We start from the raw sequence: 288,358 nt of genomic DNA, 5'->3' as shown, positions 1-288,358 counted from the left end.
TGCAAAGAAAAAGGTTGCTTTTTATCTTGATGTCCTCAACCACAGTTTATAATTTCAACATATCATTAAAATAGTAAATACACAGAAATAAAGTGATACTAAATGATATCTGATGATAATACTGATAATATTCTTTACTAATGCTTTCATTACTGAAAGTGCAACATACAGGACTTTTTTACTCTTGAAAATCGAAAGGCAAAGTGATTTTAACACTGTACATATCTGTAGTGTAAATTTACAGTATATTGCTGTTTTTTTACATTGCTTGTTTTTACAGTAATTGTTACTGTGGCAGTTCAATAATTTATTGCAATTACATGATAACTGTATATTGAATAAATACATTTTATACATTTTAAATACAATAAATACAGTACAACATTACACTATTAACTATTATGCAACAATGCAAAACATTGTGAATACAGTTTTTAAGATATTACGGTAAAATATTTTTTTCAGTGTGTTTCAAATACAAGGAAGAAAATTACAATCAAATAGTAACAGAGGCTCAAAGAATTTAAAATCTCCAAACATTCAAAATACCCCATTATTATATTCTTTATGTAAGCAACCAACCGTGAAGAAACATATTTTAGATCCAGTAGATGAAACACTAATGATAAACTACACAGGTGTACCCACAGCTTGTATTTAGGTCAACAAATGAAGCACAGAATGTGAAGTCTATTCAAGTCTGTCAATCAGCAGAATGCGGTAGAGAAAGTATTAACTTTGCAACACCTTCCATTGAGAAACACAAATCACTCATATCAGTCATATGCCAAATTTGTTTCAATAGGGTGTTGTTGTTTCAACAGTATGGAAACACTCTCTCTTGTGAAGGGTGGACAGGTTGGCACTAGCCAGCACATCATTCTCTTTTTATTTTTTGTACAAAAAATCACAATGAACTGAAAAGCCTACCAGCACTTAACACTATATATAGCCAGCATAGAAACAACTCGCTGATCCAGTGCGGGTTGTTACAAATATTATGCTTGGGCCAATCCTACTTGAAAATGTGCTCAGCCGTGATGTTTAAATATGTCTACAAATGAAAACAGTGTGCATTATCTTCATTTATTGAAATTAATTGAATTATGTGTCACATATGAGTGGATGTCATCTTTTTTATTTTTTTTACTTGCCAATGCATTGGCCTTTGGTAAACCCATGGCCTTTTCTTACAGAGATAAGATACATGATGCCATAGCGCACCATGCCTGAACTCAGAAGCTCCCATGCATTTATGATGAAGAGTATATGATTACTTTTTGTGCCAGAACAATTTTATTATTTTGCACAAGTTGGGGAACGGGCCACTTGTTTAATTGAAACCAGGTGTCACCTTTTACCGTCAGTTTCCATCGAGGGGCAGCTGCCCTGGAAATACTGTTCATCTTACAGATTTACAGTAGAACATTCATGTGTTTGATTTATTGACAAAAAACTGACTGACAATGAGAAAAAAAAAAAGAGAAAAACCTACAAAAAAACTCTGACCCCATGGCATGAATACTTATACTAAGCATTTTTAAAGAAGAGATTAATTAAAGGAAACAGCACTGCTTTATGAATATAAATGATTTGTACTTGCACATTCATTAGTTGAGAAAGACTGCAGCATATTTCCCAGCAGGGAATGTTACACATCATAACTACTGTATTATTACATTGCAACTAACCCTAAACCAAACCCTAATCCTAACCCTAGTCTAGTTAGTTTAGTTTCATTGATTTATAGCACATTTAATAATGACAGAGTCGACCAAAGTGCTGCACAAAAATAAAATAGATACATAAAACAAATAACAAAATAAACAAATCACCAATTTCCCCAACAATAAAAATTCACACATAGTAAAGCAATTACTCCAGCCCATAAGCCATTTTTAAAAAGATAAGTCTTAAGCAACGATTTAAAAACCTGAAGAGAAGTGGAAGATTGTATGTACAACAATCGTATATATAGCAAGTAGTCCGTTATTATTACTCAGTACTTAAATGTAATTACACAAGGACACCTTAAATAAAGTGTAATCGAGCCTTATAATAGTCTAGATGTTAGCACAGGGATTTTATTTATACATTGTTCATGGAACATTTGTTTTCCTGAAACATTTTAGTTGGATGTTTTATGTTTTAATTTACTGTTTCTGAATGTTCAGAGAACATTCAAAAGTATGGATTCCTTGTCAAAAAGTGATAAAACGGAACATTCCCTTAATAAACATCTCCAACATTCGCATAACTGTTTTTTTTTTACATCTTGACCATTATTCAGAAATACAAATTTTCATAACTTAATTGGATCTAATTCATGGAAATATTAAATAATAACCCAATTAATTAGAACAAGTATTTTAAAATAATAACACTAGTAACAACATGCCACTCGTGCATGTTCTGTGCTTATACTACTAACTTCTACTCCACACAAATCCCACATTAACAAGAAGACACAAAAAACTTTGATATTCAACATAATATAATATCATAGATCACTATTTTTCAGAGACAAAAAAATTAGATCAGTTAAAGTTTCGACTGACTAAATCTCACAAATGTTGATATTCAGCTGAAATAAAAAAATAAATAAAAAAATTGCATTGCCATTCATCAAAAGTGATGAGATGAGATGATTTTCATCTATGGACAGGAGAAAAAATGAAGGTGGTGGTGGGGGATCTTACCCCAACCTACCCAACTAGTTGTTGCAGGTGAGTGTTTGCTAAGGCCTTATGTCAAATGCCATTCACCTGAGGACTTCTCTTCTAGCAACAAGTCATCACGAGCATAAAATAAGGTGAAACAGTTACATACACACCCGTCCTGTACAACAAAAAACCCCTCATTGTGTTTCCAGTGGTGAAAAATGAAAACAAAGATTTGCCTTCTGAATGCTAACGTGAGAGGGCAGGGACGCACAAAATGACGTGTATGTACATAGGAATCAGAAATTAATTACATATGGGGCAGCTGTCATTCTGCCACTGGCAGCTCAACAAAGCTGAGCGGAATACCTGAACCGTACGTTTAAAGAGGTAAACACTTAACTTATTCACTGCGCCTTCATATGGCATCTGAGCTTCTGTCAGAAAAAGACAAGCACTGTTATGTCTACAGTCAATTGAGAAGCAATTACGTGAGACTAATCTGTCATTACCACTAAAACGAACTAAGCTCAGGGACATTGTATCAAATCACATGTGTCTGACAAAGCATGCCTCTCAGATAAACCTATTGCATACCAATGAGCACAGAGCTTGTGTGCTCAGGCATAGCATGAAAGAGGGAAAAGGTCAATGTTTACTGTATGTGGCATGCAAAAGGCAGACTAGCTCAAATTGTCTGTGATACGACAGATCTGCATTCTGTCATCTTCCTTTCAGAGAGGTTTTGGTTTACTTGTCACCAGGGCGCAATCGTTTATTAATTGTCGTTTTCTGGCATCCATTTGGTGCCTTGATGATTCAATGGACTCCTTTATGGCCGCCGGAGTCAGCGTTTGGCCCCTGAGAATATGAGACTGACAAATTAAGATAGAAAGTCAGGCCAAAACAGTTTCTCACATACCACAAGCTTCATGTCATCCTAAAGTGTTTTGAAAACCTGAGATCTCCACTGATATGACTAGCTAATGCATGAATCTCCTCCTCTACGGCCTGTATTCATTACATGGTTCAGAACGGCCAAAGACACTGACCAGTCCTGTGCCGTCTTACTCTCTGAAAACAATATCTTAATCCAGCAGAAGTCCTCAGAGGGCCGGACAGGAGGTGTAATTGCTTTTGTGCATATGTGTCTGCAAGTGTGGACACTGCAGATGTTTATAAAGATATTACACAGATTTTTATGTTTTAATTTCTATAGCATGTGTGCTGAGTCTGCTGACATTTTAACGTTTACTGTCTCCCCAGTTCACACATACACACACACTTGACACTGAGGGTGCGAGAATAAAGTAGCTCTAACTAATCCCAGATGCTGGTTTGGTGGTAGTCAGGTATTTTGCTGACATCATCCCTCAAGAGTTGAAAGTATTCAGTGTGACAAGTTAAAAACACATTGTGAGGTTAAATTGCCAGGCTCATCTTCATTTGAAGCAAGACAGAGAAGCCAACACACTCTTTTCATGGCTCCAGACTAAAGAAAACTACTAGAAAATAATAACAACTACCAAAAAACTTAACATTTAGGAGTCAATACTAGAAGATAAATTACAGAATCACTCAATGAAAGCAGAAATCAATTTAGTTCTTATTTGATGCTTGCATTGAAGGGATCCTACATGTATTTGTGCTATATCCTTCCGTTTTACAAGAATATATGTTTTAAAAACATTGTGGTTCCAAAATGTTGGCATCCCAATCAAAGTTTCCATTACAAACGATTCAACATAACAATTGAACCATGTTAAACAACAACCAATTTTTGTTAAATATTTCAATTTTTTCCCCTCCGAGTTTGATTGAAACCAACATAAGAGCAAGGTCAGTACTTATTCATGAATCTTTTTGACCAATTTATTAAAAACGTGAACACAAGAGTTATTTGTTTGTGAAACGGACGTCACGGCTCATGTTGCGTTTGTTGTTGCATGCAATAATTGATATATGACACATCCGCATATGGAAAAACACAGCGTTTTTCAGACCTTTGCTAATGGCAACTAGATCGATTTAAAATTAGTGTTAATAATTAATTATTGTTCAAATTATTTTGTGACCACTTTGCCAGAGTCTTGAACACTGCTTTTAAAAGTTTAAATGATAGTTCACCCAAAATTCTGTCATAATTTGCTCACCCTCATGTCATTTTCCTTTCATCTGTGAAGATATTTTGAAAAATGTTTGAAAACAGCTTTGGTGACCACTGACTTCCATTGTACAAAATAAAAAAAAATCTTTTTTTAATGTTTTTAAAATATCTTCCTTTATGTTCTACTCAATAATAATAATAATAATAAATCATTCAGGTTTTGAAATGACATTAGGGTGAGTAAATGATGACAGGAATTACATTTTTGGCTGAACTATCTTTTTAATTATTAGGTTTCTACAAGTTTGAATTGATTAACTTTTGCTCATCGGATCAGTCTTCACTCTTGCAGATGTTTGACTATCAGACAATCACTTTAAACCTGAGTGTAGGCCAAACCTCTCTGATTCTCAGTCCTATTAAACCCAGCCAACATGTTAAGTGTTAAGTTTTAGTGCAGAGTCTCAATCCCGATAGTAATGTGTCTTAGTTTAGCATGCAGATGTCACGCAGGTAAAGATGATGAATAGACAGCAGAGGATAATAGTGAGTGGCAGAACACCTGCAACAAAGGCAACTACAAAGAGGCCTCACTGACAGCGCTTCCTCCCCCCCCAGCCTCCACCGTGACCCCTCTGGAATCTCGCACCATCTTGGAAAAAGATTTCCAGCACTGCTCTTTATCAGATGCTGGTCCCAAGAGCCTGTTAAAAAGCCTGGGCTTTGCAAATCGAGCAGCGCTGCGACGAAATTAAAGGGTCAAGTGATGGAAGGTGTCCCACACCTGCTGCTAAATCTGGCTGAGTTCCATTTTTGAATGGGATGACAGAGGAGCAAATAAACTTTGGCCAGGAGTGCATGAGATACAAAGGGAAAGATGTAGCCAATTGGCCAAGGGGGATCTTTAAGAAACCGTTTATTATTATGGACAAAATGGACACTAGCCAACTTAGATTGAAGAAGTCAGATTTAGAGGTGCTTGACAAATTTTTATTTTCACAAGAACAGACATATATAGTGTCTGTAGGATGATAAAAAAATAACTGCATTAGGTCCATTAGGGCACAGCTTATACCCGGAAAACAATAGAGCCTAGAATCAGCGAGTGTTGTTCATTGAAACATGACACGAGTATATTCAAACCTTTAATATCCTCCATAACTGATATTTGTTTTAGGCATACTGGGTGTCAATAACACAAGATTCGCAAGTGTAAAGGCTCGCGACAAACCCCTGCCGTGTGGCTTCATTTAAATACGAAAGGCTTAATAAGGAAAGTTATCCACCTGGGACGCTCAGAATACCAGCAGCACCACGTACAAAACAAACAAGCCCTCGCAACAGATGTCACATGTAAAACTAAATATAACGTGCCTTTGGTTGGGTCACACCTGGAAAACACAGGCAATTAGCCAAAGTAGCCCATGAAAGCCACTCCAGTCTATGATATATATACTATATATATATAGCTGTGGCCACTGTGCAAATACAGAGCGTGAATGCCGATACTGCCGTGGCGACTGTAATAACCGATGTGTTCATACGACGCCCACAAGAGCTAAAATTGTCTTTTTGTGAATACATTACATTTGTTAAAACACTTGGGCCTTTTGTGATGTACATGGGATTGTTATGATAAGCCACATTTCCATAAAGCTAAAAGCCTATTGTTGTGCTCATTTGAACTGGTAGTTTAAAGGCATGTTTGAGATCTAATCCTTTGGCATTGAGCTGCTAAGTGTTATTTAACCTATTCAAATCTGAATAGTGACAGATCACCTGACTGTACTATAGGATAAGTAAGGCTAGGCGACTGCGCACGCCACAATTGGAACAGTGGGCAAATTACATGGTGGGCAGCCTGAGGAGGTCATGGTTTTAAGGCAAATTGATTTTGAAACCACCGTCCACTCTCATTTTCCATTTCAAATGAACGCTGGTCTGGCCTTTCCTGGCCAGTGAATCTGAAGTGGTGGCACTTACCATTCAGGTTGTTTGGAGGCTTTATTTGGATGAATTTACATTCAGGAACCTTGCACACATCCTTTTTTTTTGAAAATGGCAAGAGAATAAAGGATTACTGAGGAAAGGAAGCAGAGACAGAGCCAAAACCATATACTTTGTTTACCTGTCCAAAGGCTATTCAAATACAACCTTTAGTTTGTGCCTTGCAGTCCAACAAGATTGGATTCATTTGATTGATTCTGACTTTTGTTGATCAGAATTGAGGAAATGCAACAATATTAATGGAAAGTTCATAGTATCCGTAATGGGCTAAACTGCTTTGTCGAGTATCACCGTACATAACAATTGTATTTCCCTAAAAACATCACATTACGGTACATTACATTTTATATTCTTTGGGATTGGTTATTTATCTGTTACATTAAAAGGTGATAACCACAAGAATTACAAATACAGTCAAAAAACAACCCGCATATCTGCAGCATAACATTTGGAAAAATATGAATTATGCTTTACTTGTTTACAGTTTTTTTCTCGTCCCCCCCGATTTAAGTGGGTCGTTAAAAAACCCTGAATCATATTCTGTGCTTTCTCGGTGTAAACAGTGGACATAAAATCTACACCTGTGTGACAAAAAGTCATTTATTTTACCATGCGGTTAGTATTGACTTGATAAGAGAAACAACCACAAGAATACAATCTGTCATTCCAACACTGAGGTCACATTCAACAACATGCCTATCTCACCTGATAGCATCAGCCAGGTGTCAGAGAAAGCTGACGAGCGATAAGGTTACACTGCAACCCAAATTTCGTTTTGTCAGGGCTGCTGTTACAATTTGTACATTTTGATTACTAGCCAAAAGACAAATGTAGCATTTCAATACATTTCAGATATTTTGATTGATTTAAGAAGCAGTTATTTAAATTAAAACAAAGAATCTAGCCTGATTACAACTATTCTTAGAGGAAATGCCTTTCCCCCCATAAAAAAAAATCTGGTTTTTAATTGATCAGTTTAAGTGATATATTTTTTTTAATGTGAAGGATTCCAGATTCCAGTGTTTATTTAATCATATAACTTAAACCTGTTAGAAATGCTCCTCTGCAAACTCTTTTTTTTTTAAGATAAGGTCATCATTTTCAGTTTATAAACAATACGTTATACAGTAAATCAACTTTCAAAAACAAACAAACAAAAATCCTCCATTAAAGATATAAACTATTTGCATTCAGAGCAATAGAATGCAAACTGATTTGCATAAGTCCCTCAGGTACAACTAAGAGCCAAATTTACATTTTGTTTTTTGTTTTGTTTTAGCAAATTTTCTATCTTGGCTTATCTTTGTTGCTTGTTTTTTATGGAACATTATAGTTTCCCTATTGTTTTATTTAAATATTTATTTACCCATTATAAAACAACAACAACAACAACATGATTATTTTTGCGTCCATTTTCTCTCAATGCTGGAACAAGTTCCCAATCAGAACATTGGTAAAAAAAAAAAAAAAAAAGAAGACAAAAATGCATGAAAAGCTTCAGAAAAGCTTAACCTATTTAAGCAGCCCAATAAACAGTAGTGTAATACTGCACTAATACTGTTGTTTTTAGAGCATTGTGGTTTAACCTTCATCTCCAAAGCACTCAACACCATTTGTATCTGTACCTGTACTGTATTCTTAATGACATTTGAGGTTTACTCAGCTCTTCACTTCTTTCCTGTCTGCACAAGCACAACCAATTAGTTTTCTTTAAAATGCTATATAAAAACATTTGCCATGAATGTAAATGTAGATTAATATTAAGATGACATTTTAGTTAAGATGAAACCAACAGTTTAATAGCACTGTTGATCTATCTAATGACATTACATCAATTCTGAAAACGTATTAAAAACTAGGTCGTTTCATTTGCATATTTGTGTGCACTATTGCATAGTAATTATGAAGGATGGAATTTAGTTAACTGGTTAGCAAATTAGTTCACCAATTAACTGATTTTATAAATGAGTTGCAGTGTAATAATTTCAACACATGAATTACCCTCTAAACACTATGAGTCTTGACTCATAGCTGTATTTGCATGTGTTACGCTTGAACCTCAATGAAATCTTGAGCACTGACTCCCTCGTGTGGTAACATTATAAAACTACAGTTTTATCACACTTTTTAAGCCAGTGAATAATAGATTAGATTGCGTGGCAACTTGCCCCCAGCTGACATTCTTGAATAATACCCTTGTCCTGAGAACTTTTTAAAATGTCAGTATTAATATACCTATTGATACTAAATAATTAAACATTCTACTTGATTTTTGATGGTGTCGGCGTAACACACTATAAAACATTATCAATAACTTATGACAACATGTTTTTATATTGCTTCTCCAAAATAGTAGTTTCAGTTATACAAGATTATTTTTTAAAGTCTGTTTAATGTAATTTAAGATGAAATTACTTAAACATCCAAGTTGATTGTACTTAAAAATGTAAGGCAGCAATTTTACAGTGCAGCTTCCTGAGTTATTAATTATTAATTTGTGAGCTATCAATTTCAGTCCAAAAATAGCTAATTATTGTTACCGCTAATTTAAGTATGATAGCCTATACATTATAATGTATCACAATTGTTTTAAATAAAATGCATTATTCATCAAACAACAGCATGCTTATGCAACCAATGCATGCAGTGTATGGAACCTGTGTTACAAACTCATCCGTAGTGTAACTTACTCTCAGGAAAAAAACAACAACCCTTCACTCTTCCCACAGATACTTGTGGACAACAACAGGCGTGAATATAATGTGTGAAAGCGTGATTTGAAACGTGTCCCCGAACGCCCTGGCGGACATGCGAAAGTTCCAGTACGTTCGGCCCTGTAAAGTGAAAGTGTACTTGAAAGGCCCCGCCCCCAAATATATCACGAAATGATCGATGTCTTCCTCAGCCAATCGCATGACAGAGACGACTGTATTTCCTGCGCTCTCAACGAATCAGAAAGGACAAAACATTAAAAAACGCGAACTTCAACTTGTCAGCAAACAGAAGGGGGAGGGGACCAACATATGGCAGTCATATTTCTGAAGCTGAAATAATGTGTTAGACGTTTTATTGTGTTGTTTACCTCGCAGAAGGTAATTGGGTTTAAATACTCTTTGCTTGGACATTTATACTGATTCATTACGTCAGTGGGGAGCGTTTTTGCCATTTTTTGCTGAAAAAAATGTAGCGGGCTAGCATGCTAATATAACTGTACTGTACAGACGGTTAGCGAGCTGCTGTTCGGTTATATTAGACAGGGGGGCTTTACTGCGTACTTGCTTTATAACTTTGACAATATAAAAGCAGGTGAATAAACTGCTCCTCTAATAATGAACAACATGTTTGTAATGCCAGGAAACTGAAAATCTGCTATAAATGTGCGTCGGTAGTGCGCTATGATGGGAAGGTCCCAGAAAGTTTGAGATTTCAGGAAACTGCAATGGCGTGAGGGGGAGACAGTCATGACAGCAGGTCGAGGAAGCCATGATCCGATCAGAGCAACTCTCTTCAAATAACACCCCTGCACCGGGCTATATATAATGATTAATTGCAGTGATTTAAATAAGCTTTTTGCTTATAATATTGCGGTCGGGTGACATTGACTACTAATTAATAGTTGCTTTGTTTTCTTATTTTTTTATATTTAGTTTTCGCCATTATGCTTTGGACATTAAAGATAGGCCTGCATGAGCGCATTTGTGCACTCAACAACAGGTTGATTGTTTATTCATAGTTCTTCCGTCTGGGAAATTTTGTGTGAATGATCTCTAACCGTTCATAGATACACGCATACTTAATGTAATTTAAAATAGAGCGTGTACAGTTAATTACATGTTAACGTGCCTTTACATGATACAAGTGTACCATTATCTCACCCTGTGCATTCCCTTACCGTCATTATCGGCGTCTAATGATCCATCCATCCTGTAAAAATTTTTTTAACTGAAGCCCTGCTCGTGGGGGGGCGTGTCAAAGACCAGCGGCGGGATGTTGTTAACATTGTTATGCAAATGATTCTGGAAGAACTCTATTTTAACTCTCTCTGTTGGTTTCATTTATGTGATTATTATTATTATTATTTATAATGACAACAATAATAATGATATGGTAAGATTTGAAAAATAATGTAACTTATTTAATAATATATGTTTACTTTATTTGAGCGGGCAAGTTAATAATAATTATAATAAATCAATATTAGAATGTAAATGTAACGGTTTGGGCAGTTAAATTAGATATACGAACTCATATAGCAAGTATCAGTGTTCCCACAGTCATGGAAAACCTGTAAAAATCAGGAATTTTCAAAATGCTGTTTTCCAGGGCAGGAAAATAAATAAACAAATAAAAACCATGAAACTTCATTAGTCAAAAAGTGCGGACCCTGAAATATCATAATGCTACTGCATACATTTCCTCAGGTTATTTAATGATGTAATAAGCCACAAGAAACTGTAATGCACAGCCTCTCTTGGCTTATTGCTTTTTTTGTTTATGATAAAAGACAACAAATGTAATGCATAGTTCCATATATTAATTAGAATGAACAGTTCTTCCATTTGCTTTTATTCCATTTGATAATTAAATTAATTATCCTAACTGTGGCTTTGAAAAACAATGTAGCAACTTGCCACATTTATATTTAGTTTATTAATATTAAGCTAATTAGCGATTTACAGTGACTTTGAACAAACCACCCTTTTCATAAAAATATATTTGATTTGCACTTTTTTATTATTTTGTTTCTTGTTTTGGTACTAATAAATGCAAAACGCTGTCATTTTGGATGCCAAACAATGTTTGAGTGAGTCCGTCATGTACAGTAGGTTCAAGCTTTTCTCCATTTCCCCCCCAGATTCCCAGCTGATAGATGTCCACCCCAAATGAGCCACCAGTTGGGATGTCCCATGCTGGCCCCTCACCAGGTGCTGGCCTGTCTCCGGGGCCCATCCTAGGGCCCAGCCCTGGACCCGGCCCCTCTCCTGGCTCTGTACACAGCATGATGGGCCCCAGCCCAGGGCCCCCAAGCGTCCCGCATGCTATGCAGAGCCAAGGGACTGGCGAGTACTCGCAGGACATGCAACAAATGCATAAGGTAGAGGATTGCTTTTGACATTGATTATATTAGAATAGATCAATAGTTGTCTAGTAAATGCTAAAACAGAAAAATAACATAAGTGCATGTAAATGTAAATGAACTTGTTGGAGGTTCAAACGGTCTTTTTGATGTTGCCAGTATGCCTGCAGTATGTATGACTAATCTTCTGCCTCTGTTCAGCCAATGGAGGGAATGCATGAGAAGGGGATGGGAGACGATATGCACTATGGCCAGATGAAGGGGGTGGGCATGAGATCCCTGCACAGTGGCATGGGTCCTCCACAGAGCCCTATGGATCAACACAGTCAAGGTGCAATTACTTATAAGCCATAATTTAATAACAAAGCAGAAAGCACTCAGGGGTTACAATTTTAACCCTAATTATAGTTCATTATAGAGGCTCTTATTCTTCTGCCATTGAAAGATTTTAGTCTACAATGGCCTTAGAGGTAATTATTTATTTATTTTTGTGCACTTATCTTTGTTGCTGCCTTTATGTTACACTATGTATCCTCATAGTATCCATAGTATTAGTATCCTATGTATCCTCATATGCTCATACCTATGATCCTTTGTTACCAAGGGAACTTTTTGTTATCTGTACCTTTTACAGCTCTAAATTAATCTTTAAATGTTCATAATTAAATAATCTGCAATTAACAGTCATGGGTATAGTTTAAATTTGATGGGCAAAAAGGTCGATTGTCAATAGTGTAGAGATGCATGAAGCACGGCTCACACAGAAGTCACTTTCAAACCAAGTAGTTTTCTCAAACTCCAGAGTGCACAGATTTTGCCCACTAAATTTCACAGAGCAATGGTCAATGTTACCGCACCATAAATATTATTTAACCGTTCACATGTTTTTATGCCAATTAAAATTTGTACGCATAAAACAAATAACCAGAACTTTTGAGAAATACTCTCAAAACTCATATCAGTCTTCTAGAAAAATATAAAAAGAGAAATAGTAGACAAAACAACTGACATAAACAAACATCTGACCAATTTAACCGCAGTTAGCTTCATAACTACAGGATACAATTTTTTTTGTTTTGCTTATTAGGATACATGTCCCCTCATCCCTCGCCATTGGGCCAGGTGCCAGAGCATGTGCCTAGCCCTATGTCGGGAGGAGGGCCGACCCCGCCGCAAATGTCTCAGGGTCAGTCGCCCATGATGCCCATGGATCCGCAGGGGATGGGACAGCAGGCCAGGGGTCAGTCTGCCTTCAGCCCAATCCAGCTACAGCAACTGAGGGCTCAGATCCTGGCTTACAAGATCCTGGGCCGTGGTCAGCCTCTGCCTGAAAATCTGCAGTTAGCTGTGCAGGGCAAGAGGAGCCTCCCCACCATGCAGCAGCAACCCGTCAATACTGGCCCCTACAACAGATCTCCAGGTGAATATGTTTTTGGAATATGTATTAGCCAGTAGCTCTTTATGTGCAGTTTTCTCTTGTACAATTTTTAATGATTTTAAGCCTGTTGCATGCAAAATTGGTAATCATATTAGGTTTTCTTTATAATATTCAATCTTGTGCTGTTTTGCTAGGTATGCCAATGCCTCATGGAGGGCCTGCGACTGGCCCGTGTCCCTCTCCAGCCATGCAGACTCTTACCCAAAGCTCTGGGCCAAAACCATGGCCTGAAGGTGAGTGTGGGATGCATTTTTTTTATCTACTTTAAAAAAAATTAATAAAAAAAGATAACAGTACAGTGGGGAAAATTTTTTGTCTGCACTGTCTTCTTTTTTAACATTCTTTGCCTTACATTTAACCGACCATTTAATTAGTCTGGCCAGTGGTTCAGATTTTTCACTGGCCCCACCCAAAAAAAAAAAAAAAAGTGTTATTGTTTTTGTTGTTTTAATCATGCAACATTGTATTCTAATAAATAAGACACCAAAATGTTAGGTGCCTCTGAAATTTCACCAGTCTCGACTGATTCCAATTTCGATACCACAGCAAAAACTACTAGCCTAACTAATAAAACGTTCAAAAATGATTGAAGATAAGTGAATCTTCAGTAATAAAACAAGAACAAATTAACAAAATTCAAGCAACACCTCAAATAAATAAAAACAGAACAAAGATGCAAATGAATAAACCAGGGTTCCTCAAACTCGGTCCTGGAGGGCCACTGTCTTGCACAGTTTAGCTCCAACACTGATCAAACACACCTAGCTGAGTTTCTATTGATCCTGAAGACATTGATTAGCTTGCTCAGGTGTGTTTGATCAGTGTTGGAGCTAAACTCTGCAGGACAGCGGCCCTCCAGGACCGAGTTTGAGGAACCTTGGAATAAACAGTGCATTAGTTTTTCAGGTAAGTTTAAAAGGTACCGAAATTAAATAATCAAATGTAAAGTAACACTGCATAGTCTTGACTGTATAAATTAAATATAGATGAATCCTTGTTAAAGCTACAGAATTTGTTCAGTCAAGATCAGTGAGTGATTTTCTCGTTGTCTTTTGTTGTTTGATTAACATTAATGACAGACCTCATTGTAGGTATTTTAGGCTGCTGTCTCTTTAAGAGCTAATGCACTGATCCAGTACTGATACACATGCGTTTTCTTTCTCATCTGTTTACATTCAGTAAAAGACATAACCGACAGTGTTTACGTGAATGCTCGCAAAGAAGGGCATTTTGACAGTTTTGTTGTGTGTATTTTTCCATGCAAGTGCAAGAAGACGTGAAAGAGAACTCAATTCAGTACTTACACGTCATTTTGTTCTCTTTTAAGTCTTTTAACCATTTAAATGGTTAAAATCACCTGAATGTTTACATTTACATGATGATGCAACACTGGCCCGATTGGGCAAATTACAGTTCCGTCAACTGTCCTGTGCGTCTTTCACGCTTGCCCCGGGCCATAGGGCAGTCCTTAATGTCGAGCCCTGTAAAACCACAAAAACAAAAAGTAAAAAACAGATCTTAAAATTCCAACACACCAGTTTTATGTAGTCACAGATCGTGTTTTTTGTTGTTGAACAAATTCATATTCTGGTTAAGCTGGTAAAGTGAAACTTTGAAAAAGATTAAAACTTTTAAATGAAAACGCTAAGGGACAACCTTACAAAGGTTAAATCCCCTCTCTAATATGCTTTCAAATGACAGTGTATTAATTCAGTGCTATCTTCAAGGGAAAGTCACTGAAGTACACACAAATGAAAGATCATTGTTCATCTCTCTTTTTCAAGTGGTGAGTTAGTCTGGTTTAATTCTAATGCGCTGCTTATTGGCTATAGTTTTGTAAGATTCAGTTGATATCAGGTCAATTGACGTTTTCACTGCATTTTATGAAATGCCCTCATGGCGGGTTCAGAAACTGATTGATTGACCTCAGCCAGAGATAAGAGACTTTTTTTTCTCTTGTACCTTCTCTTGTGTGCATGCTCTCATTTAGGGATTGCATGCCCTTCATGCAGTTTCTTTAAAGGCATTGAACTTGACTTGAAACAGGTCATAAGAGTTTTTGTAAAGATTTTTCATTTCAGAAGTGGACGTCAGTTCACACTGTGCTTTGAACTGTCTTAAAACCTGCCAACAACAGCTTTGATGTCCTCTTTGAGTGTGATCAAACATCCTAACAACAATGGACTACTGAAATATATGACATTACTTATGCTGTTTCATTATGGCTCATTATATTGATCGATCTGACAACAGCATTGTGGATCACTAGAAGCTTAATGCATTTTTGCATTCAGTAGCATTTCTTTGAAAGACATGACATTTTGATAAATCTCACATGACGTTCACAAAGCACATCTCCTGTCTTTTCAGGTCAAGGTGCAGAGACCCCCAGCACTCCACAGAAGCTGGCGGTCCCAGCGCCCAGCGGCAGACCCTCTCCAGCTCCCCCTCTGGCCCCCACCGGTACACAACCTGTGCCCAGCACCTCTCTCACCTCCCAACCTCAACCTCAGCCACCGTCTGGACCAGGCCAGCCCTCTCTCATCATCCAGCTCCAGCAGAAACAGAATCGCATCACCCCGATTCAGAAGCCTCAGGGTCTGGACCCTGTCGAACTCTTGCAAGAGAGGGAATACCGGTATGTAACAAGTAATTAATTTCAACTTAATTTACACTGGTCATTAATTGCATTTTTTCATTTTATAATATTAACAATAAAATTGTTAGGACCATTTTTACATCAAAATGAAGAACGATGACGATGAAGAAGAAAGCGTTGTTCTGTGTCTGTGTAGGCAGTGTGGCGCTGATGTATTCATCTCTATTTCGTTATGAGAACAAGGAAGTACAAAATTAGTCAAAAGTTGTTTTTGGACTAATGACGACATTTTGATCTCTGAAACAGTATGTTTTTATAATACAATGAGGTCTTTCATTTCAAAAGATCAGGAAAGTTTTGATTTTTTTTAATTCATTACCTCTTTAATTTACAGTTAAAGGCAGCACAGTTTTACCACAGGTTTGTGAGCTGTAATGAATGTTAGAGGAGGGTGAGGAACCTTCTGAAGTATCTGAAAGTTCCTCAGAACTTGGTTGATTACACTGGCTTGCACTATCTGAAACAACAGAAAGGTGTTAATTGTTTGATGTACCTTGAGGTCACCAACACACACTTTTTTTTAACACCGTCTGTGTGAAAGTTTCAGATCTGGCTGGTGATTTAGAGAACTCTAAGGTTACTAGAAATGATTGTCTAGAAAGTTCACCTTCAAAGACATCTCTGTTCAACAATAAGTTTGGTGATATGTGGTTGTTTGACAGTTTTTGCTTTCATTTTTTCACTTAATGACCACTAGAAATCTCTGTTATTAAAAAAAAAAAAAAAAAAAAAAAAAAAAAGATAGTGCTAGTATTCAGTCCATCTGTCCTTCTCATTTATGTTCAAAGACTTCAGGCCAGGATTGCTCACAGAATTCAGGAGCTGGAGAATCTTCCGGGGTCGCTGCCACCTGATCTGAGGACGAAGGCGACCGTGGAGCTGAAGGCCTTAAGACTGCTCAACTTCCAGCGGCAGGTTTGTCAATGACGTGACACTCATTTTTTGTCTTATCTATTCATTTATTAAAAAAAGCAATTCATAGAACAATGTAAGTACACCTCTTTAATAATGAGCTTGTTTTTTAATTTCTGTATTAAAATGTAAACGTTATTATTCTGTATAAAATTTGTGATATTTTTTCGGGGGAATACATGTGATGCAACTGTCTGATATCACAATGAAGAAACATATTAAATAAAACAAAAACAAAATTCTTGAAAAGAACATTTAATAAGTAGTTTAGCATAATCTTTAAACTTCTCAACTGCTTTTTAATATTAATGTCATGTGGTAGAACTCTTAAAGATATTTATGAAATAATATTTCATGAAATTTGTTTAAAAAAGTCTTACAAATTGTAAACTTTTTTAAAAAATAGCATAGGGATGACGAGTTTTCAGGATGTAAAGAAAATACGTCATTTATTTTTTATTGATGGTCACACCTAGCCTGGCTCCGCCCTCCTACGTACTTCCACTCAATTTTCACTTTCCTTCAGTACGTCTGGGTTTGCAGTATATTCTTGGGTTTTCTCCGGCCAAATTTTTGGCGGTCCAATCAGTGAACAGAGGGAGTGGCTGAGAACGATGACGTTGAGGTCGTGCGCTAGTTTGAGTTGTAGGGTTACGTCACGACCAAACGTTAGCGATTGGTTATGGCAGATCCAAAATGGCTCTGGGCAGATCCAATGGTTTTAAACTTCAACAGAGTACCCGCCTTCAAGGAAGTTAACGCTTGTCAATGGAGAGTGGCCAGACTCTCTGTACAAATGAAATGAAATGAAAATCACACCATAGGTCATTTTTAGATTTATAAAATATAAGCTTTTTTTTTTAAATGGTCTAAAAGTGTTTCAGAACCATTAACATACTTGCATATCTTTGACCCAGAAATAAATATCAATAATAATAATGAAAATAATAAGTGCTCTAATCATTTTCTCACTTGTGCATATAATTGATACAATTGAGATAAAAGCATATTTCCAGTAATTTATTACACATCAATTGTGAGACACTTCTAATGAAAATCTCTCACGTTTGCCTTTGGTTTAGAAGTAATGAAATAATTTACAATAAGACAAGTGAAAATTGCTCATGCATATATTTGATTTGCTGGTTTCATTGAGATTTGTCCTATTCACACTGTGTGGATGATGATTGTGTCCAATTTTATGTTTAATTTACGCTGTGCAACGAAATGCACCATTAGAGGGCACCCTTGTTGTATTTCGCTGCACTCAGTCTGCTCACAATTCACAGCCTTGTTCTGCTGTAATTAACAATCATGATCAAAATATGTGTGAAATGCATCAGATTATGATTATCATTGGATGAAGCTCATTAGCTTAACCCATTTTGCCACAGATGACTATGATTGATTTTTTTTCTCTCTCAGTTGAGGCTAGATGTTGTAGCCTGCATGCGCCGAGACACAACTCTGGAGACTGCACTGAACTCCAAGGCCTACAAGCGCAGCAAGAGGCAGACCCTGAGAGAAGCTCGCATGACTGAGAAACTAGAGAAGCAGCAGAAAATCGAGCAGGAGAGGAAGCGCCGACAGAAACACCAGGTGATCAATGAATGATCAGTGTACTAAGTGTGATCAAATAAATGGACTGAACATACTCAATAATATACTGATAAAACAATAGACAAGCTCCTACAGCAAAATACTCATATACACAATTCATGTGCTTACATATTGACTACTGATAAAGGTCAAGGCTTCAGACTGTGACCAAATGGTCACATTTTGCGACCTTTTTTCCTGCCGGTGTGACAACAATTGTTAGCCGTTGCACTGATGTCACCAGCACGTTGCTCAACTGATAAGATCTGCCATTTCTGTTACATATGAGAAACATCATACGGCAAATGAAACGCAACTGCACTACGTATTTGAGTTGTGCTGCGAGGACCGTTTATCAGTAAAAGACTCAGAACAGGTTTACTCGCGGAACGATCTTGAGCGTGTGACACCATTACTACACAGAGCTGGGATTAATGTCACCGCAGCGAGAGCTAGTGGAAAGCATTCAAATTCGGTCCAGAATTCTGTTATAAACCACACATACTGTATCATGTCAAACAGCGCTGACGAGGAATACCAGGAGAAACATTGTGCCATGAAGTTATAGAAAACGTTTCAGTCCAGAAATCACCAACATTCACCATGGATTTAATGTAGTAACGCTAACCGTAACCCACGTATTATGGCAGAAATAGTCTAAGGTGTTTTTAAGGTGCTAAGGTTTTAAAGGTGTTATATATGGAAAAAAGTAGAAAGTCACAAAGTGACTCATGTAAAACAAAAACTTTTCTTCAAATTGTGACTGAATTACACAGAAACCAAGTAAAGAGAGCTCTTTTATAATCACTGAAGCTGTCTGTCAGTTCAGTATGATACAAAAGAAGAACAATGGTCAATTTAAGAGTAAACAATATTTAAATTTTCCATATAAAGATGAGGTTTTTGCACGTTACTGTTGTTAATAATTTTTTATTTATCTGCATATCAACTCAAGTTCAGTGCTTCACTGTTAAATTTCCAATAAACAAACATGTAATTGTATTAGTAACTGCACTTATTAATGCAAAACAATAGTCATTTTATGGTTAAATTAAGTTTATGATATTTTTCCCCCCGGCTACCAAATCAGGTGTTGGCGCCACCATCTGGAGAACTAATGGCGCTTTTCCACTACACAGTACCAGCTCGCCTCGGCTCGCCTCGACTCGACTCGGCTCGGCTCTGTTTGGTTTTCCACTGTGTAAAAGTTGTACCTGTACCCGCTTCCAGGTACTTTTTTTCGTACCACCTCCGGCGAGGTTCCAAGCGAGCTGAGGCGAGCCGAGGCGATACTAAAATGTGACGTGAAAACACGGCAGACTGCTGATTGGTCAGAGAGAATCGTCACTATTCACTGCGTCATCATTGCACGCGCCAGACGGAGTATCCTGAATAAAAAACAACAAAAACAAAAACAAAAACATCCAAAAACAGCATACACTCGATTTCCTCCATTGTCCTGTGTGTGTGGGTAGCGGGTGTGTCTCGCGCGTCTCGCGTAAAAGATTAAGTCACGGCAGTTTCCTGCGGCGTCGCTATGACGACCAGGTACTATTGTGGAGGTACTATCTGCAATGGAAAACGGAGCGAAAAGCGAGCCGAGACGAGGCGAGTCGAGTCGAGTCGAGTTGAGCTGGTACTGGTAATGGAAAAGCGCCATTAGTGGCACCAGTGCCATTGCTTTCAAATGTTAGTCTGGAGCCCTGAGGGAGCTTTTAAGAGGGGTCATATCATGAGGAATCAAATTTCCTTGGCCTGCCAAGTCAAGCTGATGCAATAAGAAGGATGTAGGATAACGCTCTCCTAAACACCAGAATAACTGGAGACTAAAAGGATTGAAAATTGCTCTTCCTGGCAGTGTGTAAGACCTGACCATCTGCCTGACCTACTGAAGATTCCTAGCTTTAGAAACAAGTGGCTGAAGTTTATTAAGATGTATTTAAAACATTTCCATCTGACATTAATAGTTTGTGCTGCACATTTGATGCAGATTTTTTTATGAACCTGTTATTTTTAACTTTCTATTCACCAAAGAATCCTAAAAACAAAATAAAAACAAAAATCTGTTTCCACAAAAATATTCAGCAGCACAACTGATTTCAACATTTCAACACTAAATGTTTTTGAGAAGAAAATCAGCATATTAGAATGATTTCTGAAGGATCATTTGGCACTGAAGACTGGAGTAATGATAACCTGGAAATCCAGAGTTCTCGCAAGAGCACAATTTGAATTTGCGCAGCGAGTTACTCTGGCATTGAGTAATGATGCTCATTAACTATGCCCTTGTAGCCGAGCTGCACCAATCACATCGGTGTATCTGATATAGGCGGGCAAGAGGCGAGCTAAACAATGATGACAGCGCTAGTGCCGCCCCTCGAGTTGGACGATTTTCATTACTCAATGCCAGACCCTTAATCTTTCAGATTTGGGTCTGGATTTCCAGGCTAGAGTAATGATGCTGAAAATTCAACTTTGCCACCACAGGAATTAAATAAATTTTTAAAATATATTAAAATAGATAAGTTATTTTAAAATTGTAATAATATTTCACAATATTAATGGTTTTACTGTATTTTTTCTTAAAAACAACAACAAAAACAAACACATAAAAAATAAATAAAAAAAAAAACATTTAAAAAAACATCAGAAAGAAAATGTATAAGACAAAAAGCATTATATGACCTGTTTAGAACACAAATGGTTGAGGAGTTTTAAAGTGGCTTTGCTCTTTGATTCATGCTGTGTCATTCTTTACTTGTAGGAATATCTCAACAGCATTCTGCAGCATGCAAAAGATTTCAAGGAATATCACAGGTCCATCTCTGGAAAAAATCAAAAGCTGTCCAAGGCCATTGCTACCTGGCACACTAACACAGAGAGAGAACAGAAGAAGGAGACTGAAAGAATCGAGAAAGAGAGGATGAGGAGACTGATGGTATGAAGCACCATTTCTAGCATCATTATAAAACGTTCTGTTTCATTCTTCACTGCCTTCGCATTAAAATGGGCATACACCACAACATAATGTCCAGTTCTTAAACAAATCACTTAACTGGTGCTTCTCCTTCTATTGATCATTAATTAATTCTTTTTAATGAATTAATTTAATGATTTAATTAACTGATAATGATTGGTGATTCACTCTGAATCAAACACAGAGTCTAATCAAACACAGAGACTTAATCAGACTGAACTCACTACTACACTGAATTGGCTCAGATGACTTTCTCGCATATGTCTCGAACTGAGAACTAGTACTGTGTTTTAAAATGTAAAAAAAATACACATTTTCCCTTAAAGGTTCTCATAGGCTCTCTGTCTGTTTTCCTAGGCTGAGGATGAAGAAGGTTACAGGAAGCTAATTGACCAGAAGAAGGACAAGCGTCTTGCCTACCTTCTACAACAGACAGATGAATATGTGGCCAACCTGACTGAGCTTGTCTATGAGCACAAGGCTGCTCAGGCTGCAAAGGAGAAGAAGAGGAAGAGAAAGAAGAAAAAGGTATAGAAAATACCCTATAGAAAAGAATCCATAAAATCACTTATTCTCAAGTCTCATATAGTAAAGTATACAGTTTTATTCAAACACTCAATGCTTCATCAACAATCATCAAACACTCAATGCTTGCTTATTTCTTTCATGTTTAACCTTCAGAAGGAAGCTGGTGATGCCGAAGGAATGGGAGCCATTGGGCCTGATGGAGAGGTAAGTAAATTGCTATGAAAATGAAAGCAGAGTAGATGTGAATAACTGACTGATGTTTGATCCTAATGGTAAACTCACTCTGTCAAACCTAATCTAACATGGCCTGTCACAGAAAACCTGCTTTAATGTTTACTTATTCGTGCAGCCCATAGATGAGAACAGCCAGATGAGTGAGCTGCCAGTCAAAGTCATTCAGACAGAGACTGGGAAAGTGCTGCAGGGGACAGATGCCCCCAAGTCTAGTCAGTTAGAGGCTTGGCTCGAGATGAACCCTGGGTAAGCTGTCCTCACATTGCATCCTCTGGTTGTCTGGTAATTAAAAACATTTCCATAAAGATATGACCAGTCACTTGGATTGAGCTGTGAAGCTGCAGTGAGCCATGTGTTTACAGCACTGTGGGGAAGACAATATTGAAAGGGATGCAGTAGAAAAGGGAAAATATGCTACTTGACATCCCACCAAATAAATAAATACATAGACATTGAATACAATTTGTGTAGAAATGATTGTGCATGTATATCATCCTAAAGCCTCTGCTAAGAACACAATAATACTACAATAATATTAAAGAATCCATATGAGGCTTTTTAATGTTTCCTTTTCCTTAAAGGGATACTCCACCGAAAAATGAAAATTCTGTCATCATAATACTCACCCTCATGTTGTTTCAAACCTGTATGAATTTCTTTCTTCTGCTGAACAGAAAGGAAGATATTTAGAAGAATGTCAGTAACCAGACAGTTTTAGATACCATTGACTTCCATAGTATATTTTTTTCCTACTATGGAAGTCAATGGTATCTAAAACTGTCTGGTTACTGACATTCTTCTAAATATCTTCCTTTCTGTTCAGCAGAAGAAAGAAATTCATACAGGTTTGAAACAACATGAGGGTGAGTATATGATGACAGAATTTTCATTTTTCGGTGGAGTATCCCTTTAAGTGTGTAATGGATCTGTTTGCGCATGTAAGACCTGCAAAGTTAAAAAGCTCATAGGTCAAAAAGCAAATAATTGTTATGTTTATGTACACACATATGCATATATATATTTAAGAAGAATGTGTTTTTTATATATAAAATATGTATTATAATATGTATAAATATTTACAGTATATACATGCAAATGTTTCTTAAATATAAAAAATAATGATCTCAATTATAACAACCACAACTCAACATCCAGTCAAGTCATAGAACCAAATCCCTGCCTTGCTTTTTTTTCTTTTTCAACAAACTGTTACACTCGGATGTATATCACAATACAGGGAATAAGATTCAGTTGTGAACTGATTAACATTTTATTTTTGTGTAATCACTTATGAAATCTTAAAAAATTACATAGAAATAATACAATGTTACAATTTTGTAAAAATTAGCATTTTCATGTGTCCATGCATTTTGGATAAAAAATGTGCAAACCTCCTGTGTAGCATATTTTAATTTAGCTATGGGGGAAAAAGCTTTGATAACAAGAACCTTTTAAGCTTGTGTTGTCAATAAACCCTTTTCAGGCTTCAAGTGTTTACTAGTGCATTATGCCCTTTTAAACAGCTATGAAGTTGCTCCACGGTCAGACAGTGAAGAGAGTGGGTCGGAATTTGAAGAGGAGGTGAGTGTCCTCTTATTTCTGCTCATTGAGCATTGCCAGCTCCTTGGTGTGGAGTGAGTCATACATAAGTACACAAACTCACACACATTATTATCCTTTTCTCTGCATTCATAAAGCATCTCCCATAAGCCTTTTCAGTATCTTCCTAAGTAGCCCCTTTTCTTTTCTGAATATGACACTATATTGTGTAACTCAAGCAATCACAGTGCATTAAATTAGCTTAATCCGCTAATACTCCTTTTTAGGATGATGAAGAGGTGGTCTCCAGAGCCGAATCCGAAGAAAAGAAAGTCATCGATCCCAACGGTGATGAAGTATCTGAAAGAGCAGCCAAGCACATCATAGAGTATGTTGCCTGTTCTCACTTCAAAACAAAAAATGCCTTGTTGAACTGGATTGAACTTAATATGTACGGAGGGTTTAAAAGTTTCTATTTAGCAATTTTCAGATTTTCTACACTTTTTTGCATTGCAAATTATATTATCAGTTTGATGAGTGAAGCGAAAAATGGAATTTAAAGGGATGGTTCACCCAAAAATACTCACCCTTAAGTTGTTTCAAACCTGTATAAATTTCTTTCTTCTGCTGAACACAAAAGAAAATATTTTGAAGATTGTTTGTATCCAAACAGTTGATGGGCCCCATTGACTTCCATATTTTTTTTCTCCCCTTACTATGGAAGCCAATGGGTCCCATCAAATGTTTGGTTACAAGCATTCTTTAAAATATCTTCTTTTGTGTTCATCAGAAGAAAGTAATTCTTAAAGGTTTTGGAATAACTTGAGAATGAGTGAGTAAATGATGACAGAATTTTCATTTTTGGGTGAACTATCCCTTTAAGTATATCTCTCAGTATTTTTACTTTAACGATAGCTGCAGTTGAGTTGCAAGTTAAGTTTGTGTAAAACCTGATGATCATGTGATCCAGCATGATGATTTGAGATGAGCTTCTTAAGATTCAAGGGAACCATGAACATCTGACAGTCTTTACAAAGAGTCACATGTTCAATGTCTCAAATGGAATCTGATTAGTGATAAAAACTACAGTGTAGAATTGTAAATATATTTTTGTCATAACGTTTATTTGTTTTAATTAAATTAGTTTATTTCCAGGTTTAATTTGTATTTGTTCTCAAACATTTAAACCTCACTGCACATGCTATAATTATTTGGGAATTATTGAAAGATAATTGAAAGTGCCAGATTTTCAAGAGGTTACAGTGTCTCGGGAACGGCTGATCTCCTGGGATTTTCACACACAACAATCTCTCGAGTTTACAGAGAGTGCTGTGAAAGCTAAAAAGCACCCAGTGAGCAGAGTTTCTGTGGGTGAAAAGTCCTTGTCAACGAGAGAGTTTGAAGAATAATGGGCTGACAGGAAGGTGAAGTACCTGAATAAAACACACATATAACAACAGTGCTGTGCACGAGAGATTGTCTGAATGCACAACACATTCAACCTTGAACTGGATGGGTTATAGCAACAGAAGAGCACAACGGGTTTCGAAATATAAATCCATAGATGAGTTCTGCCTTGTGTCTGTGGATCATGCTGATGGTGTTAGGAAATACAGACTGAGGCCCCGTCCACACTACTGCGTTTTAGTTTAGAAACGGAGAATTAAAACGAATACGATCTCCGTCCACACCAGCGTTTTAGCTGCGTATTAGAATTGATCTCCGTCCACATTAAAACAACTGAAAACGTGGATCACGTGACCATTCACCAACACTGGGCATGCGCGTGCCGGTGTAAACACAACTTCATTGATAAAATTATCCCACCATGCGCTGGTTCTTCCCGGGTTAACCCAAAACCGACGCTCCATGTACGGTCGATACCGCCGCTGCACACGGGAATTGTCACAGATCGCTGGAATAATAGCTTGCCTCCGGCGCATGTAGGCAGTTATAGCAGTGTAAAATGCAGAATTTACTTGCACAACAGCTGCTAGCAAAGATATACGCTATGACTGATGTCACCCAATCATAGAGCCGAGCGTGAGCCTCTACTACGTCATCGTTTCTAAAGTCCTCCGTTTTGACCCGTCCAGACTAAAACGCCCTCCGGAGATTCAAAACGAAAAACGGGTCGGCAGCGTTTCTAAACTTCTCCGTTTTGGGTCTCCGTTTTTGCCGTTTTAGTGTGGACGGGAGGTGCAAACGTAGCAAAAGGTCTCCATTTTTAAACGAAAACGCAGTAGTGTGGATGGGGCCTGAGTATTGTATGAATGGCACGGTCTACTTGCATATTGTTAGCAGTCGGCAGAACCTCTGATCACATAGTCTACATGCATTTTCAGCAAAACATTTGTTGGGTGTGTTTTGTAAAGCCATTTGTGAAGACACAAGGCATGTATCTTTTCAAGCTGGTTTAAAATGTCCTGCAGTTTTCAACACGAGCGTCTTTGGTGGAGTGGTAGATCATGTCAACATGGACCAGAATCTCTATAGATTGTTTCCAGCACCTTGTTGAATATTTGCTGTGAAGAATTCCGTTCTACCCATTTAAATGTATGGATTCGGCAGATGCTGAATATTCAGTGTTACATTGGATTCTATATGTTTTATCAGTACATGTGTCCTCCAGGAATTGAATTCATGACCTTTGCATTGATAGCACCATGCTGACCTGTATGTAATTAATAAAGTGGCCACAGGCTGTATAAAGAGCATATTGCACATCTATTCCCTTTTAAAGGGTAACTCTCGCCAAAATGCAATCTAGTGTCTTTTTGTTAATCTACCCGAGGCAAACTTTCGTTTAAATGCATAATTAGAATGGAAACGCCACTTTTAAGTTTGACCGTATTTTCGTTTTCGGTCAAATTGCCCTTTGAATGGGAGTGCTTGGGGCACTTCTATGATAGCATCTTCAAAAATAGCTATTTTTAAAACACTAAGAAGGCTCGACACAACATGAAAGTATCACCAGGGGCTCTACACATGAACTCGAGCATTGACAACATTGTTTGTGTACACAGAGTTTACTAAAAAGAACGATTTTGAAAAACTCACTGTAGCTGTGTCCGCCGGCATTTTGACAGTCAAAAATAGTCGATCTCCGAATGCAACGTAACAGGGAGCAGAGTAAAGATGGAAAGCTCCTAAAGCCTAGTTCCATATAAATTCACGGATAATTTGTTGTTTTGTCATTAGTGAAAATCAATATTGACCTTGTATTTGAAAAAGGATCCTCATATAAGAAACAATACTAAAATTCAGAGTCAGTTCATTCGCATTCGGAGATCGACTATTTTTGACGACAAAATGACAAAAATATTGGATTTTTTTTTTCAATTCAACTGCCATTGGCAGGTGTGGTAAAACATTATGTTCAAGGATTATTTTATCCAAAAATGGTTATTCATGAGTCAGCCTTATGTCACAAGACTCCCGTTTATCTTCAAAACACACAGAACTTTTTGATTTTTAAAATAGTTCATAAAGAGAATGTGGAGGAAAAAAAAAACATATATATCAAGCAGTTTAATTCACTTCTTTTTTTTTTTTTAAGAGACACAATCGCTTCACATGATGAACAGATTTAATTTAGTCGTTTATTCATTTAAAAACACTGATCGACACATCCATAGAACACATCAAATATGGTAAACAGAAGCTCAACTATGCTTACTTGAGAACCAATGATTGTTGATGCGTGAACGTTTTCTTTACTTGGAATTTCAATGGATGGACAACTATGATGTGAGAATATTAAAAATATCTTAATTTGTGTTTCAAAGATGAACGGAAGTCTTATGGGATAATGACCCTGGGTCATTCTAAACCCCGGGTAAACTGAATCCTGAGTTATCTTGCTTCACTTTTAGCAATTTTTATTTTTGGATGAACTATCCTTTTAATGTTGGATCCTGTGTTACAGTTCTGCTAAGCAGGATGTGGATGACGAGTACAGTGTTCAGGCGGGAGAGACCAGCTCCCAGTCTTACTATGGAGTGGCCCATGCAGTCATAGAGAGGGTGGATAAACAGTCCACCCTTCTGATCAACGGGACCCTCAAACATTACCAGGTAAAGCAACAAATAAACCAAGCTTTAAATAGACACCTCCACAGATACATTATTCTTGGAATCCATCTTCTCTGAAGAGAGCTGTGTAGGTTTAAATGAAATGTCAAGGGATTATGCTCTAGAAATTGAAGAGGCTGCAGGAAAGAAATCACTCAGAGAGGAAATTTCAAAAATGTAGTAGCTTGTATTGAATCTGTTATCCCCTTTGGGCAGTAATGGATTTCAAAAGGAGAAACAGACTTGTTATCTCCTGTTTATCCTTTGAAAGATTTAAGTGAGCACTAGGATTCATGCTTTATTAATTCCACTCGGCATCTGTGAAAAAACAATTGGATCTATTGTGCCATTTTCTGGAATCTGTGTGCCGACTCGTGTGTCTGCTCGGTTGTCTGTTTGTGATACTTTTAAGATATTTAATGCAAATCTTTTTGTTCAGATTCAGGGTCTGGAATGGATGGTGTCCCTGTACAACAACAACCTGAATGGTATTCTGGCCGATGAGATGGGTCTGGGGAAGACCATTCAAACTATCGCCCTTATCACCTATCTGATGGAAAACAAGAGGCTCAATGGGCCGTACCTCATCATCGTACCGCTCTCGTAAGTCCAACTAGCAAGCTGTAAATAACGTGAAAAGAGGTGTAATGAAGTGAAATGTCTAAGAATATTTGCAGTGTAATAGCTTCATTAGTTAGCTAAACACTATTACACAGTTCAGTTGACCTCTAATGACTGAAAACGCTGTGATAGTGATTTGTGATATTGCATTTTTAAGATGACATATGGCAGTGCTACAAGTCACTGAACAGTTGATTGATCATGCATGCTTAGTTGGACATTGAATTAAATGGTACAACATCTTGTTACTGTCACGGAAAAGGTGGTTAAGATATAGCGCACGACGAAGGAGATACAATAGGATACTTTAATTCAAAACTTAGACCAGAGAACAAACAACCACAAATCACTGATAACAATAAATTTAATACAAGACAAGGAACAGGAAGAAACAGAGGGCTTAAATACACATAGAACAGCTGGGGCAAATAAACTCAATGATAGTAACCATAGTAACTAACAGTCCATGCTGGGAAAAGGTAAGGTCTAAACGGGAGTGTTTTGCATGGAATCAGGGGCAATTTTTAACGCATGTGCTGAGGGGGTGCTAGATCATTGACAGGGGGAGCTGCGCAATTATAGGCAATATATATATAGGTATATTAATAAATGAGCAAAACTTGGCCACTAAATATTTAATATTCAATTATTTTAATGATCACAATTAAAGTTTTAATTTTATTAAATTGAACAAGCGCAACATTTAGCATTAAATCAAATGTTCTAAAAGACTTATTATTAATAATAATGTTATTTCAACATAATATCTCGTTATTTCGACATAATATGTGTGCGTGCAACAAGCAAGATGTGCATTTGTAAATCCGGTGACGCGTGCATTGATTTTTATTAATAAACTAGTGTTTTCTGTGTCAGTGTCGGCTGCAAAGATGAAGTTGACGATCGCCATATTCGTAGTGAACGCACCTATAGAGAGAAATGCACATAATGGATTACATAAGAGAGTAGCCTATTTCTTTTCGTTTTGAATTATTTAGTTTAAAGACATTTCAAGCTTTGTGTATTTGATGTATTTCTCATGTCTGTGAGGCATATGAGTTTCGGTTAAGTTAGGATGAGATGGGCTCCAGTTAACGTACAATGCAAGTGCGCCTCCATGATTATATTGTCTGCTATATTTGCTTCTTATTTATTCAATCCAGGCAATTGGTTGATGAAAAATTTATTAAAATTAAGATACAATTTATACAAAACGAAAATTCACTTTAAAGAAAGGTTTTCTACAAAACAAAACTTAATGAAGTGGTCAAAATCATGTCTGACCCACTCCATGTCTCTCGATATATTGCGCATCTTACTCGTGCTGTTCACTTTTCATAATCAACATAGATGGAAAAAAATAACATTATAATATTTTAACAAATATGAAACTAAATGCGCTTTTTTAATGGCTAAAACAGTATAGTAGGCTTACAGACTCTCTATTTGTACAAATTGCTGCACATTCATTTAATTCAGAATTTTGCACACACAAGTTGAAAGGCATTTGTTCAAATCAAGTTCACGGATAATTGTGCGTGCATTTATTAATCATTATGACACTAAAATCATAACAAAGTAGGCTATGCTATGTACAAAAAATCAGATGAGCCCAGAATATGAACGCAACGTTTAATTACACGTTAAGCATTTTCCTCCCATAGAAAACCATTATAAGAACGTTTAATGTGGCTTAATGCAGAATAGAATGTCCCCTTATGTCGAAATAACGAGTTATTATGTCGAGATATTATGTTGAAATAACGACTTAAAGCTACACTGTGTGATATTTTCCCCCATCTAGCGGTGAAATTGTACATGACTACCCAGTAAATATTAGTTTCTGTTCCTTTCAATTTCGAGGGCGTTTTAACTCCTACGGTGGCCGTATTATTCCAATATTAACATGGCTTACAGTTCGACTTCGTCCAATTGCGCCTTTAAAACTATCACCTGTGATCCGTTGCAGCACAGATTTATGTTACAAGGTAAACAATACTTTTTCACCATTGACGTGAGGAAAAGTAACGCAAGTTATACTAGAGGTCGTTCTGGCATTATGCACAACCATGCTATGGTTAGACAAGCAACTATAAAACTTCGAATTTACACAAAGGCTGAATTACCTGTCGAGAAGAAAGCAGGCAACCTCGGCGTCCGTTTTAAAATCTAAAAAGTTACTCCAGTATTGACTTTGGTCTTGCTGATTTGCCTGTCGCGTTGACGTTTTAATTCTCTCTTTCGCTTCCTTGGCGACTCTGTTACATGTCCTCGAAAATAGGCGTGATCCTCCATCAGCAATCTTTCAAATCTGCCGGCAGTCGCGAGTAATCTCCCCCTCGCATTCGTCTCTGTGTCACTGAGTGTAAAGCGCGAAAGGTGAAGCTTGAATTTACAGGTATGTCCCTATTTGGCTAATGTAGTTTCAAGATGGAGGGGTAACATGGCGACCGGCATTTGAACCCCTCACCCGTATGTACTTTCAATGGCAGATTATAAACTTACGAGAATACTTTATTACTTGAAAGAAGTAAATATACATTAATGAGCACATATATTTTTGAAAGAACTAAGTGTTTTTTGCTAAGAATCAACTAAAAAAATTACACAGTGTAGCTTTAATATCTCGAAATAACAAGATACGTTTTTTTTTTTTTTTTTTTTAAATGCGGTTCAGGGCTTCCATAGAATACAGCCTAAATATAATTGCTTCCAGGAATTATTTTTGGGGGTGCTATCGGGGTGCTTTGGTCTTTCTTGGGGGTGCTGAAGCACCTGCTAGCCCCTCCCTAGGGCCACCCATGCATGGAATAGTGACAAAGAAGCTAGAGAAATGATTTTAAGTCAGAAAAGATACATTTCAACAGTACCATTATCATTAACTCCACCTTGGTTGTTTCCTGCAGTACTCATAGATTTTGATATGCTAGAGTTAATGAAAGAATCTGGAAACATGGTAGCTGTTGTTGAAGATAGACTACAAACGGTATATTAAGCATTTGTCCCAGTATGTACGGATGGATCTAAAGATCCTAATACAGGAAGAACAGGTTTTGCTTTCAGTATTCCATCCTTGAACATTTCTGTTAATAGGAGAACATCAGATAATTTATCAGTATACACAGTAGAGATGATGACAGTAGCAACAGCACTACAGTGGATAGAAGAGACTCAAATCAAAAAGGTTATACTTTGTACAGATTCATGTTCGGCATTAAAGTAATTGAAATCATTCACATCTCACAGTCGACAGGATATAGTAAATGAGATATATGAAAATCTGTATAGATTTAAGAATATTAACATCATGATAATATTTATGTGGATACTGGCTCATAGAGGGATAAAACATAATGAAAAGGTTGATAGTTTAGCAAAACAGGCTTTGGAAAACGAGGAGGTCATGAATATTTCACTTAGTAAATATGAAGCAAAAGCAGTAATTTTAAAGCATATACCACGAAAGAGTGGCAACATAAATGGGATACAGTAAATATAGGACGTCATCTTTATGAAATACAACGAGAAGTAGGAGTAGTGAGGATAACTAAAAGAAGCACCAAAGAGGAAAATATTTTAACAAGATTAAGGGTTGGACATACTATACTGAATAAAACTTAATACACATCCAACAGGATTATGTGAGCATTGTGGAGTAGAGGAATCAGTAGAACATGTTATTTGTGTTTGTCAAAAGTATACTAATGAACGAGAAATAATGAAAAATGAACTTAGAAAGATGGGAATGGATGAATTAAAGCTTAAACATATAATTACTTATGGACTAGAGAGTTTATTTCTTTATCTCAAGAGAACAGAGCTGATTAAGAGAATTTAGAGTTTTTATTATTTTATTTTTATGATATGGGTAAATTCTGATCCACACTCCAATACAATAGGTGGCGATAATTCACCTTAATGTTGGTGCTACCCGCCATAAAATCGAAGAAGAAGAAGAAGAAGAAGAAGATAGTAACTAACAGGACACGGCTGAACCAAATGAACTAATGAAGGAGGAGTGACTAGAAACTGAACAATGAACAGAGGAAGTCCAAACACAAACACAAACATGACAGTTACAATATTTGTGTAGTTTGTCTTGTATTCTCAATAGCAAAAGGCCCTATAGGATATGGTGAAAATGACCCTGAGCACCATGTTTTAGCTTTAAGTTATTTTGATTGATTTGTGCAACGGCCAGAAATGTCCTCAAACAGCTTTACCTCACACCTATCATTAAGTCTGCTCCACGATCACACCACCTATCATTTAGATAAATGACTTCATTTAGAGGTAAAACGTTTTCTCGTTTATTCCTTCTAGTATAAAAAAAAATGACAATATTGATTTTCGTTTTTTCATAGGACTTTGTCCAACTGGGTTTATGAGTTGGACAAGTGGGCACCAAGTATTGTGAAAATTTCCTACAAGGTAGTCATTGATTTTTACTATCAGTATGTATAGTTACTGTGGACAATTTAAGTTTATGATGTAATATAGCAAAAAGGTAATAAAATCAGTTAATGGCGATTTCTGTTTTAATTCGTCAAAGGGCACACCATCAATGCGGAGGTCTTTTGTGCCGCAGCTCCGCAGTGGGAAGTTTAATGTCCTTATAACCACCTACGAGTACATCATTAAAGACAAGCACATTCTCGCCAAGGTAAAGGCCATGCATTACGTTTGTATTTGCAGACACTTTCATCTAAAGTGCATTCTTTCATTTAAAAGTTTGGGGTCAGTATTACAATTTAAAATAACTTTTTTTTAATGTTTAATTTTTTATTTTTTTTATATAATTTACTCCTGTGGTGGCAAAGCTGAATTATCAGCAACATTTTCCAGTCTTCAGTGTCACATGAGCCTTCAGAAATCTTTCTAATATGCTGATTTTTTGTTGTAATTCTTTGAATAGAAAGTTCAAAAGAACAGCATTTGTTTAAAATATAAATCTTTTTTAACAGTACAAAAGTCTTTACTGTCCGTTAAGATCAATTTAATTCATCCATGCTAAAAGTTCATTTCTTTCAAAAAAAAAAAAAACCTTACTGACCCCAAACTTTCAAACGGTGGTGTACTTTTAATCAGTTCCTGAATTCCCTGGGACTCGAACCCATGGTCTTGGAGTGACACATGTTTGTAGAACAATCAGTGCCTTAATGCACTAATTATCTATTCCTTTCCAACCCCCAGATTCGCTGGAAGTATATGATTGTGGACGAGGGTCACCGCATGAAAAACCATCACTGCAAGCTCACGCAGGTGTTGAACACCCACTACGTCGCTCCCAGAAGGCTGTTGCTCACTGGGACCCCTCTACAGAACAAATTACCTGAGCTCTGGGCCCTGCTCAACTTCCTGTTGCCCACCATCTTCAAAAGCTGCACCACCTTTGAGCAGTGGTTCAATGCTCCATTTGCAATGACTGGAGAGAGGGTAGACTGTTATATTTCACCCTTACAGATTTACCATCCTGTTTTACACATTACACTGTAGCTTAAAGAGGTTTTCTCTCTGTTGCGGATTACGCCAATTCAGGTGGATCTAAATGAAGAGGAGACCATCCTCATCATTCGCCGTTTGCATAAGGTATTACGTCCCTTCCTTCTGCGCAGACTGAAGAAAGAAGTGGAGTCCCAGTTACCTGAGAAGGTAAGGATCCATTCTGACACACTTTTTGAATGAAAGTGGAAAAGGAGATACCAAGCAAAACAACAGTATTAATGTTTTATGTTGGTTCAGGTTAGAGTTGTCAAAAAGTACAGACTTTGGTACCAAAGCGTCACATTTTTTAAATTTCAGTACCGACTTGGTACCGAAGTCTGAACTTTTTTACAACTCTAGTTCAGGTTTTAGACTTTGGTTCTTCAAAAATGAAATGCTGCTAAAAAGCATTCAGCATGACATTTAGCATGTGTCTTATTAGGTCGACCGCACACAGAAAACAACACATAGTGCCGTGTCAAAGCAGCTATAAATGGTTCGATATATGAAATTCAGTATGCAAATATAATTTGATGCGTTTGCTGTAGGTAACATTTTTAATATTCTCTTAATGTCAGTCAGTGTAAATATTCAAACTGTAATCTTAAATTTCATAAGTAGGTCTCAACAGTTCAAATATATACTGCCAATTTTACAGGCCCCATTATGAATTTTTAACTATTTTTATATTTAGAAATGTATTCTTATATTTACTATAAATACTATTTTGTATCAACGGTTATATTTTCTATACATCTTGAAAAAAATACAACATTCTTTACAAAAATTATTTTATTTATTTCCAAAACAACAAAAAAGAAAATCATTATACAATTTTTTTCTATTATTATTATTTTTTTAATAAAGCATCTTCCAAACTAAGTATGAATGACATCTGGATGTCATGTGGTTGAGGTTATATTAATGCATTGGGTCTTAATTTTTCACAGGTGGAATATGTCATCAAATGTGACATGTCAGCCATCCAGAAGGTTCTGTACAGGCACATGCAGGGCAAAGGTATCCTGCTCACAGACGGCTCAGAGAAAGACAAGAAGGTAAAGAGAGAGGCTGTATGGTAACTGTAACTGCATGTTACACTGCTCTGTGGATTAAAGCAGATGTTCATGGGGTTTTAACTTGATGTTTTTCATCCACAGGGTAAAGGAGGAGCCAAGACTTTAATGAACACCATCATGCAGCTGAAGAAGATCTGTAACCATCCCTACATGTTTCAGCACATTGAGGTATCGCCATGTCTCAGTCATGGTTATTATTAAGCTGAAATAAAATATGAATATTGGTTGAAAAAATAAACTGAAATAAGTTTTAAGTTGAAGCACTAAAATTATTAACCTTATGACAACGAACTCTAATCTTTATCATTAGAGACCACTAACAACTAGGGCTTTGACTTTTGCCCAAAAATCATATTCGAAGTTCGTTTGTTTATTAATATTAATATTCAAATATATTTTAATATTTATGAATAATATTTTGACCTATAAAATGCCTTCAGTAAGACCTATATTGGTATCAAACTTAAGTTGTATATGTTCTGTCCACCAGAGGGCAGTGTATCAGTCAATGTCAATGGGCAGGCAATGATGTTTTCAGAAGAAAAACACTCTGTCACGACTGTTTTTTTATTTATAAAAAAATGGACTTTGTCCTTACTCGTGATTTTTCCCTGTTTCTTTGGTAACCCAAAGTAGCGCCACACGTTGCTTTTCAAATTGTCAGGAGTGTAGATTTCGAACTCCTCGTCAGGCGTGGTTGTTGTAGGCGTTGGCGCGGCCATTGGTTTGGTATACAAAATAGGCGCTAACCAGGACGCTAACGTCACCTACCGGAGCCCAGATGACCAATAATAGCCTTGCTAATGAGCTTGCGATTCACAACTTCACCAGGCGTGAAAAAGCCTTGGAATCTGAATTGAAAACAACGTTTACAAGCAAACACAATTACAAAAAATAATGCCCATAACAGGTTCGAATATTAAAGGATGCCTAATATTAGTTCGAATATCATTATTTTTTTAAATATTCGAATTATATTCGAATAACGAAGTTCGGAGTCAAAGCCCTACTAACAACTATCATGAACAAACTAAAAACGTTTTGATAAATTATTCTTAGAAATATCAACAAATCAGCATTATAACTTTCCAGAGCTATTGGTCTAAAAAATGAGGAAGAACGTTTAAAATGTATAATTCATTACATTTACGAGCCTTACAATCTCTGAACAAATGACACACATCAGTTTAACAGAAACTGTCCATTCTTCTTTGAATAGAATAATTAGAATAATTAATTGTGTCAATGCGTTCATCATTAGACACTGCTGTATCAGTGTCCTTATTTGCACATATTTATTTAACTTGAGGAAGACATGGGGCATATGTGCGCATGCACAGTGCTGGTTCATGTTTGGAGCACTAGACTCGAGTATATGAAATATTTCCATAAAAACTTGAAACACGCTCGCTCTGGTCCAGATATGAACTGTGATCCGTGTTGCGACTCTTGTTTAACTCATCACGGAATTCCGCGCAAAAACCACTATTTTGCAAAAAGCACATATTTTACCATGTGTTGGTAGTCAAACTCCAGCTTTGACCACATCGTTGGGGAAATGCAAACAACACTTTTGTTTTACTGTTTTGAGGAAACATACACTTAGTGTCTGAAAAACAACTCCACAAAGCAGAACAGGCAGAGGTGTACAAACAGCACTGAAGTGGTCTTTCATGACATTTGACTTCTCTGTAATGTGATGGCATGCATAGTACAGTGCAGTGATTGGATTAAAAGAGAAAAGCTCAGAAATTGATGACGTAGATGCGTACTCTCCAGGCACTGGAGCTGTTTTTATTGTGTAGCATGAAAGTTAATTGGGTCTAAAAAGCATTGGACCCCATTGACTTTTAATGTATGTATGTAAAATATATTTTAGACCTAAAACTTCTTCATATCTATGGAGTTAAAACTTCGGTCAACAATCAAAAAGCATTCTACCGTGCCATGGTATTTTTCTACTTGTATGGCATCAGCTGTGCTCAAAGTGTCTATTTTGTACTTTAGGAATCCTTCGCTGAACACTTGGGATATCCAAATGGCATTATCAGCGGGTGAGTATGGATCAAATCGACTGTTACCATGAATTGTTCATTCATCAAATATGGATCACTAAACACATTGCAGAGCCCCTGCACTACATGACATTTTAGACATGCTATTTTGTTGTCCTAGCCCTGACCTGTACCGTGCCTCTGGCAAGTTTGAGTTACTGGACCGCATCCTGCCCAAGCTGAAGGCCACCAATCACAGAGTGCTTCTGTTCTGTCAGATGACCACCCTCATGACCATCATGGAGGATTATTTTAGCTACCGTAGCTTCCTCTATTTGCGCCTGGATGGTCAGTAATCAGTGCAAACCAAATCCTTTTATGTATTCCTGTCCTTTAGGACCTCAGTATTGGGGATTTCCAATTGGTGGCCCACCACTTTTTTAATGAGTGTGATCACACATACTGTAAATGCTGCCCTTTCTCTTTCATTAACACGTTTGTTTCTGGTTGTGTCCTCCAGGAACTACGAAGTCTGAGGACCGGGCAGAGCTTTTAAAGAAATTCAACAGTGAAGGCTCCCAGTTTTTTATCTTCCTGTTGAGCACCAGGGCAGGTGGTTTGGGCCTCAACTTGCAAGCTGCAGACACCGTTGTGATCTTTGACAGCGACTGGAACCCCCACCAGGTTTGTGTGATTCAGAGGAACTAGACATTCACGTCCCTAGTTTTCTGTAATCTCTAAATCCGACTTGAAAAATATCTTAGAGTATAAGTAGGGCTGGGGGAATTAACGCGTTAATCTTTGCGATAAATTTGAGATGTTTAACGCATAAAAAAAAAAAATAACGCTATTGACGCAGCACCTTTTTTTTTTTGCCTTGTTTTAATGACTTCCTTTTGGGCTGCTATTGAAAAGGCCAAAAATATGCCGTCCCGCCCCTCTGTGTTCGGCGATCAGGTTTCATTCTCGCGCAGCTTGTTTAGTAACTTCACGAGCGGGTCTTTTCCGTTCCGTGTGTGTGTGTGTGTGTCGGCGCGCTGCGCTCTCTGCTCAATGTTCCGCTCCGTGTTTGCGCTGCGCGTTCTGCTCTGTCCTTAACGGCCCAAACGCTCCAATCATGTACCGATCATGCACTGGAAAAGCAAAGTCCGCTCAAATAATGTGAAATTTTATCAGTAGTAGACTTCTGTTTGCTGAGCTGGTATAGCCATGCTGGGCAACAATGGTAATTGTGTGGACATTTTTCTTTTTTTCCCCTTTGTTTGTGTGTTGTTTAATTTAATTAGTGATTCTATGTTTAAATGTTGATGATTACAAGTTTGGGGGAAATGCGATTAATTGCGATTAATCACAGCAAATTGTGCGATTAATTAGTTACTTTTTTTTTAATCGATTCCCAGCCCTAAGTATAAGTGATTCACCTTGGTTGAGATAGTTGTGGAATTCAGAAATATAAAAGGAATTGTATTTTTTGTATATAAAAGGAATTGTCTTTATTTCTCACAATTTAAACTTTTTTTTTAACTCTATCTTGTGATTGATTGTACTGTATATCTCACAATGTGAATTTTTTTTCTTCATCGATATAGCCGGTTTACACAACGCCATTTTCCACTAAAAACTGAAAACTTTGTATGCATTTTGGCCGTTCATTTACACCACAACAGTGTTTTGGGGGCCTAAAGACGCAAACTTTTGAAAACGGGTTTCAAAGTGCAAGTTTTTGGAAACAATACCGTTAACATCTCCGTGTTAACTACAAAAATGTGAAACATTGATAGCATACACATGCGTATTATGTATTTTGTCTATAGGCATGCGTGTGTGGCTTGAGTGCTCTCAATAAAGTAATGCTTTTGTGCGCAGGCGTGTCTTTCTTTACAAAGTGACATGTCTAACTAGCGGCCTGACATGCATAATACAGTGTTTTAGTCGTTTGCGGATCCGTGTGAATGGGGATGGTTTTGATAAGGTTGTCTGTATAAAGAAAAAACTTTTCCGTATTTAGTACATCGTTATCATGTAAACATACCCTTTCATATTAGTTGACAAATAATATGTACATTTTGATTTATTTGCATTAGAATTGTTGGTTAAAAATTATAGGACTGTATACTGGAAAAAGTTAACTATTTTGTGGAAAAAAATACTTTTTTTCAACAAGGATGATTGCTGAAAATGGATCAAAAGTGACCATAAAGACATTTTTAATGTTACAAAGATCTGAATTTCAAATAAGTGCTGTTCTTCTAAACTGTATTCATCCTGAAAAAAAATGCTTTGTCATCACAGTTTTTCCATCACAGGAAAAAATTACATTTTAAAATATATTCAAATAGAAAATTGCAATAATATTTCACAGTAGTATTGTTTTTACTGCATTTTTTTATTTTTTTTATTTTTATAAAATTGTCCTGTATTGTACATATATCAAAGATAAAATAAATCCATTGTATTTTCTCAATTAATACAAGGCCATAAAAGCTGCATGCATTATGATTAGCAAAATGCTCATTTAAATTTGTTGTGTAGTATTTAATATCACAGCACTTTTTTAATGCCAACTAACCACAGACAAGTATATATTTTGAGGTGATTTTTGAAGTGTTTATATATTTATTGGTTTATTTATTCATTTATCTTATTAATTTATTATTTTCATTCATATGTTGGTGGTGTTGGCTGGATGATTTGTTTTTTTTATGCAGCAGCATGAAGTTTGGGCTTTTTTCCCCACGCATTTTCAGCAGAAGATGCTACAATTTTCCCTCCATCCGCCTCCACATATAGCAATCTTCAGCCAATTTGAAATGTTTATTTTTCCTTCTCCAAAGAACAAGCCAGAAAGATTGCACCATGCCTCTTCTTAATAACACTCTTGCCCTCTGATTGTAACTGATATAACTCTGTTAATCACACTCAACTGTGATTTCGATCACCAGGACTTGCAGGCACAGGACCGAGCCCACCGCATCGGCCAGCAGAATGAAGTACGCGTACTGCGTCTGTGCACTGTTAACAGTGTGGAGGAGAAGATTCTAGCGGCGGCCAAATATAAACTGAACGTTGATCAGAAGGTCATTCAGGCAGGCATGTTTGATCAGAAGTCCTCTAGCCATGAACGTAGAGCCTTCCTGCAGGCTATTCTGGAGCACGAGGAACAGAATGAGGTGAGTCACTTCAACAAGCACAGATGGCAGGTGGAGTAACTGATAAACTGGTTAATTTTATCTAATGATGCACTGAGGTAAAAATGATTGGAAAAAGCCAGATTCTTTTTAGTTTACTAGCCATTATGAAAGCATACATTCAAATTACACTTCACCACATACATTTGTCTTCCCAAAATGGATATAAATCCAATCTACTATTCCCGCAAATATATAAATATGCAAATACTGTATAACAGATGATGCCAGTACCAGGCTGTGAAATTTTCTGTTGAATGCTCTTGTCGCCCCACATAGCAGTTAATGTTTGAGTTTCACGGTTTATCCATCCATGTGTCTCATCAATGATTGCGGGCTCGTGTGTAAATTGTGGGGCTCTCAAACTTCTGCACTCGGATGGCTGCTTGGGAGAAGTAAAGTTTATATATGTGGCTTGAACAATCAACAATTGAACATTTCAACTTGGCCGAGTCTCATTTTCTATTAAGGAGCTTTTAGTGATCGAATTGCTATTAGCATTAAGGCAAAAATATATAAAATATTTATATATAATATAAATGATTTATAAATATATATACAGTATATACATGCAAATATTTCTTTATATTTGTTGATGAATTGATTTTCTTTCCCTGACTTGACTCGTCGTTCATTGCCTGTCTTCATGTCACTGCGTTTTGTTCAACAAATTACAGTTTATCATCATGAAAATGAATGGCTAAGAGTCTGTTTTTCTATTGATTTTGAGTGTGACAAAGGCAGAAGGAAAGGCATGCAATTTTGTGAGACTAACCGGAGTGCAGTTAAGTTGAGCTGAATTACTTACAGGAACAGTACAAAGCATTTCTTAGTGTCTGGTTTGGTCGTGTCTATTCTGGTACTTTTTATGATTTAAAAAGCAAAATCCACTTGGCCAGAGATGAAATACTAGTCACTCTCAAAATAAATGTATCCTAATTATGTTTGTTGGCATATGTGTGTGTTATACCAGGAGGAAGATGAAGTTCCTGATGATGAAACTCTCAATCAAATGATTGCTCGTAATGAGGACGAATTTGAGCTTTTCATGGTAAGACTGAAATTGCACCAAATATGTTGCTTGCACAGATAATCCCTTGTATGGTTTAAAAGTAAGCCATGTGTTTCTGTGAATTTTGAATCAATTCAAGACTAGAACAAGAAATTTACCAATTACTTCCAAACTATGTAATCCATTAATGGCACTTTTAGCGCATGGATTTGGACCGCCGTCGAGAAGATGCGCGCAACCCTAAGCGTAAACCTCGGCTAATGGAAGAGGATGAGCTGCCATCATGGATCCTGAAGGATGATGCAGAGGTGGAGCGGCTGACCTGTGAGGAGGAGGAAGAAAAGATTTTCGGCCGGGGATCTCGTCACCGCAGAGATGTCGACTACAGTGACGCGTTGACGGAGAAGCAGTGGCTAAGGGTATGCTGCTTGTGTTACTTTCAGTTTATTATAGTCATACCCATGACAAACAAGTAAAATGACACATGGCATAGACATAATCCCATCTACATTTTGAGAACCCTTGTTACCGTATCAACAGATCGTCTTCCACTTTTTCTATAGGTCTATTTTTATGCTGAATGAGTTAGTTTCACAGTTATGACTCCTCAAAACCCAGAAACAAGTTAGCATTTTAGCACTTCCGGTCTGTTTTTTTTAATGGGCTTTTGGTTAAATGCCTGAAATAAGCATTTACTTGTCCTGAAAAAGGCGGTTGCAAACAAGTGGTTAAATGGGACTACAGAAGTTGACGGCGACATTAAACATCATTAGCCAAACAGGTAAACTCATCTACTCACTATTTAAAGGGTTAGTTCACCCCAAAATGAAAATTTTGTCAGTAATTACTCACCCTCATGTTGTTCCAACCCCGTAAACTTTCGTTCATCTTCGGAACACAAATTAAGATATTTTTTATTAAATCTGAGAGCTGTCTCACTCCTCCATAGGCTTCTATGGGATTGAAACTTGCCGGCCCAGAAAGTTAGTAAAGGCATCGTTAAAATAGTCCAAGTGACTCCAGTGGCTCACCCATAAGTTTATCAAGCGACGAGAATACTTTTTGTGCACAAAAACAAACTAAATAACGACTTTATTCAACTATTCATTTTCTTCTGTGTGGGCCTGAGTGAATTCACGTAGTGTAACAAAAAGTTTTCTCATCGCTTGGGGTTTTGATCACTTGAATATGACTTGGGGGTGGTGGTGGCGCAATGGATAAGACACATGCCTTTGGTGTGAGAGACCCGGGTTCGAATCCACTGTGAGACACCAATGTGTCCCTGAGCAAGACACTTAACCCCTAGTTGCTCCAGAGGCGTGCGACCTCTGACATATATAGCAATTGTAAGTCGCTTTGGATAAAAGCGTCAGCTAAATGAATAAATGTAAAATGTAAAATGAATATGAGTAAAATTTCAGTATACAGGTCCATGAGAATCAGAATGGAGCCAATATATGTTGACTGAGGTTACAGCGAGGAGAGATTGTAAAGGCAGTAAACAGGTTTGACGAAAAAACTCAAAAAAGAAAAACATCAGATTTTCACTTGAGTTATTAATTAACGAGTACATCATAAGAAACATCTCTCTATTTCTAATGTTTGCACATCATGTAACAGCATTACACAGTGCCACGACCAATCAATCACTCCTTTACGACTGGCTGCCTGCACATTCACTGTCCTCGTGGCTGCTGCAACTTGCGCTCTCTTCATCTAGGCCTACTCTATAAAACAAAAAGGAGCAAGTTGCAGCTGAGGACAGTGAATGTGCAGGCAGTCAGTCGTAAAGGAGTGATTGATTGGTCACGGCACTGTGTGAAAAAATACTTTGGCCTAATGTCTGATGTCGGGTTACATAAAGCAAATCATCGACACAATTATTTATTTTTCTTACTTAATGACCGTCATCCGAACACCGTCCCGAATTTCAGCCAATCTTATCTGGTCACCCTAGCAGTGGTGCCTATTTAGAATCTGTAAATAAAATATTAAGTGGGTTGGAAAATATTTTAAACATTGCAAACAGTGCCTGTTATTATCCTTCCCCCCACAATATATCTCAAACACAATATGACAAATACAGCCCTCCTCTGTGTAGCAATTCAGCTCGATCAATGAACCCAATTGCATTACACGGAATCTCCCGAACCCAAATAGCTTTTTTTTTTTTTATTCTCCATCCAGGCACAAATTGACTGTCTTTCTCTCTAACAAGCTTTTTTCTATCCCCTTTGTCATTTCTTTTACACAAACTGGGCTCCATACAGTCCTCCTAAACAATTTCAAAGCAATCCAGTGGGTTGTTCCGGTCGATAATAAGTGCCGAAACTGTTTCCATAGGGTATCACGGTTGTTCTTTGGTGTGGGGTCGTCTGCTGCTGGGTTTGGCTAGAAGGTAACAAGAGTACAACTGTTTTTGAGCACAGAGGCTGAAGGTGTAAAGCAGCAAGGGAGGTAATTATATATGAAGCCGGTTCCTGATAAACAGAGAACCACTGAGGAGTAAAAGTATGCTGGAAGTTTGACACACAGCAATCAGATCTTCCAGAGAAACATGTGGTCTGTGAGTTTTTATGAGGTGGAAAAAGACCACTTTGATTAAAGTTATCTGAACCACCTTACTTTTATTGTGGCTTGATGGGCAATTTTAAAGTAATCTTATTTAGTGCCTCACTGTGTTTCACGGTTTTTTAGTGTTTTTCTAAAACACACCATGAAAGTGTGGAAAGGAAATGTTTACCGTTTGATAGTCCCCACACACACAAAAAAAGGATTCCTTTGTAGCTTCCGCTTAAAGTCATTCTCCAAGATTGCTTTTACACAGGAAATTATGACAGAGCATCTCCCCATCGACACAGCTCAATGGCTCAACAAATTGATTTTGATGCTTGACTGCACAGAGTTTAGCAAACAGTCAACTGTGTTGGGGAAATGAAGTCTGTTGTGGGGTGTGAGAGATAGGGCTGGGTACCGAGTTCGATACTTTTTAGGTACCGACCAAATTGCCTCGATACTATTGAGTATAGAAAAATGACTTCTTGTTCCGTACCAGATTTCGATACCTAAGGGGTTAACTCGTCAACGTCAGTGAGCCAATAAGCACTAAAAACAATAGTTTACGCGGTTATGCCCAGAGACGTGGCTCACGTGAAGTGTGTAAGCGCCCCAACCCCCATAGATGCACGTGAAGTGTAAGCACTCAAGGGGAAGTCTGTGTCCCAAACCCCTAAAGATGTGGAAAAGTCGATTAAAAGTGTGGCTACATTTCTCCAGGCTCGATGCCAACAGCGCGCGATGCAGTATTTGCGGTAAAATAATTGCTGCAAAGACCGGTACCACGACAAATATGATGAAGCACTTGACAGTGCACGGAGTAAACGTAAGAGCAGGAAGTTGCTCCGTCTTCGACTGGTAAATGAAGAGATACCTTGTTGATCACTCTGACAGTGTTTATATTGCAATAATAACCTACTGAATGTACACTGCCGTTCAAAAATGTGTTGGTTAGTCAGTAAGCATGCATTAAAGTGATCAAAAGTGATCTTAAAACATGTGTAATGTTACAAAAGATTTCTGTTTCAAATAAATGCTGTTCTTTTGAAATTTGTATTCATCAAAGAATCATGAAAATTTTTATCATAGTTTCCAAAATATTAAGCAGCAAACTGTTTTCATATTTCTGAAGGATCATGTGACACTTGAAGTAATGATTTTGAAAATTCAGCTTTGACATCACAGGAATAAATTACATTTTGAAATATATTCAAATAAAATAATAGATTTTAAATTGTAATACTATTTCACAGTATTACAAGTTTTACTGTATTTTTTATCAAACAAATGTAGCTTTGGTGAGCATGAGCTCTTTATAAAAAAATGTTTGTTCCTTTGTGCTTTTAAAAAAAGTTTTTCTGAGGTAATGTGTTATGTAATCTTGTTCAAATGGATTTCATAAAATTGGTATCAAAAAAAGTATAGTTCAGGAACCGGTATCAAAATCAAGGTATCGGTATCTAAATTTTTTGAACGATACCCAGCCCTATAGTGAGAGAGTATGTGTCAGTCTTGGAGACTCTGGTCATCTGTCTTCAACTTAAAATCTGTTCTTGCAATTTGCAGTATAAACTCTCAAACGGGGTGTTTGCATTTATTGCTTTGTGTGTGGTGGGATGCCGAGAGAGAGAGGTCAGTCATCCGTGGCACTTCTGCTGCTGAAGATGGGTCATTCACACTGACAGTCAAGTCTTTCGTTTTTACTGTGAATTGGCCACTTGAGGCGACATTAAGATGATCTGGGTGTCTCCTGTGAATCGATGGAGTTTAGAAAAGATTACTTTATTCCAATAAGCACTGTGACAAAACTACAAATGGGAATAAATGAATTGGAGCTCATGTAATCTGTCCCCTGTGAAATAATGTATTCCAGTGTGGGCAAGTCGAAGGAGAAGTGCATGTTACTTTGAGCGACTTCACTGTTCTCTTATGATTTGTTTTTGCCCACATACAGAGATATAATTAATAGTGATGCATCTGTCCCCAACCCCCGGAGACTGATCTACCATCATAAGTTGCAATACACTACCGTTCAAAAGTTTGGGTCAGTAAAAATTGTATTAATACTATTATTCAGGAAGTATTAAAAGGGTTAGTTTCACCCTAAAATAAAAATTAAGTCACCATTTATGTACTCATTTGGTGTTGTTCTAATGCCGTATGCCCTTCTTTCTTTTTCGGACCACAAAAGGAGAATAAAAAAAAAATTTCCAGCTCACGCTCGTCCACATGATTGCAGTGAATAGCGACCGGCATCAAGGCTTCTAAAAAAGAATCAAAAGTATCACAGAATGGTCCAATGCCACACATGTTATAAATTCTAAGTGTTCTGGCGGTATACGATTTGGTGAAAAACAAACTTAAATTTAATATATAATTTATCGAAAATCATGAACTTGGCCGTTGGTCTAAGCGACGTGCACGTTCGTGAGACTCTATTAACACCGCAGTTCACTCCGACTCGCCCAAAAAAAGCACACAAGTTGCATTTTGATAAAAAATTTATCAAAAGTGAATCAAAAGTGATGGTAAAGACATTTATAAAATTATATTATTCCTATTTTCTAATATTTCACAATAATACTGTTTTACTGTGTTTTTGATCAAAGAAATGCAGCACAGGTGAGCATAAGAAACTTACTGACTTATGTATCCTGCAGTGGTGGGTGTGTCAACATCTCTTCAGAAATAAGTTACGTTTTCAGTCGTATGTATTTCTCTGTTTTGTTAGCAGTGGTGGAAAGAGTACTGAAAAAAATACTCAAGTAAAAGTACCATTACATTCCAAAAAATGTAGTGCGAGTAGAGTCAAAAGTACCTGTCCAAAAAACTACTTGAGTTTACTATTTTTGTTTACTCTCTAGTGAAGTGTTTGATCTGATCGCGCACCTGCCTAAAGTTTTCTGGATGTGCATATACTACTACTTTGTAATTTGATTGGATGTGATGTATTTGACCTTTTACGGCACAACCATTTTCCTGTTTTTACATTAGAGGCCACATTTTGCCTGTTAGAAATGCTTGCTCGGTTTCAATGTTATTGTAAGGTGGGGCAGAATTAAATGAATGGCAAAACTCAGCATTTTGTTTGCGTACCCCCTCGGTGACCTTACATATCCCCAGTGGTACGCATACCCCAGTTTGGAAACCACTGCTATAGATCATACCCACACAGTCATTGAAGACTACTCCCCCAGTATCAAATACGTCCAGAATACGCTTCCTTTCACAGGTGCTGCTGAGCTCTTTCCCTCAGATTAGATCGGTACCCACAGGTGCGACATCACTATGACAACAGTGGAGGTGATGGAGAAAAGGTTACACATTATTGGCTCAGCATTACTAAAACAAAGCCAGAGGTGTCCCTGCAGATGGCTGTTATTTGAACCTAGGATCTCAGCCATGGGAAGCATCATTTGAGTGCTCCGGACACAGCGTTTAAAAGGATGATGTTACCCCCCGCTCTGACCTGATGCATAATGCACAGAATTGATGTGGTGCTGAAAAATACTGTGTTTTTCTCTTTGATTACATAAAATTGAATGCATAAATGTGCACTACCGATCAAGTATGGGGTTGGTAAAAAAAAAAAGTATGTCCTTGAAAGTCTGCATTTATTTAAATGCAGTAAAAACAGTAATGTTGCACTTTATTTTACAGTGCGTGCACTTTCAATGTTCTTACAGTGTACTTACCCACAAAAGTACTGAGTAATGTAAGGTAACTACATGGGTTAACTTAAGGTTTAGGGGAAGGTTCAGGGTTAGTACCTAGTTATTGCAAAACAGAATTTTAAAATAAAGTGCTATCAACAGTAATATTGTAAAATAATATTACAATTTAAAATGACTTTTTAATATAATGTCCTTTATTCCTGTGATGGCAAAGCTAAAAACTGAAGTAAGGACTGCTGAAGTCAGTGTCACATGAACCTTCAGAAATCATTCTATGCTGATTTGGTGATCAAGAAACATTTCTTATCAATGAATAGAAAGTTCAAAAGAACAGCATTTATTAAAAAAAGAAATATTTTGTAACATTATAAATGTCTTTACTGTCATCCTTGCTGAATAAAAGAATCAGTTTCTTAAAAAAAAAAGAAAATAAATAAATCTTACAGACCCCAAACATTTGAATGGTAGTGTACATTGGATCATATATTAAGTAAACGTAATATAGCTATTTTGTAAGTAATTGATGGCATAGTTTATGTCTCTTTAAAACAAGACATTTACATTTGAATATGTTTGCTATGGTGAGAACAAATTATTTTAGTCGTAGATATAGGCCTGGATCCTCTTTCATAACATCTTGGCTGAGAACCAAAATCGTAATTGCACCACTGAAAGTCTCACATTAATGTGTTTTCATATACGATTTTTGGTTTCAAAAGCGGACTCTCTTTTAGGTCTGTTTGTTTGCTCATTGTTCACTTCTGGCTCCGTGCATTTGCATTAATCTCAAATGAGGGCTCTGGCTCAGCTGCATAACAGGTGTGTTGAATTACTTTGCGCTGAGGATCAAGCTTTCCACATTATGATAACCAACCTTTGAGTTTTACAGAAAATGCTACAGAAGAGCATAAAACTATATAGGTTTCCTACTTTTCAAAGAGAATGGATTCTTTGGAAGTTGCTGGATTTACTGTGGATTTCTTTGCTACGCCAAGGTCTCGCTTTGGTGGTGTAATTAGAAATGTTTTTGAGCATATTTGGAGATTTGAAGTACTGTGCAGACCTAAACAAGGGCGATCACTTGTATACTGCTTTACAACAGAGGTGGGTGTTGGGCCAAATGCAACAACACAAATGTATTGGACCATACAGTACGTTCACTGAAGGCAAATGACTTATTCTCTGTAAATATTCATGCCAAATGTGTGTTTGGAGAGACTGAAAGATGAGAGAATCCCTTGATATCCATCTGTGTAACAAAAGGAAGGGAAGGATGTAGAGAATATTCCAGACAGATGGATTTAATTAAGAATGGATCTGCACAAATGCTAAGCTCAATCATGTCAGATTGTGTGACTGATGAAAGTCCAAATGTGACAATGGACCACAAAACCAGTCACATGGGTCACAATTTGAAATTGAGATTTATACATTATATGAAGACTGGATAAATAAGCTTTCCATTGATGTATGGTTTGTTAGGATAGGACAATATTTGGCCGGGACACAACTATTTGAACATCTGGAATCTTAGGGTGCCAAAAAATCAAAACATTGAGAAAATCCCCTTTAAAGTTGTCCATTTATGTTCGCAATTGTGCTGCGTTCACTCACAAAAATAAATGTTTTATATATTTACGGTAGGAAATTTACTAAATATCTTTATGGAACATGATCTTTACTTAATATCAATACTACAATGTATTGTTGGCTATGGCCACAAATATACCTGTGCAACTTGTGATTGGTTTTGTGGTCCAGGGTCACAAATGGCTCCATAATCAGAGCCCATAGTCAAGTTCTCTATAGTCAGAAGCTTCTTTCACTTCTAGATGTAGTTTTTGGTAATGAACATGGCTTTCATGGCTGCCAATGGGGAGTTGGGAAGAAGTCCTCAAATCAAATATTCACTGTCATGCATAGTAGCCTAATCAGTAAAATTTGCATTTGCAGAATCACACTGATGGCATTTTTCTGTTTGGCATGTATATGAATCAGCATGTGATTTTAAAAGATTTAGAAGAAAGGCTTCGGTCCCAACTGCTGAACATACCTGGTCAAATTTTCTTTGGCAGAATGAATTTAGATTAAAATCACATGAACGTCGAGTGCAAATTGCCAGTAGACAGTGTATTTAATCTAGCAATCAACAATTGTGTCTTGTTTGCTTTTCATTTCGTAATTTCCCACCTCATTAATTACTCAGTGTGATCTTAACTGTTTTTTGGCAGGCTATAGAGGATGGCAACCTGGAGGAAATCGAGGAGGAAATACGACTGAAGAGGCGCAAGCGTAGGAGACATGTGGACAAAGACATGAGGCGTGAGGACGGAGACAAGGCCAAGAAAAGGAGAGGACGCCCTCCAGCAGAGAAGCTCTCCCCAAACCCACCCAAACTCACAAAACAGATGAATGCTATTGTCGATACGGTCATCAATTACAGAGACGCGTAAGTGCTGTTAAACTTCCAATAATGGCTAATTTTGCCAGCCCATTCCTCACCTCACTGTATTGTTGCAGGTGACTCTTTGAATTGGCTCTCCTTAATCACCGTTTGATTGTCTGTTCATTTGTAGTAAAGGTGACCCTAAATAGAATGTCCATTTTTTAACATTGAACTCTCAGTGGTTTTGTATTGAACATGCTGTTCTCAACATCTCAGCTTTTCCAGGAATTTGCAGTGTAGAGATAGACAAATAGTGTGTTGACAGGCATTGTTACTGTGTCCCGGAGTATACATGTGGAATGACTCTTGTCTGGAGCAACGACCAGAAGTAATTTAAGGTGAAGTAATGTCAGGGCCATCATGAAGGAGGAGAGGCTTTGTAAAAACTAATGGCAGCAAGCCAAAAAATCCTACATGGTGTCCTTTAAGTTGATTAATTCATTGAGCATAACTGTTCCCATTTTCAAGACTGTCCATAACCAATTTTCATTTCAAATTAACAATCGATTTATTGTTAATTTTAAAATGGCAAAATGTGCATGCAGAACTTAAAATTTAATAAAAAAAAAAAAAAAAAATCACTTCAGAATATGTGAGTATTGGCAGTTTCCACTATTAATGCAATTTTTTATGTACACTATCGTTGTAATAAGTACTGTAGATATAGTCTTTTTCAAAATCTGTTTGAAATAGGGCTGTCAAAATGATTGCATTAATTTTGCGATTTTTTTCTTTCTTTTTTCTTTTCTTTTTTTCTTCAGTTTAACACATTAAAAATATGTAACGCAATTAACGCAGCATCCTTTTTTCCCGCCATCTTTTGGCTAGCGTAACATTATATGATCACGCTTTTAATCATGCAAATGCTTTTAAACCGTTCAAGCATGACAAGACACAAAAGAGACCTCAGTGCAGGAGATCTTTGAATCTCCTGTCTGTGTGACACACACACGACTCGTGCGCACAGAAAGCTGCTTCAGACAGCGCGCCAGTACTGCATTATGTTCTCCTTCACGCTTGAACGGACAAAAACACAGAAAAGTAATGAGTATCCTCGCAAGCCCCTTAATGAGTTAAATAAAGTATTAAATGAATGCAAAGAGTTGTGAGAAAATGGAATGCGAGTCAGATCTGCGTCATGTGCGGATAATGTTAATGTTAATCAAAGAACAAACAAAAAAAGAGAAAATCACTCACTGCTCTTGACTGAATAACTTTTGTAGCTTTCATAAGGACTAATCTATATTTAATTTGTAATTTATATTGTGAAGTGTTTGACAACTTTTATTCAATTTCTGTATATTTCCTACCTGAAAATCTTAAAGCACCGTTATAGTGGTACAAGGTTACATGGGTCAAAAACAATGAAAAGTCATTTTGGAGCATTTTTGCAGGGCAGGTAAAAATCTGAACCAGCCCAACTGGACCAATAGAAAAAATCCTTAGCGCAGAGCCCTGATATATTAAAGGGCACAGGTAAATGTGACCTTTATTACAAGGTTTATGTGAAGAATGTTTTAAGTTCACTATATTTTTTAAAGCCTAATAAATGTTAAGATCCATAGCTTTCAAGTATACTGTAATGTTGAATTGCTATAATTAATTGCTAAAGTTGAGAAAAACAAATCATAGAGAGATCAGTACCAGTATTAGTATCAGTGATACTGGCCTTCATTTATAAACAGATGCCATTAAACAATTTAAAATATACTATCTTTATGTTGTTTCTACATTAATTTGGAGATACAATTATTACAATATAAAAATATATTAAAAACGTTAATGTTTGGTGCGATTAATCATGATTAATTACAGAAATATCTGCGATTTAATAAACTTTTTTTTACAGCACTAAAAAGTATATAGAAAATATATTTTAAAATGTAATTTATTCCTGTGATGGTAAAGCTGAATTTTTAGCAGCCATTACTTCATTCTTCAGAGTCTCACGATCCTTCAGAAATCATTCTGATATGCAGATTTGGTGCTCAAGAAACATTTCTTATTATTATTATTATAAATGTTGAAAACAGTTGTGCTGCTCGATACAAACCATGACTATAATACACAGTGTGTAAACAGCAAACAGGACATAACATTAATGTACCATTGCTCTGATCATGATTATATGTCAGGTTCTTCTCACACTTAGCATAGACGTCATGCATCAGACTCAGAGAGAGAGGATGGCCAATGTTCTTGTTGTCATGTTGTACTTTAACACAATCACAGTGTTTCCAGTGACTGTAAACATTGTTTACAGTTGAACGCTCCCACGCCTGAATATGTCGAGTCTTCGACATACTTCATTTTTAAAAGCCGGTGCATGCATCATTTATGGCATGCATGGGTGCTAACTTGTGTCAGGGATGTGACATGAGTTGCAGCTCTAGCTAGTTATTCCTCTATGCTCAGATAATTAGCTGAACACATGCGATGAGATTGATCAATTGGCAATTAATAAGCTTAATTTGATTAAATTATTTTGATGATTAATCAGTGTTCTGATTAATAATGTAGTCTGAATGTTACACTCGTAATCTAGTGGATGTTGTTCATGGTGTCAGCACTGATCATATGTTGGGTTTCTCTCTTGGTGGTCCCCATGACAACCTCCTAGTTAACAGCATATATCAGTTGTGGAATAATAATTTTGCTGTCTGGACATGGCAGTAATTTTACATGATAGACAAATCGCTCTAATCTAGCCCATATTTAAACCAAGACGTCTTGAAATGTCACTTTGGTAGTACTTAAGCGTCTTAGAAACAGACGTCCTTGGCAATTATTTCAAATATATGACTCTGTTGAACTTAATGAGTCACGTAATGTGAAAACTGAGCACAGCTGCATTTGTTCTGAAATGAACTCTTAGTGGTCTCTTAGTCTTAGTGCCACACTTTCATGACTAATCCCAAACAACAGAGCATAAAATGCTTTCACCTGGGTTTTGAAGTTGAAATGTCTTGAAAATGTATTTGTCAAAATGACTGGTTTCAAACAGGTTTCCTGAAAAAAGGATTTAGGCCATTGGTTGGCCAGACAAAACAAAAAACGTAAGCCATTAGTTGAGCACAGAGCCAGTAGGTTATTGGCCAATATCAATGATTATACATTTTTTTTCGTTTATCTGTGTTGGTAGATTTTGTATATTTAATTGTGTATGATAATTTCCTCTATTTTACATTTAGATTACCTTGCTGTCATGTAATCTCTATTTAAATTAATCGCAAAATGATTTTCAGGCTGTACATTATAAAAATGTTATGATGCCTAAATTATCTTGTAGCTTAAAAAAAAAAAAAAAATGTTTTGGTAAAATAGTATAAATTGTATACATTTTAATATTGGATAACATGAACAAATCGATAACATGTATTATCGGTGTCAGATTTTAATATTGGTGCATCCCACCCAGATCACTTGCTTGTAGTTTTCTTTGCATGAGCCAGGATAGGAGAAAATATTTTAATAATAAAAATAATTGCAGACCTTAATTTTAACTAGTCCTATAAGCACATTCCTTTTGCTACTCATTGAATGTTTTTTTATTTTTAATTGCTGCATGTCATCATAATAATGACATAGCTGGCATTTTGATCCATCTGAAATTGTTGACATGTTGAGCTGCCAATTTAGAAATGTTAGACTAAGCTAAATGCTGAGTTCGTAATGAGCAGAATTCATCCTTCAGCTTAGTTGAAAGCTGTTTGGTATTGTGCTGCAGTCTGAGCCCCGAGACTAACACTAGACATACATCTGCAGCAAAAACTATAAATTGAAGTCTGAATGAAGGTCGACACACCATAATTGCACCAATTTGAGCCCTGATGTAATCACTGAATGTGTAATGAATCATCTGCGCTGTGTCATAAATATTTAGAGCAACTGTAACAGACAGATAAGAGCTGAAGACCGGGTAAAAAAAACACCTTGTCGGCAGTATGTCTCAAAAAAGTATTACTCCTGGAGACCTTTATACCTTTGCTGTTGTCCTGGATTTAGACTTGTGTTTTCTCCTGTTGGCCTGGGGTGAACTTGAGGGATAATGTCAGTAAAGCACCAATATGATGATAATAAAAAGCAGTTGCACGTTATTCCACCAAGTTGGAAATCCACCCAGGCTGATTGCATAGTTTATCTCTCTCCGTGCAGTCTGAGGAAGTCAGGATAAGCCTCAATCTCTGTTTCTGATCACAGATCAGGCCGTCAGCTCAGCGAGGTCTTTGTACAGTTGCCCTCCAGGAAAGAGCTCCCTGAATACTATGAACTGATAAGGAAGCCAGTGGACTTCAAGAAGATCAAGGTACGTGAGTTACAGTACATCTTTTATTTCAGTGTGGCCCTAAAGCCCTCACACATCTGGACATCACATATTATATGTTCTGCTGTGACGTGTTATCGTCCGATCAGGACTGGCACATTCATTACTTCGGCTGGATGATAACAGGATTACCCTGCCATAGAGAATTGGTTCGTGTTTTAAGATGAGATAAACTGATGTTTTCGTCCTTATAATGGGCCGCCTCACTCGCCTTGCGTGTTTTTCGTAATGTCGGTGTCTCAAATTTTCTGTTGCAACTCTAATTGGCAATTTCCTCCGTTGTTAACGTTGCACCCTACAGGTGAAGGATGTTTTGGTGTTAGAAGTGTTTTTGTTTTTGCAGGAGCGTGTGCGCTGCCACAAGTACAGGAGTGTGAGCGATCTGGAGAAAGACGTCATGCTTCTTTGTCACAATGCTCAGACTTACAATCTAGAGGGCTCACAGGTGAGTGAATAAATGGATTGAACACCCTCCATGACTGTCTTAGGTATGAATTGCATAGTAGGACCACACCACCATTTTGCAGTGATTTTATGTTGCATGAGTTCTATAAAGTGCTTGTCATACATGGAAATATTAAGCATGTCATGAATAGCCACTGATCTGTTTGTAAATGGCTATTGTCTGCTATAAAACTGGGATTTTTGGTTTGTCTAAAGAAGATTATTACTGCCAATTCCCTGTTGTATTGAATTTATTTATGCAAAGGTTTATAAGAAGAACCGCACATTTGATTAAAAATCAGTTTGACTCTTTACACAGCATTTTCATGGTGGATTGTGTATTGTGATTACTGGATTACTTACCAGATTTTGTCTGTGTGTTTGAAATCAATATTTAATCTCTTCTGAAATTAGCACAATCTGGAGATGGAGTCTACAAAAATATAATCAAATCTCGCAAACAGTTCTGACAGAATGTGTCAGACTATGGTTTTATTATTTTTACCTCACCTTGTTCCTACTTTGTTCGGGTTGCAGATAATACAGTTAATCACAGCAAGGGGTGTGTTTGTTTTAAATTATTGCTTGTAAATTACCCTTTGTTTTTTGTAGATCTATGAGGACTCCATCGTTCTCCAGTCAGTATTCAAGAGTGCCAGACAAAAGATTGCCAGGGAGGAGAGTGACGATGACAGCAATGATGATGACGATGATGAGGAAGATTCAGAGGAAGAGTGTAAGATTTTTCATTAACAAAGGACGAATTCACTGATACTAATGAAGCTAAAGCTCTACAATACCTTGTACTTGCTTGAGAAGTGCAGTTCTTTCCTTTGTTGAAACAGGTTGTTTGGGCGGCACATTTCAAAGGCCTAACCCCTTTGTGTGCGCTTCATATGCACATGCATAATTTTCTAATCCAATCTTAGCTTTGTGCGAGTTGAAATATTTAAACCTTTGCAGTTAAATTGGGTCAGATGTGATGTACTTTAATCAATACTATGTGCATGAGGTGAGAATTGTCATTATCTTTGCACTAAAACATTCATCTTTAAACATTATTTGTGTAAAATGAGGTGTTATATTTATTTTATAAAAATTACATTGTTAATTAGCCATAGAAAACCTACTATGTTTTTCTTTTAGGCATATTGGCATTAGTTGTTGTTTTATTTGGATATATCATATATTCAATAATTCATTCATTTTAACATGATGAATAAGTGGAAGATAACGACTGATTCATGGCCAGTTTGAAAGTTCCATTCGACTGCTTCTAGGGGATGAAATGCGGCAACTGTACACAAATGTCGAAAATAGTGGAAAGGTGACTTAAGGCTTTAGTTACATCACAGCATGAACATGATTTTCTACTTGCTAGTCAACTGCATTGACATTCTCAATCGATCATCGAGTATCTGATTGGACAAAAATCAGTGCAATGCAGGATGAGTCATTTGTATTTTTGAGAGAATACTACATTTTAAATGTCTATCTACTAAAAGTGAATTTTGTCATTTTCATCGAGTACACTGGCATATTGATGACGTCTGATGCAAAAGCCACAAACACTAAAGATTTCATGAGATTTCATGAGGTACAAAGTACTGATTTAGAAAGGTGGCATTTGAGATGGACTTTTAATAGATGTGTCATTTGAAACAAAATGGACTCTCATAGTGTTATCGTATTAAAATGACAGACAATTCTATAAGCTAATTTGTATTTATATTTCTGTTAGAGTTGTGATATATTTATTTAATTTCTTTTATTACAATTCTTTTTTTTCTTTTTTTTAATTAAAGCTAAGTCAGTGAAGGTGAAAATTAAGCTGAGTAAACGGGACGAGAGATGTCAGGACAAAGGCAAGAAGAGACCGAGTCGTGGAAAGGCTAAGCCTGTGGTCAGTGACGATGACAGCGAGGAAGAACAAGAGGAGAATGTAGGTCTACTATTCCTCTCATCAATTAGGCCTGTCATTGCTGCAATCTGTTTAGCCAGTTGACATTTAGCCTAATTAAACATCTTGCAATCAAAAACCACAGGTGTATACATTGACATTTGGATTGAATATGCTTGAGGATATTACCCCCCACCCCCCAAAAAAAGAAACTTTACAAAGAGATTTATAGATGCTTAGCCACATGTCCTTATCTTTTAACATCTAAGAGGTATTTGAGGTGTTATGCAGTTCCCTTTGGGAATCATTTATGAGAAAAAAGGATACACTGTGCCCTTCATTCATTCATCTCTTTATCCCATCTGCTGCAGTTCAAGAGGAAAATGTAAGTCTGTCTGTTTCTCTCGCTTTCGAAACCTCCATTCACATGCGCTCTTTTCCATTAATGTGATCGGTTCATGTCTGAACGTCAGTAAATCGCTTAGTCTCCTCACGTCAAGTCAGTGTGAACATCTCAGAGCCCTGTGACCATGGCCCATGAATCAGTGTGAGATTGTCTCATTATCCAGAAACAAGAGAGCACATTCAGTAAGCAGCTCAGTCCACGAGTAATGAGGCTCTGCAGACCAGCGTTCAGTCAGGTGTGGCGCGGGGGTGGACGCGGGTCACCAGAGCTCTAGCGTGGGCCGATCTGTGTGTCTGCATGTGCGTGTAATGTCATTGTGTGTTTGTTTTCAGGAGCAGTCAGAGGGGAGCCAAAGCGATGACGAGTGAGGAGGAGATGAGCTGATCATCAGCATTCCTTTCACACGTTTATTTGCTTCTTTTATTGTCTTTCCTCACCCAGCTGAATTATAAGATTCGGCTTCCAATAAGATTTATTGTTTCTTTTCTCTTTTTTTTGTTTTATTTTATTGTATGTTTTACTTTGTCTTGCGCTATTATCCCACTGTTGAATAATCTTCAGTTTTTTTGCACCTTCAATAGCTTACAGTTATTTCCCTACATGCAGTGAGGTCTTTTAGAGATAATTTCTGTTTGCTTGTATATAATTTACATTTATGCAATGTTTAAAAATATATGTTTGATAAAAGAAAAATCTGAATTGCATCAAAGAACGTCATTTATAAGCTATTCAAACCTTTTTTTTCCTTGGTTAAACCAGTTGTTTCAAATTTATGAAGCATATCAAAAAGTATTCAAGTGTTACTTAAAGTGAAGTCCTCATAGCATTTCGTATCATCTAGATTAGATCATATATTATAGTCACTTCTATATTGTATTGCATGCAGCACAAAAGCCAGCAGAGATTACAAATGTGTTTGAGATGGGAGCACTATTCAGCCCTGTACCGTTTCAGTGGTATGTGATATACGAATTTGACCAGCTTTGTATCATATACATAGATGTGGCGATTTCTCTTTTTCCTATTCGGTGTCTTTCCTTCACTGGTTTTATACTCTGCAGTCGGACATGCACATTTCACCTTCACTTTCCTTTAATTTACAGTGGAGAAGAGTGTCTCACAATATTTCAAAGCTCATGTAGATAAGACAATCAGTATTTTAAAGCATATTGTTCAAATATAAAACAGGTCAGATTGGCTACCCTTTTCCCCCTATTGATATTTTTTTTAATCATTATTTTCATTTATAAAAAAATAAAAAAAACTACTGTTTTTTTAAGTAATGGGATGTTTTTTTAAAATAATGAATTGCTCTTATACTGTATTGGAAATATGCATTTCATCTTGTTTTTTAATGAATGTTGTTGCTTTAAAATGTACTCACTAAGGCACTTGCATTATTGTCAATGAGAACTCTTTTTGATCTGTTCTCCTGTGTGCCATTGGTCATTTCTGACATCTCTTTTGTAAGTGCTTGAGCTTGATAACTCTTCAAAAGTGTCATAATCTTTGCTCTCCTTGCACAGCGTCTTTGTGGTTGTAGCTCATAGCCCAAAGTAAACATCACCAATGATAACCCTTCTCTCGTTGATCTCTGGTGTAATGTCATGCTGATTGTCTTCATGAAATAATTGTGACTTGATATTTAAGTTTGCAATGCTCCTCTTCTAATAGACTTGTGAAATCAATCCTTGTGTATTTTTGCAACCAGTCATGATGTGCTAGGAACATTTGCAATATCCCAAATATTATGTTTTAGATGTATATGGCGTCATCTGCTTTATTAAAATGGAAGCTTAATTACCTTAATAGTCATTTGAGATAATTACTTGTCACTTTGCAGTTGCTGTTTACCTAAAGCCACTAAGCTACAGTAATTGCAGGGCCAGTTCCCAGACAAAACACTGAGATTAAGTACCTTGCTCAGGGTTGAAATAATAATGAGATAGGATTCTATAATTACCCACACATGCAAGCAAACCTGTAACGTCTAGGTCAGACATTTTCAAACTGGGGTCAATGGGGTGCTTGGGGTCTGCAGAAACATGGGACATGGTGATGATGAAAATTATTTCAGTGCTTTTGCGTCGTCTTGCAAAAGTTTTGCGTTCTTCCCCCAGAAACTTTGTGTCCCCTCAGAAAACGTTTGTGTTCCCCTGAGAAACTTTGCGTTCGCTCCCAAACCTCTTGAGTTCTTTGTAAGCGAATGCAAAGTTTCTCTGGTGATGACGCAAAAGCATTGAAATAAATTTTTTTCATCATCATGTCCCATTTTTTGCAAGAGAATGCAAAATCATTGAAATATATATTTTCCCATCACCATGTATCATTAGGGGCTCCGTTCACCGTCATGTTGTTCTAAACCCGTATCAATTTCTTCTGTGGGACACATATATTTGGGTGAACTATCCCTTCAAGACAGTAATATTAAACAATTTTAAACACGCATACATAATTGAATATTCTTAATATTTCTTTGTTCAATGAAATTGCAAAGCAATGAAAAAGCCTGTTATTCATTTTTAAAATGTGTTGTTTTTATATCACACTTAATATTTTTTTCATACAGAATAAATGGGTTTTATACAATAATATATATTCAAATGTTTTTTCAAACGTTTTTTTACCCATTAAAAAGAGACAGTAAATACATAATGTAACAAAAAAATTATATTTCAAATAAATGCTGTTCCTTGCAATTTTCAGGATACTTTGATATATAAAGTTCAAGTATTCCACACAAGTATTCCACACACACACACACACACACACACACACACACACACACACACACACACACACACACACACACACACACACAGGCCTAAGCAGCACAACTTTTTCAACATTAATATGATTTTTAAAAGATCATGTGACACTGAAGACTGGAGTAAATTTGGCATCAGCTTTGCCATCATAGGAATAAACTTCATTTTTTAATATAAGAAAATATTAACAAATCGTAGACTTGAACTTTATGGTAGCTGCTTTTATAAGAAGAACGCCCCTCACAAAGGGATCATGAAAAAGTTTGAAGAGATTTTTGGCTGTTAGGATACTGCCATTCCTATAGCTCAGCACATTTAAATGTGATGTATAATATTGCACTGACTTCAAGAACACTAGAACACACATCCTTCTATTTAGCCACCACACTCCACCTTTAAAGCTAATCCCAACTTAAGTGTCCTACCTCATATGAGCACTGAGGGGCAGTGCAGAGGTCCCTCATAGGTTTACCACGATTCTTTTTTCCTTCGAGATCAAAAACGCCTTTTCTTCCAGAGCTCCAGACATTTAAATGGAGTTCTGCTAAGCTGATTCAGTCCAAGAGTACAGTCCATTTCTGCCCTGTTTGTCCTCCACTTTGAAGTGGCAAGCTGTTTAGATAGCGGTAAGCCTCAGAAGATAGCTAAATTGGACAGTAATCCTTGTCTCTGTGCCAGGGATGTCAAATGGAAATAGTCAGGTGCCAATGCAATCCCTGCTATTCCTCTGTAGCCTTTGTGAGCTCTTTTCCCGATCATCCGAGTGACCGATGTGGTGATAACCAAGGCCGTTTCTCAAACAATCTCTCTCAGAAGTGCGTAGAAAATTAGTCATGTATGAATGAATGAAAGGACCAGGTGCTCCCTATTATTAGAAGTTCTGCTGCTAATCACGCTTTATATCACATATTTAAGGTCTCAGGCCTATGAATGGCCAAAATGCGCCACTTAAAAGGGCTAGGAGAGAATGCATTGATCCCTCTGGCATTCCAGAGTTCGTGATCAGTTAACTGCATGACTGAGGAAATGAAATGAATTAAACCTTACGCCGTATATATCTGCTTCACCATAATCTGACCGCTGAACCAGCGTTTATATAACCTGACTGCCGCATTTCCAACACCAGGCAGCAAGATCAAAGCTTGTGGTCAGCGAAATTTCCGTCATACATTCATGAAATGCAGCGCTTTAAAAGCTTTATCGACTTTTTTTTATACCAGAGGCAGATTAAGGCGAACCTGACATTAAAAAGTGCTTTAAAGAGGAATCTATAGTGTAATTTATTCCATGATTAGGCCTTATCTGGCTCTGTTGTATCTAATTTGCCTAGAGAACGGACTCTTAGATAGCAATAGCTCTGCTCAATATCATCTGAAAGGAGAGTGTTTAAAAAAAGAAAAAAGAATATAGAAATCTCAAACTGTGTAGGAAAATTGGCACATTTGAATGAGATAAAACCGCACTAGGGGACCTGCCTAAATCTACTGCCTTTTTACTCTCGCTTGTGTCTGAAACCAGCAGAAAAGGTGTTTTATTCAGATGCATCCAGACCAGCATAGACAATGCATAGATAAAGACTCTTCGTTCACAAGCTGCCATACAAAGGAACGCTTGAAGTGGCATATTTGAAGGATTGCATTTCAACTACAGTGTTAGCTGTCTGTTTGTAAACCGAATGGTGTGCGCATGCTAATGTCTTGACCATGATGCAGGATTTCCTGGATTATTCTATAGATCCTTGTTTCTGCTACTCTGGAAATCCTTGTACCATCATAGGTACTATCATGAGTGGTAATGGACAATTGCCATTTTTGTGTCTAATTTAGGGATGCAAGAGTTCCATGATGTAGGATGTAGAGAAAATGTCATCTTGATCATTAATTTTGTTTTCATCTTCAACTAAATGTTTTGCCTATTCTGTGCTTGATAAATTGACTTTTTTTTTTTTAAATACATACTTTATAGTCAAAATACTATACATGTCATTATAGCTGCGTCTCAATTCACAGGCTGTATCATTTGAAGGGTGCATACGAAGGCCGATTGCGTCACAGCGGCACGACGATGGCTTTCCCAATTCGAAGGCTCCAAATGCAGCCTTTGTTTCCCATGCAATGAAGGATACAACAGATGGATCCTTCGCGGCCTTGCCTACCCCAGAATTCATTGCGTACAATAATTTTTTTGAGAGAGAGAGTAATTGCCGAATTAAAGGGGTGATGAACTGAGAAATCAAAATTTCCTTGAGCTTTTGACATAAGAGATCATCATACTATAATAATATCCTGTAAGTTTCAGAACTGAAAACTACCTTGTTAGTCCAATAAAAGCTTTTATAGACATCAGGCTCAGCAAACTTTTCAAAGTGGGGAACTATGACGTCAAAGACGATAAAACACCGCCTCCACAAAAGAAGATCAACGCCTACTTCAACACGGCCTGTTTAGCCCCGCCCACCGATTCGCCCAAACATGCTAAATAACATAGGACGACATGATAAACCGGATCGAGCTACTTCCAAGCAATAAACATGCTGTTTACTAAATATTGTGCAGTGCCTGTTTGTGGAAGAAGACAGTCTGCATAAGCTTCCTTCGGATTCCAGCATGGTTAAACTTTATTAAATCAGTCAATCACAATTTCCCGACACGGATCTGCCAGCAACATGTAAGTAACCATGTGTATTCTAATGCCTGATCTGCGATCAGTGATTTCTGTGTAATTATTCAAGTTCAGATATTTCTCTTAAAATCGTTCAATACTGTTTATGCATCAGTGACTAAACGATCAACTTCACATAATTTCTCGTAGAATTATGAAAATAATATTTTTTAAACTGAAAGCGATCAAAGATCGATCTCTTTCCAATCGCCCAAGCTGTCAATCAAACAGCACAGCGCGAGCCGTGAGAGCTTATCTGGACACTTACCAAACTCGTGATGAAATAATGACACTGTTACACACAACGAAGCTCTTACTGTGTATTCACATCGTGTTTGCATTGTGATTTGGTGTAAGCATTTGTGAGAGTGCAAAAATTGCGTTGCAATGATAAGATCTTTATTCACGCGATCAACAGACTTTCTGGCATCTGCTCAGTCAGTGCTCATCATGCTGCAACCTTTCATGTGATGGAATAGATTTAAATATAATGCTTTAAACGATACTTTTCACGATTTGTTAATCTCGATAGCTTTAATAGTAAAAACGTAGTAAAAGTTTTCGAGAGAGTTCATGTAATACTAGCTATTTCATATGCAAGCATGTCAGCCAATCACAGCAGTGGGCGTTTGCACTGCAGTCTCACAGCAGACACGCCCCTTAAAACAGAGCGTTCAAATCTGAGGCTGAAATCAGGCTTGGAAAAATGGCTTTTATTTATAAAGTATGACAATTTTTGATGTAAAAATCATACTAACATTATAAGGGCACCCCAGGCAACATTATAAAATAATAAAACAATCCAGTTCATGACCCCTTTAAACTTTTAAATGCAAGTATTGGTTTTCAGCTTACTCAAATATCCAATGACACAACTAAAACTTTAAAGGAACACTCCACCGTTTTTTGAAATAGGGCTTATTCACTTTCTTTCCTACATTTAGATAGGTGGGCAAATGCATTTTTGTCTCAGTGCATGCATTGTTTTAGTTTGACAGGGTCGGCGCTAGCTTAGCTTAGCACAATGAATGGAATCCTTTGTTGCCAGCTAGCATGTCCTGAGTAAAAGTGATATAAATTTTTTTAAAAAACCACCTAATTACTTCTTGTGGCCTGCGTATTCACAACAAGTACAAATAGTGATGCAGATTAACACTAGACAATTTCCTAGGCACAGTGGCGGATTTAGCAAATTGGGGGCCCAAGGCGAAGGTATGTATGGGCCCCCCATCCGATCTTTAAAGGTGCAATGTGTCATATTTCTGAGGATCTATTGACATAAATGCAATATATAACTATGTTTTCAGTGCATAAAAACCTTACTTAATGAACCGTTATGTTCTTATTACCTTAGAATGAGTCATTTATATCTAGGCCTACATAACCGCGGGAACCCCCTTCTATGAAGATCGACATATTGTGACGTCTAAAAATCACACACTGCACCTTTAAAAATCTTTTTTTTACAGACTGAATGGCAGGTAAAGGTTGGAGAGGAGAAATAAAGCTTCCCCTTTAAACTTTGCATACACTTATTCTTATTCACACCTAAACAGAAACGTCACAATGTTTACATGGTACAATTTCTGGTAAGCTCTGTTTTTATTTTATTTTTGCTTGACAAATTTCGATTCAATTCTTGTGATTTGATTCAATACTGGCTCATTTAGATACATATTAGGTACACAAGATAGACGTTAATTTTTCTCAAGAAAAAAAAAACTATGAACATAATGCGTTTTAGTAAACAATATACTAAATAAGTAATATAGTAGGCTACACATATTTAGCTAAATACTCTTTATCTTATTTTTCTAGTCAACTAACATGCTATAGCCTATATTATGGTAATTAAATGGCTTTCCTGAGGTAACGTTATGTGACGATTGTTCTCCAGCTGTTTTACCTCTTTCCACGGTTGAAAAACACTGATTGGTCGATATTATGAATAAGGAATATACTACATTTTGGTAAGTTATTACCGAAGATGATCAGTTCACGTGCCTCTAGGGATCGGTCACGTCACATTACAAGCTCCAAAGGGTATTTATTGCTTGAATTTCGTAATAGAATTGACAGAAACCGAGAGCTGAGATTTTTCATATCATAAGTAATTTAAACTGCTCTGTTTTGCTTCACGATTTTTCTGTGCGTTGGACGTTTGTTGTTCCTAGCCATAAAAAAGTTTGTCATCGTTAGCAGCTTTCCTAAATACTTACAGTATCTGAGTCTTTTTTTTCTTTTATTTGAGACTCTTGGGTAACTTCGAAACTTTTCATTTTCACGTTTAGACTCATCTTGCTCTGTTTGTGTAGTTCCTGTTTCGTTAGCGTTGTTGTCATTGTCAGCGGGCATCACAAAACAAGTTTGTTACCTTATTCGGCAATTTGTCCTCCTTTTTTCAGCAACGCTTGGGTAGCTTCGCTTCATTTTTACTCTACTACTCCTTACACTCTGTCAATCACTTCTTTTTCTCTGTCAGTTTTTTGTCGCAATACAGGCTTGTCACTTTCGCAGATGCGTAAGATAATGGAATAGTCCAATGTAGTGAGGTGGGGGGCCCCCTCCTTTCTGCGACTAATGATTTGATGCCATTTTTGCAAATGGAGTTTTAGAAATATATAATTTGCGAAAAGTAAAAAAAAAAAGTAAAAAAAAAAAAACTTAAGCATAAGTTAATGGGGCATTTTGGGGGCCCCTAGGTAGCTCGGGGCCCAAGGCAATTGCCGACCTTTGCCTAATGGTAAAGTCCGCCCCTGCCTAGGCAGATCCAAAATGGTGACGAGTCTGCTTACAGACTGGGGGTTGAACAGCTGGCTGTCTGGTGCAGCTATAACAACCTTGAGCTGAACACGCTCAAAACAGTGGAGATGATTGTGGATTTCAGGAGAAAATCCCCAGCACTCCCCCTCTCACCATCATGAACAGCACTGTGGAAGCAGTGGAGTCATTCAGGTTCCTGGGCTCTACCATCACTCAGGACCTGAAGTGGGCAAATCACATTGACTCCATTGTGAAAAAGGCCCAGCAGAGACTGTACTTCCTTCGCCAGCTGAAGAAGTTCAATCTGCCACAGGAGCTGCTGATCCAGTTCTACTCAGCCGTCATTGAGTCTGTTTTAAGCACTTCCATCACTGTCTGGTTTGGTTCAGCTACCAAATCGGACATCAGGAGACTACAACGGACAGTCCGGACTGCAGAGAGGATTATTGGTGCCCCCCTGCCAACCCTCCAGGACCTGTACTCTTCCAGAGTGAGGAAGAGAGCAGGTAAAATCATCACAGACTCCACCCACCCTGGACACCCCCTGTTTGAACTGTTACCGTCAGGACGGCGACACAGATCACTGGCCACAAGAACATCCAGGCACAGGAACAGTTTCTTTCCACAGGCCATTTCCCTTCTGAACACTTAACATGCCCCCCAAGGCATATGCCTGCAAGTGCAATACTCCCACTGTCTAGTGCAATATTCTCTAACTCAGGTGATATTTATATTTATATTTATATTATTCATACTACTCAAAATACTGTAAATATGTTCATAATCTGTAACATGCACTAGACTCCCACTGTCTAGTGTAATATTCTCTAACTCAGGTGATATTTATATTTATATTATTCATACTTCTCAAAATACTGTAAATATGTTCATAATCTGTAAATGTTTATTCAGACTAAACCCAACTGTGACCCCTTTTTTTACTTTTTATACTATTATTTTTTTTATATTTTTTTTTATATATTTTATTCTTAGAATTTGTATTACTATGTTTCTTGTTGTATTTGTATTTGTATATGTGCACTGGAAGCTTCAGTACCAAGAAAAATTCCTTGTGGGTGCAAGCACACTTGGCAATAAAGCTCTTTCTGATTCTGATTCTGATTCTGATATTGACTTATATATTAAGGACTATATTAGGGGGAAGCACAGGCGAAGCACTGCTACTTGGGCGTGATATCTCTGCGCCCAAGTAGCAGTGCTTCGCCTGTGCTTCCCCCTAATATAGTCCCAAGTCAATATCTGCATAGGAAATTGTCTAGTGTTAATCTGCATCGCTATTTGTACTTGTTGTGAATACGCAGGCCACAAGAAGTAATTAGGTGGGTTTTTAAATTTTTTTATATCACTTTTACTCAGGACATGCTAGCTGGCAACAAAGGATTCCATTCATTATGCTAAGCTAAGCTAGCACCGACCCTGTCAAACTAAAACAATGCATGCACTGAGACAAAAATGCATTTGCCCACCTATCTAAATGTAGGAAAGAAGGTGAATAAGCCCTATTTAAAAAAACGGTGGAGTGTTCCTTTAATGCGGTTCAAATGTTGTTGACTTATATCTTACTAAGATGCCATTATATATAGTGTATAGTCTTTATTACATATAGAAATGGACCACGATGAACATATTTAGACAGTTTGTGAACCCTGTTTTGTTTTCAGTTTATTATAACTTTCAAAAAAGTCCAGTGCAAACGTTACAGCCACTCGTCAACGGCAGCTGTCACAGTTGGCGACAAGAACAGTCCTCCGAAGGATAGACCGTCCCATTTAACGATGCTCATTCTGACCTTCGTGGCCTTTGAAGAATGCAGCCTATGAATTGGGACACAGCTATAGTGAGTGCATATACATTAAAGACTCCTGTAGTCAATAACCTACAATAAATGTTCACTGGACCAGTCGAGCATAAATTAAATAATTTCCTTGTTTTCTTTATAGGTTCTATGATTTCAAACATTCATTGATTCACATTATCTTTTGTGTAGAAGTGCACAGTTTAAATAATGAGCGACATTCTTAGTAAATATGATCAGTCATTTGAAAGAACCACTGATATACAGACCTGTTTAAATCAGTTAGGACAATGCGAAAAATTTATTTACAGCTGGATATTTATCATGATGTAAAGAATCAACTGCACTACATTCCATTGCACTTCCTCTCTAGGATCTCAGTATAAATGGTGTGATGATGACGAGCCCACCAGCTCGCCTTCGTGGAGAAATGTGAGTCTGTGTACGGATGTAAAAGGATGGCGCACTCGCAGAAGCACTTCATGCAAGGTGGAATTTATTTACAGTGCCAATAAGAAGACCGTCCACAGTTAAGTATATATACAGGTGCACACAAAAAGAAAAGAAAAAGTTTTGTTTGCTTGAGGCACCACAGTTGCACTCTCGCTTCCGACTTGGTTAACAAGTCCTGACTTCAGGTTTGTCCTTGGCTTAAATAGGCCAAACCCCGCCCCTTTTTGGGCCACACCAATTCCCGGAACATATAACAATTAATACACATACAAATACTTAATCTATTTGATTATCCATATTAATCCATTCCCAATATATATATATATTACAGTGGGTACGGAAAGTATTCAGACCCCCTTACATTTTTCACTCTTTGTTATATTGCAGCAATTTGCTAAAATCATTTAAGTTCTTTTTTTTTTTCATTATTGTACACACAGCACCCCATATTGACAGAAAAACACAGAATTGTTGACATTTTTGCACATTTATTCAAAAAGAAAAACTGAAATATCACATGGTCCTAAGTATTCAGACCCTTTGCTGTGACACTCATATATTTAACTCAGGTGCTGTCCAATTCTTCTGATCATCCTTGAGATGGTTCTACACCTTCATTTGAGTCCAGCTGTGTTTGATTATACTGATTGGACTTGATTAGGAAAGCCACACACCTGTCTATATAAGACCTTACAGCTCACAGTGCATGTCAGAAGCAACAGGATTGGGGGTAGTGATACCGGATAAAGGAACAGGAATCAATAGGAGGACATCTAATAAATTAGGGGTATATACAGTGGAAATACTGGCAATATTAATTGCATTACGATGGGTAGAAAGAACGGGACAGAACAAAGTTTTGGTATGCTCAGATTCATCATCAGTATTAACAAGCTTAAGATCATTCAAATCCAAAAGTCGTCAAGATATTCTGTTTGAAGTACTCCAGTCAGTAACAAGAATAGTAAATCAAGGTAGACAGGTAAAGTTTATATGGGTACCAGGACATGTTGGGATAAGGGGGAATGAATTGGCAGATAAATTAGCAAAAAGGGCATTAACAAAGGGAAATATAGAAATGCAAGTTAGTATTAGTAAAGCAGAGGTTAAAAGTGTGATATGGGAGAAAATAAATCAAAAGTGGCAAGAAAGTTGGGATAGAGAGGGGAAAGGGAGACACTTATATCAAATTCAAAGGGACGTTAAAGATACAAGGGTTGGAAGTGGAAATAGGAGAGAAGAAATGGTGATATCTAGATTAAGATTGGGACATTGTTTACTAAATAAAACGCTTAAATTGATAGGGAAACATAATACTGGACTATGTGATGGATGCCAGGAAGAGGAGTCAGTAGAGCATATTGTTTTGAGATGTAGTAGATATGGAGCTCAGAGAGAGATGATGAGGAATAAGTTGAGGGAGATGGGAGTTCAGAACATTACATTAAAAGGGCTATTGAGCAGTGATAGGGTTCAGACTAGAATTCTTATGACTTTCTTAAGAGAAATAGGGGTTTTTAATAGGATATGAAGAAATGTAGTATTGAGGAGGGCTAAAAGTATAAATATTGTTGTTGTCATGATTATAATAATAATAATAATTATTATTATTGTTTTGCAGAATGACTGGGAAGTGTGTGTGTGAGTGGGGAAGGGGATTTAGTCTGTAAACCTATTTTCTGGTTCACACTCCGGAGCAGAAGGTGGCGGAAATGCACCAATAAGCTGGATGCCAACCGCCGTTAAATAGTAACAAGAAGAAGAAGAAGAAGAAGTGCATGTCAGAGCAAATGAGAATCATTAGGTCAAAGGAACTGCCTGAAGAGCTCAGAGACAGAATTGTGGCAAGGCACAGATCTGGGGCCTCATTTATAAATGTGGCGTACGCACAAAACGGGGCTGAAAATGTGCATACGCCACTTCCGACGCATAAGTTGTGATTTATAAAAACAAACTTGACGGGAAAATGTGCGCACCTGCACGCAAACTCTGACCCATGCGTACGAACGTTTTGGAGATGGAGCAGTTTGGCGACACCGATGGTGAGCTGGAGTTAAGTGTCTTTTTGGTCACTTTTAGATAGAAAATCTAAAGAAAATTAAACATGTACAGAAAGATAATACAAATATAATTTCACTCACCAAGCCTGTCACTTGAAGCAAATATCCATCCCTTCTTAAATGTCCGCGCCAGCGAGCGCGTTGGGCCGTTTAGTGAAACTGACGCAAATAACAGTTTAAATAAATAAAATAATGATTTAAACTATGTTTTACTTCTGATATAAACATTTAGATTAAATATGCCATTCAAATTAATGGAGTTAAACACTTAAACATGAAATCATTACTGAGAAGTTACAACATTTTTTATATTCAAATTCAATCAATAGAAATATTGTTGTGGATGCGATGTTTTTGAACACTTTTCCTGTGGCGTGCTGTGTTTTAATGTTTTAACCACAGAGATAATTGCTTATCATGATAATACCAGATTGTCTGAGAAAATAGTTTCGTACAAATAATGCCCAAGGCCTATCTGTTTCCATAAAAAAATATAAATCAATTAAAAATACAATTCGGCCAATGGAAAAGATTGAGAAAACTTTCTCTGAAATGTATTTTACACTATTTGATTTATGTATTCAAAAACAAGGCAAGGATAGGCAACTACTTGATTTTTATTAATGTAATGTGTCTTGTACCGTTAAACGTTATTGTCACGGATCCACTCAGCACACCTCAGCCAGCGTCAACTCAACACACCTGGTCTCGATCACACTCACCCGAATTCTGATTATCTGCACCTGCAACTCATCACTTCACATGCCACGCTCACTCTGGATATAAACCCCAGTCACACCACAGTTCACTGTCCGGTCTCGTCTTCAGACGTCTGTGACTCCCCAGCGTTATTCCCAAGTGTCTTTGTGATCCCGCAAGTATTCTCAAGTTCAGACTTTCCATAACTCTCTGTGTGTTCTCTGTCTGTATCAGTGATCAGCTATTACCTGGATAACCTCAAGATCAAGACCCGTTCTGTTTGTCTCCACCAGCGAAGCTTCCTGAATCCCAGCTCATTGCCCTGAGTGACTATATCTGTTCCATGCATACTAAAGACTCTAAGTTCAACGTTATATTCCCTGAGTTTGACCTTTTGTGCTTCCTTGCTATCCGGAGCTGCATACAGTGTCTAAATAAACCTTTGTTACCATTATCTCTGTGTCCTCGTCCATACAGTGGTGTGACAGAAGACCGGACCACACACAATGCAGGCTCCCACGGCTTCCGGAATCTCCGCTTCATCCATCGAAACCTCTCCGAGTACCCCTGTGCACGCAGCCGTCACCCAACAACCTACACTTCAAGAAACACTAAGGGAATTCCGTCATACTCTTCTGAACTACCGACCTGCCTCAGAAAGTCCCATGGCCAAACCTGCAAATTACTCGGGCGACGGAGAGTGCAAAGGATTTCTGCTACAGTGCAAACTTTATATGGAGGTAAACGCTGCTCAGTTCATTTCTGAAAAAGCCAAAATTGCTTTCATAATTTCCCTGCTCACAGGTCGAGCGTTGAACTGGGCTCAAGCTCTCTGGGATTCCGATGCACCTGCATTACAGTCTTTCGACGGGTTCCTAAATCATTTCAGTACTGTGTTTTCTCAATCATCCAATGCCATATCGATTCACGATCAGTTGTTTCGCCTACGACAAGGCAATTCCTCTGTTTCAGATTATGCTCTGAGGTTTCGGACGATCGCTGCAAGCAGCGGATGGAATGAGATTGCCTTGATGACAGCCTATCGTCAAGGACTCAACTCTGACATCTGTTTACAACTGGCCATTTATGATGACACCATCGGGATAGAAAAACTTATCCAACGCTCAATTCTCATAGCCCAACACCGCACTGCTTGCTTCCAAAATCCCTCTGCACGACCCCCTCGCCTCTCCGAGCCCGTAAACCCTCCAGTACCAGAGCCAATGGAATTCGACTCAGGACGACTAACCACAACAGAACGTAATCGACGTCGTACCAATAATCTGTGTTTCTACTGTGGAGCTTCTGAATACTACCGTGCTGAATGTCCCGTTCGTCCCAGTCGTTCGGCGGTGAGTACAGTTGAACTGCCATTTCCTGTATCAAACCTGAAGCAAACTCCAGTATTACTTACCTACCGAAAACATTCTGTTCCAGCGAAAGCTCTGATTGACTCTGGTGCAGCGGGGAATTTCATCTCAGCCTCTCTGCTCAACCGGTTACAAGCCCGCCGTCGTCGCTTGAGTCATCCATTGAGTCTTCACTCCATTCTGGGCAAACCTCTCAGTAACAGAAGTATTCTTCACTGCAGTCCCGAGTTACAACTTTCCATCGGGTGCTTACATCAGGAAAGATGTTCATTACTGGTACTGGAGGGCTCCAAATCCGATATCGTCCTGGGACGTCCTTGGCTTAACCAGCACTCGCCTGACATCTGCTGGACATCTGGAGAGGTACGCCAATGGAGTAATTATTGCAAATCGCATTGTTTACGTCCCATCAAGAAGAACTCAACGGCCCCGTCCTTGTCCACTTCTCCTGCTATCCTGGGATCGACCTCCATCGAGAGTCCGGCCACAGATGTAGCTCCCGAGATTCCACCAGAATACCGGGCGTTCCAGGACGTGTTTAGCAAGCAACTCGCCACCACTCTTCCACCTCATCGGCCATGGGACTGCGCAATCGACCTGCTGCCTGGGGCCACACTACCGCATGGGAAGGTTTACCCATTGTCCATCCCGGAGCAGAAGGCCATGGAGGAGTACGTGGAGGAAGCTCTACGTCAAGGATACATTCGACCATCCACGTCCCCTGCCGCTTCAAGCTTCTTCTTCGTTGGAAAAAAAGATGGAGGACTCCGTCCATGTATTGATTATCGCATCCTTAACGCAGCCACAGTCAAGTACAGATATCCGTTACCATTGGTGCCCGCTGCTCTTGAGCAACTCCGTTCGGCGAAAATCTTCACCAAACTCGACTTGAGAAGTGCATACAACCTGGTTCGTATCCGTGAAGGAGACGAGTGGAAGACGGCCTTCATCACTCCTGCGGGGCACTACGAATATCGGGTTATGCCCTTCGGCCTGTCCAACAGTCCAGCGATCTTCCAGGGCTTCATGAATGAAATCTTCCGAGACATGCTCCACCGGTTTGTGATCATCTACATTGATGATATCTTGATTTACTCCTCCAACCTCGATGAACACATCCTTCAGGTTAAGAAAGTGCTAAAACGCCTCCGTGAGTACCAGCTATACCTGAAGTTAGAAAAATGCGAATTCCATCGTGAATCCATGCACTTCCTGGGGTATGTGATCCGTCCAGATGGCATCTCCATGGATCAAAGTAAAGTGGAGGCTGTAATCAATTGGCCTAAGCCTCAAACCCTGAAAGAGCTGCAACGCTTCCTCGGCTTTGCCAATTTCTATCGCCGGTTCATCCGCGACTACAGTAAGATCTGCGCTCCAGTGACATCCATGGTGAAGAAGGGTATCAAGCGGCTAACCTGGTCTACAGAGGCGTGTCAAGCCTTTGAAACTCTCAAAGAAGCCTTCAGTTCTGCTCCTATGCTGAGTCATCCAGATCCCGAACTACCATTCCTAGTGGAAGTGGACGCCTCCACCAACGGAGTTGGAGCAGTTCTATCTCAGCGGCAGGGGACCCCTTCACGACTTCATCCATGCGCCTTCTTTTCACGGAAGTTGTCCCCGGCGGAGCAGAATTACGATGTCGGTAACCGAGAACTCCTGGCCATTAAGTTGGCTCTAGAGGAATGGAGACACTGGTTGGAGGGAGCCAATCATCCGTTCCAAGTGATTACAGATCACCGCAACCTTGAGTATCTCCGGGAAGCCAAGAGATTAAATCCTCGCCAGGCTAGGTGGGCTCTCTTCTTCACACGCTTTAACTTCACGGTTACTTACCGCCCCGGTTCCAAGAATCTCAAAGCAGACGCCCTGTCACGTCTATATCAACCTGAGTCCTCCACAGAGATCAACGAAACCATCCTCCCTCCAACTATGATTGTCAGCCCCATCCAGTGGAATATCGATGAACTCATAGCCGACGCCACCGTTACCGAACCTGGTCCGCCGGGAGGTCCTGAGGGGAAGATTTTTGTACCCACCAATCTCCGTCTTCCCCTCATGGACTCCGTACACACCTCTCCGGGATCTGGACACCCAGGCAGTCAACAAACCCTCTCACTCCTTCAACAACGCTACTGGTGGCCCAGCATGGCTCAGGATACCTCCCGATATGTGCAGGGATGCACCGCTTGTGCTATGACCAAAGTACCCCGACGTCTTCCCGAAGGGAAGCTCATGCCACTGCCTCTTCCAAATAGACCCTGGTCCCATCTAGCCGTGGATTCCGTCACCGATCTACCATCGTCCGACTCCAAGACCTGCATTCTAGTGGTCGTGGACAGATTTTCCAAGTCCTGTAAATTGATTTCCCTCTCTGGCCTTCCCACAGCCTTCAAGACAGCAGAAATGTTGTTTACCGAAATCTTCCGCCATTTCGGAATACCAGAGGATATTGTCTCGGACCGGGGACCACAGTTCATATCAAGAGTCTGGAAATCTTTCTTCAAACTTCTGGGGGTATCGGTCAGCTTGACGTCGGGGTACCATCCACAGTCTAACGGCCAAGCAGAACGTAAGATTCAGGAGATCGGGAGGTACCTGAGGACCTACTGCCATGAAGCTCAGGACCGCTGGAACCAGTACCTCCCATGGGCAGAGTATGCCAAGAACTCCCTGCGCCAGACATCCACCGGACTGACGCCGTTCCAGTGCGTTCTAGGGTATCAACCACCTCTGTTCCCTTGGACAGGAGAACCATCGGACGTTCCAGCGGTCCAACACTGGTTCACCGAGAGTGAGAGGGTCTGGGACTCAGCCCATGTCCATCTTCAGGGGGCAGTCCAGAGGTTCCAACAGCAGGCCGACGCACGTCGTAGAGCCACACCCCACTATACTCCTGGCCAGCTGGTGTGGCTCTCCACCAGGGATATTCGCCTCCGGCTGCCCTCTCGTAAGCTGAGTCCCAGGTTCATAGGTCCATTTGCGATACTGAGGCAGGTCAATGAAGTCACGTATCGACTCACACTACCCCGTCACTACAGGATTGCACCCACTTTCCACGTGTCACTGCTAAAACCTTACACCGCACCTCTCTCTCCCCCTTCCACAGAAGCTGACGCTGGTGATGTGCCTCCTCCTCCTCCAGTGGACCCCACTGACGAAGCCGTGTATCAGGTCCACGCCATTCTGGATTCCCGACGACAGGGGGGCCAACTGCAGTATCTTGTGGACTGGGAGGGGTTCGGACCGGAGGAGCGCTGTTGGGTACACCGGGATGACATCTTAGACCCCACGCTCCTCCAGGACTTCCACCGTGAACACCCGGATCGTCCAGCCCCTCGTCCTAGGGGTCGCCCTCGTCGTCGGGGCATACGGCCCTCAGGAGCTGGCCGTGGAGGAGGGGGTACTGTCACGGATCCACTCAGCACACCTCAGCCAGCGTCAACTCAACACACCTGGTCTCGATCACACTCACCCGAATTCTGATTATCTGCACCTGCAACTCATCACTTCACATGCCACGCTCACTCTGGATATAAACCCCAGTCACACCACAGTTCACTGTCCGGTCTCGTCTTCAGACGTCTGTGACTCCCCAGCGTTATTCCCAAGTGTCTCTGTGATCCCGCAAGTATTCTCAAGTTCAGACTTTCCATAACTCTCTGTGTGTTCTCTGTCTGTATCAGTGATCAGCTATTACCTGGATAACCTCAAGATCAAGACCCGTTCTGTTTGTCTCCACCAGCGAAGCTTCCTGAATCCCAGCTCATTGCCCTGAGTGACTATATCTGTTCCATGCATACTAAAGACTCTAAGTTCAACGTTATATTCCCTGAGTTTGACCTTTTGTGCTTCCTTGCTATCCGGAGCTGCATACAGTGTCTAAATAAACCTTTGTTACCATTATCTCTGTGTCCTCGTCCATACAGTGGTGTGACAGTTATCACGTGGATGAATAATAATATGCATATGATATGCAGATGAGGATCTGCATAGTAAAACTAGGCGTTGTAAGCTCCATATATGGTTATTTCGGGGTGGAGACGCATGTGCGCACAATCTTCCGCTGACTGGGATTTATAAAGTGAATTCTGCGCAGGTTCTGGCGTACGAACGGTTTTATAAGTCTGAATATTTTTTTGCGTACAACATTTTTGCCTTTCGGGCGTACGTACACTTTTAGTAAGGTTCCTACGCACAGTTTTATAAATGAGACCCCTGGCCAAGGTTACAAAAAGAATTTCTGCTGCACTTAAGGTTCCTAAGAGCACAGTGGCCTCCATAATCCTTAAATGGAAGACGTTTGGGACGACCAGAACCCTTCCTAGAGCTGGCCGTCCGGCCAAACTGAGCTATCGGGGGAGAAGAGCCTTGGTGAGAGAGGTAAAGAAGAACCCAAAGATCACTGTGGCTGAGCTCCAGAGATGCAGCCGGGAGATGGGAGAAAGTTGTAGTAAGTCAACCATCACTGCAGCCATCCACCAGTCGGGGCTTTATGGCAGAGTGGCCCGACGGAAGCCTCTCCTCAGTGCAAGACACATGAAAGCACACCTGAAGGACTCCAAGATGGTGATAAATAAGATTCTCTGGTCTGATGAGACCAAGATAGAACTTTTTGGCCTTAATTCTAAGCGGTATGTGTGGAGAAAACCAGGCACTGCTCATCACCTGTCCAATACAGTCTCAACAGTGAAGCATGGTGGTGGCAGCATCATGCTGTGGGGGTGTTTTTCAGCTGCAGGGACAGGACGACTGGTTGCAATCGAGGGAAAGATGAATGCGGCCAAGTACAGGGATATCATGGACGAAAACCTTCTCCAGAGTGCTTTGGACCTCAGACTGGGCCGAAGGTTCACCTTCCAACAAGACAATGACCCTAAGCACACAGCTAAAATAACGAAGGAGTGGCTTCACAACAACTCCGTGACTGTTCTTGAATGGCCCAGCCAGAGCCCTGACTTAAACCCAACTGAGCATCTCTGGAGAGACCTGAAAATGGCTGTCCACCAATGTTTACCATCCAACCTGACAGAGCTGGAGAGGATCTGCGTGGAGGAATGGCAGAGGATACCCAAATCCAGGTGTGAAAAACTTGTTGCATCTTTCCCAAAAAGACTCATGGCTGTATTAGATCAAAAGGGTGCTTCTACTAAATACTGAGCAAAGGGTCTGAATACTTAGGACCATGTGATATTTCAGTTTTTCTTTTTTAATAAATATGTAAAAATGTCAACAATTCTGTGTTTTTCTGTCAATATGGGGTTTTGTGTGTACAATAAAAAAATTATAAAAAAAAGAACTTAAATGATTTTAGCAAATGGCTGCAATATAACAAAGAGTGAAAAATTTAAGGGGGTCTGAATACTTTCCGTACCCACTGTATATATATTAATAATAAACACATAAGACATTCACACATAATACACTTAACACATAATTTTTCCATTTGAATACACACATGAACACTATTCACACTAGACAATGGTTTCATCAGCTTCCGGTTTCGATGCGCCGGCGCGACCCGGCCATGACGTCATAAACGGCAAGTCAAGTCAAGTCTAGCCAGTATACTAACATTATTTCAAGTTATCACATTATATGAACATGTTACACTAATGTTTGACAGCCAGAAAGTGTTTAAATAAAATTGATTTTAAACACTGGTACACGTTGGGGTTATAATGTTCAGGAACAGTGTGCTGCACATTTTATGGAGAAGAGCCTCCAGAACCTAAGAGAGTACAATGCAGACTACGCACAAAAACTTCTCCTGAAATGGAGCAGTTCCCACTTTGTAGGGACAATCCGTTGTTTATGGATCACAACTTGTAAGTATGTCTTATTATTTGTAGTTGTGTTTTCTATTAACAGTTTCAATTATAAGTTTTATGTAGTTGCTATGATGTAAACAAAGGGCAAAGCTTTGCCTCCGCTCGCCTGCTAGCCAACATTAGTGTTGATATAGTGTTTACTGTAGCTTTTGTAAGGTTGTTCACTGCCCCTTAGGAAAATGGCCATGGTTTTGTGATCAATTACTGTTTATATTACATAGTTTTCCGACAAATATCATGATTAAATGGTGTACAATGTATCTAAAATGTATAAGAAAAAAAAAACAAGAAAAAAACCCCCACACCGCTCTGAAACGTCCTGTGAAATCCATGCTTGCAAAGTCTATGCATGAAATCCGTTCTAGACGATACTCTTGTTTATTAACATCCTTAAAGGTCCCATGACATGCTACTTTTTGTAGGCTTTAATATAGTCCTTAGTGGTCCTTAGTACTGTATCTGAAATCTCTTTCCAAAAATTCAGCCTCGGTGCATAATTATAGCCACTACAAGCCAGTCCCAGAATGAGCTTCCTTCAGACGGGCCGTTTCGGTGTCTGTAGCTTTAAATACTAATGAGGAGGAGAAAGGCGGCGCAAGGTGGAGGGTGGGTGTGGCCTTGACCATCTTGCGCAACGGTACCATGCATGTTTGTTTATGTTGGATATATTGCAATGGCACGAAGACACGCAGTCGTTCAAGCATTTCAGTTTGACCAAGAATCTGATCCAGATGGAGAAGCAACGGATGAAGAAGTTGCAACTCAGCGGCTCCAGCAGGACGTTTCCGAATGGTTAGTTTAAAATATTATGTCTGGATACGGTAACGTCACTTTATTCGGATGGTTTACAGTTATCATCATGTAGCTAACGCTAACCTACTGTTGCCTTTTCATGAGAGATCTGTAACGTCTGTAATTTATCTTATTACAATTACATCAAGCTTTGCGATCTTGAAATGTGGATATCGCGCGCGCCATATAACCAACAGGAAAACGGTTATCCAAATAACAAAGAAATGTACAACACTCGCGTTACAGTATGTGTAACTTGATGCTGTCTACCTTTACATTAGCGCAAGTAACTGCATAGCTGCATAGCTAATGTGACAGCCACATTCTACGTGTAAGAAGCTAGGTAACCATAAACAGTAAAGCAACACACTTATATATAATTTGTTGACTTACTTGTCCGACGTTCAGCAAGCCCAGCTCTGTATTGACCATTCGATGTTCATTTGTACATCCAATTATTGATCAATTATTATGCTTCGCTCGCTCAAAAGCCATGATATCTCGCGTGGACAAACTAAAATCGCGCGCGCGCGCCCGTTCTACTTCCTAGCTCATTTTCTCATGGGCGAGAAATATTCTCTGGGCGGGCAAAGCAGAGAAAGGGGAGGTAACATTTCTACTTATAACGTCATAAGGAGGAGATTCAAGATCAGCCCGGTTGAGCTTCCATTTTCTCAAAGGCAGAAAAAATAGCAAAAGCTCGATTTACACCGATTAAAATTTTTAGAAACTTGGGGACCATATACACATTATACAGGCTAGGGGAACTCATATTAATGTTAAAAAACCTCAGAAAGTGGAAATTTCATGTCATGGGACCTTTAAGTTTGAATCAGGCTTGAATTGGTTTGAAACTGAGGCCATCCTTAATATTTACACCTGAGCAGATGAAACTCGCAGTTACCGCAAGAGGCGTGACATTTCCCGAACACGAGGTGTCAATCACAACACACTGGGCCAGCTAACCAATCACAGCACATTTCGTATTTCGGAAGGAGGGGCTTCATCGAAACAGGAACTAACGACGCATTCGAGCCAGGGGAGAGAGGTGTTGTAATAATTTGTGAAAAATAATGTGTGAAAGTATATTCTTGTACACCCCAAAAACAAAATCAAAACTTTGTAAAAGGGCATAATGTGACCCCTTTAAGATATTTGTAAGTGTGCCTTAAGTGTATATATAGAAAGGGAATTTAAGCTGAAATCAGTGTGTGTTCCTCCTTGGAGCAGCTGTGCTGACATGGCTGACTGCCGACAGTGCTGGAAGACCCTGGGATGTGAGTTCACTTTGGGTAATGTTGAAGTATGGCATGCGGAGGGGTGCCTCGGCGGGAGTCGGCCCACTGCTTGATGTGCTGCAGAGGAATTCAAGTTTGAAAAAGGGGCGGATTAAAAACATCATCCCCGGCAGGTGGTTTTATTGTATTGAGAGAAAATGTGAGGTCTGTTGGCCTACTCCATAATATTCACTCTCACTTTGCTTCTTTGAATGTTTTCATCTCCTTTTTCTGGAACTTTCACGAGTATAGTTTAATATTCCATTACTGTAAACATAATTTGAAGAACAGATACTGTATTTGCACGCAGTCTTATCCACACACTCTCCCTTACTAATTCATCCATTCATTTTAAAATCGCTTGTCCTAAATCAGGGGGTTTCAATCGTATTTCAGACTCCCAAATTTAATCATTCTTGTGTGAGGGATAGGGTTGTAAAGCAAAAATCGATTCCAAGTCAGGAATTGCTTACTTGTTATGAAATGTCAAGATTGATTCTTATCGATTCCTGTGTGCGCATTTTAATGTGATTTTAAACATTTCAAGTGCAAGAGAATGTGAAAGAGAACTCAATTCGGTACTCAAACGTTGTTTTCTCAAGCTAACAAACTCGCCGCCTCTCATATAGTGCATGAATACTGAATTGTGTTCTCTTTTATGTTTTATTGAGCTTGATTGTCAAAATGGACATCTTGGCAAGTATTCACATATACTTGGAGCCTGTCCAAATACACACACTTCTTGCACTTGGAGACTGCAGTGTTATGTTATATTTTATTTCAATTTCTGTATCTAAACATACCTACTTGAAAAACGTAAAACACTGTTAAATTTAATTTTTTTGCTCAGTTGTATGTATTTGTGCTATCCCTTATGAAAAAATACGTTTATTCAAGTGTGCTTTCAGCATACTTCTTTTAAACTAAAAATAAGAAAGTATACTTTCAGTCTATTTTTATGTAGCCTACTTGTCAGAAATATACTTAAAATTGAATTTAAGTATACTAGACTTACACCTACTGACAGAAAGTCGAAGTATATTTGGCCTATACTTGTTCTCAGTCTTTTTCTGAGACATACTTTACAACACACAACTTTTTAAGTAGAATATATACTTATAGAATACCTGATTATACTTTTAAGTTAAAAGGGTAATCAAGTGTTCTAAGCATATTTGGCTTGTAGTTGTGTTTACTAGTAGTATAGCGCTGATCGCCGTACCCGTAGCTCGGCCTGCTTCTCTAGTAGGTCCCGGATCTGCTTCTCCACGGCCTCCAGCTCCAACTGCACCGTGTGCAGCTCGAACGTGTCCTCGCCATTGATGTCATTTTCATTCTGTGTGCTTCTTCCTTCGTAAAGTCTAGAAATATACCGTCTCTCCATTGTAAACTGGATGCACTTTCTAAGAACTTCGCAGTCATTGAAATTCTAGAAACCCTTTTGGGAAAATGTGTCGTTGAGATTCAAGTATAGGCTACTTGGTTTAGGCTTTTTTGTGATGGTAGCCTCTAAAACACTCAGAATGTACATTTGCTACATACATTAAGTCAAATATATCAGTAATGCAGCATTGAATTTTATTGAACATAATCACAGAACTATCCAGTCTTTGCAGTCTGTTAAATTACTCTTGAACAAGTGACAGTCTCTGCCAGGATTCTGAAGGGAAGTGCATTGCATCTCACGCTGAAAGATTTTCATCTGTGGATAATGGTGCACTTTTGCTCTTATAAGGATGCGATATGTAAATGGACAGGCTCATTTAGGTTGCCAATGTGTTCAGGTATTTAGTTGATTTTTTCACAGGGGGAAAAATCACTAGATTTTTTAATTGAAATTGATCTTTGAATCTGTTGGCCATGTTGCCACTCAAATAATCATGCACTGAGATTTATTTCTTTTATTTTTTTTGCTTGAACAACTTTTACCTTAACTTTACGACTTCTGAGGAAAAATTATTATCTGCCTAATGGCATTTCTGAAGACATCTGTTAGAAGAAAAAAAAACTGTTTACATTAAAAATAAAATTTTCAAGCTGTTTACATTCAACTATTGACTTAATTCAACATTGCTTCACTGTACAAACATTTGGAACAAATGAAGGCATATAATCACAGCCATTTGTGATTAAACTTGAATGCTGGCTAGTTGCCCTGTTTCACTACAATGGTTATGACGCTGTATGTTGTTCTCAGGGAGTCTTGTACAAAAACAGATTTCAATGTGCTTTTGTCAGATATGAGTTCGATGACATTGTCATCGAAATGTGGGTTGAACAATTATGTACCTCTGTGTTCAGAAGCATTTCTTGTACAAAGCAAGCTGAGAAAGTGTGTGTGTGCATCTCTCTCTCTCTCTGTGTGTGTGTGTGTGTGTGTGTGTGTGTGTGTGTATACATACCTACTTACATAAATCAACAGTGAGCACAGTGAATGTGTGCAGGTCATGGCACACAAAGAGTCAGAAAGATGGTCACCTTGCTTTGTGTCCTGTATGTCAAGCTTTGGGCCAGCCTGCATAAGGATATTTACCATGTTAGGCAGAGGGCAGCAAGACTTTTCAGATGCTGACATGTGAATCCTAGACCGTGAATCCTTGGTTTTTCCTGTGGTAGCTGTAATTGTACACTATAAAATATCATTTACATTTTATCCAGCATTTATAAAGGAGCTGTGTGATTCTTATGGAATCATGTTGCTTACTTGTTAATATCTAAACAAAAACAAAATCTGATCTTTAGAGCACAATGCAGGGTACATAAGCAATAAGATACTCGAGGCTGTGTATTGTGAATAGCCACGGCTGAAGGGCGTTGTTAGGCACGACGCGAAGTGGACTGCACAGCGAGCACAGAGCAGAGCTGACTAGCGCGCTCATTGGCTGTGCTGCGGGAACTGCACGAACCTATGGCGAGGTGGCTGACGCCCGCGAACCAATCATGGTGCTTGGATGGTGCCGCCAGAATGGGCGTGGCTTCTGGCTATATAAGCGGGCCATTTCGCCATAGGAATCAGATTTAATCTCCTTCAGCGAAGTCTTCACTTCGCTGTTTCTCCTGCTAAGAAGCCTTCGCCAGCGGAGACCCCTTCACCTGTTCTTTTCACTCAGATGAACCAGCGCCCCTCTCCGCAAGCGGCAGGCCTCGTCTCTTTCGGTGGATCAGAAGAGGAGGAAGATGACAACCTGTCTTTGGCTGCATCCGAGTGCAAGGATTGGGCGGGCTCGGCTGACCCCACCCCCTCATCTCAGTCCAGTGAAGTAGGCACAATGGCTAGTCTGGACTCAGAGCTTCTCCGCGTCCTCACTAAAGCCGTTGAAGACCTCGGGCTCGATTGGTCTTCGCCTCAGGAGCCCGCTAAGAGCTGGCTCAATGAATGGTTCCTGCCGGGGCGCCACCAGGCCCCTCGTCAAAGACCAGCGCCATTCTTTCCTGAGGTACATAACAAGCTGACTAAATCATGGCAAACTATTCGGCCCGCCTAAGAACCTCCACAACGCTCTCTACTGTTGACGGCGCTGAGGAGAAGGGATATGAGACGCTGCCCCCCCTAGAGGAAGCAGTGGCCACGCACCTCTGCTTGCCCACTGCTATTGGATGGAGATCCAAGGCAGTTCATCCATCGAAACCCTGCATAGCCACTTCAGCTCTCGCCGGCCGAGCTAACACCGCCGCTGGCCAAGCTGCATCGGCCCTGCACACCATGGCAGTCCTCCAGGTGTTCCAAGCTAAACTCCTCCGCTCCATGGACGAGTCTGGACATAACCCCGAGGCTTTTAGGGACCTGCGCAGCGCCACTGATCTAGCCCTGCGTGCCACTAAAACCACCGCCCAGGCTATTGGAAGGAGTATGGCCAGTTTGATTGTGCTAGAGCGCTACCTCTGGCTAAACCTGACGGAGATTAAGGACGCAGACTGGACTCTTTTCTGGACTCTGAAATGGTCAGTGTTCTCCGACTGGTGCGCAGCCCGGGACCTTGACCCTTATTCAAGTGAAGTACCACTGGTACTTTCTTTTCTCTAAGAGTTGCTGGACGCGGGTCGAACCCCTTCCACGTTCAAAGTATCTGTGGCAGCCATGGCAGCCTTCCACGCTCCTGTGGCCGGCCAGTCACTAGGAAGGAACGACCTCGTTGTGCGTTTCCTCAAAGGGGCCAGGAGGTTGAACCCGCCTCGACCCCCTTTTACCGACCTGGGACCTTTCCACAGTCCTCAGGGCCCTGAAGGGACTAAAGCCTCTTTTACTGAAGACCGCACTTCTGCTAGCCCTAACATCGGTCAAGCGAGTGGGTGATTTACCAGCGCTCTCTGTGAGCGCTTCCTGCATTGAGTTCGGGCCCAATGACTCCAAAGTTGTCCTCAGGCCCAGGCATGGCTATGTTCCCAAAGTGCTCTCGACTGCGTTCAGAGCTCAGGTAATTTCTCTATCAGCTCTTCCCTCTTCGGAAGAAGATAGAGATGTGTCTCTACTCTGCCCTGTTTGGGCCCTCAGAGTCTATTTAGAGCATTCTGCCCCATTCAGGCAGTCAGAACAGCTCTTCATATGCTTTGGTGGGCACACCAAAGGGCTTCTGTTCACCAAGCAGAGACTATCACGATGGATAGTTGACGCTATCGTTTTAGCCTACGTTTCTATGGGCCCTCATCTTGGGCCTGGTCCAGTGGTATACCAATTGAAGACATCTGTGTGGCGGCCGGCTGGTTCCCCCATTGGATTTGACTTTAGCTCTACTATTAACCTCAGGCTTCGAACCCTAGGTGATAGTTGGGCGAAGTGTTAAGCTGATAGCACATTGTTTTAAAATGGGTTCCCATAGCGTTTAGCTACACGATACGAGAGACCGTTCTCGAAAGGGAACGTACTCGGTTACTAACGTAACCTCGGTTCCCTGAGATTAAGGGAAAGAGTATTACGTACCCTGCCGTGCTATTACCTTGGTACAGGTGCTGATGATTTAAACCTGATTCCTATGGCAAAATGGCCCGCTTAAATAGCCATAAGCCAAGTGCAAAGCGCAAAGTGCAAAGCACCATGATTGGTTCGGGTGCGTCAGCCGCCTCGCCATAGGTTTGTGACTAGAAGAAAAGACTAGAGCCATCGTGAACAAAAACTCAGAAAACAACTTTTGTTATGTCAAGATCACAAGAAAATGAAGTAGTGATGATGAGAAAACAACTTTTATGTTGAGATCACGAGATAATATTAAGTCGTGATAAAGAGAAAACAGCTTTTGTGATGTCAAGATCACTGCCACCAGACACAATGAAAAGAAAATGTTGTCCATTTGTCTTTTTCACGATAGCATGTTATAACATTTTAATTAAGACATGTATTGTTGTGGTATGAATAATAAAACAAGCATTTATGTGTTAAACTGCAAGCATAAGGTTAGGGGGGAAAAACAAATTGTGCTTGGACCCCGATGATTGCCGCTTATGACTAGGCCTATATTTATTATTGCAATTTTTCAGTGTTTGAGTAATCGTCTGTATTAATTTATATTATGTATTATTATGATATAACTATGACTATAGAGTTTTAATAATCATTCTAATTCGATGAGAATAAGGATGTTCAAACCAGCTATAATGATAACGACAGAGAGGAACAATACCATTGGAATCAGTTTCAGATTCCTTCTATCAATTTCAGAATATTTTTTTTTTCAGCTGATAAACTATAGAAACTTTAAAGTGCTTGAACATTTTAGACAACTGCAGCACACGCTTATAATAAACAGACCTTTATCATCCATCCGCTGGTGTAGGCTAATAAACAGACCTTTATCATCCGCTGGTGTGGGCACTAATATAGTTGTTGTATAGTTATCTTTATAGTTATCATTCTTAAACAGGCATTAACTCTTGAAAGCAAGGCATACTTGAATACAGTTGAAAAAAAAAATTAAATGACATTGACTTGCTGCTCGGGGTCGCAACACAAGTTTAGTTGACTTGAAATCCCATATTACACACTTCACCCCAGTGAAAGGTCCAGTGTGTTGCATAACCTGAGCAAGCATCTCTTGCACTGCACTACATTTCTAAAAATTACACTCCCATTCACAGCAAATGGCACATCTGAGCTGGGCTGTGGCAAAGTCTGCCACAGAATTTTCCCCGCCTGGTTGTCAACTCTTCAACAAAGCTGACCCTCTTAGCCATAGTGCTGCAAACCAGCAGTGAAAAGTTCAAATATTGGACTTTCCTGTGGGGCCCAGGCTCTGTGACAGCATGTTCACGCCAACATCAACAGGGTGGGATGGTGTCGGAGAGCATGTCTGTCTCGTCTGCGGCAAATGGCTAAAGTGCCATGTGTTTGAGCGGGAAAGAATACCACTCCATCCTTTGTTTCAAAAGGCAGCATGGACACTTTCCATTTACATGCAGCTCAACTCATCTCTATATTTTTGGCTATAATTACCTGCATTATATAGTATAATTTTGTTTTTTATTATTAATAATTTGTCTACCTTATGCATACAGTATGACCAACTACTAGTGAGTGAACAGGGGTTGAGTAAATGTAAAGTTTATTCTAAAACATATTTTAGTACTGTTTTTTGGTGGTATGTCAAAAAAAAAAAATTCTGCATTGCTGCTGGGCATTTCGAAGAACAGTGCGACATAGATTCAGCCAAAAGGAACAAACTTTAAATTTATTAAAGAATGCATGATGTCAAAGATAACAGATAATATTCAATCATCTACTTAGGGAGATTTCTCATGGGCTTGCTCACTGGTGTCACAGTCTAACCAGGCTCCTCTGTCTCACACACCCAACCTTCACTCTCATCTGAATACTGATCACCTGCACTTGTCCCTTATCAGCCCACCAATCAGGACCTGTATTTAAGCACACACCTCAGTCACACTTTGTCTTGTCTCCAATACTGATTACGAACTACTTACCCGCTCTACTTACCTGTGATGTTCCCTTGAGATACTCCAGTAATATCCTTGTGGATCTCCAATAATTTCCTTGTGATACTCCAGCGATCTCTTGTAAGCTATTATTTGGAATATTGTATTGACCTGTTTACTCATAATACTCTGCAAAGAGGTGTGTGCTCTCTCCACTCTCCAGTCATCACAAGTACTCCGGTAACCTGGTAAAAGAGAAATAGACTATATTAATCTGTATACATCTGCTCATACTCACTCTGACTGCTTCATTACTCACCAGCTTTACAGTGCAACTAATTTGTGTCAGTAAATACTTGTTTGGGTTGAACCAACATCTCTTTCTTTGAGTGTGGTATTCCCTGACAGAACCAGACCATAACATCATTAACCCAACAAGCCATGAATCCCTTCCAATATCTCGTTGATTCTCTTTGCTGAGTTATCCCAGCACCTCGATCCACCACTGCACCCGTCACTACAACTAGCTTATTTTCTCATCCAGTTTACGTTGCCAGTCCCATGGTCAATCCAGAGCCCTACTCTGGCTCAGTGGAGAACTGCAACGGCTTAGTGCTCCAATATTCGCATCGCTTCCCCACAGAGAGGGCCAAAATCTCCTTCATCCTTTCACTGCTGACTGGAGGAGCACTCTAATGGACTGAAACCATTTGGCAACAAGCTGGACCAGTGACACAATATCTTGACAGCTTTGTGGCCCACTTCAGAGAAGTTTTCAGCCATCCTGTGGGTGATTCTTCAAATGGTGAGCAACTTTATTATTTATGCCAGAGAAAAAGTTATATTAATGACTATGCTCTTGAGATTTTGTACCCTAGCAGTAGAAAGTGGATGGAAAGAGCGCTCGGTCCTCACTACTGACTGCCAAGGATTGGAACCGGCTTTATGGCTGCATCTCTCCGCTTATGACGATTTCATAAGTACTTCATTCAGTTGTATCGCCCATTGAGTAAATAACTGTATGGAAGACCAACAATGTCAGCAGTCCTCCTATTTCCATTAACATCCAGAGCTACCCAGCTCTCCAGAAACAGGCAGCACCCTCAGTATGGGTCCCATTTGGCTCCAAGTAGGCCAATTGCCTACTGAGAGCATCTGTCTCCTGGTTCTGGAGAACTCAACCACTCAAATAATTCTAGGAAGCCCATGGCTCGTGACTAAGGATGGAATGGTATGAAAATTTCATACCACGATAATAGTGACCAAAATTATCATGATTATCAATATTATCACGGTTTTGTTAAAATTAGATGAAAATTTTCAAAAAGAACATACGCACACTGAAAACATTTCAACAAGATTTATATTTGAAAATCAACAATCAACAAATAAAATTGGCAGCTCTAATGCTGTCGTCAATAGAGACACATTAAAAAAGAGCAAATCTCTTGTATCACCACGGACTCGCTATCTCGTTTCATTAAAATGCAACTTGTTGTATTGCGTCTCCGTTTTTGATTGTATAGAAAATTTAATCAGAGGACTTTAGTATTAATATTACTATAATATTGTTGTAATGATCATCTTGTCTGGACGATTGTTTTTAACACTGTACAAAATGGATTTATAAACATCTCATTTTTGTACGATTTTAAAACATCTCAGGCCACTTTCTGAGCAATTGAAAAATTAAAACAACCAACCATCTCCATCAAAACTAATTTTGGAAGTAAGAGAAGGCTATAATCCATGGCAAAAAAAAAAAACATAATAAATGAGGTTAGTGCATAATTCAGGAGCTAAAGTTATTCTTATAGTTATTATTATAGTGAAAAAAAAAAAAAAACATTTAGTGGGGAACAAATAAAAGGTAAAATGTTCCACATTGCTCTTTGTATTTTTAATACATTGATGAAAAACAAGTAAATGTATTTATTATACTATAAAATGAAAAGACATTTCTTTAAAATGTATAGCACAGCTTTTTAATGAGTCAACAACATATGTGACCCTGGATCACAAAACCAGTCACAAGTTGCACAGGTTTATTTGTGGCAATAGCCAACAATACATTGTATGGGTCAAAATTATCGATTTTTCTTTTATGCCAAAATCATTACGATATTAAGTAAAGATCATGTTCCATGAAGATATTTTGTAAATTTCCACCGTAAATATATTAAAAAATATATTTTTGTGAGTGAATGCAGCACAATCGTGAACATAAATGAACAATTTTAAAGGCGATTTTCTCAATGTTTCGTTTTTTTTGCACCCTCAGATTCCAGATATTAAAATAGTTGTATCTCTGCCAAATAATGTCCTAACAAACCATACATCAATGGAAAGCTTATTTATTCAGCTTTCAGATAATGTATGAATCTCATACATGACCCATGTGACTGGTTTTGTGGTCCAGGGTCACATATGGTAGATAGGACAGAACAAGAAGGCTATTAATAATATTTCAATGCGCAAAAGTATTATAGGCCTAATATGAAAGGCTCCAATACAGAGCGGCTTATGTGCATCCCGCGCACAGAATGATACGCTTGAAGCAACATGGAGTTGCAGTGCTTCACATTGAAAAGTTTGAAGCACAAGGGGAAGAGATATTGAAGCGTAGTATATCATATGCAACAGTTTTGAATTTCAGTTACTGTGCGCGTGAAGAACAATTCATAGTGCTCTCTACTCCAGTGTTGTGATCTAACAGACAGCAGGTAGAAAGATAATTTCACATGCCTGTCCTGTCTTGTGCTGCACATGGGTGTTTTGTTATTTTGGGCCATGTGCTCATGTCATTGTCTGATCCCTCCCACTTGTTATCGGATTATTGTTTGAGTTCTTCCACCTGTTCCCTCTTGATTAGTTCCCTTTATAAGTCCCCTCTTGTTTGCAGTCTGTGTCGGTTCGTTGTCTAATGTTTCCTGTTCCCTGTGATTCCCCAGTAAGTTCTTGTTCTGTTTTTGGTTTTGTATTTACTAGTTATGTTTTCCCCCTTGTGGGTTTTGTTTTGTGTTTAGCTTTTCTTTTATTAATAAATATTTCTTTCTCTGCACTTGAGTCCTCGCACCTTTTGTATTTACCCATTCCGTGACAGATAACATGATTTAAAAACAGAAATAAACTCCAGCAGGATAAAGTACGTTTCCCTGACTGTCCACGCCCTCTAATTTCCAAACACAAGACCATCTCCATTAATTCTACCACCATTAAGTCTATAACCATTAAGTTCTGCTGCCCACTTTTCCTCATCTCAACCGCTTCGAAACAGCTGAGAGGTGCAACTGTTTTCCCAAAGCTGGACCTCTGAAGCGTGTACAACCTCATCCGTATTCGTTACACCTACAGGCCACTACGAGTGCTGCGGTATGCAGTATGGGCTTGTCAATGCTCCTTCCGTATTCCCTCCGCATTCCCTCCGTATTCATTTGAGCATGAGGTGCTCCGGGAGTACCTCCACCGATCTGTGCTGTTATAAATCGATGATATCTTGATCTACTCCCGGACCATAGCCGAAAATCGGCAGCATGTTTCTGAGGTCCTCCAGCAACTGAGAGAATCTTGACTCTTCCTTAAGGCAGAGAAATGCACCTTTCCCTAGTCATCCATCCAGTTATTTGGCTACCATATCAGTGAAAACGGTATCAAGATCGGTGAGGGCAAGGTTGATACAGTACGCTCTTGGCCAACTCCTACCAGCATTGAAGAGTTACAACATTTCCTTGGTTTTGTTAACTTCTACAGCCCCTTCAAAGTTGAAGCGTCAACAAGTGGTCTAGGAACGGAGCTTTCACAGCAGCAGGGAAAACCATCGCAACATTGATGTGCCTTCTTCTCCAGAGCAGAGCAGAACTACGATACTGAAAATTGTGAGCTACTACCATCAAACTAGCTCTAGAAGCATGGAGGCATTGGCTGGAAGGAGACCATCACCCTTTCTTAATGCTTAGTTTAAGATCGCTTCTGGTGGCCTAGCATGGCACAGGACATCAAGAGGTTTGTCCAGGGGTGCCATTTCCAAAAGTCCATGTAATCTACCATCGGGAAAACTCCTCCCACTGCTCATTCCTCATCCACCCTGGTCACACCTTGGAGTGGATTTTTATCACAGACTTACCACCTTCAGACGGGTTTACCTGGTTACCTGCCACCTAGTGCCACTCAAGGGACTGCCTACTGCCATGGAAACAACTGAGATGATGTTCAATCATAAATTCCGCAACTTTGGACTCCCTGAAGACATAGTTTAAGTATATGGAAAGCCTTTTTCATATTCCTAGGTGTGACCGTAAGTCTCTTTTCTGGTTACCACCCTAAAACAACTGGGCAGATGGAGAGAAAGATTCAGGAAATTGGATGCTTTCTGAGAACCTTCTGCCACGGCCACCAGAGGTCTTGGAACCGCTTCCTCGCCTGGGCCCAAAACTCTCTCTGTCAAGCAGCAACAGGATAAACTCTGTTTCAATCCATACTCTACTTCCAGCCCCCTCTGTTCCCATGGTCCAGGGATTCTTCGGATCCATCTCTCACTGGTTCTAGGAGAGCGAGGGGGGTCTGGGGGGGACACAGCTCACCACTACCTTCAGCATGCAGTGTGCTGTCAGAAGGGCAATGCTGATGCCTGACGGACCGACACTTCTACTTAACAACTCAGGTAGATGGTGTGGCTCTCCACATGGGACATCAGACTGCGTCTCCCCAGAACTCCCCACGAACTGCACCTAACCCTGTAATCAGTGCAAAGTGGAAACCATCATGACCTTATTGAGCAATATGAAGAATTTACTTATTGCACAATCAGCATGACTGAACAAGTGCTCTTATAAGCAATCTTTTGCCCTTTTTTGTGATGGGTTAAGCAGCTATCAGGCCTATATATGCTCTGCTAAGAAACTTTGATTTGACCACAGCTAAGCTGAAGAGATATTCTCAGTAAATGTCACTGACTGACATTAGCTGGTAATTACTTTAAGCATCCTTACCCAAGAAACTCAAAATTTGTTGTGGTACTTTAGTTTGCCCTCTTCACCAATGTGATCCAGATGGACTGTGGGGCATTTTCCTTCCCAGCAATTCTTACATTTACTTATCAAAAGAGGTCATGGATCAGAAATACAGTCAATTTGAGGCTGGATCCAATTGGTTGATTTTGTGACCTGTCCAGGGGCTTTAAAACCGCTGCTCACTCATGTTCTCTCTCTCTCTCTCTCTCTCTCTCTCCTCCCATTTTCTGCTTACTGTATCTTCACCTTTTCTTCAATTTAAAGTTTGATAAAACCGGGGGACTTCATCAGTCGTTTTCTTTGGCAAAACATCACATGATAGATTGTGGTGAGTCCACCAATTCTTGTTTGATCTTACAATGGTTTTTGGGGAGAAAATAAAAATATGCTAAACTAAAATGCTAAATTAAGTTTAAACAAACTGAAGCAGCATACGTTTCACTAAACTATTGTTCTTCCCACATTAAAGTGTGTGTCATATTAGTAATGATTGTGTTTTTATGTTTTATGGGAACATTCCCCTAAACCTAACAATCACAGAAAACTTTCTGCATTTTTACATTTTCAAAAAAACATCACTTAGTATGATTTAAAATCCATTTTGCTCATGGTGACCAAAAAAAAATGTCCTCACAAGGATTTTGGATATTGCCATCTTTGTGGTGACATTTTGTCCCCACAATGTAGGGAATACCTGAAAAACACACACACACATTGAAAACAATATTTTTCTTCATGTCTTTTATTTGAATATTATCTCTTTGTTCAGCAAGATCTATCAAACAAGTACAACCTATTTAAGAGCAGATCACATTAAGGGCCCTATCTTGCACCCAGCGCAAGTGACTTTGTACACCGACGCATGTATCATTCCTATTTTGCACCGGCGCAAAGCGGACTTTTCCCTCCACAGAAGCACGTCGGTAAGTTAGGAAATACACTTGCGCTCCCGGGGGCGGTTCAGCGCAAAGAGGAGGCGTGTTCCGGCGCAAACGTTCCTTCATGCTATTTTGCAGGTTTAGAAAACAATTGCGCCACTAACCAGGAAAAAATAGTTTAAAGTCAGTGGCGCGTTGCGCATGTTATTCATATGCTATTTTAAGGGCGCATGCTTGGCCATAATCAATGTAGCGTGTGCACAACGCGCATACACTTTGATTCTCTCATCTACACAGAAGCAGCAGTTTTCATTTTTGCAAATCATACATTATTACGATAGATAGATAGATAGATAGATAGATAGATAGATAGATAGATAGATAGATAGATAATTTATTATAAAAGCATACATCTAGCTTACACATTTACCCAAATTATCATACGCCTGTTTAACCGAAGTTAATTTGGGTGGGTTTCTCCATTTCAATGTAACTTCTCTCTTTTACGGCCGTGACGAGAGCGTTGCTCTCCTTGGCTGTGAACCGCTCCTGGCGCGCGCCTGGCAAATCCGCCGTTACAATAGCAATCCGCTATGAAAAAAGCGCGTCTTCTCTTAAAGGGAATGTGAGATGACGCTCTGATTGGTTTATTTCACGTTACGCCCAAACCACACCTATGAATAATGAAGCTACTTCAGACCAACCCCTTTTAGATTTGCGCCTGGCGCAAGAGTCATTTATCCCGCCGGGAAAATAGCAACAGCGCCGAGACCCGCCCACAAAGTTACTTGTGCTCTGCGCTTGACACTTGCGTTTCAGATCGTTAAAATAGGGCCCTAAGAGTGTAAGGGGGAATTAAAGAAGACATAAAATAATACATTCAGCATAATGTGATTGTAATGAATAAAATAATAATAATGAATAAATATTAGGGCTGGGGGAATTAACGCGTTAATCTTTGCGATTAATTTGAAATGTTTAACGCGTTAAAAAAAAATAACGCAATTGACGCAGCACTTTTTTTTTTTGCCTCGTTTTAATGATTTCCTGTTGCTTCTGCTATTAAAAAGGCCGAAATATGCCGTCCCGCCCCTCCATGTTCGGCGGTCAGGTTTCATTCTCGGGCAGCTTTCATGAGCGGGTCTTTTCCGCTCGGTATGTGCGTCGTGTGTGTGTGTGTGTGTGTGTGTGTGTCGGTCGGTCGGCGCGCTCTGTGCTCCGCGCGCGCGCGCGTGCGCGTGTGTGTGTGTGTGTGTGTGTGTGTGTGTGTGTGTGTGTGTGTGTGTGTGTGTCGGCTCGCTCTGTCGTTAATGGCCCAGCAGCGGCGAGCTCTCCGTTCCGTGTGTGTATGTGTGTGTGTGTGTGTGTGTGTGTGTGTGTGTCGGCGGCTCTGTCGTTAACGGCCCAAAGGCTTCAATCATGTACTAAGCACTGGAAAAGTAAAGTCCACTCAAGTAACGTGAAATTTCTCTGTTGACTTCTGTTTGCTGAGCTGGTATAGCCATGCTGGGCAACAATGGTAAAATGACCTGCTCTGATCACATGCTCTGGTAATAATAGCTTTGTAGGACTATATTTTGTTTTAATAATTAATAAAATAATAATAATAATAATAATCTGTTAAATTGATTATGTTGATTGATTATTGAAAAAGAATAATATATTGATATATTGATGTTTAATATTTTAATATAGGGCTATTTTCTGTTCCCTTTTTTTCCTGTGTTGTTTAATTAGGTGATTCTAAGTTTAAATATTGATGATTACAAGCTTGGGGGAAGCGCAATTAATTGCAATTAATTACAGAAATTGTGCAATTAATTCGTTAATTTTTTTCCCAGCCCTAATAAATATATATTATTATTATTATCATTATTATTATTATGAAGTTTTATTTATTAGTTTATCTAACATTAATTAGCTTTACTGTAATGTTAGTCAAAGGCTATTTTTCATCTGTAGTCCCTGAACAGAATGTTACAAGTCACCCTAAAAACAAAATGTATTGTTATAAACATAAAAGGAGAAAAAAACTATATCATGCAAAGCAGATGCACAGACATAAAAAGCATGCACAGTGTATTAGATAAAAAATTATAATAATACAATAAACCACAATACCATTGTGTGCTTTTGTTTTAGAAATTGACATCTTTTCAACTTTGCAGTGGGTTTTTGCACATCTAGTAAGTTAGTGTTATTAGCAGTTGTTTTTCCGGGTTGTTTTGGGTTTCTAGTATCAAGACAGTAGTTTCCTGTTTTCAGTAAAGCTGTCTACATGAAACTTAGAAGAGACATACAGCTATACTAACATAGATATATACACATGGATGCCCGATTAGCGGCTATTTCTATAGGCGGCTATACATAAGCTGGTCTTTGAACACTTGTGAGTTGACTGTTTGTCTTATTACTCACATGTGTGAATATCTATATAGACTTTAGCAGCAATAGGATTTAATTTATAATAAAAATGATATAATTCTGCAAATGGATATTGCAAATTGAGTTAAAACACAAATTAACACATTCTCACCTGAAATGTATAACTTTGTGGTTGTTACATTCATAGGCTACCTAGTGCTCTGGTATTTCTGATTTGTTAGTGAAGACTGTTGAAGACATGCTGAAAACTGTTGTGGGAAACACAATTAATGGATAAAACAAACATACATTTAAAAAATCACAATATCCTCTAAAGCTATAAAATTGATAATAATTATAACATTTTACCATTACAAATATTTTGCTTTTTTAATCTCGTAAAACAGTACAGATTAACACCAGAGGATAAATGGGACTGTAAAACATGGTCTTTACCTCAGAATTAGACAAGTAAGGGTTAAAATGGCTAAATGTGTTGTCCTTCCCTTTGTGAAAATCCTTTACATGGCAAATTTTTATTGGTGTTTCTTTTCTTTGACTCAAAGATGAGCATGGACAAAAACTTCCATTCAGGCCTCACGAGGTCAAAGCACCAGTGAGATGCACATTGTGACTTCTGCATGCCTCCAGTTGCTATTGTGTTCCTAATGTTTTGTTCGAAAACAAAGACGGGATGACAGCAAGTGGACAGCTTGACATTCAAATATTTCATATATAGCAATCAGAATGCCCTTTGTGAGGTCAGGAAGGTCTATCCGTTTCAAATTGCTGTTTGGTGTGGTTTTGTGGTCTGGTCAATGTGCAACACATTAGACAAACCACAAGTGTCTTGTTTTGAAAGACCAAAGCATTTGAATTATTTCCGGGATTGGTACTCATTTCGCATTAATCTCAAAATGCATGACTATATGCTTACAGTTTAAGGTAATGTATTTCATTCAAGTCTTGTGTTTTAAAATAAGCTTTACTGTTGAGAAATGCCTGGCTGAAAGACAAAACAGGTGATATGCCTTAAACTTAAATGTCCTTCATGAACAGTATGGCTCTTAATGTCAGCAAAGTTGCAAATAGTTTATTGTTTCATTGACCACTTTACAACCTCATTACTCAGCTGGAGTCTGCTTTACAGAACCAAAGCTTAGGCACAAAACAAAAGGGTTGCTGACATTCAATTTTACCTTCCAATAAAAGCTTCAGAGTGCATGGACCTGAGTGCAGACAGATTCTCAGGACCTCCGAGCACGTCTTTAATCAACGATAACAATACTGCTGGAATTTCATATACCATTTCAGCAGTAGACCGGTAACACTTGGAGGGCAGCCAGAGTTAGGACCACAGGGAAAGAGAAACACTGTGATTCTATGAGCGTTATCCATTGGAGAGTTGCATGTATCAGATATTTCATTCAAGAAATATAAGAACAAACTTTTTACAAAAGTAAATAGATAAAACAATGTATAGTGAATTTCATATCTTACAGTAATTTTACAGTTATACATACTCCAAATTCTTAGGTTAAAATGAAATAACAAAATTGGCATGTGCTTGTATTGTAAAACATACAAAAAATGTCACCAGATGAAAACTGCTTTTTTGTAGACAGTCGACACTGAACATGGGCTATTATTGAGTGATACGGTCTGGGAACGTACTCAGACAGTGGAAGGCATGTCTAAATTGGGATGAGGGAAACATAAGGTCTACAGATGTGAAGGTGATCAGATTACCTCTGCTTAAAACTCACCTGTAATGCATTTGAACTGACACATGGCCTTGAAGGCATCAGAAAGACCTGGAATAGTGTGGAAGAGAAGAAATGAAGGTAAGAACTGCAGGTGGTCTTTGCATGGATAGGAACAAAATTGCCGGTAGCCCAGTGTTATTTTGGCTAAGATGTAAAAAGAAAAAAAAAAGAAAAAAAATTGCTAAACAAAATTGTGTTACAGATTCAGACAACAAAGAGGTTGAGAAAAGTGATAAGAAGAGATGAGAGGTTCTGTTATTATGTTAGGGAATGGAACCCTATAGCAGTTTTTTCTTTTTCTTTTCTTTTTTCTTCTCAGAGGTATTGACATCCCTCACAAAGAAATGAGAACACAGCAGAAATTAGTTGTATTACCCTTTATTGTTTTGTCTAGAATAGAGTCCTTGTAGAAGGCCATTAAACAACATGTTGATTGAGATGGGAGAGGAATGTATTCTCTGCTTTGTTGAATACAAAACAAATCATTTTAAAGCACTGCAAGCTGTTATTGCATTTGTTTAATAAAAGTCTATCAACTCACTTGAAAATAACAACAAAAAAATGAACAGATTTTAACTTCGAACATATTGAAATAGTTCGAAAACTAGTGACATTTTATGCTATGCAATATTATTATATTATGTTACCAGTAAATATAACATGAGCAGCTTAGTTTTACCTCTGTAGGATCTCAGACCTCTTCTGACTTCAATAGCTTCACTATTCACACCAGCTAGCTTTGACAAAAGCATCGCCATGTGTTTTCTTAGCATATTCCTTTTCTTCTTCAGTTCTTCTCCCCCCCACCCACCATGTGCTTTCCTGGGAAAGGGTAGAAAATGACGTCACTGTAGGGCTGGTCTGTAGTTTATTAGTCAGCGCGAAGTGCCAGGTTAGAACTCAGACAAGGCTCTGTCCAGCCAGCTCAACTCAACTTAACCACCTCAATTCTTCAGAGGGATGTCTTTCCTATAAGTTTAACAAACTGAGGCATTGACCCAAGTTCTATAACTTTTAACTTTCTTAATGACTCTTTGCTTACTTTTAACCAGTCTTTAAATGTGTCTTGTTTAAGGATTAGTGCGCAACACTTTTAGAGAAGACAGGCGCGTAGTGAAACATCCAAATTTGGATTTCTGTTTCTCGTCTTTCAGTTAAGAAAACCCGACTCGTGATGGTTGTCCTGTCACTTAGGTTACTAATGGTAGGAGTTGTAGTAGGTCTGACTTCAGCTCTTCTGGTAAGTGTGAATGATTTTCTGTTTCTACATGTAAAGTTGTATGAAAGTGATCTGTAAGTGAAAGCTAGCAACAGTCGCCCTCCCGCTTGGAACACGATTAGAATTCAAATAAATCTGACTGAAATGTAAGCTGGTTTTAAGAATATCTACACCAGTATTGTGTTTATTCTGTATGTTCGTATTATGCAGAGTGCTTAGAGAAAACGTATCAACCAAATACTAGAGAGAAACTTGCGCTTTTTAGGAGAGTGTTCCCAGCTGTCAAACCAATAGCCAAACTGTCCGAAAGTTGGCATGGCAGAAAACACGTGAAATATGGCAAGCTGTTTTCATATGTATTCCTTTAAACGAAAGCACATAATTAATGTATTGATAAAATACTAGTAGCTACCTTGGAATTATATGGTTCTATCTGACATTTTTGTCAAAAATTAGTTAGGCTATTCACATATTTTTATTCTGTGACCACTTCTTTACATTATGTGATGTTGTTTTTTAAGTTGTGTACATTTTGGAACTTTTTATTTAGAAAATAAAAAGATTCTTTCTACACAGTCGAATGGAATGTAAAAACTTTAAAGCTCAATATCTCAATACCGCTCAGAACGCAGATAGAACCTTATAATTCCAAGGGGACGACCTTTCGTTTTTTGATAGTGACAAATTATTCCCTTGTTACAGATAACAAATTGCATGCTTTTCCATAGATTTCTTTGCGGGTCTGTGGTTCATATATTGACTATTCACAGCTGTGCATTTCAGGTAGTGCTGGTAGCCTACCTAGTTTTATTATCATCTATTTATTAATAGCCTATTTCTTACTATTCCAGGTATCTAGTATAGGCCTATATATATATTTAATTTGACTAAAACTTCATTTTTAATTTTATGAAACTATAAATTAGCCATTTTGACTAGTAACTATTACACAATAAATGTTACTAATAACAGCTGGAATGGGATACTAATGTCAGATAAATAGGTAAGAGTATCTAATAAGTATCCGGAAATCTGAAATAGATACTAGCAACAATCTGGATATTATAGTAGTAACAAAAATAGATACCTATTAGTTTAAAGGAATACATGTAAAAGTGGCTTGCCACAAATGAAATTGAAAGTTAAATGTCAGATTTGGATATACCCATGACAGTTTTACATCCATTATGGTTTCTCTGGTTCTACCAATGGTACTTTCTCAGCTGTTTTGTAAATGTCTTGGCTGCATGTTTTACGCATCGTCTCTTTATCTTTTTGTTCTCTTTTTTCTTGCAGGCTGGTGAAATTATAGATAAAAAAGGTAAAGTATACGGCCTTGTGGTCCTCAAACTTTTTCCGCTAATATTGTGCCCGTTTTGTTTCTCAAATTGTTTTTCAGGGTGAAAAAGTCATTTTATAACTTTTGATGCTTCTTTAATAATTTATGTAGACAGCTGAAAAGTAAGAGTCACACTGTGCCAAGTCATGTGGTATTTAACTGTTATCACTTGCATCTTCTCCTCTCAATGTTTAATGACAAATACTGTAATCAGAAAATTGATCAGAATTGTTAAACAGTCAGTACAGGAAAAGCCCTAAGGGATGATGCAAGCCAATCTCTAGAGAACTTTTAACAGACTTTAACACCTATAATAATAGTCTGTTAATTAAAGTTGGGAATGACAAGCAAATTGCACAGGATAATACATTGTCTAGTCAGCTAGACTTACAATAATTTATTGTCATTCTTTTTTAATGAACAGTGGGATAACTTTAAGAAGTTAATTGTACACCGTAAAAACTCACACTTGATCCCTTACATTTAAGTAAACTCAAAGTAGAGTCAACGTCACAACCTGCAGTGATGAGTTCAGTGCACTTTTTCAACCACTTTGATTTTAATTACTGATGTAGAAAATCATATTTATTTTCAATATTCAAAATGGACCCATTAGACTAGAGCAATTATTTCTCAGGCACTGGACTTGCATGTATTTAAATGTAACATGAGATGCGAATTTTCTTTCACATGAATTTTTTATACAATCAAGATAAATTCTACATGTTTGTCTTATGTTTTATCAGACTTGTTGAAGATCCGTCTGAAAGAGTATGGCCTTATTACTCCCATCAGTACCGATGCAGAGGGACACTACCTCTCGCATCTTCTCTCAGCCAATCACAAGCAGCGTGTGAAGCGTGAGCTTTTGGAAGGGTCGACGCAAGCGGTAGACAGACTGTTCTTTAACATCACTGTCTTTGGCAAGGAATTCCACCTCCGACTACATCCCAACCAAAGATTAGTGGCTCCAGGATCTATGGTGGAATGGCATGATGAGATCGAAATAGCTGGGAATGCAACTGAGAATGGAACCCAATCAGAGAGAATACTTAGAAGGGAGTTGCTGAAAACAGACTGCACTTTTATAGGGGACATCACGGATGTGCCTGGAGCTTCTGTCGCTATTAACAACTGTGATGGACTGGTGAGTGTTGTTTCCTTTCCTAGTATATTACTTTTGAAATGAATTTGGCACAGGGCCTGGCACAAATGACAAAATGTAACAGAAACTGCAAAGCGTTAGATTTGTGTAGTTAATATAATGGCTTACAATATATTTTGGCCTATTTTCGTACTTCATAATACCAATGCAGTTTGGTTTCTAAACTTTTATGGAAATCCTCATTGGCATTGAGTGGTGAGTCATTCCTTTCCACCCCCCACCCACAGAATATTTGAAGTTTGCATTATATTTGGCATTCTCTTTATTTTCTGTATTTCTATACTATAAAGGGACAGCTCACTCCTTTGTCTACTAACTCTCATGGCTCTCAAAACTAGCAATAGAGCAATATTACATTTCATAGTCAATATAAACAAGTCAGTATTTTTTATTAAATTTTTTATAGCTGGTAATCAACAAATGGCCAATAATAGAATGTTACATTAATAAACTAAAAAAAAATAAAAAAAAATAACGTTACGTTAGACTGCGAAAAGATATATATGCAGTCCATAAGAGCCATTTGTTAAATTACAAGCCCTCTAAAGCCATCTAATAGCTTTGTGTGAGAAATGGTCTGACATTTAAGTTATTCATTGAAAATATTGCTTATAGCGCAAATGAAAAGTTATTAATTTCCCTTTCAGAAGATGCTGTGGTGAGGCTGGTACAAATCCACTCACCTGCCAGTTTACAAATCAGATCATTCAAGGAAATTGTGCATTGTCCTGTGTGTCTTTTGGTCTTTCCACTTCCTCACAAAAGACTGTGAGCTTGAGGCTAGTGTCCAGAGTGATAGTGGAGTTGAGTGAACTGTTAGTCACCCCAGGAAGCTGACAAATAGGATGAAGCTGCTCTCCCCAGGGCCTGTCTAACATCAGAGGAAAGCTTTACTCTTCAACAATAAATAGAGAGGTCAAATTGGAAAAATCTATTTCGCATAGACTTCCAAAGAGTTTACGCAGACAAGCATGGGCAAAGGAGTGATGGCTATGTTGATGAGGCACTCAGTGGGAAAATATTTTTTTGGGGAATCAAGTGGAATTTGTCAGCTTCTACAAATTAACTTTTCAGATAGACCTATAAAAAAAATAAAAAAAAATTAAAACAGACAAAAAATTCTGTTGTAAAGCCATGTAAAAGAAGCTGTTTGTCGGATATTAGTAGCATTTTGAGTGGAGGCTTTATTTTTTAGGATGTTTTTAGGATGCAATAAAATCATAGAAATAGAAATTCAGAATTTGACTAAATATGACTTGCGAAGGACATTTGCTGTCTTTGCTCTGACCTCCCCAGTAAAAAAAAAAAAAACTTAAATCAATTACTCATAAAGATCATCAGACTACTCTCACTATGTGCTGTATATTTGTTATTTTTGTAGCCTGCTAGAACAACTCATTTGAAAGTCGTGTTTTCTCACTAGTCATTATATTGATTCAGATGTTGATTCAGTAACTGCTCTGGGGTGCGTTTCCCAAAAGCATAGTTTGCCAACTATGGTCGCAAATTCCATCATTATCAGCATAGTTCAACGAGTCTGTTTCCTGAAAACATACCAAACAGCATCGCAAAGTTGTGTGGTCTGAACGACAGCTCTCGTCCTGTGGTTAGAAGCATAGTTTCTTGTTTGTGGACATGTGGACTTAATAAATTCTTATCTTGAACAAAATAAGCAAGCTGACATTCAGTCAGTACAATCTATATCTTTTATTTCGAATATATACAAATTTCATTTACGTCTTTTAGTTTATTAAGAGATATAAAACACAATTTTCGAGTGTGCATGCTCTAGTACGTATAAGAACAAGCCTATGTTTGAAACTGGAAATAAAACAAAATAACTGAGAAAATTTGAATTAGTCCTCAGATGCCATGCCTGTAATTTATAGCAAAACATCAACGGATTCATTAAAATGAGTTATTACACCACCACCCGCGTGAACGATAAATTTGCGACAATATGGTTTCGGGAAACATTCTTGAGTAGCTGGTTGATTTCTTTAACAATGCATTGTTCTATGGTAGTAAGCTAGCCCCCTGATGAATTCATTGAGTTCATTCAGTAAATTTGTCAGACTAATTTCAATTGGTTATTCGTGAGTTTGCAATTATTTTTGAATGTTCATTAAAATAACTGCTTAAAAGTTTAATTTGGTCATGAATTGGTCTACACTACATGCTATATGTTTTGATTGCAGCCCACAAAGGCCCCTAAATAGAATTTTTTTTTCACTAGACATTATAGTGAGTCAGATTCAGTATCTGCTCTGACTTATTCAGTGAAGGATTCAGTAGACTCATTAGAACTGCAATGTAACTCCTGAGTTTGATCGTACATGTGAGACTGTTAGCTGAACCATTCGAACTGACTTCTTTAGACATTTTCCTTCAGCTCTGAATGTTTAAATTGTCTTAAAATGACATCAGATTCAGTGCTATTGTGTGACCTTTGAAACCTTGACTGTGTATTTCTTCAAGACCCACTGAGGTTTTTGTAGCTTTACATTTTCCACCTAAACTCTGCCATTTCCTTGAGTAATGGATCAAATGCTTACGTGGACAGTCTTTGATGTAAAGTGGCACTCAGAGTTGACACCAAGATGTGTTTCACTGGTCTTAATTACAGCCACCGTGGATCTTGAAGTCTTCACATGCAGCCCGTGAAGCAGTTATTTCCTCTCTGAGCTGAGAGGTTGTGGGGGATGGAGGGATGATTTTAGCTGAGAGAGGAGGAGGAGGAGGAGTGGGAGGCTCACTTACATGACACAGGCATGTTTCAGGCTTGTGAACATTCCTCTGAAAGTGGAGAAAAGTGAACGGTTCTGTTTCTGCTTAGCAACTCAACAAGGTCTCGGGAATGTCAGCAGAAATACTTTGGTAGAAATATCAAAGATTCCAGCCATTGCCACTTCCCTTTCCACTAGGGACCAAAAAAGGGTCAGCAGTCCCAAAGCAATGGGAATTATCCTTTGCTAATCTACAGCTCTGTGTCACTCATAGCTTGGCCTCTTTAATGCATACTGCTATATTCTGTGGCCAGGGTGCTGAATGAGGCTCCTCACTCATTGATGATCAGAGCTGGCTGTGTTACTGAACTCCTGGCTGAGCTTCACACGGGAGGCTGGCTCTGAGCCAGAACTTCACCCCCAGTGCACCTTTGTCAGGAGAATAATGACATTAATGGTCAGTGGAGTCTGTGTTCTTCTGCCCACACTGCCAGTAACAATCTAACATGTTCAGTCTTTTGCAGATCCACTTTAGTGCTGAGATGACTTTGAACTTCTCTGGGTTTTTTTTCCCCATCATGCCTTGAATTCCTCTGAGTTCAGTTCACTGTTCCAAGACCTAGTAAGCTGACAAACAGTAATTTGTAGTACTCTACTGTACACAGACAACTAGAAGCTACTAACAGCATAAATGCATATGACACCCATAATTTTAAGAATCAGTACTTTTCAGTATTGAATAAATATTCATCAACGATGCATTAAATTGATCTACACTTGTGATGAAAAGAGTTAAGACTTTTACATTGTTATAAAGATTTCTAATTCAAATAATTAAACTCTAAAAAAGTTATCATGGTTTCCACAAAAATATTCAGCAGCACAACTGCTTTCAACATAATTCAGCATATTAGAATGATTTCTGAATGATCATGTGACACTGAAGAGTCATGATGCTGAAAATTCAGCTTTGCCATCACAGGAATACATTACATTTTTTAAATATAATAAATAAAAACAAATAATTTAAAAATGACCGGTTTACTATATTTTTGATCAAATAAAGGCAGACTTGATAAAAAACACTTTTGAACAGTAGTGTATGTTAATTTCGTGAAGGATTCGTCAAACTCATTCAAATGAGCAACCGCATTTTTGATTTATTCCTCAAAAGAATCACTCATAAGAGCCATTAGTTATTCATATGTTGATTCAGTAACTGCTCTGATGGATTCAGTGGACGATTCATAATCATATATGAAAATTATTTATTTTGCTGTGACTCTGTATATTTAGTGATGGTGGAGGGAGCTGGAAACACTGCTGTTATCACAGCCTGGTTAAGATGTATGTTGGAGTTGCTGGTCAGAGAGGAAAACGGTGCAGGTTTTTTTTTTTTTTTTTTTTCAAGTTCAGACACAGTGGCTGCACGACCTACATCAAACAGAAGTGCCAGTGACCAAGCAGTGTATGAGACCTGGACTGTCACAAGTGGGTGTAAGCTGTTTTAAGAGCAAACACATCTCTGCTTTCTGACATCTCTGGCACACCAGTGTGTGTCCCACCCTTTACTCATTGGATCACTCACTGTGCCTTTTTCTTAACGCTCCAGACTCTCACCATCTGGGAGACAAACTGAAAAATGACACATTTATTGAGCATGAAAATAAAATATGTAATTGAAGAACAAAATGTTTCAACCAAAACATAATGCTTTTTAAAACTTATAGAAAAATTGTCTCTGAGTCTGCCCTCATGGCTGCTGCAAAAGTGAGTCAAGAATTGTGGAAGATCTAGATGCATGTGCATTGAATTCTGTAACCCATTTACATTGCCTTGCTGATAGAAAATGAATAGAACAATTACTAGTTAAATAAATGGTGTCATCATTTACTCTTAAAGAGGTTGTTTCAAACCTCTTTTACCTTATTTCTTCCATGAAGCATAAAAGTAGAGATTCTGAAGACTGACCCCCCCATTCTGTGGCATTAAAAGTAATAGAAAAATAAAGCTTTTCAGCTTAAAAAAAGAAGGACCTAACATAACAGTGCACTGCGTATATGACTCGTTTTATGAAACCATACAAGCTTTGAGTGAGAAAGCCGGGACAAACATTTACGTCATTCACTGATAACCTTCACCTCCACAGCGCTGTTAACCACTCAAGACTTGAACTTGAGAACTGGATCAGTTAGAGTTATGAATGAATCATTCAGAATCATGTTTTGTTCATGAATTGGACATCTCTACCTTTCTTTTAAAATTTCTTGAGAACTAGGATGGATGTCAAGATATTATGTGAATAATGAATTCATATTATCCCTGGAATATAGAATTTTTGAAGCTTGAAGGCTTCAATCCGTGTGTGTGAAATAGCTTGGGAAAGAGCATAAAAACAATCTTCAAAATAAATCCTTTTGAGTTCCACAGAAGAAAGAAAGTCATACATGTTTGGAATAACATAAGGATGGATAAAGTATGACTGGGTTTTCATTGTTGGGCGAATGGACAGCTATATTATTGAGAGAGTGCTTGAAGGAAAGAGAGTAAAGCAAGCTTTCTGTACTATCATACCTATCAGAAGTTATTGCTTTCCATGGGAAAGAGCAGCATTAGCTTGAGTTTCACTCCTTAACTCTGTTTAAACTTTGCAAACTTAGGTGAGGCTTTTATTCAGTCCAACACCAGTTTAAACTCAGAAACCATCCTTCTGGGAACACAAACATTCTTCACCAAATATTGGCTGAACTCAGTGACTTCAACTTTAGCATCTCAGCTTGAAATCAGGTAACATTTGGAACAGGCTGTCCTGATTTTAACTGTTACCTCAGTTCTGCTAGTGTTTTTACAGCTAAAGAAATTTAGCCATGTAAAAGAAACTAAAGCCCCCTTCTATGTTCCTCAATGCACTATAAAATGCACCAAAATAATGTTTTTAGGGTGCAAATTAACTGGCAGTAGTCCCAAAATATTTCATAAAGTTTTGTTTTTACTGGCAAGACTTCCATTACGCAGAGCATTATCTAAAGCGACAAAGAGAGGCTGGAGAAAACAGATGCTTCAATATTTGGATTAGACTCAAATGCCCAATTTACATTTAATAAGTCTCTTGTCCTCTTTCAGAAAGAGAGGCCCTTAGTCCATCTTCAATATGATTGAAGCATTTGCGAAGAACGGCTGGGGATTTAGCATATCCAGAAAAAAAGGTTGCCTTTGATTGAGAAAGAAACCGAGCCAGTTCCTTCCCCCTGAGAAGTGAACCCGTGCACAAGAGTTGTATTCACTAATAGTTATTGATGTACTTTGTTGATTCAGCCGAGGACTTGCCTGTTGCAGAGGCTTGACCCCTGAGCTGTTTTGGTATATGGTTTGAGGTTGAAGAGAGGAGGTGTTGGAGGATATGCAGAGGCAACTTGTTTCTTTAGGTCTGCTTCAGGAGAGGCCAGAGACTAGCAAACTCTAGCCCTGTGTGTTTGGCTGCTTTTATTGGTATATTAGTTTTTGTATACATTTTTAATCATGACTTGTTTAAAACCACATTTTCTGTTGTCATTGCTCTGAACATTGGGTCCTGTTCACCAACAGCGCTTGGGTTTTATTTGGAGTTAAGGCACTTTTACACTGAGTAAAAAGTCAATTCACGCGATAAAGCTAAGCAAATTGCAGATGAACGCAGTTTTCACACTGAACGCTAAACTATTGATTGCCTTCAACTAATTCACGCCTGGTGGCAATAGGTGGCGCTGACCGAGAATACATTTTTCTTCATGAATGTATCTCGTAGGTTTTCCCATTTGGATTTAACCTTGTCCGCTGCACAATATACAACAGTTATTTAAGACAAATAAAGTTTGGTACTTGCACAGAAACCATCATCGAGTGCATGTAATAACTTCCGACTGTGATCTAAAGTGGATTTTGCTTAAATAATCAGCAGACGTGCATTATTTGTGCTGTTTTATAATAAACTGAACGCTACACCTGCTTAGCATTTCTCATGTAAGCATTTCTCATTCTTTATTGTAATAAAAATACCCTGAGCTGCTTGAAAAACACATACAGAACATTAACGTCGTAATCTTACATTTATTTGGCTTCATGTTTCATCTGTATGAAACGTTTCTTTCAATTGTTTATGTGCGTAACCGTGTGGAACTCAGAACGAGGAAATTAACACAACATCGTCATCCGGAAGTGAGAAGATAATGGATGTTGAGTGTTATCATTTGTGTCTGAGAGAACAGATTTATTCTTGCGTTCTTAGTGTTATCATCATGGTTATCAGACCATGGTGGCAATAGAATACATGCTGACCGAGAATACATTTTTCTTCATGAATGTATCTCGTAGGTTTTCCCATTTGGATTTAACCTTGTCCGCTGCACAATATACAACAGTTATTTAAGACAAATAAAGTTTGGTACTTACACAGAAACTTACACAGAAATGCATGGTTAATGTGCATCATTTAGTTATGATCACATAATATGATTGACAGCTCAAGCGAATGGGCTCCCTGACTCATAACAGACACGCACGGAAGAAAACAGCGCCCTGTACGCTGTTTCAAGCTCTTCAGATCGCATTAATGATAGAAAATGATAATAACATTCTGATAACCATGATGATAACACTAAGAACGCAAGAATAAATCTGTTCTCTCAGACACAAATGATAACACTCAACATCCATTATCTTCTCTCTTCCGGTGTGGTTGAGTCCCAGCGAAGTGATGAGTCCTCCCAGGCCCAGCAAGCAATTTTGCGTTTAAAAGACGTCTAATAGCCGTCCAAACACAGCCCTGACATCTAGGCTAAAACGAGGCAAATTTTTGGCTGTCAGTGAAAATTTAATAGACGTCTAAATGTAGCCCAAGAATAGACTAGTCATCAAATAGACAGCAAATGAATTACTACATATAATAGACAACAAAATACAACTTAAGGATTCTGTTTACTCAAATATAAATATAAAAAAATAAATATAAACCTTTTATTAAGAACAATATAAAAATGAACAACTTAAGATAATAACAAATGAAAAAATATACAATTATGACACTTGCCGGCGGGAAGTTGGTCATCACGGCATCTGCCCAAAAAACTCGGCCTCTCGGTCGATGCCATTCTCTTAAGTAGTTGAGATCCATAACTGTTGAATATGATAATTAAAAAAAATTACCACATAATTTAATGTGCATCACTGTTACCGCATAAGACATGTTTGACTACTAACATCATATGATTTGAAATTAAAATATATAGTAGATTTCTAATTAACATGATGGTAAACACAACTTTTATTTTTATTTCTTTTTTTTTTTTAAGGCATTTATCACTAACCCCTTTATGTCTAATGTACATGTAAGTATACTTAAACACGTCACATGTTTTTAGATAGTGTAGCATTAGAACAACGAGATAGGCAATTGGGAAAGCTTTTATTCCTTTATGTGAGTAATGTGCTGCCTGTAAATGTAAGTGTTATGTTCTGTATATTTATTGTTGTGCTTAGTTGACTGTATGCTGGATAATTGGCAAGAAACAGTGTCTTCAAAACCAAGAAAGTGGATCACATCTATACAGTTCTGAGGTCTTTACGCCGGCTTCTTGTCTGTAAAAGAATTGATTTCAAAATACTCATGTTGGTTTAAGCACTGAATGGTTTAGGGCCAAAGTACATTTCTGATCTTCTGCTTGTCTGCTTTCTGTCCCATACTCCCTACAGTCAAAACTAAACAGAGAAGCAGTGTTCAGTTTTTATGCACCATATATCTGGAATAAACTCCAAGAAAACTTATTTAAAGTTAAGGCTAACCTTTAGCTTAGTTTTTTTGCCACAACCTTTCATTAATTGGAAAAATTATTAATTTCTTACACTGCACTGCAACCTTTACTATTCGGTTTTATTTGTTTTTGAAGTATTTTAAAGTGTTTTTAATTGTTTTCTTATTATTGTATTTTTATATTGCCTTGCTGTTGAAATGTGCTATACAAATAAACTTGCCAAGTTAAAAAGTCCTATTTTCATATCATAATGATCTAAAGAAAAGAGTAAAAGATATTTGTGGCTTTCATAACACATTATAATAGGTTGCACATGTTTCATGTTTACCCCTTTGAATTCAGATAATTCGAGTTTAAGGGCACATGGAAACGGGTTACAGTTCACTGTACACTGTTACCCGCCAAAATGTCACGATTCCAACAACAACAAATAATTTAGTTAAAAAATGTGCACGTCAAAACGAAAACACAGATAGGCCTACTTACAAGACAAAAGTTGGAATGTCTTTTACCTGTTCTCTTCGACCGACAGATAAGTGAATGCAATGCTCCATCTCATATATTTTTTTAATTACAATTAATTACAAGTCATAACATATGACATGTCATGTCATAATTAATTCTTAAACAGAATTATGCTTGTATCCTATTTGTTATCGAAGTGTTTTATCGAAAAATATAGTAGATAAAATAAAAATAAAAAAAACCCCTCTCTAATAACTTCGGATAGCTGTATCGCGACGTACATTGGCGCCGTTTAATCGCGCTTACTGTGAAAGGGCCTTTAACCATGCAGGTCTTGCCAGCACTCAAAGTGGTGGGTAAATGTTTTCTTTCAGTGTTTTTTCAGAGCGGCACAAAAATAAATGAATGATTCTGATTTGATTATCATGTTGTATTTTCAAAATGGATTGTAACGCAGTTCATTATTGTGGGAAAAAGGAGGCGGAACCGGTGAACATTTAAAGACTTTAATGACATGAAATAAAACAAATACAAAACGAAAGTAAAAGACAGCAGCCCCTCACGGACAACTGCTGTCACATCAAATAAAACATAAACATCAAATAAAATCCAGGCCTGGCCTTTCTCGATCTCCAATGTTGTCGCTCCCTCTTTTATGCTTTTATGCTTCATGTGTCGCTCATTAGCAATCACGATACCGGCTTCGCACCGTTCTCCCACGGCCCTCGGCCTCGTCCTGCTCGCCACATAATGTAGCATCACATGGCCTACTATTCCTTTTTATTTTTTCAGAGTCCCTTTGGGCAATTTGAAGCTTTTATTTTGATTAGGCTGTGGCTGGGATTTTGAAAGTGTACTAAATTCGGGTTTTTGAAAAGGAGATTTGCATTTTTTCTACTGAAATGGCGAATATATATGAAGACTTTATTGATTGTGTATTGAAAGCGATTATTGCACACACTATTGCACATTTTACAGATACACCCCCAGAGTGACAGATAGATTGCACATTTTGAGGGGTTTTGAGTTGTTTATTCAGCACCAGCACATATAATAATATGCTATGTGGTATGATGTTTTCAGCTAAATACTCTTCTTCTGGCTAAATACAGAATGCACATAATTAAAGGGATAGTTCACCCAAAAATGAATATTAGCCCATGATTTACTCACCCTCAAGTCATCCTAGGTGTATATGACATTCTTCTTTCAGACTACGGCTGGGTATTGGCAAGGGCCTCACAATACGATACATTTCGCAATACATGTGTCACGATACGATATATCGCGATATATTGCAATACTTAAAGGTCCCATATGGTGACACTTAAAGGTGCTCTAAGTAACTTTTTTACCTTAACTGAACAGCTTCGGAGTCATTGGAATGGTTATATTACTTATTTCGGGTTGAATGGTGGTCGTTTCGCACCCCCCTGGTGCCCGTGAGCGGAAAATCCGCACTTGCAACTTTGAGCCGGCGGGCCGCCGGCCGTCGCGTCAGGAAATATCGCGTGATATCAGGTCTCGCGATGTAAACAATTGCTTTACGGCCAAAATAAATCTGCTAAAATGCTGTCATTATTGCGCTCCCTCACGCTGTTCGAACCCGAATGAAGAAGACGTTTAAAAGAATGTCCCATCTGCTTTGATGTCGTTGATCTACTAGCCTCTGGTGTCTGAGAATCGCCAACGAGTTTTTATAACAGTGTTTTCAAATATCTATTCCGAAGCTGTGGGGGGAGCTCTAGAGAGAAACATGCGAGCAAAAAGCGAGAATACAGCGAAGAAATCCCGAAACTACTGAGCCCTGCTTTAAACTTATATTTGTACCATTTATATGTGTCTATTAAACACTAATTTAATAGTGTTACCAAAAAAAAAATGAGTTGGGTTGATTTTCCCACAGTTTTCTGAGAGCCTTTTTTCTCCCCTCCCACAAACGCTTGGATTCGCTGCTGGATGGAATGTTCACGTTCATGTTTGAAAATCACAGAAACCATGTAGACTAGAGTGAATGATGTGTTTTCATGTTATTATCATACTTTCGGTGATGTGTCTGTGTTTATGTTCCGGTGCACGGCACATAGCGTTACCTGACACACGCCCACCTACTCTTATCCCCTGCTCTCTGTGTGCCGCTGTTGCCTGGAAAAGGCAGCGGTGTCAGTAGCATGAAGGTGCCCTGTGACCGCTGGTAGACGATATAGTACGACCTTATTTGTAGTTTTATAAAATGATGCATTTCTCATGGCCGGTTTTCAGGGACGACTTAACTCCAGACATGACTCCCGCTTCCTCTCGGATTCGAGAAAGGGGGCGGGGCTTGGTCGAGTTTTGGAACACGACACCCATTGGTTACCTGGGTTCTACGTAGCAAAATACATCAAATTCTAACTGGCCCGTTTAGCTGGGAGGCGGTCTAGTTTTGTGGGGGGTGGAGAAATGGCGGCAGTGAGCGATTTCATATTTTCACAGCTTTTAATTTACACCCCCGAGCCTATATGACACACAGAATCCCATAAAAACCCATTTCACCATATGGGACCTTTAAAAAAAAAAAAAAAAAAAGTAAAAAAAAATAAAAGCTGAAAAACAACTTGCTGTGTACCACCTGAGGTATTCTGGTATGTGTACCACCTGAGGTATTCTGGTATGTGTATCACTTTATATTGATAACTCAGCAGAAAAATAAAAACTTCCATTACAATTTATTAGCAAAGCTATTTGCATTGCACAGTTGTCACTGAACAGTGAACACACTGAAATGTATATTATATAAAAGTGCATATTGTGTCACTGAACACTTAAAATGTAGATTTATACATTATAAAATCCACAATTTATAAAACTGAAATAGTAGGCTATGTTGTAAATAAAAAAAATAAGTGTATTTATAAGTGTATAAGTGTTTACTTAATGCGTTAGATGACAAATAAGGGTGAAACAGCATTTTTTAAAACAAAGTTCTAAATTGCTTAAGAATTGTATGAATTTGTAAAGTACTTATTATTATACTATATACTATTAGTATTTATACTGTTGTTTTTGAAACTGTTAGAGGTTAGCAGATTTTTTTTTCTCATAATGTAATTTATTAAGCTTTCTCACAGCTCCAGGCAAAATATGTCCTGCGGTGTGACATGACATTACTATAAAATTCAAATATTGAAATATTATTAATTTCAAATACAAATCAGGTATGTTTTATGTTTAACAAGTATTCTTAAAGAATGATCATTAAAATTCTGCATATATTTTTTTTTCACAGCCGTTTTTCGATTATATTCTTTGTTTGTGCCATCTTTTACCACTCACTCCAGTGGAAATATTGTTTAAAATGAGAAAAAATATTTGAAAATGTTTATTATTTTTTTATATAGTTATATTATGCAATGTTTTCAAATGCATATAATTATTTAAGCTAGTTAACATAGTAAAAGTCGTTTAATTGTGTTTGAAGTGATGTCACACCACAGGACATCCCGTCACACCACAGGACGAAATGAAACACTGTATGAACATTTATGGTAAAATTTATTGAATACTTTTGTAACAAACAAATTTATTTGCATCTCTATTTGAACAATAATGAAAATCCACCATATCAGTAAAATCTTATTACTTAGTGTATGAATTTGAACTAAAAACATAGTGAACAAGACATACTGAATAATTAACATTTTGGAGGTGTCAGATCAGACCCAGTCATAAAGACCATTCATTTCTATTTTTAACTTTAAAGACTAAACAAATATCTTGTTTCTCAGGGGAAAGTCATTAAAATCATGCTAAAATTATTAAAAGCATGTTAAAATCATCAATTCAGCTCTTTGAACAAAGATTCCAGTGAACAAGAGAAATCTGACTTCATCAGTTCCCTGTACCTCCTTGTCCTTTCTTTACTCATGCCTAAAAACTGACAAATCACTTTAAAAACAATGATCAGTGACTGTTAACATACACATACAACAAACAAATGAAGACAGATATATATTTATGCTTAATATATGTATAATATAGGTATATTATGTATAATGAAGACAGATATATATTTAATGTTTAATATATGTATAATATAGGTATATTATATATAATATTTACAATATTTGTTTAATATATATATAGAGACAGAGATATATTTATATTTATGTTTAATTTTGCAAACATAACAGACGAGAATCTAGCTAGACATCTGAGTTAATTATGTCACACTACAGGACGGGCTGTCACACCACAGGACTTTTTCACCTTTGCAGCCATTTTGAGTAATTGCTATACAAGACTGACCTTGGGCATTACAGGAACTGAATAAGTTCATTGTTTTAAACCTGAATATGATTCTTTTTTAAAAATATTTTTATTTTTTCTCGAACTAGATCAGTCTAGATCAGTCACACCACAGGACTATCAAAAATGGACACGTTCATGGTCTGACAGAAATTATAAAATATATCAAATTAATAAGAGATTAACACTCACATTTTAACCTCCTTAGCACATCCAAACATCTGGGGGATTTCCTGGTAGGGGGCTTGACTAAAGGACCCCTATGGCTGTCCAAGTAACTGCCAGTACAAAAATCTAATATCCTATGTCACACTGCAGGACAGCATTTGTGTTTCAAAACTAAATGTACTGTAAATATTATTTTAGTACTTTTTAGCATTTTGAAAACTTAAGTTAAGTAAGTAAATGCATACAAAAAAATGCCAAGGCATTTATTAGCTGCTCCAAGCATACCTGCTTTATTTTACTAATATTTACATTTGATGAGTCATCAATGTTACAGTCACACCGCAGGACATTTTGCTATTCACCTTGAAATATGAACAACACCAAATAAATTTTACGTCCCAAAATCATAATATTTAAATAAAATGATGTTCTATGCCCCACTGGCATGTGTTGTTTTAATTGAGAAATGCAGTTCAATAAACATTTACACTTGATTACAGAAAAAACATGCGTCACGTCATCTGCCACATTCATAAAACTGAAATAGTCAGTAATATTCAACAATATTGTTGATCTGCCTGCATTGACACCGTTATATGAGAACTGAACTAGACGATGACATCACTGTTTTCTCCAGAGCTGCTGTATAGATAAATGATTTTTTTTTATAATTCATGATTTTTACAACCTACATTAATCGAGTACTTAACTATTACAGTACTATTTTCTTCTAGAGCTAAAAACAAACTTTGGTGCATTATTTTCCTGTTATCACTTTAAGCTGCTTTAAAAAATCTCTGTTGTGTAAAAAGCGCTATATAAATAAAGGTGACTTGACTATGCTTTAAACAATCTTTTGATATTTTGATAAACTCATCTGCTAGTCAGGATCACAGCGCGCATCGTGTTCATCATATGCCTTATGCCTGGTTTTTTTTAACCACACTATATGGCCTTGTAATCCTTACAAAGGAAATGCACCACCGACTCCATTATCTTCTTTACACAGGCTAAGGTAGAAGGAAGCTTGTTGGTGTTATTATCCAGAGTAGTTTGCCTTGAATCAACAGATTTCGGCTGAGGTTGCAGTGGCGCCATTTCATCTGCTTGATGTCTTAAGTGATAATGATAATGCGATAATGCCTTAATATTTTAGTGTAGCCTGGCAAAGCTTACAAACGGCATTTGTTTTATCTAAATCATTACTCCCTGACTTATTTTAAAACCAAAGTGCACCCACACGTCTGCTTTGCAAGCTGGAGGCACTCATATTTTCCGCCATGCTCGCTCCCACTTGCTTCTGAGACATTGGCCGTATGAATGTAGCCTATATGACGGGGAACTGTTAGCTTTATAGTCAGCGAGTCAGCGATCTACATGAACTGAAGAGGTCGTTTGACACACATAGGGATTTGATGAAATGTTCACGTCATTTTAAATCCGTTTAAAACATGATTTTTTTTTTTTTTTAAGTATCGATAGCCTACTAAAGGTCGGAATATTGATACACTAAGTGAAAAAAAATATCGCGATAGTTAGCTGTATCAATATTTTTCGACAGCCCTATTTCAGACGAATATAATGGAGTTATATTAAAAAATATCCTGGCCCTTCCAAGCTTTGTAACATTTAGGCTGACATTTTACATTTATTCATTTAGCAGACGCTTTTATCCAAAGCTACAAGAAAACAATAACAATAGGACAACAATATGCAAGTGCTATATGTCATCATGTCAGTGAATGGCTGTTTCTGTTTTGAAGTCCATAAAAGTGAATCTATCCATCATAAAAGTGCTCCACACGGCTCCGGGGGGTTAATAAAGGCCTTCTGAATTTGGTGTAAGAAAAATATCCATATTTAAAACTTTATAAAGTAAAATAACAAGCTTCTGGCCAAACTTAAGTCTAAAGTGCAATGAGTAATGTGACGTACTGCTGATATTTACACTACGCCATGACGTACTACGCTACTTCCGACGTCATAAGTTGCGTAAGTTGCGCTCTAGGCGTAAATATGGCCGTTTGGCCGGAAGCTAGATAGTGGAAAAAAGAAAAAGTACCAAAAAGTATGGTGTAAATGTGATTATTATGTAAATTTTTCTAAGTACACGTAACATAATTTTGCTTCACTCAGTTTACTTTGATTCTCCTTCCTCAAAATATAGAGATTCCTCTTTTCCTCTCTGGGTTGGATGACTTTTACATTTTTCTCTGGGGGGGTTTTTCCGGCGAAAGAAATTAACTGGTGTAACTTTTTAAAAGTTCCTTTTAAAGGAGGGATGAAAATGGCAGGTAATGATGACGAAGGTTTACACACATTTCTAAACCAAACACACCTTTAAACAACATGGCGGGTGAAAGGTAGCAGTGTGTCGGCTGAATCTATGCTTTTTGGAAAGTGGCAGTACCTCTTTTTTAAATAAAGTACATTCAGACCGGCTCCTTAAGAGGTTTAGACTGGAGTGCCGTCTTAGAAAACTGGACCCCTTCAGCTGAATCCCATATGTTTGTCTTGGCCCATAGCTGGTGTCTGCTTGGCGGGCGCTGATGCTGGGGATATTAAACTGATGGAACACAGGTCTCTTGATCCCTTTCGAGGACTGCTATTTAGGTAAAGGCAAGAGGCTCTGTCCATCCACCTGTGATTGTCTGCTTCATAAAACCAGCTGCTTTGTGGTCGGTGTAGGTAATGGACTACTGGAGCGTTCATAGAGGTGACTACCCTGTGTCCTCCTTGTTTTTTTACTTGCACTGTCACCTCAGAGATGTGTTTAATGTTTTTAATGAGGGCTGGATGTAAAAGTGGGTTTTTTGAATAGTAGTAGTTCATTGAATGTGATCAGATTTAATATTTATCTACCACAGTGTCCAGCCACAGATGTGTATTATGGCGGACTTTTTGTTTTGTATTTCTGTTTCAGTATTCTCTGAAATGGTTTCCTTGGATGCAAAGAGCCTAAATACTTGCATATTAATTAAACTATATAAATAAAAATACATTCACGAAACATAAAATACATTTATAAAAATACAAAATACATCCCAGTTATTTTAGCTTGAGGACTTCAGATTCAGTCCATTGTTGGTCTACTAGACTAGTGGTTCCTTACTACAAAACATTGGATTTAGTTTTTTTACCCTTATTCAGGAGTACAACTTTTTTTTTTTTAAAGCTTCTCCATCTTTCATCTTCCCATTTTCCAAAAGTCTTTTTCAAAAGATTTTATAAGATGCAGTATAAATCTCAGATGTCCCCAGAATGTGTCTGTGAAGTTTCAGTTCAAAATACTCCACAAATAATTTATTATAGCATGCTGTAATTGACCATTTTTGAGTGAAAGCAAAAACGTGCAGTTTTCAAGCATGTATCTTTAAATGCAAATGAGCTGCTGGCGGAGCTTTATAGCTTTGCCAGAAACGAACAAAACATCTGATTGGTTTTGATTATCATCTCTATCTCGTTCATGCTTGCGTGACATTGCAGTTCTTCGTCATCATGAAAGTGTATTATCTGCATGCGTTTTAAAGCCATATCAGTCTAACCTTCTGATATATGGTTTTCTGAGTGCTCACATCCAAAGCACACGCACAGAAAGCTGTCTGTCAGACGGCGCATCCCGTGAGAATCAAACTAATTTCTCTTTAGTATCCTATTGTGCTTAAACTGTCAAATACACACAATGTTATGTCAAAAACATAGAAAGTTCACACAAACACAGTCAGTAATGTCTGTGAATGTAAACAGCTGAGAAAGAAATCACATGTGTATATTAGATCTGTATATGAAAGTGACAGCAGTGTAATATACAGTACCCACTGCTGTATGTTGTTAATATGAACCAAAAAAAAAAAAAAAAAAAACACTCACTGGAGTCACTGCTCTTGATTGAATAACTCAAGGAGCTTTAAAAAGAATGTATTTCTTACTTGAATGCTGCTGTTAAATGCTCTGGCGAGGAGATACACTTGGCGGACTGTGTACAGCTCACTCAGGGGAGGAGTTAAGCTAATAGGGCAGATTCTATTGCCAGTTGTGGGCAGGGCCTGTTCCAATGTGATGTTAATGTGATGAGTGAATGGATTTGTACCACAATAGGGTCTTTGTGTACACATACTGCGCTGCGGACACATAAATATGTTCAAAAACAATCTAAAAGTGAATTTTGCATAATAGGTCCCCTTTAAGTAAGTGATGTCTCAGACTGCTGCTTCTCTGAGACCTTGTACATGGAGATGCTTTGAGATCCCCATATCTATGGGACTGAACTATATAGGGCCTTCAAAATTAGGGACTCCATTGACAGCTATTTAATTAACACTTCGTAATGAACCCAGAAAGGTAGGAAAGACGAGAATACTTCTTGTGCGGCAAAAAAAAAAAAGAACGACTTTATTTCTTCTCTTTCATATCATTCACGAGAGCACCACGACGCATGCGTGTGATACATGTGTCGTCTCATCGTCTGAATTATCCAAACTTTCAAGATTTGGCATGACAATATCACAATCTGTGCAGCACACACTCTCCTGTTCACCAGGCATCGCTTGGTACTGATGACATCTTCACCACCAGCTCTCCATTGCTCTCTGTTGCTGTGTGTTGCTGCCTCTTCTATCTCTTTTAGTTCGTTCTCTGTATATTCTGGTTCGAATAAGTAAGTTTGTGCAAAAAAATGCAATTCATTCTCTGTGTCGAAATCTGCAGACATAGTTATGAACTGTTTTATGTTGAGCGTGCATCTTCCTCTGCTTGTAAACAGCCCTACGTTTCCTGGTCATATGTCAGAACGCATGCGTCGTGGTGCTCTCGGGAACGCAAGTCAGAGACTGATACGGAAGAGAAATTGTTGAATAAAGTCTTTTTTTTTCTTTCTTTTTTTTTAAGTATTCTTGTCGCTTCATAAAATTAAGGTTGAACCACTGTAGTCACATGGACTATTTTAATGATGTCTTTCCTACCTTTCTGGGCCTTCAAAGTGTTAATTAAATAGCTGTCAATGGAGCCCACTCTGAGCCATCGGATTTCATCAAAAATATCTTAATTTATGTTCCGAAGATGAATGAAGGCTTTAAGGGTTTGGAACGACATGAGGGTGAATAATTAATGACATTATTTTCCTTTTTGGGTAAACTATCCCTTTAAGATATCTTTAAAGGGTAACTAAACCCCTGGCCAGAGCCTGACTCCACCCACTGGCAATATTTGAAAAATGCTGGAAAAGTGGGCAGACCCCAGTGGAGATAGAGAGGACGAACCGAGGGCGGGGCTGAGCGGGGGGGCGTGCACCTGAGACCCGCAGTGACGGATTAATTTTACAGCTGTTGTCAGACTCTAAAATGGAGAGTGACTCACAGGGTCGCAAGATGATGTAAAGTACATGCATCTGATGAGTTTTATCGAGTTGATGTCAATAGCGCATAGGCATATTCATATTTTGTGAAAAAATCCAGCAAAATGCGCCGGTGCGTTTGTCGACCCCAGAGGATTAACTTTAGCCTAACCATAAATTGTGATTAAAATATATATGACCACTATACACACATCAAGACGCCGCTGCGGTGGTGGACTCCAAGTGCATGCAACCACTGGTGCCTAATTTCTAAGTCTGCTGGAAAGCTATGCAGTCCAGCAGTGCTGTTGCAACCAGCAACACTACACCTACGTACCCTCCTGACCACTGTACTAAATACAGATAAATCTACGCTAACTTGAAGCTATCCTAACTGATGCAATACTATGCGTGGTAGCTTGTACCAAGGGTGTGAGCTGGTGAGCTGGAACCTGCTTACGTCATGCAGTACCGCTTACGTCATGCAGTACCGCAAACATCCAATAGGAAAATTCAACTGCAGTAGCCACCGTGAGCTGGCGTGAGCTGGTGAGCTGGAACCTGCTTACGTCATGCAGTACCGCTTACGTCATGCAGTACCGCAAACATCCAATAGGAAAATTCAACTGCAGTAGCCACCGTGAGCTGGCGTGAGCTGGTGAGCTGGCACCTGCTTACGTCATGCAGTACCGCTTACGTCACGCAGTACCGCAAATATCCAATAGGAAAATTCAACTGCAGTAGCCACCGTTCAACCTGAAGAGGGCAACACTCAGACGTTTTTACACCATATATTGTAGAATTAAAACGCTTTATACCCAAATGTCAAAAAGTTACTTGAATCAATGAACAGCACTAATAAAGCCCCATTCTTACAGATCATTAACTAAATAAAGTTGATTTAGGGTTTAGTTACCCTTTAATACTTCTTGAGTTACAGGCATGCAAACAAGGCAAAAAACACAATAAGTGTTTTTCCCCATTTTTGAATTTTCACTGTTGGCATATAATGAAACAAAGATTGCTAAAGTAAACAGATTTAACTAATTGACCTACCCATCTCTGTTTAAAAATAAAATAATACACCACTGTAATTTGGCTCCAAATCTCAGGTGAAAATTGTAATTTTGACCCCCCTTCTACAAAATAGTGGATTACACAGTAAATATACATCCATGACATTTCATATTTTGGCTTTCAATACTATACATTTTTGTCTTATCTTCAGAAAAAATATGAACAAAATAAACGATTTGAGCTGGGGACCTCTGGTTAAGTTGACATGGAATGACCCAACAGTGCGTGTGGAGTGTGGATCGCTAACAGTATACCGCTACTCTTGCATTTTGAACTTCTTTTTACCCCATAGCGAAGAACAAAAAAGATCTACACCGCAAGTATATAAGGGCCTTTAAGCAACTTGCAATGATCATTAAAAAAATATAATATTATCAATATATACATGTCTTACAGTCGCTTTTGACAGCTGTGATGCCTGATTACTTGTTTAAACTTGAACCATGTTACTTTTTTGATTATGATTGTATGATAATTAGCTTTACTGATTGATTGCCAATTAAAGGTTAGGGCACAACAGTTTAGAGTTAGATTTGAGAATTTGTCTATATTGGCATCCACACAAAGGCAGTAGCATTTTACATGGTTAAACAGCAGTTGAGAACAATGTTCTGTTACACTGGTCTCCTGCATATCCTCTTGCTTTCCTTGTAGACTCATCAAGAAATTGTTCTTGCCATAAATGGACATTAATTTACTTTTATTTTACATAATTAAAGTGCTGTGCAATATTGTGTAAAGATAATCCCTCTCTGCAAGTCAAACAGTTTGTCAGTGGCTCAGGTGATTGGTGCAGTGACTTGTGGGTCTGCAGGGAAGAGTGTTGAACATGTATGTTTGGGGCATACTGATTCTGTATTCAACACGGTCTATTTACTTGCCTCGGGCAGTTTGATAGAAACTGGGTTTGATTTTCATAATAATACATAATCATTTAGTGTTATTGTGACTAATGGGTGCAGAGCGATTCACGTGGTGCAATTGTTCAGCTTTAGGAATCTGTTTCACTTCGGATGCATTTTAAAATGTCCTTTAAGCCAAAAATGACTTTTGAAGCATAGAGTTCTTTTGAAATCGATGCAGGCATGGAAGAAAGGTAAACCGTGTCTTCTTGAGCGCACAGGATGGCTCTGAGAAGAGGTGGCCAGGTTATAACTAGGAAAGAGTGGACTGAGAGCAAGAGAGAGCGCTAGTCTTTCAGCACATTCCAAAGCACGGCCTCTGAGAGGCTGTTCTGTGTCCAGGAGGCCGGCTCTGGGGCTGGAGGTAAAACTGAGAGGCTGTTCAGAAGAGCAATGAGGTCGGTCCATGCACACACACTTGAAGTACTGTACATTTGAACACTCACCCAATCACGTGCACAGAGCCGAGTACGCAGTTGAGCATATGGATGAACTCCCACAACAGAAGTGAGCACATGTATGATCACATAATTGCAAGTCAAGATGGTTTGGCGTCTTCATGATGTTATGTTGTACACGAGTTGAAACGCACATAATGTACTAACATACTGGTGAAAATGCTTCTATTTTGCACTTTTTAAAATGTTTTTATTTTAATTGCTTTTTTAATGAGTTTACCAAATTGAAAAATAAAATAAAAACATAACCCTTTAACCCTAAAACCCCTATATCTTAACTCATTAATATAAAACTCTCCTGATATTATAGTAACAATTACAGAAGAATAAAATAAAGTTTGTTACCTTTCAGAGCTTGGAAATGTTCAGTTTGAGCAGATGTTTTATACCATCATAACTCATCATCTGGCTCATATTCGTGATCTCAAACATATTCTCAATCATTTTCAACATCTTCAAAATCAAGATTTTGATTGCTGACTGCTTCTTCACCAGATCAACCATCAAGTGACAGTGACACTAATATTTGATTGCCTTCATTACTTGCTCTGCGGTACATCGCTGAGCCATTTAAAGTTTTGCTGATGATACTTCCAATTCTTTTATTTTCTGCCTGCGGTAACAATGAGTGAAACGTCACTTCATCATTGTGTATCAGACATTGCCACCTTGTGGAATAAAGGTGAATTGCACTTATTCAGTCATCAAAGATTCAATTATTGTTGTGCAGAAAAATTATACATACACTGTTACACACCGTGGTTTGTTAACGGAAATACAGGCATTCGTTTGTATTTTTTTCTTTTTCTTGTTTTATTGCTTAAAAATGAATTAATTGAGGAATACTAAGAAGATTGATGTCTAACTTAAAAAAAAAACTGAATGAGGAGGAGGGTAGTGATTGACGAGGCATGCATTTAAGTATTAATTAATTATTTCTTTTTTATATATATTTTTTTCTTTTCTTCTCTGTGTCACACTATAAGAAGACAATCTGTAGAAAATCAGAAAAGGTATTGGTAATTAATTTTCTGCCACGACCAGTGCTCGAAGTGGGGCAGTACTCACCGGTACGCAGTACCGGCACTTCTGCATTTTACTCCAAAGCGTGCCTGCACTTTTTCTTGCGTACCGCTACTTCTCGCATGTAGCCGGTACTCTACCACTGACAGAAAAAAGCGTCAGTGTCACGCCCATTTCACATATACTCCGTTTGCAGTGTGTATGCGGTGCGTATTTTTTTCCGCACCCATATTAACAGGTTAGAGCTTTCACACTGCATGCGGATGCGGTCCGGCAATGCGTTCCAGGAGCGGTGCGTATACAGCAGTGCAACGATCGTTTCTGCACCGAGTCTATTTTCGCTGTGCTGCACGCGCTTAATTAAAGTGACAGCGCATGGTTCGTGGTCAAAATTAACATAGAATATGACATGAAAATATAATAATCTCACTATAAATGCATTTAATTAAATAAAATGTAGTAATCTCACCATAAATGTATTTTTGGACTTGCAGACTTGGAGTAGTTCCGTTTTCACACACACACGCACGCACGCACGCACGCACGCACGCACGCACGCACGCACGCACGCACGCACACACACACACACACGACTTGTTTAAATACATTTATGTTGTTAATACATATCAATAAATTGTTGTTGTACCAGCAATATCTCCAAGTTTTGTTTTTCACTGTAGAAATCTCAAATGTCATGATTACTTGCCAATGCAAGAGAGTACCGGCACCTTTTTTCCCCCACTTCAAGCACTGGCCACGACATTATCCGTTAAGTTTACAGACATTTCCTTTAACCCTAATACATAATGCAATGCGTAATTTAAAGGGGTGGTATAATGCCCTTTTCACAAGCTGTAAAATAAGTCTCTGGTGTCCCCAGAGTGTGTATGTGAAGTGGTAGTGGATTTGTTCGCGTCTCGAGGGACGTTCCACTGTCTACAGTGGATTACTCTCAGCCATCCAGCCCCATTGGGGTTGGATGCCATGGTACAGACGTGGCCGAGGCTACGCCTGTGCGCTTTTCCCCTGATTGCTCTGCTCCCGGGAGTTCTGGAGAGGGTCCGTCGAGACGGGGTCAGCCTTCTTCTAGTAGCCCTGTACTGGCCGGCCCAAGTATGATTTTCAGACATCATAGCACCCTCTGAGGAGGGACCTGCTTCCACAGGCCGGGGGCTCAATATTCACCCTCGAACAGACCTGTGGAAACTTTGGGCCTGGCCCCTGAGGGGGCTCAGTACCTTGAGGCTGGCCTGGCGGCTGGAGTGGTTGAGACCATGCTCAGTTCCAGAGTTCCTTCCAGTGGAATGTGTTTCCACTTGGTGTAGAGAGCGTGAGGTGGACCCAGTTAACTGCCCGGTTGGCTTCAGTGCTGGAGCTCCTCCAAGATCGCTTCTCGACTGGTCTTACCACGTCCACACTCAAGGTGTACTTGGCTGCCATTGCGGCTTTCCACGCTCCTCTGGGTGATGGGCCTCTGGGGAGACATCAGCTGGACGTACGTTTCCTCCATGGGGCTCACAGGATGAGACTTACGGCTCGTAACAGAGTTCCTGAGTGGTTTTCGAAGGGCTGGTCGACTTCTTTCGAACCTCTGGAGTCGGCTGAGGCCAGGAACTTTTCCCTCAAGGTATCTTTTTTATTAGCCATTACTTCTCTGAGGAGAGTAGGAGACCTTCAGGCTTTCTATATCTCATAGGTGCCTGGAGTTTGCTCCAGGCGACATTAAGGCTATCTTGCATCCCAGGCCGGGCTATGTGCCTAAAGTGCCATCTAATTTGGCACGGCCTATGGTTCTGCAGGCTTTTCATCCTCCACCTCACGTGACGGTAGATGAAGAAAGACTTAATTTGCTCTGCTCTGTCAGAGCTCTCAAGATTTATGTTCAGAGGTCTTCTTCATGGTGGAAGTCAGACCAGTTGCTGGTGTGATTTGGGTCACCCACAAAGGGGCTTCCCGCAGGATGGGCCACCCCTCGTACTTTTATTAGATTCTATAGCCTGGACATACCTTCTACGCCAGGCACTCTAGTGCTCTCGTCCTAAGTGTGCCTGTGCACAGCTTCACACTGGGACAGGCAGGGCTCGTTGTGGCATAGGTTACAGGTTACATATTCCTTGTGGCATAGGTTACATATTCGTTGTGGCATAGGTTACATATTCGTTTTCCAAAGTGTCGTCATCAACGCAGTTCGAGTTCCCTCGAAAGGGAACGTCTCGGGTTACGACTGTAACCCATGTTCCCTGAGAAGGGATCGAGACATTGCGTAGAAGCTTCCTTCGCAGAAGCTAACTCTGTTGTGTGCTGGCGTCCCTTTGTACGTTCCGTGTGTGCCGTCACATGTTACGTCATGACGCAGCACCAATCAGGATTGGATTAGTTTCATTTATACTTCAGATGTGTTACACTATTCTCGATCTCTTCTCAGGGAACAGGGAATATTATCGTAACCCGAGACGCTTTGTTTACAACTGTGTGTAATAATCAGTTTTGTATCCTGAAAGCATTTTTTAATTTTAAAGATGCCTTTGATTTTGAAACGAATATAGGAGACTGACAAGAAAGCAGAGATGAGATTCAATCTCCTGATTTTTCACTGATGAATGCATTAAACATTTACAACTTTTTCTGAGGCTTCTAGAAAATATTTGCTTGTGAAGACACACACTGGACTGTTTTTTATCTGAAAAATATATGATCGCTGAACTCTGAATAGAAGGAATGTTTGGAGGTGAAGCACATGTTCAGTACCTGTACAAATGTTGTGACTTACCATATGTTTGATGAAAATATAAATGTAAATGAGGGGATGAGGGTTGAGTGATAAATAGAGCATCTGCTCTCCCAACAAGACCATACAATGTGTTTTGGCAAGGGCCTTGCATTTAGTGGTGAGACTAAAGGCCCTTTCACACATCGCGTTGATCCCAGGAAATTGCCGTAAAATTGCTAGAGTGCCTTCTGTGTGAACGCAAACACATCCCGGGATTGATGCCGGGATGGGGACCTAGTAACATTGCCGGGATCAGTCCCGGAACGCACCCTGTGTGAAAAAAAGTATCGTAGTGATGACGCATGTGCCATTGCGCGACTCTGTTGCTCTTAGAAGACAATTTGTGTTCGTCATCAACAAAGAAAGAACGAAAAAATGTCTGCAAAATGGAATGAAACAGAGACCAGGGAGCTCTTTACTTTCCGCGCTGAAGCTGAGATCGTTCGCCAGCTTTGATATTTTGGGGATATTTAATTTAATTTTATCAATCAATAAATTCCTCTTGAAACAAACTTTGTTGTATTATTTTAATTTAATACTGTGAAGCTGCTTTGATACAATCTGTATTGTGAAAAGCACTATACAAATAAACTTGACTTGACTTGACTTTGTGGAATGGTACGCGATGCATTAGCTGTACATGTTTTTGACGCGTACGTAACGTCACATCCTTGTCTTTACAGGATCTTTACGGGATGTGTGTGAGCGCACCCACAGATTCCGGAAAATCACTGGCAGTGTAAATGAACCAAAATCAAATGATCTGGGGACAAATCCTGGGACAGATTATCCGTGTATTTTCCGGAATCTCTGTGTGAAAGGGGCTTTATTGTAACCAGTGACAGTCATCTACATTTCAGTCACATACATGACAGCCAATGACAGTGAAATACATGAACATATTTCATTTGTACACTGTCAAATCTGGTGTTGTAAATAACAGTAGTTATAGGATAATTCTCTTGAGAGGTCCTTGGTTAGACAGACTTACATTTTCTGTTAACTTATTTTCTGATAATAATTGGTATTTTTTTGCTCTCCAAAGGCTGGTATGATTCGTACTGATTCTGATGAGTACTTCATTGAGCCTCTGGAGCGAGGAACACAGGAACACGAGGAGAGAGGAAGAGTGCATGTGGTATATCGAAGGTCTGCAGTATTACAAGCTCCTTCAGACATCTCCTTGGATTACCAGCCGATCCGTACGTATCACTTGTTTATTAAAGTCTTGTGTGCATCTGTTGATTCTAGCCTTGTCCAATTTCCTGTGTGTGCCTTGGGCTTAGGGTTTTCCACAGCTTCATGTTGTAGATCATTTAATAATGCTTGATTTGAAACCTCTCTGTGTACACTCTTACAAATAAAGGTTCCAAAAATATTATTATATATTTTTTTTTTTACATTGCATTGAATTTGCAGAACATTTATTGGTTCCCTAACAAACCTTTTAATGAACAGTTCTTAAAAGAACCATTTTTTTCTAAGTGTGAAGAACATTTTAGTAATCTAAAGAACCTTTTGTGGAATGGAAATGTTCCATGGACGTTAAAGGTTCTTCATTGAACCATAGATGCAAATAAATAACTATTTTTAAGAGTGTATTTTTCTCTACCTTTTTAGATATTCCTCTGTACTTTTTATTTTACTCAGCTATTGTGACAGTGTTACCCGAGTGACGGGTGGCACACGTGTCTATGGTTGCCGACTCGTGCTGCTTTGTCATATTTATGGCTCTTTAGAAACTAGTTACATTTTTTTCTTCAATCAAATATACACTACCTGTGCTAAAGTACCGTAAATGGTACATGCTTTTCCCCCTTTTGAATGAATAGTGTTTGTTTGGAGCACATACATTAATTTATAAAAAAAACAAAAAACTATATATATATATGTATATATATATATATATATATATATATATATATATATATATATATATATATATATGTATGTGTATGTGTGTATTATATTGCCTTTGCTCAAATGAAATCAAATGCATCGTGGCACTTTTTAGAAATGGCTTACTAAAGCATGCCAGAAACTCAGAAGTCAGACATTCTTTGTAGGTGGGCCAGCCCATTATTGCTTAACAGCATCTTCCCAACCAGATCACATTAACCTTTTTACAAACCGCCATCAGGGCGTGTGAATGACTGACAGCACTTTCAATTCACAGCCAACTTTTTTTTGTTGAAGTAATTTTATAATCACGTTCGAACAGTGGGAAACTCTGGGAAGTCAAGCCCTTTGTGCGGTCACGACCTTTCGAGATTTCCTCTCAATTCAGTCACTTCTTAAGAGTCAAGTGCTTGTGTGGTTGAAGCGGTTGCCATGGTGATGTGATGGCATTCCATTGTCCCAGGTGGGAAACATGCCGTAGGCAGAGATGATTACGCTCTCGCTCCTGTTGCTTAGATAGCCACAGTGTGCTGCTTATATGAGGAAAATTCTTCTCTGTTTGGCCAGCAGACCTTGAAGTTATTGTCACTGTCAAACCTATTGTGACTTTTAATGTACTACTTTTAAAACCTAACAAATGTTTAGCCGTATTTGAATTACATAAAAGATGCAAGATCCATTTATATGGACAAACCTCTCTCAAGGTAATAAAGGGATAGATCACTCAAAGATGAAAACTCATTTACTCACCCTCAAGTTGTTCCAACCCTGTATGGTTTTCTTTCTTTTGCTGAACACAAAAGAAGATATTTTGAATACCATGGGTAACCAAACAGTTGATGCGCCCCATTGCCTTCCATAGTAGAAGTTAATGGGTCCATCAACTGTTTGGTTACTGACATTCTTCAAAATATCTTCTTTTGTGTTCAGCAGAAGAAATAAATTCATAAAATAAATGTCCAGTTTGAAACAACTTGAGGGTGAGTAAATGATGACAGAATTTTAATAATTTGGATTTTTTGGATGAACTATCCTTTTTAAGCTAAGTTGCTTGTCCAATGTATGGGAATATCTCTATTTTTTACATAGTATCAACTTTATGGTGGCTGGTCTCATGAGCATCAAAAATACAATGATCTAAAGAGACTCAATTGCATGCCTCATTCAGCTGTCTTTCTAAAACATCTCCACTGAACAAGAGAAAGTTAACGTCGCTTTGCTGCTTAACCTTACGTTATGTGTTATTTTAACTCCTGTCTGGTACACAGGTCAGCTGCTCACTCTCCTGACCAAAGAGAAGTTATCCTTCCTAAGTGAACGTGTCTTGAGCTCTAAGAAAAGACCAAAGCGTCTATCAGGTTACATTTGCAAGTGTGCAAGTGTCTGTCCTGTAGCTCAAACAGTATAGCATGGTGATGGCAACACTAAGGTTATAGGTTTGATTCTGTCTTGAATATCATATAAGTTGCTTTGGATAAAATGTAAGTGGGTTTGTTGCACACTAGGTAACACACAAGTTGCTTCTATTTTTTTATTTTTATTTTTTTGGACACGTAAGGGAATGAAAATTGTGTAGACAGCTCTCAAAAAACTCACTAGAATCAGTGTAATTTACATAAAACTATCCTGCTGATCCATGTTGATAGATGGCTGTGCAGCGTCTAACACCATTGTGGTTTTTGTGATTTTACTGACTTGGATCTTTGAATCTCATTCAGCAAAAGGAATTAATCTTTATTCAAGTAATTTCTTTCATTTTAGCATAATTATTACATTTTCAATAGCCAGATTCCCCAAAAAAGTCACAAACACAAACTTTTATCATATTCAGAAAAAAAAAAAAATATGACGCAGACAATGACAAATTACGAGACATGGATATGATTAATTCAGAGTCTTCTGGTCCAAGTCATTCCTTGTCAGATGACAGCTGCATAGGCTGTACAAGATTGTACAAGAAACAGAAATGATTAGCTCACCAGAATCTTCTGGTCAGAGTCGTTTTTTTGTCATTTGACGGCTTAAATCGGCTCTGTACAGGAAACAGAAATGGACTGCGTTTCTCAAAAGCTCTGTAGGCTAGGTAGATCATAGAAATTTACACCGATGGTCTCAAACAACTTAGCTCACAATGCTTTTGAGAAACGTAGCCATGATTAGTTCACTTTTCCTAGGCTGAATCCAAAATCCAAAATATGACATTATTTAAGGGGACATCCATTTGTAGTGGTGTCCAAAACCATAGTGGACGTTATTGAGTGCACTCATTCAATCCCACATTACACCACAATAACGAGTGTACAGCTGATGTACGCTCAATGGCTGTCTGAATTCGCTAACTCGTTTTCATTCATTCCTTCAAGTGAACTGTATTAGTGGACTAACGTAGGGAAATAGTGATTGAGGGTTTAGGGGGTCATTTCGGATTCAGCCCTAGAGTCTCTCCTCTGGTCCAACTTGTTAATTTGTCACGTGACTTCTACTCATCTCTGTATTTATTTACAAACTATCATATTATTATCAAAATATGTGTGTAATAAACAGTTTTTATAAAGACGTTTAGGAATTATGAACTAATTTCTGTATCCAATAAAGAATATATACGGCTGTCATGTTGCGTGACAAATGAACAAAAGAGACTCGGACCAAACAAAAGACCCGGGAGGTGAATTAATTCATAATTTATTCTGGAGCCTATGTGGCTGTCACTTGAAGGAAGGAACGACTCGGACCTGAAGACTAATCAATTCTGTTTCCTGTACAGAGCCTATGCGCTTTCCACATTAGTTACAAATGAAATGGCTAACACAAAAGGAACGAATCGCTCTCTGAGACAACTCGTTATTCCCTAGTCAAATAAAAGATTTGTTTGAAATGGACAAATCGTTCATGATCCATCACTAGTATCTGCTAACACTAGCTAAACAACTACTGCAGATTTTTATTAAATTTACTGGTGTTTTTAATGATGAACTTTGAATGTTTGATGATGCCAAAGGTAATCTAAATGTAAAATCAAGTAAATAGGCATGCACAACTTTCGTTTATATCCAGGTGTTTAAGAGCTAGATTTGAACTGTATATCACGCTTACCTCTGCCTACACAATTTAGTCCATAATGAGATTAGCAATGGGCCGTCTCACCCTCAGTGTACATAATTCAGGCCATGCTGTTTTATTCAGTCAAACTCATTCTGTGATGTTGAGCTCTTCTTTAAGCTTGATTACACAAGGGAAATAAGTATATCATCTGAATGATACTTATTTTCTAAGCCATACTCTACGAACACAGTTTTAGGTGTGAATAATGGTAGTGTTCCCCAGGGACACGGAATAAAAAAATATTTTTGCAGATAAATATCAGCACAGCAAGGACCATATTAAAATTGGCTGGAACAACTCCATTCTCTGTTTAACATGGTTACCACACAGCTTTATCAGCATGTCAGTGTGCAGTGGCTGTAATGGATGACACCAAGTCTCTTAAATGACACAGCAACAACTTGAAGCACAATTGTCAGATTATAACAGAGTTGCCACAGAGTTCTCGCTTGTGGTAACAAATCAGAAATTGCCATCATAATCTAGATTCAGTCTCCCTCCGAAGACTGTGAGTCATCCATCTGAAAGGTCATGACGTCTGGGGGAACAGATAACATCAGGACATTGATGAGCCCATTTAGTGTAAATTGCAGTTCAGGCTGCTGGACACCTACTTTGTCTTGGTTGCAGTGCGTGTTCTGTTTACTCCTTAAGTGATATATCACTGGCTGTAAAGATTGGCTCCAGCCCCTGGAGAGATAAGTTTAACCAAAGGGAATAGCTATTATGGTGGTTGACAGTCACGGCATACCATGCTGGGTAAGGCACCTATTAGCATGCTGCAGTTGCTAGGCTTTTAATTAAAGATGCAAGATCAAGACCGAAGGAAGGGAGAAAAAGACTGCGGTACCTCTGAGAATCCATGTCAGATTGGACTAGAAAGTGTAGAGGTGTAGCACCTTTGGGCTTTTGTCTCCAATCTGACAGTGTCTTCAGGGTTCAATCCAGATTTGGCAAATGGAAAATAGTTGTTTATATTTGAAACGATACCCACTGAGCTTGATGGAATTGGGATACAAACAACTGAGGAAACCGAAAACACCCACTTAAACACATAATCCCTCCACAATGCACTAGTGTATGGTTTCAGAAAATGTCAAGCTGAATATAAAAGGTGAGACGACATAGTGAGATAAAGAGAGCTGTTATCTAAGGACGACTTAACTGAGACTTTTCTTTTTTTGTCAACCTTAGTCCGCTTATGGTGGTAGTACAATAATGTTCCTTTTTGCAGTTTAAACTCTTTAGATTGAATAGATTTTTTTGTCTTTTCTTCATTGCTGTGCTATATTTTAGAGAATGCACTGACATTTCTAACATCAAAACCTTTAACAGATCAGATAACAGAATCTTTAAAGGGAGATTTCCCCCCAAAATAAAAATTCTGTCATCATTTATTCACCCTCATGTCTTTTCAAACCTGTATGACTTCATTTCTTCTGTGGAACACAAAATAAAAACTAATTTGAAGAACTGTTTTTGTCCACACAATTTAACTCAGTAGGGTCCTTGCATTGGATCCCTTTTACTTTCATAGTATTTTACTTTCAGAGAAATGTTTAAAATATGTAAATAATTTTTACTTATGGGTGAAATATCCCTTAAAACATCAAAATAATCATATTAAATATAAATGGCTGCTGATTATTATTATATTTTACAGGAAAAGCAATTCATTTTGTACATCTTGTGTTCAAAATTCAAACAGTTTGTAAACATTCAGTTAACAAATGAATTTTCTCTTTAAAATTGTACACAAATTGTGTGACCATTCAAATACTTAAAAATATAACATAACAATATGGCTTATTTTAAGCATTAAAAGCATATTTGGTGTTGCCTTTCGGCCCAGTGGCTCCAGAAATTTGTTTTGGCCAAGAATGTCTTTTTAAAAAAAATTTCATTTTTTTTTTCATAGTTTCAGGTGTTTCATTAGGCTGAAAGAGAGAACAAGGATAGCTAGTATTGTGGATATTAGTGCAGATTTACTTCTAAAGCTTGTTGCCCATCTGTTGCCAATGCTGTAGACCTTGGGTTCACTAAGTGAAAGCTCCAGAAGCAAGGACAGTTGGCTTCTCTGACACATTAAGGATCAGCAGAGTAAAGCTATGTGGTTTCACAGTGAACACAAGGGCTTAAATTGTGAGTAATTACATCCCTGAAAGAGCCAATCCAAAGTCCCCTCCTCTTCCATTGTGTTGTCAAAGACTTCAACATAAATATTTTCCCTCATCAAGAATAAAAAGCCTTTAAAGTGCCTTTTCATGGGACTAAATAGCTTTAGTTTTAAATAGCTAGCGTCTTTGTTCTTTCCCAGCCTACATGATCGTGAAGACACATAAACACGTCAGATTTGCACTAGCACTTCTGAGTAGGAAGTTCTTAGAGTATTAATTGGTATAAACAAAGTCATAGAAGATGATATTTGCATTTGCCTGGAGGCGGATGGCATCATCTTAGAAAACACTTTGTAGTTTAGCTGATTAGCAAACTGTTGGTGTCTACAGTTTTCATCATGAGACTATTGGAAATGTCTTGATCAGGGACCTTAGCAAAGTAGATGATTAAAGCAACATGTTATTAAGCATAATTCTTATGTTCACAAGATAGGAAACATTGGTTAGGGGGATTTTTATGTTCTTTCTTATCTAGCACTGTATCCACTTTAATTTTTTAAATATTACAAAATACAAAATAAACAACCAAAAGGGGATGAGATGAGTCTGTCATGAAAATATTGTGGTCCATCAAAGCATGAAACAGGTCTTCTAGCTTTACATTCTGGTCCTGTATGATGTGTTAAGATGTAAAATGGCATGGCTAAGAGAACCCAGAGCCTGTTGAGACAACTATTGCCAGTTGCAGAACTTCATTTGCATTACACAGATATTGCAGACATAATAAGTAGTCTTAGAATAAGTAAGTCTTTCATAAGTGCAAATTCAGCATACCTTTAGGCCAACTTCAGATGTATACTATTCGGTTTGAATATCCTATAACCATGTTTAACAGAGGATATAAAGCTGATCTTGCCTGGGGCACTCACATTTTAAAAGTAAATGCTTTGGAGCAGAAAACCGGAAACATATACTTGCTTATATTATAATACTGTATGGTGAGAGTGAATGAATTTGGCCTTTTTGGTGGTGCAATTTACCTCTCAAATGAATTGTTCTGTGAAATGAATTATTAAGGCACTGTTCTTTCCATATTCCATCTTTCCAAATAATTTGTAATAGTTGATGCATTTTTTCCATGAGCCATTGTTATAATTATCCTAAAGTCTTGGCTCTGAAAGTGTGTCAAGTCGAGGACAACCTTGAAAGCAGTTTCACAACATTTGAATGTGTCATTAGAGTTACTCTGTGAGTCTCTGTCCCATTGAATCACCCCTGTGCCTTGCCATCTGGCAGTGAAACAGATCTGGTTTTAGTAACTTCCCACAATGCCCTTCTTCTTTCCTGTCTCTTTAGCTTTGCTGGAATTAGATACCAGCAAATAGACAGAATTCTTAGAATTCTTGGCCCGTAGAATGATGTCATAACCATTGCGTATTTTATTCCGTAAGTAATTTATTAACAGAAATAAAAGAAAAGAGGGAAATCTTCAAGAGCTGACAGAATCCTGCTCAGCAACTGAAGTTATCGTCCAAGAATGTATTCCTTTTGAGACACTAATGTGGATATATTATGCAGTAAGTTTCTTTTCATGCCCCTGCTTATATAGCTTCTGGCTTTTATGCAGTTTTAAATGAGTAAAAACCACCTGCAAGGCAGGAAGACTTTGCATGTGTGCTGTTATCAGCTGGTTTACTTTATTGAAAGGTATTTGTGAATTTAAATGGACTGTTGTAAATGTTTATTCTGGAGTTAATGGTTTTTTATGGACTAATGTTTATCACGTGCAGCTCCTAATGCCATTTTTTTACGTTTTTCACTTGCTTTCTAGCAATAATTGTACTTTTTCAATGCACCTGGCTTAAATTATTCAAGGCTTAATATTAGGTTCTATCTGCATTTTCATCAATGTGGCCACATCTGTTTTTGTTTTGACCTGACCCCCCCCCCCCCCTCTCTCTCTCTGAGGGGGGCTTCCTGCATTTAATGCAGCGTAATGGGCAGTATTTGGAGAGGATAGCACACCACATGAGGTTTTCATCCTCATGAATGAATTATAGACGTTCATTCGTTTACTTTCACGGTGCAATGTGCAAGGTTGACAGAAGGCCTTTGAGAGCTGAACCCAATGACACCAACTGTTTTTATATTATATTTACAGCATAAACAACAATATATAAGCATGACAGGTTGAATGACAGCATACAAGTGCTCTCCTCTTTCTCCTCCTGACTTTCAAGGATATTGTGTTTTGAGACATTGGTGATAGCTGTCATATGTCCTATCAGTTTCACAGATGTTTGAAAGCCTGTCATGACAGCTTGAGTACACTTCTGATTTTAATAAAAAGCATAACACACTTAAACAGTATCATATGAGCAAAAGTGCCTAAAGTCAAATCACAGTACTGGTATTTAGCAAAACAGCACAAATGTAAGTGGGAAGTTGTTTTTGTACAACAATAAATTTAGAGAGTATTATAGAATAACTTCAATGAAAAAAATGTTTATTTGTTTCAATTTTTTTTCTCTACCAAAACATAAAGCTTTGCATGTCGCAAATCAAGACACAGACTCAAATTTTGGTTTGACATGTACATAATCCGTACATATCAAACGATCTGTAACAAAGCAATAGTGACACAGTAAAAACTTTTTTACTCACATAAGTGTGCTGCGCCGTTCCTGTCGGATCCAATATTGAAGGCACAGCATTGTTTTTTAATTTCAGGCTCTCTGCAAATCCAATGCAGCTACTGTTTTTCCACAACCTGGGACTGCACAACATCTTGCACTCTTCAAAGGCATGTTTATCGCTTAGTTGCTCGATCCAGTGTTAGCATCACGTCTGTTGTTTACCTACTACTACTAGTCGTGCTCGAATCAGTGGGCGGGGCTACTGAACTTAAGAGTTTGTGATGTCACCAACCCGGGAAGAAGCTTGTTGTTGTCCATACCAGCCGTTTGTTGTAGTCCTTAAAAATCTATTTCTGTAAAAGAAAATATCTCCCTTTGCATTGAACTTTGAGAGTTGTAACTTTGCAGATGTTGTTTATGCTCAAACACCAACATTACACAGTAACTAAATAAATTTTTTTTTAAATGATGACCAAGGACCCCTTTAACTAATGGGACCTTACTGCAAAGTAATGCCAAGATTTTATGTAAAATAAATGCAGTCATAACCTCTAGGCAAAAAAAAAAAAAGCTAATTAATTATAATTCATCAAAGAATCCTGAAACAAATGTACCACAGTTTCCTTTATTTTTTATTTTTATAAATAAATAAATAAATATTAAACAGCACAATTGTTTTTTAGCACTGATAATAAGAAATGTTTCTTGAGTTTACATGGACCCTAATGATCTAATTGTAACCAGACTAGTGTCAACTATGTCAATGTCAAATTTATTTCTAGAGCACAGTTTACAACAACTAAGAGTTGACCAAAGTGCTTTACATTGATACAAATATAACAACATTCAAAACAAAAACAAAACAATACAGGAGATGATATTAATCTATGATACATAATACATATACAGCCAGGTTTTTTTTTTTTTTGCTAGAAATCAGAAAGTGTTTGAGCAGTTCTAACACACAGTGGGAGGCTATTCCACAGTTTTGGGGCAATAACAGAAAAGGCCTGATCCCCTCTCAATTTTAGTCTGCTCTTTAAAACAAAGGAAAGAAGCAACGTAGGTGAATGGTTAGTATGCGAAAAGAGCGGGAAACTCTGTGTATTCATGCAGTGTGCGCATGTCAAAAAAATGTATTCCGATTTGAAGCATGTGACATATAAATGCGTACATCAACCCGATCACTTTATTTGGCGTTCATGTAAACACTGTGTTCGGATTCATCAATATGAATTAATTAATTCTGATTGAAACAAAAGGTGTCCATGTACTGAAGACTGGAGTTATGATGCTGAAAATTCAGCTTTGTCATCAAAGGAATAAATTACATTTTAATTATTAATTAAAACTGATTTAAACATAAAAAATAAAAAAAATTCTGGGTAAATATATTTACAAAAGCTGAATATGTCTTGTTTAAACTACTTTAAAATTTAACTACAGGTGAAACTCGAAAAATTTGAATATCGTGCAAAAGTTCATTTGAAGACTTCAGATGCAAAAGCCTCTAAGTGCCATCTGAAATTTTTTTCTAGAATGATAATTTTTATCAAGCTTGTATGTTTATGTTCAGTTATTTCACTTTAATGGCAATGAAAATAACCTATTAATTGTCATTAAAGTGAAATTACTGAACTTAAACATACAAGCTTGAAAAAAATGAAAATTTCAGATGGTACTTAGAGGCTTTTGCATCTGAAGTCTTCATTTATTTCAGTAATTCAACTTAAAAGGTGAAACTAATATATTATATAGACTCATTTCATGCAAAGTGAGATATTTCAAACCTTTATTTGTTATAATTTTGATGATTATGTCTTACAGCTTATGAAAACCCTAAATTCAAAATCTCAGAAAATTTGAATATTACATGAAATCAAAAAAAAAAAAAGAAGGATTTTAAATACAGAAATGTCGGCCCTCTGAAAAGTACAATCATGCATATGTACTCAGTACTTGGTTTGGGCCCCTTTTGCATGAATTATTGCCTCAACGTGGAGTGGCATGGATGCTATCAGCCTTTGGCACTACTGAGGTGTTAGACCAGGATGCTTTAATAGCGGCCTTCAGCTCTTCTGCATTGTTCTGTCTCATGTCTCTCATCTTTCTTTTGGCAATGCCCCATAGATTCTCTGTGGGGTTAAGGTCAGGTGAGTTTGCTGGCCAATCAAGCACAGTAATCCCATGGTCATTGAACCAGGTTTTGGTTCTTTTGGCAGTGTGGGCAGATACCAAGTCCTGCTGGAAAATGAAGTCAGCATCTCCATAAAGCTTGTCTGCTGAAGGAAGCATGAATTTCTCTAAAATGTCCTGGTAGACGGCTGTGTTGACTCCGGACTTAATAAAGCACGGTGGACCAAAGTCTTCTTTTCTGATGAGAGCAAATTTTCATTCTCATTTGGAAACCAAGGTCCTAGAGTCTGGAGGAAGAATGGAGAGGCACACAATCCAAGATGCTTGAAGTCCAGTGTGAAGTTTCCACAGTCTGTGTTGGTTTGGGGAGCCATGTCATCTGCTGGTGTTGGTCCACTGTGCTTTATTAAGTTCAGAGTCAACGCAGCCGTCTACCAGGACATTTTAGAGCACTTCATGCTTCCTTCAGCAGACAAGCTTCATGGAGATGCTGACTTCATTTTCCAGCAGGACTTGGTATCTGCCCACACTGCCAAAAGAACCAAAACCTGGTTCAATGACCAAATATTGTAACAAATAAAGGCTTGAAATATCTCACTTTGCATGTAATGAGTCTATATGATATATTAGTTTCACCTTTTAAGTTGAATTACTGAAATAAATGACCTTTTGCACGATATTCAAATTTTTTGAGTTTCACCTGTATACTACAAAGCCTTTTTAGAGAGTAATCTATTGTGCATTAATTATGCTGTCAAATGATACATTTTCTGCCGGAGACTAAACGTATGAGGCCAAAAATACAAGTTATTTATCATAATCAAAAATGACAGCCCAGGGTTTGCCACGCATTGAAAAGTCTTGAATTGTGCACAGAATAATTGAACTGCCGGAATTAGCTCACCTGCCCAGTGTACGATCCACAGTTGGCCAGTTCATGTTTGCTCAGCTGCATGTGTTTTAGTAGGAATTAATTTCATATAATTTCTTCTTAATATATATTTCTTTATATTCGTAGGCATCTTTCAATATTTGGATCCTGTTCATTCTAACAAACAGAATCATTAAGAAAAGAGAAACGTTTGACATTCAGTATATTTTGATTGTGAGCTGCAGGCTGGGTGACATGAATGGGATAATAATTAAAACTGATTTGCTTCATACCTGCTTTCACTGTGGAAGAAAATGAGAATTGACACCAGAGATCAGATAACATCAAGTCTCATTGGGATATAGAAAATAATTTTTCTCTCCCATCTTAATGGATTCAGTGTATTTGATAGCTAAAAAGTTGATTCTGTTTTATCTGACGTCTTTAGAGAACTTTATAGAGATATACAGAGAAATTTACAGAGGCCCTTTGAACAAACAGAAAAAGATAATAACTTATTAAGCTCACAATAAGATACTTAGAGTCGTAATTAAAAATTAAAGATCACCTGACTGCCTCAAATAAGGCCGAGAATGTTCATGATGTACAGTAAACACACCATACTCCAGCTTTAGGAGGCCGGCATTTGCTAACTCAGCTGCTCTCGTTTACAAGAGTTCTCTTATGTCCCAATAAAGAGTTAAAGTAGCTCCCGGCACATTAGATCACAGCTAGTGGTGTTATACTTGAGCGCCACGTGGAAGAATTCCATCAAAACTGCCTCCTGCAGAATCTTTTGATCCTGATGCTGTTTGTTATTAGCACACTGTTGCCTGCTAATTCTTTATACTTCCAGGGAAGAAACACCACCTTCGCCCATCAAAGAGATGGTCGTTAATCCTCACACAAGTTTTATGTAAGGAGAGCAGAGGGATCTATTTTCTAAACCAAGATAGAATAGGGGGAAAAAAAGCTAAATCCAATGACACTGTTCGTGTCGAGAGACACTGCATAGATCCCTTTTACATCCTTGCATAAAACGGTAATTGGATTCATAGATGGTTTTAGCATGCCCAATTTGTTTATCAAATAATTTCAGAGTAAGCGGATTTCATGATGATAAAGGGCCTCTGTAACTGTCAACTCAATTTGTTCATTTTGTCCCATTAAGAATACTTTCATCATGACAGCGTGCACATTTTTTACATTCATTATACTTATATGTAATCATGCAAAATTGTGCTTTTATGTAGAATCTTTCTATTTTAAGTAGGCACCCGTGTAGACTTTTTCTCTGAGAACAAAATGAATGTATTTTTCAGCACTCTAAAATAATGGTGAGCACATCTGATAATAATGTAAAATCAAAATAATGTAAAACGAGTTAAACAAAGGCTTATGATCTTCCAAATGTTTCTTTGTGCCATCATTTTAAAATATGTGACCCTGGACCACAAAACCAGTCACATCGGTAAATTTTTTGACATTGAGATGTATACATCATCTTAAAGCTGAATAAATAAGCTTTCCATTGATGTATGGTATGTTAGGATAGGACAATATTTGGCCGTGATACAACTATTTGAAAATCTGGAATCTGAGGGTGCAAAAATATCGAAACATTGAGAAAATCGACTTTAAAGTTGTCCATTTATGTTTGCGATTGTGCTGCATTCACTCACAAAAATAAATGTTTTATATATTTACGGTAGGAAATGTACAAAATATCTTCATGGAACATGATCTTTACTTAATATCCTAATGATTTTTGGCATAAAAGAAAAATCGATAGTTTTGACCCATACAATGTATAAGTGCGACTTATGACTGGTTCTGTGATCCAGGGTCACATATGCCATGTATGCATCCAGTTTCTCCTCCACAGCAGTCTGCCACCTCCTGAATTTTTATTGTGCAGAGTGTGGCTGGCAAGGCAAACCCACTCATGTTTTACAATTGAAGAATCGAAATGAGATCGAGATGAGGGGAACACAAACACACATTTGTTTTTTCTGTCATGGTGGGGACCTTACTCGGTCTACTGTTGTTGTTTTACTGAGGTAAGGATATTTTCTGTCCCCTAATTAGGGGTGTCGCTAGATAAATCATTGTCTGATAAATATAGCTGATAAATCCTTGTCTGATGATGGAGAGATTAACGTATACCATCCTCAGAGTCATTTAGCCTGATAATATATTTCAGCATTTTTAATTTTTTTTTTGCATTTTCTATCAGCTGTTCAGAATGTGAACTAGCAATGGCAGATTCGTGAATGAATCTCTCGGTCAAATGGTTTTGCAAGAAGGTCTAAAAATTGTTTGCGATTTAGTTTGATTCAGACACTTTACTCGTGCACTGAATCATTTGTATCATTTTCTCACAACGCAACGGGATACTACAAATAAAAAGACAGCTGGATGAGGTGATATTTACTTACTATGAAACAAAACTTGCAAATGTAGAAGACATTGTGTGTCAACGATGAAGCAGCTCTTTATTTCTATTATTAACTCACTGTTATATGCTAGGAGGCGCTATAACACATCTTCTGAAAGTGTATTGAATCTGATCAAAACACATGCGAAGACGACGCAGAAACAAGTGATCTCATATGTAATCATATGCATATTTAAAATAATGCAATCATCAACATTAAACAGCATATAAATCAAAACTGCCTAATGTTACTGAATGAAATGTTGACCCAGGACAAGCTATGGGACTGTGAAGCTTTAGGGGTGTTGATGTACTCGATCTACATGATATATATGTTTTGATCATTGTTCTGAATCCGATCCAGATGTAGTGTTTGGGGCTGTTTACACCTGGCCACTTCATGCGTTTTCTCAGATCGGATAGCTATCCGATCGTGAAAAGACCAGGTGTAAATGCCCTCCGAAACGCATTCGAGACGGATTTGAATCCGATCGCTCAAACCACTTCAGGAGGTGGTCTGGGCCGCATTCCAGACGAAACTGGACAAGTGTAAATGCATCTGGTTGTTGAAACCACATATGTAAATTGTACTCCTCCCAAAAATGCTAAAAAAATAAGCGTGTGAGAGCGTGTTATAGGCTATATGTAATGTTATAGCCAGATATGACGACGCTACTGGAACATGCATCACCGCAGATGAGAAGCTGAGCATCTATTCATTAAACCAACGTGCAAACTATCGCAAATCAAAGTGAAAGTAAGTCGCAGACGCTTAACACACAATCATCATCATTAAAAGTAAAGAAACGAAATGATCTTACCAGGGCTGTTACTGCTCTCTCTTATTGCTGTCTTTGATTTTGAAATTTTAGCTGATGATCAATAAAATGCAGCTCATATCTGTTGCTTTCGGTGACGTGCACTCCATTAAATCTGCATATAGCGCGGGAATTGAAGATCGGATTTAAATCCGTTTCGCAAAAACACATTTATGTGACCAGGTGTAAATGGAATCGTTTTGATAAATCAGATAGCTATCCGATCTGAGAAAACACATGAAGTGGCCAGGTGTAAACAGCCCCTTTGACAAAAACGTGATTTTATCAACTTTTTGCTCAAAATGTTGCTTTTTTATGAAACTTACCCATATTCAAGTGTAAAAAAAAAAAAAATGCATGAAGCTAGAATAAAACAGTTTTTTTTTTTTTTTTTTTTTTTAAAGCTGAGGGTCTGTTCTTTCTTTTGATATATTGCATGTTCAGATATTTATACAACAAAATATTCTGGGGGCCATGATGACATTTTTGTGAAAATGATCAAAAATGCTGGTGCTGGCTGGAAACTCGAGTGGGTCATTTGAGCTGGTGTGAGTGAGTGGAGGCGGGGCTAATTTGCATATTCATGGATCCACGTAAACTAAGGGTGTAGAGTTACATTCAAGCTATTTTAAGGCATGAAGAAATTTTTTTCATTTTGGTGATCAAAGATGAGTTTAAAGGGATACAATGATTGACTACAGGGGGACTTTAAGACATTTAGTATGTTTATTAAGCTGTTTTCATTGTGAGGCCTGGTAAAACCTGAGATATTAAGAAGGTTATAATCTGCCCACATAAACTGCTTTCTTTTATATAGACATGACATCTCATTAATGTCATAACATAAGCCTGTTAATAAATATGTTTGTAATAAATCATAACCAAACAAATATTACAATTGTATGACACACATTGGCATAACTATGGCATACAAAATAAAACTGTAAAATCCTGACCCACACACACTTTTTGAGTTTTGCAGTCTAGACATAGTAGATTTCCACTGGTGATCTGGATGGTCTCATTTGCCATCATAAGTAATTTTTAGAATTGGGGCCGGCGGGTTACGCAGGTTTGCCATGTGTGTTCTATCCTTGCTTTGCCATTTGTGAATGGCAGCCCCTCAGGAGAATGAGGGTGTGCATAGAGACGCTGTGGACCAAGGAACCTGCGAGGGACACACGGCACGTCTGAGCGTGAGGGGAAGCCCTGTGCTTTTTGAACTGGAACCTCAGAGACGTGTTTACTCTTCTGGGAGCTGGGCCACACAAGAATGCGTGTGTCATGACGGGATGTAGGAGCCGAGGAATGTTCCTCACAATCCCCACACTGTAGGCCAGAGCCAGCCAAAGAGCAAGATGTTTGGAATATTTATTTTAGCATCAGCGTTTAAAAGACACACAGGTTTTAAAAGACATTGGTTTATAGCCTGGATTGATGTTGGATCATGAAGAGCCCTTGTTAGGATTGCTTTCTGTTGTTCTTGGCTGGCATCCACTTGCACTCTGTGAAGAAGAAGAGAAAAAAGAAAACTTGCAAGATGCTAGTGCATAGTAATGCAAAGATGCCCTTAATATGTTTAATATGCTGGTGTTGTCAAATGATTAAGATAAGGTACTTTTTTGAGACTAACCATTTTGTCTTGCAGAGCCTGAATTGAATGTTCCAAGGGTGCTGGACAGTATTGCTAAACAAGTCAAAAGGACAGTCAGGAGACGGAGGCACGCTGGTGACGATGACTACAATATTGAGGTGCTGCTTGGAGTAGATGATTCTGTTGTCCGTTTTCATGGGAAAGAGCATGTGCAAAACTATCTCCTCACCCTCATGAACATTGTGAGTATCCTATCATCTTTAGCAGGGCTCAACCGGATTGCCTATTTAAGGCGAGACACTACAGGTGAATAGGGTAAATTTTTTAACTAGCAGATATCACCATGAAACTTTCCCAGTTGATTACATACATTAAGATGAGAAAAAAATGTATTACAAGTTTTCTGTAATTTAATGTTTAAATATGCAAATTATTTGAAAAAACGAAATCTGAGTATTGCATAAAGCCAGGTTAAAAAATATTTTTTCATTGTGTTCACATATTAGATGGGAAAAAAATTACAGAGGAATTTATGGATATCTACTTTTGTTATCCTGTAAATCAGAAAATACTATCAATAGCCTTAAAAAAATTATTTCTGCCATGTTTTTTGGAATAAAATGTTATATAAATCAGGCTAGGAATAATATATTTACAAATCCCATAAATGTCTTCATAATATAACTAGGTACAAGACTGGAGAGTTTGGTGTATATAAGTGCTACTGAAGTGGAGATTTCGGACTTGGAGTATGAGAGAAAAGTCATTTTGAGAAAACGGGCTTTAAAGATTTATCATCAGCCAATGAGATTGCGCATTCAGTCCTTTTACTTTCACGATTGGTTGCTGATAAAAAGGAAATTACCATATTTGGATCCGACAGGATTGTACAGGAGAGAGAGAGCTTCCTAACGGTGCTTGTGATGACAGGGTGCCGGCAGCGATCGCGGAGCAGCGGGAGGATTAAGAATCCCAACTTTTGTTGAATTTATGAGAAATCTACAGACGCAAACAGACAAAGTGTAATAAAATGTAAATGTGTATTTTGGACTTTTTTTCACCACAAGTCTGAAAGAAGACATGTTATTGAAGACAAATATCCCAAAATCTCAAAATTGACCAGTAAAAAAAAAAAAAAACGATGTTTTTGCCTGCCGTGTCTCGCCTTAATTACTTAATTAATTAATTTATTTATTTTGGGTGCTAGAACACAGTATTATTTGCCATATACATATATACACATACAGGGCTTGACATTAACACCCGCCAACCCGGTTGAATTTTATATAATATACATTTTCAATTGTAGTCTTTTGAAAAGGCATCTGAAATAATAAACTAAGTTCAATCAAGTGATTTTTTTTATACATAACGATACTGAAATATCTGAGACTCTTCGCAGGATACACAATTCCAGCTGTGCGTTCTCGCTCTCTAATCTCTCCGACAGCGAGTTGACAAGAGTTTACTCACTCGATTAATTTGCTCTGGATAAATATTGTTGGTGTTACAGGGCTTGAATTTCGGAGTGGGATTGCGCGTATTTAGCATAATTTGACTAATTCCCGCAGATTTTGTGCTCACACCCAAAGTGCGTGCACATAAAGACAAGTATATTGGCTATATAAAACATTATAATGTGTCTGTGCGTCAGCAATGTGTCTATAGCACCCTATATATATATATATATATATATATATATATATATATATATATATATATATATATATTAGGGCTGGGAATCGCAAAATTTTTTTTTACTAATTAATTGCACAATTTGCTGTAATTAATTGCAATTAATTGCATTTCCCCAAAGCTTGTAATCATCAATATTTAAACTTAGAATCACCTAATTAAATGAAACACAGAAAAAAAAGGAACAGAAAATAGCCCTATATTAAAATAATATTAAACATCAATATATCAATATATTATTCTTTTTCAATAATCAATCAACATAATCAATTTATCAGATTTGTAAAAATTTTTTTTTTTTACTAATTATCAAAATAAAATATAGTCCTTCAAAACTATTATTACCAGAGCATGTGATCAGAGCAGATACATTTTATCATTGTTGCCCAGCATGACTATACCAGCTCAGTAGGGCTATTGCAAACAGAAGTCTACTACTGAGAAATTTCACGTTATTTGAGCGGACTTTGCTTTTCCAGTGCGTGATTGGTATATGATTGGAGCGTTTGGGCCGTTAACGACAGAGCAGAACGCGCAGCGCAAACACGGAGCGAAACATTGAGCAGAGAGCGCAGCAGCGCGCCGACACACACACACACACACACACACACACACACACACACACACACACACACACACACACACACACACACACACACACACACACACACACACCTGATCACCGATCACGGAGGGGCGGGACGGCATATTTTCGGCCTTTTCAATAGCAGCCGCAACAGAAATCATTAAAACGAGGCAAAAAAAAAAAAAGTGCTACGTCAATTGCGTTTTTTTTTTTTACGCGTTAAACATCTCAAATGAATCGCGAAGATTAACGCGTTAATTCCCCCAGCCCTGATATATATATTTGCTGTACTTACTTTTGTGGCGGATTTATATGCTTTTTCATCTTGATGTGGCATAGACCAAATGTGGCATACTTGAGGATGTGGCTGAGAAATAAAGTAGCTACGAAATAGCTATACACTCATAACATTTTAAGATTAAATTGCTGCTTTTGAGAAATTTAGAAGTCCTTCCTCCAGTAGATGTCCCTGCTGCTCTGTATACCAGTGCATTGATGAAATGTACACTACAATATTTAATAAACCCTCACTTAAGATTGGCCCAGCATTCAGAATGTAATGAGCTCTGTATAAAAAAACATTACTACAACTTTCACACATGCAGACTTCTGTGGTTAGGCCCCTTGCATACTTATTTAAAGCCCTGCTGCCTGAAGAGGACAATTTTCCGTATCAAACAGAGCTTCTGTTTAATTGCATGAGGCGGCTGGGACGAAGAGAGGGGGGCAGTTGGTAAGAGACTAACCATCCTCTGCTGTTTTAGAGAGTTGTTTAGGCAATCTGTGTTCATATGCCAATGAAGAATTTAATCATTTTGCACGGGTATATTTTTGCTGCTCCCTACAACAAATTACTACAGCAACACAGATCTGCTGAGGCATAATTTTTCTTTCTGTGCCCCTCCCCTTCTTTTAAAAGCTGTCTAAACATGCATATAAAAGTAGTTTTTTTTCCTGTAACATAATTGTTTTTCTCACCTTTCCCTTCTGAGTGTAGAGTTTGTGGCAGACCCGACAGCGTCTGCCAGTTTTAAGGTGAAAATAATGTTGGAGGAAAAAGTGTTTGCAGTATTAGCAAGATTATTTTTGAGGGAACTGTCAGAACAAACTGTAGTAATACTCATAAGAGTTTATTAACCCTTTCCAGTTAATTTTATTGTATTTATTTATGTTCTTTTGTTGTTTGCTGTTTTAGGGATTTATAAAAAAAAGTACAATGTAAATTGCATTTATATATATAACACTATAATGATATGGTTCCATTTGTTAACATTGGCATATGAACTTGAACGAGCAATGAACAATACTACTAATAATACAATGAACATACAGCATTTATAAATGTTAGTTAATGTTAGTTTCAACATTTACTAAAACTTTAAAGTCAAAAGTTGAATCTGACTAACATTGACATTAACATTTTTATTAACTAACATTATCAGAGTTTAATAAATGCTGTAAATTTTTAGTGGTTAGCTAATAAATTCAGTAAAAACATATATCTCATTGTTCATGTTAGTTAATTCTTTAAATAATGTTAACCAATGAGACCTTATTGTAAATTGTTACTATATGTCAGAACAAAGGGACCGTATGAAAGATCTTCAGCATGCCTACTTCATGCCTCCTTCTGATTGTTCATGCTCTGCTTAGTTGAAGGGATCTCGACACAAATTGAACACAGATGTGCATTTAGATCCACCAAAGTTTTCTCTCTTCTCTGTCGTACAAATGACCAGGACATTCTTAACTTTTTGTTTACAGAATCATAAGCTAGAAACTGCTTAACTGGGCTAATTTGTGTCAATCTGATAAGAACAACAGTTGAATCATATTTTGAAGCATTTTCAACTAAATGTCAACACTTTCAATTAATATATCAATTATTAGTTATATAATTTTATTATATATTATATCAGCATCACAGAAAGAAAACTCCTAATGTAACGCACATTGTCAAGTCAATTAATCAACCAACCAGTTTATTCATATGGCTTTGTTTCTTAGGAAAAGTTCACTAAAGTCATGAGGGGGGAATGTGTGTAACAATATATGTGTACAATAACAATTTTTGGAAAAAATAACATTACGATGTCCAGAAATAAATTTCAATAGTACATTGGGTTATATCAGCCCAGGCTCATTCGAAAAACGTATCTGTGGCAACATTTTTTAAAACGCAAAATACGTTGTGTCGTGCACGTTTCGCGACAGTTTCAAAGTGAAATGTCCAGTAAGTGGGGCTAATAGCGTGTTTATTTTTTTTCCGGAACAGATGAACGTGAATATGTCAACGTTTTATTATGTAGGTATTTTGTACGTATCACATCACTACAGTTCTGAATTGAAATGTCCAGTGAGTGGCGCTTATAGCTTAATGCTCCATTATTTTTTTAAATAACGTACAGCTACACTAAACCCTAAACCTACCCGATAGTGTTAACAAAACCAAATGCGACATAAAAAGGTAATCATGGCCTTTTAGCTTGATTTTGAACTTTTAGTTCTTGTGTCATGACTCTTTCACAGGGTTTGTACCCGAGCCCTCCACATCACAAGTAAAATTCTGTACCTACTGAGCTACAAGTCAGTTAAACTGAACATACGGAACTGGTTAAATGATGCAAACTCCAAAATATATTTGTTTACAAATCATGCACTGTGGTAACAAGTGTTCTCTTACGAGAGGTCTCTCGTACTGCGTAAGTATCTTACGCTAGGGGAAAATCCCTTTTCCGCGAGATATTGAAGCCAAAAAATTATCCTTAATTTGTATTATTGTAAAACGCGTTGCGGCAGCATACAGACATAGGCAAGACAGCTCGCGTGCCTATTGGCTGTTCTGCGGCAACTGCAGCAGCCTATCGAACGATGCCTAGCGTGACGTCAGACCCAATGAGGGTGCTTCGCGCCCACTGCGTCACGTCCCGCCGAAACGGGCGTGGCTTAGGCCTATAAATCCGGCTCGCAGGCAGCTGATATCTGGTTTTTCGCATCGCTGGATCCGGAGAGAAGCAGCGGCGTCTGAAGGAGCCTTTCAGCGGGACGAGTCGACACTCTGAAGCCGCTGGCCGCGCCGCCTTCAGTCGCCTTCCTGCTGCGCTATCCGGCGTTATATCCTTTCTCTGCCTCTGTGTTTTGTGTATGTGTGTGTGCTCGCTGCCGCGACACACACTCTCATTGCACTAAAAGAGCCGGGCGTCTTTTTCAAGACGCCCCTTTCCTGAGGACACGCAGCTCTCGCGCTCGCTGACGGCGACTGCCCTCACTGCGAGCTAGTTACTGCCTATGGTGACTCTGAGGACTCACCTGGCATCCTTCTCCGAGACTGCTCCTAAATTATGCCATCAATGCTCGCTCTGTCAGTTCCCTGAAAAGGCGACTGCAGATGTGTATTTTGCAGCCAACGAGCACGTTGTACAACCCGCTCGCCTGCACCCAAGCGCCTTTTCTATGGTTTCCGTGCGTCACTGGCGAAAGGAGAAAAGAGAGTGTTCCTAGTCCAGCTGCGGCTGGACCGACCTCCATTCTCACACATTTCTCTGGAAATGTCAATATTGCAGTGGACGAGCCTGTTGTAATACACGCACGCCTGCAAACAAACGCCAGCATGTTGACGCTCTCTGTTTCTATGGCAACTTCTCGCTCGTTCAGTTCCAGTAAATGCGACTGTTCCAGTGTATTCTGCAGTAAACAAGCCGGCGACACCGCCCGCTTGCCTGCACACAAACGCCGCTTTTACGGCTACCCAGATAAATCCCATAAGAGTGTATTTTCTGGTGTCCCGGCCACGGCCGATGGTGTTATGAGTGTAGACAAAATGCCCACTGCCCAGTGCTCATTCCTACACACAAACCCGTCACACAGGGCTGGCGCACATGAAATCGACCCAGATCGATTGCGCATTAAACGGGGTAAATGTGCCCACTGCCCAGTGCCCACAAACACTACGTTCTGCATGTTTCAAGGTTTCTGTAAAAACGAAACCAACATGCATTCGCTCTGCTCAGGCGGACAATGCTCTCAGTGTTGTAAATGTGCCCGCTATCCCGCGCCCACATTCACACATAGACATGACAGGTCTTACGGGACTCGCCCAGCCCTCCCCCTCTCGGTTGACCACTGCAGAGGAGTCGAGCGCGGGCAATCTGCCCGCTGTTATCAGCGCGCCCCCTGCCTCAAATGTCATAAGCGCAACGCTTATGTTGCAGCACACTGAAGCCCCTCTGTCGCTGAGCGACCAGAGCGCGCTTCGCATTCAACCCCTAGCCATTCGTGCAAACGCATGGGCAAGGCTACCCGGGGTTTCGAAGTGGGTGCTAGACATTATAGAAAGAGGCTATTCGCTACAGTTTCGCCGACGCCCTCGCCGCTAAGCGACGCGTGTCGAAACCACGGTAAAAACAGAAGTAGCACACCTACTTCGAGCCGAAATTTCGAAACTGTTGAGCAAAGGGGCCATAGAGCCCTTATCTCAAGCTCAGAGCGAAGGAGTGCTATACAGCAGATACTCCCTGGTACCGAAAAAAGACGGGGGTCTCAGACCCATACTAGATCTAAGGCAACTGAACAGAGTGCTTGCGAAGCGACAGTTCAGAATGCTCACGACCAGAAAAATCCTCGCGCAGATTCGCCGAGGAGATTGGTTTGTGTCAATAGATCTGAAAGACGCGTATTTTCAAATACAGATAGCGTCACGTCACAGGCGATATTTGAGATTCGCCTTCGAGGGCCAGGCATATCAGTACACAGTCCTACCGTTCGGCTTGTCCCTAGCACCCCGTACATTTACGATGTGCATGGACGCAGCGCTCGCACCCCTCAGACTACAGGGCATGCGAGTATTGAACTACTTGGACGATTGGCTGATCACAGGACCATTTTACTCGATCATCTCGAGAATCTGGGTCTCAGAGTCAATTGGGCGAAGAGTTCTCTGTCCCCCAGGCAGATAATATATTTTCTGGGCACAGAACTGGACTCGCTGTCTATGATAGCGCGACTGTCACCACAGCGCGTACTAGACGTTCAGCGCGCAGCGAGCTCTTTCCGCTGCGGCGCATCTGTCCCGCTCAAGAAATTTCAGAGGATGCTAGGTCTCATGGCCTCAGCATCATCAGTACTTCAGCTGGGCTTGCTTTGCATGCGCACGCAACAGTTCTGGCTGAAAGCGCGAGTGCCGCGCCGAGCGTGGGCTTCCGGTCTGCTTCGTCTCAAGGTCAATCAGAAATGCATCGCAGCTCTGAAACCTTGGAAAGCAAACGACTGGTACCAATCAGGTGTAAGCCTGGGGACTTCCTCGAGTGTGAAGGTAGTGTCTACGGACGCATCCACCTCGGGATGGGGAGCGCTGCTCGAGGGCAGACCGTTCTTCGGCCAATGGTCAGAACGGGAGAAGCTTCTAAACTGCCTCGAAATGCTGGCAGTAGACAATGCGCTGACTCGTTTTTGTCCCCAAATACGAGGACACCACGTCCTGGTCCGCTCGGACAACATGTCAGTGGTGTCCTACGTAAATCGCCAGGGCGGCCTCAGGTCCCGAAACTTGCACAGGCTGACAGAACGCCTCCTGGTGTGGGCTCAGCGCAACCTGCTCTCGCTGAGAGCAGCGCATGTGCCAGGGCTCTTAAACGTAGGACCGGACAGACTGTCCAGGAACAATGTTCCGACAGGCGAGTGGTCTCTATTCCCACAGACAGTCCAGCTGCTGTGGAAGAAATTCGGCAGAGCGGAAGTAGACCTGTTCGCGTCTCAAGAAAAGCTGTTGGACAAGGGCAGGTCCCCTTCCACGCTCAAAGTTTATGTGGCGGCCATAGCAGCGTTCTCAAAAACAACGCTTGGTCAGTCAACAGGAAGGAACGATTTAGTCATCCGCTTCCTTAGAGGAGCTAAGAGACTGAATCCTCCCAGACCTCCCTCAGTCCCTGTATGGGACCTTTTTACGGTACTGGAAGCCATGAAAGGTGACCCATTCGAGCCTTTACAGACGATTGATCTTAAACACCTGTCTTTCAAGACAGTGTTTCTTCTGGCTCTCGCTTCAGTGAAGCGCATAGGGGACTTACACGCGCTCTCAGTAAGCGCAACGTGCATGGAGTTTGGGCCTAATGACTCAAGAGTTATACTCAAACCTAGGCACGGTTATGTTCCAAAATCCCTCAACACACCGTTTAGGGCGCAGGTCATTTCCCTGTCAGCCCTACCGGTCTCTGACGAGGAAGGAGACGCGAGCTTCCTTTGCCCAGTCAGGGCATTAAGAGCTTATGTGTCTCGCTCATCTGTCTTCAGACAGACGGAGCAGCTCTTCGTTTCGTTCAGCGGACGTTCCAAGGGACTAGCCACGTCGAAACAGAGCCTATCCAGATGGATAGTTGACGCCATTGCGCTGGCGTACACTTCCAAGGGCATGCAGTGCCTGTTGGGAGTCAGAGCGCACTCCACGAGAAGCATGGCTTCATCGTGGGCCTGGTCAAGTGGGATTGCCTTGCAAGATATATGTATGACGGCAGGCTGGGCCTCCCCGTCTACATTTATAAGGTTTTATAACCTAGAGGTTCCCGCCTTACAGGCCAGGCTGTTGTCGGTCTAAATAAACCAGTACTGTCTGTTCTGATGCTATCGGTTCAGAATACTGTGTCCGCTGAGCACTGCTCGCTGAGCACTGTTTGCTTATGGGCAAATGAATAAGACCCACAATTTTCCATCAGTTCAGGCCGTACTCCGCCCTGTCTGTATGATGTAATTTGCGTCTGAGGGATGCTGCTATATGTGGAAGAGCGCGGTTCCGCCCCTCCCTCTTCCCGGACTCCCTGTGAGTTCCCTTGGTGATTGTGCACTATATGAACCCCGGTCTTTCGCCCTGGGTCTTTGGTGTCAGATCCCAGCACGCACGGCGTTTTACCTTGGGTCCCCTAGCGTAAGATACTTACGCAGTACGAGAGACCTCTCGTAAGAGAACGTACTCGGTTACTAACGTAACCTCTGTTACTAACGTAACCTCGGTTCTCTCTAGAAGAGGGAACGAGTACTGCGTATCTTGCCGTGCATGCACACGCTCTGGTTCGCTTCGGCGATGAAAAAACAGATATCAGCTGCCTGCGAGCCGGATTTATAGGCCTAAGCCACGCCCGTTTCGGCGGGACGTGACGCAGTGGGCGCGAAGCACCCTCATTGGGTCTGACGTCACGCTAGGCCTCGCTCGATAGGCTGCTGCAGTTGCCGCAGAACAGCCAATAGGCACGCGAGCTGTCTTGCCTATGTCTGTATGTTGCCGCAACGCGTTTTACAATAATACAAATTAAGGATAATTTTTTGGCTTCAATATCTCGCGGAAAAGGGATTTTCCCCTAGCGTAAGATGCTTACGCAGTACTCGTTCTTCTAGAGAGAACCGAGGTAACCGAGTACGTTTTGAGGTCATAACATAATTGTGCAAGGAGCCGCGTGAAAACAAGTCTTTATTAATCAATAATAGCTAAGAGAAGGTTAAGCTCCAGAAGGTTTCGATGAAACATTTGTACATTTAGGATGTGGTCATTCGTAACAGCATGACACCTTGCATTCAAACAGCAAAACTGTGCCTTTAAAACGCAGCACCCCACACAGCAGGGTCTTAGCTAGGTGGAGAAGGAAAAACATCTGAACATTTAAAAAAAGGCCTCTGTATGACCAGCTAAACACTGGGCCCTTTTCATTTACCAACCTTTCATAGGCTTTTCCATGCCAACCGTAGCCTCAAGTCCTGTCTAAAAACGCCTTCTATGCCTCAGAGAGCCACTCTTATGGGTCTGAGATCCATTTCCTCCCACTCTCTTTATCTTGATTCTGTTGTTGAAAAATCTTTGCTTTCTCTTGCTCATTGTCAATCACGGTGAGGTTTCAGAAATGGAATGAAGCAGCATTTGTTTTCACAGTCCCTGGTGTTGATAAAATCAGTAGCTGTCATAATTGAGTAGGTGGAGTATGATGCAACTTATCCTTGCCTGATATCCCTTTTCCCCTTTGTGGCAGGATCAATGTTTTGTTGTTTTATTATGTTGAATTTAGGGGATAATAATGTAATTTTCATCATATGTTTACAGGTGAATGAGATCTACCACGATGAATCATTGGGAGTACACATTAATGTTGTGCTTGTGAGGATGATAATGCTTGGATATGCTAAGGTAAAATACTGCTAAATATCTCTTTTATCAACCATAATGGGTCATATCATATATTTCTTACATAAGATGTAATATTTTATATCTTTATTTATTTACTTAATTTTTCATGACAACACTCTCTCTGGCTCTATATTAACACATTAATGGCCTGAATTATTTTTTATTTTTTATCTGTTTTAATTTTAATTAGAAAATTTTAGTAATTTTGCCATGTTTTTGTCTTTCTTATTAGTTATTGCTTTTTTAAATGTCTTTATAGTTTTTGTTTTAGTAATATATTCACTATATAGTTATATAAGTTAAACCAAATTGAGAAATGTTGCTTTGACAACTAGCTGTAATAAAATATGTTTTATTTCATTTTATTTTATTATTTAACATTTATTAGTAGCAGAAATGCTTTTTTAATGGTTTTAGTTTTAGTCAACAATAGCTCTGTAATGTTGCCAGGTGCATTTATCGGTGAACACAGAAATGGCAGCATGGACACAATTTTTTTTTTTTTTTTTTACTTAACCCCCTCCCCCCTGCCATTTCAGCATATGTCAGTTACTGTCACAGTTTAGTTTGATGGGTTTTGGTTTCATTTTCAAATACTTTTTGTATGTTTATCTTTGCTTCCGGTTTCCTCTTTCCTCTGTTCCCTTTATCATCAGTTACCATGGTTTTTCATTATATGATAAATTAATGGACACCTGTCTGTACTTTAGTTCGTTATCCTGTGTATATACACGTGCACACTGTAACATTGTATATTCTCAATGGAATACTGCTTTTGTTTGTTTTATTAACGCTAATGCTATTGTTTGAATACTATCTTTCTCCTCATCATCCTTTGTGGAGCTAACCATGACAGTTACCACCACAGTTTTGAAATGTGCAATAATTTGGTGTGTAGAGGGGGACAGGGAGAGCACAACAACTGTCGGTAGTCTAGCTACTTATATCTGTCTAATTATGACAGTATCTAAACCTCTCACTAATGCACAAAGCCATTCACAATTGAAAGCAAAAAATACATAAAAATATAATATTTGGGAGCTCATAATTCAGTCCACAAATACACAGAGGTCATTTTATGTCTGTTTTGTAATACACAAATAATTGCAACATGGTTTGTTCTTTGCCAAATACATGTTAATGTGATTAATAACTAAAATGTATTTGGAAAAAAGCAGCTACAACAAAATGGAATTTTTGTTTATTGTTCTGTAGTTTGCAAATGAAAAGGTTTGAATTTCACCTTCAAGTATCTTGACTACTCTCTTGACTATTAATAAACAGGAGTTTATCTTAAAGATGTTAAACAAACAGACCCACAGTGAACAATGTGAGTCAGTTTAAGGTGTTTTATAGATTAATGAATGCTGAAAGTGTCCCCTAATGAGTCTCTAATCTTTTTCTCAGTCCATCAGTCTCATTGAACGTGGCAACCCTTCACGAAGCCTGGAGAACGTGTGCCGCTGGGCATTCGTCCAGCAGAAAGAGGATCCAGAGCACTCAGAGCATCACGACCATGCTATCTTCCTGACCCGGCAAGGCTTTGGCCCCACCGGGATGCAAGGTTTGACTTTTTTGGCCTCAGACTTTCCAACATTTCCTCCCTTGTCATGTATAGCATTTTTCACACACAAAATAACTTTCGTAACTTTTTGTATTTAAAATGTACAACATTTATGTAAGAGTGAGTACATCATGAATCCATTTTCCAAACCATGTTTTTGTCTTATCCTGAATCACTAAGGTACACCTATAAAAAGTGTTTATATTGGAACTGTTTTAAGGGCCGCGCCGCTTTCTCCTTGTTTCCACAAGCGCTTGCGCTCCCGTAACGTCTGTCGTTGTTATGCAACCATGAACTGAGCTCTCCATGACATGATGACGAGGAAGTATCAGCAAATAATTAATTGATTTCCAGCCCTTGCATTAGCTTTACTACTAGATATACATTTATGGAGATGAGAAATAAAAACCCGCCCTGTACAGCTATGATCAGCTGTTCGGCTGAGCTTTCGATGTGGCTACAAAAGGCCGAAGCTGATCGGTTGGTTTTTGTCACATGACCTGCTGTGCGCTTGCGGCATTCTGAAAAGTTGAGACGTTTTCAACATCACTTCTATTATGAGCGCGCTTGCTGCGCGCCTACATAATTTTTTTTATATGCACTGTTTGTGGACTGTGATTTTGAACTGATAAGTGACTAAATGTCGCAGAGGCTAACAAAAACAAAAATGTTAATTAATAAATCATTTAAAAATGGACAAATGAGTTGACATTTAAAATTGTTGTGCAATTCTTGTTTTATGTTAAATGTTTGATTATTCATGTTAAATGTAAAAAATGTAAATAAAATAGAACAATACATTAATAAATATTCAGCCCGTTCTCATCCTAGGGCGTCATATATTGACGCTTTTGACATTTCGTCTACATCGAACGCACATGGCACCCTTTAGCGTCAATATGAGACGCAGATAAATATGGGCCAGAAGGCGCCTCCTAGCGGTCTAACCCTATCCCTACACTAGACCTAAACCTACCCATAACCGAACAAAGCTCTGTGCGTCTCATATTGACGCTAAAGGGTGCCATGTGCGTTCGATGTAGACGAAATGTCAAAAGCGTCAGTATTATGACGCCCAAGGATGAGAATGCGTTGTAAATATTAGGCCTATATTAAAAATAAATACATATGAGACTGTTTATTCACACGTTTAAAACATAGTTTAATAAAGCCAACATTAAAAAACATTTTGGCAGTTTTTTTTTTCTTTATCCATTGAAAATCTTGACAAATGAACTTCCGACTCTCTCCCATGCCATTCAAAGTAGATATAAGATGGGCTGTCATTGGACAGTAAAAACGACCGTAGGCTGTATGGTCATTAAAGCGGTAATGTTTGCACTTAGGTTTTATTACGCATTTAGGAGAGTATTGCAATAAGCTGCTTACATTAACCTTACTTTCGAAAAAATAAATAAATACAATCATGATATTTCATGAAAAATTATGTTAGAATTGTAGGCCTAAAATACCTTGGTATCAGCTTGTTTTCATCAATGGTATAATTAATACAATTACAATTAATTTGGTTTGTCATGATTAATTTGTGAAATTAATACATTACCAAAATGTGATTACAGGATATATTTAAATTATCCTTTTTTTTTTTTTTCTCCTTACAGTCTTGCGAGTTAACAATAATGCCTGAGCAGTAAATTTATTGGTGAACAAAGAAAACATTTTGGCATTAGGCATTGGAATTAGTTAACCCTCTGGGGTCTGAGGTGTTTTCTGGGCCCTGGAGGTGTTCTGACATGCTCTGACATTTGTGCTTATTTTTGTTACTTGTGACATTTTCATGGCTAAAGTCTGATTACACTGTATTCAACACAAACTCTGCTACAATAATATGTCAGCAGCATGTATGTAAAAGTTTGTTGTTTTGAGATAATTACATTTATGCGTACATTTTATAAAAAATTTAAAAAAAATTGTCACTGAAATATGGTCATGAAACCCATACTGATTATTTGTTCACAAGACTTTTGAAAATTGTATCACGTAGCCTAGAATATTTGCTTCAAAACTATGTGAAAATCATCCTGCCTACTCATTCAGATAAAACAATATATTTATTTAAAATTTGTAAGAGACATTTTGTGTTAGAAAGCTTTATGCGAGGAGGCGTGAATCATCATGAATATTGATGTGTTTCACACCTGAGAAAGACAAAGACCCTCTCATAATGGCCCTATCAGGTGCTATCAGGCCCTATCATTATGAGGAACCTTGCATAAAGAATGAAGATAGATTTACAACACATTTACAACATTTATTTACAACACAACATAATCCAAAGATACACAACAAAGGACAAAAAAAAGCACATTATTTAACACACTGGTCTAAAGACAGAGACTTGAACAGTCACACACCTTTGTGCTATTGCTGAAACATAGTACATACCTGTCATTTCCAAGGTGTTTGATTTTTCATTTTACCATGTTCATGTACAGAGACTCATTTGAATGTTTAAGTGAGCAGGTCTCATCAGTGGGGCATCTGGTCCCTAAAAAAACAAAAAACAAAAAAACGAAACACCTGTGAACATGCTGATATCAAGATAACCTATAGGGCTGCATGATTTTGGGAATACATTTTAGATTTTTCTGGTTAAAATTGCGATTTAAAATGTACAAAATACATATATATAATGACCACCAGGTTTGTTGTGCCTTGTAGGCATGTACGTGTTGGGCTGCATAAAATAATAATAACAATAGCCTATAGCAGGCGGCCTATAAATCGTTAAAACGGAACACTTCAGTAACACTACACTAGAGAAAAATAAATGGATTATCATTTGTTACTTCAAATGTTTCTATTCGTTATGACGTTATGAAATGAGATTGGAGTAAAAACATGAAGCCTAATGTTTGGCCTAATGCTTTTCAAACGCACAGCGCGAGTGACTCAAACTCACAGCGTGTGCTGAGAACATTTACTGAATGTGGAACTTCGAATCGCTCCAAACTATGAAACATTATTGTTACCACATTATACATATCTACGTTTGAGCACATATCCACAAACACAGTATTTAACAGAAAACACGGGTCTAAACATTATAATATTCATCATATTAGAGTAAACACTCATACTAGCCTACTTTTATATCATGCTGTTTTATTGTCGAACATAAAAACATCCTCGTGTCGTAGATGTATATAAATTTAGCATTAGGCTTCATGTTTTTACTCCAATCTCATTTCATAACGTACATTTTAGTCTGGCACCAGTTTGACTAGTTGCTACAATGTAAAGTTTATACAACAATAACATGCTTACTATTATGAGTGAAAATGTCTTACCTTAAAAATCTTTCTCATCTTCAAATCGCGTTCTTCTAATTCTTCTGAGGTAAATCCAAGCACAGCACAAACACAGTCTTCCAAACTCGATGAAAAGCAGAGGAGTCTGAGGTCTCTGATTCTTTGTTTTTGAGGTGATGGGGCATTTACAGGTCTGCATTCCTTCAAGTGGACGATTTGCATGTCAATTGCTCTTGCGCTCGTGGGTGTGGTCACATTAGAGTTAATGAGCACGGGCTGGAGAAACTGTACATCTCGTTGCTTTCATATGGATTACTTACAGAGTGACAGAGAATATTTGTTTTTGATATAATTTACATAATTTACGAGACATATGTCTCATGTTAGTGTGGCAAGCATTCGCTGAGTTACAGATCATTTTCTGTCGCGTTTCAGAATGAACTTCACATTGAGAGAGACAGCAGAACGTGCATCATGTTTATTTTCTTTATTTTACGAAAAACAAAACATTTTGTTTTTATTATGAGTGTACACAAATAAAAGAAGACATTTAACAGTTTTGAATGATGTATAACACTCAGCGCTGGATTCTAGCCACCACCGGATTGTTGTCAGCGAGAAACACATTTTTGAGCATGTGAATGCTGATTCTTGTCAGCGCTGGATTCTAGTCAGTGCTTGAGCGCTGGTATAAAACCGGAAAAACAATAGAGTCGTTACAAAAGAAACGATACATAGCTTACATGTCGCATTAAACTGGCAGATTTTAGAATGTTGTAGGCAATTATTTTGCAAGTAATTACATGTTTAATCTTGTCTTGCCTGGATCTTTGGTGTAAACGTCCCCCTTTCAAAAATCTTGCTTCCAACGCCCCCCGTTGTTCTCTGAATGCCCCCTGGGAACCACTACTGTAAGAAATGGTGCCTGGTGTAAAAACTCCTCTTCAGACAGATGGTAGATGTGTAAAGAGGTTCACACTATTGGAAAGAGAGACATGAAAGTGCCCTTACATAAGCACATAAGAAAAAGGGATTTTGTTGTCTAAGGATTGAGGCGGCTGCTGAAGCAGCAGTCCTCTCAGGGCATATCTCCTTCAGCACTGACACAGTTCACACAGTGCACATTTAACGTCTATTCAACCTGACAGGAAAACTCGAGCTTTCCCGAGAAGAGCACTGATCTCAGCATGAAGTGTTTATGCTGTCATTGCGACTCTCACATTTCCTTTATCATGCCACTGTATGTACTCAACGGCCCTCGTTAATCATCCGAGAAAAGCTCTTTGGCCTCTCCACCTACCTGTGGCGTATCTGTTGTCTGGCAGTGGTGATATTGAGCTAATCAAAGCCGATGTGCTTTATTGGCTTATTGACACCAGATAAGAATATAGCTTTAGAGCCGAGATATTAGAGGTACTTATTCTACTATTATGATAGGCAACAATCTTACATTTGGGAGCAATTTAGCAAGAACATACACTGTGTAGCTTTTTGTTATAATAGTGTACCAATACTTAAAGGCTTTTTTAAAATTACGGGGTACATACAGCGGGGGAAATAAGTATGGAACACGTCATCATTTTTCTCAGTAAATATATTTCCAAAGGTGCTATTGACATGAAATTTTCACCAGATGTTGGTAACAACCCAAGTAAGCCATACATACAAAGAAACAAACAAAAATAAGTTCAGAAATTAAGTTATGTGTAATAATGTGAAATGACACAGGGAAAAAGTATTGAACACATGAAGAAAGGGAGGCGCAAAAAGGCATGGAAAGCCAAGACAACCGCTGAAAACTTACAGTAATTAAAAAGCAATCCAGCCCCCTGTCAGTGGAAATGAATAACAGCTGGTTCAGTCCCAAATGATGGCCTACAAAAAGGCCTCATTGCCAAGGTGTCACACAAGACACATCCCATGATGGGTAAAAGCAAAGAGCTGTCTCAAGACCTTCGCAACCTAATTGTTGCAAAACATAATGATGGCATTGGTTATAGGCACCATTCTAAGCTTCTGAATGGTCCAGTGAGCACTTTTGGGGCCATAATACGGAAGTGGAAAGACAATAATTTCACCATAAATTTGCCTCGACCTATGCTCCTCGCAAGATTTCTGATAGAGGAGTGAAAAGAATAATTTTTTTATTTATTTATAAAGATAGCGCCTATTTGAAAATTTGATCTGACGTTTTCGGAGTTGTGAGATCCTGGTAATCGGACGCTCGGCGCTCATGTACCCCGCCGAGAACAGCCTTTCCTCGGTTAGTGCTGCTGACGTTTGCCGCTGGCTCGGATGTCTCTAGTCTAGTGGTTTAACATGAGATATAAATCGTCTTGTGTATATCTAACGGGCGATTTATTTATGTATTTATTTTAGCCTATTTGTCTCATTAATCTATAATTTGTTCCCTGGCAAAACATTTTGGCTGAGGGCAAAGTGAAGTTTCATAGCTTTATATATTTAGTCTATTTAACTTTAACGTTGTAGCCTAGAGAGCTGACTTATGTTTGACTGAATCGTTTGCTTTATTATTGTATAGCTTCTTATACCTTTTAGGCTACTTATACTTATTGATCATTAAAACGGACATTTAACAACAAAGGTTATGTCATTTTATGTTTTATATATTTAAAACATATAAAATATTTTTGTCTATTCTCTTCACTGTATGTAGCCTACATATACAATCACTCTTTTTGCCAAATGTCAGTTTTAATGATCAATATTATAATGTTTTTTATGTATCATATTTTTAAAGTGAAAACAAAAAGAGTCAGGGTTGTGTTTTATATTTCGTGATATGCAGTGAAGATAATCAATTGCGTTGCCTGAACCACATTTTGTGTGGCCATTAATATGTTTAAGATTTTTTTTAAATGAAAATTAAAAGAGGCAGAGTGGTGGTTTATAACATATTTTGTTTTATTGTAGCCTAAATATACATAAAGAGATAACCGGAGTAGCCAGAGCGAGCTGAGTGACGCTATCAAGTACGCCGCTGTTCCATTTGCAGAATTATCGGACTTGCGTCCTCCCGTCCTCGGGAGTTCGTTCTCCTGAGTCGAACTTGTCAAGTCCGAACTACCAAGGACTCAAGTCCGAAGTTTGGTACTTGGTATTGAGAAACGGCCATACTCTTGTTCCATGTAGTTACAGGGTAAGTGTGACATCTGCGGGCTGTAAATTAAAATGGTGCTGGTTACCCTCTTGTTTAATGAAGTTGCAGGGTAAGTACAATAAAAATACATACAATCTGATATCACTGACTCAGAAACCTTTATTTGTAAAACAACTTGATTCAAAACAGATTTACAACACTTCTTATTCATTTATATATATCCCTCTGGGCTTCTTTGTGCAAAAATGCACGAAAACGTTTACGTTTTTTTTGCTTCATCGGAGGGGGATGAAACTTGGTGACTTTTGTTTTATTACCTATGTGAACATAAACAAATCAAGGAGATGATTCAGATATGTTAAAGGGTCGTAAAAAAAAAAAAATCACACTTAGCTTCCTTTGTGCAAAAATGACCGACCATAGGAAATGAATGGGAAAAACTCAGAGAAACTTCTGGTGGTACAAACTACAGATCAGCCACTGTGCAGAAAAAAAGTGCACAGCAATGAAGGGGTGACACTCTAAAACATCAAGAGTGCAAATAAGACCCCCCCCCCCCCTCGCCTAGTGTTAATCTGCATCGCTATTTGTACTTGTTGTGAATACGCAGGCCACAAGAAGTAATTAGGTAGGGTTTTTTTATTTTTTATATCACTTTTATTCAGGACATGCTAGCTGGCAACAAAGGATTCCATTCATTATGCTAAGCTAAGCTCACACCGACCCTGTCAAACTAAAACAATGCATGCACTGAAACAAAAATGCATTTGCCCACCTATCTAAATGTGGGAAAGAAGGTGAATAAGCCCTATTTCAAAAAACGGTGGAGTGTTCCTTTAAGATTTTTTCAAAGTGGATACATTCACTGTAAAGTTCAGACTCTAAGCTTTCAAATGACATCAACTTTGTGTTAATCAAGGCAACATTTTTGAAAAATATGGTAATGAATATTTTCGCAGCTAGGTGGCGCCTGCTGGTGGTACACTCGGTTTTAGAGGGATTACTCAGCACTCGTTAGGAGTTAATAAATGTGAGATTAAAAAGCTGAGATCCTAAGCTTTAAAATGATATATATTTTGTGTTGTTCCATTCAGTGGTTGCTTAGTAATTAGATTTTTTTCTTTCCGAATGGGAATCAAAAAAAAAAAAAAAAAAAAAAAAAAAAAAAGCTATAGGCAGCCTACAGGCGGTTACAGAACATTACAGGCCTGCACTCTATTTTGATGTGAAATGTTGCATTTATTGAAAAAATAAATAAATAAAAACATAATTCTAATGGAAAAAATAGCTCATAAAAATTATATAATTAATGCAAAGTATCCTAAAAATCATTAAAAATTCTAAATAATAATAAAAAAAATAGTATTGAACAAAAATATATTTCATTGGTTTTCCTGGGGGGGAAAAAAAGTACAATTTTAAGGCTTCGGTCGTTTTTGCACGAAAGGAAGCCAAGTGTAACACATTAATGAAGAAGCCCAGAGGGATATATATTTTTTAATCAACTTCTCATTTCAAATACTAAAGTCCCGACAGAAAGTGGCACGTTTTGTCCCTTTTTTTTTTTTCTCTTGCTTGGCTTCCTCCTCTTCTTGTTCCTCTTCTTCTCTTTCATTCTTTCCACTGATGGGGAATCCCATGTCTTTTGCTATTCTGTATTAAAATAAAATACAGTACACACCCAATGTTCTCATAATGTACTAATCTTTTCGCTTCCGATCAACTGTCACTAGCGCGTCAAGCGTGTCATTATATATATATATATATATAGAGAGAGAGAGAGAGAGAGAGAGAGAACATTGAAGCAGCTTTTGTGGATAGATCATGTTCTCATTGTGAGAATATGACTATCTCGGTGTTGAGATCGAGACTCGCCTTCAGGTGTGAAGGTGGAGTCCCCATTACCATGTCCATTGCGGCGCCGTGTGGGATGGGTGATCAGAGGATCATAGTGAGGCTTCCCCGCCCGGTAACCAAACCCTGTGGGCCCTTCACTCGTCTATCACATCGCAACCAGTGGAGCCCCCCGTTGAGCGTGCTGGTCCCTCTGTAATAGACCGACCAGCTGTTTATTCAGGGCCCCTCCAGGGGACAGGATGTCGGTTTGCCCCTTGTCTCCCCCCTAAGGCCTGTGAGTTCTCGTCCGTTCTGACGGGCAGAGCTTACAAAGCCTGTGGGCAGACCGCCTCCTCTTGCGTGCCATGGCGCTGCTACAAGTCTATCAGGCCAGGGCACTCATGGACATGCACAAGGGTAGTCCAGACCGTGTGCTCATAGGTGAGCTCTGCACCGCATCCAACCTCGCCCTCTGGGGCAGGAGTATCGTGGTGTGCACGATCAGTCTGGCGATGTCCACCTTAGTGGTCCAGGAGCGCCATCGTTGGCTAAGCCTGGGTGATATGGCGGATGCGGACAAGGGTGGAGAACTGCACCCAACAGCTCTCTGCTGCCCAAGCGCAGACGGAAGACTTCCGGCACATCCTCCCTACGCATTACTAATGCTCATCCCTATGAATGGTCTGCAGCGTGGGACCTGAAGGATGCATACTTCAGATATCCACTCCTCCGTAAACATGGGCCATCCTGTGTCTTGCGTTGAGGGGTCGAAGTCTCAGTACAAGTCCCTCCCTTTGAGTGCTACATAGCCAGTTGGGTCTTCAGGTCAACTGGAGAAGAGTAACTCGTCTACGGACTGAGGAGCTTTTTTACTGTACGGAGGTGGACTTGGTTTACACGTTTCTCAACTGGAATGTGTCCGGTCGGTGCTTAGAGGTGAGAAAGGGTCCCACTGAATAAACTTCAGAGGCTCCTGGGGCATATGTGAGATGCAGCCGCATATAAACTGTTTCCTCCATTTGATGAACGCTTCAGCACTGACTTCATGTCCCTAGGTGGCCGTGGCAAAGCAGTATGCTCCGTGTGTTAATCCGTTGGCACCCGCACTGAACCGGAGAAATCCAGGTTCTGTTGCGGTGGTTCAGCTATCTACCTCTGAAAGAACGTAGATACTATTACTTCTGGGAGAACTCCCTCTAAAGTTGAGGCTTGCTTACGATCTGAAGTTGTTCGTTGTTGGTGTTCTTCTCACGAGAGGACCCCCGAGAGTGTTCAATCACTTCTGTGCTTCCTTCCTGCAGAAGATGGGTCGGAGCGTGGCTGTTCGGCTCCACCCTCGAAATTATGTTGCCCTTAAAGCACATCAGGATGCGGTTGAGATATAGAAAGTACGACTTGATCGTCAGGTTCCTGAGCGGTGCAAGGAGATGAAATCTTCCTTGCACCTTCTCTATACCTTCTTGGGACCTATCTCCAGTGCTACTGCACTCTGAGACCTCCCCTGAATACTTCAGGTAGTTGAGTTAAAAATCAGTTTTTAAAGAAACAGTTCTCCTGCTTGCTTGCTCTATCAAGAAGGTAGGGGACTTGCAAACATTTTCGGTCACCGAATCGTGCCTGGATTCAGGCCGGCTAACTCTCACTAATGTGAGACCCCGGCCTGGATATGTGCCCAAGGTTCCTTCCTCTCCCTTAAAATGGGACCAGGTGGTGAGCCTGCAAGCGCTGCCCTGGAGGAGGCAGACCCAGCCCTGACTTTCTCTGTTCCTCCCGCCTTGCGGTTATTCAGGACAGAATGCAAAGTCACAGGACCTCTCCAGCTCTCGTCTGTTTCGGAAACCAGCAGAAGGGAAGGCGGTTTCCATGCAGAGGTTGGCCCACTAAAAGATTAGTGTTGCCATCATCTTGGTGAAATTCCCAAGGTGCACCGTGCCCACCAGTGTAGTGAGCTTCTCCAAAATGAGAGTGTAGCTCCTTCCTGGGCATTGACACAAGTGTCTCGCTGACAGATTAAGAGCTCTGGGCCGGGTGACACCAGCACATTCGCTAAGAAACTAGCCTATGTGGCTTGCTGCGCTATTCCCCTCCTTTGGACTGGATAAGGCAGTCCTTTTGTCTAGGCACTGGAAGCTGGCAGCACAAGTGGCATTTTAGTAGGGATCCCAATCAGTCGACACATCGACTACGTGTTACCCCTTTATTACCCAAACTTTACATATTGTTCCCTTATACCTACACGTACTTTATAGGAATACTTTAATTACCAAAAGTTACCCTGTACATTCACTTTACTTACACAGTACTTTCCGGGCTGTAATCTAAAGCGTTACCCTGAGATCTTTAGTTAAGCATCTGTCACAGTTTTGTACACTCCAAGGAATGCTGGATTTTAATAACCCAATTTGGGTTATTTGGCAACACATTCTCTCCTCTCCTCTCCTCTCCTCTCCTCTCCTCTCCTCTCCTCTCCTCTCCTCTCCTCTCCTCTCCTCTCCTCTCCTCTCCTCTCCTCTCAGTTTTCTTCAATTTTCTCTATGTTCCTGTTGTAAGCATAGAGGTGTGTTGCTGAAATCTGAGCCGGTGTGGTGTTGCTGATTTGGCGGGGAGCCTAAATCTCGATATGGACTAGTGTCTGTGAATATTAAAGTTCAAAGAGACTGCAATTGTTCTACGCGTCTCTGGGAATGAGCGCTCAATGTGTGCTCTACTACACACACACTGAAGCACGTGATGCTTGTGGTGTTTTCAGCGTTTCACTACATTGAGACATGATGTAGGCTACACATGTGCACTTCATCGCAGAGCTGCTATGAGAGTCACTTCACGAGAATTTCACCATTTCATTTGATAAAACTATCGTCATTTATTCGTATCATATACAGACAGAAACTGTAATGTCTTTACGACAACCTGTCAAAATAAAAGTTTGGTATAACTTGAGAAATTATAACTATAAATATAATATAAATATAAATATAAATATATTACTATTGCACAGTAGAGTATACTTCAAGTAGGCCTAATAATAATAATAATAGTTTATTAAAACACACAGAAACTCAAATGTCTACAACCCACCAAAATAAAAGTTCGGTCTAACTCAAAGTAATTATGAAAGAAATTGCACAGTAAAATGTACTTTAAAATAATAATAATAATGAAATCTATTAAAACGTTATTTTTAAGGAATATCACACAAGTTTTCATACATGTTTTAATTTAAACTGTAAACTTGCCAAAACTATAACACCATTTTTTCTTCAAAAACATCATTTCAAAAAATACATTTACATTTACATTTAGTCATTTAGCAGACGCCTTTATCCAAAGCGACTTACAAATTAGGACTAAATTCAGCGAGTCATCATAAAGAGGCAAAAGCAACAACAACGCAGGAAGTGCTCAAAATACGAAGTTCAGGTATTATTCAGAGTAGCATAAGCCTGATAAGTGATGTTTCAAAGGGAAAGGAATTTTTTTTTTTTTTTTTTTTTTTTTTTTTTTTTTTTTTCTATAAGGTTAAGTGCTCACGGAAGAGATACATTTGTATTTGTGCCTATAATGTTTTCATTTTTTATTATTTTTTTAAATTGTCAGCTGATAAAACCTGTGCTTCAGGGACCATATTCATATAACATATAAGGCTAAATGTAGCTCTTAACTGGCTGAGTTAGATGGTGATTAACAATAAACAATAGAAAATCAGTCCAGTCTCCCCAGCTGTAAATTACATTGGCTGTTAAAGTCTTGTGTTGCTTATAATAAATTGACATGTTGATAACACTTAGTCTTTGTGTTTTAAATGTGTTTCCGTTGTAGTTTATGTGCATGTCTTCTTATCGGATAAAAAAATGTATCCGCCTCATCTTGCCGTTTCCATCCAGCGTTTTTATATGATATCCCAAAATGAACATAAACAGGATGGAAACATAGCTAGTGTTTACTTTTTAAGGGAACAGGATGAGAACATATACAGTAAATTCTACTATGGTGAATGTTTTTACATTGATATGTACACACACAGACACTTTAAAAAGCAGAAATATTCATTTCACATCACTCATTTTATCAGAATTTTATTTATTTATGTTGACACTTTGTTGTAATGAATTATTATTGACTGTGTGCCAAACTGTCAGTATGCTATAACAATTGCACATTTCACTGTATTGCACTTCGAACAAAGTGACTGTCTTTGTCCAACACAATGCAATGTGGTGTAATGACAGCTGGTAGGTTGACATTGTTTTGGCACATGCTGTCACCTTTGCTGGAAAGACTCTAATTGGTTCCATCCCCCTCCAATAATCCTCAAATATGTATTTGAATTGTTAGTAAAATAGCCATTACATGTCATAACTAAATGAAAGAAACAGGAAAAAAATGATGAAAAATCAAATCTAATTCTCCTGGACAGCTCTTTGCAGAGTTGTCAGCATTATTCTTCTCAAAGAATTACAAGTACACCAAGCAGCAAGCTGTCAGACTGTAGAATCACAGAGCAAGTTATGACAGAAAAAAATAAACCCTAACCATTTCATCTTCTCTGTCTGTCTCTGTCTCTGTCACTCACTCACTCTTAGGATATGCCCCCGTCACTGGGATGTGCCACCCTGTCCGCAGCTGCACCCTCAATCATGAAGACGGCTTCTCTTCTGCCTTCGTTGTAGCTCACGAAACAGGACATGTGTACGTTTTTAAACATGATCTTTTCAGCCATTTCAGATTGATGTTAGCTTTTGTAAAGTGTTTTATGTCACTCTGAACATTTGTGGTTTCACATTTGAATAAAAAAAAAAAAGTGTACACCACATGGAATGCGTGTTTTCAGGTAAATAGGCATAGCTAATGTACTTTACTGTCTGCTCTCAAGGTGAGGGCTCTATTAAGGGTAACACAATGGACAAAAGAAAATGTTGATGCCTCATACAAGTGAACTTGCTTATCTTTTGAGGATATTATCTAATAGTGAAAAAATATCAGTATATTTAAGAAATAGATAATAGTTAGTCCTTACTTACTTCCTTGATGTAAAGTCAGTCTCTCACGTTGTTCAAAACATCCCTCATGTAAATTTTTTAGCTCATGCTTGAGAGCCACTGTCTCTACAAGCCTAATTAGTCTTGCCTGTTCCCTTTTGTGAGTGAGCTTAAATTCCTTTTTTGACAACAGTTGCTAAAAGTCTGTAGTAATATAACAATCAAAGGGGTTTCATAAAAACCCACCACCTACACACAGATTAGTCATTAAGGCCAACTCCTTATCTCCTTCTCCATATTGAAACTATTGTCCAGGACTTCTCTGTCTCTATCTGTGTATCTCTTTCTTTCAAATGCCTTTATCCAGTTTTCATTGAGCACATGACAAAGAATGATAAACCATAATTACTCTACATCTTGCCACTATCCTACTGATAGTCTTTCAGTCAGTTTGGCTTTAGCACAGACTGAAATAACATTTTATTTAATTCAAAGAGAGATGTCAGGGCCTCTCTCATTTTCTGGCTGGCAGCCAATTGATTCCTGCTTAAGCCTCTGTCCTTCCTCTTTCCATACTGTACCAATGCCTAGGCAAACTTATCCATCTGTTCGACATTAGTATTGCAACAATACAACAGTTCTTTCTGGGTCTCGATACTGATTGGCTGGTAGCCTTTTCCAGCCTTGCGATATTCACACAGTATCAGCACTCTAACTGTTTTACTGTGTGTATGACGACTGTCATGGCGGTCTAGCAAATCCACCATATTATTTACAAAACTACTGTTGTTGCGTCACAAAATGTAGCTTTGAACAGGTTTTTTTTTTTTTTTTTTTTTTGCGAGAATATAGTTATTTAGACCTCAAATATGTGACTCATATTAAACATAGTGCCTATTTTACAATTTGTTTAGACGTTTTCGGAGATTGAGCTCCAGGCCGACAGCGACCTTTTAGCGCTCATGTACCCACAGAGAACAGCTTCATCTTGGCCAGTCCTTCAGGGAACTATTTATAGATAGTGGTTAAACACGAGAACAGGCAATCTTTGGTTGTATTAATCTATTACTTGTTCCAGAGCAAATCGAGCCATAGCGCACTGCTACTCATGTGATATTGCTTAATATATATATATATATATATATATATATATATATATATATATATATATATATATATATGCTGCCATTCAAAAGTTTTGGATCAGTGAGATTTTTTAATGTTTTTAAAACAAGTCAATGCTCACCAAGGCTGAATTTATTTGATTGAAAATACACAAAATGCTGCAGTTTCAGGATTCTTTGATGAATAGTTCACAAGAACAGCATTTATTTTAAATATAATATTTTGTAACATTATACATGTCTTTACTGTCACTTTTGATCAACTGAATGCATCCTTGCTGAATAAAGGTATCAATTTATAAATAATAATAAAACAATTCTTACTGACCACAAACTTTTGAATGGTATTGTATAATGTTATAAAAGCTTTCTATTTCAGATAAATTAGATTAGATTAGATTCAACTTGATTGTCATTGCACAAGGACAACCATTACAACGAAATGCAGTTTTTACATCTAGCCAGTTGTGCAATCATTAAAGTGCTTTTCCTTTATAGCAGTGCTTAAAAAAACAACATAAAAACATAGAATGCAGTATGATCATATTAGTCCATTATTAAAGTGCGTTAGCAAATAAAAGTCATAGAGATCTGAGAAATCAGACGGTCCATAGTTCATATAAGTAGAGATTATCATACATTGTTGAGGTGTATTGGTAAAGTGCGTAGTGATCAGAGGTAGTCAGACTGTCTATAATCCAAGTGCAAAAGGAAAAGGAGAGGAGAGGGGGCGGAGCAGCACAGGGACAGGGGCTGTGTTGGGACTTGGTGTTGAGCAGCATTATGGTGTTGTGAAAAAAGCTGTTTCTGAGCCTGCTGGTAATATTATAAATGCTGTGCTTTTCAACTTTCTATTCATCAAAGAATCCTGATTTTTTTCTTCAACATTGATGCTAATAATACATGTTTCTTGAGCAGCAAATCATCATATTAGAATGATTTCTGAAGGATCATGTGACACTGAAGACTGGAGTAATGATGATGAAAATTCAGCTTTGCCATCACAGGAATAAATTACATTAATAATATATTCAAATAGAAAACAGTTATTTTAAATTGTAATAATGTTTCACAATATTTTTTTTAATAAATGCAGCCTTGGTGAGCATAAGAGACTTCTTTTAAAAACATTTAAAGAATCTTCCCGATCCTAAACATTTCAACGGCAGTATATAAAAGATAAATGATGCTTTGTCAATTAAACTGAAATATACAATAACACAGACCGACATACATTATGACATGCACACAGAGCCGTCGCATAGACTGTGCGAACTGTGCAACCGCACAGGGCCTCACGCCACTAGGGGGGCCTCGCAATCCTGCTGTTTTTTTTTTCACCACTTTTTAAAACATCTCTAAAACAACTCTACAAATAAATAAAACAACTCCAGTTAACTGGCAGAGCATTCATTTCGTTCGTTTTTTAAAATAAGTGACGATCTAGCGCTGAAATGTGTTTTTTATCAAGTGATCAAAGTGTTCGTTGCCGCTGCGATCAGTGGCGCGGATACCGTGTTTTCTCGTGTGGCTCGCGCACACGCCACACTGTCTTCCTTTGGACGCGCACTTCAATCCGTTGCGGATACTCTAACATAATGCACACAAATGTGTCCCTGCTTGATATACAACCACTGATGAACATAATCGGTTTAAAAAAAAAAAAAAAAACTAACGTTATACGAGAAAAAAATATACGAGTGCGGATTCGAACCCAGAACCTCTGACACGCTTGGCGAAAGTTCTACCACTGGACAATTAAGATATATGTTGGTTAAGTTGGCGGATCTATGTATGTATTCGGACAAATTCTCGAGCTGACTTTATGTAAAGGACTCGTTGCACAGTTGATTTTTTTCCCCTCTGAAATAAATAGCAAAAAGTCATAGCTGAGACTATGTGCATGATTATGCTGTATTATTCTACTTGATAAAAACGTATTGCAGCGAGATTATGCATGCAATAGAACTAGAACAGCTACGTCCGTGTGACTGTTATTCATGCGCAATTGAGCATCCACATCAAAGAGCAGGGCCTCGCATTTCAAGTTCGCACAGGGCCTCGCACCCCACCTGCGACAGCACTGCATCCACATTTATACTTTTATTCAGCAGGGGTGCATTAAATTTAACCAAAAGTGACAGTATTTTTTTTTTTACATTGTTACAAAATATTTCCAATGTATAATATTACGTATATTTAATAGGCTTCTTTCAAAAACAAGAACTAATCTTACTGACCCCAGACTTTTAAGTGCTAGTGTAGGTGTTTAGAAGTAGTATTGTTTGTTTTTCAGCATTTAATCAATCTCTTCTGGGCTTATTCATGTTTGATATTTAATATACATGAGTGAGATTTTGGTCCAATCAGATTTCATTGTGGGCGGGGCTATCCCCTGCAATACTGCAAAAATAACCAACACAGCTAGTTAGGCAAAAGATTCAGATCATCAATAGTATAGCTTTCATTGCTTTGTTGTGTCTCGCCTGGTTAGGTCACAAGGTCACAGTGTCCTTTTGTAATTTCATAACCATTAATGATGTTGGGAGATGAGGTGCGTCCCTGTTTAGATATTACTATGCTAATTGGGGTAGAAAATGTTACCATTGCTGCACTCAAATGTCCCTACTTACCATAATCATGCCTGATCTGTAGACTGGGAATGGAGCATGACGGTCAGGGCAACCGCTGCGGTGACGAAACAGCCATGGGAAGTGTCATGGCTCCTCTGGTGCAAGCAGCCTTCCACCGCTACCACTGGTCAATGTGCAGTGGCCAAGAGCTGAAGAGATATATTCAGTGAGTTCACACTTCTCTCTTCTCACACCTCTATGTTTTATCTAGAAACTGGAAGGCCTTGAACTTATGTGCATATTTTAAAAGGAAAATGTCTCTTCACAGGTATGCCTTATGATCAGGGTGCGATTTGTGTAAAAAGCAGAGGGAGGATGTTTTTAATTTTTTTACATTTTATTCATGAAAATAAATCAAGAACCACTGTAGGTATTTCTTGCAGATGTTAAAGTAACATTTATAAAATAATTTTGAACTTTAATGAAACAATATCGGAATATTTAGACAAAGTTTAATGTTTTAATCCATTTTTACATTTGAATTCTGAGTGATTTACATTTAATTAGATCGAGATTAGATTAGTTTACAGATTACCGCTGTACCTCTAATTGGTTTCATATGGATTACATGATCAGAGAATAGACCTATCTGTTCATATTTCAAGCTTTCTATAGATATATTTTTTATCGTGACTGAGGCAAGTAGCCTAGAGTTTCGGTTTATTTTTGTGACACACTGCTGTCCAGGGAGACAGAAACGGCAGAATATGCATCCTGTTTGTTTTCTTTATTTTACAAAAGCACGTGAGTGTACATAAATAAAAATAGACATTTACAGTTTACATTTACTTACTCTTATCTGTATGACCAAAAAAGTTTTTTAAGTTTAAGTTCCTGCCACTGTTATAAGAAAAAAAAAAAAAAAAAAATCCAAGGGAACGTGCCGGCGCGTTCGGCGATCGCTAATGTCACATGCCAGAATTAAACCCGATTTAAGAACAATGCCACAATTGCCACTCGGCATGGTGTGCCAAAACACATATTGATAAACTTCAGTATTTTATACAAAACAATCAGAAAATGTTTTGTGACATTTTGAAAAGCTGTGCATGGATTAAGGCAACTGGAACCAGGATCGTAAATTAAACGCACAGTGTCATCTCTCATCACACGAGCGGAAGTGCTAACAGTTCTGATTTTATTGTTCTTTAAAGGTGCATGTTGCATAGATTTCAAATGTTTATTTTAGATATTTAATATGGTCTTTTGATGAAGGAGCATTGATTACTGTTGAGGGTACTGAAAAAAATAAAAATTCCCACCGGGGATTAAAATAATTCAGCAGAATAATTGCACCCTGCTTATGATAGATATTTCTTATGAGTTATAGGCCTACTTGATTGTAAATATTGTCATGTGCTTTAATTGGAGCTGTGTTTTGTTTGGTTTCACCTCAAGTTTAGTTGACTGTTTGTTTACCTGAATTAGAGTCACCAATAGGTAATTTGCTGCGAGAAAGAAGTGCGAGATCAAAGGGCTTTCATTTAACTGGTCAGTGGATCGCTGTGATATCTGACAGTTTACATACAACATGACCAACTGAGATTAACTCTAAAATAACCTGTAATTGCTGCTTTAGCCATGATAATGATGATGTTTAAAAAAACATTCACGTTTTTTTCCACAGATGATTTCTTAGGCGGAAGTCATTCTTTATATAATTTCTTATATAACGCTAAAAACACACTTTTTTTTCTTAAAGAGACATTTGATACACATACATCATCATTGTATGGACAAAAACATATGAAACCGAATCAGAAGTTTAATTTTTGGGTGAACTATCCCTTTAAGAAAAGATCATGACAGTTATGTGAATATGAATTGTCAATAAAAAAATAAAAAAATAAAAAAACAGTTATTAATGAGATGATGTGATCCAACAGCAAACTTCTCTCATCTGAGACCTGTTACATTATGATCTGGGCTAAAAGTTGTGGGTTGTATTTATATAATAAACCTCTCAATTTGAGGTAATTTATTCATTTGAGCCCTCACTGATTCACTCAATCATTTCAGAAGGCTTCTATAGTGCCATATGAATTTATATACTGCTTAATGTTCAGGGTTACCTATCATGACTAAGAGCTGATGGGATATAAATTACCCATGAAACTTGGCATCTTACTGTCAATAAAAATTTGATATTGAGTAGCTCTCTAATATGACAGGAAAAGCCTTTTCACCGTTGTCTATTGAGTTTGAAGTGGTCACTATTCTCGGTAGTCTTCAAGCAGCGTAGAATGAATGATTTTTCCATTCACACCAAGCAAATCGACTTGTTCTCAGAAGAAAATCTGTGTTTACCAATGCAATAGATTTGTGTGATCATTGTGTTTTACTCAACTCTCACATCACCTTTAACCTAAACAGTGCTCATGAAGAAATGCTGATAATTAAGATTTTTCTTAGATTTATTTCTGATAATAAAAGGCTTCACTTTTACTGAAAATCCCTGAGCAGTTCATTATTGGCCTACTGTAAATGAAAAAACCTCTGAAGAGCCTTTTGAAGTTCAAAATCTCATTGTGGTTTGAAAGTTTAAAAGCACTTTCTTTGCATGTCCTGGCCTCACTCAGCACTTCATGATTTTTAACATTTACTGTAAATTATCTATTGCATGGAGATAAGGAAATGTGATTTAGTCCTGTCTGTGAGGGTTCAAAATGAGTTCCGCTTTAATGATATGAATCATATGAATCATCTAGAATGTATGAGTCTCATTTTCATTACGCCATTCTGTCCAATTTAGGCTTACTGTTTGCTACCAAACTTTAAAACTGGCTTCCAAAGTTTATAGGGCCATTCATTAAACACCTTTTCTGGGATTACTCAAACAGCTGTTGTAACTGTGTTTGTTTTTCACAGTTCATATGACTGCCTGCTGGACGACCCCTTCAAACATGACTGGCCGCAGCTCCCTGAACTTCCTGGCATCAATTACTCCATGGATGAACAGTGTCGCTTCGATTTTGGTGTTGGATACAAAATCTGTACTTCAGTGAGTTTAGCTGGAGGCTGTATTCTCCCTTGACATATCTGATAAATGTCAGTCATTAAACCAAGCACCAAAAAGTCAATCTCCTAAATATTTCGTATTTTAACCAATGCTCATTAAGGTCTCTGGCCAAAGTCTTTTAGCTGGAAGTGCTTCAAATATTTTTTAGATATTTCTATGCCAAGTTTCTCTTGTAAATAAGAAAGTTTTAAGAAAGACATGGATAATAATTCAGTATTAGTTTCTGGCCTTAAAATATATATATATATTTTTTTTTTTTATGTTCTCTTAACCCCCCCAAACCCTCCGCTCTAAACACTTTCAAGTGCGAGATGAATATGTGCTGCAAAATCCCAATCACAGGTACAGTGTCAGGGAAAAGAGCCCCACACCTGGTTTATGGCCTGAAACTGAGAACCAGCAGATGGCAAGATGTTTTGCATTCTGTGATCAAAGGCTATAACACTAGTAAACAAGAACACCATGCTGTGATCCTTCCTCCCAGCCCTCTGTCATGCCTAAACAATCTGTTCCCAGCTGTACACCATAGCCTGGCAAAAACTTACACCCTCATGAGATGTTCTATGACCCACCAATCATGCTTTAAATAGTTGTCTCTCTGTGTCCCATTGTCAGTGTCGATAGAAACAATTAGATTGTAATGGGATTGTAAACAAAACATTTGTCAGGAACTATTTGTTGCTTCTCCCATCTGTAGTGCGACATTTTATTTAGCTCTCTGAGGAGTTTGTGGTACCAAAAAAGGTAATTTTGCAGCAAAGCTTTTCCATCTTTTACTCCATAACAAGCCGTTCTTAGATTCTGGGCAAAGTGACATCACTTTGCCCAGAAGTGATGACTGACTGACACTGCCTGTTGATGGACACTGCTGTTTTAGCATAGACCCGCCCTGAGTTAGCTATACACAGTCCGCCATTGTTTCGACGCTGGAGCTGGTTTAGACAAGAATGTCCGAAACAATCCAATTGTTGTTGGATGTAAGAATGAACATAGCAGTCTTCATTTACTCCCGACCAGACCAGCTGACAGTCTTGCCTGGGCCCGGGACGAGATAATCTTAAAGTGAATGGCTCAAAGGAGTCATTCGTTTGCGTATCGGACGTGTCATTAGTGGATGTGTAGCCTACGGCACGCATTGTGTGATTATCCCGGCAGTTTAGGACATCGCACAAGATTTGTGTCAACACAGAAAACATTTCATCACTGGATAGGTTGTTTTTTTTTAATGGAATTTTGGTTTATGTCAGCTGAATGGGCGGAACGCTTTTTAGAGAAGATAAGGCTACGTTTTTTTTTTTGCACAATTCACACCCCGCGGTAATTCAGGAGAAAAAATCTCCAAATGCTCCACGTGAAACTGCGGTCTTCCGACCTTTAACTATCGTGTCAATTGATTTTGATTAATATGCGCGAAGGAGAGAGAGCAAGACAGCGCTCGACATGTTGTTTGAAAACGTGAGTGCGCGCGGCCGGGGTGCTTTTTACAATGGCAGAGTCCGATAGATACCGCTGGACCAAATATTTGCACTATTCCAAGGACAATTAGGAAGAAAACAAATAAAAACCTTTATGTAACTCAAATATTACATATTTTTTCCACAAAAAGGCCTGTTTTATTTATTTTATATTATTCCATAATTTAATTAGGGCCCAGTTCTGTACTAATAGTTGATAAAAGCAAGATGACAAATAAGTTATAACCGTAATTAAACAAAATGATACCTGTTCTATCTCCATACAGCATATACTGACAGTTTCTGTTCTGACATTTTCATTCCGTGAGATGAGATTGTCCTGACACCGGCTTCCATGAAGCTTTGTCCTCTTCTTGAAAGGCACCATTTGCATTTAAAGGGACACACACAAAAACGGCGCGTTTTTGCTCACCCCCAAAAAGTGGCAATTTTAACATGCTATAAAGAATTATCTGTGGGGTATTTTGAGCTAAAACTTCATCAGAGACTTATTTTACATCTTGTAAAAAAAGGGGCATAATATGTGCCCTTTAATAAGCAAATCGGTTACGAACTTGCAAAGAGCTACGTTTGGCACATGCATGAAATACTATTACAGTTTCAAACCTGTATGACTTTTGTTCTGATTGTGTTTTATGGGCAATTACAATGAATGCTGACTGTTGCCTTGAAGCTTCATAAAGGGTGTAAAAATGAATGTTTTAGTGTGTTTTAACCTATTTTTGGGTGAACTATTACTTTAATTTATATGCAGTAAAATCACGATGAAACAGAAGTAGCGGCAGATCCTTTTTTTTCTGTATTGTTAAGGGTCATATCATTAACATTAACATCCAACGTACATACAAAAATATATAGGTTGGTACTTTCATCCATCAGATGTTGCTTGGATGTAGACCTGAATGTGAGCTTGTGGTCGATTGTAAGAAAGGAGTGGGGTTTATGGACTAAATGTTTGATTGGAGAGTTATGATATTTCTATTTACACACAGAGGAATTGTTCTCAGTAAGGCCAATCATTTGGATTTTTAGAAAATAGACAGGGTGAATTTCCATTTCATGCCAACTTGAATAATACAGGTACTGTATATAGTAATCGATATTGGCATCACCTATTGGTTAAATAAAGCAATGAGCCAGTGACAGAGCAGACAACTGATATCCTTTAGTCTAACTGCTTGCCAAGGGACTTGTTAGAAAGTTTAAATGGAAGTTCATTTATGCCTTCAACATAGTGCCGTTTCTCCCTTGGGCACATCCGTCCATTTATTAACCGTATGTCTGAACCTTCCTACTCCACACGGCATTGCAAATAAGCAGAATTGTTTTGGTAAAGCACAGAGCTTAGAGATGAACCTTGTATTTCAGCTGTCATTCATTAGTTTCCTCTCCCAGTCTTGTGTTTCAGGCTGGCATTTTAATTATTTGTTTACATTTCTGTGTGTATTTTTTCCCTAGAAAAAATATATTGCAAATATGAATGGTATTTTCACTTATTCACATTGTAATGTGTATGCCACATTCTCCTGCAGTGTTTAATGAAAAGAAAATGTAGTGAACAGAAGTACAGCTGTGAATCCGCCTGGAGTGGACAACGTTATCATTCCTAAATGTTCCTAATGTTTTCATCTCATGTGCTTTAAACGCACAAACAAATGTGTAAGAAACCACAGCTGATGTGAATTAAAGGGATAGTCCAAGCAACAACAACAAAAAAGATCACTATCATGTCATTCCAAACCTGTGCGACTTTCTTTCTTCTGAGATATTTTGAAGAATTTTGGTATAGCAAACTGTTTTAGTTCCCAGTGACTTCTATTGTATGTACATAATATTCAATGGAAACCAAACCTTTTTTTTAACCAACATTATTCAAAATATCATCTTTTGTGTTTTGCTGAAGAAAGAAACCCATACAGGTTTGGGACATGAGGGTGAGTAAATTATACAGACAAAATGTTAATTTTTTGGAGGACTATCCCTTTAAGATAAATAAAATACTTCGAAACTCAAATCCTATTTGGTACATTTGATTGTGTACACAATGGTGCGCAATGACTATTTGTTCCTTCCGACTAAAAATATACACTTTTTTTTTGTTGACTCAGATTGTGGCATTTGCAGTAAACAGAACTGTTCTTAGATCCATTTCCTGGGTGTCTAGCAGTAACACTAGCTCCAGAGTGGCACTGGCAGTCTCTAGAGGGAAAATCAAATCAGTCTCTCTCCGTTTTTTTTTTTTTTTTTGAGCTCGAGCGCGTTCCTAAGAGGAAAAGGATTGTCAGGTCTAATCTCTGTTGGAATTGTAGTTTTGTAGTTTGGCCAAAAAAGTTCAACAATCTTTTACATTTGTCTTGCCAATTAATTATCTCTCTCTTAAAATGTCAAGCATCCAACCATGGGCACTTTTCTCTCTCTTCAGTTTCGCACATTTGATCCATGCAAGCAGCTTTGGTGCAGTCATCCAGATAACCCTTACTTCTGCAAGACCAAAAAAGGGCCACCACTGGATGGGACTGAATGTGCACCTGGGAAGGTAATTTCATGTGTCCACAAATTGCTGTGCCTATTTTGTCCTGTTGTTCCCAATTTGATTCTGTCTCACACCTTCCCCTTGTAGTGGTGCTACAAAGGTCACTGCATGTGGAAGAATGCCAACCAAGTGAAGCAAGATGGAGCCTGGGGCGCCTGGAGCAAGTATGGCTCCTGCTCTCGCTCCTGCGGGACGGGCGTCCGATTCAGAACCCGCCAGTGCAACAACCCTGTGTATGTTATCTACTGAACGCACAGTCAGGATTGCTAATGAGGCTTACTGGCACACTAGAGTACTCTTCATAACCAGATTCAGTTATCATATGGATGGCTGCAGTTTCTTAAAAATTAAAAGAACTATCTGTCTAGCAATAAAGCATACAGACAGCAGGGGTGAACATGATTGACACTATCCAATGATAGGAAATGTCAGTCACAAACTTTGCATTATCCAGTAAGGTTAGTTTGTTCTTTATTATTTCAATAAATCAAAATCATGCATGAAATGATCTGATTACCTGTTTGCATCTCTAAATCTATTTTTTGATAAACATCTGCACAGGGTGTTTTTAATCAGATAGGGCTGCCGTCTTTGCTGTCTAAGTGTATTTTTCTTTTTGAAGTAGGGGTATTATTTTGCACCAGAAAAATTTGTGGATGCTTCTTAATTATTAATTTTTTTTATGCCAGCACATTAATGTGCTAGTTGTGTAGAGTGTTTGTTTTAAGGACCTGTTAAACAGCATTTGAGTTGAACAGATGTTCGCACTTATAGAAATATGCATGAATGAAATTTAAAGTGAGGCTTGTGATGTTGTCAAAATTCAATCTATCTTTTGCATCGGTTGCCATTCGATCCAAACATTGCTTAGCTTTTCTGAATCTGGATCTAAATATTTTATTTGGTGAAAGAAGGGATAGATGTGTTTCTACTATCTGTTTGTGCCAGACTTCTTCATTGAAGTGATTCATTTAAACTTTGTTTAGATTAACTTTGGTTACTGACTGCTTTTTAAACCACATACTTGTATATTTAAAGTACTTTGTTGATCTTTATTTAATTATTATCTTTTGTCTGTTAGTCCATCTAATGGAGGTCAGGACTGTCCAGGGGTGAACTATGAGTACCAGCTGTGTAACATTGATGATTGCCCCAAACACTTTGAGGACTTCAGAGCACAACAATGTCAACAACGCAACTCCCACTTTGAATACCAGAACACTAAACACCACTGGCTTCCCTATGAACACCCAGACGGTGAGTTTTTCAGATTTTAAAGCAGTGTAATTTGGGGAAACATATTTATAATAGTGCTGGGTCCTAGAGTTTGATTGGCCGAGTGACATTCCAAGAGCACTGAAATAGTGCAAAAGTTCCTGACAACTTTTTCTGCAGCCTTGTTCTATATTTTTTTTCCATAGGAATTTTTTAAATGTCTGTGTTAAACCAATATTAGCCATGAACCAATCCAACCAGTACAAGATGAACCACAACTTTACCCACTTTCCTTAGTATGTGTGGCTCAAGAAGCCGTTTAGAGTGTGAAAAAGTGTCATTTTTAAGGCTTTTGTCAAACTTTGCACTTTCTGCTGTTGCTTTATGTTGTCGTGTCCAGTGCCATTTATTGCTTTAACCCACAAAATGAAAGGACCACATTGTCCAAAACTAAAGCCAGTGTGAGAAATGTCACTGACATTCCAGTTTAAAAACACATATTTTAGTATGTATTATAATAGATACTGCATTTGGGGGATTTGGGCCGTACGTGCTATGCTTACCTTTTTTTCAGCAGTGCTTTATGTTTAAAAATATTTTTAGGGACACAGTAAAAAATTTAGGGACAGGTGTGGTACGTTTTTTTTTAAAGACTGCAATGTTGCTGTATCATAATACGTTTCGCCGCAAAGGTCTCTTATTCAAACAATAACAACGTTGTAGCTTGATAATCCCGTGAAGGAGTGTGGAATAATGGGGGTCGTTAATCTCCATCTCTCACCTCTAGTTTACAGCAGGGGAGCAGTTAAGGATGTTTTTCCCAAGTAATCAACTGACACATTAGAGAAGGAACACCATTCCAGAAGGGAAGCCATTCCCTTCACATTTTGAGCAAAAATTATTAAAAGACAACTTGCACAGATGAAGGTTTACCATAAGACTAGCAATTTGCGCTACAGACATGGTCAAATTGGATTTCATGTTGACCTCAAGGTTTTTCAGGTATCAGCAATGTGCCTGTTGCCTAAGATTTCTGATGGTTATTGGTAACATGTTTGTGGCTTAACAGCTCAGACACACCAAGACTAGATCAAGAACTAGCAAGCAACCATGGTTTACGTTTACATTGCCTGCTTCTAGGTCAAGTTGCACTCGAACACAGTGCAAGACTACAGCCCAGAAGCATGCACATTTGCACCTGCATGAGAGGAAAAAACTGTCAACACCAGTGCCTGATTGATGTTGATTACTTAATCTTCACTTTCTCATTCCAGACAGCATGTCATTTATGGAAATATTGCATTGGAATGCTCAGAAGAATCCTTCTGTGTATTCCCTCTTGCTTAATCACTTGCTTTTTTATTCTCGTGCACTGGTTTGCTAAGCTGAACACTCAATAGCTCTGATGCTGATTCAACATGCTCAATAGGCTAAAACACTTTTCTGGTAATATTGGCAACGTGCTTGTTGCTTATGGCTATAAGGGTGTAGGAAAACACTCGTTTAAGTGTTCTGGAAAAGGGCAACATGTTTGTTGCTTAGGGCTTTCCAGTTATTGTTGGATAAATGGATAGTTCACCCAAAAATTTTAATTCTGTCATTAATTACTCACCCTCATGTTGTTCCAAACCCATAAGTCCTTCGTTCATCTTTGGAACACATATTTTTGATCAAATCTGAGAGCTTTCTGTCCCTCCCATAGGCAGCAACATCATTTGCAAATTTAAAGGCCCAGAAAGGTAGTAAAGACTAGTTAAAATAGTCCATGTGACTACAGAGGTTTATCCTTAATATTATAAAGCAACGAGAATACCTTTTGTATGCAAAATCAAAACAAAAATAACAACTTTTTTCAACAATTTCTTCTACTTTGTCAGACTCCTAAGCTGTTGACGTAATAAACACAGTGCAGCGCGTTCGGGTTCTATGTCAGAACGCCAGGTCATTATGGTTCTCACTTGAACAGCGCCAGCCAATGGTGAGCCGGCGTTCTGGCGTTCTGCCGTAGAACCCGGAAGCGCTGCACTGTGTTTACTACGTCAACAGTGTAGGCATTGGCAATGCTTGTAGCAGAAGTGCACTCCTTCGCAGGTACTCTCCTTCTGTAAAGGGCATTTTGCCCCCAGTCTCTGAGGGACATGCTGCTCCTTACTGAAATGTCCTATTCTCGTCTAGTCTTACTTTTCCAGTATCAGAGTCTTACTTCCAGTACCAGTATGGGAAGAAATTGGCAAAAAACTGGTACTGTACAAACCTGGACCCTGGAAAAGTATTTTCCGACGTCTCTTCAGAACTTACAACTGAGTTGTATCTTGCTTTGAGCTTCTTGGGTCACTCGGTACAACTTATCCTTTAAAATAGCAAAAAAAAGGGTAAGAGAGTGGTCGCGTAGGTTGGAGAAGCTGTCTGTCAATTGATTGGACCTGATCAGATGCATTTTTCAGAAATTCATCCTGGGACTGTTCCAGGGGGAAATCATTGCACTCTATAAGGATTAGCCTTTCAACAGCGCTCCATTCCTTTGGTTCTGGTCCCAGCGGTCCCGGTTCAGCTTCCCCTAGCTGCATGACCGCCCCCTTTCCCCACCCTCTGTTCTCCCAAGAGACATCTGCACAGAGAAACCCCAATAAGTGATTAAATGTCTGAGGTGTGAACTAACCGTAACCTCTACACTATGATTTTTCCCCCTAAATTGAATAGTATCAGGCATTAAGGGATATTTTATCACATCCCTGTGCAAACACCTTACTGGAACCATACGGCTGTTATCCAGTGCCGCAGGTTGAATCAAGCTTTGATGAATGGAAGTTTGGTTACATCCTGAATCCACCAAAGCTTGATATGTACCCCCCTTTATACTCAGTTGGATGGCAGAGTCCAGCGACATTGGACGGTGGCACTGGACCCACTGTGCCATCTTCTTTGACAGTCAGCCGATGAACTATTCCAGTACCACCTGGTCGATGATCTGGTCCACGTCGCTTCCCTCGACCACCAGCCATCTGCGGCATGCATCCCGGAGCTGCTGAGCCATCACAAAGTGCACGGCCACTTTCACCCAGGTCCAGTGATCTGAAACGCTGGTGGTGTTGTTCAGGGGTGAGGCCGACCCGCTGAAGGATGGCTCTTTTCAGGTCTTGGTAGACCCAGAGGTTCTGGACCGGTAGCTGCTGGGCCACCATCTGCGCCTCCCCCATCAGCAGGGGAATGAGGCACTTCGGCCAATGTTCTTGTGCCCCCCCACAGGCCTCGGCGGTCCTCTCAAAGAGGTCCAGGAACGCCTCCGGGTCGTTCTTGCCCCCCATCTTCATGAGAGGCACGTGTGTGGGTTGTGCAGGTGCAGCGGCAACTGGTTTTCCACAGTCCTCCTGACGGATTTTGCATAACGCCGGCGGCACTTCTTTCCTCCTGGGTTTCAGCACAAGTGTTATTATGTTCGTAGGAAGTAAGGAAGAAGTCAGAGTTGGCATTACTGAGGATCATGTTTTTTTTATTGATCTTGGCACAGGTTCAACATAAAGCATATTGCGCTACGCATAAACTCAATCTCAAAATAAACACAATCTCGAGCGTTCAGTGCACCCACGAGTCCTCAGTCTGTCTCTCTCCCTCCAGCCACTGTTCCTCAGTGGCTTTAAGCGGTCTCTCCTCGCCAATTACTGCAACAAGACACAGGTGTTTGTCATTATGTACTTGACCTACTTTCTCACCGCTCTCTCAGCTCTCTCTCTTGGGTGCAGACCTCGCTGAACCACCACACCCCCCTTGCCACAGATGGGCAACGAGTTCTTGTCCCAAACAGAACCATACTGCCAATCCAAACTGTATGCTAATTGTCAATCATCTTTGATGATAGTGGTCCTGACAGAATTGTCTACATTACCATGTTAATATTCAGACACTATATGACTTAATTTCATTGCATTCCATTACTATGTGCTGAATTCTGTCGTCATTTACTTGCCCTCATGTTGTTCCAAACCTGTATGACGTGACATGATGAGATGAGGGTGAGTAAATAATGAAATAATTTTATTTTTGGGTAAACTATCCCTTTGAAAAGTAAACTTCTGTGCTCTTTTACTGTTGACTTGGATGGAACCAAATAGCCAGTTGCAATGTGAAACCTAATTTGCATATGTTAAATGTTTTAAGGAGTTATTCTAATGTTATTTTATATACGTTCAAGAGTTCAATAGGTTGTCAGATGTCAGACCTGTGCTAATATTTCACATTAGCACAAGTAATTTTTAATGCACTTGAATAATTAATTGGTTCAAAGCTTGTGTGGATCAAGACCTGTAAGAACACCTTTATTTTTAATTTTGCTTGAATATTACATTACACTATTCTTTATGCATGATTACATACCAGTCTTACTGGTTGAATATTATTGTTTTCTCATAACTTAATTTTATGTTAATAGACCTATAGCAGACAACAATGTATATAATGTAATTTGTGGTCTTTCTTGTTAAAAATCTTGTTATCATGGTTTTCTATATTTTCAGCCAACAAAAGGTGTCACCTTTATTGCCAATCAAAAGAAACGGGTGACGTGGCTTACATGAAGCAGCTGATGCATGATGGGACAAAGTGCTCTTACAAAGACCCGTACAGCATCTGTGTGCGTGGAGAGTGTGTGGTAAGTGTTTGAATTGCATTATGCATTAACTTATTTCACGGTTGCATACTTACTTTTGCAGATATTAGAACCGGTGCTAGTGTGCTAAGACTTAATTAGCACAAATTAAAATGAATAATATTATTGTTTTTCTCAGTAAGATTTCAATAATATAATGGTGTGTAACAATGTAATTAGTTCACAAAACTGCCTCGACGATCATCTACTTCAAACAGAAGTGAATTTCTTTGAAATATTTCATGTCATGAACTTCGCAAACTTTTGATAATCCAGCCACTAGATTATCTTCTGAGTCACTTATAATAAACCAGCCTGGTATTGATTGATTGATTAATTACTAATAAAATCCTGTGCACTTTGACTCGCAGAGGTTGTGTAGCAGCCAGCCAAGAATGAACCAGCAGATTTTCTCCAGTTCTTGTCAGTTTAATTTACATCAGATTGGCCATGAACAGTCCTTGTGCATTTTAATGATCATGCTATCTTAGGCTGAGGCTCACTTTTAAAAATCAGTATTATTCTCTTTAACTCTTTCCCCACCATTGACGGAATTTTCCATAATTTATGACACAACACTTTCCCACCAGTGATGGAATTTTCCCAGCCATCCATGTTTTCACTGTTATACGGTAGGGGCACTATGCATTTAAGCATTTAACCAAGATTATGCATCTTCTGAAAGAGGACCGGATCTTCAGGTCAAAACACAGGTGAAAAATAAGCAGAAACAAGTGATGAAAGCATTGCTTACACACATGTAAAATAACGCAAAACATTAAACAGCATATAGATCATAGCTGCCTAACATTACCGAATGAAATGTTGACCCTACAGTACTGTACAAGTTTTGGGGATGGCATCTATGCTTTGATCATCGTTTTGAATCCGATCTGGATGTAGTTGTAACAGGAGATCCACTGGAGGGAAGTTGTAGAACCCAAGTGCAGTTTATTATAACTCTTCAAAAGCAAGATCAAACATAAAACAAAGGTATGGTGTGGCATGAAACTCAAAACATGGACACGGAAACGGACACGGACACGGACACAGAGCTCACCAACAGTGGTTACAGGGAAACAATACTTGACAAGGACACATGGCAAACGTGAGGGCTTAAATACACACATAAGTCCAATTACTGAACAAGACAACATGACAACACAGAACACATGGCAAGTGTGAAACATGACTGACATGAATCATGACCCAAAAACCCAAAACAACCTGTGACAGTAGTCTTTGACAAAAATGCGATTTTCTCAGCGTTTTACTTAAAGGTGCTGTATGTTTTTTGGAGAAAACTTTTTCACTCTAAAAATACCATAATTTGTTATCATATATTGAGGAAACATGCTAAGTTCACATACTCGTTTCTCTGAAAAACACTTCTACAGCAAGTTATTTTACTTTGAAATGTGCGTTTCCAGGCTGGAATGTTTGTTATTGTTTTGGTCTGTGATACTGCACGTTGCCAATTTTCATTTTCCATTGCGCTCGTTCCTGTTGCGTATGCTCAAACTGGCAACCCGTGTGAGTGCCGTCCAGTCTGAGAAGCAGGTGGCAGAGAAACGACTATCACCACTAGTCATTCTTACATACCACTAGTCATTCTTACATACTGCACCTTTAATGTTGCTTTTTTTATGAAACTTACCCACATTTAAGTGTTGATCAAAAAGAATGCATGAAGCTAGAATAAAATGTTTTTGTTATTGTTTTTGTTTAAAAGCAGAGGGGCTGTTCTTTCTTTTGATATATTGCATGTTCCGATATTTGTACAACAAAATATTCTGAGGCCATGAAAGTAATGTGAAAATTATCAAAAATGCTGGTGCTGGCTGGCAATAAAAAAAATGTAAAAAAAAATTTTTTATTCTGGCGGGGAAAGAATTAAAAATCTATTGTCTATCATCCATTGACTTGTCATTTTCTCCCACCAGCACAGAATTTGTATTTTCTTACTTACAGCTTTTACTTTGAATTTTTTTTTTATTAAGATATCAATGCCAGTGTCAATGTCTTTAGTATCTTGCCCTTTTATGTACTGCCTTAATCATAATTGTGCCGCACAACACCAGCATGCAGTGTAGATGGACTTTATCTAGTCTGATATTAAAGTAGACATCTGACTCACTGTACTCACAGACATGTGAGTAAGGCCAGTTAGAAAATTATCGCACACTTCTGAATAGGTAAAATGAGTCTTCACATATGATAAATTAAATTTTAATACAAATCTGTCACTGTGCAATCCTGTTTGGGGTGGGGGTTGCTGTAAATTTGTGAGTTGGCTCTGATCACAGTGCAGTGTGTATAGGATGAGTGCCACTTCACAATGAATGTTGTTTGAAGAATGAATCTCTCCAGATGGGGTTGATAGAAGTAAATTGATTTTTGTAGATGGACAATGAATAGAGATTAGCTTTTGGGAGCAAGTGATTGATAGTGTGTCAGCTAGTGTACAGAGGCTTTAGGATTTATTTGCAGATATCTAGCACCTTTTTAAAAGTTTTGTTCAACAGACGGCTGTTCAACAAACGGCTGTAGTGTCTCATATTTGTCAATGTCAGTTGTACTTTCAAAAGAAAAAAACATTCCTTGTTGACACTTTTTAAGGATTCTGCTTCTGTGGCCAAAAAAGCAACATTAGAAATACTTCTAAACCATCAAAAGCTCCATACCCGGTAGCCGGCATCATTGGGGAATATAAATAGTGCGACGAATCGACGCATTTCATGAAAATATACTAATTTACGCAATCAACGTAATCGATTATGTCGACGCGTCGTTCCAGCCCTACTTCAAACATTACAAAGCCCATGATAACTTTTGTTAAAGGAGAACTCGGTAACTCTAGCGAACTCTTGTCACTTCTTCGCTGATTTTCCCTTTTGTTGTCGCATGTTTTCCCCACGAGCTCCCCCTACAGCTGTGGGGGGGTGTATATTTCACAACACAGTCGTAAAAACTCATTTGCGGCGGCCTCCTCCCCCTCTCTACCACTGCTCATGTGCGTTTGTTTTGATCGGAGCAAGCCAACTGTATCGCGTGGAGCTATGTCTACCGAGGTGGGTAATCTGGTAATACATCATACATGCGTGTGTGTTTATGTCGAATTGCCGTAAAGCAATTTGTGTTTCGCGCTCGTTCTCGTTCTAGTTCTCGCTTATCACAAGACTTCCAATTTCTAACTTGCCGGGACGGTAGTGTTGCAAGTTGCAAGGTTGGTTTTCCGCCTGGGAACGCTGGGGGAGCGGGGAAAGTCACCAATATCACCAGAACAGGTTGTTTAACCATCCAAATGATTTCTAGACAGTTTTATTAAGTAAAAAAAGTTACCAAGTTCTCCTTTAACTCTACAATAAGTAAAAACACTTCACTAGCAAATATACTCTTTGACAACGATGCCATAGGGTGTTTTCACACTTGAGTCCTCTTTAAAAGAACCGAACTCAGACTCCTTTAAGTGGACCAAGAGGTGAACCAAGTGAAAAAGGACCCAGTTCTCTTTACACTCACTTTGTCCATGTCCCTGAAAGAGGACTCCGATCCTTTTTTGGTCCACTTAAGTAGGAATGTGGTCTCAGACCTCTTTGTATACTGTTGCTTTTTGGATCTAGTCCAGTTCAGTGTTTGATGGCTGACCCTATGGTTTTTCAAAATAGCGATTTCCGGTTTCACGATAAACCACGATAAAAAGTCTTGATGGTTAGTATTATCGTTTAAAATTGTATTATCATTAAAACCGTGTTTGATCATCGCGATTTTGAAAACTGTCCAGTTAATCATGACCAGCCAGCAGCAGTCTGATGCACATGCAACGTTGTTTTTTTGTATGAGAAGACATGGCGGAAGGCAGTGACAGCGTTTGGGAGATTTTCAGCCCTCTAAGAGGACCAAATCTGTGGTGTGGTCATATTTTGGCTTTTAGAAAAGTCCTGTGGGAAACTTAATCGAGGATGGTCACCCTGACTGCAAAACATGCAAAAAGAAAGTCACTGCAAAAGGAGGAAACACTTTAAATCTTGACCAACACCCACTGTAGTATAGCAAACACAAGGCAAGTTAACTTTGAACTCAAAACCAAAACAATTTCTGGAAATTGGACACAAAATATTGTTTTGAATTTAAATATTTTATCTCACTTGTAATTAACGCAAAGCGTCTGTGAAGAAAAGTTTGCAGCAAGTGGCTTTGAGTTAAGAAGAACTAACAAGTTCAAACAAGACTACTTAAGCGATAATTGTACATTGTACACTTATTTCACCGTTTATTTTATTTTTTGCTACAGAAATAATTCTATAATTATTATATTAGAATCAATAATTAAAATATTGAATGAGATTAATGTTTTAAAATCTTACCCATTTATAGATCCGTTTTGTACAGTGTACAAAACAATTGCCCAGACAAGATGAGCACTACAAAAATATTATATTAGTATTAATACTATAGTCCTCTGAAAACACTGATAAGCATGATGGCAAGTTGCATTAGAATGAATAGAGAGAGTGTGTCCTCTGTCATACAAGAGACATGGATGTGCACTGTTATAATGCATTGCTATTGACAAGGGCCATTAAAGGAATAGTTCAATTATAATCGTAAATGATAGAACTTTAATTTTGAAGTGAACTATCCCTTTAAAAGCAAGGAAATGCCGCAGAAAACAGAATCTTGCTTAAAAAGTGCATAGAGCAGCTAATTTGATTTGTTGTTTGTTGATTTTCAAATGCAAAACCTGTTGAAAGGTTTTCAGTGCGTTTACCAGTTCTTTTGGAACATTTTCATCTCATTTGATCAAAACCGTGATATGATAATGAATATTGATAATCGTGATAATTTGTGTCACCATAATCGTGTTATGAAATTTTCATGCCGTTTTATCTCTACTTCAAAATTTAATCCCTTTCACTTACATTGTATGTGCCTCACTAACCAGGATATTTATTTGTAAAGATTATTATTATTATTATTTTGTAAAGCAAGTTGTTTAATGTTGTCAAATGTTTGTTGCAATACTACATGCAATTTATTTCCCAGATGTTTTCATTCATTAAAACAAAACTGTTTATGTGAACATTGTGTGTTTTTGACACTTTAAATGCAATAAGACGCTAAAGAGAATTTAGTTTTGTACACGTGCTGTGAGGGCGGACTTTCTGTGCATACGCTTTAATTGTGTGCGCTTGTAAAGCTGTATATGAAAAAATTTCAGCTGGCAAAGCAATCAGCTGCCGTCTCTCTTACACAGCTTGGAAGCGGTTAAAATGACAATAAACAAGTGTAAGTTATGAATTAATAATTTGTAGAGATCTGCCAGAAGAAACAGCCATGATGAACAGCCTATTTGTACGGAGGCATCTGATGACCAAACATTGGAATTCACAAATGGAAAAATCAAGTGAGCTCGGACTGTGTACACAATGGATATTTTTAGTGAACCGTACTCAGACCACCTCCTGAGATGGTCTCTGTTCGGTTTGCTTTAAAGGGGTCTGAGGTCATTTTGAGTGTTCACATACGAGACCAAAAATCATGCGAACCACGCTCAGACTTCTGAAAAGGACCAAGTGTTATACAGAGTTATACTGTATACAGAGCTAGCGCAAGAACGGAAGTTCAAACAAAATGTTCTAATGATGGCTGCTTGCTTGTTTCTCTGGCGCATTAGGTCTATAGTTTCATGATATTAGATGTAGACATATCCAAGATGAAAGCTTGAAAGTGTTTCTGATTGCACATCTTGCCTTTTTTCTTTGTGTGTCTCGCATATCCCCCCATATCTCTCTTCCTCTCCTTCAGAAAGTGGGTTGTGACAGGGAAATTGGCTCCAACAAGGTGGAGGATAAGTGTGGTGTGTGTGGGGGTGACAACTCCCACTGCCGAACTGTGAAAGGAACCTTCACCCGTGTGCCCAAGAAAGCTGGTAAGATACTTTCCTCTTTCCTTGGTCATTGACTTACAGTATTTAACTTAAATCGGGCAGTCCTTTATTCTGGACTTCAACCCTGTCATTAAGTTTATATTTCCAGTCCTCTAGTTTGAGGACACTTCAGGAGTTCACTTGACTTTTGGGGGGGGGAGGGGGGGGGGTAAGCATGTCTGTCTGTCTGTCACAGAGGGACACAAACTGAAGATTATTTCTATCTGAGTCTGCTGTAGTTCATTCAGTGAGTTTTGACAGTGTAGTATGACACAAAATTCTTATTCACATTTTTACTCTTGACACTCTTCCTCTGACACCATAGAATGAACAAGCTGTTTGAGAAATTTATTTGAATGCATTCAAAAGTAAAGGGCATCTGTACTTTCCTTGTTCTTTGCACATATACATAAATGACCATGCTCAAATGTCCATTAAGTTACGGACACACCAAGCCGACGGACGGCTGTCGGGCAGTTTTTGTGCGTCGGCCGACTAAATTTTCTCAGTGTGTTCCGCACCGTCGGCAGAAATTGGTCCTCATCTGCTTTTTTTTGTTGTCGTTGGCCGATTCGACATGTTGAATCGGCATCGGTGAAGGAGGGAACTCTGATTGGCTGTTCAGCTTAGTGAACGAGTCAGTGCACGAGAATAATAGCAAAACAGCGTGCAAAGAAGTCAAAATGGTACAGATAGAAGGCTGTTCTAATGTTACGTCATCTTACCTGAGTGTTCCTTGGCGAATATTTAAATATTAACATGAGCGGAGTGGAATAAAGAAAGTGTTTAGCAGGATTGATATTCAAAACGGTAAGCACGCACTGCTTTGTTTATGGTTTGTGTATCTGCAGCGTCGGTTTCCCTTTTTGAATGACGATTATAGATTAATATATCTGCAGAAGTAGACAGTTGTCTCATTTACACACAGGCGCAGAACACGCTTTCTAGCTGACAGTCGGCAGTAGTTCTCTCGGTGTGTTCAAGTGCAGCGTTTTTCCCCCGACGCGAGGTGACAACACAGTCGGCTTTCATCAGCACTAGTTCTTTGGCGTCGGTTTGGTGTGTCCCGGGCTTTGGACCCACTCAATGTACGTACATTCATTCTTTATCAGACAAATTAGTGGTCTTGCCTACATCTGGAGAACTTTGTCATTGTACTTCAACTGTAGTTAAAGAACCTTAGCAAATTGAACAGCTGATGTCATAATTTTACTTTAGTCTAGCTTTAGGACTGAACAAAAGCAATTTCCTTTACTTCAGTTACAGCATACATTCATTTCCAGCCTGAATGTTATGGTTATGAAATTAACCCTCTACCGCACGCATTGTGATAGACCTATAGACATTTTTTTCTTTTTCTTTTCTTTGAATGGCTTAAAGGAGACATAACCTGCAGAACAACGTCTTCATATGGATGTATGTATCGCAATGGTGTGTTACTGTATTTACACATGAAACTTTGGTCTTCCGACCTTTTACCACCGTGTCGATTTATTTTGATTAATATGTGCGAGGGAGAGAGAGCAAGACAGCGCCTAGTTTGGAGACGGTGAAGTCTTGTTTACACTTTCGCCTGGCTCCGAAGAGAGAGAGTGCGCGCGCGCGCGACCGTGTCTCTCTCTCTCTGCTCGTTCTTTCAGTTAAACATGCGCCCTGTCACAAGCGCGGTAGTTCATCTACATTAGACGGTGTAATGAAGCGTGTGGGTTACTACATCCAACAACCGAACATTTTAACTTACCCTCTCGTAACTTCTGCATCCTTTAGCTTGGACTACAAAATTGCAGCGAGAAATAAAAATGGTGGATTGCTGGAAGTGTTGGGCCGGAAGTCGATGTCCTTATTTGGCAGTTCCGCTGCAAATACTGTGACGTAATAGTTGAAAAAACGTCATAGATGACAGAAAAATCTGAACCAGAATATAAAGATATCAACGAAGCACCTGAAGAGAATAATTTCAACTTTTCTGTACTTCTAAACACTCCAAATATACAACAAAATGCATTTAAGGGCTAAAATAGTGGATTTAGCATTATATGTCTCCTTTAACTTGAAGTGCTAAAAAAAAAAAAAAAAAAAATTGAAATAATATTGTTTTAAGGTACTTTGATATGTTGCCATACGGCAACAACATACAATAGTGGAACTTTTTAGAAAAAAAAATTGCCATTTAATTTTCTTTTTTTTCCATTATACAAATGCCTTGGCAGTCCTTAACATATGACTAATCAACATTATATCACTAGCATTATTGTTGTTATTCTTACAGTTAAACAGATTGCAGCTGACCTTTCTACACTGAACAAAATTATAAACGCAACACTTTTGTTTTTGCCCCCATTTTTCATGAGCTGAACTCAAAGATCTATGTACACAAAAGGCCTATTTCTCTCAAATATTGTTCACAAATTTGTCTAAATCTGTGTTAGTGAGCACTTCTCCTTTGCCGAGATAATCCATCCACCTCACAGGTGTGGCATATCAAGATGCTGATTAGACAGCATGATTATTTCACAGGTGTGCCTTAGACTGGCCACAATAAAAGGCCACTCTAAAATGTGCAGTTTTATCACACAGCACAATGCCACCTATATTGCAAGTTTTGAGGGAGCGTGCAATTGGCATGCTGACTGTAGGAATGTCCACCAGAGCTGTTGCCCGTGAATTGAATGTTAATTTCTCTACCATAAGCCGTCTCCAAAAGCGTTTCAGAGAATTTGTCAGTACATCCAACTGGCCTCACAACCGCAGACCACGTGTAACCACACCAGCCCAGGACCTCCACATCCCGCATCTTCACCTCCAAGATCATTATCGGTTTGCATAACCAAAGAATTTCTGCACAAACTGTCAGAAACCGTCTCAGGGAAGCTCATCTGCATGCTCGTCGTCCTCATCTGGGTCTCGACCTGACTGCAGTTCATCGTCGTAACCGACTTGAGTGGGCAAATGCTCACATTCGATGGCGTCTGGCACTTTGGAGAGGTGTTCTCTTCACGGATGAATCCCGGTTTTCACTGTACAGGTTAGATGGCAGTGTGGGTGAGTGGTTTGTTGATGTCAACGTTGTGGATTGAGTTGCCCATGGTGGCGGTGGGGTAATGGTATGGGCAGGCGTATGTTATGGACATCGAACACAGGTGCATTTTATTGATGGCATTTTGAATGCACAGAGATACCGTGACGAGATCCTGAGGCTCATTGTTGTGCCATTCATCCACGACCATCACCTCATGTTGCAGCATGATAATGCATGGCCCCATGTTGCAAGGATCTGTACACAATTCCTGGAAGCTGAAAACATCCCAGTTCATGCATGGCCAGCATACTCACCGGACATGTCACCCATTGAGCATCTTTGGGATGCTCTGGATCGGCATATACGACAGCATGTTCCAGGTCCTGCCAATATCCAGCAACTTCGCACAGCCATTGAAGAGGAGTGGACCAACATTCCACAGGCCACAATCAACAACCTGATCAACTCTATGCGAAGGAGATGTGTTGCACTGCGTGAGGTAAATGGTGGTCACACCAGAGATTGACTGGTTTTCGGCCGCTTGGCAACACAGACATTTGATCGATTTACCAAAAACTAATTTCATAACTTTTTTGAGTGGTGAATATGTCATCATAACTTACCTGAGGTGATGCTTCTGTTTTGTTTGTGTATGTGATATGGGCTGGTCCTTGTTTGTTACTGACGTTTTAGTTTGCTTTCAGCAACTACCGACAAGAGACCACAGTCTGTCAAAAATCGTGCCACAGAAAAAAACTGCATGTCATGTGACTTAACCAAAGCACATCATTGGCTAAACTAAGGTCTTCTCATTCCAACAAAAAACAGGAGAATGTTTTCTTAAAGAGACAGTGGCAAGGAAATGAACACAAAGAATATGTTGCGCGGTAGAGGGTTAAATGTCTGAATATAGCCCTATATGCACGGGACTAGTTTTCTAAATGATGTTTGAGTTAAAAAAAAAAATTATCACTCGACGTCTGTGATTTCATGTACTGATTCGGACAGGACTAACATGTCCATGTTTAATACAGAGGTGGGAGTGTGTGTTTTCTAGATGTGGCCGTTCTAGAAGGCCATCTGTGCTTGCATGCATCATGACGTATATGTATTTTAATTTATTATTTGTTAATATAATTTTAATGTATCATAAAAAACCTATTTATGTGAACTTCACAAGTTTATAGAAGTGGCTGTTTATAATGAACCCACATAAGTGAGTAGCGAAATCTAGACAAGCATCTTACTCTTAACTGACACTTATATTAAAATGGGTAGTCTTTGCAGTTTTCTTTTTTTTTGTGATTTGGTTCTATTTATTAATTTTATAATTTTATTTCTTAGTCGGATACTAGTCGGAATTTTGGTATCGTGACATCCCTATTGTCCATAATGATTACTGAGATGGCACGTTCGGACGGTTATTAACTGAGATCTGGAAATATTTACTTTAACCCACCTCTCCATGTAAAACTTATCCCATCAAATTAGGGCTTATGTAAGTAAAGCACTGACTGCACGTTCGTGAGTTTAAAAAAATGATGGGACATTTGTTGGAAAATGTCTTTTCATTGGTCATAATTCATAAAATCATAAAATCTCAGACTCAGTTTATCTCTATTATTAAGGCCTGTTATTATCCAGTTAAGTGTAATGACCTGATTGTTCAAATCACATTCAAGGCGAAAAGGCATTTGACTACATGGTATTTGTAGTTTAAGGGCCCTATCTTACACCCGGTGCAATGTAGCCAAGTGCGACGCAAGTGTTTTTTGCTAGTTTCAGTCCGACGCAGTTATCATTTTCACATCCTGCGGCGCGTTGTTTGAATAGCAAATGGGCGCCCATGGGCGTGCTGGTCTGAGAACGAGGTGTGTTCTGGCGCATTGTTGGCACGTTGCTATTTTGAGGCAACAGAAATAAACTGCAATATTTTTTTTTTGTTATTTAAAGAGCACATTAGCAATGTACGCCTATAGTCGGGTCCACAACGTGCGTACACTCTGATTATTAAACACACAGGGACGCACAGCAGCACACAAACATGCCAAATATTTCAAATAAAAGGATTACAATGTAAAAGATTATTATTGTGTACATAAAGATATGGTGGAATCATGGCGCGAGCGCAACTGGCATTTAAAGGGAATGGGAGATGAGACTCTGATTGGTTTAACGCACGTAAATCCCAAAACACACCCATTACCCATTAAGAGAATAGGGACAACCCTTTTAGACCATGCGCCTGGCGTGCCGACCACTTTTCCCGCGTTAAACTAGCAAAAGTGGATTCGGACACGCCCTAAGGGAACTTGTGCCCTCCGCTTTAGACCCTGCGCTTAGATCATTAAAATAGGGCCCTAAGAGTGTAGGATCACTCTTAGGTTAAATTACATTAGTTAAATTACAGACACCTCATATTACACACACACACACACACACACACACACACACACACACACACACACACACACACACACACACACACACACAAACCACAGCAATCCCACACTGGTATCTCAGTGAAAAACAACATCACACTCATGTGAATAAAAATGGGAAGGTGAATGATATACAGCAGGAAAAAATACAACATAAATTAGACCGTAAATGCATGTCAAATAGCAAGCCAAGAACATTGACATTCAGGACCACTGGGCTGCTTGATGCAGGAGGTGCTCCCCTCACCTGTAAACACAGTGAAACAATATTTACAACATTTATTGAAATTATATGAACTCACAGAGCTTCCCTCAGGACTTACATTACCACTCCAACTCGACTGTTTACTTTGCATACAAACTGTGTATAATTTTCCCAATACACGCAGGAGAGGATCCTGGTTTTGTAGCAAGTCTCACACCTTTCAGATCATCTGGTGATAGATAGAGCCAAGTACAGTTGGCAGTGAATTCAATATGAAATGAACAACATATTAAAAAGCAGAACATTTTGTACCCAGGGAATCCCAATAGATGGACAGATGAAGCTTTTATTTGAGCAGTCCATCACAGAAAAGCCATCAGTTTTGGGGGGAGGGGTGTCATTGTCATTCATCCAACAACAGGGAAGAAAGCATGGTAGTCATCTAATTGGTTTCCTTATAGCAACTATCACTTTACTTTTTAATGGTGTTTTCCAGTTGTGCAGCCTACTGGGAGCTTGAGGCTCACACCAGAACTAATTTATAAATAGATTCCCCCACTGCGATAGTATTAATTATATTATATTTTGGCACATTGTCACTATGGCTAGTAACTGTAGTGCAGAGGTATTCAATTAAAGTACCAGAGTCCAGCCTTGAAATTTCCTTCCCAGCAAGGGTCCAAAGAGTCATAAGTTGGCTTTGCATTTAGATGACCAAATAAAACCTACAGGCACACTTGTGATACTCACTTTGATATGTTGTCTATTCTACTATTTTCAAGATTTTATAATTTGCAAATATTGTAATAAAAAGAATAACAAATTTAATTTGCTATGTGGAAAATATAAATGGAATAGATTCACATCTAAAAATAGGCTTCATTTGTATGTTTCCACTTCTGGTTTAAGGACTGCCCACATCTGCATATCAGTAACAGAGATTTTTGTCAGTGCAACTGATACAGATACTAGCTTTCAAAAGTTTGGGGTGAATATGATTTTCTTTTTAAAGAAATTGATGCTTTATTAGGGATGTGATTAAATAATTAAAAATATTACAGTAAATACATATATTTTTGTCACAAAAGAGTAAATTCAGAATAATTTCTGAAGGATTATGTGTCACTGAAGACTGGAGTGATGGTTGCTGAAAATTTTGCTTTGGCTTCACAGAAATAAATTACATTTTAAAATATATTAAATAACCATTATTTTAAATTGTAATAATATTTCTCAATATTATTGTTTTTATTGTATTTTTTGATCAAATAAATGTAGCCTTGATGAGCATAAGATATTATTATTATATATTTTTTTTACTCTTACAGACTCCAAACTTTGGAATAGATGTGTACCTCTGCCTGCAGATTTAATATCTTTAATGCACATCCCTACAGCACAGTTCTCATACTACTGAAGCTGGTTCTTTACACCTGTATGAAACTGTGACTGTGTGAAAAGCCTGTCACAATATTGTCACAATGCTTATCATCATGTTATTGCTTGTTCAACCAACCTCCATGTATGTTGATAATGATGCCTTGGCTGAAAGTAATAATTGTATAGTGGCCTGTCCAGTCACTAAGCAGTTAATAAGGATATGAAACATCTCTCCAGTTATAAAAAAAAAACAGTGTTTTGGGCCACTGGTGGCTTTTATTATTAGATTATTTTTATATCCTAAGATTCTTTCTGTTATTTTATCCTTTTTTTTTTTTTTAAATTAGCTGATGCTGTAAATGTAGTTGAATTAATAGCACATAGGAAAATAACTAAATGGAGAATATTAAAATACCTATTTTCCTCTTTTAATCCTATTTGTTTAACTTCATGATTAGAGAGGAACTCAAATGCACAAAGGGCAAGGGGCTGACATCTTTAAAATGGAAGGGAAGGGCTGTCAAGCACTGCATGTACATTAGATAATTTGAATAAAGTGTGCAGGACTTTGCTACGTACAGTAATTCAGAGCTGTGGCTGCTCTGAATCAAAAATGACATGATGATTGCTTAATTTAAATACATTTTTGCTTAAATATGCAAATCACATTCTTAGGATAAGTATAAATCTTCTTCGGAAACAGGCTTTGGCACGCACCATGTGGGTCTGGCACAACGTTTCATTGCAGTAATTTCAGAAGCTGCCTAATTTTACTATTACATAGACACGTACAATCGCAACAGATCCTTTAAAGCTTCATTTTGGCATTTGGCCTAAAGGTCTATACAATGATGATAAAACACTCATGCTAATGCAAAATGAAGCACAGTCCTTGCCCAGATGGCAGGACAAATGTGTCTAAGAAAATGGATTCATGTATGTTTATGTTGCCTTTGTTGCATCTGAAAGACGTGGCATGTGGCATTGAGACGACGTTTCTGCTATGATTTCTTTCAGATGTGCCTCAGTTTTCGTTATGAATGCAGATTGTGCAATTCCTTAACTTTAATTAGCATGGTGTCACAAGTGCTCTATTTACTTGTGTCAATGAATTAATGTTTTATTCTGGCTCTATCCAGAATTTGCATGATTTTTACAGCATGATGTTTTCATAAAATATGCGTCATATGGGTGATTGTACACAATTTGTGACACTTAATATCACAAATTTCTTATATTGTACTTAATTATTATCATTACTAATTTTAACACATTGTCTGCATGAACTAAATCAGCCTTTTTTTACCTTTCACCATCTAACTCCATCTTGTTTTATTTTCAACTGATTACTTTTTTTAACAGGAAAAAAGTTAAGCAAGAGATCCCAAAAAGAAATTCCTGTTTTGGAAAACACAACCTGCAAGTATCTTATATTGTCTAATCCTACACTTCTCTTTCCTGCTGTACTGCTGTCCTCTGCATTGACTGTAGCTAGTAGCTTTAAAGGAATGTTCCGAGGATGATATAAATTAAACTCTACCAACTGCATCTGAATAATGCTGTCGATTACCACAGAAAATAACTTCAATGAAAACAAATCCCATGACTTTGTTTATAAAACCCAAAGAAAAACCTGTTTAAAGTAATGCACTTACAATGGATGCCCATGGGGCACATTTATTGAATAGTTTAGAAACGGAAATGTGAATGTCATACTTTTCTTGAAGCACTGGAATTATTCCGAAAATCAATCTGTTTAAATCATCCTCTTAAGGTGTAAAACTTTTGTTCTACATTATCAACGTAATTCCTAAAATGGAATGTTCCAAAATGGTTTGAGCCATTTAAACAGCATTTTGTGGACAAATACATCCTCTGCTGATAGTCCTGAGCAGATATCATGTGAAATTTTACATTTGACCATTTTAAATTGGGTTTGCCAGCTTTTGAAACAAAAACGTTGGCAAGCAATTCTATGACACCAGTTTCATGCTGACTTATGTACTGTGACTGCATAATTTAAAAGTTGTGGTGTTTGCATTATAGGTATTACATTACTGTTCAAATGTTTTTGCTTTGTATTTTTCTAAATGGTGCACAGATTAAAATGATTTTCTTTAGTGATAGACAGCATGCCACAGATAAGCTTGAGATTAATTTAACTCAGAATCTTCCTTAAAAGATTGGCATAAAATTGTTTTGTTGTGCAAACTCGGCTTGACTTAAATGTCCATTGAAGACTACTCTTACTTTAGAGGCATAGTTCACCACAAAATTTAAATCATTTTCCCTCATGTCATTCCAAACTTGTATGCTTGTGTTTCTTTTTCTGTAGAACAAAAAAGAAGATATTTTGAAAAATGTCTCCAGTGGTTTTTGTTTGTTTGTTTTGTAAGTCAGTCGGCAGTGAGTTGTTTGGACCCCAACATTCTTGAAAATATCATATTTTGTGTTCCATAAAGATTTGGGTTTTATTTTTATTTTGGGTGAACTGTCTCTTTAAATAAAGGTCTTGAAGAGCTTAATAAAAATGTCCATATTTCTAATTTCAAAATAGGATAAATATAATATGGAGATCATGAAATCAAGTGAATCTAAGATTACTATCATTGTTTCGACGTTTGCAATCCGTTAGTCGAGTATGATGTCTGCTTGCATTAGTTGTGTATTCTCAGATGATTGACAAGTCCAATCTGAGATCGGCATATCTTGTGGCAGTGAGGGCAGGTGTTGCTCGGATCAGCTACAGCAGATGTCATGACAGCAGCGCTTTGCCTAGCTTTACGAGCTGCCCTCTTTTCTTTTCTTTTCTTTTGTTTCTCCGTTGCTCTTCAAATATTTTAACACCACGATGGATAGTGCTCCTCCATAATTTCCTGTCCCGAGCTTGTTGCTCCCAGTTGTTGGCTTTGAAACACTGTTTAAGGCTGTGATGTAGAGTGTCCTTGTATTGTTTCATCTGACCTCCCTGTGTGCGCTTGCCAGCCTCCAGCTCCAAGTACATGATCTGCTTGGGAATCCTAGAGTCCTCCAAACGGACTACATGACCCGCCCATCGCAGCTGGTTCTTTATTAGCATCGCCTCGATGCTTGTGGTGTTGGCTTGCTCGAATACACTATTAGTAGTTTGTTGATCTTGCCACTTTATATGAATATGCTCTCTCTCACCCCCACTCATACATACTGTAGTGTTCAGCATCCCTCCCCCACCATCATAACACACCAACCATTATTTCTGTCCATTTTCTTTAATCTCTCTTTCTCCTTCCTCAACCCTATTTTATTCCTCCTCCTTTTAGGCCTGCACTCTAACCTGAACTCTATTAGGATTACCCAGCAGCCCCATCTTTCCTTGCAGATGTCTTCCTGTCCACATTAATTGATGATAAATCCTCCCAACAGACACTGCCTTAAGTGACTTAATCCTTCATTGCAATGATTAGACTCCTAGCCCAACTTGTTACATCACACCGGTGTCTCAGACAGGCATCATGCTGCTAGAGACTGGTTCAAAGTCTAGCTTTGGTTTAGAGGCATTTAGCATGTAAATGATGTAACAAATCCTTCTGATTCTGAAGGGAAAACAAGAGGAGCCTTCTTGCTGCCGAAAGGAGCTCGGAATATATATCTGAATGAAACGGAGGATTCTAGAAATGTGATGGGTGAGTGGTATCATGCTTTGCAGAGGAATGGGCATTCGTAGAGAAGGCAACATTAGTGTTTTTGTGTGATGTATTGCAAACTGACTCAAGGCTCTGCCATTCAGCATCCTTCTTAATTAGCCTTACATAACAATTGTTCATGGTTTTCAGTTTTGTTTCGCCTGACATTGTTTTTTAAGCTTCTGAAGGATATGTCCTACATTCACATGGATGAATGTATGAAATGAATGGAAGTGGAACCTTCTGTCACGTCTTGATATTTTTTCCTTATAGGCTTCTCATGACCCTGCTAGATGGACAGTTGCAATAGTCTAACTGTTCAAATCTGAAAGCTTTAGTGATGTACTACTGTAGAAATGCCTTAGTGATGAGATGCCCACCTCTGCAAAGATTAAACCGTAGTAGAACTTCTTAACTAACTAATTGCTTCTGCTGTCTCTCCCTTTGCCTTTTTTTCACCGTTGCAAAGGTTACCTAAAGATGTTTCTCATTCCTCCTGGGGCTAGACATGTGATCATACAAGAACATGAGGCTTCTCCTCAAATTCTTGGTAAGTGAAATCTGTCCTCATGTTTCCCAGGATAAACAATAAAAATATCAAATGCATGCTCATGTATTCTGTGCGTGGTACAGGTAGCTGTGGTAAATGGATCCATGTCACTCTAATACTTATCCATCGGACCAATGTATTCATATAAAGCAGCATGTGCATTTCCCTGGAAGTGCATTAAACAGAATTATACTCACAGATTTTAGAGACAATCACTGTCCACCACAATTTTTCTGTGGCATTGTGGATCATAGTCCTAAAACCTGAAAGGGAATGAGCAATTTCAAGCTATGGGTTCCTTCTGGAATTTACAGTGGGTTTTTAAAATAGCAGTTTTCAGATAACGAGTATAATAATTTGTTCATGTTTTGTTACACAGAATATAGAAGCTCAAACATGAATTTTAAAAGCATTTTGTACTACAACTGCCCATAGTGTGCTTGCCAGACAACTTTTAGCAAACGTTTTTTAAAGCATTTGAGAATGTATGTAACTCAATTAATGTTGTAGAACAAAACATGAACCTTCCTGTAGCTCAAACAATAGAGAATGGCACTAGCAACAGCCAGGGCAAGCAATAACATTGAATGCAATGCAAGCCTCTTTGGATAAACGCATCTGCCAAATTCACAAGTGTTAAAGGAGTAGTTCACCCACAAATTTAAATTTCTTGATTATTTACTCCGGTCCATCAAAGATGTAGATACAATTCTTTCTTCAGCTGAAGAGAAACTGGGCTCACCGTAGTCCATTTTTGATGGTCCAAAATCCATATTTAGGCAGTTTCAAAGTAATCCACACGATCCTAGACAAGAAATAAGTGTAATGATCTGTCATTTTCTGAAAATAATAATAAAATAATACAAATGTATATACTTAAACACAAATATTCACCTTGGTCCTGCTCTGCAATGCGCTTCCATGAGTCCACAACTTCTCATGTGACGTATGCACGTTGGGAAGATCATGCTTGATGTAGGCAGCAAGAACCACACCATTGTTTAAAAGAGGAATGTGCAAAGATTACGTCAAGCGCCCTTCACTCTCTAAAAACAGTCCAAAACAACTATTTCTGACAATTAATATTTTAGCTTTCACAAGATTGAGGCGTCCAGGATACACACACGAACAGATGCATTTATGCAAAAATAACATGTTAACTAATTTAAATAAAAATAAAAACTTAGAAGCCTATCACCTTTCGAGTTCTTACAAAACGACCCAATGGCAAAACAATGCCATGGGTCTGTGGAATTTGCGTAGCGCAACTCCGCCCCACCGCGTGGGTATAAAAGGAGCAGCGCGGCTATCTCGCATTATGTTTTTGCTTTGGAGCCGAGTGTTTCTTCACTTCTCTCCACTGCAAACTGTCTACGAGTTCTAGATACGAGACGAGCGACTCTTCAGCCGTATTGGTGTGATTGGCGTGTTCCAACGAGATCTCATTCCTGCTGCGGTCTGTGCAGTGATCTGCCAACAGTGTGTGTTTTCTCCCTGGGTGCTTCAGCACTGCTGTTGAGTTTTATCCTCTCTAAAAGAGCTGCATTTGGGTTAGGGTTAGGGTTAGGGCAAGGGCTAAGATGTCTCGCCCGTGTATTTCTGGGTGCGGTAGACAGATTAATTCTGCTGATGGGCACGAATGCTGCCTGGCACGTTTGGGCTTAAATCACGCTCAGGCAGCATTCATGGATGCGTCGTGTTCTCATTGCGGGAACATGACCATCACAATGTTGCGATCGAGACTCAATGACCTCCTTAGAGGTAGAGTCCCCTCTTCCACACCCCTATCTATTCTCTCCACGAGAGGGGATACTTTGGCTGGTGGCCAGGGTGATCTGAGGCTGACGGTGTGGAACTACCCGACAAATTCTCCTCAGGCCACACCCCCCTCTTCCACATTGCAACCTGTGAGGTTTCCGGATGAGGTCTTGTGGCGGGCCCAGCATTTAATTCGCCGCCCCGGCAGATGGCTATCGCCGCATCACAAGGTGGGCTTGAGTCATCTGGAGATGAAGACTCGGCTGTACTGCCTCCTTGTGCCTTGTGCAACACGGGGTTCGCATCCTGAACTATCTCGACGACTGGCTGATTCTAGCTCACTCTTTTCTCGGTATGGAAATCGACTCGGTCGCCATGTACGCGCAGCTTACGAGTGAGCGCGCGCAGTCACTGCTGAATTGGCTGAGTCAATTTGAGAGCAAGAGTGCGGTTCCACTGAAGCCACGCCGCTCAGACTGCTTCATATTAGACCGCTTCAGCACTGGCTTCGCGATCGAGTCCCGAGATGGGCATGGCAACAGGGCATGCTCCGAGTACCAGTTACTCGGGCCTGCCGTCAGACCTTCACCCCGTGGTCGAACCTCTCCTTTCTAACGGCCGGAATGCCCTTAGAACGAGTTTCCAGGCATGTTGTTGTCTCAACAGATGCCTCTGCCAAAGGGCTGGGGTGCCATGTGCAATGGACATTCTGCAGGCTCCTGGACAGGACCCCAGCGCCTTTGGCATGATCCATACCGAGACCCTCTGGCACCCACGTCCCGTCCAGAACCCACACATGCAGGTTCTACAGATCGGGACGTGGGTGCCAGAGGGTGCCCCATCTCTGAGAAAGGAGGTTCTTCCACAGAGGGATTGGCCAGGGAGGGGCTGTCGCGAGGAGCACCAGTTCGGAGAATCAAGTCCGGGTGGGCCAATGAGGCGCAACCAGAAGGACCTGCTCCTCGTCCTCCCTGATCTCAGGTGGTGGCTACCATCACTTCCGCTAGGGCCTTGTCTACGAGACACGCCTATGCGTTGAAATGGAACCTCTTCGTCACCTGGTGTTCTTTTCACCGAGAAGACCCCAGAAAATGCCAGATCGGGTCTGTGCTCTCCTTCCTCCAAGAAGGGTTGAAACGAAGGCTGTCTCCTTCCACCCTGAAGGTTTATGTGACTGCCATCTCTGCGCACCACGACCTCATAGAGTCAAAAACGGTGGGACAGCATGACCTGGTCATCAGGGTCCTGAGGGGGGCGAGGAGACTAAATCCTCCTCGCTCTCCTCTTATACCTTCTTGGGACCTCGCAGTGGTCTTATCAGCCCTGCAGAGAGCTCCCTTTGAGCCATTGCGATCAGTGGAGCTTAAGTTCCTGTCTATGAAGACAGCGCTCCTGGTCGCTTTGGCCTCCATCAAGAGGGTAGGGGACCTGCAGGTATTTTCAGTTGACGAAGCGTGCCTAGAATTCTGGCCGGCCAACTCTCACGTGATCTTGAGACCCCGGCCTAGATACGTGCCCAAGGTTCCCACCACTCCCTTCAGGGATCAGGTGGTGAACCTGCAAGCGCTGCCCTCGGAGGAGCCAGACCCAGCCTTGGCACTGATCTGTCCAGTACGCGCCCTCCATGCTTACGTAGACAGAACACAGTGTTTCAGGACCTCAGACCAGCTCTTTGTCTGTTGTGGTGAGAAGCTGAAGATAAAGGCTCTCTCCAAGCAAAGGTCGTCTCACTGGATAGTGGACGCCATTGTCTTGGCTTACTAGACGCAGGGTTGACCAGGTTCCTCCTGGGCTTTAGCGCATGGCACCTCGCTAACAGACATCTGTAGAGCTGCAGGCAGGGTGACACCCAACACGTTTGCGAGATTCTATAATCTCCGGGTAGAGCCAGTGTCCTCTCATGTACTCGCTTCCACTAGCCAGTAAGTCATCACTTGCTGGACTGGATGCATGCGCTATTTCACTCAGATGAGTTCTCTTAGACCCTGAGTTCATCCTGCACTGTCGATGCCGTCACCAGAGTGCATGTCCGGTCGGTCAGCCCTCGTGATTGGCTAGGTGCTTCCATGTGCATGGTTCCCTGCTTCGGCAACCCCCACCTGTGTATTTCCACGGTAAGTCTCCACCAAGCACGAGTTTGCCATCGGCAAGACCTCTTGCCATCTCGAGGTTGAAACATTCCACCCTGCGGGCTGGATACCTCTGAGTTTTCCATATGCATCCCGCTCTCGGGTCATATGTGTATTCTAAGTCCTCCCTACGGGTAGGCGCTGTGTTACATATTCCACCTGGTATATTCCACCCAGTGTACCTTGGTATTATTGCGTTAAACCTAGCCCTTCGTCCGTGCTAGTCTCATGACAGGGAGTTCAGACTTGTGCAGGGCACTGGAAGACAGCCGCTGTGGCGTGATTGAATTGGGACCCCATTCGTCAGTCACTGACGTAACTCGGAGTAACCCTCGTTCCCTGAGGAGGGAACGGAGATCTTGTGCCCCCCTGCCACAACCATTGTACATCTGGAACAGCCGAGAGTTCAGTCTCGGCTCCTCAGCATAACATAATGCGAGATTGCCGCGTTGCTCCTTTTATACCCATGCGGTGGGGAGGAGTTGCGCTATGCAAATTCCGCAGACCCATGGCATTGTTTTGCCATTGGCTTGTTTTGTAAGAACTCGAAGGTGATAGGCTTCTAAGCGAAACTCCCATTTGTCAGTCACTGACGTAACGTCTACGTTCCCTCCTCAGGGGAGGAGTTCTGTTTTCCATAAAAATATGAGCATTAAGGCATTGCATTTTTATGCTTTGTGAATTGAATAGCATTGAAAAGCTAGTTTTGAATGTCAGTGTTTTTTCTTTTTTTCTTTTTTCTTGTTTTCTTTGAGGCCCTATCTTAATTAAGGTTTCATTTTTATTTATTTATTTGAATCTGAACTGTAACAGTACTGGCTTCACATAGCCTTTTTAAACTGTACACAGAGTTAAAAGAGGGAAAGACAAAATTATTTATTGGCCCTTTTTATTCATTCTATTCATTTGGAGAAGCCCATGCAGACAGCAATTATCACATTGTAATGCACATAATTGGATGAATTGAATTGAAGTCGCTTTTATTCTAAGAATATTCCCCTTCTTGAAAGTGCTTCTTGAAAGTACTATAGGACTTTAAATATTACTCCTTGGTAGTTGAACTTTTAATTAAACCTAACCTTATTTTAATTACCAAGATACAGTAAGTAGTTCAATGCCTATCTTTACTGCCCCAGTTAACCTTACAAAGGTAATGTTTCTGTTTCAATAATACTTTCCTTTAGGAGTGCTTAATAGCTAATTGATAAAAATTTCAGTTATCCATATATTTAGCTTAACTGATTACAATATTTAAATTCCTTTGCATGCCAAAATGCTAAATCTTAGCAATTTCCATCAAACAGAAGAGTTGGATTACGGGAAGATTCCAGAAATCTTTTGTTCACCAGTCTGTTAAATTAATAAATCAGAGTTAGCTGTCTAAGCATAGGCCTCAGGGTTCTAAAAAAAAAAATATATATATATATATATATAGGCTATATATATATATATATATATATATATATATATATATATATATATATATATATATAATATATATTGGCTAAACTGATACACTGCAGCCAGTTATGTAATATACATATGATATACATGTATACATATATGTATTATAAATACTAACCAACAATAATGTACAAAAATAAAATGTATATGGTGCCTTAAATGACCCATTTCTGTCTCCAATTTTTAGATTTGTAATTAAGATAAAAAGCATTTATTTGCATGATAATTGAATATAGCAGTGAACGATGAATTAAGTAATGTATAATATGTGAGTTCCCATCAGTAGCATCCTTGCTTGCTCTGATTAGTTTTATGATTAACACCTTTAGCATTTATTCTGACCTATTCAGATTGGTCTATTTTTCAGTCATCAAATGGCCTGGGAATTTTTTTTTTCACACAAAACAAAAAATGTATTAAAAAAAAAGTGACATTTTTTGTGAAAATCACAGGTGGAAAAGCGTAATTTCCAAGCTGAATGGTGACCATGATTTTCAGATTTTGTAAATTACCTTTATTTAAATTTATTATTCACACAAATCGCTGCAATGGCTTGTAATAGCACACTAGTTTATGAACTAGAATGACCTACTGTATGAAGCTTTTATTGTGTTGTTTATTGAATTTTTTGTATTTTTCCTGAGCTTACAGTTTTTGGTTACCATTCATTTTTGTTGTATAGAGGAGCAAAACCTTTTTTAATTCCACAGAAGAAATGTCCACGCTTGGGGGAATTATCCTTTTTAAAGTTAACATTTTGTTGATATTCAGCCCTTTTTTTCCTCTGCCAAAAATAAACACAATTTTTGACTTCATTACATCAAACCTTTTTTCACAAGTGACATTTGATGACTGGTAGCAATGGTTATTTTCCTGACATGTGCACATCCAAACGTCTGTTTTGATGGCTGATGCAATAGCTTAAATTAACAGATCTTTCAGTTTGATTCAGATCCTTCTGTTAACCTCTTATCCCTGAACTTATGAAGAGTTGTAATTAATCTTTGAATGCAGCTATCAAAAACCAAGCAACAGGACATTACATTCTCAATGGCAAAGGAGAAGATGCGAGATCTCGGCGCTTCATTGAAATAGGAGTGGAGTGGGACTACCTCATCGAGGATGATGTCGAGACTCTCCACACTGATGGTCCACTACATGATGCAATTGTTGTTCTGGTAAATAAACTTTACGTAATCTAATTTGAAGCTTAATGTGATATGATTAACAGTTATTATTTATCAAATCTCAAAATGAATATCCATTTTAATACTGTACATTCTAATGTGGTGATGCCTTAAATTTACCTGTAGCATTTAAAATGATTGATTTTAGTTTCTGTATTTAAAAAATAATAATTACTTAGACAAGACAATATAAATGTAATACATTTAAAACATTTAAAAAGTATTATTTTATTATGAGCCATTTTATTATAATTTTAATATCGGCCATACAAAAAAAAATCCTTATTGGCCACAATATATATTATCGGGGCATCCCTAAAAATAATTTTAATATATATATTTTTTTAAATGTAAGCATCTCCTTTTCCAGCCCATTCTCACTCCCAATATATCAAAAACTAAAGCATAGTCAAGCGCCTTGCATGGCCCTAAAGGTACCCCTATAAGCTAGGAATGTCTTGGTTACTGTCGTAACCCTCGTTCCCTGATGGGGGAAACTGAGATGTTTTGTCGAAAGACTGACAGATGGGGTTTCACTTGGGAGCCCCAATCACCTTTGAGTTTTAGAAAAACGGCCAATGGAATTGGTGAGTGGAATTTGCATGCCCAGCTACTCCCCCATACAGACGGGTATATAAGATGGCACTCATTGAGGTTTATGCTTCGGAGCCGAGACAGGATCCCGGGCCATTCAGCGGGGTGGTTCATGATTGTGGCAGGATGGACATCATAATATCTCCGTTCCCTCCCTCAGTGAACAAGAGTTACGAGATGTTCCCCATCTGTCAGTCACGTTTAACGTTATGGCGAAAAACTGACAAATGGGGTCTTATGGAAAGTGCCACAACCTCTGAACTGTTTCAAGTGTTGGAGATGCAGATGCTGGCAAGCTGAACGTGCCATTTTAGCAGCTGTTCTCGTAAAGTCGTAAACTACCCAGCTCCCCAAGTAAGCCCACAATCTTAGTCCTCCATGCCTACGGGGTGGAAGGGACAGAGCTTACCATGGAGACAGTTGTAGCTGCTGTTCCTAGATATGATACATCACAGGAAGAGTGCTTCGGCTCTCTTCCTATTTGAATTGAATTGAATTGAATTGAATTGAATTGAATTGAATTGAATTGAATTGAATTGAATTGAATTGAATTGAATTGAATTGAATTGAAATATCTTTAATGTCCCCAAGGGGCAATTTGGTTCACAACAAGTAGCCAACACGTACACATTTGCACAAAACACATAAAACCATGAGATAATAAATAGATAAAAACATAAATACACAAGTACCTATAGTTTGTTGAGAAACCCAACAGCTAATGGTACAAATGATCTCAGATATCTGTTGGACCTGGCACGTTTTCGATAGGTTTACCTCCTTCCTGATAGTAGGAGGCAAAACTCAGAGTGTAGTGGGTGAGTGATGTTAGCCAAAATGGCCATTGCCCTCTGTGTAGCTCTGGCCTCGTACATATTTTCAATGCTGTTGAGATCAGTGCCAATTATTTTCCGACATATGCTTACAGTTTTTCCCAATCTGTTTTTGTTAATTACACTCAAATTGCCAAACCAACAGATCATACAAAAGGTTAAAATTGACTCAACAAAGGATGAATAAAAAGCTTTCAGAAGTGATCTATCAACATTAAACCCATTCAACTTTCTTAAGAAAAAAAGTATCTGATTAGCTTTTTTACATATATAGTCTGTATTGGTGTCAAAGTTCAGTTTATCCTCTAAAATGGTGCCCAAATACTTGTATTGGCTTACCACATCTACCGCTATGCCATTAATCAAAGTTGAAGCTGTGGTAGGAGGATTACGGCAAAATTAAATACACATATCTTTGGTTTTAGAGACGTTGAGGTGGAGATATGAGTCCTTGCACCATGAGATAAAATTGTCCAAAACTGGTCCATGGCCCTCCTCGTGATCCTGCAGAAGACGGCAATTTGAATGGTTTAGATAGTGCAAACGGTCTTTCTGCTGAGGCCTCCGCTCCCCATAGCCCTGTGGCAGCGCTATGTGTCTTTGAGCAGAGTACAAATCTGTGGTCAGGGTCACTCTGGTGAGAGTGCACATAGAGCTTAACGACATGCTTACTGAACATTTAACATGCTCAGGTTGAGCTTATGTTACTCCTCTCGTTAGAGAGTTATTCTGTGAGAATGTTGCTCCCTGGAGTCCCCTAATAAATATTTATACAAATATTTGCGCTTTTGTGAGTAGTTGGCCCTCTAAGAACCGGGCCTCCTGTACAGTAAGCGCCACAGCTGTTAGTAAGTGTATAAACTCCTAACAGCTGTGTGTTAGTAGCTCCCTAGGACTCTGAGTTCAGCATCGTATGGAGAGGCTCGGCAGGAGCTTTCATGATGTTGTTTTCAAGAAACGTATACAGTACACCCCTCGGTTTAACCCTTTCGCACGTACGATCACACCGGTGTGATCAGTCTAGGCTGTTCCCTGGAGCGTACGATCACACTGGTGTGGTTAGAACGGTCAGTGCATCACGTGATCAACTGCTAAATTCAAATGTGCTTTCGCGCGTTGGCTCGCGCTGAGCCAGAGACAGGCGCGCTCAGAGCTGTCATATATCATAACTTTTCAGTGTTTTCAACCACATAATGTTTATTTTAGGTTTCAGACATATAAATTCACATAAGTACTAAAAAAAACAATACATTTAGAGTTTGTAAAATACACACTGATGTCTATGGAAGAGGCAATCAAAATTCTTTCCATTATAATTAGACACATTTTATTAATATCAGATACACACTGTGTAAGTAACTTTAAAGTTTACTCTATTCTTCTCCCAGTTCACCAGCCACCTACTTTCATGTATTTCGGGAGAAGTGGATGAATTCACGTGTTGTAAATCCAACAAATCCGATTCTCTGAACTGCGGCACAAACTAACATGGCAGTGCCCATTGCACATGCAGCTCAACTAACGTGATCGTTATAAAGGTGTTTAAACAACAAAACACTTCCACTTGCATATATTTGACAATCGGAATATCAGATATTTCATGTCATAGCTATTTATATATATGTTGCTGTGGTGTGTCACGTGACAAGCAATGACGCGTCACCATGGAAACCATAAAGTGACACGTTCTAAATAACGGTCGCCTTGAAAAACTCACGCTGGGGGGTCAGCCAGAATATTTTAAACTTATGTGTGAAACGGTTAAGGGTGTTTTTACAGAGTGCTCCATTTCACAGAAAGTCGCCGGGTAAGCCTAAATACTCCCCTTGTTTGAAAGGGTCATTATGCAGAGTACTTCACCTCTGGTTGAGTCATAGCAGGCCTTCACAGAGTTTTGAGCCTCTTTAGTTCCAGCAGGCAGGACGTGTTAAGGTGACCGGCTTCCAGTGTAAAGCCTCCCTCAAACGACCAGGCTGCCCCAGATATAGACTTCAGTACTCAATTTAATTTAGGGTCGTTATGCCGAGTGCATCGCCTGCGGCCAAAAAAAAAAAAAAAAGAAAAGAGAGTTATCTTTGCATCAGGAATTGGCCCCATATCTGAGCTTAGCTGTGTTTTACATAACGCTAGAACCCTCTGGTGTGAATATGGCAGGCCTTATTTTCCTTAAAAAGAGTCATCCTGCTGAGGCCTCCATACAAACAGCTTTTCAGGTAGAATTAGAGAAGTGGTCTCTCTCTCTCTCTCTCTCTCTCTCTCTCTCTCTCTCTCTCTCTCTCTTTCTCTCTCTCTCTCACTGAGAGTGGTTCTTAGGCCCCGTCGCTCGGTGATATTTGAGCCCAGCTGTCCTCAAACATGTGACAGGCCTCCTCTTCTTCAAGAGTCATCCTGCTGAGGCCTCCATGCAAACAGTTTTGCAGGTTGACCTAGAAAAGAGGTCTCTTTCTCATAATAAGGAGCTGCTCTTAGACCCTTCGCTCCCTGAGCTCCGTGCTGGATATATTAAAGCTTAGCCTTTAAAAAAATAATAAAATATGGCAGGTCTCCTCTTCTTCAAGAGTCATCCTGCTGAAGCTTCCATGCAAACAGCTTTTCAGGTAGAGCTAGAAAAGTGGTATCTCTGTTTTTTTTACAGAGAAAAAAAAAAGGGAGCTCCCCTGCTCCCTGAGCTCTGTGAAATTTGAACCTAGCGGTCTTGGTGAGTCATCTTACTGAGGCCTCCATAAAAACATCCTTTTCATCCTTTGAACATTTCTAAGCTTAGCTGCTTTTCCACATGGTAAGAGGAAAGACACTAGAAATTTCTAGTATGGCCTCCTCTTCCTTAAAGAGTCATCCTATGAGGCCTCCATGCAAACAGCCTTTACAGGTAGAGTTAGAAAAGAGGTCTCTTCTCATATTAGTGAGCTGTTCCCTATCAGTCAGTCACTCCCTACGTACGTGGTGATCGACGAATAGGAATCTCGCTAGAGAGGCCAATCTACTTCGAGTGAAACTAAACGTGCAATCATTTGCATCAGCTGCTTAGCCACTCTCTCTCTTTTTTGAGCAAAAACAAAAAAGCTTTTTTTACAGCTGGTAAGGTGTGCCGTGAGAGCGCTGAAAGGCTGTTTTTACAGCTGGTAAGATCGCCAGGGAGAGAGACAGCGCACGACAGGTGCACATTCCTGTCCATGTTCGCTACGACTGTTCCCCTGCGTGCTTCAGCACCAAGGAGAGCAGTCCTTAAAAGAGCTTACACGGGCAGAGCGCCTCTTTTTAAATATGTCACTCTACCTGTGTGTTTCTGGATGCAGTCGTTGCCTGGGATCACGGGATGGTCACGAGCGCTGTATCGCGTGTCTGGGCATTGAACACGCTGAGGCGGAGTCCCTGCGCCTCCGCCGCGATCTAACCCTCCTCCGAAGGTTACTTAAGGCGGTGGTACGGGTGACCTGAGGATCACGGTGAGTGTGCTTCCTTCGGGGAACCAACCCCCTAGGAACCCTCATCCCTCCCACGCTCGGCAGCCAGTAGAGCTGCCAACGGAACGTGCTGGATCCAAGAGTTGTGTACCAGTCGTTTCCTTCGGCACTCCCCATGATGAACAGATGTCGATTGCTGCATCGGAGGGTGGGTCAGACTTCTCTGCGGATGACGATTCGGTGCCCCGAGTCGGACCCGGAGATGATGGCCATGCTTTCCCGGGCCGCCAACAGGATTGGGCTCGTGTGGAACCCTCAACCGTGTCCCGACCCCCCGAGGCTGGACGATTGGTATCTCGGGGTGGCGCTCGCTGGTTCTCAGCAACCCACCCCGGTGCCTTTCTTCCCGGAGGTGCATGAGGAGCTCACTGGAGCGTGGACGGCACCTTTTACTGCCAGAAACCGTCCCATTGGCTCCTACTCCCTCACCAGCCTTTATGGCGGGGCGGCTAAGGGTTACACGCGTATCCCACCAGTGGAGCGAGCTGTTACTATGCAACTGTGCCCTAACTCCACTTGGCGCAGATAACCATGTCTCCCTTCCAAGGCACTGAAGGAACTGCACGAGGCTGGTCATGATCCCCAAGTTCTCCGACGAAGGTGACCGTGCGGTCGGTGGGTCGTGCGATGTCCACTATGGTGGTCCAGGAACACCATATCTGACTGTGTCTGGCTGACATGAGGGAGACCGACAAAGTCCGGTTCAGGCTCCCTCCCCCGGAGGGCCGGGTGGAAAATCTTTTGTTCCCTTTTATTTGTGTTCCGCCGCTGGCCATAAAACCAGCCGTACCCAAATTTACAATAAAAGAGCAGTTTCTTCCATCTCTGGGGCCGAAGAGGGCCCAGAGAGCAGTGGGAGGAGAGAATCAGTCCTCTCATCCGCCTCTTCTATCGCCAGCGGGCACCAGCGTGCAGTTCGAGAACGCATCCAAGCCGCCTCATGCGCCTCCTGCCCCGTGGAACCAGGTAAGTGTTGCTCAGCACACTCAGACCCCGCTACAGGCCGCCTCCCAGAGAAAGCCTCCCGAGCCGCGTCCCTGCGTTCCACCTCACTGCCCCACTGCGGGTATGCCTACGGCCCCTTTGGTCTCGCTTGTACGGTCTCTGCTAGCCTGGTTAGCGCTCCCCAGTCCGTCTCACTGGCTCATTCGGACCATCAGGCTCGGCTATGTGATTCAGTTTGCCAGGCGTCCCCCCAAGTTTCGGGCCATCCACTCCACTACAGTGAGAGCAGCTGATGCCCATGTCTTGTGGGCGGAGATCGCAGTCCTATTGGCAAAGGACGGCAAAGTACAAGTAATTCGGTACCAAGTCGGTACAGAATTTTTTTAAATGTGACGATACCAGCATTTCTGTAGTACCGAGTACCGGGTATATTAGGTACCCACTAAGAGGCAGCTGCTTTCAGTCGCTTCCGTGTTTATCTAAGCACGGGGCTCCAGACTAACTTTTTTACTAGGAGCACTGTAGCCGATATATACCACGATATATATATAGTCTGTATATTAAACCGCAAAAAGACTATTTAAATATTAACCCTGCATTTTCTGCTGGTCTCTGTGTGAATGAATGGCACAGACGCGCGGTTTCATTTACCTCTCACACACACACACACACACACACACACACACACACACTGAAGCACGAGTGACGCTCGTGCTGTTTTCAGTCTCTGCTGCCTCACGATATGATGACATGATCTGATATGATGAGATGAAATTCATCTCCAGAGCCGCTCTGAGAGTCACTTCATGAGCATTTTACCGTTTCATTTGAGAAAAACTATCGTCATTTCATACACACACAGAAACTCAAAGGTCTTCACGGCAACCCATCAAAATAAAAGTTCAGTTGACCATTGGTTGTAGAAAAAAATTGACAGAGATAATTATATTAGGCTACTGTACAGTAGATTTAGCTACGTCTCCATGTATTAAAAATACTACTACTACTACTAATAATAATAATAATGTGTGCATAAAAGGTTGCTTGTTTTTCACTTGATTTTTTTATAAGCAATATTTACATTTAAACAGCATGTAGCCTTCAATGCTTATATGTATTATTTACTTATGATTACCATCATAAATAATAGTAATTGAATTGAACTTAATATTTTTTTCAAATAGTTAAATAAAATAGGAAAAATAGTTCCAACAGATTTTGCTGTGGTACCGAAATTGGTACCGAGAACCGTAACATTTTAATGGTATCGGTACCGACTACTGGAATTTTGGTATCGTGACATCCCTAGACAGCGCACCTCACCAAGGAACGCGCTCAGTCGGTGCTGAACTGCTTGAACACATTCAAAGGCAGGATGGCAGTCCCACTGAAATACTTTCAGAGGTTCCTGGGGCATATGGCAGCAGCAGCGGTTACTCCACTCGTGCTGCTCCATATGAGACCACTTCAGCACTGGCTTCGCGGCCAAGTCCCGAGATTGGCGTGGCATCACGACACTCACCAAGAGAATATCTCATTTACTAAATGCAGAGAGAAAACAGTGCTACTGCAGTAAGATGTGATGGCACTGAGTGTGTCACTGATTATTGAATACAATTAAATGAGGGAAGTCTTGTAAAAATAGAGACTGAGTTTGTAGAGACTGAATTTATGAACCTTCTGGAATTATCTTTAGTAATTTAAGCTGATGAAATTGATATAGAAGATTAGATTTGTGTTACATTTCAATTCCTGACAGATCTTTGCTTACTAAAGCCTGATGCGCTCTTGCCTCAATTTGTTTATGTTGGTGTCTTAGACTACTTTCAGGAATCATAAAATATTTATTTTGTCATAGGACAAATCTGCCAGTCCTGGATAAGGTTGTCATTGACATTGTCCGAAATATTGGGTTCCAGTTCTTAACTTTCTCTGTTAAAGGACAAGTTCGGTATTTTACACTTAAAGCCCTGTTTACAGATCGTTTCTGATGAAATAGAACGGTTAAGATAAAAATTTGGACACATGCTGGTGTCCTGAGAATTTTAGGTTTCTTTCGCTTCTCCCCCCCCCACCTACAGAATGGCTGCATATGGGCACTGGAACAATCCTTCCAAAAAACGCATTAAACTTTCGTTTACAAAGACGTGAAACTCACCGAGTGGTCAGGGGTGTTCACTGATATGCTCACACAAAAATCGCTACAAAAGACGCTTTCCAACAGGTTTTATCGTAGTTTTTGTCCAAGTTTTTTTTTTTTTTTTTTTGACAAAAACTACGATAAAACCTGTTGGAATTTGGAAAGCGTCTTTTGTAGCGATTTTTGTGTGAGCATATCAGTGAACACCCCTGACCACTCGGTGAGTTTCACGTCTTTGTAAACGAAAGTTTAATGCGTTTTTTGGAAGGATTGTTCCAGTGCCCATATGCAGCCATTCTGTAGGTGGGGGGGAGAAGCGAAAGAAACCTAAAATTTTCGGGACAGCAGCATGTGTCCAAATTTTTATCTTAACCATTCGATTTCATCAGAAACGATCTGTAAACAGGGCTTTAAGTGTAAAATACCGAACTTGTCCTTTAAGATCATACCATAATAATTACCTTCAGTTCTTTTTTTATTTTACAATATTAGCATAAGGGCTTGCGTGTGTAGCTTAGATGTATATCATACATCATGTATCGATATTGTGTAACGTCTGGCATACGTGACATCTGATATAGCACAGTCAGACTTGACTTTTACCTAAGATTTTACTGAATTAAAATCATGCAATCTGACAAGCAAGAACAAGCATCATTCCTGTAGCTGAGATATTAGAGCATGGCACTAGTAACTAGGGGTGTGAACCTACACTGGTCTCACGGTTCGGTTCGATTAAGATTATCATGTCATCGATTTAGTTCAATTCGATATCACGATGCACTGCATCCTCAATTTTCAATTTTACTTCACATGTATACAATAAATATAAATAAATAAATAAATAAATAAATATTTAGTCAATTTAGTCAATAAATACAAGCAGTCAGATATATGAACTGAACTTTTAATTTTACCTGCTCAAAGAAAACACGCTTCTTGAATGTATCAAACATCAAACAAATCTCAAGTCTGTCCAAGAGAAACTATTGAGTTATTAAATACATTTTAAAAAAATACATTACATTTTTTATTTGCCATGAGGAGTTGTCAGAAAAAAAAATATTTCTTAATCATGATAAATCAAACTTAATCATGGCCTCTTTTGTAGATGTCTTAATTCACTGTTCTGAATGTGATGGATGCTGAGAGCATAACTTGGACATTTTGAAGATTTAATGTTAAAAAGGGGCCACTAATATTTGGATGGTAAGATGATGTATAGCAACACAGAACACTTTACAGTCTTATTTCTGGCCAAACTTATAATTTAGCAGTCTCACATTAACTCATGCCACAACACTTCAGCCAGATTAAGTTGAAGGCTTTGACTTGTCAAAGCACAACAGTTCTTCTACTTCAGATTTAAAATCCCACTTGAATAGGATATTTTTTTTGTGGCATGACCTACTTTCTGTAAAGCACAAGCTCATGGATAGACACATTGACATTTTCATGTAAAATGTATTACTAAAGTCCATAATACATCAGATATTTAATGACCATAAGTCATCTGGGTCCTCAGGTTGCAAAGAAACAACAACAACTGATATTTCTACTACCAAATGTCATTGTTCAAATGAAGTATGTGGTTCTGCTACAAATTATTTAAATACTGTGATTTCTTTCTTTGATATCCTTCCATTTACACCTGTATTAACTGTTCTCTGCCAGGTGAATTTATGAACATCAGCCAAAAAGTTAAAAGTTGCATACAGAATTTTAGATGTGTTTTTAGTCTTGCGTGCATAGAAAAGAACAAACAGAATGTTCTCCGTTTGGACATTGTCTGTGGATTTATACAGGCCAGAATAATAAATTTTACTAATGACATTGTGACATTTACACATAGAGACTTGTTTCTGATCAGTGCGTGATTCATACGAATGCTGTACAGTTAGTATTCCAATTTGCAATGACAAATTGGAATTTATTCAATACAAAATACACTATTTAATGTCTTCAATCACAACCTATTCTTAGTTACTACTACCTCAAATTTTGGCAAAATGAATACAGGAAGGGATATCATTTTAATGAGTTCACCACCTTTTTCTCACCATCACAAAATGCAAAAATTACTTCGAATAAGTTTAAAATTGCACATGCTGAATGCTAATCTCTGACTTGCACACTGATTTTTAAATCAGGTTGCAGGCATATTAAGAAAATAAGAATCACTATCAGAATATGAATTTATGAAGTATGCATGAAATTGCTGTTACAACAGAAAACGAATGCAAAATGAGTCGTCCTTGAAACGACTCCACAAGCGTGTGGAGTTAGGCTGGTCATGCTCGTTTAGTTTTCAAATGTAATTAAACAGATCCTCGAGTAGGCCAACACATTAATCTGCATACTCTTACATATGCATGAACACATGCTAAATCCCTGCGTACATAATCAAATGCTTGTAAATATCACTTTGCAATTTCTGAAACTTTTATTCTATTGTTTTTCCATCTCTATTAGATTATACCTAAAGACAATGAGACGAGGTCCACACTGATGTACAAATACATCATCCATGAAGATTCTGTGCCCCTTAACAACAATAATGTCATTCAGGAGGACACATATGAATGGGCGCTTAAAAGCTGGTCCCAGTGTTCAAGACCTTGTGCTGGAGGTAACGTTCCATTAGTATGATCTTTCAGCTTATTTAGGTTACTCAAATATTTTTCCTGGTGCTACTTTGCCTCTTTCGACAGCCAGTTTCACATTTGGTAATATGCACTTTGTGTTTTGTTTCTTTTTTGATTTTGATTATTTATTTATTTTTAAGCATTAGAGACACAAATCCTATGGTTGTTTTGTTGTCAGCAACATTGGATATGTTAAACTATTATCAAACATACAATTAACCTTATAATTAAAAAAGTAGCTAGTTTTAATCACATCAAATGTCTGATATATGAGATCACCCTTAAAATGTTTGGCCTGTCCCACATCAGAAGTCTTAACCTTCTCAACTGTATCCAATAATTAAAATCAGTGTCATACAACATCATAATTTTTACATAACCTATGAATTTATATAAAATTCATTAAAAATACTATTAATAATTTGTTTATTAATTTTTAATTAACGTATAATTATGACACCCAATAAACAGCATCGTGGTTAAGTCTATTGAGGTGTATGAGAGATTTTGTTCTGCCAGGCCAGATTTTTCAAAAGTTATTGAAGACTGGTTCACTTCATTACACGTCATGTTTCTTTCCGTTCTTTCATTTTATTCACTCTTCAGGATTCCAATACACCAAATATGGGTGTCGTAAAAAAGGTGACAGCAAAATGGTGCACAGAGGCTACTGTGACATCAACAAGAAACCCAAACCTATTCGCAGAATGTGTAACTTACAAGACTGCACTCAACCACAGTAAGTTCAGTTTCAATTTTATTACCCTACACACAATAACTGTAGTCCTTTTACCTCAACTGAAAGCTAGAATGTCATGAGCGTGTCATGGTACAATATGTGATTTTCATGGCATTTAACTCAATCTAAACTACACTAAGTAATGTATATGCACTCATGCTTCACCAATCTAGCTCGGAGAGCTCAGAGATGGGTTTTGATTGCGTTATATCATAGGGATGTCTTGCTTCATTTATTTCTCTTGTCAGATGCTAAGAAGAAATTGCAGAGTGGGATTGTGCATGCAATTGTATAACAATAACAATTGTTATTATAAAATATTTCTTCCACAAATGTGACCCTGGATCACAAAACCAGTCACATGTCGCACGGGTATATTTGTGGGTCAAAATTATCGATTTTTCTTTTATGCCAAAAATCATGAGGATATTAAGTAAAGATCATGTTTCATAAAGATATTTAGTAAATTTCCTAGCATAAATATATAAAACATTTATTTTTGTGAGTGAAAACGCGAGTACAAACGCAACATAAATGGAGAACTTTAAAGACGATTTTCTCAATGTTTAGATTTTTTTGCACCCTCAGATTCCAGATTTTCAAATAGTTTTATCTCGGCCAAATATTGTCCTAACAAACCATACATCAATTGAAAGCTTATTTATTCAGCTTTCAGGTGATGTATAAATCTCAATTTCAGAAAATGTACCCATGTGACTGGTTTTGTGGTCCAGGGTCACAAATAAGAAATAAATCACAGATAAATCTGTAGCAGCTTTTGTTTTGTTTTTATCGAGCGTGTCCATGACCTACTTTTATGATTATCATAAGGAATGCGCATATAATAATTATTAAGACCCTTCTGTATTCTGCTGAATCAGCTTACACATGCTACTGAGTGTACTGTACATCATATCTGCACAAAAAAAAAACATTTTTTTCATTTAAATACATAGTGTAGGGTCTACATGCAGCATATTTATCTTAGAATTAGAAGACATTTCTGAGCATCGCAATCCCACTTTCTCTTCACCTATTAGAATTGGCATTTTTTAAGGAAATTCTTTGAGGTTTGAATTGTTCTTAAAGAAAAACCTTTGAAATCTCTCGAGTTGTTAGTGTTTTCTCAAGCAGTCTTTCTGCTTTTATCAGCCATAGTACTTGTATGAAATACCAGTCATGAGAATATATAAATATCCATTAGAAAGGAGCTATGGCAGCAGATGTTCTTTGTGCTCTGCAGTTTCTGCTGTTCATAACCTTGAAAGTCTTTTCACAAAAGACCCAGCTGTTTAATTAATTTCACTTTTTTTTTTATGAGACTTAGTCCATAAATGAAAATTATATTTTTACCTCAGTCTTACAATTGAATTACACTCTAAAACATGTTGAGTTAATTTTATATCAGCTTAATAGGTTGATTTATGCTAGTTTGTTTTTACAGGAATACTAGTTTATTTTTTTACCTATACGTAGGTTAATATTTCCAGATTAACTTTAATCTTGTAAAATGTTGTAAAATACACTACACGACCCATGTGTTGTGTTTACATGATAATGTCCTTTATTTTGGATGAGTACAGTTCTAAAAACAGTTTTTATTCATGTGTACCTAGATTTTAAGTTAGAAGTTTGTGAAACAACCAATGCTGACTGACACGTTTAGCTGACTGGCATCTCATCCCTGTATGTTGTTTTGGGTAAAATAGGCACAGTAAAGACATTATAGGTTAAATAAAATGTGATTAAATAAAATTATTAAATAAAATACAGACCTTTATTAAACTGAAGAAACTCAACTGTGCTATCTACTGAAAAGGTCAGAGCCTGTGATTGAATACTGAAATTAATTCCTGCACCTTTTGTTTTGGCCTTTAGATTAAATATTTACATTCATCATGGCATCGTTTATAGGGAAGATAAGATATTTTATTGCCTTACATGATAATTGGATGTTTTCACTGCAGTATTGCAGAATTCCGTTCACAATGCATCTGGTTACCATGAAAACAATATCAGCTTCAAACTGATGGTTTCAGTGCACTGCCATTATAAAGCTCGGAAGCGTCAGGGTGTTTATTAATATAACTCCGATTGTATTCGTCTGAAAGAAGAAGAAAGTCACATATCACATATGGCTTGAGGGAGTAAATCATGGGGTAATTTTCATTTTAAAGTGAACTACTCCTTTAACAAGACAGCTACCCATAACTCAACAAAGCATGATGTCAGCTTCACATTCTCTGTTGAGATTAACCCAGCCACTAACCCACTACCCAACCTCGGGAAAAAAAGACCCAACAGGCTCAACCCAGTGTTTGGGTAGAACAAAATACAACAACTTTGTTAAGGTGTACAGATGAACTGTAGATAAATGTCTTACTGTTTGATTTATATATACATTTATATTTTCCCATCCATTCCAGTCATTTGATCAATGGTTTCATGTGCACAAAATATTAATGGCTTTGACTTGATTCATTTTACTTTCTTTCCTTCCTTGTTTGACTGTATAACTGAAAAATGCATGGGCCACACATTTTTTAAAAAGAGACTGGGACAGTTAGTTTGCTGGTTTAAATGGTGAATGCATGACTCACGAATAGTACATTAATTAGGTTATGCATAAATTATTTAATATAGCCCCTATAATGATTTAATATAGCCCCTATGCATAAATTATTTATGCTATTTAATATAGCATAAATCAGCCCCTAACGTGTGATAATTGTTCAATCTCCCACGTCACATTGTACACTTCCTGCTGAGAGGAAAGCCACATAATTGTAATTCAGCCTTAGACTTTCTCAAAGATTATCCTCCTAATGTGGCACAAGAAAAAAAACTAATTGCAGATCGAGGCATGATGATTCATTTATATATCTTAATACTTTTGAAATTGAATGCAGTTAGCATAAATGGTTTCCTTAAATGTGCACTACAGATGTAGCCTGGTAATACCAAACTCTGCTACTTCGCTTTGCTTCGTAGACAGAGTCTGGCACATTGACAGTATAAGAAGTGGACAGAGCCATCTCTCAATTGAGACAAGTGAAGCCCATTTTTAGCGATTTTTTTAGCACTTCAGTTCCTGATGCGCAGACTCAAACCTACTCAAACTAAGCTTGATGACGTGAGCAACCTGTCTGACAGATGTAAATCTTCTAGTAGCTGTGCGTGCAAACTGCCAACGTTAATCTTGCAGAGACGGCGAGCTTGAGCAAAGAGTTCTTTGGTGTGAGTGAGCAGGAGTAAGTATTCTGATTAATTATTTTGTATAGTATTTATTTTAAAATGTAACGCCAGGGCTTCTCCCTTGACGTCCCCCCGATTGCCTGCGAGCTTCTCCTCCTGTCTGTACGGTATTTTCTCTACTGTGCGACAGAGAGTCGAGTGGTTATGACGCAATCGTTAGCCTATTTTTACAAAAACTGTTTCTACGGGGCCATAATGTAACATAGAAGGTAATGGAGCCCTTTATACATTGTCGTGTTTTTTTAGAAATAAATAATGGACAAATGGAGTCTTTAAACGCCTCAGATTTAAAGTTATTCGCTGTCAAAGTGACGCCAAAATGAATGGGAGTCAATGGGATGCTAACGCAAGTGAAGTTCTGCTACAAGATGGCGGCACGCAGCCGGCTTCAACTTCCGGTCGATGGATTACCCGCCTGGTCTGGCATGGCATAATTGAAAAGTGTTTTCTTTCTCGCGGGGGGGCGCTGGTCTGAAGTTTAAAATCATTGGTTACCCGTAAGCCAATCACATAACGTTTGGTTATGACGTTTCTTATGCACTGGCTCAGCCGCATCTAACTTCCACTGTAAACACATGTATGATGCGAAAACAAAACCATCGAGCGAAATACCGGAGTGAACATGGCTGTGAACGACTTTTGCAGATTATGTGAAGTAAATCTACGCATCCACGGTACAATCAGCATCTACGTCACGGCTCTCAGCCCGCCCTCTGTTCGTTGATTGGCCGGCTGTTTTCAGGCCGGAGGAAAACTGATAGACAGGTCGCTATCTCAGACTGAGTACAGAAGCGAACTGAAATTGAGCGGAAGTACGAAGTCTGACGTAGTCAGGCTACTACAGATGATGTTTTGGGTAAAAAAATTAAAAATAACAAAAGTTGAAATGTTAATATGTGAATGTTAAACTACTGGAGGTGCTGCAGAATCATTTCATTTTCCACAAGATGATCTGTTGCTGGAGATTCAGCGGCTGTGACGCCTTCCTATTTCGATTCTTATATTTCCTCTGTGTGCCCATCAGTCTCCAGGGCTCCTCCTTCCTTCACATCTGCGGAGGATGAGATTGCGCCTACAGTTCTTCCTGCATTTCCTTTTTTTCCCCATTCCCTTTGCGTCCGCTTGCCCTAATTTAGTTTTTTCCTAATTTTTCATCTTCCTCATTCTTGAAGCTGTCTCTGCAGGTGGTGGCCATTTCAGTTTCCTCTGCCGCCCTACTACTACGCTTTTTAAATGTGTGAAAGGCAACTAAGAATAACCATCTCATATTGCTAAAAGCATTAATTAAATTTACTGAAATATTTACTGAATTTACTGAAATAAACATGCAAGGGTTGGGGAGTATACAGCATTGGTCAAAAGTTTGGAAACATTAAGATTGTTTTTATGTTTTTGAAAGAACTTATGCTCACCAAGGCTGTATTTATTTGATCAGAAATACAGTAAAAACAGTAATATTGTGAAATATTATTACAATATAAAATAACTTTAATATAATTTAAAATGTAAATTATTTCTACGATGTTATGATTCTAAAGCTACTCCTCCAGGCTTCAATCTCACATGATACTTCAGAAATCATTCTAAAAGGCTGCTTTTGTTCTCAATTATAATCAATTATTATTGGTGCTCAATTATTAATAATGGTTCTTGGTTGTACATGTTGAAAACATTGTTTTGCGGTCTAATATTTTTGTGGAAACTGTGATACATTTTTGTATGTCTCACATATTGTAGCTTCTAATTACATCCTTTAAATAATGACCATTGACTTCCTCACAGATATTTTACTTTAAAAAAATAAAAAATAAAAAGTATTAACCTGCTTGTAACTGACCATGCTGACTTTCCTGACCATGTCATGTGACTGTTTATTGTGTATATTATTTGCCCTGGATATATTTTCAATGGCTGGATGATTGGTCTTGAGGTTTATGAAGAAGCTTCAGATGTGTCCAACTTTAGTTTGTCATACCAACTATTTTCATTCTCTGATCACATTCTGATTGCTAAATAGTCCACATTAATCATTTTATCCGACACAGATTTGTTAGCAGCTGGTCTGTCTTGGGACAAGGAATAATGGATGGAAGCTCCTGCTGTTTAAGGAGGAAATGTGTTGTGCAGTTCTATCGTCCTGAAATAATGGGACAGACCTGTGAATGATAATAGGCAGATAGATTGAAAACTGTTGAGAATTTTTTTCAATCAGAATGATTAACATTTTAATGTACTTAGCAATTGTCTTTATATATTTTTTCCAACCTAATCTCATGAGTAAACTTTATTATTTCTTTATTATTCCTGAAGAAGTATAAAGATTAATCTAATCACTGTGAAGGTAATGTCATGGTTATGTCTATGTCTGTTTAGTTTCATAGGGTTTGCGGTTTCATTCGGTTAATTAACTCTCCCTGTATATTTAAGCCCTTAATTCTTTGTTAGGTACTATTTATGCTTTGACATGTTTGTATTCTCCTGAGTTTCCCCTTAGAATTATGATTAAAGACTGTTTATTTCTATGAATCTCCTGCCCTCACAGGTCAATTTATTATTATTATTATTATTATTAATTTGTGATAATGATTTGCTGATTAATTAATTGGAGTTAATATATCAAAGCCCTACATACCATGAAGACATTATCATGATCATGACAGATGAAAACATCAAATAGATCTAATAAAAATGTCTAAAGTCAAAAAGCCATAACATTGAACATAAACCTATAAATACATAAACAATGCATCTTGCAATCAAGTTTGTCAATCTGTCCGAGGTAGACCAAGGGGCTGTTTATACAGGATATTTCTTCTGTAATATTTTAGAATTGTTCAGTTGTTGGTCTGTGGACACATGCACATGGATGTCTATGTCCAGACCATATCTCATATCTCATATCTCAATTATGTCCATTTATCCGCATGTTTAGTTTGGCATCACACATCGCCATTTCTGGGTCCAAACAATCTATCAGATCCCAAAAGCAAGCAACAAACAGTGCTAAAATATGCTTGCGGTGTGCTATAGTGCAACTAAAAAAATCATGATCCTAACCTTTATCTCCATGTCGAAATCTAAATTGGTCACACAGTTATTCATCTTTTCTTAATTGTTCAAATATTGGTGTCCAGAATGCCGTGAGCCTAGACACTGTAATGGACACTGTGAGTTTTTAAAAGCTTAGCTTAAAGGTGTGCTATGAATGAACAGTGCTCATAAACAGCTGTTGAGAAAATGGCCTGGATCTGGAAACAGTATTCGATATGTCACAACAAGTGGATTGAACCATATTTCATTTGTCTTCTGACAGATGGATCACAGAGGAGTGGGAACATTGTACTAAAACCTGTGGGAACTTGGGATACCAAATCCGCACTGTGCGCTGTGTCCAGCTCCTTCACGAAGGCACTAACCGCTCCATCCACAGCAAATACTGCAGTGGGGAAAAGCCTGAGATCAGGAGGGCATGCAACAGAATACCCTGCCCAGCCCAATGGAGGACCGGGGCCTGGTCAGAGGTAATTTTCTTCTTAGGTCACATGATGTTTTGAGGCTATCAATACAAAAGCACTAGTTGTCGAGGTTTTTGAAAGGAACCAATCTTCTCACTTCCCCAAAATGCTCAATTATATTTTGCAAAGCTCTGCAGAAAGAAATACTATGTAAATGTGTAAAAGTTTTTCAGTGTAATTGGGCTTGAAATCAGTGTGAAATCAGTCTTATTTGAAGAACGTGTTTACCACATCCAAGGAATGTTTTTTTTTTTTTTTTTTTTGAGAGTCAAGAAACGTCTGAAAAAAAAAAATCTGGACTTATTTCCTTTTAGTTTGTACTTTTTACCTTGAAGGTAGAATAGTTTTCTTTGCACTGGTAGTGTCCAAGTGAGGCCTGACATTTCCACTGAATTTTATGTCAATAATGATTTAAAAAGTCAACCATAGAGAATGTTTCATGACAGTGACCTTATTACCCAGCTGTATCAGAAAGCTAAAATCCAGACTTTGAATGTTTAAATTGCCAAGAAGTCTTTTGATGATTGTAAATATTGTACAGAGATATCAAGCTTGAGCTAGTACACTGTCAATAGGTGTAATCCTCTAGTGAACCAGCCTATGTGGTATTGATTTTGACCCCAAGCAAAAGGATTAACACTAAGCTCTGTCAATGAATATTGTTGATATGTCATTGAATAGGCTGACCAAACAGGACATAAAGGTATTATGCATTGCGATAAAGGCAATCTCCCTTTTTTTTTTTCTTTTTTTTTTTTTAACCTGCTGTGACTGCAAATATTTTCTGTTTGGCTTTGATTCAATTGGATTTTTTTCACACTGCGATTAACTTTGGCGTTCTAAAAACTGCCTGAGTAAGGTAACATTTTACACTTGTAACTTAGAAGCAGGTTTGGCATCACTTTTGCTAAACTTCAACAGTGTGAAACAATGTGGTGCTACGGCTAGATGCTTAGCAACCAACAGCCAATTGCCTGCCTCATTTTCAGGTGTTTTGGCCAGAAACTCTGTATGCTGTATTTAAATCAAGCATAGCATCAGTTCTGGCAGGTCACGTTAGTCAAGCTTGCATCAACTGACTCTCAGCTGATCCATGTCTACCTATAGGAATACGACACCTATCACTGTATTCATAAATAAGCTCCTTCAGTATTATCAGCAGCTATCATGTTTCTCAGGAGCTAATTACCCTCCTCCATCCCCAGCTCCTCCTCTCGTCAGTCAGGATTTGGCATTCTGATTCCCCCTTGAATCAGACTAAATTCTCAAATTATGTTGTACACACATTTTTTAATTAATGATATCTGCAATACATCCATGTTGGTTCTGTTCTGTTAAGCCTAATGGGGTTATTGCTGCTCTCCCTGCTCTTATCCATGCTAGGCTGCATGGATGCGCAGAGTTCTTGCAAAGAACAGAACCATACCGCCAATCCAAACTGTATGCTAATTGTCAATCGTATTTGACGATAGTGATCCTGACAGAAACAGTAGTTTCAGTGTTTGAGTGGGAAAATGTCCAATGCTGATAGAAAATGCAACAATTGGAGTAAAGAAGAAATCATTAGATTTTCACCTATAAAGTCCGAAAAGAACATTCAGGATGAACTTGATAGTACAGTCTGCAAAACATAACATGAGGATGCGCAATGCTGGAGCCTTTACGTAAACAAATTGTATTCACAGTCATCCAATCAGTAACACTGACACAGCGAATATGTAAATAAGGACTTTTACCCAGGGTTTAGGAATCTACAGTGTGAAACGTCATTTTATGAATGCTAAGTATTAACTGTTAACCCCAGGTAAATTGTGAGCAATGTGAAACATAAAGTTAACAAAGGATTCCTTTTTCCCAGTCTTAAAAAGAGCCAGTATTAATTATTTCAAGTGTGAAAAGTCCTATGTGGACAGATACAATTGCATTGTGCTTGTTTAGGACAGTGTTAGATGTTTGAAACCATGTGTATTTTTCTGTGGTTACCATCATCCTCCTTATCTCTCAGTGCTCAGTGTCCTGTGGGGAGGGTGTGGCACGACGCCTGGTCACATGTCGCATTGGAGATCAATGCACCGGTGAGAAGCCTGAGTCACAGAGACCCTGCAGGCCAGGACACTGTCATGGTAAGATGGCACAGACACATCATTACAAATTCTGCAACCCAAAGCAGAAAATTGGTTTCAACAGGAAACGCTTCAGCACAGGGGATGAAAATTTGCAATTTATGGGGTCAATTTTATGGGGTCTTGAATGGCTAAACTGTTCATGTTGTTCTTTCAAGCATATTGAAAGAGAATAGAAAATATTGCACAATGAACAAATTCATCTGCATTGATGACATTATTCATGGTGCCCTTAACCACATTGAATTTCCCAGAATGCTTTTGTGGTCTATGAACTTCTCAACTGCTCTCTGGTGAAGCTTGTTTACCTCATCTCACTTGTCTGTTGGGAGCTTTTATTTAGACAAACATTTTACGTGTGAGAAAGCTTTTAATTAGGCCACGCGATGCCTACAAGCTTAAACTGAACATGAAGTGTTGGCAACGTTTTGTTAAATAATGTACTCTTTTTTACATTTCTCCCAATACCCAGTCTTTTGCTTTTTCGCACCCCATGAGTTTAAAATTGCACATTTATCTTTGTGTTTTATGCAACATGTTTGGCTGTTGTGATGTCTACAGCACAGAAAATCACAGTTGCTTAAAAAACATAAAAGCATGACTTTGTTCAAGAGAACTGCTCTCAGTATGTTTCCTCCAATCTTTTATGAGTAACACTCAGCTGGTCAGCATTATTTGTTAGAACACAGTGTGTCTTGATTACAGTGATACGAGTTAAAAATCCCAAATAAATTTCAGCACACATTACTGGGAATAGCACTTTCTTTATGACGCTCCCCGTAATTCCTGTTTAATGGCTTAAGCCGCACCTGGATGACATCCATCTCAGTGGAAGGTTAATAAAACACCTACCCTTTACAAATGACACTTGCGGCACACTGCTTACCTTTTCAGCTTCATATAAAGCGGGACTCCTTAGGGAGCTGGACGGATCTTTTTTTCATCTGTGAAACAGCCAGTTGGTGGTTTACCTAGTTACAATGACAAATTGTCCATAATCCAACTTCAGAAACCGGAATGGCTCTTTTATGACTTTTATTAAATAAAAGCCCTCATGGCCTTTTTTCTGAGGGCCATTTTTTGTGTGCTTTTACTTTTGTATTGAATAGAACAGTGAGAGGAGGAAGGAACAATACGGTAAAGCTGAGGGGATCAGAAAATGACACAAATCCGAGTCACCCACACATAAGCGTCAATATGCAATGCATATGACTGGCCTGGCCACATCACTGGCAGACCTTTGAGTTTGATATTGGCTTCAGAATTATCAAGTTACATCACTAATTATCAAGACTAAATGGATAGTTCACCCAAAAAAATGACATTCTGTCATCATTTAACTCTTTCCCTGTTAGCGTTTTTTTTTTTTTTTTTGGCAGCCAGCACCAGCATTTTTGATCATTTTCACAAAAGTTTCATGGCCTCCAGAATATTTTGATGTATGAATATCGGAACATGCAGTATATCAAAAGAAAGAACAGAGCCTCTGCTTTTAAACAACAACAACAAAAATAAATTCTAGCATAATGTTTAAAAAAATATCAACACTTGAATGTGGTTAAGTTTCATAAAAAACATTTTGAGCAAAAACGCATTTTTGCCAAAGACTACATCCAGATCGGATTCAGAACGATGATCAAAATTGGATTAGATCACGTCCATCAACAACTCCAGGGCTTTCACAGTCCTACAGCTCGTCCTGGGTCGACATTTTATTTGGTAACATTAGGCAGTTTTGATTTATATGCTGTTTAATGTTGATGATCGCGTTACTTTACAATAATGCATAAGTGACCCGGCAAAAAGAGTCACAATGAGCCAAAAAAAATAAAAAAGGTTATTTTCACATTCTCTCTCTACATTCTCATTAAAAAAAAACTTTAAAATGATGCATGATTTGTTGGAATGAGACAAAAATGACAGAGCTACACCTATTAAAATCTGATAGTCAAAAAGTCAATTTTGTGAAAAGAAAACAAAATCACCAAGCAACCATGCATTAATATCCCACAATACCACCAAATTTGGCACACACCAAGTCAAAACCCATATCTATAGGAAAAATATATATTCAATATATTGGGCGACGCTCCTTCCTTTTAAAAATGCCGCTCTGCGCTCTGTCCAAGATCCGACGCTTGCTCTGATATATATATATATATATATATATATATATATATATATATATATATATATACAGTATATATATAAAGGATGCAAAAGCACCATTTTGTGATTTGAACACACTGTTCTATTCATGCAACATTTTGTGAAATGACTCAACTGATTTATTGAAAAGATCCAACTCAAAGGATTAATTCACTCACAAAGATCTCATGAAAGAGATCTAAGTGATTTTTAAGATTATAAGTGAATAACCTCTTAAATGTCAGTCTGAAAATCATATAGGCCTACTTAACTATTGTTTGGTTTAAGAAGATTTTATGAAATAAGTGAACAAGTGGTATTCACTTTTTTGTATATTTTTATTATTCACTTTTTCATTTTTAGAACATGACAACCTCAGTATCCTCTTAAGTTTTGATATGTTTGAATTGAAACAGTTTGATACTCTTTCTGGGTCAACTCTGTTTCAAGTGAGAATACAATCTCAGCAGCTGTTTATGAGCACTATTCATTCATATCATAATTTAAAAAAAATAATTAATGTACACTAGTCTCTAGGCTCATGGCATCCCAGACACCAATATTTTAACGATTCAGAAAAGATGAATCATTGTTTGGCCAACTGAGATTTTGGTGGAGATACAGGTTAAGATCATGATTTTTCAGTAGCAATAGAGCATACTGGGATTGTATATTCATTTTTGGACACGGAAACTTGGATATGCAACATCAGACTTGACAAAAAGAATGACCAGGATACTGGTTGAAAAAAAAACCTGAATGCGAACACCAAACAAAAGGCAGAAAGTCACACTGATTTGTCATACTTATGTGAAACGCAAAAGGCAGAAGGCTACTGGTTTGGAATGGCTTGAGGGTCAGTAAATCATGACAACATTTTCCTTTTTGGGTAAACTTTTGGGTGAATTCCCATTGTGGTCAAAGCTATGAATTGTGTGAAATACTGACATAAATCTGCATGGGCAGCACATTTTACTGTACTGTATGATGATATAAAGGCCCTGAATATTTAAAAAAGTTGAAATGTGAAAATCTTCTGTGAGAAACTGCTTAAAACAGCACCGAATAAAAGTCTTCTGCTTCTCTGACAGATGAGCCATGCGGAGGAGACAAGTCCATATTCTGTCAGATGGAGGTTCTGGCTCGTTATTGCTCGATACCAGGTTACAACAAGCTCTGCTGTGAATCCTGCAGTAAGCGAAGTGGCACTTTTTCTCCTCTTCTGCACGAAGCTGCTGAGACGGATGAGGAACTTCGCTTTGGTTCAGCCTCTCAATTTCTGGAGACACTTTCAGCCTCAGCCATAAATGGAACACTGAAAGGCCTTCAGCAGCATCAGCGGGGATCCTCGTCACAAGGCCAATTTGCCAAGAAGACCGCCACTCCCCCTCCTCGCAAACCCAATACAGAGAACAGCAAGACTCAAAAGCGCCTCAAACCTGGCGCGAGAAATCTGCCTGCAATGACGATCCATAGCTCGTGGAACGAGAACGCCGCTAAAGATGCACCATGGCTGCTGGAAAGTTTCCAAGAGACTCAGTGGCCAACAGCATCATCCGAGGTGGAGAGATGAAGGCTAGTTTGTCTCTTATTTTTTCCTCTGGACTCTCTCTCTCTCTCTCTTATTTGTTTGTTGTAGATATAGATCTTTAACATTCATCATTCCCTTCAGATCATCCTCAAGATATTTGAGAGCAAGAGAGAGTAAAGTGCTGGTTCACTTTCAAATGTTCTCAATTCCCTCGCCAGCAGTATTTGTTTTTAGAACACACTTGTCAATCACACACTGTTGTGAAGGGGAATGTGCCAAAGACTTTTTTATGATGATCCTCTCAGCAGCCTGGTCTATGGAGGTTTGGTTCGCATACATGAAGAGACTCCGGTGGTACTCGTGAGGAAATGCTTGTAGTTGCATCAAACTTCACAATCTATACAGTTTTATTTTGAACGGCTCCAAACTTATATTTATGAACATTCCTGTAAATACTGTATATGGAAAATGTCAGTATTATTTAAAAAAATTAAAAATACAAGCTGAGGATTTTTAAAATAAGAGATTCAGGACCATTATCGGTGCTTTTAATGTTAAGAACACTTAAATAATATGTTAGGAAATGTGCTTTTAGTCATGATTTAAGCACTGAAGAATATGTAATCCAAAACGATGTGAGCCAAAGGAAAAACATCAGTGAAAAATAATTAAAATTGCCATAAAAGATCAACTTTTGGTTCCAAAAGCATTTCTATCACTCATGAATCAGCCTCTCAGCAAGTCATCGATCAAATGAAATTCTCATGACTTTGTTTTCCTCCTTAAGAATTTATTTTCCGCTAAAATGTTTACCCATGATGTTGAGGCTTCTCTTTGACAGATTCCTCTTATATTTCTCCTATTGTGTCTTATGTATGTATTCACCTTTTCAGTCAGAATTTTTTTAGCCAATTACAAAACTGAGTGTGAACGTCATCAAGCAGCTGATATAGGAGACCCATCATATAGGCTATGTTGTGAAATGAATTGGATGTTTCAGGTGGGATTTTGAAGAAGTAAAGCTGGACTTTCTGGAGATCTTATACTGCACACGATATCTCTTGTCTGAGGGAGAGGAAAGCTATTTATTTTTTATAATCGAGGGTTAAATCTCAACCACAATGCATCTGACTGCAATACCAAGGAGACCAGTTAATCTATCAGTGGAGTTCAGCTGTTCATAACCATACACACTTTCACCTGTGTGCCACTGTAAAGCTATTGTATATACCATTGAGAACTTTAGAGTATTTATTGAGATTCAAAGTTCAATATCATGTCTTAAGTGTTACTCATTATCTGTTACTTCAGAAAAAAACACAAGCTTCCATTGAGTTGTAAGAGTTGCTCACTAAAGTAAATGCAGTAACAAAAGTAGACATATGAATAGCCTTTTTTGTTGTTGTTTTAACTGGCATTTTAGATATAAGACACATGCTCAGTTTTTGAGATGTTATAATAAGGGAAAGCTGTTTCACAGCCATTTTAGAATAGAAATAATGTAGAGAAAATCCTAAACAAAACTGTCATTTACAGTGATTCATTGTCCTTCACCCAAAAATTCCCCAATCCTACACTAAACTGTTTTTACAGTTAATTCGTAGCTTTAATAATAAAAAAAAAGCAAACTTATTGTGGATTTTGATCCTCTAGAATAGACAATAGGTGCAGCTGCATAAAGATAGTATCAGTTGTCTTTGAACTTCATTCAACCGATGAAAGCTGAGGTGAACGTGTGCATCACAAAAAAATATTGTTCACTTTCTGCAAATAAAGAATTGGTTTCTGATCAAATCGACTAGCTTTCAGAAACACAAAAGAATGTGATATAGTTTAAGCTAAATTGACAATCCCTAAGCCACAGACAGACACCCAACACAAAATGATAAATCATGTTTATCCTCACAATTCTATGTCCATTTAGGAATTAATTATTGTTCTGGCTTACAAAGACACTTTCAGTTGCTTGCAGTCATTTATTTTTGTTTTAATTTGTACTTTTGTTAGTTGTAATGGAAGTGTACACTACTGAGGCTGTTTTTGTAATGGGGAGCACATAGAAATAAAGAAAGTAATAAACACCACGCTGTCTCTTGAGAGTACTTTTTAGGTTTGCTTTAATGTTTGATTAAATGTGAACTCACATTTTCCCTTTTCCTCTACTAAGCTCTTACAAGACTCATTACAGTGAAAATATGTGATTATAATTCTAAACAAATTAAAAGGACTAAAATCTGTTTGCGAAAATAGCAACAGCTAATCACAGTATTCAACATTTAATGAATCTACTAAATGTATTAGGCTATATGAAGCCTGATATCAAATGTATGCTGGGATATGTGTCCTGGAGCACTGAGGCTTTAAGTCTGTCTATTTTTAGTTTGCACCCTTGTTCTTTTCATAAAACTGAATTAAATGCAAAGAAAATGTTCTTCATTTAAGTTTTTTTCACAAAGTATGTCCATACAGACTTCTCTATGGAAGTCAATTATTTCACTCAGGCAAACATTTGATTGCAACATTAAATTGCTTAAGAGCGCTACCCTGATACTGCACATGGTATTCATATAAAAGTATAACCTGTGCTCCCAATTCATTTTCCAGCTCCACATACCTTCAGGCTCAAAATTGCTATATTGTGGGAGGCTTTAATTTCTAAGACCTATTCAGATTAATGAGCCACAATTATATTTAATGTCATGGCAATTTTATGTAAATTTTTTTTTTTTTTTTTTTTTTTTTTTTTTTACAAAAGCAATGCTAAAGGGACAATTCACACAAAAAATGACATTACTTACCCTCATGACATCCCCAACCCATAAGACTTGGAAATTAATAGAAATTCTGATTCTGTCTAATGAAATAAGTAAATGTGTGAAAATTGCTATATTTCTCCAAATGTGCACACTTTTGGACTCAATGGCCAATGAATGCCATTAATGCCCTGTGAACGCAGTTGGGGACACTTAATATTCAACAATATTATGAATTTGACTGCACTGACACTATATTGGATGAGAACTGAACTGAGCTGGATGATGACATCACTGTTTTCTGCAGTCCAAACTTTGCGTCATTGAATTGTTATTTTCCTGCTATCACAGAGCTGCTTTGAAACAATCTGTATTGTATAAAGCGCTATAAAAAAAAAAAAGGTGACTTGACTTCATTACAGCAACTTGCTCTTGCTCCTCCCAGTATACCAGACCGTTGCAGTTTGGCTGATATTCAACCTCCCTAAATATTTATATTTCATCTTTATTTGATGCATTAGTGCTAAAATGTTTATTTATTTATGTATTTATGTATGTATGTATTTATTTATTTATTTATTTATTTATTTATTTATTTATTTATATATCTGTGTCGGTAGGCAAAAAAGAGAGCAAGAAATATGAACTTTTCCCATTTAATGAATGCTGGACCATCCCAGAAAGAATGGAGTGTAGTATGACTCAACCATTTAAAGGCCCACTGAAGTGCTTTGAAACGCGCAGCATTATTCAAAGTGTTGACATAATTTCCACAGAAATAGAAAGACATGGCAGGACATATCAAACTTTTTTTTAAATAGCCAATAGCATTTAGTTTAGGCCTATATCACAGCTCGGCCAAACCAATTGAGCTCTGTAAAGCTGCAGTTTCCAAATGAATAGCATATTTACACCATCTGAATCGTTTTCTATCCCCTATATAGAGCATTGTGGCATTCACCATGTAGAAACTAGTAATTGTGTGAACAAGTGACTGTTCTCAGCTGCAGCTTCAGTGTCTATTTATAATGTAGTGGTCGGGACGCTTTACAGAGAGCATTGAATTGGACAGAAAATCTGATGAGAAGCTGAAGGTGCAGAACAATGTTATCAAAATTGTTGTGAGAGACTGCAAGTTTCTTCTATATATGAATTGTGTCATTGTTTTGGAGCACACTAGCGTATAAATAACAGTAAGGCTAACATTAAAAGCCAAATTTTTTTAAACTTTAACTACCATGTATTCTCACGCCTCAATTATAACCCCATTACTAGGTTCACCATTCTCTTCACACTCAAATGGTAAAATGTTTCCCTTTTAATTTTTGCTATGTTGCTCAAATTTTAAAATGTAGGCTAAGTGTATTGAATGTACCTCAAAGCACAGGGAAGTTCAAGTTCAAGTTCACTTTATTTATATAGCACATTTACAACAGCCAATAGGCTGACCAGAGTGCTTTACAAAACAACCAGATAAATAATAAGAAAATAATACCTGCATAACACATAAAACACAAATAAAAGCAGCAAAGCTAAGAGTAACCTTAAAATCGGAGTTGCAAAACAGTATCAGACTCAAATATAAAATAGTCAAACAGAAGTGGCAAAGCAGTATCAGACTCAAATATAGAATGGAAAGACAGAAGTGGCAAAACAGTATCAAACTCAAATATAAAATAGTAAAACCAACCTAAGAACAGAGATCAATATGCTAAAGAAAACAGGTAGGTTTTTAACAGAAACTTGAAGACAGACAGAGTAGGGGCCGTTCTAATCTCTACGCCCTGCCACCGCAAATGCACGCTCCCCTCTACTCATGAGTCTAACACGAGGGACTACCAGCAGAGCCTGGTCGTAGGATCTTAGGCTTCTGGACGGAGTGTAAGGATGAACAAGTTTAGAGAGATAGGCAGGAGCTAAGTTATGTAGAGATTTAAAAACAAAGAGTAGCATTTTAAAATCTATTCTCTGTCGAACTGGCAGCCAGTGTAGAGATTTGAGAATCAGATAGATGTGGTCATATTTGCGACACAGACACTTATGAATAAGACAGAGATAGGCCACATTTTTTTTAACAGAAGGATCTATTGAAGGCTTTAAATTTTTTTTAAAAATCTCAGGTGAATGATATCATTAGCACAAAATTAAGGTTTGAGCTTTGGATACCGTGCGGGAAGGATGAGCGTTCTAAGCGTTAACACAAGAGCAACTTTTTAAATTTTTTTTATAATACTTTAATATAAACTGATATATTTGTAGACAAAGGACTCAGCTAATTAACCATGTAAGGGAACAGGTTTTTCTGAAAATATTTTTTCTAAAAATGTACATTTGTTCACTTTATAAATTAATTTGTATCAACTCCAACTGACACATTAAATAGCATGCTATTTTAATTCGATCCATCCAACAACTGTGTAAAGTCTTCAATTATGTAATAATGGTGTTTAGTAAAGAAGCGAAACATTCTCAAAAATTTTTTCATGGGTTAGGATTAAGTTCCTAAATTCCTTAATTCTCTACCCTACTTTTTAATATTAAACATATAACCAATTTTCTCACTTGGCAAATCAGAAAAATGTTATATAATTTTTTCCATTTATTGTGTAAAAAAAAAAAAAAAAAAAAAAATCAACTGCACTACATAAATGAAAAAATATATATACAATTTTTCTTTCAAAATTAACAGAAACCTTCATCTGACAATGTTAAATACTGGGAGTTGACAAAAACCGACAGAGTTGACAAAGGTCCAACTGAGGTTACAACAACTGATTGACAAGACAACAAATTAAGACAACTAACACATTTTTTAACTAATATTTAATTTAATGCAACAATCCTTCCAGTGGTTTGTTTTTCTCCTTTTAGCGGTAGGCCTACAGTAGGCCTACGTCTCATTCTGAGTCTCCAGTCGCTCACAGAATACAAGAAGTGTAGCCTATATGTTAGGTTGAGTGTAATGGTAAGCATTATTATGTGCCGCCCTGTAGCAGCAACAGAAATGTTCCCAATGTGAATCCAAAGGATCTGTAGCCTGTCTTTAAACCTCATCAGTTACATACATATTATTTGTGCTGACCTGCATGACTTGCTGTGTGTAGCGCGCGTACCTTTCGGCGTACCCTGACGTGCACCTCTCCAAAAATGTAACAACGCGTCAACTCTACGCGGACGCAAGCGCTGTGATTGGTCTGCTAGGACCCCTCCCTCGGGTTTCACATGCTCCCTCTGCAAGTGTATAAGGCTGATTTATACTTCTGCGTCGGACCTACGCCGGAGCCTCTACGCTGTAGGCAACGCGTTGGTTTTCATTTATACTTCTGCGTCGTTGTCCGCGTTCAGGCGCGCAGAGGGAGCATGTGAAACCCGAGGGAGCGGTCCTAGCAGACCAATCACAGCGCTTGCGTCCGCGTAGAGTTGACGCGTTGTTACATTTTTGGAGAGGTGCACGTCAGGGTACGCCGAAGGGTACGCGCGCTACACACAGCCTACGAAGTAGCTACGGCGTAAGTTCGACGCAGAAGTATAAATTGGGCTTAATTGCGCGTCAACGCGGACAACGACGCAGAAGTATAAATGAAAACCAACGCGTTGCCTACAGCGTAGAGGCTCCGGTGTAGGTCCGACGCAGAAGTATAAATCAGCCTTAAAGGTACAATATGTAATTTTTTTGCCGCTAGGGGTCGCTAACCTCTTACAATAACAAAGGCGTAAGTTGATGACGCAAAATTTCCTGCGGAATTATGGAACTTGTCGTCAAGCCGATGGATCTAATAATGTTTATGGATGAGTGAATACACTGATGTTTTTATCATGATATCAGCGCCACACGTGAGTCCCATGGATATAAAGGAATGGAGATTTCATTCTACCAAACGCAAGTGCTGTATTAGTGCTCACACAGGTCAGTGTATTAGACGTGTATTAGACGAATGAAACTTTTGAGGTAACGCAGCGCTGTTTCACTTGCTCTACTACACTATCACACTAAACTGCATTTGAGTGTGTTAAAGTTATAATGTTATTCTATGTGTTAGTTTGTCTGTATGAGACTAGCAGTGAGCTAGATCAACATTAGAATAACACACTGATCCTATTCTAACATTTCATCATGTTGAGCTATAAAACATTGATTAGTTTTATGTACATTTGCTCACCTGTCTAATAAAGTACATACAAGAGCTGCGTCTCTGTGAAGTCGTGACTCGTGAAGCGCTGTCAAGTCCAAGTTAGTCGCTGATATTGATCCTCGTTTTAGTTCTCCTTTTTTCCCAAAGTCTGCTTGCCATGGTCCATAATGTTTGAACGAAACAACAACAGCGTGCAGCCAGAGGTAACGCACTACACTCATTATGCACAGAAGTCCACGTCTGTCGTCATGGTTACTATGGCAGCACTTGAGCGGAAACCAGGGATAACGCGGATATTACGTCAGTGACAGGCGACAAGTGAACAGGTTTTCCGGGACGGACAATTATTTAAAATTGGAATTTCTCTGAAATTAAAAATCTTTGGGAACTTTTGGGATATTGTAAGTACACAACTGCAGGAAATATATCACACTGTGCAAGTGATTTCTGGATATTTTATTACAAAATTCTTACATATTGTACCTTTAAGCTCAATTTATATTTATGCGCCGTAGCTATGTTGTAGGCTGTGTGTAGCACGCGTAGCCTACGGCATATACCCTGGCATGTACCTCACTACCTCTCCAAAAATGTAACAACCCTCTACATGGACCGCAAGCGCAGTGATTGGTCTGCTAGAACCCCTCCTTCGGGTTTCAGATGCTCCCCCTGAATGTGTAATTGCATGTTAACGTGGACAACGAAGCAGACGTGTAAATCAGCCTTTAGGCAGTGGGAAACTTCTAAGTTACAAATGTAACTCCCGTTCCTTGAAGTAGGGAATGGAGACATTACGTTGAATGTCAGGTTTTTTTTCTCAAAATTGGGTTTTCATTAAATTATTTATTCTATAACATCTTGTCTATCATCTCTGGATATATCTTGGCAAAATTCACTAGTTTAGTGCAGGAAAAATAGCGATTTAGTGACAAGCTGAAAAGACTGGACTGTGTATTTCTCTTTAAGAACGAGCACGTCGGTGGAGGTAAAAAAAAAAAAAAAAAAAAACTTTTATTTTTATTTTTATTTTTTATCGCCCACAGCTCTCCTACAAAGACCGTTCATCAAAATAATCCACATAACATCTAGAATGAAGCTATATCAATGCACATTTCCCGCCAGTCCTGTGAAAACTACAAAGGCAGCAAGATTTTTTGTTGTTGTTGTTTTTTATCCAACGTTATCTTGAGATACGGAGCGGAGCACAAGAGAACAATGAAGTCTGAATTATTGAACTTGACCGTACTTAACGCACAAAGTAATGACGAAGCGTTTCAACAGCCTTGTGTGTTTGAACCGCGTGATTTTTCCCCCCAAACCGGTTAAGCGCAAACCACGCCCCTTAACCCAAAACCACGCCCCGCAGCGATGACTCGCGTCTATGGCTCGGTTTCATTGGTCATCTATCAAAGCGCTGATTGGCCTCACATCGCTGAAATCCAAAATACAAAAGGGAAGTGTGTATCCAAAATTCGCGTATTCGTATCGAACCGTTCGGTACGAGGCTTTCGGTTCGGTTTTCGGTACGCATTACGCATAAATGCTTTTTGAATTCGCCACTTAAGTAATAACATCGCTGCGAGATCTAGTGAGAAACATGCACATTTCTCTGTTATTAACGGATCAAACAGCGCTGACGTGGAAACCAGGAAGAAACATCGTGCCATGAATGAACTGGCCGGTGTCCACAGATCAGCAACATTCACCGTGGAATGGATTTTCTGTAGTAACACTAACTGCAAGGTATGGAAGTTTGTCAGGAATAGTGGGGCTATAATGCTTTCAAGTAACATTACGTCTGTTTTATTTTGACATTATGAATACAATTGCTGCCCTCAAATGTTAATCTGAACTAAAATAAACCTTTGTTTATAACTAGCCTACTACTACAATATTAGCCTACATTTCATTTTGTCCAAGGAGCTGTTTTGTTTTATATGCTCATAAGAAGAGTCAAGTATAGCTCAATTATTGCTCAGTAAAAAAAGCAACAAAAAATATTAATAAAAAAATCATACTTTGTGATGTTAGTTTCATTAAATAAAATAATTTAAAAAAAAAAAAAATTCAAGGAAATTTCTCTGGCATTTATTTATTTTTGCTGTAGCCTATGGAAAACTACCGAACCGTACCGTACCGAACCGTGACACAAGTGTATCGAACCGAACCGTGAATTTTGTGAATGTTACACCCCTAATATATATATATATAAATATATATATATATATATATATATATATATATATATATATATATATATATATATATTATATATATATATAAAACATTTTTATTATACATATTTATTTTTTTAAACCAAAAAAAGAGCTTAACAATGAGAAAAGTGTATATATTAGGGCTGGGGGAATTAAGGCGTTAATCTTTGCGATTAATTTGAGATGTTTAACGCGTTAAAAAAAAATAACGCAATTAACGCAGCACTTCTTTTTTTTTTTTTTTTTTTTTTTGTGTTCGGCGATCAGGTTCCGCTTTCCGTTCCGTGTGTGTGTGTGTGTGTCGGCGCGCTGCGCTCTCTGCTCAATGTTCCGCTCCGTGTTTGCGCTGCGCGTTCTGCTCTGTCGTTAACGGCCCAAACGCTCCAATCATATACTGATCACGCACTGGAAAAGCAAAGTCCGCTCAAATAATGTGAAATTTCTCAGTAGTATTCAATTCAATTCAAATTACTTTATTGTCCTCCTTGAGGCAAATTGTTTTGCAGCAAAACAGTTAAGTTTGAAAACATACAATCACACACACAATACAAATACGAGAAAGACTCTGCCTTCTTGCTAGCGTTAAAAAACAAGATAAAAACAATACAGCAGACATCAAAGCGTGATATGTTATATACGCTTTGATGCAGAATTAAAAAGTAGAATAGCCGCGGGTACAAATGAGTGTCTATACCTATTTGTTCTAATTTTGGGAAGTGTCATTCGTAGTCCAGATGGCAACATCTGAAATTCAGACTGCAGGGGATGTGAGTTGTCTGGCAGAATAGATTTAACCCTATTTAGCATCTGCAGCTGTAGTAGACTTCTGTTTGCAATAGCCCTACTGAGCTGGTATAGTCATGCTGGGCAACAATGTTAAAATGACCTGCTCTGATCACATGCTCTGGTAATAATAGCTTTGTAGGACTATATTTTATTTTGATAATTAGTCAAAAAATAAAAATAATAATAATTTTAAAAAATCTGTCAAATTGATTATGTTGATTGATTATTGAAAAGGAATAATATATTTATATATTGATGTTTAATATTATTTTAATATAGGGCTATTTTCTGTTCCTTTTTTTCCTGTGTTGCTTAATTTAATTAGGTGATTCTAAGTTTAAATATTGATGATTACAAGCTTGGGGGAAATGCAATTAATTGCAATTAATTACAGCAAATTGTGCAATTAATTAGTTAATTAATTGGGTACATAAAAAGCAACATTACATACAATTCACAATATCTAAAAAATAAAAATAAAAACTTTAAAAGGATGCAAGAAATGAGATTTATGTACAGTTGCTATTGTTAACAAGAATTCATAGCACAGAATTGATAAATACTAAATAATACTTTTAACTTATCTACTAATTGACATTTTGAAACACTATTAACTACCCTGTACCTTTAAATCTCCACCCCTCCCTCCCTCCCTCCCTCCCTCCCTCCCACACACACACACACACACACACACACACACACACACACACACACACACACACACACACACACACAAACACACACACACACACACACAAAACATACAAACTTGTGGCATTTTAAGCTTGATGCGAGAAATTTATTGCAACAGACTCTGACAATTTGTGGCGTACCCTGACAACCCTTTTCCCTCCTTTTCCTGTCTGTCTACTATAGTCATGCTCTGAACCAGAAGTACTTTTTCTGGGGCGTCCAGCTGTCAAATGACGCCTCGAACCAGTCTTGGTTGATCTTCGGGCCACTGCTGTTGGCTGACAGCCAATTATGGGACCTGGTCGTCTAGCAGCTCGTCTTAACGCTGCTGCACGTTTTGACACCGACATCCCTTTCCCAAAACAGTAAAATACAGAGACCAGTTGGGTTGGGTTGTGCTGCATCTTTTCAAGCTGCTTTGCCATTGTAGTCATGGCATCACTGTAGTTGGAGTTTTCAGCCAGTTCACCAAGTAGTCCAAACATCCTCCTCACAGGAGAATTTGGTAGTGATGCTATTTAACAAGAAAACGATAAAAACAGTTAAATTGCAACAACCAATAAAAATAAAATAGCAACAAATACTTGGACCAGGGGCCGGTTGCACCAGTAAATTACAACTTAGCCTAGTTTTTTTACGTAAATGGGCACTAAGATACAACTTACGCACTACTAAATATTTTTGCGTTGCACCATTAAACTAAGTTGAAGTGTAACTCTACGTATAAACAAAATATTTACGGGAGCCTCCGATCAGGAGTAGTGGTTGGACTAAAATAGCAGGCAGACTGCATCAATAAGTTCTTTTACCTGACAGACTTCAATTCTTTAGACATATGATAATGCTGACTTTTTAAGAGAGAGAACAGAACATTATTTTAATAGATTTCTTTGCTAGCGGCTCATCAACATGCACCCGTCCTACAGTGCGCCGCTGTGTGCATCTGTCCCATCGGTCCGTGTTGTGTATGTCAAATAAAACCAGTCATAATCAATAAATGTTATTTCTTATGTTTTTTTTTATCCTTATTAATTAGTTTAAAATACAGTTTCAGAATGTTAGTTACATATAAAAACACTTGTTATTCATTATTAAGTGTCGTATTTAATGGAAACGTATTCAGGATATTTTTTATAACTCCAATTATGTTCGGCTGAAAGAAGACAGTCAGATACATCTAGGATTGAATTATGGGATAATTTTCATTTTTGGTTGAACTGTTCCTCTTCTAAGCTTCATGAACTCACCTCCCTCTGAGTTACTGTGCATACAGGGTTGGTTGGAGTTTGAGGTCTCTAGAGTAGATGAGCTGGGGGAAGACCAGTCCAGCTGATGTACGTCTACTGTTCATTTCATATACATACAAAATGAATATAAATATTGCAAGATAATTTCTGTTCATTATGTCACCATTGGAAACAAGAAAAACAAAAAAGAATAAATTGAAAAACAAAAAAGCACCAACCCTCCCTTTATACTGACCATCATCTTGAGCAATGAAATTGTACTGACCATCAGTATTGCAGGTTTCTTGTCTTGGAGGCATGTCTATAAAAAGTGTATACTAATGTCAAACTGCTGATGTAAGCTCGCGCTCGATCGGCCCAATGGAGGCATCCGACCAGCGCGGAAGGTCTTAATGTGTTACTGTCCTTTTCTCGAGGCAAATTATTTTTTGATTAAATGCAATACATTTGAATATGTATTCTCCCGTTATTTCATCTGACTCCATAAATGAAAAGGTTTTAATAATATCTTTGGATCATTAATTGAGTTACAGAAAAGGCCCCGAATTCCCTGCTGCATTTCATTAAATAGCCAGACCTCTTTCACATGGAAACGTGCTAACAAAAGAAATTTGCTTTCAGAGGTTGCACCTTTTGGGAGTATGTGACCATTTGTCTTGAGAGACCACCTTCTTTGTATGTCAGTAATCTTTAAACTCCTAAAAACCTTTAATTTTACTTATTTGGAAATGAGACATTTGTACCAGTCGTACTGTGACATTTTAAATTATACCAAACCGCATATACCGCATGAGAGAGAGGGGGTGAGGGGAGAGGGAAAGAGATGTAGATTAGGATGACTCGGAGGTGAGACTTTCGTCTCGATGGTGCACGAGGGCTAGTTCAAATGGTAATTTCCAGAGAGGTCCTTTTGTCCTCTCAGGGTCTGGTCGCTCTTGAAACAGACTGCCGGCATTTTTTAATTTCTCAATTCTTACTGTTTTGTTTAGAATTAAGCATGTATAATGAAGGTTCTATGTCCCACTTGTCTTAAGCTTTCTTACCTGGTGCTAATGTGCTTGGCTTGGGCATATTTTGCCTTAAAGGGTTCAGGAAGTCAAGAGAAACTGAGGCTGTGAAGAAGATGAACCAGACATTGTCTTTAAATACCTTCTTTAGATATTTGAACACATGTGTCAGCCCATGTGTGACAAGTGATTCTGCAAAGAAATAATTACCTTTTGTTATTTTCAGCAGCTCAGCCTTCATTTCAACTGTTGTGGGGAGAAAGTTGATGGCGGTGATGCTGTAATTTTGCACCACTGCTGCCTGGTGTTTGCATGGTGCCCTACTATGGCCAACTGGACATGTGCATAGTTCCAACTCCATGTCCACGGTGTAGGTGTCTCCTGATGTGGAGGATTTCACCTCAAACTTCTTCTCTCCAACCTAACAGTGACATGAAGACATGACATACAGACATATGTGACCCTGGACCACAAAACCAGTCTTATGGGTCATTTTTTTTTTATTGAGATTTATACATCATCTGAAAGCTGAATAAATAAGCTTTCCATTGATGTATGGTTTGTCAGGATAGGACAATATTTGGCGGAGGGACAACAATTGAAAATCTGGAATCTTGAGGGTGCAAAAAAATCTAAACATTGAGAATATCGTCTAAAAGTTGTCAATTTCTGCTGGCGATTGTGCTGCATTCACTCACAATTTTTTTTTAAATATATATTTAAGGTAGGAAATTTACAAAATATCTTCATGGATCATGATCTTTACTTAATATTCTAATGATTTTTGGCATAAAAGAAAAATCAATAATTTTGACCCATACAATGTTTGTTGGCTTTTGCCACAAATATACCCGTGCGACTTATGACTGGTTTTGTGATCCAGGGTCACATATTTACAAAAAGATCTGACCGCTGGAAAGCCTCCCAATGGCCAAGTGCAACGTCTGTCACACGTGCCTCATAGTACATCTCTAGTCGGGTGATGAAAAGGTTGAATAATTGAGGGAGGTTGAATGCTTTTGTTCTTTGGAGTATTTTGTCTTTCAAAACACGCATTCTAGCCTCCACATAGTTGTTTGTTTGGTTGCCACGTGTTGGCAAGTCTCTCCTATAGCTGAGAGTCCAACTCTCACGTCAATTGTAAAGAACCCGTAGATAGGTCAGGAACTTCTTGTATCTGTAGCGAGTTAAGACAAATAATAAATTCAAAACAATAAAAACAGGCTTCTGGAGGGTGAACATATCAAGTACCTCTACCTGTCTACTATTTTCTCTACCTGTTGGTCAAAGGGCTGTCCTGGGCTTGCTGGTACATCAATTCAACTGTACTCATCTCCCTGGCATAAAGCATGTATTTTACTATGCTGAACAGTGTCTGCCTTTCCTTCATCTCAATGTTGTGTTCTTTGTTCCACAACCACCTCCACACAGCTTCCAGAAGATGAAAGTAAGGACTTCAGCAGCTCCAGTCCCTCACTAATTGTCCTCTCATCCTCTGACTGGGTTATCACTATCCCAAGAGGAAGACCACCAGCACAAGTGTGTGTGAGAAGCAGAAACACCCTGCAGTTCTCCCGGTCCATGTTACCAGATGAATCCATAAAACACATTTATCCACTATTGGAAAGGCTGTGTGTTCGTTTCATTAATGGGGAACAAATGGCTACTAGTGGTGTTCTTGCTGAGGACATTTCAAGCTTGGCACAGGTGTCATCACACGCTGCATTGTAGGATTCTACCTGCCTCTCCAAAGCTGATAGCATTCCCTCCCCACTTTGCTCTCCAAACTCCTGCTTATTCACCTTCTGATACAGTCTGCACATTAAATTGATTGTTTTACTACATAAGTCTGTCAAAAATACTGATTTGAAGACCAAGTACATTTTCACATACCTGTAGCAAAACTGAAGGTCTGGGCAAAGGGCATGGTTAGCTGAGGCATATACATATTTGTTGCCATGCTCAGCCAACAGGTCACTTTTCAGAACTGCCAGAGCTGATGTAGGGCTGTGCCCAATCTCAAAAAACGGAGTTAGGGTTTCAATTGCCTTGACCCCACATCTCTGTGCCTCAGTGCCTCCGCAATAAAGATGTTATGATAATGTACATTGTACAAGCGCACAGAAGCTGGGTAGGTGGGTATATGGGGATCATTGCTCCTGAAAAATAAAAACAAATCTTACAAAGTAGCTGACAAAAGCAAAAACATTTATTTTATTTTATTTTCACATTGCTAACCCACCTACTAGATCCTCCCCTTTTGTCTACAGTCTTTACCAGAGTGCAAACCATTTTAGCCTCACAGCATGTATTTTTTGAGAGCCGTCTATGATTAACTGTGCCTGATCGGGCACAAACATTGTGTTGGCACCTATAATGAGCCTATGGATAGATAGAATATGAATGTTTAAATATACAGAACTATGCAAAAGTCTTATGTTAGATTTTCATTTAGATATTTATATAATTTGCATTAGTGTGCCAATAGGAAATATTAGTTTACATTTCCAAATTTTAATTTTGCCCTTAACTGTAATAATCCACTAAGAATTCTGTATGCACAAGGAGTCCTATAATAAAACCTTATTGTAAAGTGCTTTTAAATTTTTTTGTATTGTTTTAGATTGTATTATTTAGATTTGCAGGTAGATTTCTCATTGAAGGCATATGAGATTTTGCCACAGGATTTAGGCTACGTTTACACGGAAACGATCTGAAGAGAAAACGCAAAAGTGATCATTTTTTATTCTGCGTTTAGACGAGCGTTATGGGGGGGGGGGGGGGGGAATCTGCGTGCATATGGTGACGCAAAAGTGTGTGAAATTCAATGTAGTATGCACTCCAGGCGGCTAGGTGGCAATGTGAAGCACTGATCGGTGCCTTCACTGTCTAGCAGACTTTTGCGTTTTTACCGTTTAGACGGAAACGCGACGGTGGAGCGTTTTTAAGATTTCCACTCTGGAGGGTGGTTTCACTTTTTTGCGTTTTTAATCCCCAAAAACGCTGTCGCCGTCTAAACTAAAGGCACATCTGATCAAATATGTTTACGTTTTCACCTGCGAGTGTTCTCGTGTAAACAGGGCCTTAGTCTATCTCAGCTTTTTTAGTCTCCATCTAACCCCAGATGGACTCCATGATGGTGAGATAAGATCAATTTGTGGACCATACTGTTTTAGACTACCTGTGCATACGAAAATCCATCCATCCACCCACCCATCTATCAATCCATAATTTCTTACTGGCAAACTAAAGCAAAATATACAAATAATTGAATTACCTTAAAAAGCACATGTTGTCCCTTGTTTGGTTTTGTCACTGCAACTCTCCAGCTCACTCCTGATGACTCCCCAAGCTTTTTCACCCATTCCTTCACTTCCCAAACTTCTGTCAGTGCAATTCTGAACGACGTCTCAAAGCTTGTGTGGTCCAGGTGTGATTGGCTTATCTGGTTAAAACCAGACCATTCTCAGTAGTAACTGAGTTATGGTCTGGCAAAGCTTCATTAATAACTCATTTCCAAAGGGGCGTCACCAACGGATGTCGCTCAAATGCCTCTGGGCGCAATTGGATAGACCTAAAACACGATCGTCATCGTGTAAAGCCATATGCTACATCCCAATTTGCCTAAGTAACACTACGCCATAAAAGTATGTACTCTTTTTGTGAAGAAAAGGTATTTACTTTTAAATGTGTAGCAAAAAAGTAGGCAAGCTTTGGGACATACAACTTCGTCATCTTTGTCGGACGGATCTGTCGCGTGCATCCTGTCACTTAAACTGTCATGTCAATCATCTTGTCACAGTTAAAATCCGCTATTAAATCTAATTTAATTTCCTACCGTTTCGGAGAGAAATGTAGTAGCACGTTCATCTACCAGTGGGTCTTTCATGGAGACTGTCCTCATTTGTTTGCAATTTGAATATAATAATGCATTTAAAAGTTGGTGCGCTTCACCAACGGACGTCGCTCAAATGCCTCTGGGCACAATTGGATAGACCTAAAACCATTCAGAGCGATCATCATCGTGTAAAGCCCGCCTCAACGTTTCTGATTGGTGCCTCGATTTGGACGGATTAGAAATCGGCTTGAATGGGCTCTTTGCCAGACTACTTGCAGAGCAAATCTAAATTTGCCGGAAGTTTGTCTGGGTTTTCCCAGGCTAGTGATTGGCCTTTTGGATTGCAGAAATTATAGGTGCAGAAATGATAATTGAACATTAAAAAGAAATGTTAGCCAAGCTGCTATTTAAAGCTGGCAGAGATTTCGTCAATAATCATAGATGGTCCCAACGTTTCGACACATGACATAACAGTAAACAAAGTTTATTAAAACAAATAATATTACAAGCGTCATATAACAATAATCAGAAAGGTGTTAATTGAATTCAAATTCGTAACCTTTAGATCTGAAGCTTGGTCTTCATCGCAGCTAGAACAAGAATCCTCCACTGAGGAAGATAGAAATTAATTTATAAAATAAGTCAAGTCAAGTCACCTTTATTTATATAGCGCTTTTTACAATACAGATTGTATCAAAGCAGCTTCACAGTGATAACATGAAAATAATACAACAAAGTTTGTTTCAATAAGTTAAAATTATTTTAAAATAAGTTAAAATTATAGAATTTATATTATAAACCTACAAATACATATATTAATCAAAATATACTGAAAACCACCAGGCATATCTTACCGTTTGTCAGCATCGGATCCATTTAGCTGATGTCTTAACTTTTTACCTCAGATGTGACTGATAGAGTTGACCGATGAAATGAGCAATAGACGCGAGTCATCGCTGCGGGGTGTGGTTTGCGCTTAACTGGTTTGGGGCATAGATACAGGGGGGCAGGGTTTCATAAAATATTGAAGCTTCCCCGGGCGCCGCCATTGATTAGCGGACCATCACCTGCTGTTACCATTCCATTGACTCCCATTCATTTTGGCGTCACTTTGACAGCAAATAACTTTACATCTGAGGCGTTTAAAGACTCCATTTGTCCATTATTTATTTCTAAAGAAACACGAAAATGTATAAAAGGCTCCATTACCTTGTATCTTACGTTATGGCCCTGTAGATGCAGTTTTTGTAAAAATAGGCTAACGATTGCGTCATAACCACGCGACTCTCTGTCGCACAGTAGAGAAATTACCGTATGGACAGGAGGAGAAGCTCGCGGGCAATCAGGGGGACGTGGAGGCAAAATGACAAAGTAATTAATCAGAATACTTAGCGAAAGTTGCTCCTGCTCCTAGCTCATGGACACCTCCTACTCACACTCTCCGTCTCTGCAAGTTTCGGAAGGGAATGATTCAGATTTCTCTTGGCACAGCTACTTGAAGACAGACGGGTTGCTCACGTCACATCTACGTCGTCAAGCTCAGTTTGAGTCTGCGCAGTACGCTCAGCCATCAGGAAGTGAGAGCTTCTAATTGACTTCACTTTTCTCCGTTGAAACCTAAGGGGTCGCTGTGTCCAGTTTATATACTGTCTATGCATAGATATCATATAATAAAGCCTAGATGTCTCGTGCGCGCTGTTGGCCAATGGAGGTTATGACACTGCATACATATGAATAATTAAGAAAATCTGCAATTTCAACATGTGAATTATAGCCACGTTGAGAACGTTTGTAAGAAACCAAACCGTTTGTAAATCCGTCAAGATTTCAGCGAGATAAGAGGATTTGTGTTCGTGCTGATCACTCACCTTACTTCAGATGCCACAGAGCTCACCAGAAAGCTTCCCTGTGACAAGATGGCCGCCGGTGATGCCGTTCGAGACTCTGCCTTAAGACATCTAGCCATATATGGATATCTATGGTTTGGGGGAGGAAATCACGCGTTTGAACCGCAAGAGGCGTCAACTGCCGTCATTACGTTGTGCGTCAAGTTCAAGTGCTACTCTTTTGGCGTAAATCGATGAGTACGGCCGTAAATGATTAATGACCGTTGTCAGGGGCGGATCTACTGGGGTGGCACGGGGTGGCAGCTGCCACCCCTAGTAAAGGTCTTGCCACCCCAGCTGCCACCCCATTGATGTCAGCCAAGCCGGCTGAAAATAAGACGACATTTACGGTAAAAAACCTTTGTTTCCTGGGCGCCCCTAAATGCATCATGACTTGAGTAGAAAATACTTAGCTACGTCCCTGATTCAAACGTGCAGAGCGGCGTTCGCTCAGTCTGGCTCACACACAGCAAGTCTGCTGCGGTGCGTGGCCCTGCAACCCGACTGGAGAGACTGAGCTGCCCCAGAGCCTCTAAAGGTGAAGTGAGTTTCCCCAAGTGTAGTTTAAACACGCGCAGCTCGCGCGCCTATTGGCTGCTCTGCGGCAACTGCAGCAGCCTATCGAGCGAGGCCTGGCGTGACGCCAGACCCAATCAGGGCACTTCGCGCCCGCTGCGTCACGTCCCGCCGAAATGGGCGTGGTCTAGGCCTATAAATACCGCTCGCAGGCAGCTATTATCTGATTTTTCATCCTTCAAGCGAAGCACACGCATCGCTGGAGCTGGATAAGAAGCCGCGCCGTCTGAAAGAGAGCACCTTCAGCGGGACGAGTCACTGAAGTCGCTGGCCGCGCCGCCTTCCTTGCCTTCCTGCTGCGCTATCCGGCGTTATATCCTTTCTCTGCTACTGTGTTTATGTATGTGTGTGTGCTCGCCGCCGCGACACACACTCCCATTGCACTAAAAGAGCTGGGCGTCTTTTTCAAGACGCCCCTTTTCCTGATCACGCAGCTCTCGCACTCGCTGACGGCGACTGCCCTCACTGCGAGTTAGTTACTGCCTATGGTGACTCTGAGGACTCACCTGGCATCCTTCTCCGAGACTGCTCCGTCAGTCAGTTCCCTGAAAAGCGACTGCAGATGTGCATTTTGCAGCCAACGAGTGCGTTGCACAACCCGCTCGCCTGCACCCAAACACCGTTTCTATGGTTTCCGTGCGTCACTGGCGAAAGGAGAAAAGAGCGTTTCTGGTCCCCCCGCGGACGGACCGACCTCCTCTTTCTCGTACATTTCTCATTCCCCTCTGAAGTTCGGGCGACTGGAAATGTCAGTATTGCAGTGAGCAAGCCTGTTGTAATACACGCATGCCTGCAAACAAACGCCAGCACGTAGACGCTGTCTTATAATACTCACGCTAACTGAGTTACAATGTGTCTCCCCCTGTGGCCCAGTGGCAGACTCTCAGGTTTTTGCACGTGAGAGACCCGCGTTCGATCCCCGGGTCTACCGGCAGATAAAATTATGCCGTCAATGCTCGCTCTGTCAGTTCCCTGAAAAGGCGACTGCAGATGTGTATTTTGCAGCCAACGAGCGCGTTGTACAACCCGCTCGCCTGCACCCAAACACCGTTTCTATGGTGTTCCGTGCGTCACTGGCGTAAGGAAAAAAAGGGAGTTTTTCTGGTCCCGCTGCGGACGGACCAACATCCTTTTTCCTATACATTTCCCATTCCCCTCTGGAATTCAGGCGACTGGAAATGTCAATATTGCAGTGAACAAGCCTGTTGTAATGCACGCAGGCCTGCAATAAACGCCAGCATGTTGACGCTCTCTGTTTCTATGGCAACTTCTCGCTCGTTCAGTTCCAGTAAATGTGACTGTTCCAGTGTATCCTGCAGTAAACAAGTCGGTTCTGTCACCCGCTTGCCTGCACACAAACGCCGTTTTTACGGCTACCCAGATAAATCCCATAAGTGTGAATTTTTCTGGTGTCCCGGCCACGGCCGATGGTGCTTTATGTGTAGAAAGAATGCCCACTGCCCAGTGCCCATCTCTACACACAAGCACAGCCCGTCACACAGGGCTCGCGCACATGAATCGACTCAGATCGATTGCGCTTCAAACATGGTGAATGTGCCCACTAACACCACGTTATGCATGTCTCACGGTTTCTGTAAAAACGAAACCAACGTGCATTCGCTTCACTCAAGCGAACGATGCTTTCAGTGTGGTAAATGTGCCCGCTGTCCCGCGCCCACATCCACACATAGACATGACAGTTCCTACGGGAACCGCCCAGCCCTCCCCCTCGCGGTTGACCACCGCAGAGGAGTCGAGCGCGGGCAATCTGCCCGCTGTTATCAGCGCGCCCCATGCCTCAAATGTCACGAGCGCGACGCTTGTGTTACAGCACTCCGAAGCCTCCCCATCGCTGAGCGAGCGGAACGCGCTTCGTATTCAACCCCTAGCTATTCATGCGGACGCATGGGCAAAGCTGCCCGGGGTTTCGAAGTGGGTGCTGAACATTATAAAAAGAGGCTATTTGCTACAGTTTTGCCGACGCCCTCGCCGCTATGTGGCGCGCGTCGAGACCACGGTAAAAACAGAAGTAGCACATTTACTTCGAGCCGAAGTGGCGAAACTATTGAGCAAAGGGGCCATAGAGCCTCTCTCTCAAGTTCAGAGCGAAGGAGGGCTATACAGCAGATACTTCCTGGTACCGAAAAAAGACGGGGGTCTCAGACCCATACTAGATCTAAGGCAACTGAACAAAGTGCTTGTGAAGCGACAGTTCAGGATGCTCACGACCAGACAAATCCTTGTGCAGATTCGCCAAGGAGATTGGTTTGTGTCAATAGATCTGAAAGACGCGTATTTTTCAAATACAAATAGCGTCACGTCACAGGCGATATTTGAGATTCGCCTTCGGGGGCCAGGCATATCAGTACACAGTCCTGCCGTTCGGTTTGTCCCTGGCACCCCGTACATTTACGAAGTGCATGGATGCGGCGCTCGCACCCCTCAGAATGAGAGGCATGCGAGTACTGAACTATTTGGACGATTGGCTGATTCTAGCGCAATCTCGCGCAGTGCTCATAGAACACACGACCATTTTACTCGATCACCTCGAGGATTTGGGTCTCAGTGTCAATTGGGCGAAGAGCTCTCTGTCACCCAGTCAGAAGATATCTTTCCTGGGCACAGAATTGGACTCGCTGTCCATGATAGCGCGACTATCACCACAGCGCGCGGTAGACATTCAACGCACAGCGAACTCGTTTCGCTGCGGCGCGTCTGTCCCGCTCAAGAAATTTCAGAAGATGCTAGGTCTCATGGCCTCAGCATCATCAGTGCTCCAGCTGGGCCTGCTCCGCATGCGCCCGCTGCAGTTTTGGCTGAAAGCGCGAGTCCCACGCAGAGCGTGGGCATCCGGTTCGCTTCGCCTCAGGGTCAATCAGAAGTGCGTCACAACTCTGAAACCTTGGAGAGCGAACGACTGGTACCAATCAGGTGTAAGCCTGGGGACTTCCTCGAGGGTGAGAGTGGTGTCCACGGACGCGTCCACCTCGGGATGGGGAGCGCTGCTCGAGGGCAGACCGTTCTTCGGCCAGTGGTCGGAACGGGAAAATCTCCTGCACATAAACTGCCTCGAAATGACCCACAGACAGTCCAACTGCTGTGGAAGAAATTCGGCAGAGCGGAAGTAGACCTGTTTGCGTCTCAAGAAAACGCTCACTGTCCGGAATTTTTCTCCAAGAGCTGGAACGCGCTGGCCCATGTGTGGCCCCGCCGCCCGCTCTATGCTTTTTCCCCCGTCTCTCTCCTGCCTCAGGTGATAGAACGGATCAGGGAAGAAGGATGCTCAGTATTGCTGGTGGCACCGTTCTGGAAAAACCAACCTTGGTTCCCAGTCGTGATGTAGTTAGCAAGTACTGCCCCGTGGCCAGTACCAGTGAGGAGAGACCTCCTCTCACAGGCCCACGGCTCGATCTGGCATCCTCACCCGGAACTATGGTCCCTTCATGTCTGGGCCATCAACGGGTACATGTTGGACTCCCTAAAGGAGTATTAAACACGATCACGCAGGCTAGAGCTCCGTCTACGAGACGGCTCTACTCCTCGAAATGGTCAGTGTTTTCGGGCTGGTGCACAGCCCGTGGTGTGTCACCCACAGACTGTGGTGTGACGGAGGTGTTTTCCTTCCTACAAGAGCTGTTGGATGAGGGCAGGGCCCCCTCCACGCTCAAAGTTTATGTGGCGGCTATAGCAGCGTTCTCAGGAACAACGCTTGGTCAGTCAATAGGAAGGAACGATTTAGTCATCCGCTTCCTTAGAGGGGCTAAGAGACTGAATCCTCCCAGACCTCCCTCAGTCCCCGTATGGGACCTTTCTACGGTTCTGGAAGCCATGAAAGGTGCGCCATTTGAGCCTTTGCAGTCAATTGATTTGAAACACCTGTCTTTCAAGACGGTGTTTTTGCTGGCTCTCGCTTCAGTGAAGCGCATAGGGGATCTACACGCGCTCTCTGTGAGTGCGGCGTGCATGGAGTTTGGGCCTAATGACTCAAAAGTTATACTCAAACCTAAGCACGGTTATGTTCCAAAATCCCTCAACACACCGTTTAGGGCGCAGGTTATCTCCCTGTCAGCCCTACCGGTCCCTGATGAGGAAAGAGACGCGAGCCTCCTTTGCCCAGTCAGGGCATTACGAGCTTATGTGTCTCGCTCGTCTGTTTTCAGACAGACGGAGCAGCTCTTTGTTTCATTTAGCGGGCGTTCTAAGGGACTAGCCGCGTCGAAACAGAGCCTATCCAGATGGATAGTTGATGCTATAGCGCTGGCATACGCCTCCAAGGGCATGCAGTGCCCGTTGGGTGTCAGAGCGCACTCCACGAGAGGCATGGCCTCTTCGTGGGCCTGGTCAAGTGGGATTGCCTTGCAAGATATTTGTATGGCGGCAGGCTGGGCCTCCCCGTCTACATTTATAAGGTTTTATAACCTAGAGGTTCCCGCCCTGCAGGCCAGGCTGCTGTCGGTCTAAGTTTACCAGTATTATCTGACCTGATGCTATCAGCTCAGAATGCTGCGTCTACTGAGCACAGCTCAATGTTCGACAGTAAAAAGTAGCAGCACGAGATGTGCCTGGGCAGACTGTGTAAGACCCACATTCCCCCATCAGTTCAGGCCGTACCCCGCCCTGTCTGTATGAAATTCGCGTCTCAGCGACGCTGCCATATGTGGAAGAGTGCGGCTTCGCCCCTCCCTCTTCCCGGACTCCCTGTGAGTTCCCTGAGTGATTGTGCACTATATGTACCCCGGGCTTTCGCCCTTGGGTCTTTGGTGTCAGATCTCAGCATGCACGGCGTTTTGCATTGGGTCCCCTAGCGTAAGATATCTTACGCACTACGAGAGACCTCTCGTAAGAGAACGTACTCGGTTACTAACGTAACCTCGGTTCTCTCTAGAAGAGGGAACGAGTACTGCGTATCTTGCCGTGCATGCACACGCTCTGGTTGCTTCGATGATGAAAAACCAGATAATAGCTGCCTGCGAGCGGTATTTATAGGCCTAGACCACGCCCATTTCGGCGGGACGTGACGCAGCGGGCGCGAAGTGCCCTGATTGGGTCTGGCGTCACGCCAGGCCTCGCTCGATAGGCTGCTGCAGTTGCCGCAGAGCAGCCAATAGGCGCGCGAGCTGCCTCGCCTATGTCTGCATGCTGCCGCAACGCGTTTTGCATTATTACAAAATTAAGGATAATTTTTGGCTTCAATATCTCGCGGAAAAAGGATTTTCCCCTAGCGTAAGATATCTTACGCAGTACTCGTTCCCTCTTCTAGAGAGAACCGAGGTTACGTTAGTAACCGAGTACGTTATTTCTCCCTAAAACCCAAACATAACGTCAGAATCTGCATGATCGGTGATTGTTGTAAAATGTAGTCTATACTGTTGCTAAACTGCGGGATGCGTTTGATAATAAAAGGCTATTAAAAGTACCAAAATTGACGCAATAGACGCTGTTCCAAATGTGGCGCGCGCTCCGAAACACATCGCAACGAGACATGCAACGTATATTTTGGGCTTCGTGTGCACATCTAAACGATCATATGTGTCAAAATGGCTGTCTTGGAGATTCACTTAAACAGTTTATTCACTTAAATACAGTTTATGTCTTAAATGGGCGTTAATAGTTGGGAGAAAATATGAGTAATAATGATTAGATCCGCATTTGGTCTTAAAGAGGCAGCAGTCTAATACTCCTGCTGACGATTGCTCCATTAATGTGAATCAAACAACAAAAGGCAAAGAGAAAATCAGTCGCAGCTCTTGAATGAATAATTTTGGCTTTTATAACTTTAATCTATCTATGATAAACTATGCAGTGTTATTTTAAATCTGACTTTATTAGATGTCTTTTTAGCCCATATTACTCCTGAACAGTAATGTCAGTAGACATTACTGAAATTAAAGCACTGGGTATATAATTTGTATATTTGTTTGATCTAACTTCCACTGTAAACACATGTATTATGCGAAAACAAAACCATCGAGCGAAATACCGGAGTGAATATGGCTGTGAACGACTTTTGCAGATTATGTGAAGTAAATCTATGCATCCACGGTACAATCAGCGTCTACGTCACGGCTCTCAGCCCGCCCTCTGTTCGTTGATTGGCCGGCTGTTTTCAGGCCGGAGGAAAACGGAAAGCTACAGACTGAGTACTGAAGCGAAATGAAATTGAGCGGAAGTACGAAGTCTGACGTAGTCAGGCTAGCACCCTTCTGCATAACATGCATGTTTTATTTGTTTTGTTAAAGCATTGCTTTTTCTTTTGCTATAGATTTTTTACATTTCAAAATATAAAGCAATATTAATTGTGTTCTAAATAATTTTTTTCCCCCTTTTTTAATATAACAAAAAGAACCGATAAGAATACCGTTAAAGTACCGGATCGATAAGGAGTATCGGTAAGCGTAGTAATACCGTTAAAACCTTAACGATACCCATCCCTATTGGCAGCAACAAATTAAAAGTTATGGCCAATTTAACTGTGATTAAATTCAGTATATATACGTCTACCATATGTTGCCACCCCTCAAAAATTCCTGCCCCCCTCTCGCCACCCCATAAATATTTTTCCGTTGTCCATTTTAGCTTCAAGTTGTATTGCTTATTTTTATGAGTCTGATAGTATACACAAGCACACACACTATATCAGTCTATATGAATTTATTTGTTAACCTGTCTACTGCAGTGAGGCATTATTAACCTTGCTACCAGCAAATATAGCTGAGCTCAGATGGGAGATGAGATTTGTTTTACCCAAAATGAAAACCTAACCACACCATGTTTTATCTTTAGCCCTGTCTCCAATTTCCTGAGTTCTGAGAACACATACTGATGTTTTATCTACTGAAGAAGTGACAAATATGGTTACATGATATTTTGATAGAAATGGTTTATCCTTTAGCCATAAAAAAACAACACTTGTCATTGATTTTCTATTAGTCACAACAACGTCCTGCACAAAGGCTGATTCGAAAAAATCACTATCAGTGACATTTCTGCTATAAACACCTGTTGTATTGGACTGATTTCTGCAAAGCCTTCGTCTCAGGGAAATACATCAACAGTTAAAGCGAGGTGTTTACAGTCTGATCATGATTCCTTATAAGAGCTACTAAAACTTGTTTAAAATGTTCGTCATTTGAATTTGGGGCCAAAGTTGGAGCTGACAAATACTATAGTGGGCTTTGAATAAACTGTGTTCAAATCATTCTCCTTGTCTCCATATAATACAGGCTTGAGTGATTGAAAAACTAATTTAGTTGAAATATTGCATGGGTTTCTGTTTTTTCTAATCTCCTTTCATCTCATGTTCTACAGTAATCAAGTATCTGTAGAGAGGATTCTTACACAATAATCAGGTAAACACAAGTCTGTCCATAATAATTTTATCATCTCTTGTGTTAGAAGCTGTTAAGACACCTCACAACAAGGTTATATGTATATGTGTTTTAAAGATCCCATATAGCTCTGCAGATGTAAACTATTATGCAAATCTTTTGCCCATGTACTCCAAGGGCTGATGTGCATTTTTAGTGTGTCCTAGTTTCTTCACTGACCAGGGCCTGTATTGAACACCATTGTGCTTTCTGCTGTACATCATTCAATGGCGGTTCCTTGGCCTAGGTGAGAGAATGCTGAGTGGAGCGTCTGCGGTTGAGAGATAAGCCTGGATACTTGTGCAGAGTTTTCCTACTCCACACCTTTGTATTATTGAACAAAATAATCCTTTTTTTTTTATTATTATTTAAATCAGAAGTGTCAAACTCATTTTAGGTTGCAGACTGGATTTTTCTAAATGTCACCTTATGGGATGAAAGTGCATGCATAATACACACTCTTCTGGAACGAATAATGCTTAAATCTTAAACTTAATGCTGCTTACATAACTCCTACTGAGTTAAAAGAAACAAGTTTTATCAATTCCATTAACCAAAGGCTTTTGGATTAAATATACATGCAATTTATGCTTTGAAAATGAATGTTAACACACAAAGTTAGTCCTAAGACAAACCATACAGCTCATTTTAAACACAAGCCTACTACTCTATCAAACTGACAGCACTAAACCAATGCAGTAATATATAATCTAATAACCAGAAGAAACTTGGAAACAAATGTGAAATTCACTTATTACCCCAATCATTTTCCTTGCCTGGTCATTTTGTCTATTATTGCTATATATACATTTTAAATTCAATAACTTTTAATCTAATTTTAATCTTGAATTTTAAACAGCTTCTTTTTGTTATTTTGATGTAGGCCTACTATGGAATTCCAGTACCATAGGCAAAAAATATAAATAATAATACAAAAATGAATGTAAAATGCAAAAAGGATTGATGTGACATAGAAGCTCCCACAATGATGATAATCAGGTCCAAAATGTTAGTGTAACTAATGCATTCAGAAGTTATGAGAATAACTGAGAATCCCTCTCAGTAGCATTCTCTCCCACAGTACCTTGATTCAGGGAGTAATGTATTATAGAAGTACCAGGGGTGAATCACAATGAGGCAGTCACAAGATCCTGGATATATGATCCATCTTATAACACATTTCCTGCAATGTTTTCTCAATTAATTTTGCTCTTTTGAACACAATAAACAGATCTTTTACATCTGAATGGCCATCCATTCTCATCAGATAGACACTTCATGACAAATTCAGAAGGCTCTGCTCTGCTGCGTCCTGTCCCATTCACCACATCAGAATCCTGCTGCTCAGTAGAAGGGGAAACAAAAACAAATCAAAGGCAAGAAACAAAAATTGTCCTTAAATTTTGTACGTTTTGAGTGCATTTTAACGACACCGTAAATTGTACTAAACATACTAAATTGTACAACAAAATACTAAAACATACAAAAGACTATACAGGACCTAAAAGCCTGTTGATTTGTATGTGTATAGTGTATGTGCACCATTTCTCTTTAAGAAATATCTTATTGGTGCTGCAAAACTCTAGGGTATCAAACAGACTGTCCTCTGGTGATGAAAAGTCTATGCAGTGATACCTTTAATGGTGGTGTAAGTTGCTTGAAGAACATGAGATGAAAGGCTCTGCCGCTGCTGGATTGCGTTCCTCTATTTACCTTTGAACCACAACAAGATCTTCTGAGTTCAGAACATCATAATTATTGATGATTGTGTATTATCAACCATTTTTTGCTGCCAGTCATATTTTCTTATGTCATATTTTCTTATGGACTTACTTTTGCTTCCACGTTGTCAGTCATCATTAGTAATCCAAAGCTCAATTAAAAAAATTCTTTAAAAAAAAAAAAACCTTAATGAACCATTAACATGTAGGGTCTCTTTAAACCATCCAACTGTAATATAAAGTTGTGATGTAACAGATGTTTTTTGTGCTTTTTCAGGCTCTCATTCATCATATGTAGACTACATTAGATGACACATTTCCATTCAGCATTTTGTTTTGTTTTTTGCTCTTCTCCACTACAGCACTTCCCCAATGGGCGGTCTCCAATAATACGGGTGAAGGTTTTGGGGCATTACTGTCTTTCCTTTTACGCAACACAACAAGATTACATGAAATATATTTTCTCATATGTATTAACATGTTATTTCATCTGACTCCATAAATGAAAAAGGTTTTAATGATAGCTGTGTGTAACACTTCTGTAACAGTTACAGTATACTAGGCTCAGTGCTAGGTTCCACTACAGGAGCAGTGATTGATGTAAGATGCATTAATAACCACAGACCACAGAATCAGTTTAAATTGCCGGCTTAATACGTTTAGTTGACATCATAAAATGGACAGTTGACATACAGTTAACATTAATTTCAAAATCACTTCAAGGAAAAAAAAAAATATTTCCCCCTCTTTTTTGTGTTCACGTGAGTTAGTTTATGAATCCTTTTTCTTTTATTTAAACCTACTATTTGGCTTAAAAGGATACTATTTTCAACCTAGGTTATTATTAGTCTCCAGTTGTATCACTAATTTATGTGAGTTAACTCAGCTTTATTCTGAATAAAGTTTAGTTCTTAAGTTTCAAGAGTTAGTTCAAGTTTGGTTAAATTCCCTGTTAGTTTCAACCGTTTTCTATTTTGTTGTTCGTACCCCAGAAAAAATATTACATGTCAGAAAACACCATTACAGCATTAACATGAAAGGTTAACAAATAAAACAATAGCAAAAAAAAATAAAACAAAACAACTCAAATTGTATTCAGCAAAAGACTGAATAAACTTGTATTTCACAAGTAATTGTCTTTGTTCTCTTAAGTGTCAGTCCTTTAGTAATTGTCCTGAACGGTTAATCCAGTGTCTCTGTGAATCCACAGCAGCTCTGCAGTGAAATATGGATCAATCCTACCAGTTTCTGATGAAACCCATGCAACATCCGGCAGAGGCGCTTTGCTCCTGTGTGATGCACAGTTCATGGGGTCACTGGGTGGCTCGCCATCTTACATCTCGCACGTGGAATCCAACTCCGATATTCGCTCAGAATTTCCGGTCCAAACCTTAATGGCCAAGTCCCGTTCGGCAATGAACACAAGTATGAAATATCGCCAGGTCACGGCAGGTTGGAACACACAACAAAACAAACAAAAAAACTCCTTCAAGGCACAAAATTAACTTTAAATGGACTCTTTACTTATTCTTCTTGTTTTCCTCTGTTTTCAGCAGCAGCTCTACAACGACTGTCTGCGTTTCTCCCTCGTTAACAAGCAGGAAAAAACAAAACAACCTGATTGGCTGTGGCTAGTCTCAGGAGTCACGCCGCAACGTGACTCTTCAAAATAAGAGTCTGAACACATTTTAAACCATGTTAAATGAAGAAAATAAATAAATAAATCAAATGAATTCACATATTTTTAACCCTTTTTCTATGTTCTTAAACCTAAATGAAACGTATGAAATAAAGCATTTGACTATTTTAATGCATTTTAAATTTCTTTTAACCTATTTGTTGCCTATCCATTGCTTGCAATGCATTTCTTTATGACTGTTTTTATTAACAACTTTAGTTTGAAATGGTGCTTTGTAACCAGGGTTACACCCTCCCTGCTTAAATATATGCAAGTCCCTTTGCACAAGGCATAGTTTAGACTACTTTGATCTCGTGGGCTTCAATAGTGTTTGTTACAGCGTCACTTAAGCTTTGGAACAGAGATTGAACTATGCTGACAAGAGGATTCCCCAATTCAGGGTAGGTTAAGAATTTGGGTTTTAGTCTTTCTCGGGAAGATCGCCTGAGAGCCTGTTCTGCCTCTGGGTCATGTTCTTTGTTGTCATTGTTCACAGATGGGTCCTCATTCATTTCAATATGAGTTTTACTTGTTTCCTCATTTGAATCTGGTGCACTGTCCATTTCACCTAGTTGTGTTTTTGGTTCTTCTTCCCTTGCAGGTTCAGGTACATTCTCTGTCTCAAGTGACTTTGCCATTTCCATCATGTTCATGCCCTCTGGGGCATTATCAGGCAATGTAGCGTTACCAGGCTCATCATGGCTGGCCGATACCTCACCACCAGCCTCTCTAGGAGCATCAACCAGTTCAGGGGGTCTGGCAGGTTCTGAGACTTGAGCATTGTCTGATTTTGGTCGCTCAACAGCAGGGTTTGAATGAGTGTTGAGGGGAAAAACTACTTTGTATTCCTCAAAGGACCTGGAGAGCTCTCTGAAAGGACTTGGAGGGTAATACAGAGGGTAGTTGTCCCGTTCCTCAGAATCATAGTCCTGTTCCGGTTCATCAGGATCAGTTATAGGGTGTTGACGCGTGCTTGCTCGGCGTGGTTTTTCTTGGACTGCAGGAGGATGTTCAGGGACAGTTGGCAAGAACCCGCACGGTAATAAAAGGTCTCTGTGAAGAGTTCTAGTGGGACCATTGTGGTGCTCTGGTTTGACCGTATATACCGGTAGGTTGTCTTTTTGACTCACAACCACATGGACAACGGACTCCCACCTATCGGCCAACTTGTGTTTACCCCTAATCCTAACATTCCTCACAAGCACACGATCGCCAACATCCAGGACAGATTCAGTTACATGCTTGTCATATCTGGTTTTATTCCGTTCCGCAGCTTTAGCAGCATTTTTGGTAGCCAGTTGGTAACTCTCTTGGAGGTGAGATTTGAGGGCATTAACGTACTGTGAGTGAGATTGTTGCTGACGATGGTTCAAATGGGTATTAAAAGCCAGGTCTATTGGTAATCTAGGCTGCCTACCAAACATTAACTCATAAGGCGTAAACCCAGTACTTTCATGTTTGGTGCAGTTATAGGCGTGTACGAGTGGCTTAACAAAGTCACGCCAATGTATCTTGTGTTCGTCGTTGAGTGTACCTAGCATGTTTAGTAGGGTCCTATTAAACCTTTCTACAGGGTTTCCCCTGGGGTGATAAGGTGAAGTTCTGACTTTTTGTATTCCAGCTAGGTCACACAGCTCTTTGATGGTTTTCGATTCAAAGTCTGCTCCTTGGTCACTGTGCAACTTCTCCGGAAAACCATAGTGGATGATGAAATTTTCCCACAGAGCTTTGGCTACGGTTCGAGCCTTTTGGTTTGGGGTAGGAGTTGCTACAGCGTACTTCGTGAAGAAGTCTGTAATGACAAGGACATCCTTTGTATTACTGCGGTCTGGTTCGATAGTTAAAAAGTCGATACATACTAACTCGAGAGGTCTGGTGACTTGTATGTTTACTAGGGGCGCTGCCTTCTCTGGCAGAGTTTTTCTGCAAACGCACCTGCTACAACTTTTGACCTTTTGCTCAATGTCTGAAGCCATTTTTGGCCAGAAAAATCTGGTTCTAGTTAGGTCAAGAGTCCGGTCAAAGCCGAGGTGACCCATGTCATCGTGAAGGCTTTTTAACACCATAGATCTCAGGTTTTCAGGGAGAACGAGTTGATATTGGATTCCTTCACCTACTTGCCTCTTTCTGTACAAAATTCCATTCTGAAACTCTAGTTTGTTTAGTTCGCGCAGAAAGATGGAAAGTAATGGAATCTCTTGCCGTACAGTAGAGGAAGATGTTTCACCCGTTTCGAGCTGATGTATGATTTCGCCAATAGCAGGATCGTTTCTTTGACTTTGTCTCAACTCTTCTTCGGACATACTTAGAATGACAGGAGAAACGTTGCACTGCTCGAAACTCTCGGGAAGAGCATTGGTGGTCATGGACAGAGAGGTTACAAGTGGGGATGCAAAAGCATTTTGGTCTTTATCAAGAGACTGGAAGACTAGGTGTTTGTCACAGATTGCACTGACAGCGTGAGGAGGAATGTGAGTGAAAGGATCTGTGCCAGGTAAGTGGTGTTGTAAAAACTGGCGAATCCGCTCTTGTTCCTTCAGAGAGACCAAGTCATTTACTGGCTCGGGGTGTGGACGGCGGGATAAGCCATCTGCGTCAATGTTTTGTTTGCCTGCTCTGTACCGGAGTTGGAACTCAAAAGAGGACAGGGCGGACAACCAGCGGTAACTTGTCGCATCTAACTTAGCGGTGGTTAGAATGTACGTTAAGGGGTTACTATCAGTTATCACTGTGAAAGGACGGCCATACAAGTAATCACAAAACTTTTCCGTTACAGCCCACTTGAGGGCAAGAAACTCGAGCTTGTGGGCGGGGTAGCGACTTTCACTTTTTGATAGTCCCCTACTCGCGTATGCGATTACGCGCATCTCCCCCTCCTGTTCTTGATAAAGAGCTGCCCCTAACCCAGTTGTACTAGCATCGGTATGTAGTACGTACGGCAACTCGTGATTGGCAAAGCCTAACACGGGGGCAGTAGTCAGTTTTTCTATTATCGTTTCAAATGCTCGTTGGCAACTCTCTGTCCACCTCTCCCCGAAAGGAGATTTTGGCTGAAAGTACTGGACACCGTTTGGCTTAGGGCTATTATTCTTTCTCAGTGGGGGGTATCCGGCAGTCAGATTGCTAAGGGGTTTGACGATCTTAGAGAAGTCCTTGATAAACCTCCTATAATACCCCGCGAACCCTAAGAAGGAACGGAGCTCTTTCAGGTTTTTGGGACTTGGCCATGTTTTTAAGGCTGCGACTTTTTCAGGGTCCGTTTCAACCCCATGCTGAGAAACGACGTGCCCTAAGTACCTCACGGATGTCTGGAAGAACTTGCATTTTTCAATCGATAGCTTCAAACCGTATGCTTTTAGACGACTAAGCACATGAAGAAGGCGGGTTTCATGTTGTTCAAGGGTGTCGGAGAAAACTATAAGGTCGTCCAGGAAGACCAGGACTTCCTTAAGGTTGATGTCACACATACATTTCTCCATCAACCTTTGAAATGTGCTGGGAGCGTTTGTTATGCCCTGGGGCATCCTGTTAAACTCGAAGAACCCCATCGGACATACAAAGGCTGTCTTGTGCTTGTCAGTCTCATCGACCTCAATCTGATAGTACCCGCTTTTGAGGTCAAGGACAGAAAACCATTTCGACCCAGTGAGGGCTGAAAACGCCTCTTCCACATTAGGAAGCGCATAGGCATCTTTGATTGTATTCAGATTCAACTTTCGGTAATCAACGCAGAGTCTTATGTCTCCGTTCTTCTTCTTCACCACCACTATCGGTGAGGAAAATGGCGATTCAGACTCACGGATTACTCCTGCCTTGCTCAGTTCCTGCAAATGCTTCCGCACAGCATCCAGATCTTGGGGTCGAATAGGACGGGGTCTGTGCTTAAAGGGGGTTTGATCACTCAGTTTGATTTGGTGTTTTACTTGGTCGGTGCAACCGAAATCTGTATCATGTAGTGCAAACACTTCTGGCATAGCATTCAGCTTTTGTATGATTCGCTCTTTCCATTCAGCAGGGACTGGAGAATCGGCAAAGTTGAGGTCGAGCTTAACGGCGTTTGAGCTGGAAGTATGCTCGGACTGCTGTGGAATCTGACTGTTTGGCAATACCTCCAGCATGGCATGCATTTCAGCGATGACACTCTTTGCAGGGATAACTATGTCATGTTTACTTTCATTTCGCAGGACCACTGGAAGCTTTTGTGAGAGTTTCTCAGGGAGGGTAAGTAAACACTGGGTGACTAGAATACCACCTGGCAAGGAGGATAAGGAGGGAGACTCAACTACTACCCACTTGTCAGAGATTTCGGTGTTTACATTAATTGACCCCTCAAGGACTCGACTTTGGCCCGCAGGAATGATTTCAGACTCTTTCCCTGACAGTCTGACAAGACCAAAGCCGCCACTCTCTTTTTGCTTGTTTCTCTGTCGTAATACATTCAGCACCACCCTGTAACCGTATGGCAGGGCACTGAGATTCGTATCGTTTAGGGAGAGACTGTCAAAGAGAAAATCAAGAGTGTTGGTACCGATTAAGAGAGATGACTGAACATTAGATCGAGTGTCTGGAACCACTAACGCAAGAGAGGACACAGTAAGTTCAGTTCCGAAACAGTTTTTAGGAAAGGTAATGTCGACACCAATAAAGCCTGAATATGGGACATTTTGACCATTTGCCGCCTCGACTTCCAGCAGATCTTGTATTGGATAAATTTCCAGATGTGAGAGATTGCTTTCATAGAAAGACTGGGACACTGTGGTTACTTGTGACCCGGTATCGAGAAGGCAATTGCAAGCCTGTCCATTAATCTGTACTTGAGCAGTGTACTTAGCTCAGACTAAGCCTTTAGGTATTTTCACAGTGGCTGATTTGTTAGATAGGAATCGTTTATTGGATTTATGTGAATATTCAGTGGGACTGGCTTCATCAGTAGCACCCATTTGTCCCGCAATGAGGGCTTGCTTTAGTTTAAAGACTGTGTTTGATTGTTTTGCTTATCCCAAAGTAACTGTTTCTCTCTCAACTGTTTCCTTTTATCAGCAACCAAGGATGGATTTGGGTCATTGGAGCATGCAGAGACGATATGGCCGTCCTCGCCGCATTGGAAACAGTACCAGGGCTTCGGCCTACTCTTTGCAGCTTGGTTTGTCAAGGGAATTTGCTCAGGTCCTCTTGGTTTAGTATTAGCATTAGCTTTTGGTGGCTTTGGATTTTTCTTAGGGTTTGGTGGCTTTAGTCTAGCGAGATGGCTCTGGAGCTCAGTGATCTGTGCTTTTAATTCTGTGACCAGATCACTTGGAGAAACTACAGGTGGGTCTACCTTTTGGGGTTTCAGTCTCGTCAGCTGACCTTGCAGCTCAGTTATCTGTTTTCGCATCTGAGTGAGATCGTCTTGCATTATGGGTTCGGGAATGCCAGTGTTTGCAGCTATAGCGTGTGAGGCTACTTTTGGTCTGGTGGCAGCAAAGTGTTTTTTCATTCGACTTTCTTTTGCAGTGTGTTTGTCCTCTTCCACTCTCAACTGTAGCAGTAGCTCACTGAATGAAGGTGGGTCGTCTTTTTTTCTTTCGAGCTGGAGACCAGCTAAAAGGGCATTGTCCCAACACCCCCGACAGAACTGACGCAATAGGTGTCGGTCTGCTTCACCAGCTACAACACCGCCTCTTTTCAAAGCTTTGGAGAGAGCTGTCTGCAAGCGATGGAGATAATGTGAGGGCTTCTCACCTGCATCTTGGAGTGTGTTAAGGAATTTAGCGAAAAGCTCATCGCCATCCTCCACTGTGCCAAAAGCTGAATTAAGCAATTCAAGGTAAGCAGATGGCAAGGCTTTGGGGCCTAAAGGTTTCACCACGGTTGCAGCAGGTGGCAAAAGGCTGTCCAAGATCTTTCGTGAGCGCTGCAAGTCAGACAGATCGGGGTCTTGAAGTACGAGCTCAACACTGTGGCGCCAGGAATCAAAATCAACCTCATGACTAGGACAAGGTAGTTTTCCTGAGAACTGTCTTAGACGGAAAGAGGCACTGACTTGTGAGGTAGGAGCTTCACTTCGGATTATATGCTCTACAACAACTTTTTGCACCTCAGGATGAGATATAAAGCTTGTTGATATGTTAGATGGTAGATCAGGTTGTGGTTGGTTGACTGATTCAGAAGCACTGGTGCTTACATTAGTTGCAGTCGATTCTACAGTTTCACTCTGGAAAAGTTGTCGATTTCCCTGTGTTGGTCTAGCAACTGGAGTTGTGGGTTCACTCTGTGTCTTTTGGGTAGAAACCACAATTTCAGGTGGTTCTGCGCTGCTTGTGACTGATTGAGCACACTCGGAAAGGTGCTCATGCAGAACAGCTTCAAAAGATTTGCCACTTAAATTGGCGATTTTCCGCAGTTCACTGAACAAACTGTGGGTGGCGCTGTTTGTAACAGCTGATACGTACTCAGTTGACAGGGCTCGGATTACATAAGTGACTTGCTTTTGGCTCTCAAGTGTGTAGGGCAATAAGGGTTCAAGTGCTGCCAAGGCAGCTCCACTCTCATACTCCACAATGGCATTTTTGTGGTAGAAAGACTGGGGATCATCTATTTTAAAGGTTCTTGCAGTTCGCCCATACTTGTTCAGGAAGTCAATTAAATCTTCCTCAACAGCTGTGTCAGTAATTCCACTAATGATAACTGAGTTTGGAACTTTAACATTTTCTCTGTCAACTATGTCCATTTTGCCGGCTTGGCCTGTTTGTCAGGTCTGGGTTAAAATTAAAGACTGGAAGGTTTAATTACTGCTTCTCCTGGCTGGCTGGCTCGCCACTTCTGTAACACTTCTGTAACAGTTACAGTATACTAGGCTCAGTGCTAGGTTCCACTACAGGAGCAGTGATTGATGTAAGATGCATTAATAACCACAGACCACAGAATCAGTTTAAATTGCCGGCTTAATACGTTTAGTTGACATCATAAAATGGACAGTTGACATACAGTTAACATTAATTTCAAAATCACTTCAAGGAAAAAAAAATATATTTCCCCCTCTTTTTTGTGTTCACGTGAGTTAGTTTATGAATCCTTTTTCTTTTATTTAAACCTACTATTTGGCTTAAAAGGATACTATTTTCAACCTAGGTTATTATTAGTCTCCAGTTGTATCACTAATTTATGTGAGTTAACTCAGCTTTATTCTGAATAAAGTTTAGTTCTTAAGTTTCAAGAGTTAGTTCAAGTTTGGTTAAATTCCCTGTTAGTTTCAACCGTTTTCTATTTTGTTGTTCGTACCCCAGAAAAAATATTACATGTCAGAAAACACCATTACAGCATTAACATGAAAGGTTAACAAATAAAACAATAGCAAAAAAAAATAAAACAAAACAACTCAAATTGTATTCAGCAAAAGACTGAATAAACTTGTATTTCACAAGTAATTGTCTTTGTTCTCTTAAGTGTCAGTCCTTTAGTAATTGTCCTGAACGGTTAATCCAGTGTCTCTGTGAATCCACAGCAGCTCTGCAGTGAAATATGGATCAATCCTACCAGTTTCTGATGAAACCCATGCAACATCCGGCAGAGGCGCTTTGCTCCTGTGTGATGCACAGTTCATGGGGTCACTGGGTGGCTCGCCATCTTACATCTCGCACGTGGAATCCAACTCCGATATTCGCTCAGAATTTCCGGTCCAAACCTTAATGGCCAAGTCCCGTTCGGCAATGAACACAAGTATGAAATATCGCCAGGTCACGGCAGGTTGGAACACACAACAAAACAAACAAAAAAACTCCTTCAAGGCACAAAATTAACTTTAAATGGACTCTTTACTTATTCTTCTTGTTTTCCTCTGTTTTCAGCAGCAGCTCTACAACGACTGTCTGCGTTTCTCCCTCGTTAACAAGCAGGAAAAAACAAAACAACCTGATTGGCTGTGGCTAGTCTCAGGAGTCACGCCGCAACGTGACTCTTCAAAATAAGAGTCTGAACACATTTTAAACCATGTTAAATGAAGAAAATAAATAAATAAATCAAATGAATTCACATATTTTTAACCCTTTTTCTATGTTCTTAAACCTAAATGAAATGTATGAAATAAAGCATTTGACTATTTTAATGCATTTTAAATTTCTTTTAACCTATTTGTTGCCTATCCATTGCTTGCAATGCATTTCTTTATGACTGTTTTTATTAACAACTTTAGTTTGAAATGGTGCTTTGTAACCAGGGTTACATGTGCTTCATTAAATGTGAGCGAATGTTTGACTATTCTTTTTAACTCTTGTCTTTACTGAAAATAATGTCAGAGTCAGTTAGAATAAAATCAAATGTAACAATTTATTATGTCAGGTTGTCATGATGTCATGATCCTGGTTCTTCCTTTACTTGGTCTCCCCCCTCTGGTCACACACATTTACACACTCATATGTACGCACACACACCCCTGATTACTTCATCGGTCATTACGCACACACATCGCTCTCATCCCCAGGTGTTCCCACTCATTACTTATTATCCTCATCATCAGTTCCACACCAGTCATCGCTTTCCCTAATTATCATTACTTCTTCTAGCCTTGTTTTCCCCTGTCTCTTTGCCGATTATTTCAGAAGCTATGCGTACGAATTCTCTGCGAAGCATCCTCTCCTGTCGTGTCTAAATCCTGTCCTGCTCTGTCCTGTCCTGTGCACGTAAGGGGATTGTTCTTCCACTGTGAATTGCTACTAAGCTATGCTTGTTACAGAGTACCTGTGACTGCGCTCGTTGCTTTCTGATCACCTGGAGGTCCCGGAGTTGGCTGGCATTCTCACGGTACCCTCGACTACCAGAGACGCTCCGCTGCCTAGACGGAGGAATTACGTTTAGTTCCCGGCAACTGTTTAACCGGAAGATTTTCGTTGTCAATTATTATATACTGAAGATTTCTGTTCTTACCTCTGGACTTCTGACTCTGTTTATTAAAGACTGTATTGCTGCATTTCGCTCTTGGGTTATCTTTCTGGCTTCCTGGAGGGACTCTCTCCGGAACTCAAGGACGAGATCTTCGCTCAAGAGGTGCCTGCTCGTCTCGCCTGCTCGTCTCGACTCACTCATCGACCTGGCGATCCGTATAGAGAAGCGCTTTGAGTTACGTCACCGCGCGCGCCGCCGGGAATCGTCTCTGCTGTCTGCTCCACCCTGACGTCACTACTTTGCCCTCTGCTGGTTCGGAGCCGGAGGCGATGCAGCTCGGAGGACTACGCATCACTGCAAGAGAACGAGAGCGCAGAATTACTAATCGCCTGTGCATGTACTGTGCCGCGCCTAACCATTTTGTCAGCACTTGTCCAGTAAAAGCCAGGGCTCGCCAGTGAACGGAGGGCTACTGGCGAGCGCATACTCCAAGGACTCTCCATTGGGATCATGTACCTCTCTTCCTATCTCTATCCACTGGCCTGACACTTCAGTCTTTTGTTCTGCCCTTATAGACTCTGGCGCTGAAGGGAACTTCCTCGACGAGACGTGGGCTCTAGAACAAGGTATTCCTCTCATAGACTTAAGAGACTCCACCCCCCTGTTTGCCTTAGATGGAAGTTTACTTCCTAGGATTCAAAGGAAGACCATCCCTCTCTCTCTCACTGTCGAATTAGAGAGATACCATAAGGAGACTATTTCTTTTTTAATTTTCTCTTCCCCTTTTAGTCCGGTGGTTTTAGGACACCCCTGGCTGGTCAAACATTATCCCCTTATTAATTGGTCTAATAATTCGATTTTATCATGGAAGTTATCTTGTCATGTTGATTGTTTAACCTCTGCCATCCCTCCTGTCTCTTCTGTCTCTTTTTCACAGGTCGAGCCAGGTGATTTGTCTGGAGTCCCGGAGGAGTATCTCGATCTGCGGGAGGTTTTCAGTCGGTCCCGGGCAACCTCTCTCCCTCCTCATCGGCCGTACGACTGTAGCATAGACCTCCTCCCGGGTACCACTCCTCCGCGCGGCAGACTCTATTCCTTGTCAGCCCCAGAACGCGAAGCACTCGAGAATTATCTCTCTGAATCTTTAAATGCGGGTACTATTGTTCCGTCCTCTTCTCCAGCCGGCGCTGGTTTTTTCTTTGTTAAAAAGAAGGACGGTTCTTTGCGTCCCTGCATAGACTATCGAGGGCTGAATGACATCACTGATAAGAATCGCTATCCCTTACCACTGATGTCATCTGCCTTTGAATTATTGCAGGGAGCAAAGATTTTTACTAAGCTCGATCTCCGTAACGCCTACCATCTCGTGTGCATCAAAGAGGGTGACGAGTGGAAGACCGCTTTTAATACACCCCTCGGTCACTTTGAATACCGGGTTCTTCCGTTCGGTCTGGTCAACGCTCCTGCCGTGTTTCAAGCCCTCGTAAACGATGTCCTCCGGGACATGCTTAATATTTTCGTCTTTGTCTATCTCGACGACATACTGATCTTTTCTCCCTCTCTCCAAGTGCACGTGAAACACGTTCGACGAGTCCTCCAGCGCTTACTGGAGAATCGACTCTTTGTTAAAGCAGAAAAGTGCTCGTTTCACGTCTCTTCTGTTTCATTTCTCGGTTCGGTTATTTCTGCTGAGGGGGTCAGTATGGATCCTAACAAGGTCCTGGCGGTTACCGATTGGCCCGTCCCCGATTCTCGTGTCGCGCTCCAACGATTTCTTGGTTTCGCAAATTTTTACCGCCGCTTTATACGCAACTTTAGCCAGGTGGCCGCTCCTCTCACCGCATTGACCTCTATTAAGTCTAAATTCGAGTGGTCCGATTCCGCTCAACGCTCCTTCGATCGCCTTAAGACTTTATTCACTACGGCACCCATTTTACTCACTCCGGACATCTCGATACAATTTATCGTCGAGGTCGACGCCTCGGAGGTGGGGGTCGGGGCTGTCCTTTCTCAGCGCTCACCTGCTGATGAGAAGGTACACCCCTGTGCCTTCTTTTCTCACCGCCTCACTCCCGCTGAGCGCAATTATGACGTCGGTAACCGCGAACTACTCGCCATTCGTTTGGCACTGGGTGAGTGGCGTCAATGGTTGGAGGGAGCTCCGGTTCCGTTCATTGTTTGGACTGATCACAGAAATTTAGAATACATTTGTTCTGCTAAGAGATTAAACGCTCGTCAAGCTCGCTGGGCTCTATTTTTTACACGCTTCAATTTCACCATCTCGTATCGCCCCGGGTCGAAGAATGTTAAGCCAGACGCCCTTTCTCGCCTTTTTGATTCATCGACTCCCACCACTACCCAGGAGGAGATCATTCCCTCTGCCTGTGTGGGGCTCTCCGGTTTGGGAAATAGAGAGGTTGGTCAAACGTTCACTAGCCCGTGTCGCTGTCCCGCGCGCCTGTCCTAAGCATCGTCTGTTTGTTCCTGTCACTGCGCGCTTGGCTGTTCTCCAATGGGGACATTCCTCTAAATTGTCTGTCCATCCCAGCGTGCAGGGCACTCTTGCCACGATCCGCCAACGCTTTTGGTGGCCCACTTTGGACCGTGACGCGCAACGTTTTATCGCTTCCTGTGTGGTTTGTGCCCAGACTAAGTCCGGTAACTCGCCTCCAGCCGGTCTACTTCGCCCGTTACCGGTCCCTTCGTGTCCGTGGTCCCATATTGGACTCGATTTTATCACCGGTCTTCCTCCTTCCGCGGGGAACACGGTCATCCTAACGGTCATCGATCGTTTTTCTAAGTCCGCTCAATTTATTCCGCTCCCGAAGCTCCCCTCCGCAAAGGAGACGGCTCAGATCATGGTTGATCACGTTTTTAAATTGCACGGTCTGCCCACTGACATTGTCTCTGATAGGGGACCACAGTTTGCCTCGCAATTCTGGAGGGAATTCTGTCGCCTCATTGGAGCTTCCGCTAGCCTTTCATCCGGGCCGAACGGGCCAATCAAATTGTCGTCCGCATTCTCCGCAGTCTGGCTCATCGTAATCCATCGTCGTGGTCAGAGCAACTCGCCTGGGCTGAATACGCACACAACTCGCTCCCCTCGTCTGCCACAGGTCTCTCTCCTTTTTCCTGCTGCCTGGGTTATCAACCTCCGTTATTTTCCTCGCAGGATTCGGAATCTAATGTTCCGTCCGTACAGGCGTTTATTGATCGCTGCAAGCGCACTTGGAGAACAGTTAAATCAGCTCTTTGTCGCTCGAGGAGACGCATGAGCGCCACTGCCAACAAGCGTCGCGTGAGAAGCCCCCGCTACGTTCGCGGCCAGAGGGTTTGGCTTTCTTCGTCTAATTTGCCACTCCACTCTGAGTCTCGTAAATTGGTCCCTCGCTTCATCGGACCATTCCGCATTTGTAAAGTCATTAGTCCAGTCGTAGTCAAGCTGTCGCTTCCTCCAAATCTTCGTCGCGTACACCCCGTTTTCCATGTCTCTTGCATTAAACCGTCGATTCGTGCGCCCTCTCGCCCATCTATTCCTTCTATTCGCGTCGAGGGGTCTCCTGTGTACAAGGTCCGTCGACTCTTAGACATGCGCCGCCGAGGCCGTGGACATCAATTCTTTTCGGACTGGGAGGGGTACGGCCCGGAGGAGAGGAGTTGGGTATCTGCCCGGGACATCCTGGACCCTTCGCTGGTTGATGATTTTCTTCGGTCTCGTCAGTCTCCTTCCTCGGGAGCGCCAGGGGGCGCTCGTTGAGGGAGGGGTACTGTCATGATCCTGGTTCTTCCTTTACTTTGTCTCCCCCTCTGGTCACACACATTTACACACTCATATGTACGCACACACACCCCTGATTACTTCATCGGTCATTACGCACACACATCGCTCTCATCCCCAGGTGTTCCCACTCATTACTTATTATCCTCATCATCAGTTCCACACCAGTCATCGCTTTCCCTAATTATCATTACTTCTTCTAGCCTTGTTTTCCCCTGTCTCTTTGCCAGATTATTTCAGAAGCTATGCGTACGAATTCTCTGCGAAGCATCCTCTCCTGTCGTGTCTAAATCCTGTCCTGCTCTGTCCTGTCCTGTGCACGTAAGGGGATTGTTCTACCACTGTGAATTGCTACTAAGCTATGCTTGTTACAGAGTACCTGTGACTGCGCTCGTTGCTTTCTGATCACCTGGAGGTCCCGGAGTTGGCTGGCATTCTCACGGTACCCTCGACTACCAGAGACGCTCCGCTGCCTAGACGGAGGAATTACGTTTAGTTCCCGGCAACTGTTTAACCGGAAGATTTTCGTTGTCAATTATTATATACTGAAGATTTCTGTTCTTACCTCTGGACTTCTGACTCTGTTTATTAAAGACTGTATTGCTGCATTTCGCTCTTGGGTTATCTTTCTCTCCACGCATTACACAGGTAAATGTATCATGCCAATTTCATAATCAGTTCAAAGATAATAAATACAAAACATCCAATGCTCTGGAATAAAGAGAAAAGATGCGAACCTGGCATTAGAAAATACATGATTCTAAAAGTCTCGGCCACTCTCAGCATCACGGGCCAATTTGTCTACAAATCGCCACAAGCCTTCTTCAGCATCTCCCTAAATACTCAGACCAAGGCAGAAACCTCTTTTCAAATGTAAACATGAGTTCACAGTGGGAATTTACATTAATCACCATCCCAGACTTACTGGGGGCAGGAGTTGATTTACATGGAAACATTTGCTAACAATGGGAATTTGCATTGAGTTTACACCTTTGAGAGCATGATGCCATTTGCCTGGAAGACACACTCTGTGTGCAAATTATCCCTAAACTATCAAATACCTTATTACCTTTTGGTTTACTTCTTTGGGAATGAGACCTTTGTACCAGTCGCACTGAGACATTTCAAATGATACCAAACATGTATAATAATTCACATCTAAACCAAATAGATTTTTGGGTGAATTTCAGGTGGTCTCAGCATGAGAGAGAGGGAGTGGGGGAAGAGGGAAAGTGTAACGCTCACCAGCTGGAGTGCCCTCTGGTGGCTCTCAAGGGCACTCCAGCTGGTGAGCGTTACATAAAGCGACCAGGGCGGAGCAGGCTGTGCAGGCGGCCAGGGCGGAGCAGGCTGTGCAGGCGGCCAGGGCGGAGCAGGCTGTGCAGGCGGCCAGGGCGGAGCAGGCTGTGCAGGCGGCCAGGGCGGAGCAGGCTGTGCAGGCGGCCAGGGCGGAGCAGGCTGTGCAGGCGGCCAGATCAATATAGTGCTCCAAAGTCTCGTGAGGATCATGCAAGGGCATGAATGAACTGAGCGGTTCAGATAGCCCTCCCCGAAAAAAGATCTTAAGGCATTCTGTGTTCATTGAGGTGAGATTTGCCAGTTCAATAAACTCCTCGACATACCTCTCAATCGGCCGATTCCCCTGACGGAGACGCAGGATTTGTACTGCTATATCTGATGGCATCGCTGCTGGATCTAGGTATGGCGAAAGTTTTCTGTTACGGACTGCTCCGAGACTTGAAGGTTGGGATCCAAAAATGCAGCTTTTAATAAACAGAGTAATCCAAAGAACAGGCAAGGGTCATACACAGGCAGGCAGTCAAAACAAAGAAACAAACAAACAAACAAAACAGGCAGGGACCAGAGGCAAGAGAGTAATCCAGGGACCAGAGGCAAGAGAGTAATCCAGGGAACAGGGCAAGATATCCAAAACCGAAATACAAGAAACCAGGGAAAACGCTCAGAGATGCAGTGAAACACTTAACAAAACTTTGCCGTGAGTGATGGGGTGAACCAGGCTTATATGGGGTGAACTAAACAAGAAGATGAGATACAGGTGAATGTGATAATGAGTGCTGATGAGTCCAGGCAGAGCATGATGGGAGATGTAGTCTGTGAGTGAACATGAGAGTCAAGTGTGGAGTGCCCTCTGGTGGCTCTCGAGGGCACTCCAGCTGGTTATCGTTACAGAAAGAGATGTATTCTGAGGTGAGACTTGCGTCTCAAATGGTGAGAGTTCAAATGTTAATTTCCAGAAAGGTCCTTTGTCTTCTCGGGGAGTGGTCCATTTTCTAATTTCTCCAGTCTTACACTATTCTATAAATATATTTATAAAGACTCTGCATTATAAGAACAGTTATAGTTACATTTATATTATTTTTTATAATTACTTAAAAGTCACGCGTTTGCTTTTTTAATGTGCATGCTCATAATCCATTATACACTGATTTATAAATGATCAAATATAAAATAGTTCCAGAGACACTTGTTTGCTGGACCAATTAGTAATCACTTATGTATTTAATTGCTAATGTTTGCATTAGAGGTCATGAATGGTAATTATGATTTGTGAAATTATATATCTCCTCAGCCATATGCATGGAATTGCTTATAGCAGTTTGGAATTATACTTAAAAAAGTATTGTTGCAGTATTTTGCTAGTAGGCCAATGTAACATTTGCTTTAGGAAAATTGCATCCTTTTTTTTCCCACTTTACTTAACCCTTTCGCACGTACGATCACACCGGTGTGATCAGTCTAAGCTGGTCCCTGGAGCGTACGATCACACCGGTGTGATTAGAACGGTCAGTGCATGACGTGATCAACTGCTAAATTCAAATGTGCTTTCGCGCGTTGGCTGGCGCTGAGCCAGAGACAGGCGCGCTCAGAGCTGTCATATATCACAACTTTTCAGTGTTTTCAACCACATAATGTTTATTTTAGGTTCCAGACATATAAGTACTTAAAAAACAATACATTACAGTTCGTAAAATACACACTGATGTCAAAGGAAGAGGCAATAATAATCCTTTCCATTATAATTCGTTTTATTCATATCAGATACACATTGTGTAAGTAACTTTAAAGTTTACTCTATTCTTCTCCCAGTTGATCTGCCACTTACTTGTATGTATTTCGGGAGAAGTGGATGAATTAACGTGTTGTAAATCCAACAGATCCGATTCTCTGAACTGCGCGTCTGCGGCACAAACTAAGATGGCGGCGCCCATCGCGAATACAGCTGAACTAACGCGATCGTTATAAATGTGTTTAAACAACAAAACACTTCCACTTGCATATATTTGACAACCGGAATATCAGATATTTCATGCCATATCTAACAAATTTGTGAATATTTTGAATAAAAAAGGAAAAATGACATAAAAGCAGATCATCATTCATTCAGCTCTGTTGTTGCTGCGGTGTGTCACGTGACAATCAATGACGCGTCACCACGGAAACCATAAAGTGACACATTCTAAAAAACGGTCGCCTTGAAAAACTCACGCTGGGGGGTCAGTCAGAATATTTTAAACTTACGTGTGAAAGGGTTAAAGCCATCAATGATGCATTTATAGAGGTTAGTAACTGTATTATCACTCACAATTAGTATTTAAAAGAACACAACATGGCTGTTAATAAAAATATATTCACTTATTTGACAGAAATAAATCTGAATTACTAAATAGTAATTGTAACTATAATATAATACAATTTTATCAATGTAGGTTGCATCTTTATAAATACATTCATGGAACCATACGACTGGCTAATTATTACTTATAAATCAGTGTACAATGGATTATGAGCACACAAAAAGCAAATGCGTGACAAGTAATTATAAAAATAATATAAATGTAACTATGATTGTACTTATAATGCAGTATAGGTCGTAAAGAGTCTTTATAAATATATTTATAAAATATTAATACTTACTTATAAATAAGTATAAATTCATTATAAGCATGGTCTTCATAGAATGTGTTGCCAAAACTTTTTATGCTTTTGGCTGTTCATTTACATGACAACGGTATTTTGGTAATTATAAACTATGTATTTTTTGCACAAACAAAGCACTCGCGCCACTTCATAAAATTTAGGTTAAAGCACCGTAGTCACATTTATTACTTTAATTATGTCTTTACGACCTTTCTGGGGCATGAAAGTGGTAGTTGCGTAGGCTGTCAATGGATGGACAGAAAGCTCTCAGAATTCATCAAAAAGATCTTCATTTGCTGAATTCCCCCCCAATCCCCAGTATATGTAGCCAGCGTGTTGGCTTCCAATACCTCAGCAAAAATCTAATCCATATTAAGGCATTCACACCATCTCCTGAGCTGAGTGTCAAAATGCCATATTAAAGTGTGTAGAAATCAGCTGTGGCAGCAGCAGTAGTGCAGAACAGAAACAGGATGTGACATATTTATGGCAGCAGCTGCTGCATAAGCACTTGCCTTGCAATTAAGATTTTCAAGAGAGTTTTTCGCTTCTTTTCAATCTTTTCTTTCTCCCTTTTTTCAGACTTGCAATTCTTTGTCCGCCATAAACACAACTAAGGAAAAACATTTTTTCTCTTTAACAGACACAGCCTCACAGTTTCACACACACACATACAGAGCAGCAACCACAGATCAAAGATGGAGAAGTAGAGAGGGGAGAGGGAGGGGGGGAATGACAGGCAGCGACAGAGTAAGTGAAAGGAAAAGGATGCCAGGCATTTCTGTTGCATGTGGCATTTATGACAGTTCTGTCTCTTCTCTCTGACAGCAAATGCACTCCTACTGACATCTAAGACAAATCTCCTAAATCTATTCCGGCCTGCCAATGTTCCAGTTTACCTACGTTTTATTTTCAGTAGAGTGTTTATTGTAAATTTCCGGAAGAGGGGAACAGTAAATTTGCCATGGCAATTTTATACCACTCTCTCTTTTTTAAGTAATTTTTTTTTTTTTTTTTGGTACTGTACCTTCAAGACTTCTATGTAAATGCACTGTTTTGATTAGCTAACTTCTTTGCATGTGTAATAAGTAACAGCCCCTGTTAATTCTAATATAGTTGGTTCTGTCAATCCTTCAATAAAAGCCTTTTTGCAAAGCCTCCATTAAAAGCAGGGTAGGTGATTTGTTCCAGAAACATTTTTTGTTATGCTGGTTGAAAGTCTCTTCACATCCTGATAGCAGTCATTAAGTTAATTGGTCTAAATGTATGCATGTATATGATCTGTGGAAAGCGTAGGACCACAAAATGTTAGTCCAATCATTGCATACAATGTTCTACCTGCCTGTCAACATAATTATTACCTCCATGAACCCTGCTGGCGCAGACATCACACATCTTCAGCGCGTTTCATGCTATGCAGAGTTAGACAGACCTCAGTCACAGAGCACCGCAACTGAAACAGCAGCCATCTTTTACAGTTCCTCCTGAACCAAAACAGTGAGCTTATGCTGCGTTCACGCCATAACTACTGCAATTTTGAAGAAAGGGAAACCTTCTAGAGAAACACCAGTGTTTTATGGAGATCCTCTTCAGTTTAAATTTTTTTATGCAAGCTTTCGACTTGATTTGTGGGGGCTTTTTGTCCACAAATGATTCCCAAATTAAAGCCACCCATCTTGTGTGAAGGTTGAGGGATTCATTGAAGCACATAATCCAAGAAATTCTCCATACCCAATATGTGCTCTCTCCACCTTCACACCTGATTCTAATCTGCCCACTTCCTTATACAGAGTCACCTTACAAGATAAAAGTAATCTCCTTTAAATTCATCAGAAACATTAAATCATAGTTTAAGTTAACAATTAAGATACATTAGATATAATTCAAACATTCAAACTTAAATGGCTCCAACACCCATGACATTATATTCGGAGTTTAAATGACTGAATCTGCAGCAGTCAGGTGGTACAGGTCATCGCTCTTTAAGTTATGTTCAATATTATTGTGATGTTATGTGCCTTGAGACATGAGGTAGTTTAACGCCATCTCTCTCTTGTAATGCATGGCTTTGGAGACGCTTTGAAGGGAGGGTGGGATCTCATGCTTTCAAAGCTTGCTATTGCCTACCCTACCTTTAAATCAGATTTACAAAAATGTACAGCACATCTTATTACTATTACTATTTTAATAGTACCTGGAATAATAGCATATTTGTCTGTGTTTAGAAATTATAGTACATATCTTCCTCATTCTTCATCATGACCGGATGGGCCAAGTTGCTGGCATGTGTTAAAATGTAAGAAAATGAACTGGGAAGTGTCAACCAGATTTTTTTGGAAAACATAACTATTTTGGAAATTTCGTATGAATTTGTATGATGTGAATGTTGTTGCTTATGTACATTTATATTGACTCCTTACAGTACTCCCTTCTCTAGCTTTCAAATTACAATGTAGACTTGAGACTTTTGTTCTCTACAGTGCTTTAAAATGTCTGTATATTTTGTCTGCTTTCAGCTACAGAGCAAAACAATTGAAAACATGATGCTTTACTGAGAATCTTGCCATCTATTACAAAATCAGCTGCACTGTAAGTGGCCCATCACTCTAGGAGGGTTACTATTGTTATCAAAAGCAGGTTATTCTGTTCCACATATCCTCAAACAAGGTCAATTATTTGTGTGGAAATGGCGCCTCAAGGCTGGTCTTGAATTTGAATTAGAGTCGCTGTGTGTATTTTCACTGTCCACCCAAGAACCCTTCTTACAAAATCAAAGATGTCAATCCTTTACTTCACCTTTTACCTCTGAGGTAGTCTATTATTTCAGCACAAGGACATGTTGTTACCACCTTGGCTATAAATGGTACTGGGTTGTGGAACCTTATTTTATAAAAGGGTGATGTGAATTGCTGTTGTGAAAATGGACTTGGACCAGAACATGTCTTTCAAAATGAAAATTTTTTTAAATTTTTTTTGGTTTGCTTTTTTTAGTCTGATATTGGAGTATTTTCACATTATCTCCTTTAAAAAACTTTCTCATTCACTAAATGAGCATTATGCAAGTATCCCGATTCAATAATTAGTCTGCACTAAAATGTATTATAATTTGAATTTGTAATTTTAAAATATAATTTGTATATTATTATTATTATAACAAAAATAACTAGGTAACTAATAATCAATAATTTATACACTAATTTGTACAGAAAGAATAAACCAAACATTAATGCACAAATAAAAAATGAGAGGTCTGAGGCGCGATCACATTTAACTATTTATTTTCCAACTACTGATTGTGTTTTAAAGTAGGCATGAAACAGAAATTATTATAATCCTTTCTTTGATTTTGTCCATTGGGAATTGATTGGATCGTTGTAGTGTCATTAGAAGTTATTCATTCATACAAGATGCAAAAGTGTACAAACCTGTAAAAGCTGTAATGCATGTGTTGGAATGAGACCCAGTGCTGAAGTGCAACTCTTCCTAGCATGTTTATATTTGTTGAAAATATTGAAAAATTATTGAAAATATCGTTCCCCAAAATGTTATAATATGTCTTACAGAGTCCCAACAAATAACATTATTTGAATCAAATCTAGTTTCCTTTTTCTTCAGCTGTGACCTTGATGTGCTGTGAAAAACACCTGCTCCCATATATTCATTCAAGAGTGGAAGGGATGCCAGTAATATTGAATGAATAAAAATGGCACAGAAATTCTTCTTGCACAAAGAGAATACAGCTCAAATCATTCGATTCCTCCAGAGGGTTATGAGAAAAGGGAGAAGGTTGACCTGAGTATAGACTAAACCTTTGCTTTACCCGTGTCTTTTTCTCATTAATAAAATGTCATGGAAAATAAAGCTTATATGACATGCGATTTTGTTCATCTTTCAGAGCCCCCGTCAGATTCTTATTGGGAGTGAAGAAATGGCATTGGCTGGCCTCAGAGCGATAATTGCAGCAAGCACAGGGGGTAGACAGCCGTTATTTTCTTCCTTGAACAACAGCACAGTGACATAAAAAAACCCACCATTCAGTGAGTTTAGCTTGAATTCTTTTCAAGACAAGCAAGACTGCAACTCCCCTTCAAGCAATTAAGCATAAGAGCATAGCATGCTGGTTCTGATCTCTCTCAATGAAAAGACGAGAACTGTGACAATCATCTGACACAAACTTTTACTGTGGGTTTCATGTGATTAAGAATCCTCCAGCTCCAAAAAAAAAGAAAAAAAGAAAAAAAAAGAGAGCATCAGATTAGATATTAGTTAATCTATCTGAGCTTTCATCAACAGTTAATATTAAAATGACATGGACATAATGTTCTGGAACACTTTGCTAATACTGTCAATGAATAATTAAAACTTACCAGCCCCAAAATGTATTTTCCCCCCTAAATGTGTACAATGTGAAATTAGTATCATTTAAAATTATGAGATACTAAACAGATAACTTCTTGATAGTAAGGAGTGACAAGATTAACTGCATGAGTTGATTGCCTCAACAGTGACACAGATTGCGTTGATGCTGTAGGCTGGGGATGGCTCACATCATGTGTTGGAGTGAAATGAAAAACATGACTTTACCACCAGCTGCAGCTATCACAGAGAACTCGAGTAGAACTGCACAACTGATTCAGTCTTTGATGAAAATGATACAAGACACCAATCATGCTTGCCAAGCAACTCACAAGCTGGAAAATGCCACAGCCACCAATGGAGATACAGTAGTGTGAGTTGTGTCAGGCACGTGCATAGACCCTTAGTGGTGCTCAATAACCTGCCCATTTGGACTCTGATTTAATTGCCCTATTTGCAAGAAATTAGTTTTATTTCATTTGTTTTTGTTTAAGTTTGGCCCGTGGCATCAATTCTCAGCGTGTGCCCGACAACTTCTTAAATTTTTAATAATTCGACAAAGCCGCACGAACCCCTCCCACTCTCCGACATCCTTGTCACAGCATCCACATCTCCCAGAATTGCCTTCATTGATGGCAGCCAGGTAACAATCATTTAACTTTGGCACTGTTTGACACAGCTGTGAAATTAAACCACTATTAAAACATCTCAATACAGCCAGCCTTACTTGGGCAATTAGCCCTCTGTTATGCATAACAACAAGCAAGCTGTTCTGGCTTTGACGTAAAATAGCGTCGTGCAAGGTCGGAAATGCCCTCAATGAATTGCCCTTGTACTCTTTTTTTTTGTTTTGTTTATAACATAATATAGTTAAGCAATATCATGTAGAATCAGTATAATTGCAAAATGTGATATTCATTTTATACAACAGTTCAATAAACAATTAGTTGATTATATGAATTGACCATTTTTAGACACAAAATTGTCAATTGTCATTGTCAATGTCAGTTTTTGCTCTATTTTTCTAACTAAAATAGTTCCAAACTAAGCAGAAGAGTTGCATCTCCCAGCAACTCACAGCAGTGTTTTGTTCCTGAAAAATTCATATTTGTCTATGATTCAGTGACCTATTCATAAAGTCAATGAACACTTGCTTTTTTCAAGAATGAAACAGACGGTTTGAACGAATTGGGTGAATGAATGATTCTATGATTCACTTATTACGACTTGCCGCAACTTTACTATTTTTTCTTATAAATAATTATAAGACGGTGCCCTTTTTTTCCACTTGAGCACCTGCCCCCCAAAAGGTCTGTGCACGGCCCTGGGTAGTGTACTCAAAACAATCTAAATGATAAATGCGTAGGGAGCAGTCCAAGTTCAGCACTGCATCTTGACCTGTATTGTTTACTTAGGCCAGTGGTTCTCAGTTTATGCTGAAGCTCCCTTTTTAGTTGTAAAATTGTACAATATCACAAAAATAAATAAAAAGTGATACTGCTTTACAGGAGTGAAATGAAAGAAAAGTCCTGTCATTTATACACCCACATATGTTTCATCAAAACCCATATGATATCTCTTTTGTGAAACGAAAGGATGAGAGATGATTGTAATTGTAACTGTCAAGGTAAATATAGTCCATATAATTTGTGTGCTATTCCTAGTCCTGGAAGGCAAAATATCCATAGAGCTGCCGCACTACCCTGTCAATTTTCTTTTTGTTTCAAACCATAAATATTTAGATCACCTCTCAAAAGAAGAAAACCATGTGAACAAACTGTAGGTTTGGCCACTTGAGATCCATATAGCACCTGCCACAGTACTGCAATCAGTAGGACAATATGAAATGTTTACCTTGAAAAATGTGCCCTACTGTCCTAAGGGTGAACTTGATTTAATCAAGTAAAACATATTCCTGGATCAACATCCTTGTTTATCCTGGAACAACATTCCAATCAACCAATCAGATATGAGGGATAGGTTTACAGTTAATGTCAAGTTTAGGCTTACAACCAGGATTATTGTAGCTGCTTCTACATCATCATGTTATTCACCTATCATTTCAGGGATAACTTATGGCTAGGGCTAGGTTTAGGGGTAGGGATAGAGTTAGGGCTATGTTGTTCCAGGATTAACAAAAGATGTTGATCCAGGAACAAGTCTTACTTGGCAAAATCCCAGCGACCTTGTACTAAGACAGTGATAATATAAGATACAATTCAATATGCACCTTAAAGATGATGCACACTCTATATAGGTGTCTTACTATTCTGACCATCGAGCAATTAGTTAGGGCTAATCAGTCTTACTTTTCAGACATTTTTAGACCAATCTACCTTTTTATGTAATTGACTTAAAAATGTTATGGCCATAGTCTTGAAGACTAGTCTAAGCAGTTTATGCCACTGGCCACAGAATATGAATTCAACTCATTAAATTGCTTGCTAAAGCCTGGTTCACACGGCGGGATAATTAGGCCGATTTTAGCCCCGATTCACTCCTTCCGACAATCTTAAGGATGCTCCGATTATCGTAAAATAATCTGATCAGATATTCCTGCCGTGTGTGGTGTGTTAAGGCTGCTCTCGTCTGCTCGGAAGGATGTCGGGACCGCTCCGATCTCAAATCGGGGATATCCAACATGTTGGATTTATTTGGCCCGATTTCTCCTCGTGTGTGGTGTCCCCCGAGCACACAGCCTGTGGACTGTGGAGTGTAGCCAATCAGAAAGCGAGGTGACGAGGCGGCGAGGAAGCACCGGGAAAACATAATCAAAACAGTCGGCGGCATCGTGCACCAGAAAGTCCGGTGGACGTCGGAGATCATCGCCTTTTCTTCTGATAACGTTTTTTTCCGGTTAAAAACAAACTACAAACTATTGCCACTGCATCCTCTTCGTCCGCCATGATTGTTTACTCTGAAGTCACGTTTGATCTCGAGGTATTTTGCGAGATTTCCCGTCTGACCTGAGAATGCTCGGGAGTCAAATCGGTTCGTGTGTGATGTGTTGATTTTGCCGTGTGGCTGTGCACCACACAATGTACGACCAAAACTGTTAGACCCGTGATTTTCTATCCCCGTGTGTTCGTCTCTCAGGTTTGGAAAATCGGCCGACAATTTTAAAATCGTCCCGTGTGAACCAGGCTTTAATGATTTCTTTAAAATGGTTTTCTATGGGAAAATGCTTAATGTTCACTTAATGAGTGGTCGCATCACACTCTTCGAAAATCTGTAACAAAACAAATGTAATTCTGTTATGACAAAATAATATAACTGCAAAAAAAAGATATATAAAGTATACAGTTAAGGAATTCAATTAAGAGGATGGTGTAAAAAAAATGCAGCCTACAGAAAAATTCCATGATCGATATACAGCAACGTGTTAATGGTGCTGTAATAAAAATTAAAAATAAAAAAATAATAATTTCAATTGCTTATATTTCTGTTGCTTTATTGAGTAAGGCTCGCGCTCGATCGGCCCAAAACCGGCATCCGACCAGCGAGGAAGGTCTTTACGTGTTACTGTCCTTTTCTCGAGGCAAAGTATTTTTTGATTAAATGCAATACATTTGAATATGTATTCTCTCGTTATTTCATCTGACTCCATAAATGAAAAGGTTTTAATGATATCTGTGCATCATTAAATGTGAGCGAATGTTTGACTAATCCTTTTAACTCTTTAATGAAAATAATGCCAAAGTCGGTTAGAATAATCAAATGTAACAATTTATTTTGTCAGGTAAATGTATCATGCCAATTTCATAATCAATTCAAAGATAATCGATACAAAACATCAAATGCTCTAGATGCAAACCCAATATTAAGATATACATGAGGCTGAGAGGTCTTACTCTCAGCCTCACGGGCTAATCTGAGGTACAGAAAGGCCCCGAATCCCCTGCTGCATTTCATTATATGGACCTCTTTCACTTGGAAACATCTTTTAACAATGGAAATTTCAGAAGTTATACCTTTTGGGGGGGTAGGAGACCATTTGTCTAGAGACCACCTTCCTTTGTGTGTCAGTTATCCCTAAACTCTTAAGAACCTTATTACCTTTTGTTTTACTTATTTGGAAATGAAATATTTGTACCAGTCGCAATGAGACATTTCAAATGATACTAAATATGTATAATACTCGATGTTAATCATTCACATTAAACCATATATTCTTGGGCGAGTCCTTGGTGATCTTCGCATTGGGGGAGAAGGAGAGGGGGATGAGGGAAAGAGATGTAGATTAGGATGACTCTGAGGTGAGACTTTCGTCTCAATAGTGCACGAAGAGGAGTTCAAATGTTAATTTCCAGAGAGGTCCTTTGTCCTCTCAGAGTCTGGTCGCTCTTCAACCAGACTGTCCGGCATCTCCTAATTTCTCAATTCTTACAATGACCTCCTAATTAGAACAGAATTCCTCTGTGTGCTCTACTGGTTTTCTGAGCCTGAGTGTTTAAGGGTACGTTTAAAAGACAACTGTCACATTCCAATTTGTGTCTGGACTTTCTGTTTGTATTTGATCAGTTTCTGTGTTCATTTGTTCAGTTTCACACCACTCCTTTGTTTCTATGGTTACTGTTTTCATTAGTTAATTTGGTTCAGCTGTATGTCATTAATTATCTTGTTAAGGTCCTTTGTTTGTATTATGAATATATACCCTGTGTTCTCCCTCAGTCTCTGTCGGTTCTCAATAATGTTTGTTGTAATGTGGTTTTCTCTTGCTTTTTTCCTGGTTCCTGAGTGATTGAATTCTTCTTTAATCACTCAGGATTTATTAATTAAGAATTATTAATAATTCTTCCTTCTAGAATTATTCCTCGTCGAGAGAATTTCTAAGTACCAAGTTACAACAGTGATGTACTAAAAAAAGTTTTTGAAAATGTTAACGTACACAGCGACAACGTTGTCAAAGCAATCACAGTTCACACGGACTATGTGCGTTCTGAAGACACATGCGCATGACATCACCATTTTAACAGTGGGTGTGGGTTACACCAGAAAGCAATTATTAGAAATATCAGGTTCAAATAGACCACACTTTTTAACAGCACAACAGCACTTTTTCATGTTTTACCATGTCTAGAGATCCTCATTGAGCTCACTTTAATTTGTGAGGCAGCACTACACAGACAGGGATGAATGATTCCACAAAAAGAAAAAAAGAAAAAAGGTTTAATCAACTGCCACCACTGAAATTGAAAATGTTGGTCTCATTTATCATGGACCACAATAAACCTTGCAGCATGATATCTTTCTTTTTCTGGTATTTTACAGTTTTTTTAATACCTATTTTGACTGCAAATAGAAGTCATGCATTTTGTCAAGTAAAAGCAAGCTAACCAGTCTGCAGTATGTGGATGGTAAATGGCACCCTTCCA

General features: G+C 39.2%; 2 protein-coding genes across 5 annotated transcripts; both read left to right on the top strand.

Annotated features, from left to right (window-relative positions):
* The first annotated feature begins 9,725 nt into the window (after positions 1–9,725).
* smarca2 (SWI/SNF related BAF chromatin remodeling complex subunit ATPase 2) lies at positions 9,726–58,747 on the top strand. The gene is made up of 34 exons (XM_082169985.1): positions 9,726–9,866; positions 11,630–11,869; positions 12,053–12,182; positions 12,939–13,271; positions 13,424–13,522; positions 15,660–15,927; positions 16,737–16,863; positions 18,286–18,459; positions 21,224–21,397; positions 21,794–21,964; positions 22,118–22,168; positions 22,314–22,444; positions 23,722–23,779; positions 24,025–24,125; positions 27,666–27,813; positions 28,250–28,413; positions 32,796–32,862; positions 32,984–33,094; positions 33,625–33,867; positions 33,970–34,083; positions 34,866–34,973; positions 35,076–35,162; positions 37,002–37,048; positions 37,170–37,336; positions 37,509–37,672; positions 39,931–40,158; positions 41,150–41,227; positions 41,389–41,607; positions 49,650–49,867; positions 54,065–54,170; positions 54,532–54,633; positions 55,245–55,368; positions 56,438–56,574; positions 57,271–58,747. Exons 2-34 carry the CDS (start codon positions 11,645–11,647, stop codon positions 57,304–57,306), a joined length of 4,710 nt encoding a protein of 1,569 aa, XP_082026111.1. The 5' UTR covers positions 9,726–9,866; positions 11,630–11,644; the 3' UTR covers positions 57,307–58,747.
* A 38,450-nt stretch (positions 58,748–97,197) lies between these two features.
* adamts3 (ADAM metallopeptidase with thrombospondin type 1 motif, 3) lies at positions 97,198–234,231 on the top strand. 4 transcript variants are annotated; one of them, XM_082169990.1, is made up of 24 exons: positions 97,198–97,546; positions 98,822–98,846; positions 99,611–100,011; positions 126,069–126,225; positions 142,688–142,875; positions 152,995–153,078; positions 154,486–154,642; positions 167,455–167,560; positions 171,630–171,773; positions 174,476–174,608; positions 178,524–178,637; positions 178,722–178,867; positions 179,716–179,891; positions 184,361–184,494; positions 190,300–190,423; positions 198,828–198,884; positions 201,044–201,127; positions 201,597–201,677; positions 208,043–208,206; positions 218,664–218,820; positions 219,443–219,575; positions 226,144–226,351; positions 228,351–228,468; positions 231,708–234,231. In XM_082169990.1, exons 1-24 carry the CDS (start codon positions 97,481–97,483, stop codon positions 232,187–232,189), a joined length of 3,639 nt encoding a protein of 1,212 aa, XP_082026116.1. In that variant the 5' UTR covers positions 97,198–97,480; the 3' UTR covers positions 232,190–234,231. The 4 variants fall into 4 exon arrangements, with proteins under 4 accessions (XP_082026116.1, XP_082026117.1, XP_082026118.1 ...); XM_082169991.1 differs by lacking the exon at positions 198,828–198,884; XM_082169992.1 differs by lacking the exon at positions 201,044–201,127.
* Positions 234,232–288,358: the final 54,127 nt, after the last annotated feature.

The sequence above is a fragment of the Leuciscus leuciscus genome (genome assembly GCF_965113295.1).
Source record: "Leuciscus leuciscus genome assembly, chromosome: 5".
In the NCBI taxonomy this organism is placed as follows: Eukaryota; Metazoa; Chordata; class Actinopteri; order Cypriniformes; family Leuciscidae; genus Leuciscus; species Leuciscus leuciscus.
Note: the sequence above shows the minus strand (reverse complement) of the source record. Positions and strands in the feature narration are given on the sequence as shown.

What these genes read in the sequence shown, in the direction of transcription:
- smarca2 (XM_082169985.1), top strand. Translation starts at nt 11,645, where the DNA reads ATGTCCACCCCAAATGAGCCACCAGTTGGGATGTCCCATGCTGGCCCC. An exon ending in CCATTGGGCCTGATGGAGAG is followed by an intron (nt 22,169 to 22,313) that starts GTAAGTAAATTG and finishes TTATTCGTGCAG; the next exon opens with CCCATAGATGAGAACAGCCA. An exon ending in TTGCAATGACTGGAGAGAGG is followed by an intron (nt 33,868 to 33,969) that starts GTAGACTGTTAT and finishes ACGCCAATTCAG; the next exon opens with GTGGATCTAAATGAAGAGGA.
- adamts3 (XM_082169990.1), top strand. Translation starts at nt 97,481, where the DNA reads ATGGTTGTCCTGTCACTTAGGTTACTAATGGTAGGAGTTGTAGTAGGT. An exon ending in TGGCCCCACCGGGATGCAAG is followed by an intron (nt 154,643 to 167,454) that starts GTTTGACTTTTT and finishes ACTCACTCTTAG; the next exon opens with GATATGCCCCCGTCACTGGG. An exon ending in CGCCAGTGCAACAACCCTGT is followed by an intron (nt 178,868 to 179,715) that starts GTATGTTATCTA and finishes TTTGTCTGTTAG; the next exon opens with TCCATCTAATGGAGGTCAGG.